Source organism: Eumetopias jubatus, unplaced genomic scaffold (genome assembly GCF_037043125.1).
Source record: "Eumetopias jubatus isolate StellerSeaLion01/CBP00866 unplaced genomic scaffold, mEumJub1_p1.0 scaffold_5, whole genome shotgun sequence".
Classification (NCBI taxonomy): Eukaryota; Metazoa; Chordata; class Mammalia; order Carnivora; family Otariidae; genus Eumetopias; species Eumetopias jubatus.
Window position 1 is genome coordinate 134,560,843 of NW_028274811.1, and position 250,870 is coordinate 134,811,712.

Genomic DNA, 250,870 nt, shown 5'->3' on the forward strand with positions numbered 1-250,870 from the left:
CCATCACATCTGAATACAGTTATCATCAGATAGTGAAAGTGAGACTATGAGTGGCCCTGCCAGTTGAAATTTATCCTGTTCAAGGAAGAGGAAAATGTAGTTGGAAAAAAAAAAAAAGTTCATTCTGAAAGAAAAAAAAAATGCTCACTGTAATTTGTCAAGCCACATCCTTCAGGTATCTCAATTAACTCTTTTCTCATACTTCAATAATTTAGCCATATTTCAAGGATTTGAACACGATTCAGGACCACTAGAAGGAGATTTATAAGGAGAGAGCAGTAACAAACTCAAGAGTAAATAGTGCCCATGTGTCCTGAAGGAATTAATATAACTCCCAAAGAAAATTAACTTCGCAGAAGAGAGTAAGGCTTTAAGAGCTTCTGACTTTCTTTTCTATCTTGATGAAGGCCAAAAGTCCCATTAATGTTACCATTTACCTCATATTATAGCTAGTTCAGATTCTTTTGCTCTGGGCAAAGGGAGAAATAAGAAAAAAACACAACAACAACAACAAAAATCACCAAGTGACTATCCTAAAGCAATTTGTCTCATATATGTAATGTGCACCTTATCTCTCTCTTTGCATGGATCTATTCCCTTTGAAGATATATGTTTTGTTGTGTTGTGTTGTGTTTTTTATTTTTTTTATTTTTAAAGATTTTATTTATTTATTTGACAGAGAGAGACACAGTGAGAGAGGGAACACAAGCAGGAGGAGTGGGAGAGGGAGAAGCGAAGCAGGCTTCCCGTGGAGCAGGGAGCCCGATGCTGGGCTCGATCCCAAGACCCTGGGATCATGACCTGAGCCGAAGGCAAACGCTTAACGACTGAGCCACCCAGGCGCCCCTGTGTTGTGTTTTTTAATTTAATTTAATTTTATTATGTTATGTTAGTCACCGTACAATACATCATTAGTTTTTGATGTAGTGTTCCATGATTCATTATTTTCGTGTAACACCCAGTGCTCCATGCAGTATGAAGATATATGTTTTGAATATTGAAATAGAAGAAAAATTTTAAAGTATAAACAACTGTAAGATCATATATTCAACTTGTAATATTCAAGTGTGGGATGGTCAATTCAGTGGGAAAAGGAAGGAGAATTTTTTTTTAAGATTTATTTATTTATTTGGGAGAGTGAGCATGAGAGAGAGAGAGTACATGAGAGGGGGTAGGGCCAGAGGGAGAAGAAGGCTCCCTGCTCAGCAAGGAGCCGGATGTGGGACTCGATCCCGGGACTCCGGGATCATGACCTGAGCCGAAGGCAGTCGCTTAACCAACTGAGCCACCCAGGCGCCTAAGGAAGGAGAATTTTTGAGAAATCACAGCTATGTCCTGTTACTTAAATTGCTGACAGGACCAAAAATATACCTGGGAACATCTCAGTACAGGTGGCAAGTCAAAGGAGCAGATATTTAAGTGTAAATAGTAGAAGGTCACACACTCGTGATTGCACACACATATGCTGAAAACCAACAGGGTATCGGGGGAAACATAAAGTTCAGTGGAAGTGAGACCACAAAGAATCTATATACAAGCATATCATTTAGCCTAGACTATCAACACAAAGTGTTTTCTGATCCTTGTCTTTAATTGATCTGTCCTCATAAGTAGTGAAATAAAATATTTTAAGAAGTGGCATTTCCAGGCCCGTACGGCATTTCCTGATATATTATTTACAGTGTATTATCACTTTTAAGTTACTCTCTGCCATCGAGGGGTATTTTTCATATATGTAAGTATTTACATAGTAATTGTGCTGTTTTATATCCATAAGCTTTCAGCCTTTTTATTTTTTTATTTTTTTTATAAGACAGTCTTTTTTTTTTTTAAGATTTTATTTATTTATTTGAGAGAGAGAATGAGAGACAGAGAGCATGAGAGGGAGGAGGGTCAGAGGGAGAAGCAGACTCTCTGCTGAGCAGGGAGTCCGATGTGGGACTCGATCCTGGGACTCCAGGATCATGACCTGAGCCGTAGGCAGTCGCTTAACCAACTGAGCCACCCAGGCGCCCAGCTTTCAGCCTTTTTAGTTAACCTGTGGAGAGCACTGATTCTATGTTCTTCCCTGTTAACTGGTCAAATCCACAAATGAAAAGAGAGCATGAGGAGCAGAAGGAGGCAGAGAGAGAGCTGAGAAAATGGTGAAAAGTTTACTGTGATGATTCCTGGTGCAGGGACAGTTATAAATTCTGAAGAAAAGGTGCTCATCATTCAATGTGGTGCCAGCAAGTGGGGTTTTGATAGACACATCAAGAGCATGAGTTATTTGTTCCTTACATAAAGATTCTCATGTATACCCAAATCTAGTTCTATATTTTGTATATAAAATTAAGCATCCGCAGAGTATATTATTAATACTGCTTTGCAAAGCCTTGCAACAAAATGGAATTATTTTAAACTAGAAGACAGCTTACCCTGCAGCAGGACTATTATCATCTTCTGGGATCTAAACTCTACATTTATACTCCATCATTGAGAAAAGTCCTACACCGGCTTATGTGAAGTAAATGGAAGGATCATTAAACAACTAGCAGTAGCTCCGGAGGGATGCCGGCCCCCTTTGAGCATAACGTATAGGCCTCCATGACAGAACTGATTCTCCCAACTCAGTTCATTCTTCGGGCACTTGTGCTCCTCATTGCTACTGGATCATTTACTGGATCAGCAGAAGAAGATCTAGGACAAGTCTCTACTGAGACTGTTGCTATTGTTACTGCTCTATGTGGAAACATAGGAGCTCCATTGGCAATTTAAGAGTATCCCAGTTGATGTACTCAAAGTATACTTTATTTGGGGGTTAAATGCATTATTAACTTAAGCACTTTTGAGTATCTGTTGAGTGGCAAATGATTAGTGAACACATTTGTATTCTTTTGGTTCACGAATAAGCTTCTTGGTGGACCTTTTACATTTTCTCACACTTCTTGAATTTGGATTATGTTTACATTTTTGTTGTTGTTCTATGTCCTTCCATATTTTTCTGCCCAAACTCACTCGTTGTAAGCTAGCAATGAGTTTTCATAATAAATAAATCTGTGGTGCTATGTCAGGGACCATTAGTTTATTAGTAGAAACCACTGGTCTTTGTTACTCTCCTTTCCTACAAATAATAGGCATGCATTTTAAGGGCACCTGGGAGACTCAATCCGTTAAATGGCTGACTTTGCCTCAGGTCATGATCTCCAGGTCCTGGGGCTGAACCCTGCATTGGGCTCCCCAGTTAGTGGGGAAACTGCTTCTTTTCCTCTCCCTCTGCCCCTCACCCCGCTCGTGTGCATGCGTTCTCTCTCTCTTCTCAAGTAAATAAATAAAATCTTAAAAAAAAAATAGGCAGGTATTTTAAGGAGAAGCTTATAAAGCCTCTACCTTAGCAGTTTAACACACTGATATTGTTGTAATGGCAGAGTTATTGATTCAGGAATCTATGGTGGGAGATGTTTCTGTATGTGAGTCTCTAACATTTCTTTTTTTTTTTTAAAGATTTTATTTATTTATTTGAAAGAGAGAGAGAATGAGAGAGAGCACATGAGAGGGGGGGATGGTCAGAGGGAGAAGCAGACTCCCTGCCGAGCAGGGAGTCCGATGTGGGACTCGATCCTGGGACTCCAGGATCATGACCTGAGCCGGAGGCAGTTGCCTAACCAACTGAGCCACCCAGGCGCCCGAGTCTCTAACATTTCTATCTCCTCTTCCTATCATAGGCCAGATCATACTGTATTCATGGATGCATGTTCTACTCACACAGATTATTGGTTTCAATTATTTGCCAACTAATATGTTACAATTATGCAGAAAATATGTCTAGAACAAAGGCTCCAGATACATAGTTGAACGAAATTAGAAACAAACTTGTTGGTTTCCTCAAATCTGATTCAATCAATGGTCTTGCTCATTCATTCATTCATTTAGTTTTAAAAAATGCATCTCTTACACACAAGGTGTTAAATGTGCCTCTAAATAGTAGGTATCATCTAGTGAACAAATCCTAGTCTCTTTTCCTAGGGGCTTCTAATCTACTGCGGATGGTTGTGGGGGTAGAGAATAAGGCAAGGTCAAACAAATCAAAAGGGAATTCTTTGGCACAGATTTCCACTTTCTATCATTTCTTCCCATTTACCTCAAAATGAGAAAATTAAGAACACTTCAGGAAACATGGATAAAATTACCACCACGATGGGTTTATAAAATCCACAATGCTTAAGGACTCTCTCAGCTGTCAGTAACAAAAATCCAACTCCAAAGATTTAATATGCAACTAAATTATTGTTTCACAAAGCTGACAAAAACCCAATGATATATTCTTCAGACATGGCTGAATAGATGCTTCTATTATGTCTTCAGGGATCTCTCTTTTTTTCTTTTTCCTATCTCTCTCTTAGTAATGTTTTTCTTTTCACTGACTTTATTCTCCAACAGACTTCTGCATATGGATTCAAGATGCTGGTGGCATATCCAGACTTACATGACATTATAGGTTGAGTTTCCAGAGAAAGAAAAAGTGTGTTTCCTGATACATTGCTCTGATAAATGTCCAAGGAGAAATAAGATGGTCTCAACAGAATTTACATGGACAGACCTGAACCAAGCACTGGACTGCTAAGCTTGGGATTCCTGCTGATTTCGGGCTGGAGGGAAAGTTCAGTAAAATTAACTCTACCCATGAACTAGGTAGACAGAAAAATATTGCCAACCACTCATAGCCCACAAGACACTGCAAAATTTCATTCTTGCTTTCTTCTTTGCCACACCTCACCTCACTTTCTTTCTTGTTCCTTGTTATCTTTGTTTCAAAAAGATTGGCCTTATTTTTTCTTTCCTAAATGCATCAAAATGCATTCAGTTTTGAAAGATTTTACACATGCTGTTCGGTCTATCTGGAATATTCTTCCTTTTTCCATTCTTTTCATCCTGACCACTTGATATTCGTCTGGCAACCCTCGATTTAGTGATTACTTTTTCATGGAAGCCATTGATGGTATTCTAGTTTAGGCAAAATCCCTTGATCCATGCTCCCTGTTAGAAAATGTATATGCTTCTTTTCAGAACTTGTCATAATTTTAATTACTTATTTTCTAAATATGTGTTGGCATTTGATCCCTTTACCTGCAGGAGGACAGCGTTCCAGACCATCATCTTCCTCAGTGTTGCTCCAGTTTATGACACACTGTCTGGCACATGGTAGACATTAAAAATCTTTATTAATGAGTCAAAGAAAATGAGTCAAAGAAATGATTGGATTAATTAAATGTTGAATAATTGGCTAGGCCAGTGGAAGAACATTTTTTTTTTTTATTAAGGGCTAGATAGAAATTTTTTTTGGCATTGTAAGACATACAGTTTCTGTCAAATATTCTTCTTTGTATTTTGCTTGTCTCTCTGTTTGCCTTTTTACAATAATTTTAAAATATAAAAAAAAAAAACATTCTTATTGCTAAGCCATAGTAAACAAGTCACAGACCAAAATTGGCCTGTGGGTAATGGTTTGCCCACCTCTGGATTAGTATAGTAGTAGTTATAATTCGTTTTGTAATTGCATAATTATAGTGAGATTCTAACTCCATTCCTTTATTTTTATTTATTTATTTATTGTTTTGCTTTGGCTTTGTTTCTGAGTTGGGCACTTAACTTTATACTCTAAATAAATACTACTTCTGTTCTCAGCAGTACCCAAGCTAGGATCATATTGTTGTGTTTTCTTTTCAAATCTATTTGTTACCAAATTTTTCTTTCTACAAAATGCATGGGCATTTCTTCTAATCTCCTGCTATCTGTGCCACACTGTGCCTTTTCCATTCTTCAGCCAAGTGTAACTGCTGCCCTGGCTTCTTATGGTTGTTTCCATATTTTGTGCTGGATCATCATTCCTTCTACTTTCTACAGTGTATAGTATAAAATTTCAGTAGAGAGAGAAATGTTTATTTAAAATAAACTGAGTAAAACAGACATTTCTAGATACTAACACCAGGGAAATAGGCATGCCATCTGCCCTCCATAAGGAGCTCTTTGCCTGAGGGACATAACCATATCACCCAGGTAAACTCTTACTAATGTGTGAGTTTGTACTGCAACCTACAAATCGTGGTTGTCATTCTAGACCTTCTGTTCTTTTGCTGCCCTCAGTTCTATAGTGCATTTTCAATCCTTTGTTCCCCCTACTGTATATACTTTGACATCTCTTCCCCTGGAAGACAACAACCACTAGTCTTGTGAATGGGAAACTTAGAACATCTTATCCATTATTTTCTTGTGCCTTCAGTTTCTCAGTATGAATTGCAAGATTTTTTTTAAGAAAAAGATGGCATTTAAAGTACTGCTGTTACATAATTAGAGGGTAATAAGGCAAAACCCAAAACATGCATGTATAAGTATTTTAAATGCCATCCCTTGTGAATGCATGATTTATAAAAATAAGTGAGCATGCTGTGTCTTGCAAACTTAAAAAAAAGAATCTGTCATCAACTTAAAAAAGAATCAAACTGTGGCAAAAATAAATTGCTTCCCAAAACTTACTATGGGCAGCTATAAAGTACACATAGTTTAATAGCTCTTCATCCAATATGACAAATGTTACATTGAGATAAATTTTACATGCAATAAACTGCAGAGAACTTAATGAGTTTCTGTAAATGCAGACACCTATGTAAACACCAACACAATTAAGATGAAAGATGTTTCCATCCCTCTAGAAAGTTCCTTTATGCCCACTTCAAACTAATCCTCCTCCACTCATAAGTAAACCATATTCTTATTTCTATCTACACAGAATTAGTTTTGCTTATTCTTGAACTTCATATAAATTGAATCATAGAATATGTATTATTTTGTTTCTGACTTTTTTATCATAATGTTTTGAGATTTGTCTGTGTGTTTGTTTTAAAGGTCCATTCCTTTCATTGCAGAGGATTATTCCATTGTATAAATAAGAGGTCAAGAATATATCCAATTAGTTCATCCAATACCCAGTTGGAGGACTTTTGAGCTATCAGTTTTTATCCGTTATTAATAAAGCTGCTACAAACACTAATGAGCAAGTTTTGTTTGGTGGACCTAGGTGTTTATTTCACTTAGCTAAATACCTAGAAGTACATTTGCTGCTTTATAGAGTAGTTATATCTCTTAAGTTTTAAGATATTGCCAAACCCATTTCCAAAGTGGTTGCATCGTTTTACACCCCCATCAACAATGTTTGTTGCTCCAATCCTTGTAAAAACTTAATGCATACAGTATTTTTAATTTTACCCGTTTTATTAGGTAAGAGTTTCATATGTATTTCTCTGATGACTCATGATGTTGAGTACTTAGTGGCATCTTGGCTTTTCATATAATTTCCTTTTGGTCTTTCATATAATTTCCTTTATAATTTTTAAGCTACTTCATTTATTATTATATACTGTTATTATCAGTCTATAGGAAGTCTATATATCCTGAATATAAATATCTGGCATACGTATTCTTGTCTAGTTTATTCATTTACTTAAGTAAGTTCCAAAAAGCAGTGAGAATCTTTTCTAAATAGACTTTTTATTTATTTTTTTAAAGATTTTTTAATTTATTTATTGAGAGAGAGAGAATGGTAGAGAGCATGAGAGGGAAGGTCAGAGAGAGAAGCAGACCCCCTGCCGAGCAGGGAGCCCGATGCGGAACTCGATCCCGGGACTCCAGGATCATGACCTGAGCCGAAGGCAGTCACTCAACCAACTGAGCCACCCAGGCGCCCTAGGCTTTTTATTTTAAAACAATTTTGTATATACACAAAAATTGCAAAGATAGTACAAGAATCCCCATATATTCCACATCCAGTTTCCTTTATTAATAATATCTTATATTAGTATGGTACATTTGTTACTGTTAAATGAAGCAATATCAATGCACTATTAGTAACTGAAGTTCATACTTTTTCAGATTTCTTTAAGTTTTCTTTTTCCCCTAGTATCTTTCTTCTGCTGCAGGATCCCATCCAGGATAAATATTATATGTAGTAGCTTTGTCTTCTTAGGCTCCTCTCGGTCGTGACCGTTTCTTAAGTGTCTTTGATGACCGTAACTGTTTTAAGAAGTGCTGGTCAAGGATTTTGTAGAATGTCTCTCAAGTGGGATTTGTCTAGCATTTTTCTCACGATTAGACTGAAGTTATATATATATATTTGAGAGGAACACCATGAAGATCAAGTGCCATTTTCATCACATCATTAGATACATACTATCAACCTAAGTTACTATTGTTGACATTGACCTCGATGAACTGGCTGAGGAAATATTTGTGAGGTTTCTCCACTGTAAAAGTTACACCCTTTTCCCCTTCTCATTCCTTACTCTATTATTTGGAAGAGATTCACTATGCACAACCCAAATTAAGGGGTGAAAAGTGAAGGGTGGCACCCTGAGGGGAATGTTTGCATTAATGGTTTGGAATTCTTTGGCACTGGAGATTTGGCTTTCCCCCCATTATTTATTGATTCAATAATTTATTTTTATCAGTATGAACTCGTGGATGTATATTTAATACTTCGGATTAAAATACAACATTTTGTGAAATTTTTTTGCTCAAAATGTTCTAGCTTTGGCTTTTGGGAAATTTTTCCGTTGACCTCTGTGTTCCTTTAACATACAACATACGCCCTCATTTTCTTCAAGTGTATGTGTGTGTGTTTATGATTTGTTTATTGATTTATCTATAATTAATCCAGTTTATTTTTAGAGCAATTTTAGAGCTAACAGGAAAATTGAGCAGAAAACAGAGATCTCACATTTCTCCTTTCCCACTTACCCAGTTTCCCTTATTATTAATATTTTGCATTAGTGAGGCGTATTGTTATAATTGATGAGCCAATCTTGATACATTATTACCTAAAGCCCATAGTTTACAACAGAGTTCCCTTTTTGTGTTGTACATTCTATGGGTTTTGACAATTGTATAATGTTAATATCTACCATTACAGTTTCCTACACAACAATTTTACTCTCCTAAATATCCCCTGTGCTCTATTTATCCCTCCCCATACCTTAACTGAACCCACAGCAGATTGTTCTCTCTCTACAGTTTTACTTTTTCTAGAACGTCATTTAGCTGGAATCATATAGTATGTAGCCCTTTCAGACTCTCTTCTTTGTTTTTTTTTTTAAAGATTTATGTATTTATTTGAGAGAGAGAGGGAGTGGGGGGAGGGGCACATGGCGAGAATCATTCAAGTAGACTCCACGCTGAGCGCACAGCCCAACACGGGGCTCGATCCCATGACCCATGAGACTTTAGCCAAAACCAAGAGTTGGATGTTTAACCAACTGAGCCACCCAGGCACCCCCAGACTCCTTTCCTTCAGTTAGCAATACGCATTTAAGATTCCTCTATGTCTTTAATGACTTGATAGCTCATTTCTTTTTGTTACTAAATAACATTCTGTTGTATGACTAAATAACATTCCACAGTTTATCCATTCACTTATTGAAGAACATCCTGGTTGCTTCTCATTTTGGGCATTTATAAATAAACCTGTTATAAGCTTTTTTATGCAGATTTTTGAGTGGACATACATTTTCAACTCTTTTGAGTAAACACCTAGAAGAATGATTCCTGTATCATATGTTAAGCCTATATTTAGCTTTGTAAGGAACTGCAAATTTCTTCTAAAGTGGCTGTTAACATTTTGCATTCTGACCGGGTAATGAATGTGAATTCCTATTGCTCCATATTCTTGCCAGCATTTGGTGTTAGAAAAGTTTAAGTAACCTGGCTCTCACAGGCTGTCAACAATATTTGTTCACGTACAGTGTACTGGATGGGGTATCAGAATTACTAACCAATAACTCCATGTGAAACAACTTTATTAGCTAGAGTACAGTGCTTATGTACAGTTGTTTTTGCTTTTAGTCTTACATAATCCACTCATTTCCAAAATTATTTGTTAGTACTTTTTTTCCTGACTCCCTCCAGGGAGGTTGTTTCATTTATTTGTAATGCAACTAAATTGTTTCATCACAGTCCAGATTCCATTCTCGATGCCCAGACCTTCTAAATGATGTTTTAAAATTTTCATACATAAACATTTTACTTTTTGTGCTGTAAAATTCTTTGGATTTTGACAAATGTATTATGTCGTGTACCCACCATTACATACAGAATAGTTTCATTTCTTTAAAATATTCCCTGTGCTTCACCTATTCAACCTCACTTCCTCTCCAAATTTCTAGAAACCACCACTCTTTTTACTATCCCTGTAATTTTCCTTTTTCAAAATGTCATATCATTGGAATCATACAGGCTATGATGTAGTCTTTGCTGACTGACTTCTTTCACTTATCAATAAGTGTTTAAGATTCGTCCAGGTCTTTTTGTAGCTTAACAGCTGATTTTTATTCAATAAATAATAGTCCATTGTATGGATGCACTACAGTTTGTTAGAAGAATGTGTATTCTGCTGTTGTTGGGTGGAATATTCTATAAATGTCAATTAAATTCAGTTGATTGATGGTGCTACTGAGGTCAATTGTATCTTTATTGATGTTCTGCCTATTTTATCTATCACTTACTGGCAGAAAGCTATTGAAGTCTGATTAGAATAGTGGATTTCTTTATTTTTCTCTCAGTTCTATCAGATTTGGCCTTGTGTATTTTGATGTTTTATTGTTAGTTGTATGGATGTTTGGGATTGTTATGTCATCTTGGAGAATCATCTCTTTATCAGAATATAATATCTCCTGTTTTTCTTGATAATTTTTTCTGAAGTCTGCTTCACTTGAAATCAAAATAACTATTCCAGGGGTTTTTTGTGTGTTTGTCTTTTGTTTTGTTTTGTTTTGTTTTTTTAGAATTAACATGTTACCTTTTTCTTTATCCCATTACTTTAAGTTATTTTTGTCTTTGTTTTTAAAATGAGTTACATACGGAAAACAACTGACTGTTTTTTATTATTGTTTTATGCCCTTTGACAACCTGCTTTTTAATTGGTCCATTTAGATAATTCACATTTTCAATAATTATTGACACCGTTGGACTAATATCTATTATGTTGTAACTGTTTCCTATTTATTAGTTTTGTTCTTTGCCTTCCGCCCCTTCATTTTCTGCTGTCTCTGGCTTTGAGACTTTGATGCAGTTTCATTGGTCTCCCCTCTTTGCATTAAGAAAAAGAATAGTATTTGCCCTAAAGTTTCGAATATAGATTTTTAACTAATTTAAGTCTACCTTCAACTAGCGCTATTCCACTTCATATATAACACAGGTAACTTATAACAGCAGATTCTTAATTCCTTCCTCTAATCCCTCATGACATTACTGCCATTCATTTTACATATATGTACTGTAATCACCCAATACTTTGTTACTATTATTCCCTTAAATGAACCTTTATCTTTTACATGAAATAAAAATAAGAAATATAAAAGATTTATATTATCTTCATTTATTTCTTCCCTGACATTATTCCTCTTATGAAAATTTGAGTTTCTGGCTTATATTCTTTTCTTCCCCGCTGAAGAACTTCTTTTAACATTTCTTGCATGACCAGGAGTTCTACTACTTTTTGTTTGTCTGAGAAAATCTATTTCTCTTCACTTTTGAAGGGAAATTCTCCTTGACATAGAATTCTAGGTTGGCATTTTTTTGCTTTTGCTTTGTTTGTTTGTTTGTTTTTCTAACAATTTAAATATATTAGTTTTTTTGGGTACCTGGGTGGCTCAGTTGCTTAAGCGACTGCCTTCGGCTCAGGTCATGATCCTGGAGTCCCAGCATCAAGTCCCGCATCGGGCTCCCTGCTCAGCGGGGAGTCTGCTTCTCCCTCTGAGCCTCCTCCCTCTCATGTGCTCTCTCTCTACCATTCTCTCTCTCTCTCAATAAATAAAAATCATTTTTAAAAAAAGAAAATATCCTCTTTAAAAAAATAAAAAATATATTAGTTTTTTTTTCTATTATTGCTCGCATAGTTTCTGAGGAGAGGCCCATTGTAATTCTTCGCCTTGTTCCTCTTTAAAAAGGCGAAAGATTTATATGATCTGAAGAGAAACCAGACTATTGTTCCTTTTTATATAAGGTTTTTTTTTCTCTCTGACTTTCAAGATTTTCCCTCTGTCATTGGTTTCCTGCATTTTGAAAACCTAGGTGTGTTTTTGTTTATGTTTTTGAATTTATTTTGCTTGACAGTCTCTGAGCTTCCTAAATCTGTACTTTAATGTCTATCTTTAATTTTAAAGAGTTCTTGACCATCGGTTCTACAAGTATTTCTTCTCTTCCACTCTCTTTTCTCCATTTTAGTGTATCAGTTATATGTTGCACTTTTCAAAATTGTCCCACATATCTTGGATGCTCTCTAATGTTCTTTTTCCCACCATTTTCTAATCTTTCATTTCAGTTTAGGAAGTTTCTGTTGACTTATCTTCAAGCTCACTGGTGCTGTCTTTGGCTATGCCTGGGCTACTGATTAGTCTATCCAAAACATTCTTCAATCTGTTACAGTGTTTGTAATTTCTAGAATGTTTTTCTGATTCTTTCTTAGTTTCTCTCTCTCTGCTAGTATTACCCTTTGATTGAATGTTTTCTGTTATTTCCATTAGAGCCCTTAATATATCAATCATAGTTACTTTAAATACCCTGTCTGATAATTCCAACATCTGTGTCACATTCAAGTCTAGTTCTGATACTTGTTCTGTGTCTTCAGATTTTTTTTCTTGCATTTTGGCATGCTTTCTAATATTTGTTGAAAACCAAACATGTTTAAAGGGTTCTAGAACCTTAGGTAAATAGGCTTTTAGTGCAAGGCTTTGTGGTATTCTGGCTAGGGTTAAACTGAGTTTAACGTTTGCTAACGGTGTAGGTGCCAGAAGCTTCAAATTCCTCTTGTGTTCTTGTTGCCATCTTAACATGGGGCTTCCCTCAGAGAGTCTGCTTCTTGCCTTATTTTCAGCAGCAATGCGTTACTTTTATGCTAAAGTCCTGTTGGTATGGGGAACGGAAGCCTTTTAAAATCTTAACACTACATCTCCTTCTTTTAGTGGGCCTTTGTCCCTAGGTTTTTACTTTCAAAGTGTCTTTTTAAGTGGCATTTTATCCTCCCCCTTATCTGGAAATAGGACCCTTATGGGAGATGAAATTGGAGGAAACTCTTCTCTCACTGGGATAAGGCTTTAGTAAAACATTGTTACCCTGGAGAGTAGGCCTTTGTAGTGGAGAATGCTTTAGGCATATCTCACAATGATTAATTTTTTTCCACTGCCAGAGCCTTGAGGGAATCTTTGTGAACCTGGTGAGTTTTCTGAAGATAAAGTGCACAAACTTGTGGAGCACCTCTACCCCCAAGGCCATACCCTCAGAAGTTTTTCACTCTCAAGCTAGTCTACATTCAACTCCAAAAATTCATCAAAATTACCTTTAAATGTCCTTCAAGTTTATGGCTTCAGTGTCTGTATTCCACATAAGCAAATCTCAGCTGTGAATCTCTGGGTTTACCTGTCTTTCCAGATTTCAGAATGGAGATTTGCTTTGCAACCTCAGGTCTTTGATGTGGCCAAAAAAAGTAATTTAATTTCAGTTTGTTAATTCAATTCTTGATGTAAATACAGATATGATAACTTACAAGTTTTTTACATATTTGGACTGAAACCCAAAATCTGAATATTTTAATTTTGATAAAATCAAATTTATAATTTTTTTCTTCTATGTTTCTTTTTTTTTCTATGCTCCATTTTTTTCCCCTTTTATTCTAAGAAATCTTTATCTACCCCAACATCACAAGATTCTTTCCTACATTTTCTTCTGGAAGTTTTATAGTTTTAACATTTATGTTTAGACTTTCCATCCATCTTAAATTAATTGTTGTCTGTGGAATTAAGCAAGGATTTAGGAGCTTTTTTTCCCTACATTTGTCTAGTTGATGCAGCACCATTTGTTGAAAAGATAGTCATTGTGTAATAAGTTATGGAAATAAAATGCACAGCATAGGGAATAGAGTCAATGGTATTATTAATAGCATTTTATGGTGACAGATGGTAGCTACATTTGTGGTAAGTATAGCATAATGTATAGAGAAATTGAATCACTATGTTGTACACCTGAAACTAATATAGCATTGTGTGTAAATTATACTCAAATTAATTGTTTTTGAAGAAAAGATATTCTGGACACCTGGGTGGCAGATTCTGTTGGGCATCTGATTCTTGGTTTTGATTCAGGTCTTGATCTCAGGGTTGTGAGGTTGAGCCCTGCATTGGGCTCCATGATGAGTGTGGAGTCTGCTTCAGATTTGAGATTCTCTCTCTCCCTCTCCCTTTGCCTCTCCCCCCTCAAATAAACAAATAAATCTTAAAAAAGAAAAAAAAAACATTTATTCTGAATTTCTTGCACTCTTGTTGAAAATTAATTGTCTATATAAATGTGGGCTACTTTTAGTTTCTGTCTTCTGCTTCATTGATCAAGCTTACAAAACTTAGGTCAATACCACAGTGTCTTATTACTGAATCTTTATAATATTTTCATATTTGTATTAAACAGACATTTATTTTTAAAAATAATTTAAAAGAAACACAAGTATCACCTTTTATATTCCTCCATATACTTATTTTTTGGATGCTCTTCACTTCATTCTATAGATTCAAGTTCCTATCTTGTGCTCTTGTGCAATTTTCCTTTTCTTATGAAGAATTTTCTTTAGCGTTGCTTGTAGTGCAGGAGTTTCCTCAATATTTGTGTTTTTCTAAATTGTTTTTATTTTGTGTTCTTTTTAAAAGGAGGTCTTCATTGGATATTGAATTCTGAAATGACAATTACCTTTTCATTTTGTTGTATTGGTTTATTAATGATAAAAGTCTACTGTCTTTCCTATCATTGTTTCCTGGATATAATGTACTTTTCTTTTTTAAACCAATTTCAGGAATTTTTCTACCTCTGATTTTCAATGATCTGCTCATGTGGGCCTTTCTTCACCCTATATAATTGTCTTTTGCTGAGCTTCTTATATATCTAATATAATCTTTTCACCAAATTTGCAAGACTTTTAGTAATTATTTTTTCAAATATGTTTTTTTCTTTCCCATTCTTTTTCTTTACTCATTCTGTTCTTTCAATTAGATATGTACTAGTCTGGTTGATAGTTCTCACAACTCACTGAAATTGTTTTCCTTTTCATTTTTCTTTTTTTTTTTTTTTTGGTTTGATTTTCTCTTTTTATTTCATATTGGATCTTCATTAAAATTTACAATTCTTATTGTGACATCTCCAATCTATTAAGTCCATGCATTCTTTCTTAAATTTCAGATATTATAGCTCTCAAATAGAATTTTTACTTGATTATTTGGTATATTTTCTACTTGTAATTTTTTGAAATAGTCTGTTTGCTTATTATGACCATATTTTTTGTATAAGTCCATGAACTTAAGAATTTAATACTTAGTCTAAGGAGTGCCTGGCTGGCTCAGTTGGTAGACCATGTGACTTTAAATCTCAGGCTTGTTTTTCTTTTTTTTTTTTAAGATTTTATTTATTTATTTATTTGAGAGAGAGAAACAGCATGAGAGGGGAGAGGGCCAGAGGGAGAAGCAGGCTCCCCGCTGACCTGAGCCAAAGGCAGTTGCTTAACCAACTGAGCTACCCAGGCACCCTAGATCTCAGGCTTGTAAATTCAAGCCTCACACTGGGTGTAGAGATTGCTTAAAAATAAAATTTAAAAAAAGAATGTATAATACCTGCTTTGTATTTTTTTTTATTACTCCATAGCAAATTACACAAACTTAGCTGTTTAAAATAATACCCATTCATCATCTCACATTTTTTAAGGTCATTATTCCTGATACACTCTATTAGTGTCTGCTAGATGCATAGGCTCCCACAAATCTGAAATCAAGGTGTCAGATGGCCTGGACTCTTGTTCCCTGGTTCTGGGAAAGAATCCATTTCCAAGTTCATTCCTGTCTTTGGCAGATAAATTTATCTGTGGTTGTAGGACCAAAGTAACCAGTCTTTCTAGTTCATGGCCTAGGGCTACTTTCAGCTTTTAAAGAACTCACATCCTAGAAGCCACTTCAGATTTTGCATTTGGCCCCTCCATCTTAAAACCAGGACTAATGTTTCAAAATTGTTTGTAATCCAAATCAAGAAGATAGAAGACTATCTGTTTACTGATTTAAATGTTATTCTCATCCAAACATATTCTCCAAGTTGTCAAGCAAGATTAATTACCACAAGTAGTAACCTTAATTTTATCTGCTTTATGTCTTTTCCCTGTTACATGATATGATCATGGTTATGATAGCTCATGATTTATAGTCCCAGGAATTAGGGCAGCAAATCTTGGGAGGCCACTTTAGGATTCTGCCTACCACATGTTTTAAAGTTCTTGTCTGTTCATTTTAACACCCATGTTAACTCAACTTTTATTTATATGGACTGCTTTTTCTCTTGATCCTTGTTCACATTTCCTGTTATTTCATGTCTAGTTACTTTTCACTATAAACTGGATAATGTATACGATGGTGTGGAGAGACTGAATTTTGTTATCATCCTTGAAAATATGTTTATCATTTTTTTTCTAGTAGAAAATCTAATTACTGGCTGTCAGCTTAAATTTATGGAAGCTTGGTGTCATGCTTTCTTTTTTTCAAGGACATCTTCTTTAGTCCTGCAATGTCGTCTTAATTTTAAGGTGCAGTGATTCTAAGTCTTAAATGATACATCTGAATTGTTTTCTATGTCTCTGCTAATGTTTTGAGGTTCACACTTCATACTTCGTTTCTTCTATGGCTCAGCAGTTTTAGCTTTCCAGTAGTTATTTTCTGGCAGGCCTCTCAAAGTCTCCCTTTAACATGAGCAAGTCAGGATCCATTCAAGAACTTAAAGGGACTTGTATGCAAATGGTAGAATTGCCCCTTTTGGGTGGCATCCTTCTTTACAGGGCTTCCTTCTTCAATTTCCAGTCAGTCTGGCAGCCAGAACTCTTCTGACACCTTAAATTAATAAGACTGCAATCTTTCTACTTAAGTTCTACTCAATTTACACCCCGGAGACTGAGGATGTCACTCAAATTAAAGTATTGTAAGAATTTAACTTGGTATCCTTTTTTTTTTTAACTTTAGAGTTGGCATTTACTCAAATTTCTATCTGATTTTCTTTCCTTGTGCTTTCCTTTTAGTGATTTTCTATTTCTTTTCCTGAAATAGTTAAGTTTTATTTGTTTATTCGTTTAGTTAATTTTATATTTTGTCCTCTCTGTGAGATTTGTCTGATACCAGCTAATACTGAGCTGTGTTGTTATTACTGAACTAGAACCTCCTATTGACATTTTATCTACAATGCTAGCAAATATTTAGATGATGATGATAATAATAGTAATGATAATAACTCCTTCATGTTGGTTTGTCCATAAAATTGGAAATTCATTTTAAATTTATTTAATTTTGTATGCAAACTATACATACACATAAACTTGTACATGTATTCATATACACATACATATACATACACATCTTAGTAGAAATGGGATTCTCTACAACGGCACTTGGAGGATGTATTCAAATCATTATATGCCATTTAATTTGCACTATTCAAAATAAGTAGTGTTGGGCCTTATCTAATCATGGGTCCTCTTCAAATTGTTTATTTCTTTAAGATCTAATTCAATTTCTATCTGCCAAATGAAGAATTCTTCCACAACCGTTAACACTCACTGATATTTAAAACATGATTTAGCACTACTTTTCATACTGACTTGGCTTTCTCACTTTTTGAGTCATATACATTACTCATGACTCTTCAACTTGAAAGCAAAATTTTTCCAGATAAGTACAAAGTTAAAGGTTATTTTTTTTAAATGGTTCATAGTCGAATTGAAAGAACTTAAGATCTATATTCAAATAGATGTAACTTGTAGCTCTGACCTAACACTTGGCTGTGTGACTTTAGCACATTTCTTAAATTTTCTGGCCTCATTTTCCCCCCTCTGAAAATTGTACTTGAGAGTGTTCTATGAATTGTAATGTGGTCTATGTTATTCTTTTTCTAGAATCATATATTATTGTTTCAGACATACTTTGTTTTCAATAATCTTTGCTGATTGAGTGATCATTATATTATCTTATATGACCCAGTGTACTGTCCAAAGCTAATTAGATCTGTGCATTTTTGCTATTGCAACACTTTCAACAAGGAAAATATAACACTTTTTGATAATAGTCCTAAATGATATATCCCTGATATCAACAATAAAGATTGCATAGCTATTTTAAAACATGCAGAAGATAGCAAATTGGATACACCACTGTGGCTGAAAATTTCCAATGTGAAATGAGTAGGATGGTGAGAAACAGAATTTCTAAAACTTTAAATTTGATTTGAAATGATACCAGGTTTATCAGTTTTGTGCTTTGCCTCAACTATCTGGATGAAATGCCTGTCTTAGTAAACAGATTTAGCATTAGAAAATTTAGAAATTTTTCCTTGGGGGGGCGCCTGGGTGGCTCAGTTGGTTAAGCAACTGCCTTCGGCTCAGGTCATGATCCTGGAGTCCCTGGATCGAGTCCCGCATCAGGCTCCCTGCTCGGCAGGGAGTCTGCTTCTCCCTCTGACCCTCCCCCCTCTCATGTGCGCTCTCTCTCTCTCTCTCTCTCATTCTCTCTGTCTCAAATAAATAAATAAAATCTTTAAATTAAAAAAAAAAGAAATTTTTCCTTGGGGGAAGGGTAAGAAAACCAGGCCTCTTTTTTTTCCCCAAAAATATTAATTATTATGCAAACCTCATGTTAAGCTGTGAAATCTCTAACAACTATAATAATTAGATTGAAATCAGAAAAAAAATGAAGTGGTACTTTATTTAGTTTACCATAATAAATAAGTTTATATATGACACATTTTATCCCTAGATGCTGACTCGCTCAGCATCTGAAAAGTGTGAAATAATTTGCACAAACACCGTATTACAGTTAGCCTATGATTTAGATGAGAAATCTAAGACACTCAATTAATTTAATTATGTTGTTATAATATTCTTCTATATTTTACCATAGCTCTCTGTTCACTGCAGCCATCTTATTGATCTATTTTTAGGTGAAAACAAGTCCGGAAAAATTTGTAAGCCATATCTTGACAATTATGGAGAGATAAAGCAGCTTTTTTATAGTCATGTCTGTGCTAATTATAATGGGATAATGAAATTATATTTTTTGGATTACTGCATCTTTAATTCTGTGTAATTCTAATCAAACAGATTTGCAAAGATCCAGAATAAAACCTTAGGTAGATGGTTTTGATCAATGCAGTTTTAATTGCTGATAAACAGTTAAGGGACAATTGAAAATGTTAGAACAAGTTATAACCTGAAGTTGTTAAATATAATAAGTTTATCTTCTTTTTAAAGGGAAAGGTGTACTGAATATGAAAAATTGACTGGACCTTTTAAGTCGTCTCCTTACTTTTTGTTCCCATATTTTCTTCTCTGTAAGCTCAGCAACAGTTTAGTGGGTTTTCCTAAGTTTGACGATGATGATGATGATAAATATGATTTTTATCAGGTAACATATTTGAAGAATGCCACATTAGGCTCTAACATAAGTAGGGAATTCTGTAAAGAAAGGGCCACTTTGCTGTTGCTATTATTCACTGGACAGTAAATTATTAAGGTTACATTTGGAAAAGAAAGAAAATCAAAAATGTTGATGACATCATTAATAGAAGAAAACAGATATTATAATTATTTAAATTTTATTATACCTATGCTGAGTTTTAATCTTTGGTTTTGTAATACTGGTAATTTTCATTTTGTATATGGTAAGAACGGATTTACATAGTTCCCTTCTACTTCCCTTAATTACCTTATTCTGAAGTGTAAATTACCTCTTTTAATTCTTAAAACAAAGCTATGAGGTAGGCCTATTGTGTTCCCCATTTTGCAGATGAGGAAAATGAGTCATAGAAAGGATAAATGATTTTCTTAGCATTTCACAGCTCGTTGACAGCAAAGCCAATATTTGGACTCTGGAATTTTGCATGCAAGATCTATGTTTTTAACCACTTCACCGTGCTTCACAAGAGTTAATGAGCCTTTCGTGGAAAAGAACTCCAAAAAGTACAGACAGGAAGCTGAGTGCTAAAATGGCCATGATATGTGGTATTGAAGAAACTCTTGTTTTCCTACTCCATTAGTCTCTCAGAGACTTCTAAGCTGCTGAGGTCATCAAAGGAAAACAAAGACTGTTATTTGAGTCTTTCTATGGGCACATGGGTGCCCCAAACTGCTAACCATGAAGACAGATACATGAGTAATTTTTTTTAACCTGGAATGGCCCCAGTTAATGTGAGAAGATATATGCAGTTTACATTTTTAAAAAGGGAAAATGCACTAGCAATACACTTAGTTAAAGGATAAGGAAGATATTTTTGGGTAGAGGTGGATTGAGAGAGTAATGAGGGCATAGAGGAGTAGCTACAGAGGATAATGGCAATTCATGGAAGAGAGGGAAAAAAAGTAATTTGAGAAATATTTCTGTGGACTATAGGCTTATTTTACTTTTGATACATATATGTAAAAGAATGGAGCTGTTGATAAATTATTACAGATTTTATAAATGCGCTCTGAATTTGAACTGCATAAGAAATACACACATACACGTATTGCACACACACATTGAGAGCCAGATATGGCTACCATCCTCACTTGAAAAACCTCTGTTTCTGCTTTAAGCTAACACTGGAGAGTACATCTTAGCATTTTTCTAGATGAAACCCATTCTACTTGGCATTACTGAAAAAACTGTTAATTTGAGTGAATGTGTTATTGGATATACTAGCAATGGAGTTCTCTTATGACACAAGAGAGCATTTCCCATGTAAACTCCCATTCAGCATCTACTTCAAACCAGCTCCGTCTTGGGAGGCTTCCCCTAAAGAGATTGAAATTGGGGTCCTTGCCTACTTTTTTTTTTTTTTTCCATATGGAGCAGCTTAGCTCATGCTTAACTTCCTCAGTCCTAGGCTTTAGTTGAAACACTAGTTTGGAAGGCTCTCTGAACTACTTTACGGTGATAATCATCCAACAAAATTAACTCCATTCCTGGAAAAAAAAGCTGCATTACTATTTAAAAGATATTACATTTGGCCATATTGATATGTAAACATTTCCTGAATACATAAGTAAATACATAAAAATTATTTTTCAAGAAAATATATAGTCATATACTATCTTTTAACCTAAATAATTTAAAAATGGCTATTTAAGGGCTTTTCCCCTGAGAACGCTAGGAAATGAAGTTTTATGGTTATATATTCTTTAAATATTTGATTTACTTAAATACAACACAATACTTGGAGTAATTCTACATATCCTTCATAAAATGAAGTGAATTTAAAATCTTTTTAAAATGTTAATGATAATCATTTTCTATGATTAAAGCTATGTTTGATTTACTGATAACTAATATTCATATAGTAATTTTAAAATAAAAATACAAATATGTATGTGTGTGTTTTCAAGGAAAATAATATACTAATTATCCAGGCTTTTTGAAATGAACACAAAGATATATATACATATATATATATATTTTTTTTTTTTTAAGATTTTTATTTGTCAGAGAGAGAACACAAGCAGGGAGAGCAGCAGAAGGAGAGGGAGAAGCAGGCTCCTCACTGAGCAAGGAGCCCAATGTGGGACTCTATCCCAGGGACCTGGGATCATGACCGGAGCTGAAGGCAGACGCTTAACAACTGAGCCACCCAGGTGTCCCAGAACACAAAGATATTTTAAAGTAAGCCAAAATACTAGAAAGTTTTTACTATATACCATTGAAGCAGTTGATTTTCAGGAAGACTAGACCAGATTTGGCAAAGCTCATTATGAAAGCAACACTGTTTTGCATTTATAAGGGAGATTACCTAGCTTATTCCCATAAAACTTCTAATGATTTCAAATATATTTTCAGGCTGTTGTAATTTTTTTAAGTTGTATTTTACTCTGGTAAGAACACAACATGAAATCGACCCTCTTCATAAATTTTTCAGGGCACAAAACAGTATTGTTAATTATAGGTATAATGTTGTACACCAGATCTCCAGAGCTTATTCATCTTGCATAAGTGAAACTTTATGCCTGTTGATTAGAAACGTCCCATTTCCCCCCTCCCTAGCCTTGGCAACCACCATTCCACATGCGATTCTATGAATTTGACTCCTTAAGGAAACTCACATAAGTAATCATCTTTCCATGACTGGATTATTTCACTTACCATAATGTCCTCCAGCTTCATCTATGTTGTCTCAGATTGCAGAATTTCCTCCTTTTTTAAAGTGGAATAATATCCCATTGTATGTACACACCACATTTTTTAATCCACTCATCTGTCAATGGACATTTAGAATGTTTCCACACCTTGGTTCTTGTGAATAGTGCTGTAGGGCTGCTAACACCACCTTGATATCCTGATTTCAATTCTTTTGGGTATATACCCTCCAGTGCAATTGTTGGGTCATATGGTAGTTCAACTTTTAGTTTTTTTTTTTTTTTTTTTTTTTTGAGGAAACTGCATGTTTACCTTAGCAGCAGCTGTATTTTTAAAGTATTAACAATACTGAGAGTAATACAGAAAGAGATAGAGACATTTTTTTCCCCTCCATTTTATAGATGAGGAAATGGAGGTAGAGAGAATTTAAGTCATTTGCACAATGCCACTCAGCTACTGAGTGACAGAACCATGATGCTATGGCAAGAACTACTGCACACATTCTCTAATGTAAAATAATACAATGAAATATTTTGTCTCTTCTCCCATTGACAACACAAATTCTAATCACCACGGTTATGTCACTGTCACTGACCCCAAGATGAAAGAAAAAAAAAAAAAAAAACAAGAGACAAGAAAAAATAACATTCAGGGCTCTGCCTAACACACTTAGCTCTACAAATATACTGAGACTGGTATCTTACCTCCCAAACAAATATATCTCAGTTTAGACATTATCAATGAAGCACTAAAGACACATACAAATGCTTCATTTAGACTAGAAGTTTCTAAATGAAACCATGCCTATTCCTCTGGATAGACCTGGTCAGTATCTACATTAAACTGAAATTTGCTTAACTCAGGACGAAAAATCAATGGAGTTTTTCCAAAACCTACCAAAAATGTTATTTAACATTTTAAAAACAAGTTGACCGCATTTTTAAGAATTTCGAGTAGTTGTATTATTTTGTCGCTCTAGCCACGAATACAAAAGCTCATATATTTTAAAGCAGCAAACCATAGCTTTATATTACACAATATTTTATACACATGGTGCTATTTTATATATTCTCTTCAGTCCCCTAAAAGTGTCATTGAGTCAGCGAATGATTGTTTGGCAGTTTTACATTTATAATTGACCAATAGTGAAAATGTAAATGGGAGAAAAAATGTAAGATGTTGTCAGATGGTGATCAATTTATAGTACAATTTTTCCATGTAATGTTCTATAATTGAAACAATATTTGGAAGACATTATCTTAGAAGAACTTTTTCCTGAGGGCATACATACAGAGCATTTTCCAAACTGCCTTTGTTAAAATTTTATTGAAAACAAATTATTTAAAAATTTTATTAATATTAACCCTTCAGAGCAATGAGTAATACTTTTATGATGATAATAATATTGAGCACACAAACAACTAGAAATAACTCTATGCTTGAATATGATTTCCTGTTAAGAACATAGTAGTGAACAATAGTTTTACATAAATCTCCTTCATTCTTCAGTCTGTGTGGGTTTTAAAAACTGAACGTGGGCAAAACAAACAAACAAACAAACAAAAACAAACATCCCCAAGCCTATAAAGCCTGAGCTAATCATCTCCCACAGGTCTTCATTATAGCTCCTACCTTCATTCAGTACCACAGATTAGAAACTTAGAGAACCTAGATTTAGATGAGGTTTCTCAGGGAAGCCATGAAAATGAAGGAACTGGAATCAAAAGTCCTCAGCTGTTTTCCAGTTTATACTTGAAAAATAAAGACCATTGGCCTTCTAACCTCTTCATTTGCTTTTGTTGTTTTTTTTTGTGTATTTGGTTTTTGAAAAAAATACCTTAAGCTAAAACTCGATATTATTTTGGCTTCTTTATGGACTTATTATTCTGTGCTCTACTGTACTTTTTGCAGATAAGGAGATAAAAATTTCTTTGGGGAATTGAAACATACCCTGGACCAAAAGTAATAATATTTTAAACTCTATTTCAGAAAAAAATTATCATGATGAAAGCTTCTTTCTAGTCTACATTGACCCATGTGCCTTAACCTTTGTCAAATAAGTTACAGCCTACAGAGCCACAGTAATTCTACATGGGACATAAAAACTGGGTTTTCAATTGGTGAGGTCACGGTAAATCAAAACAAAACAGCTGAGGTCATTGGTTTGTTTTCCACTGTCCCATTAATTCCATCAATCAGCCATAGGTTGGTACCCTAACCTTGGAGAGTGATCCTGAAAATGAGAATATTTATTTTCTTAAATTTGGGGAGTGGGGTAAGACAGTGTAAATGGAAACATGCAAATTGATCATCAGTCTTTCATTAAAAAAAAAAAAAAGGATAAAACTGCAAAGTCTACAGAAGGAGGTTGATGAGCAGTATCACCCAAAGGACTCTATATAAAGGTGCATTATTCGCACAAATGCCTGTTCTTGAAGATTTAATCCTCTTACTTCAAACATACAGCTCCACGTTAACAAGTGCCTTAATCCCCAAAGGACATGTGATTCACTGTGCTTCTAATTCTGTGACAGCATGCACAAGAATAAATAAATGCTTAAGTATTCATTTGTTTGACAGGTCCCAATTTTGCTAAAAATCAGCATGTTAATACTGAGCAAGGATTAATAATTTTCTGACTCATTTTGTTCAACTTTCAAATAATGATTTTGGAAGGCTTACTCCCAAGGTTCCAACCAGACCTAAGATTTTATGATTTAGTGAGTTAGTTAACAATCAACATGGCATAAAAGAGGTCACATAATGTAGTCACAGACCAAAGGTTAGATCATCTAGCAATCAGAGAACACTTAAATATCACAATTCGCTCTTTCTGAAATGTTTGCTATAGGACGTCAGAAAATTTTCATTAAAGTGATAGCTAAATACTAAGACATAAAAACTGGTAATTTAACTTATTTTTTTTAAGATTTACTTATTTATTTGAGAGGGAGAGAATGCACAAGCCAGGGGGAGGGGCAGTGGCAGAGGGAGAAGCAGACTCTCCAATGAGTAGGGAGCCCTGGGGCTCCATCCCAGGACCCTGAGATCATGAGCCAAGCCAAAAGCAGAGGCTTAATCAACTGAGCCACCCAGGTTATAAGTTATTTAACTTATAACTAAAATGTCTTGTAGCAAATGAATGGAATACATTAAAATCAGTAACTTTATGATTTAATTTGGTGAGAAAAAATAAGACCTATACAGAACAATCATTAATTAAATGTTTGTAAAGCAAAATTGAACACTTTTATTTTGACATTACTAAATTTTATGTGCAGGAAAGAAAATAACCCTGTTGATTAATGATGATTTTGACATGGATAAAATTGTGGTTTCCCTTGCATGACTATTGACCACATCTCACATTAATTTTTTAAAAACAATGAGGTTAACGAAGCTATTCTGCATCAGTAATTTTAGATGATTTCAATAAATTAACAGAATAATAATTTAATACTATTATTTTCAAAATTCTGAATTTTGTAGAATGTACACATTTTATTGTGAAACAGAAAGAAGCATTATTTTAGCTTTAAATGATATTTTTTATATTTAGACACAAATTAGTGAGCATATTTTATTATTATATTATTAATTCAACAACTAGGTCAGGGCTCAGTTGGTACTAATATTTATTACCAACTATTTACTATTTAATACATTTTTTTCTATCTATGTGGTGCTCTTCACACTATGTATTTATAAGCATTCACCCAGATGTGCATGCCTACACGACAGCATCAAAGGTCAGGATTAACACTGTAAATCTTGTAGGAACACAAATTAACCTGCAGAAAGCTCACATGCCCAGGCAAGAAAGAACATTATTTTTTTTTCTTCAAGAATTTCTAAACTTGTGATAATACTTCATATATTTGATGATAATTTATAAAGCACATGATCAAAATAATTTCATTACTTGCATTAAACTTATTTTCTCAATAAATGTTTTAATGGGGGTTTATGCTGATCAGTAAAGGTTTATTTTATTTTTTTTTAAAGCGGTGTTTGGTAGTCAAATCTTTTTTTTTTTAATGTTTTATTTATTTATTCATGAGAGTCAGAGAGAGAGAGAGAGGCAGAGGCAGAGGGAGAAGCAAGCTCCCCGCCTAGCAGGGAGCCCGATGCGGGACTCGATCCCAGGACCCTGGGATCATGACCTGAGCCGAAAGCAGACACTTAACCATCTGAGCCACCCAGGTGCTCCAACAGTAAAGGTTTAAAAATACTACTTTGCTGTAATATAATAAGAGATATACACATTTAAGTTACATTGAACTAAATATTATGTACAATTTTTTAATTTGTGATAAATTAAATTTAAATTTATATACTTCATATGAGTTTCGAGAGAGTTTATTATTGAGATCTACCTTTCAACAAGATGGCAGTTATTGTAAATGTTTTAATTAAATACAAATTATCTTTGACTTTATTCTGATTCATTCACTTTTTAATTTAATTTTAAGTATGCACATCTAGGCCTCCTCATTCCTAATACAGTGTTCTTCTAAAATAGAATGCTGTCATTTTTTAATTAATGAAAACAATAATAGTTATTTTTAATGTTAGAAACCTGTCACTTAATAGGCCAAATGTCCTCATTCCTATTAACATCACCTGAGAACCAATTACCATTGCTTAGAAAGTTAAAGAGCAGAATTTTAGAATACCGAAATCTCATCTCAATGAATGTGCATGTGCCTTCAAAATATTCTTATTTAGGTTATCAAATTAGTTTTATCTAAAAAGACATTAACTAGAAATGCAAGTGAAAAATGGAGTTTCTGGGCTGGTTAGGAAGGTAGGTAAGAAGATGCTGAAGATGGGAACTTCTGGGTGAGCAACACAGAAGTGGGGCATCGAGCCTGAAAATGGCCTTTTCTCAACTATTATTCTGAAGTTTTTCAGTCAATGAAAACAATACTAGTCATATACGATGCTGAAGACAGGGTAAAAGAGAGATAAATTTGACATGTGGGAGGTGTGGAAATGTAAGACATGTTTAAAAATCACAAGTAGAGGGTGGGGGAATGGGTTAGCCTGGTGATGGGTATTGATGAGGGCACGTTCTGCATGGAGCACTGGGTGTTATGAACAAACAGTGAATCATGGAACACTGCACCAAAAACTAATGATGTAATATATGGTGATTAACATAACAATAAAAAAATTAAAAAAAAATCACAAGTAGAATCCATTCCTTTGTATCTTCTACCTTTTAGAGTCTGACCTCATCCTCGGCTCATTCATCCTCAGGGTCGGTAACGGCCGGGCCCTTCTCAGGCCGCCATCCCACTCCTTCTCTTCTTCTGTTTCCATATCTCTTTTTGAGCTGGAAAATGTTCTCTGCTCTTAAAGGCTCATATGATTATATTGAGTCTGCCAGAATAGTGCCGGATGAACTCCTCATCTTAAGATCCTTAACTGAAATACATTGGCAAAGCCCCTCTTACTGTGTAAGACAACATATTCACAAGTTTCAAGGATTGGGGTGTGGATATCTTTGGGGGCCATTCTTCTACCTACAACATACACCTCCTTAGCCTGCTTTATTTTTACATACAGCACTTACCACCATCTGTGGTACTCTATGCTTGTTCATTTGCTTACTGCTTGTCTCCTCTTAGCTGAACACAAGCTTCTTGAGAACAAAGACTTCGTATATTTTCTTTATCATTGTATCCCCGAGGCCTAGAACAGTCCCTGGGATGTGGGAGGCATTAAAGAAATATTTGTTAAATGAATAAATAAGTCAGGTGTATTTAATAACTAAAATAAATATTTATGACCAGGAATAGTAGACTTAATATTGAAATTAAGGAAGATTGCTGAAGGGCTACCTGGGTGGCTCAGTTGGTTAAGAGGTGGACTCTTGATTTCAGCTCAGGTCATGATTTCAGGGTTGTGAGATTGAGCCCCGTTTCGGTCTTTGTGCTGGGCATGGAGCCTGCCTAAATTTCTCTCTCTCTGTCTCTCTGCCCCTCCCTCTCTCTCTCTAATGAAAAAGAAAGAAAAGAAATATTGCCCAAGAAATTTGTGACTTCATTTAAATATAAGAATATGTAATGAAATGGTGTAATGAAATAATATATGTCATATGTTTTTATTATAGCAATCTGTTTGCAAATTAACATATCCCCTAAACCCATCCAAAGAACTGTAAGTTAAGTAAATAAAAATGAACAAATCCTATATTGAAAGTTTATAACCAGATGACACTTTTATTCTTTAAGAAATACAAAGCACACAATAGCACATTGGCTGTTAAGCTAGATTACCTCCCAAAGATTCCAAAGTGTATGTGGCAGGGAGGGTTGCTGGAGAAAACAAATGAAATCCAAACATTTGATACTGAGTATTGCACATCAGCATCCTCTAATGAAAAGTCTTTTCATTTTCTCATTGAAATAATTATCATCTGAATTTGATTCCCTTCGGCTATGGTCATAAATATAATCTGATTGTTATCATTTAATTTTTCATTATACTTTCTTTTTGAGGGATCGCTTATAAACAATATTGTATTTTTGTTTGTATGCAAACAAAAATCTACATATTCATTTTTATTGACCTCAAAAATGGGCACATGCCATGTCACCTGCACAATGGACTATAAATTAACAAGGACAAAACAAAGGCTAAAAGATCATAATATCATGATAAGGATCTTCAAAGTTCTAATAATTAATATCTGCAATGTACTTCCCTTGATAACATCATATAAGCTCTTGTGTGTTACTGTATATTATGCTAAATTTAAATACATTCTCCTATTATATACAGTTCACACGGCTGTGTCAATACTGCCGTGTGTGTCACACGTGTGTGTCAATACTGCTAATACACTAAAGATTTCCATTTTCTGAACTGTATGTGCTTATCAATTTCATAAATATTTCAGTGGCTTCTATTTGTGTATAATTTCTTTTTAAGAAGAAAATATAAAAATTAATTAAATGACAGATTATACTGATCAAAGAGACAAAGACAGAGACACTTAAGAATGTATGTAGAACTTTACTAGGATAGTGAATCATAAAGTCATATTTTAGCACAGTCAACTTTACCCTTCATCCTGTTTTTTTGGTGGGGAAACAGCCCACTGTTGTGATGACACCACCTATCCCACGCCAGGTCCACAAGGCTCTAGTGATGAGGCTGAGCTTGGAGGCCTCTGTATCCTGGGGCTCTGATTCAAACTCAGTACTTTCCCACTTCCAAGTGCTTGCAAGTCTTCTCCATTTGAGGCCTTCTCTCCCTTGTTACTGCCCTTTCCCAACCCCAGTGCAAGATATAGGAAACTGAAAACATCTTGACTGATTAATATTGGAGCGAGCATGAACTTAATCAAAAAAAAGTCAAATAGGACTAGATGACTTACAGAGGGACATGTGAGTGAGAGAGGAAGGCAGCTCAGGATTAAGATTGAAAAAGGAATTCTTTTCGAGAGAGAGAGGGAAAGAAACCATGAGAGACTCTTAACTATAGAGAACAAATTGAGGGTTGCTGGAGGGAGGTGGGTGGGAGATGGGCTAGATGGGTGATGGGTATTAAGGAGGGCACTTGTTTTGATGAGCACTGGGTGATATATGTAGGTGATGAATCACTAAATTTAAAAAAAAGGAATTCTTTTTAATAAATAAAAAAAGTAATAATAAGGTTAAAACATACTTTGATGATGGCCATGTCTAGACAAACACATTTAAAAGTTTTAGGGTTATATTATTTGATATGAGGTAACATTCAAAGTATTGAGAGTATTGCATCTTAAATGTTTCCTACAGTTTGGGGGCCCCTGGGTGGCTCAGATGGTTAACCGTCTGCCTTCGGCTCAGGTCATGATCTCAGGGTCCTGGCATCAAGTCCCGCATCGGGCTCCCTGCTCCTTGGGAGCCTGCTTCTCCCTCTGCTTCTCTCTCTCTCTCTCCCCCTCTCTCTCTCTCCTCCTCTGTCTCTCATGAATAAATAAATAAATAAAATCTTTAAAAAAAAGTGTTTCCTACAGTTTGGAATTCTTTTTCTTTTTTTAGCTAGTGTGTGCATGAGCTAAGGTAGGGGTGTAGGCAGAAGGAGAGGGAAGGAATCTTAAGCAGACTCCTCGCCTGGTGAGGAACCCGATGCAGGGCTCCACGTGGGGCTCGATCTAATGATCCTGAGATCATGACCCAAGCTGAAATCAAGAGTCATTTGCTTAACAGACTGACCCACCTACATGCCCCTTACTGTTTGGAATTCTATGTTTAGCAATTTTTATATTTCTTAAATATTGATCATTTTCTTTTTACTTTGGAGGAAGACTATTTTACTGTACTAGAATGATGGCAAATAATAAAAATAAAGTTGATAAAGAATACACTTAAAAAATTTCCACTCCTGAGGGCGCCTTGGTGGCTCAATCATTGAGTGTCTGCCTTTGACTCAGGTCATGATCCCGGGGTCCTGGGATCGAGCCCGCATCAGGCTCCCTGCTCGGCAGGAAGTCTGCTTCCCCCTCTGCCACTCCCTCTGCTTGTGTTCCCTCTCTCTCGCTGTGTCTCTCTCTGGCAATTAAATAAATAAAATTTTTAAAAAAAATTTCCACACCTGGAACAGTATTCACAGAGATCAACTCAGGAATTTGACAAGTTATCATTCTTATTATTGATTTACGTTTTTTCTTAAACTTAAATTTACTATTTTATTTATTTATTTATTTACTTATTTATAATGAGCACAAGCAGGGAGTGGAGGGGTAGAGGGAGAGGGAGAGAGAGAATCTTAAGCAGGCTCCACACTCAGTGCAGAGCCCAAGCGGAGCTCAATCTCACAACCCTGGGATCATGACCTGAGCTGAAATCAGGAGTTAGAAGCTTAAGCTACTGAGCCACCTAGGTGACCCAAATTTAATATTTTAAACTATGCAGTAATCGAACTGGTAATAATTTAAACAAATCACCTAAAATTTGTGTTTGATTGTGTATTTTTTTACAAAGACTTTTAATCCATTTGCATTAAATGAGTTAGGATAAGAAATGCAAAATGTTAAGCATTATACTATACTTACCATATGATCTTGTATGTAATTGAATAGTTACTGTAGCAATCAAAATGATGAAATTTATGAAATGTAAATCTTTATCTAAAAATAAGACTCCTCTAAGCAAGGTGAATTTATTTTGGCTCTTGGTTTAACCAAAGGCTGAATGAGATTGTGTTTAAAAAAAAAAAATCTAAATATTAAAAAAATCTAAGTAATTGTTAAACCTTGGTGACTTCCCAGCCAAGGGGTACTTTGATGCAGGAACCATGGTATAAAAAAATAAAATAAATCTTTACATATGAATTAAATAATGTCAAAAATAAATAAATAAATAAATAAATAAATAAATAAATAAATAATGTCATAGTTTACTATATAAACGAACTCTTCCAAAACAGATATTTTTTCCCCATGATTTCCCTAAAATATGATCTAATAGCAAAGAATTAACAAATGGATCAATAGATAGTATTGTTTTGCTTTTTCTGGTGCTGAAATGTGGCTGACAAGTTGACAAAGATTAAGGTACTTTCTCAGGGGCTAGACAGATGTGACTTTTGGAACATTGTCGTAGCTGACGCAGGTTTTGCTCTATTCCAGTGACAGATAACATAAGCAAGATGATGTTCTTAGGGCAACAAAAGAGATACACATATGCATAATATGTCTGATCAATTAGGAATCTATTGTGGCAGGAGTTACAGGTATCTGCAGTAATAGAACTGCTTGGCCAATTAGGTGCTAGGAGGGCATGATTTAAGTACAAACAGACAAAACAGGAAATGATTTCATCTCAAAGTCACTGAAATAAAGGACATCCCATCATGTTTTTAATTTCATCTCAAGCTTCACTTCATCTAGGAAACTTCTGTGACCCACTTACCAGCCCCTCATCCTACTTGCCTCCCTCCCCCTCTGCCCCGTTAGGTCAAGACGTTTATAAGGGCGGCAGAATCAAGGGTCTTCCTTCGGAGCACTTACCACAGTGAATAATGATGTAATAATTTGTGAGATTAAATAATTATTCTTTTCTCCTGCTAGAGAGTGAGCTCTATATGGTTAAGAGCGATTTGGGTTATTGATTACCATCACATCCCCAGTGCTAACCAAAATTAGGCACTTTGTAGCAACTCAGGCGCTAGCTGGTGAATAAATAACTGAATACATGAATGAATGAAATTTTACCTACTGATTGCATTGAGGCCTTATGCCGATGCCTTGACACGAGAGATCAAATGTTACAGAGTCAAGCCCAGCTTAACACGAGTCAAATACACTTTATCGTCCTTGTTTACTAATGACCGATTTATCGACGTGTTTGTCTGTTAAATGTCAACATTGATTACTGTTCAAACATTCCTCTATGACAGGAACTTTTCAGTCCATGGGTGACATCATTCTGCATCAGCATTGTCGGCTGGTTACAAAGCAGATTCCCTACAAAATCATGTGCCCCAATGCAAAATGAAACATGAAGCCCCTTGTTCAAAAGTTATTAAAAAATTCAAGAATGTACCAGCAGTGCATTAATCCAAGAGTGTCCCCTTCTTGAGCACAGAATTGTGTGTAACTATGCAGATTGTATACTCATAAAGTGAACCCTGTCTATAAGTTAAAAAGATATTTTTGGGGTTTTCTCTAGTTTCAGAATCTGATTTTATAAAACTCTGCCCTTCCTGTTTCCTCTCATTGTTTATTCCCACTTCCTCATCGCTTCCAATAATGTCATCACATGTAGGATTACACAGGAGTGAGTGTAATCACAAAAGGGGTAAGGACAGATATTCGTATGCAAAGCAAGCTACCACCACCACTGGAGATTATAAGAAAGGAGTTCAGAACTCCTCCTCCTTCTGGTCTGTTCTCTTGGCAACTGTGATAAGACTTTGTTTAATCAACAGGCAGCTAGGATGAAGCATCATGGCTAGGAATTTTCACTGCCATTCTTCTCCTAGTGTGTTGACTGCCGAAATGAAAACCAAAACTAACATTCATCAGGTTGTAATATTATTGTATTTTGAAATCTTGAGAGTAACTACTTCTACATTCATGACACACTTGGCAAAATTCCCTTCTTTCTTCCCCTTCATTTACTTTCATGTATCACTTGTCTTCATTTCTGTCTCTCTCATTAGATGGTTAAATCCTTTTTCAGCCAGGACCATGGTTATAGCTCTCCCCCACAATTTCATAAATAGCATATGTTTTGCAGTGATTCTGCATATATATATATACATATATATATGTGTGTGTGTTAAAAATAAGTGATTGCATAAACAAATCTCTTATTTGTAAACCATGAGTTTTAAGTCAGGGTTTCTTTCCTTTCTCGATTGCTTTAAAGCAGTTGCAACCCAGGGATTCTCAAATTTTACCTCTCAGAATCACCTGAAGACATTTGAAAACACAGAATGCTGACCACTCCCATTGTTTAGAACTGACCCTCTGACTCAGTAGGTCTGAGAATCCGCATTTGTAACAAAGTCCCAGGTGATGCTATCATTGATCTGTAGACTGCATTTTGAGAACCACTGTTCCAGACGCTAAAGAAAAAAATATTCAGTGACACTGCTAAAGCACAGTAAGGAAGACTTAGTTCAAGGAGGCCATTGTGATTGGTGTATGGACCACTGCAATGGGGTCTCACAGTGGGAAAGAGAGATTCAATTCTGAACAACTTGGGGATTTATAGCCAAGGAGCATGTGGGCATCCGTGGATGGAAAATTACTAAGAGGAAGCATCAGGCTTAAGGCAGGGGCAGAAGGGGATTTCTGACTAATGTGACCTAAAAGGATTCTTGTTGAAGGCAGAAAACAGTGATTGGATATCATCTCAGGGGTGGTGGAACATGAAGAACCTGATGAAAAATTGAGGATTATCAGATATTGCTCATAGCTCATTATGTAAAAGGTAGGATTCCCTATGGTTGGTGTCCCTCAGTTATGATGCAGAGACACCTCATGTACAATATCTACCTGAGCCCATCGCAGGCATTGTTCAAATGAGATGTGGGAGACAAAGGAAACTGACACAAACATGACAGCTATGCTGCCTTCTATAACTTTTGTCTCTGACTTAGAAGTCACATATATTTTGCTAAGTATCCATGATGATGGTAAGCTATTTTGGTAGCTTATAGGTAGGTTGAAATACCACAAAATTAAGTATTGACAAATAATAAGGGAAAGAAAGGAAGAGGAATGAAATGATATTTTAAGAAAAATATAAATAAAACAATTGATATGACGTGTCTAATCTTTGTATAATAATTTATTTAAAAATACTGCCTTTTCTTAAAAAGATTCTAAGAAATCTTAGAATTTTTTTTCAGTGATCTTATTAATTAAAATGCTGCTTGTACCACTCAGACCTAGTCTTTGCATTAACAATACAACTTAAAATATAAAATTAAAGATTATATTTTTAGGGGCACCTGGGTGGCTCAGTCAGTTAAGCATCTGATGATTTCGGTTCAGGTCATGAGCTCAAGCACCCAGTCAGGCTCTGTGCAGGGCATGGAGCCTGCTTAGGGTTCTCTCTCTCCCTCTCCATCTGCCCCTTCCCTGCTCGCAATCTCTCTCCGTCTCTCTCTCTCTTTCTCAAAAAAAAAAAAGATTATATTTTTGTTCATTTGTTCATTAAATGCAATTGCAGACACATTACACTTATGATTTATTGTTTGCCACTATTTGTTTTATTTGAAAGATTTTTCTTTCATTCACTTTTTTAGGCATAAACTGAAATCACAACCTGACAATGGAAAATTCATTTCTGATTACTTTCACTTCACCAATATTTCAAAATTTAAAATAGGCCACTAACCTATTCTAGTATGGATGCAAGCAATCAGATTGAGTAAGAATTTCCTTTTCAATCAACATGAGAAGTATTCAATCTGTCTTTTTTTCCGTCTTGCTAAGATGCCATTCAATTTACTTGTAAACTTTTTCATATGCAACCCAAAATTTTTACATTAAAAATAGAAGGAAAAAAAATCAAGCAGTGTGATTCAGGTTTGATCTAAGAAAATTAGGAGAAAACCAGCCCTGACTTTTATACCCTAAAGTACACAAAACACATGGCTTAAGAGGGGAAGGGGCAGGAAGAACAAAGTAAATTTAAGATCAAATGTTCTTTCATTAACTTTTGATTGTTTTTCAAAATAATTACATTTTTGAAAACATAACTGGCTGTTTGATACTTTAACTTTTCCCTGGCTCAATCCTCTCTCTTCCCACTTCCAAGTAACATGATCTAAGAAATGCTGAAATATGATTAAATAGTAGCAGTAACAGTAACTTGCAGATAACAGAAACCACTCTAGATGCTTTAGGTGATCATAATAATAGTAATAACAATAATAATTGCATTTTTAATATAGATGGTAGTTTACAACATGAACAGCAAGAGACGGGCCAGGCGATAAGCAAGTGTACTTCCAGCCCCAGAGTCACACATCCCTGGCTGCCAATACCACCTCAGGTAAAGGTGACTGCAAAACCATGCTCCCTCCATGGTGTCCGAATCAATGTCTTCCACCTTCTCTTTCTCCTTATTTGACTCAATTTCTAATTTAAGGATCATGAGGACATCTGAGAAACAGCATATGAATCACTCCCCACCCCCACCCTGAACACTCACTGCCAGGGGAATGTAATTTTTAGTTTTCCAGACTTACAGTCCATAAGGCAGACTGGAAGGAAATTAGAAACAAAAAATGTGTCAAAAAACGACGCAAAATTATTTTTCCTCCAATGTATTTGTGGAGGAGGAAGCAGTGTGGACAATCTTTACATTCATCTCATAGTCATAGAGAGAGAACTAGGTTTGGTTAATTTCCTGTGATAGTGGAAATTGATATTATCTCTAATACCAGTAGAAGGAACCCAGGAAAGGGTGGCTGAAAAGCCATTGATTTTAACAAGTATGTAGCTCTTTAGTAAGTGACAACTTAAAGATTGACATTTATTGTTTAGCAACAGCATGACAACTTTTAGACATATAATTCCACACAAAATGGACGGTTGTTTTATTTAATTGGTTTTAACAAAATTAACAAAATTGAGTATTTTACGCTTGCTGAAGGGGGTCAGCCTTCAGAGATTCCCGTTATTATAATGACAGAGCGTTTTTCAATTTCTTGAGTGTTTTATGATTATAGTAAGGTGTCTTCTGTGCAATTTCTCAGTTTTAAAAGTATAGAAATACGGGCACGTGGGTGGCTCAGTTGTTGAAGTGTCTGACTTGATTTCAGCTTAGGTCATGATCTCAGTGTTGTGAGAAAAAGCCCTGCATGGAGCGCCACACTGGGCGTGGAGCCTGCTTAAGAATCTCCCTCTCCCTCTGCCCCTCCCCACCCCTGACAAAAATCTTAAAAAAAAAAAAAAAGTTTAGAAATACATATTTTTTCAAGTTTTCATCAGCTTTTGTTTCCTTACAACGGACATGTGACCTCTCTTTACAATGAAGGACACTTAGGAGCCATGAGTCATTCATCCCATTCATACAGACCTTACTGTCTGTTTTTCTGACTTTCTGAGGGCTACCATTTTTAACATTGGTGACTATAAGAGTTTTATCTAATTCACAGGACTAGTTTACATAATAGTTCTAGAAAAAATACAAAAGAAATAGAGAAATTAGCAAAATCCCAAGTTAACCCATTTACAGAGTGAAAAAAAGAAGTAATTGAAAAATGATATTATTTAATAAAACAGAACTCTTTATCAAAGGTTTTAATTTTTAGGTAATGCTCTGTTCTGTATTTTAATTTTTATTACTAAAGCTTATATTCAATAAGATAGCATATGAGCCTCTCTTTTAAAAGAAATGCAGTAAGGAAAATAGGATAAGGGTTTTTTTTTAAGATTTTATTTATTTATTTGACAGAGAGAGAGAGACAGCGAGAGAGGGAACGCAAGCAGGGGGAGTGGGAGAGGGAGAGGGAGGCTTCCCGCGGAGCAGGGAGCCCGATGAGGGGCTCGATCCCAGGGCCCTGGGACCATGACCTGAGCCGAAGGCAGACGCTTAACAACTGAGCCACCCAGGCGCCCCCCCAAAGCAGGATAAGTTTTAACACATTCATTGTTTGAATGCTCTCTCTTTCTCATATCTTTATCTCCTGAACTTTGGAATACATAGATGTTTTGTTTATCATTTACTAAATATATTACCTGATCCTAAAACAAAATGCAGTAACAGGTAAAACCACTGTTTCATATTTTTAAAGTTTTAAAATATTATTACAATCATTTTGCACAGATACCATCTCCAATATCATGACAAATTTTAATTTTAGATAAGAATAACATTTTGTTTTTTTTTCTCTAAAAAACCAGAAAATGTACTACTATATGATACATTGACATGACAGCACTGCCATTATTTGTATCCAATTCTATTATCTCCTTCTCTAATAGTATCAATGACCTTAGCTGGGCAAATGGCGTTCCAGAAAGAATACTATTTCCAAGTCTTTCTTACAACCAATTTGTGACCAAGTATCTCATTTCCAGCCAATGAAATCATAGAAGAATCCACTGGAAGGGAGCATCCTTTTCTTCTTCATTTTATTCCTCTTTCTAAAAAGCAAATGTGGTGGTGACCTCTCTTGAATCGTATGTATGAGTTCAAGTCCTTAGGAATATTTAAGCATGAAGACAGAAGAAACCTGAGCTTCTGATGACTACCCAGAGCACCGCAATGATATCAAGTCAGCAACTTATGTAAGAGAAGAACAAACTTCTATCTTGTTAAGAAGCTATTATTTGGGGCGCCTGGGTGGCTCAGTTGGTTGGGCGACTGCCTTCGGTTCAGGTCATGATCCTGGAGTCCCTGGATCGAGTCCCGCATCGGGCTCCCCGCTCAGCGGGGAGTCTGCTTCTCCCTCTGACCTTCCTCCCTCTCATGCTCTCTCCCTACCATTCTCTCTCTCAATAAATAAATGAAAATCTTAAAAAAAGAAGCTATTATTTTAGGAATATTTCATCACATCATGTATTTTCATGAATAAAATAGCATTTCATATCTGATCTCATGCCTTTGGTTATTTTTTAGACTAGATCTATTTAAATATAATCCAAACAACTCCTCACATCATGCAGCCATTTATTCTGAAACTAACAACAAATGTATAAAATAGCTAATCTAATAAGAGGCCATCATGCGTGCACGCCAGCACCCCTGCATTTAATCAAACACTGTATAATATATAGAGAATATGATATTCTATAATTTCTCTCGACAACCGACTTTAATATGTCCATGGCAGTAGTATATCAAATACACACATATATTAATGTATATTAACAAATACATTGCGGGAGAAAAATGGAATATTTATTTACATATTTATTTTATCTTTACCTGACTCTAAAGTTGAGGCACTCTGTTGAAGACAAAACAAAACAAAGACAAAACAAAACAAACAAAAAGCTATGGGTAAGCAATCCAGAGATGAGTTTAAGAATTTTAGCTCTATTGTCACATTACAATTTTCCAGATTTTCGTGCCCTCATCTGTGAAATCAGGAGTTTCAAAAAGTCTCTTTCTGCTCTATCATTTTGTTGAGCAGAAATATTTGGTATTTCAAAATAGAAAACTAGTTGGGAACATGGGTCATATAATAACATTTGGTATATTAAAACTTTTTTGAAATCTAATTTAATATCTCCCTCCCCAACTCTGTTCCCCCAAGATTTTCTTTCCTTCCTCACTATGCTGACTATATACAGGAGCTACTGATGTTGCAATAACCAAATATGTGCCTAGGAGGTGATATGGCATCTCAGAAAAAGTACTAACTGGAATTACAAATATATGTAAATATGTATGTTATACTTATATAAACATACTTACATAAATATAAAATATCAACTCATTACATTTTTAACTCTATCACTAGTTAGCTCTGTCACCTTAAGCAAGTCATTTAACATTTTTCAGCAGTATTATCTATTCTTATGAGAGTCATCGCTAGACAAGAGTATCTTCATAATCCTTCCTCCAGCTTTAAAATTATTTTATAATATATTATTATTTCATACTATGTGTAAAAAAATTTATTTACTTTAAAGAGAAATCTACATGTAGCCAGAAAAATATAAAGGTGTTCATTATTTTGTGGAGCTATGCTGACATCCTTTGGTAAGGTTTTGACTGAATACAACTTAATGTAGAGATAGATGAATAGGGAGATGGACAATTAGATGGTTAATAAATAGAATCGCCCAGATGTATTTACATCTACCTCCATACACATTTGGACATGAAACTCAAATTTCTGAGAAAAAAAAAAGGTAAAAGAAAAAAAAAAGAGATTGTGGCAAGTCCAAAGTCTAAATATTTTAGTAGCATTAATTGCATATTTAAATTATGAATAAAATATTTGATCCATAGAATATAAAAATGCAAAGCATACAAGATTAAGGAGACAAGGCTGCCTCACAGACATTCCAAAACGATCAGTAAGGTATGTTCTCGTATGGCAGTAAGTAATAAAAATAAGGTATTTGGAGAATCAAAAAAGAAAGTTCACTGCACGCAAAAATAAACTCAAGTCATAAACCTCCACCAAAAATCACTCTGGTAACGCATCAGATCTGTTGCAACGTGACTTGGCACTCCGTTAATACTTGTATTTCAGTAGTCTGGTGGAAGGATGGTGCAGGAATATATGTGTCAGAAGAAGTGTCTATTAAAGAATTGCAAGAAGCAGTCCTGTTCCTAAGATTGCGTTACCGACGCAGCCGGATTAGATTGGGTTGATTACCTTAGCCTCGAAACAGAGAGTCTTTCTGCCCTGCGGGGGAGGGGAAGCCTTTCATCCACAGCCCTCGCCTCAGATGCGCCCTCCCCTCGCATTCACTTGCAAATAGCTGTGTGCTAGCAAAAGCCAGCACTTCCCCAGTCTCTAACCTTCCCAGGGCGAGTATTGCCGCTCTATCAGCAGAACCTTTCTCTCCCTGTGAGGAAGGGCTTTTTTCCCCTCCTCTCCTTTTTTTTTTTTTTCTTCCTCCCCCCCCCCCCCCCCCGCTTAATCAGAAGCCCTGAATGAAAGCCAATCAGAGAGAGCTCGCCCCCGTGTTCTTCGGTTCCCTGCCGTCCAGAGTTGAAAGTGATGCTGAGAGAAAGCTTGAGTTAGATTGAAGTAGCATCAGTGATAGAAAATAACAGCCGAAAACAAACAAAAAGGGGACACAGTGACAATTTCTCCAGGGTGATTTTGGCTGGAACCAACTTCCGTTATCCAGAAGCTGATAAAAAAAAGGTAGGAAGACTTCATCCCTCTCCCTCACTCCTCTTTTTTTTTTTTTTTTTCCTAACCCCCTTAAGGTCTTTTATTTTCTTTCCCTGGAGGTGGGGAAATGTTTGTTTTTAAGTTGTATTTAGCAATTATTTCCAAATAATTATCTTTAACACATGATAAATCAATAAGCATAAAACTCTATTAGATTCTAGAAACGACTGCTTTGGATATCTATGAGGTAATGTAAAACTAGATAAATTATGTATTATGATCCACAGTGGGTCTTGATATTAGAGTTTGTGAATTCATTCACTCTGAACAGATGCTAAAAATATATCATGGAGTGTAATTTGTCATGCTTATACTTGTTTGTCTATTTTAAAAATCAGTTGAAGAGATAACCTTGTTGCTGTGAACTCTAACATCATCTAACATTACTTTGCATTCCATATGAATGGATTCACTCTGCACTTATTCATAGTTGTAGTTCATTGTACGTTCAATATAAAGAGAAATGACAGGCAGAAGACAGATCCCTTGAAACTGTCAATGGTCACTAAGCATCTACATAAGTAAAATAGAATGACATTCATCAGAAATAGAAGAGGCATAATTCCTACATTCACATTTTGTATCTGAGTCAGAAGTGAGAGGGGAAAGGGGAAGAAGGGAGACTAAATGCATGTAGTCAGCAGTTGCAGCATTTATTGTCTCTGCTGCAATAAAATCCATATTTTATGTGGTGTTAAATTAATGCAGCACATTGCAAGTCTAAATGCATGTCCCCAACAAGTAACTACTGATAGCACTGTTAAGTATGGGCAAAAGCAGTAGTCCGAAAGTGTTTTTATGTCACTACAATAGAAAGCTACCATCTCCTTCTCATTAAAAAGAGGAGGGGGGGTCTACAGGTGCAATCAAAGAAAAACATCGTTTTAAAACTGCCCTATCATCTTTTGCTTTATAACCCCCCCCCCAGAAATCTCTTTCCTATAATAGTGGTTCTTCATTCCAGTAAAAGCTTCTGTTATCCAAAACTGCACATCCATTACTCTCAGTTGTTTGGAGATGCATTATTTCTTCTTCTTTTTTCTTAAAGGATCTATATTAAAAATCATCTGTCCCTCCGATGCTGACAACTGTTATACTTCAATGCATATGTTAGTAGACTTTCTCCCTCCACACCATCCCCCTCTCTATCCTTCTTTAAAATGTAGCTACAAGAGCTTCTCTGTGGTGAATAACACTTGGCAAGAGTGTGCTCATTTTTTAGGTCTGGTATGGTGAGGATTTTTAATTAGTAGAACTTTCATGAAAACATTATGTCATTGACAAGAGCTCTAGGTTCATTTTTAGTTAAAGTGATGAAGAAAAAAGGACGAGGTTGTGTCATAGAAAAATAGGTAAATAAGTTGCATAGATCATTTACCTTGTCCCCATTCTCTGCGGTGTAGTAAATGAAGCACATATGTATTCAGTGTGTAATGCATAAGGAAATAGTAGTTTATGGGGTAGGGGGAGGACATAAATATAAGCAGAATGTGTCTGTGTATACAAATCCATTCGGATGATAAAAACATAAAGAACTGCTTCTTTCATTTGCTTTCACTGTTTTCACCTGTTATTAAAGTATGAGTCAATGTCTGTTTTCAGGAAATCAGATACTTTTTGGTTTCAAATACTTGATGCTAACAAACTGACTTTCCTGGTGAATGTATATACCTTCCCTGACTGCAATCAAAGAACAGAATTCCATACGCTTATATGTCTTGGGGGAAAAAAAAAGCCAGGAAAATAAGAAAGCAACATATAATGTGTATGGCATCCACATACATATGTATGTATCTGAGGTCAGTGGTTAAATTCCGTGGTACCTGATCAGTGGTTCAGGTGATATTCCTAGATGTTTATAAAAACTAGCTGTTTGGTGATACAAGTACTAGACAGGTATTGAATTTAGTATTACACTGTTAGATTTTTTACTACACTGAGATTTTCCTTAAAAAAGAAAAAAGTATAGAAAATTAATTTTCTGTCTAGGGAGATATACATTTCTGGCACATTATTAAGAAAGTAGTGTGACCTGAAAGAGGTATGATTTTTTTTCTTGTTGAAAAAGAGTATATTTGAAACTGAAAGGTTAATTCCCAAATATATGGACCCTGTTCAGACTCTAGGATTCATTTCCTGATCTTCACTTAATTTCCCATATGAACAAATAACTGAGGCAGAATATATATTATCTAGGGGATTTTTGGACATATGACTTATTTCCTATGTTTCTTAACCTACTTTGCAGCAAGTGATAACACTGTGTCCTCCTGGAATATGTCATTTTTATACCAAATCATTCCGCTAGGCTGCAGCACACGAACAGCATTAACTCCAATGATGCTGATTCAGCAGCAAAGTGAACCATGTTTTTGTTAAGTGTTATTATCAGTAAGAGTGTTGCATAGTAAGCAATTAATACAAATCATGGATATAAACCCAGCTATCTCTAGTCTAGCCCTTGGGTTTTAAAAGAATTGGCCATAATGCATTGTTATTTTGACTACGCAAATTGCATTCTGATACTGTTGCCACATTAGAAGTGCTTATAAAATACTGAAAAAAAGTAACAAAGTATGAGCAGAGAAATACAAATATTATTTATACCAACCATAAGTAATTTTATGCAGCTATTTGACCTCCAAACTTCAGATCTATGTTTGAAAACTCTACTTTTGATTAACCTAAAATATTATCTGGTTAGGGTTTCCGAAAAGTCACTTTACTAACCATATTATATTTAGCAGTCATGTCTGAAATAGGCTGAAGTTAAAAACCCAGTAGCAAGAATGGTGCCCTCATTCTTGTTAGGCTTATAGTGAGCAATGGCAATATTGATGAAGGAATGATGAAGTACTAAATATATATGGTCCCTCATATGAATATTTTGAAAAGAAAATCAGAGCCCAAGGAATATCATCATGAACATATATTTGAGAAGTGAAAGCAAACATAGCAAAATATATTTTCCCTTTCTTGACACTTTGTTCAGACCAATGAGTTCACTGAGAAAATTTTCTTTTGTCATAATTAGAATAATTTGAAATATGCAGGTAGAAAGAAATGTCCTATATTTGAACATTTTAAAATCTGCCTTCTTTTTTTTCTAGTTGAAGCATTTGGACTATGTCCACAGAGCACTAATATAACATCCCCTGCTTTTATCTCTGATAAGTTCAACACTCAAAATTACAGATTTTTTTCACGCATAAGAACGAGAAAATTTCAATCAACAAGGAGTGCCTGTTTCCTAAGATAACAATATCAGCTCAGGGTCACCTCTCTCCCTTTCTTGCTCTATAAGCAGCCTCACTTCACTTGACATTTTAGTATGAGACGTGGAGCCCTTTCAAATCCAGTTGTGTTGTCTTCCGTAAGGATATCTAAAGCATGAGGCCATTTTCGCCTTTGCCATACCTCCTTTGTCACTGCTCACTTCAACGAACTCAAGAGGCAAACATTGTAAGAAAGCATCTATCACATTAAAGTTGTAAATTGCTGGGAATGCATCATCCTTAATGTTATGTTAACGTTGATCAGTTAAATAATCTGACAGTTTCATGAAAGTTGTCTCAAAAATAACTTTCACTTAATTCTTTACTATCAGTGCAACTTTTTGCAAAAGAAAAAGTAACTTGATTTTTTAAAGAATAAAGATGCTTTGTTTTCACAAATGTCTTTATATTTTTATCCCATTTCTCTCTTGCAGTGCATATGATGGCCTATCCTATATATTACTAAGAGACATTTGTTAAACATTACCACATTGGTGGTGGATTTAAAGAAAGGGGATGCTAGAAATTGAGTAAGAGTGAATAAAATAAAAATACATTTTACCTCATTTTAAGAAATCAAATGTAGCATTCCTTGAAAATAATGACTGTCTTTGGGAGTTGAAATGCCTTCATACAACAATCCCTTGTAGTAGAGGGATGTAGTAGAGAGTTTGTCAGTGACATTATAAAGCACTTTACCAAGCCATGTGATCTCTGTATGCTCCCCCCTTCTTTTAGAAAGCAGCCTTTATTCTCCATACTCTACATGATGCACAGATATATAAAGTTAAGTAACATTTTGACTTCAAGACAGAATTAAGCAATAGGCTAGAAGGTGTAATACAACGTTGCTTCACAACAAGGAATTCAGCATTAAATGACATGTCTAAGCACTTCAGAGCCCTGCTGATGCTCAGAAATTTTGCAGTGCACACACTCTCTCTCTCTCTCATCCCCTCCCCCCCCCCGTCCCTCTCCCCTCCCTCGTCCCCTCCTTCTTTTATGGCAATTACCAAGGTCCTTGAATGAGTGTTCCATGTGCTTTTTAAAAATACTACCCTATATGAAATAATATTTCTGTTAAGCCTGTGATTTTTATAGCCAGTATTCTATCATTGGCACATTATATATTTGATTTATTACATTACTAGCACAAAGTGTTATATATAGCAGATAGTATAAAGTGTATGACAGTTCAGTTGGCTGGTTCATGTCCTTTAAAATGAAAGCGATTCTTTTAGATGTCCTAACACCTAGGCTTTTAAGGAATTGAAATTGGCACCAATGCAGTTTACTGCACTAGCAAGCCAAGTATGGGAAACTCAGCATTTATTAATGAACTTCTCCAAAGTATCAGAATGTAGAATGCATAGACATGAGTTATTATATTCAGTACATTGGTTTATTGATTGGGAATCTTTGTTGATTTACTGTAACAGAAGATATTGAAATAGTTTGACAGTCCTGGTTTTAAAAATAAATTAAACATAAATTGCACTTTCCAGGAAGCAGTCTTTCATTAGACATGTTGATTCTCCTTTGTTGCATGATACAAATATTGCCAGTTTGTAATGTAAGAATGTAAACTGATACATAATGAGCAAGTGTCTATTGTAGATACTGTAAAGAACTATCATTGCTCCTTCTCATTTTCAGTAGAAAATCTGAGAAACATAAACTGTAACCATAATCAAGTTAAGCAGAATGTATGGGAAATTAAAATAATCAATAAACTGAATAGAGTAAATGTTTTAACTTGGGTATTCTGGTAATTCTCTGCAATGTTGATGCAGGACTTATAAACACAAGAATCAAAGTTGAAATTTGACATAGTTATATGAATAGATCAAAGGCAATCAATATATTTGCCTAGGTTATTGAGTAAATTTTTCACATAATGCTAATACAAATTTTTTAAATGTGACTGATTTGCCTTTTGTATGTAACTCTACTCCCAATAAAACCAAGTTTATCAACTCCATTTGAAAACCATGGTAACTTCTGGGATCTCTAAAAGTAATGAATGTTTCCATAATTCTTGAATCAGACTTCAGATTTCGATAAAGCACATAATATTTCTGGATAATTTAACTTACAAGCATTGGTTTTAAATTAATAGTGTTTTATTTAGGTAGATTTGAAAATATTTGTACTATCTGAGAGACTTTAGTGATTTTGTGTTTACCATGTAAATCTAAATGTAGAATATATTTATTATTTTATTTAAAATATTTGCTTTAAATAAATTAAAATATTAAAATTTTACTACCTCTAACTCATTGGTTAAATCTATTGCTGATAAAATAAATAATATGAATTACATGTACTTTTAATACCAACAGCATAGTATTTATTTGCTTTAGCAATTACATAAAGAAAAGGAAAGAAACCATTGGAATAAAATATGTCGACTTACTTAATCAAATAAACAAAAATTGAGTACACAATGACTAACAATTAGCCTACTCAAGTATAGAATTTTCGTCTTTTCTTTCTTTATTTCTTTTTGGACTTCTTCCTAAATCATGATAAGTTGGGGGATATTCTTGCTCTGTAGTCTTGAACAGTATTTTGTCACCAGAGTGACTTTTTGAAGTTTAGTCTCTGGAGAGAGAAAACCACTAACATGCACATTTATTCTGTCTACATCTAGCTTCCTAAATTTGAGTACAATGCCCCCCCCCCAAAGTTTTGCTTTCCACAGCTTCAGTTACCCACAATCAACTGTCATCTAAAAGCAGATTATCCTCCGTCTGACATATCCTCACAAGGTCACTAGTAGACTAATGCTATGACACAGTGCCTACGTCATTCACCTCATGTCATCCCATCACATTGGCATCTTATCATCTAGAAGAAGGTTGAGTACAGATATTTTGAGAGGGAGGGAGGGAGAGACCACATTCATGTAACTTTTATTATAGTATATTGTTATAATTGTCCTGTTTTATTATTCAGTGTTAATTCTTACTGTGCCTATATAAATTCGAGTTTATCACAAATATGTATGTATCAGAAAAAACAGAGTATGTAGCGTTTGGTACTGTCTGCAGTTTCAGCCATCCACTGGGGGTCTTGGAAAGTATTCCCAGCAGATAAAAGGGGACTGCTGTAAAAGCCTTTGCCCATAATTAAAAACCTATGGAAAGTCTTTATTTCTTGATCAATTCCTTCCCCAAAGCTTCAGCTATTCTTTTGGATATTTGTTCAACATTGCATCCTAAATATAAGCATGTACCTCGACTTTTTCTTCATGTGTGTGTGTGCATAATATGTATACATATATTATGTATGTATATGTATACGTATGTGTAGGTATACATATATTACACACATATATGTACACATAAACACACACATATACGTGTGTACTATATATATATATTCCTACTGAAGTAAAGAGTGGAGATTTTCTATAGCATTTCTCTATGAAACAAAAGAGGGTTTTTTTTTGTTTTTTCTTTTCCTACTGACCTAAAACTTTTTGGATGGATGCAAGTAAAAAAATGAGAACTCTCCATATTGTCTAAGAATCTCTTCTGTTCTAGCTACTATGCCTTTTAAAATATATGACCAAATTTTCTGCATTTAATATCTAGGTAATTCTACATTTTGAAAATTAATTTGTAAAACTTCATTATCTTGGGAATAGACATAAATATTCTTTTCAATACTAAAAAAATACTGAATACTAATACTAAAAAAGTAAATGCTGGAAAATGAATTAGCCCTCAAAGTTACAATGAATCATTTCTTCAGTGAACTTTTTTTTTCTTAGAATTGGATTAGCGTCCATCAGAATATGAACTCTGAACAAAGTGGGGGGAAAACATGTTTTCTTTTTTAGGACAAAGCCATCTGATTGTTAGGTGTACAACCTCTACTGGGCATCCATCCCAGGGGGGATGTAAAATTAGAGAAATGACAACCATAATCTTGACTTCAGAGCAAAGACATCAATTCACTTCATTTTATAGATAGGGTCTGGATCAAACCCATTTCTGGGCAAGTCCAAGGTTTAAAAAAAAAAAGTGTGGGCGACAAGAGCCTTGTCCTTTATAGAAGCAAACTAAGATGTCCCATATAAACCATCATCCTCAAAAAATCCTTGTGGGAATTATCAATTTTTAATAGTGGCAGCGGGCTAAGTACTATGATAATGTAAAATTCACAATCATTAATTTAACTGTCTTTGGTCTTATGCTATCATATTCTTTTGCATGTTATATTTTTCATTTTCATTTTACTTTATAAATTTAAAAAATTTCCTGGACTCTAAACAATAATTTACTCAATTTTCCCTCAGCTTCTAATTGATTTTATTCATTTTGGAAGAAGTTTCTATGAGCCAGTCCCTTAGTGCCACATCCGGAGATATAAAGATTAACCCAATGCAAATTTTATATTTGAGGAGAGGTGGTTCTAATGTAAGATATTCACAATAAATATATTCACAGTAAATATTACATGAATTATAATAGAAATATTAGGCAGTTATGTTTTAAATGTTTCAGTTTTCATAGAATAACAGTGAATTAGGTACCAGATTGTCATTTAGGCAGTCACCCATTTCTCCACCTAACACAAAATCTTCAGTTTTAATTTTCTATTATTTAAACTACTAAAGAAACCTCTCAGTATCTTGTTTAATTCATTCATTCTTTCATTCCTCCATTTGGCACATATACTTTAAGTGCCTACCATAAGCCAGACAGACACCACAAGCATCCAGAGATACACACAAGGAGAGAGAGAGAAAAACAAAACCAAACCAAACAAGACCTCTGCTACAGTGAGGCATGAGATGAATAATCACATGATTTGTTATTATTGCCCACTTTTTATTAGAAGGATGAGTACTACATACTTTTAAAATGAATGATATGGGGCTCCTATTTTTTAAAAAAATTGTTTTTAAAACCGCATGATATCTTTCAAGAAAATGTCAGAATGCATTAGATTAGTTTCAAGATACATTTTTGTGTACCCTCAGATTCATTCAGCAGACTCCTGAAAGTGGATTCTGAATTGGTGCTTCAGTTAGGAGCCACCGTCTTGGTTGGTGATCTATGTTATACTTCACGTTTACAGTAGCCAATTGTCATCTTGCATCAAGGACTTAAATTTGAGACTAATATGCCCATCCCAGACAAGAAACCTAATGAAGAGGATATATCTGAAGACCAAGTAGACCCCCAAATTCTATTGCTAAAAATTGTTAACAGAAGCTCTCACATCCCCTCAAGTAATTAAAATATTCACTGCCAGAGATGCCATTGAGTTTGAAACTTGGTCACTCTGTGAAAAAGATTTTCTGATATGATACTCTGTTTTTTGTGAGGACACCTGATGAAGGTCATGTTTCATAGGACCACATAGTGATAAGACTACATGGCAGAAGCACTGAGATTGTCTTTCTTGGAATGGTAAGATTGGCAAGATTGCCTTTCCTAGAATTTCTTTGATGAATAAAAGCATGGACTGTGGCACCAAGCTGTCTGGCTTCAAATCCTGTCACTTACTATGTATTTAATATTTAATATTCCTGATAGGTTTTCATCTGTAAAATGAGGTGAATAATTGTACTTACATAACAGTGCAATTGTTATGATTTTTAAAAATTATACATGTAAAATACAATCCCTGAAAATAGGTGTTCTAGTGCTACATATTATTGTGACCTATTATTTTTACTGGTATTCTTATTACTATATATAAATTCATGTGATCTATGCTTTTTATGAAAAACTTTTTTAAAGATTTTATTTATTTGAGAGAGAGGAGCGGGGGAGAGAGAGCAGGAGTGGGAGTGGGAGGGGCAGAAGGAGAGGGAGAAGCAGACTCCCAGCTGAGCAGGGAGCCTGATGCGGGGCTCCATCCCAGGAGGACCCTGGGGTCATGACCTTAGCCGAAGGCAGACACTTAACGCACTGAGCCACCTAGGTGCTCCTAATCTATGCTTTTTAAAATTAATATTGAAAGTACTTTATTTTAAAGCATAGCATACAATATGACTTGGGTTACCACTTTTTCAGAATTTTTGAAGGTTTTAACTTATCTCATAAAATAATAATTTCGTGCTTGAGTTGAAATGAAAATCCTTGGTGTTTTAAGTCAGATTCTGCCACTAATTCTACTGATAACATCATAAACTCTTTATTCCAAATTTGTTTTTGTTTGTGAAATGGAAGCTGTTAGGTTCATTCCCTATGATTGTGAAAATGTTGGTTGCATAAAGAGATAAGGTAACCTGAAAACTTAAATTACATTCTCAGAATCACATATAGTAATTGCATGGACTGGGGAATTAATGGATATGAATTTTGAAAATGGTGTTAAGGACCCAAAAAGGGGACAGAGGAGGGAGAAAGCATTAGAAAGATAAAGACTTACAGTTGTGAGTTCCATAAGCCACATAAACTCACTCAGGTGAAACATGAACCATTTCTGAATACACTGCCGTAATGGTTCTTTTCACAGATTCTCCTTCTTGAGGTCAGAGTAATGAGAATTAGAACAAGAATGATGAACAGAGGCAGTGCATTACAGAAATAATCCCATTAAAGTTTGGATACCCATAGATCTCAAGAGTAATTCTGCAGTCTATATTACAAGCTGAAAGGTCAGTGGACTACCACTTTCTTAGACGAGGTTCCAGAAACTGTCTAATGAAGACATAGAGTCTGGAGCAAAATGTGAAAATTTTAACGGGTTTTATTTAGATAATTCTTTCTTTTCATCCTTCATATTTAAGGTGATATGAAAATCAATTTAAAATCACTTTTTTTTCTTTCTGTCTTGAGGCTCTATATGGTAATTTAAAAAGCATCTGAAATGAATTTTATGCATTACAAAAACAAACCAAAACATTAAGGTCATAAAATATATATTTCTGTGTGTCCATAAATATCTTTCATTTTAAAACTTCATTTTTAAAATCTAGCATTATATCACAGTTTTCATTCTTTTTAAGTTTTATTTATAACCCGGGACTAATTAATAAACTTATTTTAGAAGTTCACGTATTGAAAGAATATACTTAGTACTTTATTATCCAACCACATCTGAAGGTGAGGTGAGTCATCATAGAGACTATAAAACCTAGCCAACAGGTATAATTTTCTGAACATAATAAAGATAATCTTCATTTTTTGTCATAGCTATAGATTTATATTTATTATATATTTATTTATTTATTTAATCAAATTCATTGTCTTCTTATGTCATCTTCATTAAATGCTGTGACTATTTAAATAGCATTCATTTTTTTTCCCCCGACTTCATTATATTTGGCTAAGTGATTTAATTGTATGGCTGATTAAGATGTCTAACTTAAAACATGTTAATTTTATATATTTTAGTTTATTAGATTTTCTCAAAGTATGTACTTTTAGAATTAAGCCTTCCAAAGATTAAAAATTAGGCCAGCTTCCTCTTCAATTTTAAAATTCTTTATGTTAGAGAAAAAGTTCATTAACTTGCAGGTATTTTCATTTAGTTGGAAATCAAGTGAAAATCAAATTGTACAAAATTAGATGAGAAATTAATTATAAAACCCAAACAAAAGGGATGTTGTCGAATAATTAACTATGCAGGCTGAATAATCGTTTCCCTTCAAAATCCTTCAAATTCTTCAAGGTTTTCAACCATTTGATGTGTTGTTTTGAATAGCTGCATTTTAAAATATTATAAATTATACTTCAAAAATTAATTATAAAGTTGAAATGAGTTTATATTTCTGAAGTATTGTCCCATTTATAGGGTAAATTATTGCTGATATTTCTGGTAAAATTCTATTCACCGCTTGAGGTAAAATAAAATACTTTGGTCTTTGGAGCCACCTTGTGGCCATGTCATAGTATATTAGGGAATGCTCTGGTTTCAGATTCTTTAAACATTGCGCTTGGAAACATTGAAACTGATGTGAACTTAAGGGCTATGATAAAGCATTAAAAATGGATCTTTTTAGATGAATTCAACTTAATTTCTACATGTACATGTGAGCTTATAAAAATATTGTTTTGTAAAAATCTAAACAAGATATTTTAAACAACATTTTTGAAGCAAGATATAATTTTTAACCTAAAATATGTTCTGTTGTGTAGCTGCAAATTTACTCGAATGATTCCTTAAATGTTTAACTTTCTCAAGCAAAATTTCTTCCAACATCTTCTGGTGTGCAGCATAAAGAAATCAGGGACTGCATTATTGCAAAACTTAAATGTAAATATGCAGACTGCATGAAAAGCAAACAAATGATTGTTACTGAATGTGCTTTTCAATTGAGCTCATTGGAAGTTTAGGAAGACAAATTTGTTTGCTTTCATTTTCCTTAAATACTAAAATAATTTGTATTCTTTTTTACTTTTTTTTTTAATAACCTAATAACACACTTGCATGAGAGCAGGACCCATAGTTACTGTTTCTCTTATTTACAAGGTAATACCTACACTTGAAAACAAAACAATACAATTCTTTTCCAGAAACTAGAAATAAGCACTTCTAGATTTTAAAATCCGGAACGGTCATCACTTACACGGTCTTACTCCTCATTGTTTACTTTATTCTCTACAGGTAAAAATAAAGAAATTTAATTAGAATAAATTTTCTTCACACATTGCCTATAGCAAAATATGAGAAAAAATTTTTCCCTTGATTTATTTCTATGTTTAGAACTATATCTATAGTTACCTCTATTTCTCCATTTATCTGTCTCTCTGGACACATTTATGTTACCATCCTGAAGTAACAGTGTTCATCATCATCATCTTCATCATCATCATCATCAATACCACCTGACTAAGACTTCAATTACAAGACTGGATGTGGGATAGCATAGTCACATTTACAGCCCACAATGTGAACAGTTCCTGAATTGTCTGTCTTTGGGTCACTGGGATGATTAACTTTAATTAAAAGAATAGAGCTCAATGAGAACTGAAGACAAACTCATAAAATTACAAAAAAGATCTTATGAAGGTTATCTCTATGTTACATCTTAAAGCCATAAGGTGTCCATCTTTATAAAGCAAATCATTTTCTCTCTCTATTTTGAACACGCCAGGTTGTCTCTTAATGTAAAACAAGTGGTCAGGGCATGTCATTTCTCATGCACAGCCCAATAATCTGACTGAAAACAAAGATTACTTTGCTTCCCATTAAGCTATGTTCCCTCTGTCAACAAAAGTGCTTCTATTCAAAGAGATATTATTATTGATTTGCTTTTATTCTCAAAAGACTGCTAGGGTTTGTTTTTTTTTTTTTCTGTGCATGTCGCACACTGTATTATTTCAGATAAATATATGAAGTATTTGTTCCAACTCCAAAAGGGAGACAGAAATTGAAATGTTATGTTTAAGAGTTTAGAAATGTTTAAAATTTAAGTTAAAACTTTTGATGATGTCATATTCACATTTAGTGCTACTGATTTGGGCAAAGTTTTTTTGCAGAATGGATAGTAAATGGACAATCATAAATACGGAGAGAGACTCATAAAAACACCTGCCCTGGTGGTAAAAACCAAGAAGCAACCCAAACTACTTTGAGTTAAAAATTTCTAGTTCCTTTTTAATTTTAGTGTAAAACATAGCATACCTACTTACCCTAGATAATTTAGCCTCAAGTGATAAGAGAGACGTCCATCATTAACTATCATTCCTAAGACCATACTTAAACATTTTATCATTTTTACTTAGGGCTGAAAATAATTGTAAATCTTAACTCTCCCTCCAATATGATTATTTGATTAATCTTTTTAATTCTGACTCTATAAAAATTATAAAATTGATCCTTTTTCTGATTCCAACTCAATGCTACAGAAGAGATTCAGATTACATCTTTCCTTCTCAGTTCAACCATATATTTTTTAGAGTTTTTAATATGTTTTATGGAGTTTGCTAGGAACTTGGGAAACAGTTATAGATAATTTGGTCTTTTCCTCAGTGAGATGAAAATACAGTAGAAGAAAGCAACATTTAAAGTTAAATACGGGGGTGACTGGGTGATGCTTTTGTTTAAGCATCACACTGTTCATTTCAGCTCAGGTTGTGATCTCAGGGTCGTGAGATAGAGCCCCCATGTTGGGTTCTGCACTCAGGGTGGAGTCTGCTTAAGACTCTCTCTCCTGGGCACCTGGGTGGCTCAGTTAGGTAAGCAACTAGGATCGAGTTCCACATCAGGCAATTTAATCATAGAGGAGATGAAGGGGGAACTTGGAAGGTGTTATTTCATTATAATCATTCATTATTTAATTGGTTATTAAAGGTGAAACTAATGAAATAATAGACATGAGTATGTGTAGATCCAAACGTCCTATGTGATTTCTCTCTCCCTACTCTAATCATTCCTAAAATATATTTTTCTTAATTCATTTTTCTTATAATTATTCAGTTACTATTACTTACTGATTTTTCATTATGAAGAAGGCAATAAATTGGGTACCAAGCCGTGATGGAAAATAAGTAATATTCAAACTTTCTAACCTCAGATGCCTTCTGGAGGCAACTTTAACAAATATATATTTAAAGAAAGAAAAAAATATTATTGATTCTATAGAAAACCATTTCCCAACTGTAAGGACACTGAAGTCTAGCTCAAGACAAAAGCTGTTAAAGGCCCTGGCCGTCGGTCTGTCCATCCTTCCCTCCCTCTGCCCAGGACCCCTGGCCCAGTAGCACAAACAGGAGGCTGGCCTCCGGGAGGGTACATGCTCCACTAGGGCCTCTCCTCCCTCTCTCTCTCTCTCCTAACTTCTCTGCGGCTGAAGAACTCGAAGGATGTGCCTTGCTTGCTGCTGGGCTGTGTCCTCCACACCGTGGAGCTAGTGGGGAGGGCTCCCTGCTCTCCTGGGGTGCTGGTGGGAGGTGCACCTGGGCTTTGGGGGATCTGTGCATGCGACGTGGGCACACCAGCCAGCTGACAGCGGTGGGTGCAGGGCATGCATGCCAGGCTGCATGTGGCACGTGTAAAGGGGTGCCTGACCCTCCCTCCCCAGGGCCCTCCCCCATCCAAGTTCACTCGGACGCTTCTGCTCATGGTCCCAGGCTGTGTCGTGTGGTCGTTCTTGCCCTCTGTCTCTCCTCTCTCTCCCCTCGTTCCAGAAAGTACTGACTGGCCTTCTCTATTGTGTTTGCTGATCCATGTGTGTTGGGCAAAGCTTTGACATTTCTTAAAAAAAAAAAATTCCAGGAGACAATCAAAACAGAAATTACAATATAGTCTGATAATCACAAGAACAGTATAAGCACAGGGTACCATGAAGTTAAAGAGGATGGCATAAATGTTAGATTCTAAGAAAGACTTCCTTCAGAGATGAGATTAAAGCTAAACCCATAAAGCTGTGTCACTCATTAGCTTAAAAATTTTCCTGCACATTTCCATTTTGACAGACACTACTATGGAGTGATAAATTATTCTCACTTCAGAGTTGAGAGTTCTCACTCCGGAGTTCTCACTACATAGTTTTACCTCTGCCACCAAGGAGCATGGAAATCTTGGCCAACGTATTTAATCTAGCTAAGACTCAGTTTCCTTGTCTAGAAGATGGGAAAATGATGGCTGCTTCTTACACCTGCTAAAAGGATATGAAGCTGGACTTGTAAAACACTGAGAGATTTGTTTTGCAATTATAAATTCCTAGTAAATATTACCAACATTATTACTGCATGCAGGGTGAAATCCAAATTCTTTAACCTAATCTGATCTATTTCACTCTTCTTTTAAATCATTGTAGGTCCTTTTGCATGCCCCCACCCTGCCCCCACCTAATAATTTGTCTCATTAATACAGACAAATTGACCACCTCTCAGTTCTAGAATTCTCCTTGTCCTATATATTATTTAATTATTATTAGTTTCCATCACTGACTTTATTTATATTGATCACTCTGCCTCAAGGTTCTGCTTACTAAAACTTTTACCATTTAGGTAGGTAGGCTTCAAATGTTACTTTTTTCTTGAGAAGCTCTTTGAGTTCTCCTGCTAGAAAGTCTCTCTAGCTTTAGAAAAGTCTTAACTCTTCATTTACACTTCTTTTTTACCATGGGAATTATCTGTCTTGAGTTATTTTTTTTTTGTATATGCCTTCTTTCTTTTTTTATATATATATAATTACTTAAAACCAGGACCATTTTGATTTTTATCTACAACACCAACACTCAGCTCAATAACTCCCACATAGTAGCAAATGTGTGATAAGGAAATTCATGCATCAGATAAGTAGAACATATATTACAGATCATAATTTAAAGATTAGTGTACTACCATAGAGTAACAACTGAAAGACTAATTCATTGAAGATACAAAAGGTGTTTTCCTTTTCAGTAGATAATATTCACTATCTCTTCTTTAACCAAAGGCAATTTTCTCTTTTAGAAGCACAAACTCTAAAGCAGTTTTTTTCTCAAATTGATTGATTATCTTATTCACTTAATATGCACAACTGACCCCATCCCAGACCTACTGCATTGGAATTTTTGGACTTATGGTATGGCCTTTCATATTTTAAAATTCTTGCTGGATGATTTGAACGTGCACACCAGGTAAATAATTGTAACTAGAAAATACTGTGATAGTTTTATGTCTGGGCCTATAAACGGATGACAAAATTAAAAGGGAAAGTTTCATAAATACTTTGAAAATAACAAGTATTTTTTTTTCTTGAAACTAACCACATTGAAGAGGATATTACTCATTTTGAAATATACACATTTTTATTTGATTAGTTTTTAATTGAGTATTGGTTTATAGCCATTTATTGTTTTAAGCACCTATGATATACAGAGTCTTGTATTGTGCACTGAAATAAATATAATAGAAAAGTAAGAGACATAGTATGTTATTTAGAAACAAAGTAGCACAGGCAATACTTGGTGGTATATAATTAAGCACTAAAATGACTCTAAACCGCTAAGTATTAGGAATCATTAGTATAATTTTGAAAGTTGAAGTAATGGGGGAATGGATTTGTTATTTGACCTCTGCCTGGAGGATGTATAGAATGTATGCAAACGGCAGTTATTTCACAGTTTTTATCACTGTGAACTAAAAACAGGACTGAATATGGAAAATTGGTTGGTTGCTAAGGAACAAAGCTGGGTTTATGCTGAGAATATGTATGAAGAAACTTGCAAACAAGTTAAGGGGTTCAGACATGATTAAAAAGTTCACAAAAGATGTACTATTTTAAATCTCTTTTAAAAAAGGTGTTTTGTCCTGAATTCATTAGGACAAATAAGGTTAAAAAAATAATCAACCATTATTCTTGGTATTTTGAATGCCTCAAATGGTGGTGTTAATATCAACTGAGTGCTTCAAAGTCAACCAGAAAGTGTGCCAATGGAATTATGCTAATGTTTATTAGCATAATAATAATAATGTCTTAATCTATCTTCCCATTGTCCACCACTAGCAATTTTCTTGCATGTGCTTTCAAACACATGTATGCTGTGAGTCACGACATGATGTCTGAGATTTTCCTCCACCCCGGACATGGTTCCTTATGGCTTGATCGCTGTTTAGCACATTCTACCACTAATGGAAGTATAATTTTCTCTAGTCTATGTGTGCTGATGGGAGGTGGTGTTCCAAAGCTATTAAAACTACTGCTAGTGACAGTAATGAGTTAGCATCTTTGATGTGTCAGATAGCTTCTGACAATTAAGAAATAAATAAAAATGTGTATATTTCAACATGAGTAATATCCCTTTCAATGTAGTTAGTTTCAAGAAAAAAATACTTGTTATTTTCAAAGTATTTATGAAACTTTCCCTTTGAATTTTGTCATCCGTTTATAGGCTCAGACATAAAAATATCACAGTATTTTCTAGTTACAACTATTTATCTGGTGTGCACGTTCAAATCATCCAGCAAGAATTTTAAAATATGAAAGGCCATACCATAAGTCCAAAATTCTGCTTCAGTTGAGGCCCATTTGTGTGTATGTGTGTATGTGTTTCTCTTAAGAAAACAACTTGTTCTTAATCTCATAGCCGGTTATTGGCAAGATCCAAAGTAGAATTTGTCTTAAAATTCCCAACCTTGTGTTATTTCTACCATGCTATAAAAGTAGTAAAGGTTTTCCTCACTATAAAATGGAAACTCAGACAAAATCAATTTCATGTGCTTATTTATTTTTTATAGTTAACTGAGGTAATACATGTAATATGCTAGTGTTATATGGCACACACTACATATTCTTTATCTAATAATTAAAGCTATCATTGTGCTTTCACTAACACTGATTATTTGTAGGAGATGCTAGATCTGTTGTTAGAAAGTTTTAAAGCAAATGACTGAATATTGATAATCCCCATAATAATTATAACTGTCATTTATTGAGAATTTTCTATGTGCCAGACATTGTTCACAATGATTTACATCTAGGATGTTTCTTAATGATCATTAAAGAGATGAAAATATTATCTCCATTTTTCAAATGAGAGATGACTTTCACAAATCCCAGAGCTAATAGGTGAGAGAACCAGAATGCAAACTAATAATATGGTCTCTGCCCCTCTATTCTTACCATCTACCTCATGTTCACATGTATGACAGAGAAAATGTATGATCTATTTTTTTCTACTCCTGTTTTCTTTTTTGTAAAAGTTTTATTTAGCCATGACTGTTTTTATTTTCTTTTTCAATGAGAGAAAATTGGCCTAAAAATAAGTGGAGTTAAGCATATAAAAGTACAACAAATGTGCCATATTTTCAGTAGTGCTTTATTAGAATATACAATTGAGTTATCAAAATTTATGAGTGATGAAGAGAAGGAAATGTAGGTAGGAAAAGTTTTGCCAAAACATCCAACCTAAAAAGTAGCCATAAATTCCTCATGGATGTCATGCCATTTTCCTAACATACTATGGTAGTTTATTCTTTTTAGTGCCTCCAAATGGAGAAATAAGGCCCATACTGATGTTTTAGAACATATGTAGCGTATTTTTGAAGTAGAGAGAAAAATAGCCACAATGGTTGCCTCTAGGTATGGGGTAAGGGATTCATGTGTCTACATTTAGAGAACCATCTTCATTGTACATTGTACATTAATTAATACATTGTATATTGTTTTATTAGAAAGTATTATGAATATGAGTTAATTTTCAAAACAATATTTAATTTAAAAAAAAACTTGTCAATCATCATGAAGCTAATTGAGCATCAGGGAAATGAAAGATTCCAAACTCTTCAACTCATCTTCATAACATAAATTGACTCACTCATTGTCTCTTAACATAAAGAAAAAAAGCCCTAGTAAGTGAATGTACATACAAACACTACTTACTGAGCTTTAGTAAATTGAACAGTTATCACCAGGAAAACACTCAGTAACGTTGTTTTTTTCCCATGTGGTTCTAACCATAAGAGGAATTTTATATTTTTATAAAGATCAATCATTAGAAAACCATGTTGAGATTCTGACAAAAACCAATGTTTCTCAAACCTGATTCAGGTTACATGAATTTTGAAAACTGTGAGCTTTCATATGATAGTATGGATATATTTAATATAATCATATGTTGAATGTGAATAACTATCTTGTAACAAATTACTCTTATGTTATTCCAGGACCCACTTCTCCATTGTGCTCATCGTTACTTTTGTGGTTATTTTAAGTTTCTGTAAAAAGAACAGAGGTGGAAATATTAAATCTTACGGGTTTTGCCAAGTGAGCTGTAAATGCTATTGTGATGAATTATATGAATTATTTGAAAGTTTTGCCACAATAGAGAAAAGTGAACCAAGAATTTACTTTGTTCTATATGTTCTATCTCTGAACAATTTCTGTTTTAATAGTCAGTGCCATATTCATACTCAACCAATTAGGTTTTGTGAACCAAAATAATCTGTTCCATAAAATTGGTATTAATTTGAATGCTATTAATTCTGCCATTTTTGCTCACAATTACTACTTTTTGTGTTGTGTTATAAGTACAAATGTTTGTCATTTTACCAAAAAAGCTCTCTTGTTTAGTTTATACACGTTCCAGTAGTTCCAGTAACATTATCTACAAGTCATTTACATTGGTGTAGCAGCAGGAATTATGATAAGAGAACACAATTCAACATAAAAGACCCTGTTAAATCCAGAATTATCTCTTGATATTTAGTGGCTGCAAATCATGATTACTGAGTGAGAGTAATATATAATGGTGGTATTTTTTTTTCTGTAGCTAAGATTAACATTTTAAAATGTGATAGACCTCATGATATTAGAGAAGTTTATAAATTTCTGACACCAAGAGACTAAGATGTTTCAAAATAGAGCCTTCTGTGTACCAAAATCTGGTAGAAAGTGCGTGTTTCTAATAAAACAATGTACAGTGTGTTAATTAACGTACAATGGACAATGAAGATGGTTCTCTAACTGTAGACACATGAATCCCTTACCCCATACCTAGAGGCAACCACTGTGGCTATTTTTCTCTCCTACTTCAAAAATACTCTACATATGTTCTAAAACATCAGTATGGGCTTTATTTCTCCATTTGGAGGCACTATAAAGAATAAACTACCATAGTGCATATCTGGTAGAAAAGTAGCCTTTGATATGTTTTAGTGTTTGTGAATTTGGGAATATATGTATGTATATATTCCAGACCAGACAGATCTTGCTGCTACAGGTAAAGACTTAATCCGGACATTTGAAGAGAATGCACCCTCAGAGAGAGTTGAGTATATCTAATCACATTTTTATAATGGTCACTTGGAAATTTTATCTTGACTACAGGAAATTAATTCAGTCAACAATTAGCTACTGATGTGTAAGACTGATGAATCACAGACCTGTACTTCTGAAACAAATAATACATTATATGTTAAAAAAAAAAAAAAGAAGATAGTAGGAAGGGAAAAATGAAGGGGGAAGGAATCGGAGGGTGAGACGAACCAGGAGAGACTATGGGCTCTGAGAAACAAACTGAGGGTTCTAGAGAGGATGGGGGTGGGGGGATGGGTTAGCCTGGTGATGGGTGTTAAAGAAGGCACGTACTGAATGGAGCACTGAGTGCTGTATGCAAACAATGAATCATGGAACACTGTATCAAAAACTAATGATGTAATGTATGGTGACGAACATAACATAATAAAATTAAATTAAAAAAAAAACAATTAGCTATTGAGTAGTTGTTATGTGTAGACAACTGCACCACGTCGACTCTTGCTATTTAGCCCAAGTTACCAAGACACCTGGTTCCTTAATTTCAGTGTGAAAATGTTCAAGCTTGATCACTTCAAATATAACTAAAGAACAAGAAGAGCCCTGTGCTTTGACAAAGATAAAAGCAGTTTTAATGGTATATTGGGCCACTTCCCTTAAATAATCTACGATTGATTTATTGTATGTTTTTTATCTAAACCTTTTATGAACCTATTGTATTTTCAGCCTGTGTTACTTCCATAAGCACTCTATCTAATAAATAAAGTAGTATGGCACTTCCCATTATTTGTCCTAAATTTAGCTCTTTTAAACTTCAAAAGATGCCCTTAGACCTTGTATAATTGAAGTTTGTGGATAGCTTGGTTTTCACACTATCAACCTTCATGATTTAATAGATGTCAGAATATCCAGATTGAAGATTCTAATCTTTAAGGTCTTCCTACACAAAGTCGCTCCATTTCTTTACCAATAGTTTCATTGTCTTTCTGTAAGAATTTTCTAGCTTTACTATATTTCTTGGAAATATAGTCGGCATTGCGTGAGAACATTCAGGCAAGTGGGCCATAGAAGTTCATAATAAAAAGAGTGAGCATTTCAGAATATGAGTTCCTACCTTGCCCTTTCCACCAATCAAGGGATCTTTAACACATGCCTTTATACCTATTGGGTTTATTTTGCTTTCACCAAAAATTGGACGTTTAGAAGAGTTGACTTCTAATTTCCTTCCTAAATTTAGAATCTCAAAAATAAAATTACAAAATTATTTTTTAAAAAAGAAAAATATTTTGGATATGGTTAATGAGGTAGGGAATACAAATGAAATGACTTAGATTTCACCTTTGTGTGGTGATTAATATAGAATTAGCTACATAATTTTATATACTGACATAGAAACCTCATACCTACATGGCCACCATTCCTGGTCTCGTGTCACCTCATTATAACTTTCTTTAAATGTCTCAGAAAGAATGTTTTCCTCCTTCTTTGTTTATGTTATTTACCCACAATTTGATTAAATAATTTTCAGCAATTTTGGCAACTTTGTATTGATTCATTTATATATTGATTGAGCAGTGGGACAAGAATCCATATGTAAAAATCTATGACCTCTTGGAATTCACATTCGAGGGTGGGGATCACACTATAAAAATCTAACAAAAACATTTAATGTGCTGATGCTGATAAGTGCTCCGTAAGAAACAGTGCAGAGGAAGGGTGTTGTTGGTCTAAAAGTGGGTCCTTCCTCACCAGAGGATGCCGCTTCTTTGATGGCTGGATTTTTGTCCCAGCTATACCCTGGAGCACCTAGTGAGCTCTCTGAAAAAAAGTTGCTGTGTGGGTATCTGGCTACATCCTGTTTTTTTCTTCAACTTACTGTTATACCGTGATGGTGAAGAAATGTTATAGAAACGTATTTCATAGGGGAAAAAAAAGAGAACTTTCATTTCTCACTAGATAAGATACAGTTCCAAAAATGCAAAAAATAGTTTTGAGTGATACATTTTTCATTTTCATCACAGATGTAGTTTACAGTTATGTGAAGGGGAAAAAAAGGCACATGCTGTGAGGCAAATCCCTAGAAACATAGATGCGGTCACCCTGCAATTGCATTTGGAATTCAGCATTGCCTTCTGCTTGCTTTGTTTTGATAGCTTTCCTTTTCTGCAAGGTAAGAGATACTCTGACCAGAGGGTTGTTTGACTTCATAAATATGTTTGTTCACATGATGCTTAAATGCTATTGAAAAACTCCTGCCGGACCTGCAGATCTCTCTGGGGTTTTCTTATTCTCCCTCGCTGTCGTTGCATCATCTTTCCTTTCACGTGGCTTTGAGGTATTTGAAAAGAGAAGTTCTCTGATTGTTTAAATTATTTCTGATTTGAAAGAAATACTCTACCATAAGAATGCACATTACAGTGACATTCTCTTTTAAAATTTGTTATGCAATTTACATGTTTTGGGCTGTCACTGCACATTTGTTCTGTTATCTGTCCTCATTGTATGTCATATTTTATATGCAGTCACCAGACACTTGCATGCTCGAGTGGTCATTAGCTGTGTGCTCTCCAGCTGTACAAGATTGTGACGTTTTTAGGTGATGACCAGCCCTGGAGTTTGCAAGGAGTTTAGATCACTTCTCCCCACTGATGCTCTGATATCCCTCACCATCGGGAGTGAGCCTGACTAGCCGCCCTGCATCTGCAGGAACCCCTGGCATGGAATTGGCTATGAATGAGCACGAGGAGGCTGCCCTGATCCAGTAGCTTCACTTCCCGCAATCTTGTATCTTCTTCCTGTAGGACACAAAGGGCAGGTGAAGTACAACCTGTTTCTGGCAGAGCCATGCCATTTTTTTTCTTCTTTTCCACATACTTGGCATTATAAGTACAGCACTCTTTGAAGCTACCTCACATTTTTATATGTCCTGGAAAGTGCCAGAACTAAGGTCAGATATGCAAGTTGCAGAGCTTTATTTGGTCTCAGAATCCTCTTTTGGAAGTGAAAGAATGGAATTAGATGATTTCTATCTTTTTAAATTTTTTTTTAGTTTTACAAAATGGAATGATTCCAAGTAAACATTTATTTAAAAAATATGTGGTTATGGGTAAAATATAAATGTGACATTAGAAGGTTTCCCCCCAACCCTAGTGACCTGTATTTTTCTTTGTAATTAAAATACATGAAGTAATGTTTGATGTCTCATAAATACTGAGAGCTGCCGTACTACCACCACAAATAAATGCCTCCTCTATCCTAGAAATTTTAAGTACGGGAGACCTGAAGAAGAGTAAGACATACTGTGTATCTAAGAGTTTATGTTAGCAGATTTAAAATGAATCATGATCATCACTGTCAAAACTGACAGGAATTAAGAGTGGTGATCCATCTTCTCATTAGAACTAAGAGTGATTTGGCTAAAACACATCTGATTCTGCACATTCTCATCCATCCTAATGCATTCCAAATTTTGCAGCCTATCAGAACAGATCTTTTAATATCAACAGAGCTAATGAATCTGACATGGCTAGCTAGGAGAATGTCCCTTCTTCCCTCATGATCCTATCTTCCTCCTTGCAAATTCTCACAGCCCACATATGATGTATATATTCTTCATCCATCATTTGTACTCTTGCCTACCCCATTCAAAGGCTGAAAAAATTTCGCCACATTAAATGAATACGTTTTGTCAAGGGTCACCTGTTTCTTGTGAATTTGTTTATACTGACATTTTTCTGGAGTCTTCATTCTAACTGAATTGAGTAGCATTCAAAAGGATCTCCTTGTTTCCATTGCCCCACCTCAACCTTTTCTCAGCTTCAGTAGGTGAGCTTATGTCACTGCTCTGTGCAAATGTCTCATTTGGTGTAAAAGCCAAAGACTTTAAGGAGCTGGCAAGGCCCCACTATGGTCTGGTCCCCATTCTCTTTCCAAGCACTTCTCCTGCTTTCCCAGGGCTGACTACCACCTCAGCCATTTTGGTTTCTAGCTGAGCGTATAATGTTCTATTGTGCTCCTGCTTCGGGTGGAGCTTTTGTATTTTTATGTCCCTTCTGCATGGAAAGATTTTCATACACACACACACTTACACACACATAAAAATATATACACACATGTGTATATACCTATTTTACATATATATTTTTACACACCTTTATTTTACATACATATACATCATGTATATATGTATATGTATATGCTGAGCCAGGCTCACCCTCCTTTCCTTTGGGTCTTTACTCAAACATGACCCCTTCAGAAAGGTTTTCCCTGTTATCCCTATTTAAAACAGAAATCTTTCAACACTTCCTATGCCATTTATCCAGTTTCAGTGTTTCCTAAGCATTTCTCTTGTCCAACATACTATATATTTAACTTATTCTATTTGATTGTTACTGGTATCCTCCCAATGAAATCAAGCTTCCTGATGACAGTGAATTTGCTTGTTTTGTCTCTGCTGTATTACTTATTTATTGTTTTGTTTGTTTGTTTGTTTGAATCCTTCCAGTAAAAATGTAAGCTCAGGGCTGGCTGAGAATACTGTTTGAGTTGTTCAGCTCTGTGTCTTCACAATCTATATGCATGGTTGAATGTTTAAATAAATGAATGGATATGGGGATTCTGTAGGGTTTTTAGGTGATGACCAGCCCTGGAGTTTGCAAGGAGTTTAGATCACTTCTCCCCACTGATGCTCTGATATCCCTCAAAATGGTGGGCAAGGGGTGAGAGGCAAGGGCATGGCTCCCTGACCAGGGAGTTCTGACTCTCCTTGAGTAAACAGGTGATGGAAGAGGTGCCTTCTTGAATTAAACTGCCGCAGAACTACCAGTATCCGCTACATGTTGGCAGATATATCCCAGTTTCAACCTCAAAATATGAAGTCAGATGCTGATAGGTCGAAATGTCTTGTATATTATGCGGACAGCTAGGCCTTGATGATAAGATGAAACTAAAAAGAATTTTCCGTAAACCTTCAAAAGTTAAAACAAACTGTCCAGAGCTAGTCAGTCAGCTAAATTGATTGCTGCTTTCCGGAATTTGTATACTTTGTCTGCACCTCTTCTGTCAATGTTCTTTATGTCTCATATGAATACTGGCTGGTGCAGGCGCTGCTTACAAAACCGTGGCTGTGAGAGGGGGAATAAAACCCACTTTGCCTCATAACTGTGGTCATATATAACTGGCATATTCAGAGTTGACTGCCTAGAGTAATTCTAAACAATATATAAAGTTCAGAAAAGTAGAACTTTGACAGGTCTATGTCGTGTCCTCACCACCCGCCTAGAAAAATAGTCCGATTTATATGATTTTATATCAAATGCAGTGTTAATGTGCTGCTTCATTTTTAGAGACCTTCCTTTATTCAGAGGCCAGATTTTGAGAACAAAGGACACTCAATCACATTTTATATGTCGTATACAAGTTTTGTTCTTATCTTGATTCGTAATGAAGGCTTGTTAATTCTACACAAAATGAAAAACATTGCTTCTTAGTCCTCCTCTTTCTCAGTACATTTGGAGGCCTAATTATTGAAGAAGATTATGTACATCTCAATATGGAATATGGAATCTTCTTTTAATGTATATAATTTTGTCAAAATGTAGCAAGTATAAATAATTAACTGCTTTATTTTGAGCTGTCTGACAGAGGACAATAGGGAAATATCTAAGTTCAGGAATATTTAAAAAACTATTGTTATGTTTACTATGATCAAAAAGATGTTAATATCTGTGAGAGATTAGAGCTTTATGTCTGGGGTCAGTATGGTAAAACTGAAAAGGAAAGAACTTACAGGATTTTTCAGAGACATGTCTAGGCCGATACATGTGCGTATACCACATTCATTTTATTGCCAACAGTATTCCTTTTTATGAACAAATCTCAATGTAACCAAAAATTAAAAAAAAAAAGTCCAGTGCTGTACTATGTAAGTAGAAACAATACAAAATTAAATTATGTGTTGTTTTTGGATACATAAATTTTGGCAAAAATAGAAAAAATATGCATCAAAACACACTAATTTTTTGGCAGTGTTGTATTTATAGAGGGAGAAGAAAGAGAAGTGCCAGGATGATACTTATTTTTTCTTTTAAAGAGAGACATTTGAAGCATTTGTGGTGCTTAAAATCTGATTTTTGGTTATTTGAATTTCTCTTGCAATGTTTGCTGTATTTTAAAATACAGGCATTAATATAAACATAGTAAAATGTGTGGACTGATAATATCAAATTGCATTTGTAGAACTTATTAAAAATTTTTCAAAGATTTTCAAACATTTTGGCTTCTGTTTAATTTTCTCTTCATGCATGCTATTGAGAAGAAATCAAATGGTAGTTTCACTTTTCCCAAAGTACTTATGGTTCCATATTCAAATATATTATAAAATTTTATATCAACATGAAACATGACACAGTTTTCTTTCTAAATACCAAAGCACATCCCATATTTCAATATACAATTTTATAAGTATGCAACCTCTATATTCTGATACACTTTCTAAGAATAACACTTTTTTTCCTATTTAAAGACATAAAGGGAGGAATATTTATAATTTTTAAGGCCTTGGAAAATTTTTTGATTAGGAAGAATTCCTGATGCTTAAAAATATCAAATCCTTTCAGTGAATACTTTGTGGGGAGATTAAGGGTTAAAATGATTGATAATGGAAAATTATACCCTTTGTATTTAGTGAAATTTATTTGAATTTAGCATGCTCAGTCTTTTCTCTTTGGATGTGGGAGGAAGGAAAAATATCAGTCGCTGTGAGTATATGTGAAAACTCCAAGATGCTGTATGATACACTCTTTTTTGTTTGTTTTTGTTTTCCTTGTTAGATGTGGTGAGGAGTGGTATGGAGGTAGATAAAAAGATAAATAAGAAACTACAATTAATTTATAAATTAGAAATTTTAAAAGCCTATGCATATAAAATTATATATGAAGATGTATATAATTGGGTACCTAATGTATGACTCAGACCACAGGCAGATATAGGACTTTTTTTTTCCTGATTGATTGATTATTTTTAATTACTATATAATGTATTGTCTGTTTCAGGGGTACAGGTCTGTGATTCATCAGTCTTATACATCACCCAGCACTCACCACAACACATACCCTCCCCAATGTCCATCACTCAGCCGCCTCATCCCTCCCACCCCCTACCACTCCAGCAACCCTCAGTTTATTTACTAAGATCAAGACTTTCTTCTGGTTTGTCTCCCTCTCTGGTTTTATCTTTTTTCATTTTTTCTCTCTTCCCCTAAGATCCTCTGCCTTGTTTCTTAAATGCCACATATCAGTGAGATCATATGATAATTGTCTTTCTCTGATTGATCTTCTTTCACTTAGCTTAATACCCTCTAGTTCCATCCACATCATTGCAAATGGCAAGATTTCATTTTTAATGGCTGTGTAATATTCCACTGTGTGTGTGTGTGTGTGTGTGTGTGTGTGTGTGTGTGTGTGTGTGTATACACCTACCACATCTTCTTTATCCAGTCATCTGTCGATGGACATCTGGGCTCTTTCCATAGTTTGACTATTGTGGACATCATTGTTATAAACACTGGGGTGCAGGTGGCCCTTGGGATCACTACACTTGTATTTTTGGGGTAAGAAGTTTCGTTAGGACATTACTTTATTTCATCACTATCAATATACCTACAAACCTAGTTAGCCACCTTTAAATGGGTTCTTGGTCATAGAGTCATACAGTTTTAAAATTATAAGAGATCTGCTATAGACTGAGGTTTGTATCCTACCAGGATTTATGCTGAAACCTTATCCTCAGTGTGAGGGTATTTGCAGGTGGTGCCTTTGAGAGGTGATTAGATGAGGAAGGCATAGCCTTATGAATGGGATTTGTGCCCTTATAAGAGGGACCCCAGGGGCCTCCCTTGCCCCTTCCACCATGTGAGAACACAAAAAGAAAATGGCGGCCTATGAACCAGGAAGTGGATTATCAGCAGACATAGACTCTCCTGGCACTTTGATCTTGGACTTCCCAGCATCCACAACTATGAAAAATAAATGTTTGTTTCTTAAGCCACCAAGTCAATGGTATTTTTATACCATAGCAGTCCAAAGAGACTAAGAATTTTAGCAATCTCTCTCCATCCTCATTTTATATACCATTCTCAAAAATGTCTTGTGATTTTTCTGTATCTCCTGCAGCTGCTAAAAAGGTAGATTATACACCCCAATTCATCAGTGTCCAATCTCAATGTGCATTTGGTAGGAGTTCATTCCTCCCCTCATCCATTTTATATAGATCACAAGGTGATTTATCATTTGTTCGTTCAAGAGCCCATCTCTGAAAAAAATGAGCTATTATTATAAGCATAATTTTGGGTGGTATTGGGTTAAAATAATTTGACATGGTCATGATGGCAGTAATTTTTTGGTCCATGGAGTCCAACCGCACTCTTTGGAATGTTACTGAAGGCTAATTAGTTATGAAGCAGAAGTTCAAAGCAGTTAAGGGGACAACTGTGGTTGAACATGCAAATTCTGTAAAGCTGGTTGCTGAGTGCTTTATTGCCACTTATATTTTACATATTTTCAATTAACATAATATTTACTTAATTTAAATGCACTATCAGGATTCATTTGGCTATACTATTTTTATGCAGAAATATTTAGTGGACAAGCATGAAACCCTTTTTCTTTTTTGAATTTTATATTTTTATTAAGGTTCTAAATTTGTACTTACTATATCTTTTAAGCTCTGATCTTAATTATATTCTGACATAGTGATTTCAAGGAAGTACTGGTTCTATCTAACTGAGAACCATTTAACTGTTTAAACAAGTAGTTCATTAAATGATGCTGACCACTTCATAGAATTATAGATGGAAAAACAAGTTATATTGTATAATTATCTAAGTAATGCTTGAATATTGTAACAGTTTAATTGAATGTTTATTCATGATCTTTTTTTAAAAAGATTTATTTATTTGAGAGAGCGAGAATGAGAGAGAGAGAGTACATGAGAGGGGGGAGGGTCAGAGGGAGAAGCAGGCTCCTCGCCGAGCAGGGAGTCCAATGTGGGACTGGATCCCAGGACTCCAGGATCATGACCTGAGCTGAAGCCAGTCACTTAACCATCTGAGCCACCCAGGTGCCCAAATGTTTATTCATGATCTTGAAAGCAGTATCTAGAAGACATTTCATTTTCTTTAATTAGACTTCTCTTTCTTTTGTAGAGGTTATTTTATACTGAAATTAAATGATATATTAAGAAGTATCTAGAGGCATTGCATAGTGTCAGTAATAAATTTCCTATATTCTTAATCATCCTCAATATGTATTTAACATTTTTTCTTGATTTTTTAAATTTTCAGTTATTTGCAAATTTCAAGAGCCTCTGTCAAAATTTTAATTTTTATGTGTTATTCTTTATTGTTTTAGTGTGTTCTGTAGGATTGTTCAGTAATCTACGAAAACAGTCAAGCTTAAAAATTACTCAAAACATGAGTTTATTTTTGAATTAGTAAGAGTATATAATAGTGATGTGAATTTCTTAATCCTTAAATATTTATACAAGTGTTTGTTAACTTATATCTTTAAATTGAAAGGGCAAGAGCACGGAAAGGGTAACTCTGAGCATCGATTTACACATTTCAGCAAGATGTAAATGAGATTCTTTTCTACGAAATTGAATATAATTACATGTGAGCATCTCAATTTTAGGAAGAAAATTGGACATAAATTATTTAACTTAAAATACCTGACATTGTGTACTAGATTTATGAATTATATTAGTGAAGTTATAGGTTTTAAATTATTCACTGGGTAAATTTGTGGTTTAGACTTAAGACTCAGATGTTCAAAGTTTCAAATCTTTATGCCTTTTTTGAAACTATTTTTAAAAAGTTTAACAGGTAAAATCTATGACACAACATTAATAAGTAAGTCCTTTGATAAATCTTAAACCCTTTATGAAATGTCTTAGTGGTTCTAACGAATAAGATATTACCTTTAACAAAACACATCCTTAGGGATTCAAATGGCAAATTCTCAGGAAGTATAAATTGCACTGAAGTGATCATTAAATATCTTCTTAACTGGAAATTTATTTAGAAATATCTCACATTTACCAAGTGAGTAATAGTATCATGATTTTTTTCATATTTAATGTTAAGATGGCCAGAATTCTTGTTTAATAAAATATTGCTTTCTCATCAAGAAAAAAATAAACACCTGGGTTAGAAAAAAATTTCATAATTAATGTAATTATAATACATTGTTCTGTGTGTAGAGTTAAACCAACAAATACCATTTTATTTTCAGTTATGCATCCACAGCTGGTCACAGAAAGTTAGGATGATTTTGTTTGCAAATTTTAGTGAACTTCCAGTTGGTGAATCTAGTTCCATCTCTAAAATAATTTATTGGTTCGGTTAACTAAAAGACCAGAGAGGGGTCAACCTTACAGTTGTCTGATATAGGGATTCTATGCTGTTTAAGTACCTGGTTTCTTCTGCATCTATTCTTTCATTCACAGTTTTGAATTCTTCCAGTGATAAGGCCCTTTATGGTTGTAAAATAGTAGTAATCTAGGTTACATGCTTTCTTCTTAATGACTAGCAGGCAGAGAAGAGAGAAAGTGAAAGAGATCTGTCACAGGAATAACTAAAGAGATCCTCTTGGAATTCTATCCTTGAAGCCATCAAGAACAAGGGGCATGGGATTACTGGAATTTGTAAAATCGGATATGGTTAAGTCTTTCCTTTAGGTACATGAGCTGACAAGGTGGGAGTGGAGTATAAAAATCTGAATATGAAATTAAATATTTAAGAAAGAGGAAAAAGGAATGAATGCTAGCTATCTATTGGGGATTTTCTTCCAGTTTCTGAGCATGTTCATTTCAATAATATGCCCAGAAACTGTGTACATTGATATTGGATAGGTCTGAGGCTTCACTGAGCTGATCATGAGATGAAATTAGATCAAAAGTCCATTTTAACACTCATTTGTCCCCAATCTGAGTAGTGAATCAGAAAATCCTTTAGGTCCCTAAGTATTTTCATACGCTTGAAAATTTTATCAAAGTTCTCAAAATGTCTAGCTCTTTCTGTCCTCCTGGTTCACAGTTAACCCAGCAAATCTCATTTGGAAAAACTAGGGAGAAGATATTTCTGCTGTTATCACGGTTATTACCCAGGTGTGGTCAAATACTTAATCATTCACTGGTCTCTGAGTCTTTGAAGTGACGCAGTTCTGGAATTTGGCTAAGACACAAATCTCTGTTGTAGTTGGAGAGTCATTTTTCTGCCTGACCAACCTAAAGGATTTTCAGTTATATAATTCTTACAGACCTTGAAGAGCTGTACATCTGTTTCAGTCCTAGAGACTATATCAATTAGTCATTGAAAAATGCTCTTTTGAACCACTATTAATTACAGAAATTACATCTTGCATCTGATGGTCCACTGGTATTATTTGCTCTCAAATACTCTCAGATTTGCTCTCAAATACCAATACTCAAGGGTCTCATCATGCCCATGGAAATAGGGAAGCTTTTTTAACTGCATAATCTCTTAGCAGCATTCCTAGCTAACAGGGAAAAACCTCTACAATACTTTTTGAAGAGGCTGGTATGCCATCATGTATGTATTTCTTAATATGCAGTTTAGAAAGGATTTTTTATCCTCTTTTAAGATACATAAGGAGTAAATTGTCGGAATTACATATGATAAAACTACTCTACCATTCTCATTTCCTTAATTAAATGAATCTCTTATACACAAAATAGCAAAGAGTTTTGAGCATCTCAGAGTCTTCATTAAGTCCATATTTTAATTAGCTAATAAAGCAACAAAGCAAACCCCATTATCATGTGCTGAGGTTAGCACAATAATTCTAAAGTTTACGGGAAGGGCAACATATTAATAAATGTTGCCTTATAAAATGATGTTCTGTAATCCTGGGTTTATTACTTTCAAAATTTAATCCTATATGTATTTTTTAGATTTTTGCTGATACAGATCCAAATATTCTTGCAATGTTTTTATTCTTAATCCTGTCTTCTAGAATCTGAATTTGTAATTGTCTCCCTTGGGCACATAGGTTTCTGATTCTAATTTAGATCAGGAGGTAATTAGAAATGGTAGAAGATGGACATAATAAGCATAGTTTTCCCTTGTAAAGTAACTCTCTCAAATGAGGTCCTTATTGGATTTTAAGCAAAAGCAAAAAGGGGCCTTATTGCACTTGGAAGGAAGGGTTGCTTTTGCTAAAAGTGAAGAATCAGGGATATTTGGGATTTTGGGGGACACTGAGCCATCTGGATCCTACCACATTTCCCTTCTCCAATATTCAGAATCTTACTTGTTCTAAATTAATTCACTAGTTTTCATGCTGTGGTAGTAATGAGACTATGTGTGAACCTACTTAACATTTTATAATTGGCAGGATCAAATTTTTGAGATTAGTGCTCTGCCTTAGGTTTACAGTTGTAGATGATACAAGATTATTTTATTAGTCATAAAATTCCCATGGTTTCTCTCTGTACCCTGAACCAAGATTTAGGTCTTTGAGCTTGTTATTCTTCCTTCAGCTGTCAGTACAATTTGAAACAACCAACTCTTTCACAATTCACGCATTCCTCATGCCTTATATATTGACCTCTTGGAACAGCCACCTGATTCCTCAAAGCCTTGTGCTCAGGGAGCATTTTACTGTGGGTTACCATAGGTTATAATTTAATTAGCTATTTTGCTACTGCAGACCATGGGATGATAACATTTCATTTTTAATTTCAGCTGGATATTTTTTTTTTTGAGCCATCAGCTCTACCAGGCTTGATAATAAAGTCAACATTTCCTTTATTGCCCTGAGGTTCTTTTGCCTGCAAACACTTTTACCAATTTATGTATCATTTCAATTTGTGATGCATCAAATTTGTGCAGCCAAATTCATATGTGGATTTCCTAACTGCAAAGGAGGCTGAGAAATCTGTTCGTTAGAATTCTGTCTTGGGATTCAGGAATTAAAATGCAGGTCATTCAGTCAATATTGAAAAGGTATTTGAAATAGACTTGTCAGCAAAAATAGTGACAAATATATAATATACTGATTCTTATCTTTTTGGGTGGCATTGCCTATTCATTTTTTACTCATTTTTTTTATTGTGGTTCTCATTTTTTATTAATTTGTCAAAGTACTTTGTCCCTTAGAAGTATTAAATCTTTTATCATATATGTTGCATATAGTTTTTCCAAATATGCATGTTGTCCTTAAAAATGTGTAGGTTTGTTATTATTACAGCTTTTACATGGACTGCATTTTTATCTTATTTAATATATTCAGTTTTTTCTTTAAAGATATTTTAGAAGGTCTTGCCTATAATGGTGGTGTGATATTTTTCTAATTACCTTTCAGTTCATTTTGATTTAGATTCCAACAGGATCCTAAGTTGTGTTTTTTTTCCCTCCAATTTTTTCTCAAAAAGTATCCAAATTATCTTTTTCCTACTGATAGGAAATTAATGCATATTTGGAAATATAGTCAAAGCTATATTTGTCAGCTATTTCTTTGATGTCCTTGTGTAAACAAAACCCAGTCTTAGTAGGTCCTCTTGAGCCTGAGGCTGCTCAGCTGGCCTGACCCAGTTACATGACCCACATGAAAGGGAATGGAGTAGGGATGTGGGTGTCGTTAACTCAACAAGGAGGCTCTTCTCTTTAGAGGGGCATGGTGATTTTTTTTTAAATTTTATTTATTTATTTGACAGAGAGAGGGAACACAAGCAGGGGGCGTGGGAGAGGGAGAAGCAGGCTTTCCCCCCGAGCAGGGAGCCCGATGTGGGGCTCGATCCCAGGACCCCGGGACCATGACCTGAGCCGAAGGCAGACGCCTAACGACTGAGCCACCCAGGCGCCCCTAGAGGTGCATGGTAGAGAATATAGATATATAGCCCTAACAGAAAGAGCAAATGAAGACTTAGAAGTGGTTGTTTAAATATTCCTTGGTAACATCTTTCATTAAATTGTGGCTGGATATTTCTCTAGTCTTCTGTTTTCCTTCTAAGATCTGAAAAAATATTAAATGATAACTTTGCTTTTACATTTCCTCTTTAAGTCATTTAGAATTTATGTTGACCTACCTAGGCTATGAGAATCCAATTGTATTTCAAATAATCAATATATTCACCACGAAATTTGACTGAATATATGTTTTTTTCCCATATTTTATTAGTACCAACTGTTTCTTTTTAAATATGGGGCAGTACTGTACCTATCAGGTAAGCCAGGATCACTAAGTCATCAAAAATACCACAGATATTTCATTGTCATCATTGCCTCCAAACCAAAAATGAAGATTTTCTTTCAAAAAGGTATGTTGAGTTAATGCATTCTAATGAAAACCAAGGGAAGAATAAAGATAGATGGTTAGACAGACTCTTAGGATAAAAACTCTAACAAATATGTACTGTATGCTGGTCCTTACGAAAAGTGATTTTTTGAGATTCTCTGAACCTAAGCATTCTTGCCTCTACCTTCTCCCACATTCCTCAATTGCCAATTTTTCAGCTAATCTCTATGCCAATTAGTACAGAACTTACTAAACCATATCAATCACATACTTCAGTGTAAAGGAGCTTTTAGACATTTCCCTGAGTTTTGGTTCAGTGTGCTGCAGGGGAGAGCCTAAGTGTTCGCCTGAGAGCATACGGAATGTGTTAGGGAATTTGGTGTGACTGGAGTCTAGAGTTTTGGATTATTAGATTAGCCCTGCCAGTATGAACCCTTGAGGGAATAATTTACCCCTATGATGACGCATTTTTTGTATTTATACAGTTACTGATTTGGATTAGAAGAACTCTTAGGTCATTTTGAACTTCAAGCTTTTATAAAAATAGCTTAGAAATGGGAAAATAGAATGATATTCTCACAAAAATTGACTTACCTTCTAAGTTTGCATACAAATTAATTAGAAAACATGCCCAGTGCATGCCTCTTTTCAGGACTTTAGTCAGCTTCTGGTTTTAGCCCTCAATCTTCCTTTGCTTTTAAACTTACACAGTTTATTTAGGGTTTGCTTTCAGTCCTTAATTAAGTTATTCATCTAAATATAAATATTATACGTGATGTTACCATTGTGTGGTTCTTAATTGGGGACAATTTTGCTTCTACTTCCCCAGGGAACCTTTGGCATTATCTGGAGACATTTTTGTCTGTCACGATTGAGCAAGGTGTAATTGCTCCTGGCAGTGGGTGAATAAAGGCCAGGGTTGCTGCTAAACATCTTCCTTTGCACAAGATGCCCCCCTCCCACCACAGCAAAGAATTTTCCTGTCCAAAATATCAACAGTGCCACTGTCAAAAAAACTAATATATATTCACTATGAATACAACTTTATGCGTTTGCAAGAGGCTGGATTTGCCATTCCTTTGCAGTAACAACCATGCAAATATTTTTGACTAAAGGGATACGTGCTTTAAAAGGATGAGATATTAAATTCAATGGAATCATAATAATGAGAGATTTGTGTTTTTCTAGAATAACTATCTTGATTAGATGTTCTTGAAAAAAAAAAGATATATTTGTAAGATAGCTGCTAGAGGAAAATAATAAAACACACACACACACACACACCCACACGCACTCTGAGGACCAGTATAATCTATGGTCATGCCACAGAGTAAACTTAGCTGACATGCAAATTGATAAACACAAGACTTCAGCCTTAGTCTAGTGGTTTAATAGATAAGAATTTGAGTCCTCTGATTATATAGAATCAATGAAAGCATCTGAATACCTACTAAAACGTTGTGGAGAATAAATTTCATTTTGTTCCTCATTTAAATTTTCACAAAACAGGAACAATTGATGGTGCAATACTTATTTTTTTTAATATAGAGAGTGTTAGTTATGTCCAGGGTTTCCAAAATAATTGCAATCTAGTAATAGCCCCGACTTTGTATTAACTTCATTCACTTTTATCAAAGCTACCATTTGTTTTATACCTATTAATTTTATGCTTTCTTCTTTTTATTGTCTTTTAGCTTTAAGAAATCCCCAAGTATAAAACTCATATTCAATGTTCTTTCCTAAAAATGCAAGAAATCTTGAAAAACCATAGTGCTAATCATAATCCAAATTTATTGCTTAAAAATCCTAATTCCCATTACATACACACAAAAAATCATTCTTCTTTTAATGAGTTAAGTAGTGAATATTTAAATATTACTTGGCTTTTGCAGCAGAAAAATGAAATAACTGGTCTACTTTTCTTTTTTAAGCAAACCTAGATATGTCTTGAAGATTACTACACACAGACCCTCCTCTTCTTTTGAACCTGCTGAAAAGAACTAAACCCATGCAATGTCATGGAATATATATTTTCTTTCAAAAAAGCATAAGATAAAATAATTATAGGTAACATTGCATGAATAGAGTATGGTTCTTATTGAAATAATTTAAAGTAACAGAAGGGATGCTAGCTTGACAATGTAGAAAGATAAGTTACAAAATGCTATAGTCAAAATCATAACCTCTAATTGCCAACAGATTTGGGTAGTGAACATCTGCCATGGCTAATCACAGTAAGGACCACTTCATGCTTCAAGGCGTTATTTCCGAAAGACATGACTTGATCACTTTATGGAATCACATATATGAATTAATTTATGGCATCATCTGTATAAAAAATTTCAGTCTGATGGATAGGCTTGAAAATGAGAATCTAAATTGTACCTGGAAGTCAAGTGAAAGTTGGGAGGTATGTCTATATTATTTGGAGCTTTATACTCATGAGAAGAAGCACAATTCATGATAGATAGGGAAGACTTAAGGGAAACTCCCTAGATTTAGAAAAGAGTTAAGTTATTCATTCATTCTCCGTTTCATTTGATTTTTTGCTAACAGAATATTGTTCTGCAATGTGCTAGGCACTGCTCTGTGTTTGTGGATGCAACAAAGAACAATAAATATTAGTTCCCTGTAGTCATGTAGAATGTATTTTAGAAATAGATGACAAAGAGTTAAATAGATAAAAATAGCACTAATATCACTGTGTGATACAATCTGCAAAAGAAATGAATGAGGCTAAGTGAAATAAGTCAAGCAGAGAAAGTCAGTTATCATATGGTTTCATTTATTTGTGGAACGTAAGGAACAGCATGGAGGACATTAGGAGAAGGAAGGGAAACATGAAGGCGGGGGGGAATCACAGGGGGAGACGAACCATGAGAGACTATGGACTCCGAGAAACAAACTGAAGGTTTTGGGGGGGGAGGTGGGGGGTTGGGTTAGCCTGGTTATGGGTATTAGGGAGGGCACATACTGCACGGAGTGCTGGGTGTTGTACGAAAACAATGGATCGTGGATCACCACATCAAAAACTAATGATGTATTGTATGGTGACTAACATAACATAATAAAATAAAATTTAAAAAAAATGAATGAGGTGAAGTGAACAAGAATGCCTTTGAGGCCTAGTTTTAAGTAAGACAGAAATTTCTGAGGGAGGTGATATTTGAGTTGAGACTTGAGAAATGTAAAAAGTGTTATATGCAAAATGTGAGCAAAGAGCTTTCCACAACAGGAGGAGAAGCAGGTATAAAGATCCTGATGCAGAAATGGTCTTGATGTATTGGTGGAAATAAATGGAGGGAGAAGAAAACCAACCAAGAGAAATAGATGAGAGATGACATTAAAAAAATAGAGACAGTTTAGAATGCATTCTGAGTAACTTGGGCAACTTGAGATAATGTAGGGAAGAGAAAATGGGGAACTGGCATTCAATGGATATAGAGTTACATTTACAAGAGATGAATAAGTTCTAGAGATCTGTTATGCAACATAGAGCCTATAGTTAATAATACTGTGTTATGCATTCAAAAATTTAAAAGGGTAGATCTCATGCTAAGTGTTTTTACTAGACACACACACACACACACACACACATATACACACACACACACCTACAAAATAAAAAAACAAGGGATGCACAAAATCTTTTGGAGGTGATGGACATGTTTATTACCTTGATTGTGGTGATGTCACAGGTGTGTGTATAAATATCCAAACTCATCAAAACGCATACATTAAATATGTGCATTTTTTACATATAAAGTACACTTGAATTTAATTTAAAAAGAAAAAAAGCATATTTAAGAATGTATATAACTGGTAGTGGCCACACTCACTGGAGACACCAGAACGTGTGAATGACTCCAGGTGCTAATCTCCTGCAGTTGGAGATGGCGTGATGGTTGAAGCCAAAGCCTACACATTTCGTCAGCTGCTATTCTAGGCAACAGAAAAGCAGGGGGGGACTACATTAAAACTATAAGCCCTGTTCTCTTGGATGTGTCGGGTAAACAATGAGTGAGCAGGTGGCAAAATGAAGAATGAAAGCTGAGATAAATATGGATCTTGTGTTATGCCTCAGTTTAAATAGTGGCCAGGATTCATCCTCAAATATCAGTTTAGTTGGCAGACAGAATTATTGCAGACACCAGTAGCCTGATAGTTGTGCCTGGATCTCTGCTTATCTTGTCTGAAAAACACAACAAAACTAGCTTCATCAGATGGTGGCCGGGGCAGTGAGAAGGTTGTCAAAGGCCATGGCAGAGAAAACATAGTGGGACTAATTCCTCCCCCATTTCACCAGCTTCTGCAGTGTCATGCTGGATCCTTTACCAAATACTTATCAACCCTCTATTATTCCGAATTTTTAAAAATTCGGGTCCATCCTCGATTACAGTGAGTCCAACAAATAGAGTTTTTTGATTCTTGCTTTTTCTGTTCCAAATTTATGTTGTCTAAATTCTATACCATACAATCAGGAGGGAGTGTGGCTGTTGTTGAAAGGGTGCAAGCTAGAATGAATTTCATGAGAGTAATAGATACTTTTCTATTTCTTTATGGGTTTAGGAAGGGAATATACTGCATGTTGTGTTATGCTGGGTCCCATTATTTGAACATGCCTTTCATCTATACTTGTTTCCATTTTCCCACTTCATAAATTATCATGGCAATGATAGTGTCTGTCCTTAGATCTCACAGTGTTTGTGCTATCAAGATGAGTAATTATTTTTTTAATACTTTCAGATCCACTGTGTTTGTATTATAGCCATATACTAACATCAACCATACAACAGAACCAGAAAACACCCTATCAAAATTATGAGACTATGTGCCTTAGCTGTCTGATCTGACTTTAGTCAGACTCTTCTAGAACACATATTTTTACTCTGAAGATCATCAGTTAGTTTTGGTGTTTAGGTATGCCTACAAATGAATAATTCCTTAGATTTCAGTTGCATCTGTAAATTTTCTATTCTTAAACAAATGCTTCAATCAACAAACATCTACTTATTGAATAGTTAAGTCAAGGTGTTTTCAGTGGGGATGGGAGAACAAATAGAAGCCTATTCACAAAGGCCCTTCTGTTAGAAGTCTCTCTACTCAAAAGATAATGAAAACATTTCATCTGTACTATATGTTGTATCTTTGTAAGAGATGGGTTCTTTAATGACCAATAAATTATGTGCCCCCAAAATAGTTCGTGTAAAGCTTGAGACAATTGTTAGAATGTCCTATGTTGCAACACAGTCCAAATTCCTACTTACTGAGAATGTCTTTACAAGCTGCCTCAAATACTTCCAAGGACTTCCTTTCATTTTTATAATAAATGAAAGCTATACTTCATTTTTTTTCCAGTGAAGAGGATGCTTGCAAGCCAAAGAATAGGGCAAAGAATGCAATGAAAACAATGAACAAAATTTTGAAAACTATACGTGAAAGTAAAGGATACATAGAAAATAAAGTTGATTTAATCTCTTTTTTTTTTTTTACTAGCGAGGCTATAAAAGTGAATCAAACTGCTGTAAAAATGAGTCTTATCAACCACCTAGTTATTTATACGTGCTCATAGATATATTCACAGCAGGTCATTAGAAATTGGGTATATACAAAAAGCAAATGACTGTTTTTGAAAAATTTTCTTTTTGAAATACCTTATTGCAATTGGAACCACATAAAATATGGCATTTATTGTAGCTCAAGTAACTATTCTTACTTCCAATGGGACTTTAGGACACTTTGTCCCCTTACTACATATATTTTCATGGTTATAAGCAACTGATACCTTTTTCTAGAATATATGATTCTTTTTAAAAATTATTTTTTTTAATTTTATCATATTAGTTATATATTAACATGTAACAAATTATTGGAAAATTTAGCTACTTAAAACAATGTACTTTGATTATATTACAGTGGTGGTGGGTCATGAATCCAGGCATAACTTAGCTGGGCCCAGTGCTTTAGGATCTTTCTCACAGGCTTTTGGATCTTTCTCACAGTCAAAGGAGGCATGAGAGGGACTGAATAGATGGTTGTTGGCAGAACTCAGCTCCTCACAGGTTTTTGGACAAAGGGCCTCAGTTCTTTGACGGCTCTTGGCCATGGGCCAGGGTCAGCTGCTTGTCACATGATCCTCTCCAACATGGCAGCTTGTCATTCGAGCATGTAAGCAGAGAAGGGAATAGAGAGAGTCTGCTAACAAGATGTAAGTCACAATCTTTGGAATTATTATCTCTTCATGTTTCTTGTATTCTCTTGGTTAAAGTCACTAAGTCAGCCCAACGTTCAAGACTAAGGGATTACATACGCGATTGTGAATACCAGGAGGAAGGGATCACTGGGGACCATGGTAGACATATGCCTGCCAATTAATAAAACCTATGCTGAAAAATAGGAGATAGGAATTTTTAAACAACATTTCTAGTGATCCTGTTTTATACTCTCTTGCATAACTATGTTTATTGCTATTTTACAAGGTAAACAGTCTACTGTTAGATGATAATATAATTAGGAGGAAGGAAAGAGACTATTTTAAAATCTTAGTTTAGCCTTACTAGCGATGTCACGTGAGACATGTTACATAATTCCTCAGACTTGTGTGATTTATCAATTAAATGGGATTAATAGTTTATATGATCTAGTTGTGGGTATCCTGCCAAGGAAAGAAAAAATGTTACTTTCCAATAATTGTTTCCAATAGTTTACTGAGTGACTGTATATATAAGGATCCATGCTAGGTCCTAGGGATAAAAAAACAAAGTAATAAATAGTCCTTTTGCAAGGTGTCTGGGTGGCTCAGTTGGTTGAGCGACCGCCATGTGATTTCGGTTTAGGCCATAATCTTAAGGTTGTGACCTTGACCCCCTCAACCCGGGGTCAGGCTCCACACTCAGTGGGGAGTCTTCTGGAGGTTCCCTCTCCCACTGCGCCTCCCCTTGCTCTCTCACTCTCTCTCTCAAATAAGTAAATCTTTAAAAAATATAAAGTCCTTTCCCAGAACAGTAAATAACTGAAAATGGGAAACAGTATTTAAACTATATAGAAATATGTCTGGCCTATAATAGTCACTTAGCCAATGTTGACCCTTTGGACTTTTTCTGTTCCTTTTCTATTGTCTTTTAATAAGTACTGATTGTTGATCCTTCAGAGACAGTCAAGGGGGGAATTGTTATCCTATTAGGAGCTCAGTGAAAGGGGTGGCATCCCTATTTTGTTCGGTACTCTCACCTGTTTATATTTCTTTACCTCTTTATCATTTCCCATCTTTCTTCCATACCCCCAAATGCACATAAGTACAGGCACTTAAAATCTTCTTGAAGATTTGGACTGAGAGAAATAAAATTAAGAATGAGAATATTGCCAGGAAGTATTTATTGATGTTAGTATGAAGATTTCACCAAAAATAAATTAAATCGATATATAATCTCTATATTCAGGGATCATAATTCCATTTGTTAGAGCTATTTGGCATTGCCATTCAAAGAAAATGTAATGTTTAATTCATAAGTGTTTTTTTTAATGGAGACCAAACACTCATATTTATAATATGAAAAAATATTAATATTTAAATATCTATCTTTAAATTTAATCAACTACAATTAGCATAGTGGGAGTTAAAACACAGATGACCCTAGTCAATGCAATTTTTAAATGGCCTATAAAACTACTGTTTATTGAAATTAAGATTAAAGAATTCAATTTATATTTAAGAAGCTATTTAATATGATGTTATTTTCTATAACCCAACACATGCATCTTAAGTGTTTTTGCCTTATTTTTCTCAATTATATAATTAGAAATCTAATTCACAGTATTTTAAGAATTGACAGCATTTGTGAGAGAGAGTACTTTGCTCAGTGGTTGGAATGTAATAAGTGGTCATATATGAAAGTCGATTTTCCAGAACTGTCTCAAGATAAAATTAGGCCCTAAAAAAAAAAAAAAAAAGATCAACTAGCTAAAAATATCCAGTGTATGTATATCAATATGGAATATTTCTGAGTCCAGGAATCCCTTAAAAGACGTTGATTTTTACTTCCTAGCGCCTCTACTCTGCACCACTGTCTTGCATTATAGTGCTTACCAGGTGTTATCGCCTGAATTCTGGACTGGTAGGGGAGGAGGTGAATAGACATCTGACAGCTAGCAACATGATTAATAATTCTGATGGGTGTCTGATCATGAAAACAGAGCCAGATGACCAGGGGAATTAGGAGATGGTCAGCGGTAGTGAGGCTGACTCAAGCGAGGCTGAGGAATGTGTATGTAGGGAGGAGTCTAATAGGAAGAGCAGAAAGCAGAACATTTCAGGGAAGCTCTCATAGTCTTGTGGTGGCAGTGCCTGGTCTCTTGGATACCTGTTGGTCTCTGTTGCAAAGTAGCTAGTCCTTAAAAACTATCCTGTAATCATTTCAGGGATGATCATTTTGGTAGATAATCCCAGAGCTGTGCCAGTCTCTGATGTAGTATGGTTGGCTTCATATTTTATGGTAGTGTCCTGTTGTAATCTTGTGACTGAAGTCTGTTGTCCTACTTCCTTGTCTTTTCCTCTGCCCCGTCTAATGTTTGTTCTGGTTCACAAGTTGATTCTTCAGAACGTGCTTGTCTGGGACTCTGTCAGGCTGTCCTCTGACTCACCCACCTAGACACATTCATCAGCCATTTCTATCTGCATCTGGTCTGTGCTTCTGACTTTCTCCTTCCCCCTCCCGCCCCCCCCCCCCCCAGCCTTAAGGATGTTGACTAGAGGCATAGAAGAGGAAGAAATTGTCAGGAGCCAGGAGACTAACCCTCTTTGACCACTTGACATTCTGTTTGTTTTCCTGAGAACCCTTCTTCAGAATTCCTAGTGGTTTCTTCCTTTCCAGTAGAGTGAGAATTCTGCATTTTATTCTTACCTCTCTCCATACTGAAGTTCTTAGTTAAGCTTTACAAATTCAACAATTACTGACTTTCTACAGATACACCAAAGAAAATACAGTTTGAAACTCAGTGCTAAATAATCACCACTTTATTCTATCCAAACTCTTGGAGCCTAACACCCAAAATCTCCAGTCCAAAGAATGGTGTTAAATTAATGAGAAATTTTTTAAATGAACAAATCTTAATAACTTTAAAAATGCTGTTTATTCAGTTTATATTGTTAATACTGTTTTTCCCCGTTGAACATTAAGTTTGTTTAAAAGAATTTTGTTGTGCCTTTGAATACTGATTATATATCATAGTATCTGGTTTATACTAAGTACTAATAGTTGTTCATTGAATGGATTGATCAAGTGATGGGATAATAAAATTTTATTTTTTTTTCACAAATACTGAGACAATGCAATTTGTGCTAATATGTTATATTTTGAAATCTTTTGTTAAAATATTTGGAACATAAGTTAATCAAACCATTAAAGACCAACACATATTGTACTGACAGGTAAAGTAAGAAAAGCAAGAACATTGGTTAATTTTGCTAACAGAATCCATTACTCTTCCATATCTTTTTTCATTACTACTGATTTAAAATGTGAAAATTCTATTTGCAATCTCCTTATTTTGAAGACTATGTCTATGTTCTTATTAAAAATAGAAAATATTGTGTCACATACACTGTTTAGTGTACTTCTTCCTAATACTAACATTTCTTGTCAAGGATATTTCAGTAGCAAACTAAGAATTCAGTTTGTCAGGCATCTAAAATGTCCAGGTTGATGTTATCAAATAAAAAAAGGGGGGCTTCTTTAAGTATAAAATTACCTGTATAATAATACTGAGTTGGTAATTTTTTATCACAAGATAATCTTTAATATTTAGGTTAGACTAAAAGATAAAATATTTAAAGCATTAATAAAACACTTTTATGAAAATCATCACAGAATATTTGCTTTTGCTTCAATATTAACAAAACTTCCATCTGTATGATCTCAGATGAAAAATCCTTCATAGCTCTGTGAATGATACATAATTCAACTTCTCTTAAGAAATCATTAATTTGACTTTTTCAGATATGATTTTGAAAAGTATAGCTAATGGCCATCCCCAGTTAGTAAAGTGTAAAATACAATATATGGATTTCTAACTCACGGCTCTTGAATTTCTCTGGGATTTATAAGAGATTGTTAGAAAGTTTAGTATGTAAGTCATAAAAATATTATTCCTTATTTATAATTTAGGTTAGAAATTTGTGTGTGAATAAAGTGGGAACAGTGGGAGCCTGGTGGTATCTTTCATAACTTTTGTTCTCATTTATATTGCAACTCTGTCGAGTTTGTTTCTCTAGCTGGCTCTCCCCTAATGTGTGCCCTTCCCTATTTTTGCTCTGTTCCATCAGATACTTGAAAATCTAAATCCCTTTGAGAATAACTTTCCCACCTTTGTGTCTGGCTCCAAGAGAAAATGTAATCTCACTTCAGTCATCTAATTAGCAGTAGGAGTCTCTGTGCTGCAGCCTTGAGATCAACACACGTGTGATGAGCCAGGGCGCTGACATCAATGAACACTTTATTAAATTACACACTCCCGTAAACAGGCATGGACTTTCAGAGCCCTGATATTTTATGCACTATTGCATGCGCTCCCTGTTTTCTGAAACTATGAGTGTCAGGCCAAACTCAGGTTATAAAGTCTTGTTGAGATTATGTAGATTTTAAAGATACTTGGCACACTGTTAAGTGTTAGGTTTAGTCTGTTGTTTCGAAGACTGATAACTAACTAGAATTAAAGAATAAGAGGAAGCAAGATGGGGCATATAGTTTAGGGCATCTTTTTCTTTGGACCATCAATGTCTGAGTAGAATAAAAGATCCACTGATCTGAATAAAATTTCAAAATAATAAGCCTTTCCTGGATACGGCCTATTTAGATTTATAAATACTATGTAGTAGTTAGTTTTATGGATAATTTATAAAAGTACACATTCTTAATGCTTTTAAAATTATTAAAAATATTTAATATTTGATAAAGGTAAGTATAATGAAGCTAAATATCCTTTGTTGAAAAATGACATTTATCCTTCTGTATAATAACTGTCCTGACAAGTGCGATGTGAGATTTCATTGTGGTTTTGATTTACATTTCCCTGATGGTTAGTGATGTTGAGCATCTTTTCATTACCTATTAGCCATCTGTATGAAGGTATAATTTACATAGAATGATTCATCCTTTTTAGTGTAAAATTCTATGAATTTTGACAAATGTATACAATCTCATTGCCACCCTCACAGAAAAGATAGAGAACATTTCCATCTCCCCAAAAGTTCCCTTATGTCACTTTGTGACATTTAGGGCCCTACAACCACTAATCTTTTGTGGTTTGAGTCCCTATATTTCTACTTTTTCAAGAATGTCATATAAATGGAGTTATACACTACATATGATTTTAAGTCTGTTTTCTTTTTTTTTTAAGATTTTATTTATTCATTTGCAAGAGAGACAGAGAGAGAACAAGCAGGGGGAAAGGCAGACGGAGAGGGAGAAGCAGACTCCCTGCTGAGCAAGGAGCCCGATGCGGGACTTGATCTCAGGACCCTGGGATCATGCCCTGAGCCGAAGGCAGACGTTTAACCATCTGAGCCACCCAGGCGCCCCAAGTCTGTTTTCTTTTAATGCATTTGAGATTCATTTGTGTTGCTATATCAGTAGTTCACATATTTCTACTGACGAGGAGCATGCCAGTGAATGGTTACACCAAAGCTCCTTTGACCCAGCACCCATTTAAGGACATTCAGATAGTTTCCAGTTTTTGATGGTAATGAATTTTGAATAATGTGGGTATGATCATTTACATATATTATAGTTTCATGTGAACAAATGTTTTTATTTCTCTTGGACAAATACCTAGAATGAGAATGTTATATCAAATGTTAAGTGCATGTATAACATTTTAAGAAACCTCAGTTTGTTTTCTAAAGTGGCTATAATATTTTGCATTCCCACCTGCAAAGTACAGAAGTTTCGTTTGCTTTGCATCCTTCCCACACTTGTTAATTTTTTTTAAATTTCATTGTAGCTATTTAATGTAGTATAATGGTAAACATTGTGGTTTTACTTTACAAGTTTTTATTAACGGTGAATGATGTTGAACATCTCTTTATGTAATTATTTGGCATAAGTATTTTGTTGTTGTTGAGATGTCTATTCAGGCCTGTGCCCATTTTTAATTGTGCTGTTGAGATGTCTGTTCAGGCCCGTGCCCATTTTTAATTGGGTTGTTTACTTATTAACTGATTTTTTTTAATGTAATAAGGATAAATGCTTTATCACATATGTGTTAATAATTATTTTCCCCAAGTTTATGACTTGTCTTTTCATTTTACTATGTCTCTTATAAAAGACATAATATATATAAGATATTATACGATATCATTATATATATTAAATATACATTTTTATGTGTATATATATCTTTGTCTCCTTGATTTAGGATTTTATTTTATTTTTATTTTATTTTATTTTATTTTATTATTTTATTTTATTTTAATTTTAAAGATTTTATTTAGTTATTTGACAGACCAGAAGCAGGGGGAGCGACAGTCAGAGGGAGAGGGAGAAGCAGCCTTCCCGCGGAACAGGGAGCCCAATGTGGGGCTCAATCCCAGGACCTTGGGGTCATGACCCGAGCTGAAGGCAGACGCTTAACCGACTGAGCCACCCAGGTGCCCCTGATTTAAGATTTTAATAGTCTATTAAAAAAAACCTTAGAGGGCACCTGGGTGGCTCAGTTGGTTAAGCGACTGCCTTCGGCTCAGGTCATGATCCTGGAGTGACGGATCGAGTCCCGCATCGGGCTCCCTGTTTGGTGGGGAGTCTGCTTCTCCCTCTGACCCTACCCCCTCTTGGGCTCTCACTCTCTCTCTCTCTCTCTCAAATAAATAAATAAAATCTTTAAAAAAAAAAGCTTAGAAAATTGATTTGACATGACATGTTTCTCTTTACTGAAATTGATATTTAATGCTATAAATATCCTTCTAAGCACTTCTTTAGCTATACCCTACATATTTTAAAATATATCATTTTTAAAAATTTTATTCAATTTAAAATCAACAACACAAAAAATAACAGGTGTTGGCAAAGATGTGGAGAAAAGGGAACCCCTTGTACTCTTGGTGGGAATGCAATGTGGTGCAGCCACTCTGGAAAACAATATGGAGGTTTTTCAAAAAATTAAAAGTAGAACTACCCTATGATCCAGCAATTGCACTACTAGGCATTTACCCAAAGAATACAAAATTACTAATTCAAAGAGATACATGTACTCCAATGTTTATAGCACCATTATCTGCAATAGCCAAATCATGGAAACACCCCAAGTGTCCATCAACTGATGAATGGATAAAGAATAATAAAATATTATTCGGCCATAAAAAAGAATGGAATCCTGCCATTTGCAATGATGTGGATATATACACTAAAACTATATTGGATTAGCCTCCAAAATTAGTTAATTTTTTCCAGTTGCACAATTTCAATTGTGATTTTGTAATCACACTGCTATTGCAAACTTAGTATGTACATTCGCACTACACACCAGACACATACAATATTTGGGGGGATGGAATTGGAAAGGACCACTACAAGCTTTATGATCTTAAATGATATTTTGTTTCTGTGTGTCTTGTCATATAGTTTTATTTCCTTTTTTTTATTATGTTACGTTAATCGCCATACATTACATCATTAGTTTTTGATGTAGTGTTTCATGATTCATTGTGTATAACACCCAGTGCTCCGTTCAGTATGCGCCCTCTTTAATACCCATCACCAGGCTAACCCATCCCCCACCCCTCTCCCCTCTAGAACCCTCAGTTTGTTTCTCAGAGTCCATAGTCATATAGTTTTATCATCCTTTTCCCAGTGCTATGGATTCTTATTCTTTAGAGTTTAAAGTAAATTCAGCAGTAGATATATGTGTGTGTGCATGCTTGAGTGCGTGTATCCTGCTTGGTTTGCTTTAGAATCCATAGACCAAGAGTACAAGTTGAACTGAATGGTCTTTATAACTAAAGCTGAGGAGGTCAGAAACTGATACCTCGACTTACACACAGTGCTATGCTTCCTATCACATTGTGATCTCTGTTCCTATGGATATACCACAGATGTTTTATCTCTTCCCTGGTAGTTGTGCTACTCCTATTTTAAAAATTGAAATCAGGGGTGCCTTGGTTGTTGTAGGAGGCAGGAAAATAAGTTAAAAAGTCCCCAAATGGAAATGCATGCTACATAATATTTCCTTTGATTAACTCAGTCCATTAAAAGCCATTCACACAGAACACAAACACACAGACAAACACAAAAAAAAACCAATAAAAATATGCCTTTTTCCAAGATGTGGAATTCATGTTTGGAGGGATAATCAAGAAGTCAGGATGTAACACCATATAATAAGAATCCCCATGCAGAAATTCAGAATGTATCATGCACATATGGAAGGGGTTATATGCAGAAGATATACCAACCATCCAAGGGAGCTAGGAAATGCTGAGCAGTGTTCTTGAAGTAGTAGTTTGAGGTTAACTTGAGTCAAAGTCATTTTATAGACTGTCTTAATGGTCCAGAATTTAGATGTACTACTTTGTTTCTGGCACTGATCTTAGTTCACTAAATTCTTATTAAAATGATGCATCTTTCTAGTTCCCACAGTGATTGTGACTGAATATGGGTCAAGTATATAATTGTTTCAGGAACTAGTTTTTTCCTTTAATATCTGAAAACTTATAAATTTCATTGCCTTCAATAGTGTAGATTTTTGTAATAGTGACTTTTTTTGTATTACACTGGATTTAGGCACTAAATGATTCAGTAAAACAGACTTATAAACTGTAATACTTTCTAATGGTTGAAAATAATGACAGACAGGTGATGATTCCTCCATTGGCGTTTGCACTAAAAAAAGGAAAAAGGCAGATACACATACATGGAAATCAAAACTTTTTAAAATAGGTCTCATAAAACTCATTACATGAAATACTGAGAGCCCTATTTCAGTTGGGATTCCAAGAGGCACAGCTGAGAATTGACTGATTGATAGTGATGAGGCCAGGATCAGGGTGTGAAGTTAGCCAGAGTAAAGGACAGAAACTACTACATGTAGCCATAATTTTTAAAGAAAATTTTCACTATTTTTTAATTAACTCATTTTCAGTCTTAATTCTAACTTTCCTTCTAAAGATACAGTTCTTAAAAAAACAAAGACTGCTACTGTACCTTTGTTCTCAAAGGGACTTGAAGAGCAAATTTATACTTGAAATTCAGCATGTCAATGATAAGGTTTTTTTGTTTTTTTTTTAATAATTTTATTTAATTATTTGAGAGAAAGGGAGAGTGGTGGGGGGGCAGCGGGAGAGAGAGAGAGAATCTCCAGCAGACTCCTCCCTATTGAATGCAGAGCCCACCTCAGGGGCTCGATCCCAGGACCCTGAGATCCTGACCTGAGCCGAAACCAAGAGCTGGCCAGTTAACTGACTGAGCCACCCAGGCGCCCCTGTCAATAACATGTTTTAAGTCAAAAGCAATCTGTGGAATTTACATGTCCAAACACATTTTCATTAACATTTTTAATAGATATTCTTTATCCAGAATCTTACTATATATGTCCAAATAGTTTCATGGTCTGTAGTTCAAACAATTCCTGTGGTGTCAGATCTCCCACTTCGAGTGGGTTCATCTTTTCTGTGCTCAGCAAACTGGAAGCTAGCCAGGATGTCTTCTTGATAACAGTATTTAAGTGTAAGTTTTAATCATGATAACATCTATTCATTGTTAAATTATGCGAGACATTTCAGAACAGTGCAAGGGCAGGAAATCTGGTGACCTGAGTTATATTTCTGGTTATGACACTAACTATTTGAGACTGAGCACATCATGTAACATTATTCTTGAAACTGTTTCCATATCCATCAGATAAAATTATGGGAGAAAAAATTTATTTCTGAAGCTCAGTTCAAAAGTACTTGATCATATGTTTGCTGCTAAGGTCAGAGCCAATTCCTCCATTAGGCATGACAGTGGTTTTATTTCTTTTCAAATCTGAGGTAAAAATTGAACTTTTAGGTCAAAGACAATTTTTTAATATGTGATATTAATATATGTGTCTTTATATGAATGCAGTTGTAAAATGTATTTGCTATTATTATTTTATCAAGGAAAAAGCCCACAAAGGTAAACTACATAGGGCCCATGAAAGTCATAATGAAGTGGGAGAGGGAGATTCTTGCCTCACAGAGTTGAATGAATCTTACAGACAAAGGAGAGTGAGTAAAGAGATAGTTTTATGAAACAAGGATACAGAAAAAGCTCTCCGGAGTGAGAGGGGTTCCGACAGGGTTGCCAACGTGGGCCTCCACTGGAGGTCTTTTATTTCGAACTGACCAGGGAGCCTGTGGCCTTAACATTCTTGTGACATCTTGGTTTGAGTAAGGACTGATGATAACACCTTTAATGGTATACTTCCTTTTTAGGCTCTGGTAATTCTTTGTTGGTCACAAATGACTGTTATATCAAGACCCTACCTCTGACACCTGGGGCAGAGTGGTGTGGTTTGTTCCCTTATCTCTGGTTTCCTTACACCCCTGCATTTTTGGGATTTCTGTGAGCTGATCCCCTACCCCCTTACCTATGTCTCCCTATCTAGCCCTGCCAGTCCCTTACTCAGTGAGACCCTTTGGATATATATCGGTGGGTCATATACTTTGTGGATGATTGCCAACATGTATCTTGGGGTGGGGGGGTAAAGATAAAGGAAGTTTCCAAGAATTTTTATATGTTAGAGTAGACTTACAGGATCCTGGGGTTCAGGCTAAGATTGCTTTTGCCCTTAGCAAAGTGTCAACATCCAGGAAGTTAAGTCCCTAGGGCATGGTCCCTCTGCCTCTTTCAAGGACTTGTCAGTGGATTGTAAATTATAAGGAAATTTTATTTCCATTCCTTTCTACCTTTGTTTCCCACATCACAATGGATAGGTGGGTGATGTTAAGGCTCCAGGAAATTGAGTCTATGGGTCACTGGAAGTTAGGCTATTGATAAGAACGCTTTTTTTTTCTTATAAATCACTAAGACATTTGTAAACTGAGGGAGACTCCTGTCCTGCAGGACTGTCATCTCTGTAAATTAACCATTTGTTTTTCCTTCCCTTAGCTTCAGCTCAGCCTGAGGAATGTCACACATGTCCCACCTGGGGGGGTGGGAGGAGATTGCGGGGTGTCAGCTTGTGCTTTGTCCTCAGCTTGCCTCCTGCTTCCTCATTGATAAGACAGGCCTGATTGAAATAGAGAAAATTGTGCCTAGAGAATCAGATGACTTAGGCTCTGCATCATAACAGGCCTGGACCTAAATTTAGGTTTGAGTTTAGGCATCTTAAGAATTGTCTCATACAATTAAAGTGAAGTGATTCCATTTTGTCAATGCATATCCTCCTTTCTCCCCCTGAGCTTTGCACATTCTTTTCCCTGTTTGTGACCCATTACATATTCATGACCCATTATTACAATTCATGGAGCACAATTCCATCCCACTGTGTTGCCAGAACTCAGTTTAACTACCTGCTGGTTTGCATACATCATGCACACACATACACTCAGTGGCCCTGTTTCCTCTTCCCTGTGTGTCATGAAGGATATGACTTCCTGCAGAAAGATTTCTCAGACCATCCATGTTTGGATTTGGTGCTCTTGTCATTCATCACTGCGTAGTTCTTAGAGGGTGAGAGTTGTTTCGGCTTTGTTCACATTTGACAGCTTCCATATAGCAAAATGTATAGCACACAGAAAGTGCTCCGTAAACACTGCTGAGAGAACAGTTCTGAAACTCAGTGACCCCATCTACATAGTGAAAATTCTAAGCACACTCCACTGAGATTGTGGGGAAAAACACACACACACACACATCCATACACAACTATTGGTACAACTAGTATATTGGGGTGCTCATTATAATCTAGCTTAATACTTCAAGTATCTACAAAACTCATACAATGTTTTAGAGTCTAGAGTCTATACTTAAGCATTGATATCTTGAAGACTTAAAAACATGAATAAATAATAGAAAAATAAAGAAACCTTGTATTCTTTTTAGTTCAGTTGAAAACTATGATGAAAGTCCTATTTAAAACTGAGCCAAGCATTATGAAAAATAGAAAATAAATTACAATCTAGTCCTTTCTGCCCTCAAGAAGATGAAATTTAATGCAATGCTATTCCAATTTTATATTTCAGCTACAGATGCATAATTTAGGAGTTAATCCTTTTTTATGTAATGGGCCTCCACATAGATAAGATAGGCTATCTACAAATGGGCTTTTTAGTATTGTGCAAATATTGAAGCATAATTAGAATTAAAAGTTAGTGCTGATAAAATTGTCTGCTTCTTTTATTTAAGCCAGACCGTCTCATAAATGCATGCCAAAAAGATCTGTCTTCTGATTACTGTGCTTATCCACATGTAATAACTATATTTATAAATGAAGTAGATATTTTATGACCGATAATGTATCTCCACATTTGTACTTTTGACTAATTTTACAAGTTAATGTCATGTCTTTTTGCCCTTTTAGGTTTAACAGCAAGAACACAGCTTGTTGTAAGGTTGATCCCAAGTTAGTGCCTATGCTATAAAGTCACATAGTAGAACATGCTGAAGTGTGTAGTGATTGTTTGCATGCTATTTACTAGTACACACACAGGTCTTCACATAAGTCACTTTGAAAGGAAATTATCTTCAAGCATTTTTTTCTTCTAGCTATGGAAACTTTTTCTTGATGTTCTACTAAGAATGCATTAAATGAGGAATGATGCCCTATCTTGGGAAGGAATTCCTAATGAAACTCTCAAGCCCTCTCTCCCCATCTCTTCCTTCATTGCTTTTCAGAAGCAGTTCAAGTCCTGGATCAAAGAAAATTGGGTACCAGATGGCTTTTATACTAACATCTTTAAGTCACCCTGAGAGCATTCTTGCTACCAATTTCCACATGGTGAAATAAATCCTAGCTACAGTAGAACGAAACTTCCAGGAAGCTGCAGGTGTAATGTCACAGCTCTATTAGCACCGCTAACTTGATCGAAGATCATGTTAAATCTGGGACTCTTGTCACTTGCTACTGAAGTTAAAAAGGCTGCTGAGCGCAAAGCAAGAACTCTTGGGTGCGAGTCTTTAGCTTATTAGTGGGAACCTTAGAGAAAATGGCCACACCAACTTGTGTGTCTCACTCAGCAATGTTCTCTTTACTCTTGCCACATGCCCTATCCACCCACTGCCCCAAATTTATGTGCGTTGTATCTGGTTTTGCTAATTATCGTGTTAAAATGTTAGCACGTAGTATAGTGGAGAAGTGTATTGCTGGTTTGTGTGCAGGTCACATTCTTGGGGAATAAAATTAATTTCACATGGTTTTGCTTGAAGGGGAATTTTAATCTGAGAAGAATAGCAAGCGTCCCAGCTTCTTGAAATTCTGTCTGCATTGGTAACAATCCTAGCAATGTTTGATAACTTATCTGATACCAGCAAACCTTTGCGTTACATATTTCATTCAAAAAGGATACACTGATTTCCGATTTGACTGATGTTTCGTGTGAGTTCTGTGATGTTATATATAAATAGGATGTGAGCATAAAATGCTATAAATGGCCCTTGACACATTGTTGTGCTTTTTTAGAAAAAGAAACCAAATTTCCTTCTCATTGAAATGTTTTTGAAAGAATAATAATATTCAGTCCAGTTCCAAAAATATTTAATACTTTGTGCAATCCCTTTATTTTAACTTGTGATTCAAGACATAAAACCCTGATTTAAACTTACAGTCTAAACAGAGATGCATATGCAGACACATACTTAAGATAGAGTGATAAATATTCAACTTAGAAATATATATTTCCTGTGACATTAGAACACAGTAGATACTGTGTAATGAACTCTTGGAAAATATGATCAAGCATATGGACTCATATTATTTGAATCCTTAGTGTAGTGCTTTGATTCAATTATCTCACATAGTGCTTTATACTAGATGCATAAAATGGTATCAGCTGCATAAAAAGGAAGTATTTAGTATGCACTGGCTCATTTAAATTGTATAAACACACCTGAAAAATGTTCCTTTATTTCGATGTTGAAATGTCATTAGGCTTTATTGGTGCTGTGAAACTCTAAAAGGATTAACATTGTTCATCCATAGAGGCTTGGATTTGGTCTTAATAATCTTTAGGATTTTCTATTATGATTAAAAATGGCAAAATTGAAGAGAAATTTAAAAAGCTAGTACATTAAGATCTTAATCAACATAACCAACTGACTGAAGAATGACTAATTCCTTTTATTAGCCAAGGATGGATTATAGCTTTATTGATCATCTGTGATGTGTGGAGACCTAATTAATAATTGAGATGTGTCAAAATGTCTATTATATTATATTCTGTAATCTGCCATTCTTGGCTTACATATTTATAAATAAAATTAACATGTTTTAGAGAAAATAGTTTTGATAAATATTTCAGAAGAATAATGAAAACTCTGGTTGTAAAAAATGAAATAAAATTCAGAAAAGATTTGAAAATGTACATATAAAAGAAAACACAGTTTATAGTTTGAGCAGATTAAATACTGTAGTGTGCTGACTTGAATCAAACAGGTTCTTCTGATTAAAAAATCTGGATAAAAGCTGATTATTTGGAAATAATAATGATCTTCCTGCAGTAGTCACCTTATATTTTATTTTCCCATCAGTGTAACAGGCCACATACCTAGCTGTGAGTCATTAAACAGGAAAAAGTCATAAACACATTCTGAAGATGATTTAGGTTTAGAGAGGTCTTCGGGGGCTTTTCTATTCAAAGTGTGTGGTCCAACCTCATTGGCATTACAGGCGAGCTTGTTAGAAATACAGAATCTTGTGCTCCACCCTAACTTGCTAAATAAGAACACTGACATCTAACCAGAGCCCTAGGAAATGTGAATTTACATTAAATTTTGCCAAGCACTGATCTAAAGGAATTACAGAAATGCAGAATGCTAAGATGGTTCAATAATTTTTGAACTTCATGTGATAGTCATACTAAGTTATTTTTGAATTAAAATAAGGTACTGTGGTTTTGAAAGGATTTCTTGAAAATAAATTTATTAACTGGAAATGATATTATAGAATTTCATTAATTTTTAGCATTTTCATATCAGGAAATAGTTTAACTGTGGTCTCAACTCACCTGATTCCTTCTAATTATAATTCTGTTTACAATTTCAAATAAGCATAGTTCCCTTACATGATCATTTTCATATTCTAAAATTTAGCTTTTATTTTTCATCATAAATAATCCAATCTATTCAGAAAAACTCTTTTATAACATATTTATTACTTAATTCAAGAAATGTTCAGTTAGCACCTATATATTCAAAACAACAATTCACTAGTGAGGGAAATTCAATAAAGTATAAATACGTAGACATGATTTGGGATTATATATTAGTGAGGGAGCAGTGTATATATGTAAAAAGTTACATGTCAGACTTGAAATAAACAATTAGAAATAATGTAATATATATATTTTTAAAATATCACCTGGTTCCAGACACTGCAATGAACTGTAAAGATGTACTTAATTTAATGGAAGTGTCAAACATGTTCTGTAGGGGCGCCTGGGTGGCTCAGTCGTTAAGCGTCTGCCTTTGGCTCAGGTCATGATCCCAGGGCCCTGGGATCAAGCCTCTCATCAGGCTCCCTGCTCTGTGAGAAGCCTGCTTCTCCCTCTCCCACTCCCCCTGCTTGTGTTCCCTCTCTCGCTGCGTCTCTCTCTGTCAAATAAATTAAAAAAAAAAAAAAGATGTTCTGTATTTTGAATCAGGTTAGTGGAAGAGTAATTATTTGTGGTATTGATAATGAAGGAGCGATATTTAAAAATGCTAATAACTGGGACTACATAAAACATAACTAGGAAGAATTAACTGTTAATTAATTAATTAGTTAATTGGACAAATTAACTGTTTCATATAATTTCCTATTTTCATTTTGTGTGTGTTTATGAATTGTTCTTTTTTTTTACAGCATTTTTAGGTTTCTAAGAAATTTAAGAGGAAGGTACAGAGATTTCTCATATACCCACTGCCCCCACACATTTATAGTCTCTCCCATTATCAACATCACCTACCAGAATGGTATATATATATACATATTTTTTTTTCCACCAAGGATGGACCTACATTGACACATCATAATTGCTAATGTCCATAGTTTACCTTAGGGTTCAATCTTGGTCTTATATATTCTAAAGTTTTGGACAAATATATAAGGATGAATATATAAGATTGTTGGGGATTTACTGCTCTATCCTCTTGATCAGAGATTCTTTTCTCAGCCTTGTCCAATCTACTAATGAGCCTATCAGGCCTTTTTCATTTGCATTACAGTGTTTTTTACCTCTTGCATTTCATTTTAGTTCTTTCTTAGGATTTCTCTCTGCTTATGCTGCCCATCTGTTCTTGTATGCTATCTACTTTATTAATCAGAACACCTAACATATTAATCATATTTGCTTTAAATTCCAACTCTGATAATTCCAACAGTCCTGCCATGTCTGATTCTGATGTTTGCTGTATCTCTTCAGTTTGTGCTTCTTTGCCTTTTGGTATGCCTTGTATTTTTTTTTTTTTTGATAGCTGGACATATATGGGGAAATGGAATTGCTGTGAATAGTTCTATAGTAATGTGTTGGGTTAAGTGTAGGGTCGGGGAAGCATTTTATAGCCTGTGATTAATACTCTCATTTAGTGAGTCTATGCCCTTGGAGTGTGAACTTCACAAACATTCCTGTTTTTTCCTTCTGTAGGTGAAACATGATGGCTAGATAGGACTAAACCATATATTTCCCTTCCCCCAGGTCAATTAGGCTTTGGATAATACTCCAGTAAAGTAGGCTCTGGTTAACTAGTTTTCCCTGAGGGCAGACCTTGTTAGGAACAGAGTGATCTGGGCATTTCAAAATGTTTGTTGAGAGCATAGGGGATTTTTCTCAGATTTTACTAGAGGAATCTGGTCAAGCTCCTGCAGGTAAATCTCATAATATTGAGGAGGCCCAGCCCCAACACTGGATGCCCCTGGAGTTTTTAATTTTCAGAGTTGTGTGCACTAAGCCTCCAGTAATTTGTCAGTTACAGTTCAGGTTTCCTATACAATGGTTCCAAAATGGTTTCTGCTCTTGAGTCTCTGCTGGTAAGTCTTGTTTCCTTTATTCATCTCTGTCTCTCCAATCTCAGGAGTACTGGTTTGCCCAGAATCCTTCTATGGATCTTATGGATCCAGAAGAGTTGCTGATTTTTCAGTCTGTTCAGCATTTTGTTGTTAGGTTAGAGTGGTAACTTCAAGCTCCTTACTTGTGGAACAAAAATAATCATTCTTTTTTATTGCTTAGTAACATTCTGTTGTACAGATATACTATAATTTGTTTATCCATTCACCTATAACGTTTGGTTTATTTCCAGGTTTGTTGCTATTATCCATAAATTTCTATAAACATTCATATACAAATTTTTAAAGATTTATTTGTTTATTTGAGGAGGGGAGAGGCAGAGAGAGGGAATCTCCAAGGAGACTCCCCACTGAGCTTGGAGCCCAACTTAGGGTGCAGGGAGCTTGATCTCACAACCCATGAGATCATGACCTGAGCCAAAACCAAAAGTCGGACACTCAACTGACTTGAGCCACCCAGGCACCCCTCATATATAAGGTTTTAGATGAGCATATGCTTTCATTCCTCTTTTAAAAAATATCTGGGAGCAGAAGACTGGATTATACTGTAGATGTATTTTTACAATTTTAAGCATCTGCCAATCCTATTGCTGCTGTAACAACTTACCACAAACTGAGTGTCTTACCACAACATAGATTTATCTATTGCATATCTAGAGGCCAAAAGTCTAAAATTAGGTTGTCCAAGGGGCTGTGTTCCATCTGGAGGCTCTAGAACAGAATCCACTGCTTTCCTTTTTTTTTTTTTTTTTTTAAAAGCTTCTAGGCTTCCTGCATTCTGGCTCCTGCCCTCTTGCTCAAGACACTCTTGACCTCTTTAATCTTATCTCATGCTATTGACTCTGATCCTCCTGCCTTCCTCTTAAAAAGATCCTTTGATTACAGTGATCCCACCTGAATGATCCAGAGGACTCTCCTGAATCTCTACAGTCTTGCAATTAATACCATCTGCAAAGTCCCTTTTACCTTATAAAGTAATATATTCACAGGGTCCACAGGTTCCAGGGGTTAGAATGTGAACATCTTTGAAGGGCCATTATTCAACCTACCACATTTTCATCCAAGGAGATTGTACCATTTTATATTCCCATCAGTAGTGTAAACAGTACTACTTCCTCCACATCCTAACACTTAATAGTCATTTTAATTTATTTTTCTCAAATAATGTACAGTGTTAGATATGTTTTCATGTACTTTTTTGCTTTCTATATTTTTAGGTAAAGTGTCAGTTCAACTATTTTCCCCATTTATTTATTGGGCTTTGTGCCTTTTGATTTTTGGGATTTTGAGCATTCTTTGTATATTCTACATATAAGTCTATAATCAAATATGATTTGCAATCTGTTATTCAACATTTCTGGCTTGTCTTTTTTTTCTTAAAATATATTTTAGGCATATCTTAATGATCTTAAATCAGTATTAAATAATGCATTTTACAGTGTTCAAACTCATCAAGTTGTGTATGTTAAACATGTATAACTTTGTATCTCAATCATATCTCAAATAAAGTAGTTTAAGAATAAAAATAATATAGCAACAAAATATGAAAATATTAGGGTTATATTTCACAAAAAGTGAGCAATATTTGTGTACTGAAATCTATAAAACATTATTGAGATGAACTCATCAACATAGAGATATACAGGGTTTATAGGTCAGAAGAATCAATGTTGCTTTGATGTCTATTTTCCCCAAATTCATCTAAAGATTCAATGCAATCCCCATCAAAATCCTCACAGGCTTTTATATAGAAATTTCAAGGTAATTATAATTTTTCAAAGATTTTACTTATTTATTTGAGAGGGGAGAGTGAGAGAGTACAAGTGGGGGGGCAGGGCAGAGGATGAGGGAGAAGCAAGGAGCCCAATGTGGGGCTTGATGCCAGGACCCCAAGATCATGACCTTAGCCAAGGCAGACTTTTAACTGTTTAACTGACTGAGCCACCCAGGCTCCCTGAGGTAATTACAAAATTTAAATATAAAAGGCAAAACACCTAAAATAACAACACACACACACACACACACACACACACACACACACACACACAAGAGGAGCAAAGTTGAAGGACTAACATTATCTGATTTCAAGACTTATAAACTCCAGTAATCTGGGTGGCTCAGTCCGTTGAGCCTCTGCCTTGGGATCAGGTCATGATCCCAGGTCTCGCATTAGGCTCCCTGCTCAGTGCGGAGCCTGCTTCTCCCTCTCCCTCTGCTGCTCCCCCTGCTTGTGCAGGCACTCTCTCTCTCAGATAAATAAATAAAATCTTTAAAAAAATAATAAATTACAGTAACCAAGACAGTGTGCTATTGGTATAAAGATGGACAAATAGATGAATGTAGTAAACTAGAGAGCCTAAAAATAGACCCACACATACATATGTAGACAAACTGATTTTTGACTAAAGCACAAAGTGGAGAAAGAATGGACTTTTCAACAAATGGAGCTTGGACAACTGAATATTCATAAGCAAAACAAAGAACTTCAATTCATATCTCACATCATATACAAAACTTGATTTAAGTTGGATCATAGACCTAAATGTAACAACTAAGACTATAAAACTTTGAAAAGAAAACATATTTTTAAAATTTTATTGTTATGTTAATCACCATACATTACATCGTTAGTTTTTGATGTAGTGTTCCATGATTCATTGTTTGCGTATAACACCCAGTGCTCCATGCAGAACGTGCCCTCTTTAATACCCATCACCAGGCTAACGAAAACATAAGAGATAAAATTTCTTGATCATCAGATAGGCAAAGATTTTTAGATATGGGACCAAAAGCCCAAGGTACTAAAGAAAAAAAAAATCATAAATCAAAATAATCAAAATTAAAAACTTTTGCTTTTTAAAATTTTACTTAATCTTGTCATTGTTTGAAGTGGTTTTATCAAATAATATTTATGTAAACTATATTTTAAACATATTTTAATGATATTAAATCAGTATTAAATAATGCATTTTACAATAGACCCTTCAGGTAACTTATCATTAAATAATAGAAACTAGACCAATGATGAAAAAAAAAGATCCCGTGCACATGTGGAGCTCCAGTTCTTTACCAAGAACTCTTATAGGTAGCATCTCTCCTACTCTTTCCCAAAATATTGGTCCTTACACTTTTAAAATTATAGATAATGTTATAATTGCATTAAAAATGATCACCAATATATCATATAGGTGTTGAAATATATTTTTAAAATAAAAAAAGAGAGATGAAAATGACTGTTCCTTCAATAAATGTTAAAGCTTTTACAGAAAAGAGCAGATACTCATGAATGACACACTTTCTTCTAACTCTTAGGAACAGTGTGCGTGTCTGGAGAATACCATCCGTCATGCCCCGTTACATAAAAAGACAAGACACTGTTTTGGTAAATGTTCCTATTACTTAGAATCCAATCAATTTAAGTTTCTGTAAAGTCAGTGCTTTGTAATGTGAAATCATTTTATGTATCAGATAATTTCTATACTCAAAGTATAGCATTACATGACGTTGTTTTTTTAATACAGTTTACATGTGTCATGTTGAATGCTGTTGAGAGCTCCACTGTCATTTAATACACTCAAATACTGCTTTCCTATTAATCTTATTTGTAAAGCATGTTTGCATTAACCTTTAAATCTTCTTAATGAAACAAAACCAAAAACAGTAAGCAGACTGCTTACAGATCGTTGTGGATGAAAGCATAAATGTCAGTGTCAATGCTGGAGTACTTAGAATGCATTGCCATTATAGAGGAGAGGAATTCAATCCTTTTGGCTCCCAAACCACTTTTTTATAACAAGTATTTTATCAGATTCTGAAATAAAATCCATGCCTAACAGAAAACAAACAAACAGAGACAATCTACAGGGAAGATTTTAAAATAAAAATAATATTGTTAGGATTAGCAATAATATAAATGAAGAATAAAATAATTGTGATTTCAAAATATGTATTTCCATACATAAATGTTTGGGCATAACTATATAGAAAAGGGGATGGTGGGTGCCTGGGTGGCTCAGTTGGTTAAGCGACTGCCTTCGGCCCAGGTCATGATCCTGGAGTCCCAGGATTGAGTCCCGCATCGGGCTCCCTGCTGAGCAGGGAGTCTGCTTCTCCCTCTGACCGTCCCCCCTCTCATGCTCTATCTCATTCTCTCTCAAATAAATAAATAAATAAATAAATAAAATATTTAAAAAAAAGAAAAAGAAAAGGGAATGGTACTCAGATTTTTGAATCAACTTCCAGGGTATTCATTCGTTCAGTTAAATGTTTATTGATCATCTGTGTGCAAGAGCCTGTTGAAGACATTTATTACAGTAGCAAAACAGCAGGGAGACTGATATATCCCCATAAATAAATAAAGCACTTGTAGTATATTCGTACATATGGAATATGAGGGGAGGTTTCAAGAAAGACCTGAAGGAAGCAGGAAACAGAGAAACACGCTAGCAAAATAAAACCAAATAAAATCACATGTCCCTGCCCCCCACCCCTCCATTCTCTCCCTCTCCCCAGTCGAAAAAATAAATAATTACATAAAAAAACATTTAAACATCCTTGCAGCGCACAACAGATACATGTTTTCTATAGTTTAAGTCACTATTTTGTTTTCAGTGTTTTCATATATGTTGTTACTCTGAAAAAATTGACATGCAAAATTAACTACATCTCCACTTTATGTACATGTTATAATTCTTGAACACTGTTATGACAAAAGAAAAAATAAATGAAAGTATAATATGTCCCTTCCTTAGAATTTGTTTGAAAGAAGTTATTTACCATTATCTTTTCATAAACTTAGACATGTTACTAGACAAGCAATGTCTCCCAAAACTACTCATTATTTTATATAAAAGAGGGAAAGTAAATATTTTGGTTGCTATTACTTAATCTTTATCACTTTAAGTTTAAAGTGACAGATAAGATTCAAAATTTGTCCACTGACTTTTTTTTTTATTTGTTTGTTTGTTTGAAGCTTTTGGAAACATGTCCAACACGTTGATGAGATGTTGGAAACCAGTTGAAACGCAGTAAAATTCAACCCAGTAAAATAAGACTGCTTTCTTTTCATCCACGTTGGAAATTTTCAAGAAGTGAACTATGACAATATATCAACTTTTGGTACTGTTTCCACTCTGGGTCTGCCTGCCACATTTCTGTTCTCCAGAGATAATGTTCAGAAGGACTCCCACACCCCAGAAAAGAATTTTAGGTGCACGAGTACCTAGGAGTGATGGCAAAATTCTGCATCGTCAAAAACGTGGTTGGATGTGGAATCAGTTTTTCTTACTGGAAGAATATACAGGATCTGATTATCAATACGTGGGCAAGGTGAGTCTACATTGAAATGGCAAATACCTACCTTCTTTCCTTGTATGTTTTAGGAAAATTTGAAGGTTTTTAAGATCATCGTTCTAAGAAATTTGATTCTCTAAATATCCCTAAATCAATTATTGTTTATGGAATACAGATTATATTTTTGAAAAACTGTGGAATACATAAATCCAGCATGATAAAAGTAGAAATTGAATTTGCGAGAATTAATTCTGTCCATTTCCTTATGGACTAAAGAAATACTAGAAATTGCACTGTTAGAATTTGTAGTTAGAAATCAATGATAGAAAACTGTATGTCAAGATAGCCATTTAAAATGACTACATATATAGTGCACATTGCTCTTGATTTCAGTAAGGAAGGAAAGACAATTAAAAGTTGTTTAAGGTTCTACAGAATGAAAAAGCAAATGTCATTAAAAGTATGACCTAAGGCCCCCCAAAATAGCTTTTTTTTTTTTAAGAAAACTTATTCCAGATATGGGTGTTATTTGTTTTTCTTAAGTGTCACTATGGGCACATTTATATAAAGGAAAAATAAACAGAAGACAAGCAGGTAGAAGTAGTTTACTTATTTGCCATATATGCACAGAGACAAGTTTTCGTCCTATTTGATTATAAATTTAGTGAGAAAAATTAGTTGTGGTTGGGAGTAGAATGAAAAATAACAATGAATACTTCTATATACTACATGGTATTCATTTTCGGTTTTCTTTTTTAGCACTATCTGAATGTACTAGAAGTTAGATAAGTCTTAAGAAAGAATTCATGTTCATGGTCATGCTTACTTTTATGGACAATATGAAAACATATCAAAGAAAACAGAGAAATACACTAGCAAAAAAAATAAATATAATCACATGTTAATACATCATTTGTTAATAGTGTAAAATTATGATACATTACCATGATGGAGAATTTTGTGTTAACCTGAACTTTAATAGCTTTGTTCAAATGATTAAAATTGTGCTAAAACTTTTCATCCTCTAAGAAAAACTATTTTTAAAACAATTCTTTGGAAGTATTTTTTCATTGATTTTAAAACACTTGGATATGTTTTTTCATGTTGCAATTATTTCAGTCCTTTTTAAATGTCTGGCAGTATGACAAAGATGGCAATAAAGGTTAAATGTTATGTTGACTAGAAGGAGAAGGAAAAGCAACAGCAATCTGAGCAAGCTTATGAGAAAGCACATCATAGCCAGACTTATCACAGGTCTCATCTGACGGATGCCTCAGATCAGAGGGTTAACGTAAATTTTATGGTTGCTGTGACAGGCAACTTTTCGTTTATGAACGCAAGCATGTGAAAATGTAATAACAAATCTAGACCAAAGAAACTATAATAGTTTGCTTTGGTTCTTCCTGAACTAGCACTTATTTGACTTATTTGCATGTGTTTTCTATCATCTAGTGCATTTTAATGAGGATTTAGTAAGTGCTGAAAAATTACCATTACATTATATACTCTCATATGATAATCAAGTGACTTCTTATGTACTTTTATTTGTTCTCTCCCAGAAGAATGTCAACACTTTGAGGTCAAAGACCTTTACTTCATACTTCACTTTGTCTCTAGCTCTCTGAGTAGGGCTTAATATTTAGTTGGTTGAATTGACCTGCATTGCACTGAGTTGAATTCCCAGAATCATCTGGTCCTACTTGGCTCTCTGGTGGGGAAAACTAGTCTAGAATTTAAATCCCTATGGGCAATTAAAGCTGATAAATACTTGAGATATATGCATCTTGATACATAACCCAAATTTTATTCTTCCTTACTCTGCTTGATAAGAGCAAATTAAAAACCTTATTTAGATGTAAACATACAGATCTGTATATGTCAAAAAGGCAATGTGCAATATTTTAATAAACATACATTAAGATGAATATAAAAATTTCAAATCCCCTAAATATTCTTTCCAATAGTACTTACAATAAATTTATTATATATTCATCCTTTCCTTAGGAAATTTCACTTCTGGTTTTACTACCTTTAAAGTAGGAATGTAATACTGATGCTAAGTGATTCAATGTCTCTAGGTTAGTTTAGATGTAGTAGTAATACATGTTCTAATTACTTGACATATGGGAAGATGATAGACACCCCATTGTAGTGGGAAATACTTGGGGAACTCAGAATAAGAACAGAGAAGAGAGAATCATACTGATGGTGTGAGGACAAGACTGAAAGTACATGTGTGAAGAGGGAGAACATTTTTTTTTTTTAATACTAAACTATTTGGGGCCCCTGGGTGGCTCAGTCAGTTAAATGTCTGCCTTTGGCTCAGGCTCAGGTCATGATCTCAGGGTCCTGGGATCTAGCCTCACATCAGGCTTCCTGCAGGGAGCCTGCTTCTCCCTCTCCCACTCCCCCTGCTTGCAGGTGCGCACTCTCTCTCTCTGTCAAATAAATAAGTAATCTTTAAAAAAAATTAAATACTAAACAATTTGCCAACCAAATTCAATAAAGAATGGATGGCATATAATTTCTCAGATAAAAGCCCAGTACTACTTAAGAGGTTAAAACAGGGAGAAAAACCAATTGCTTCTCACTGGGTAAAAGCAAAGGGAAGCTTAGGAAAACATATAACCAACAATCAGAGGAGCTAGGATATAACCTTGTTTCTACCCCTGTTTGTCTCAGAGTTATTAAGAAACCAAGCCAACCAAAAATGAACTCAAAGCATTTCTTTGTTCAGCTCTCAATGATCAAAATTTTCTCTACATCATTCAATCGAATACATTCTAAACCGAAATATATTTGTTGTAAGTTCTTTTTTTTTTCCTTCTCGGTGAGATAATCACAAAATTGACTTTACCTTCCATAGCAAGGGGTTTAAAACTTGAACTTCAAGTAATCTAATTCTGTACTATGTTGCTTTCCTTTTGCAACCTTCTATAGTTGTATTACAGTTTTCCAATTTAAGATTTGAGAAACATTGTGATTATAAACTATTTTTATTAGTTTAAGCACAACTTTTAATCACAGTTTCTTACTGCCTAATTCAGTTGCCCTGGACAAATAATTTTGAATCTCTAGGTTTCAAATATTCAAATAAAATAAATAATGATATTAAACTAGATACTCTTGAATTTACTTTAAGCTGTAACAGAAAGACAGTTCTAAGAGAAATACAAATTTTATTTACTGCAAAAATTTTGTCTGCATTTTATATAATTATTCCCAAGTGGAGAAGAGCATGTTAAAATTAGATTTTTAATCAAAACCAGATACTGAGAAAAGTCCTTAAACACCAAAAATTTAATAATGTACTTGGGTAACAATAAACCTGATTCTGAGTCAGCATAGTAAGACAATTCACTCCAGGAAGTGAAAACTTAAAAATAGTTAGGGTAACTCTCTATATTTCTTGATATAATGAAAACAACCGGATGGTGGCAGGTAAGGGGGATGCTACTGGCATCTAGTTGGCAGAGTCCAAGGATACTGCTAAAAATCCTATAGTGCGCAGGTCAGACTTTTGTAGAATTTTCTGGTTCGTAAGTGTAAATAGTGCCAAGACAGAGAAATCCTGCCCCAATTTGCCAGTTCCGTTTACATTTTCCCAAACAGTTCAATTTTTACTTTAGTTATTTCTGGGTTCCTGCTTTTGAATCTGCTCTCAGTTATAATTTTATTTCTTCCTTGCAGAGTTGCCATGACTATTTGCTTTTTGAAACTTAGATTTCTTTCAAGGTCTCCTCTCCTTCATGTCCTCTCTAATCCTTAAGGCATACATTTGGCTCCAGCCTCTTGATCATCATTCTTTGTAGACTTGGGCTCCACAAAGCTACTAGGAATGAAGTATACATTCATTTTTTCAGTAACTATCTAGAAGGTGTACTACTCAGGTACTACTACTCTGTTATTAAGTATACAGTGGCAAAAATATAATTTCTCTGCTCACAAAGTATCTGCCTTTAATAGAAGGGAAAATAATAAAGCTAGCAGCAAGTTATGGGCTCTTTTAATCTCTGATAGAGTACAGAGCCCAAAAGCCAAGAATAGAAAAATAAGTGCCAAATATCCCCATGTTCTATCTCTACAGTACTTGTAACTAAAGTGGAAATAAAACAGTTTTGGGATTTACATGACATAAATCAATGTTATTAAAAGTTGAGATTGGAGAGTCGAGGTATGTACTTTTATTTTTTATTTATCTGTTTATTTCTTTGGAGGTCTTTTGATGTACAATGCCTCAATAAAGGTGCTCTAGAAGAGAAATCTTCCAAAAACTGAAAAAAAATGTGATCCATGAAAGAATAACTCAACTTTAAACAGAATACCAGAAATGCCAAGTATGCCCACCATATTAGACCATGTTCCTTATTGCCATATGGTTACAATCAAGTCAAACCTGGTTACAATGGAGATAGAGTAGTTGGAACTAGGCTAGAGACAAGAAGCTGCCCCAACCTCCCCACTGCAGTCTTCCTGGGGTGAACAGATCTGAATCGAGTATGTGGAGAAACTTACACTACATAAGAGTTCAGGGAATTGCAAACATTTTAATGGACATTGAATGTTCTCTTCAGATAGTTTGATATTTTAATAACGGTAATGATATTGTTCTTGAAACTAAAAATTCCAGGTGACTATATATTTTTTTTTAAACCCAAACAGGACCAAAAAGACCTACATTAAAAAACAAAAACAACAACAGAAAATTGTTTAGCTGTTCAATATATATAGACCTGATTTTAATGGTGGTATACAGTTCTTTTCTATTTGGACCTTATTAATTGAAGTCCTGGAAGAAAATAAATCAGGATGATTTGATAAACATTGGGAGAGACTCCTTTAGATTAGATGGTTATAGACCTTCCTGATGAAGGGACGCTTGGACTTTTGGATGAACAGAGGCATTATTTCCCTGATACATAAAGACTACAAAATAAAGCAAATATGCATTAGAGTTTCTAAGAACTTTTTACACTAATCCTCAAGAAAGGGGTAATAAAAACATTTTTTAATTTATTTTTTAAAGATTTTATGTATTTATTTGAGAGAGAGAGAAGGAGATAGAGAGAGCATGAGAGGGAAGAGGGTCAGAGGGAGAAGCAGACTCCCTGCCGAGCAGGGAGCCTGATGCGGGACTCGATCCCGGGACTCCAGGATCATGACCTGAGCCGAAGGCAGTCGCTTAACCAACTGAGCCACCCAGGCGCCCGATAAAAACATTTTTAAATAGGGGCATGCCCTGCAGAACCTTGATAATGTTTTCAAGGCAGACCACCTCTTGGTTTTTAATTCTCAAAATGCATACAATGTTTATATCTTTCAATACAATGATATTTCAGCCAGCACTTATATAGGGGAAAATATGCTTACATTCTCAAAGCTTGCTATAATATATTAACAAAGCAATTAAATATTCCTAAATGGAAGGTATTGAACTGCATTCCAGATACACTTGCATTGAAGACAAAACTTCAAAACCACACATAGGTGGTTTGAAGATAACAAAAGCTGTCAAAAAGAATATATATCCACGATTTATAAGCACACAGAGAAGCCATATTCATTCGTATTAAACTTTAGATGATCAGGTAATACAGGTTTAAGTATTTTACATATTAACATTATAGCATGTTATTCGTATTATACAGGTCTTACTGTATTTTTTAGGAAATTGGTTTTGCGTTTAGGTCAATGTGCGAGCATTCTGTTTTTTCCCATTTAAAATAAGAGGAAATAGGCTCCCTTTTAGCAGTTTCAAAATATAGCAAAAATAGCAAAATGTCAAATGTTGAATGTTAAAAAAATAAAATAAATAGAATTAAGTATGGGATGCTCATATGTAAATAACAACCACAATCATCCTTTTACTTATAAATTCTTACTGATAGTGATAACATATGTTTACTACACTCTTCCATGTTGTTATTTACATGATGTGTTACCAAATATCAAGATTATTCACATATACATGTCATGACTTCATTTTACAACCTTCTTGAAACACACACACACACACACACACACACACCACCTAAACACATTTACCACACTCCACTGCCCATAATGTCCTCGAGGGATTTGTGGGAAGTCTACCCTCCCATTCTCTGTCTTTTCACCCTTGAGTTTCACCCTCTGAGTTACTAACTCAGAAATGCTGTGAATGTTGTGATCTATTGTTTCCCACCAAAGCCTTCCTTTTGTATATTCCTGTCTCAAGTTCACAATTTTATTAATCCCTCCCCACAGAAGCTGCTGCTTCTCTTTTTCTTCAGGTTGTCACATAGCCTCTTTTAAAATCTACCTCCCTATGTTATATCACTTGAACTTATTTTTACTGGAATATATTTTAGATAAAAGATAATTATGGATTTATTTTCTAATTTTTTTCTGTGATGTTAGGCCAATGAATTCACAAAGACTAGTAATACTTGGAAGTAGATAGAGGTAGATATTATTAAAATAATAATAGACTGATACACAGAATGACTCAAAATTTTTCTGTGCCAAATAAATTTTGAAAAACTACCTATTACAGAAAAATAGTCAAATTCAAATAAAAATTTAAATTATATTTGACCCATCATTTTTCAAAAATAAACTTTTAAGAAACATAATTATTTTATAATGAAGATTATGTGAAAATTGAGTCGATTACTTTTAGCAAAAACTTGAGAGAAATCTCTGTAGATGAAAAAATGTATTAAATCTCACATAAATTTGCTCAGCAGAAAGTATCTCAATTTAATTTATCAGTAACAGGTGCATGTGTAATGGTCATGAAGCATGGGAAATTATTATTACGGTATTATGAATTTCTACCAAAGCCCTCTCATTTTCTTTCTTGGAGACAATACATAATTATGTATTCAATTAAAATTTTGTCCCCATTGTACTGAAGAATAAGGTTCTTTTCAGTAAAGAAAATGAAAAAGTAGTATGGTATGTTAGTGTTTGCTCATCAATGTCTCATATTTGGGTATATATTCATATATTCACATTCTCAGTTGCTTCTTATGAACACATGAAAAGGAAGGGACACTTTAATAAATTTTCTGAAGTGAATTCTTAAATTTTCACATAATGTAGTTACATTTTTACATTCTTTTTATTAAAGAATATTATTTAACCTTGATATTTTGTTTTATTATCATTATTATTACTATTGCCATTATTATTGTGATGTTAATTGGGTAACTGTTCCATGGCTTCTCATAATTGTAACTAAAAGCTAAAATAAAGAACAGTATGAACATGTAAGTTTCCATGTAGATGGACTAAATTTAGGAAAGGGAGCAGGGGCCCCTCGGTGGCTCAGTTGTTGAAGCATCTGACTCTGGATTTCAGCTCAGGTTATGAGCTTGGGGTCCTGGGATCAAGCCATGTGCGTGTGTGGGACTCTGGCTCAGTGGGGTCGACTTCTCTCCCTCTCCCTCTGCCCCCCTCCAACGCATTCATGTGCTCTCTCTCTAGCTTTGAAATAAATAAATAAATCTTTAAAAAAAAGAAAAAGAAAAGGGAGCAGTAATTTTGATGGACTATGATATACACACCTTTGGTTCTCTCTTTAGAACCCAAATCTACAATAGGCAAAGGGTATTTTATGTACATTTCAGATTCCCTCTTTAGGTAAAATTCTTTCACTAACTTCACATTTTAAACCATACTTTATGTGTTTATGGATTATATAAAACTATTAAATTTAGAATTTTAAATTAAGATGTTAACTCTCAGCCCAGTACTAAAATTATTTTACCAAGTAGGAAATTCTACCAAGTAAGAACATGTACTATTATAGACATTTTTCTAGAGGAACATTTCCTATTTTGGCTGCTGTTTAGCTTAAATTCCATCAGTGAACTTCTCAGTTCAGTGTTGTGTCTTCCAAGTACCCCCCAAAAAGCTCTGAGACCACTGAGTTTTTCAATTTTCCTTGACACCAATTTTGTCACAAACCTACATCAAATCGAGCACCAAATTTAGTTTGTATGTATGTGTTTGAGTACTCTGAGTCTAGCAGAGCAGAAGGATGGAGTTGTGAGTCATGAATGGACCGAGCTTCTGCATCCGTGATTGAGTTGAAGGGAAACAATAAAGAGGTAAAGTAAAGACAAGGACATGACTTTTGATTAAAAATCGAGTAACAGAGAGGTAGAGGCAGAGAAGAAGCTGGGTGGTGGGGAAGAGGAGCAAGACTAGGGTTATTATAGAGACCAAACGAGAGAAAAAGCTCCAAGGAATAGGTAACTAATCTTGTTGTGTAAAGCAAATGCAACTGAAAGACAAGTGTAACAACTTAAACAGTGTGGACCAAGGAGAGAGTTATTCTAATAATCTGAGACAAATGGCAGTCAGATAGATAGCTTTGGTTTAGACAGAAAAAGGCAACACACAGTTTCTCATAGGCATGTAATCAATTAGACAAATTAAGTGAAGAGTGAGAGATATTTTGAAATGATGAAGAGCTAGAGATAGGATATTATGATGTGGACAGAAAGAGAGGATGTGAATGTGCACAACAGATGCACTCACTTTCCTTATTAAAAATTAGAATTGAAGGGGTGCCTGGGTGGCTCAGTAGAGTAAGCGTCTGCCTTCGGCTTGGGTCATGATCCCATGGTCCTGGGATTGAGCTCCACGTCGGGCTCCCTGCTCAGCGGGGAGTCTGATTCTCCCTCTCACTCTCCCTCTGTGCTCTCTCTCTCTCTCTCAAATAAATAAATAAATCTTAAAAAAAATTTAAAAACATTAGAATTGAAAATATCTATTAAACTGACAGCATCACACATAATCATAATCACCAAACAAAAAGAGTATTCTCACTTAAATCACCAACAGAAATAAAACAATTAAAAACAACCAACACCTTTCTTCCACTAATATTTAACATACTTCTGGAACCAAAAAATGGTGTAAATATTATTACATATAGTTTTATGATATAATTTATAATAATCTGAAATACCCTGGTATATCCTGATAATGATGATTATAAAATTTGTTTTATTTATGATTACTTAATATTCTAGTAATCACATCAGGTAGTTTTTTATTATCTCTCATTTACAAGTAAGAAAAATATGTCCTTATTGTCTAAATAAGTTTTCTATGGGCACCAATCAAGGAACTTGTAGAGCTGGAGTTGTAACCCAGAAAGTATGACTCCAGAGTATATGCTAACCCCTATTACTCCTCATTAAACCATTCTTATTTTTTTTAAATTTTATTTATTTATTTGAGAGAGAGAGAGAGCACATGAGAGGGGCGAGGGTCAGAGGGAGAAGCGGGCTCCCTGCTGATGCGGGACTTGATCCTGGGACTTGAGGATCATGACCTGAGCCGAAGGCAGTCGCTTAACCAACTGAGCCACCCGGGTGTCCCTATACCATTCTTATTTTTATTAATTATTGTGTGTGTTACCTCACCAAAAAAAAATTATATTCTTATTTAAGCAGTAGAATGATGAGTATGTTAGCTGACTTTTCTTAATGATATCAACAGAAAACTAAAATTGTGTAGGTAACAAGAATATTCCTTTTTGTTTCTTTGTTTCTTTGTTTCTTTTCTTTCTTTCTTTCTTTCTTTCTTTCTTTCTTTCTTTCTTTCTTTCTTTCTTTCTTTCTTTCTTTCTTTTTTCTTTCTTTCAAGATTTTATTTATTTGAGAGAGAGAGAGAGAGAGAGCATGAGCAGGGGGAGGGGCAGAGGGAGAGGGAGAAGCAGACCCCCTGCTGAGCAGGGAGTCTGACATGGGGCTCAATCCCAGGACCCTGGGATTATGACCTGAGCCAAAGGCAGATGCCTAACCAACTGAGCCACCCAGGTACCTCAGGGATATTTCTACCATATTATAGAAATGTCAAATTTATATTGTCATGTATTTATTATTTAATTTATATATGGAATGGATAATGCGTTCACTTTGTATAAAATTTGAAGGGTAAAATCGAGTATTCATTTAAAACTAAGACTCCCACCACAGTCCTCATACATCCATAGTTCTCTTCCTAAGAGCCAGTTGCATTTCCCAGGTGCTTTTTGGCAGTGGGTATATGTTTCAAGAGACATTATAGAACTTTGTAAACACACATGTATGATGTATGTTTTTACATAAATGGTGATGTACTTTATGCAATCTTATATAATGTGTTTTTTCAACTTAAAATTATGACTGGAGAATCTCAGTTTCAGTACATAAAGATATGCTTCCTTAAAAAAAAAAAAAAAACTTTAGTAGCTGCATAGTATTCTTTCCTGTGGATGTATCATAATTTGTTTTATCATTGTCCTTTTGACAGGCATTTAGTTATTTTAAAAAATCATTTAATAATAATAGGAAGTTTATTTCACACATTGCTAATATATCTTTAGGAATATGACTAAAAGTGGAGATGCTGAAGCAAAGTCTTGAGAAATTTTAAGCTTTCATAGGTATTGCAAAATTGCTCTCCAATGATGTTTCAATTTATCATGCCAACAGCAATGGATGCAAGTAACTATTTCTCCATAATTGTATCCAATCTTTGAATTATCATTTTAAAATTTTTCCAGTCTTATGAATGAAAACATATTTCTTTTATTTTAAATAAGGATGAATATTTCTTCTTGTGTTTAAAGCATTTCCCATTTATTTGAGTGTTTATATTTTTTACCAATTTTTCTACTGACAAGATAGGTTTTTTATCTGTGAGTTCTTATTAACTGATCTTTATTTTTTTTCAATTTTCCAATGTAATCCATACAGAAGATTGAATAAAACACCTATCTACACTTTAAAGAATAAATATAAACCAATAGAAATTGAAAATTGCTAGCCTTATGAAACCCTCTCTATGGATGTATTAACAACACCATTTATCCCTTATAAAGGTGTCAAGAAGCTTTATTTTGTGTTAATAATGCCTTGTTTTTCTTTACAGTTTGAAATTCTATGTAGCCATTCTTAAACAAAATAATAGAGTTTTAAATATTTCTGAAATTGGGTATAATCATTGTTCATATATTCTTTTGTGTCTTCCTTCTTTTGCTCATGTAGGTTTATGAAATTAACCCATATTGTTATGCAGAGGATCTTTTTATATAAATATGTTTGGATTTAGTGATATACTATTAATTATGGACCTATGATGTTGTTCCTCCCCTCTAGCTTTACCTATCACTAACAATGCTTCTTTGAACATCTGAACATGCATCCCAATATGTATGTATATTGAATTAGTTTGGAGTATATAATTAGGAGTAAAACTGCTGTGTGTCTCGCTTCAGTTTTTCCAGATAGTGCCATATTAGTCTCCTAAATTTTAACCCACACATATTCCCACTGGCAGTATATGAGAGTTCCCATTACTCTAGACATACAAACTTGTTATTTACCCCCCCCAAATCTAGTGGTTTAATTTGCATTTTCCTAAATAATAGTGAGATTTCATTTCTGTGAAAACATTTTTCAAGTGTTTTATCAATTATTTCTCCAAGTCATCTGTTCTTTTCTTAGGGATTACTTCATCCTCAAATCCATAATGTGTGTGGATCAGGCACCTCTTATTTCACTAGATCGCATCACTGAATAAAAGACACACATCCTATGTCATGAAACTCACATTTTTAGTGGAAGATGAAGGAAATTTAAAATAAACAAAGCATCTATTACTCTTATGATATGTTAGAAGATGAAGAGTGCCATCAGAAAAGAAGAGATAAAACAAGGGATGAAGAATTTTGGGGGATGAGACATAGCAGGTGGTAGTCAGATACTTCCTCACTGAGAAGGTGATATCTGAGCAAAGGATTTGAAGGAAGTTAAAGAGGTAACTAAGCAGTTATCAGTGGAATATATATACACACACACATATACATGTACATATACATATACATATATATATGTATTTTTTTTTGCATGAAGAAGAAATAGTTACTGCAACACTCCAATCAGGAGGTTCCTTGTGAATATTCAAGGAATAGCAAGAACGTGAGTATGGAACAAAGGAACAAGAAACAGGTGGTGGAAAAGGAAGACTGAGAGGTAATGGGATGCCCAGATCTTGTAGAGGAGAGTAGACAGAACATTGGCCCCCAAAGATATCCACATGTTAATTGTCAGAATTTGTGAATATGTTATTTTAAATAGCAAAACAAGACTATGCAGCTATAATGAAATAAAGGACATTGAAATTGGGAGAGTAGCCTGCTTTATTCAGGTGATCCCAATGTCATCACATGGGAAGAGGCAAGGTCAGAGTCAGAAAAAAGATATAACAGTGGAACTCGAGGTTAGGGTGATGAGCTTTGAACATGGAGGGAGCAGTGCAAGCCAAGGGGTGCAAAAAGCCTCCAGAATCTGGAAACCTTGAGGAGTACCTGAAGCCTCCAGTAAGAATGGAGCCTTGCCAACACCTTGATTTGAAACTTCTGACTTCCAGATTTATAGGAGAGTTAATTTGTGTTGTTTTGAACTACTGAGCTTGTGGGGATTTGTTTCAGCAGCAAGAGGGAGCTGTGTGTGGACAGGACCTTGTAAGTATTCTGACTTTTACCCTGAGTGAAATGGGAAGATATTGTAGATTTTTAGCAGAAGACTAGAATTAAATGAATTACATTTTAAAAATGCCATTCTGGCTTCTGGCTTTAAAGTTGATACAAGAGACATTTCTGCAGTATTATACATGGAATGTAAGGGATTGTTGTGTATGACTCAAAAAATTTTGGCCCAAGCAACTGGAAAGATGGATTTGCTTTTACTTGAAGTAACTGAGCAATAGGACTAAGAACTAGAGTTTATCTTTTAGATCTATTAAAACAAATGGAGTTTTGAGAGTTTATATAAGTTCAGGAAAGACTTTCTTTTTTTCTTTCTTTCTTTCTTTTTTTTATTTATTCATGAGAGACAGAGAGAGAAAGAGAAAGAAGCAGAGGGAGAAGCAGGCTCCCAAGGAGCAGGGAGCCCAATGCGGGGCTCAATCCCAGGACCTTGGGATCATGACCTGAGCTGAAGGCAGACGCTTAACCATCTGAGCCACCCAGGCCCCCAAGACTTTCAAGCTGGAACCTCTTAGGAGTCATGAGCATATAGGTGATATTTAAAATCATGGGACTGTCTGATATCAAGAAAGTGAGTGTAATGAGAAAAGAGAATGTAGGGCTGTTTTCAGGGGCAAACCCACATTAAGATACATGTGAGGTAGAGGAGGATATGCAGGGAGAGAAGAAAAACCAACAAATGCAATGGAGGACAACTATTCCTTGAACTGCAAGGGACACTAAGAGCCTGGGGGTCTTAGAATACAGGTGAAGAAAATGTTTGGAGAAGAGAATGAATTAATTATGTAAAGAGCTGCTGGAATATCAAGCATTTGAGAGTTTTGAATTGAATGCTAACTTTGGAGATTATAGGTGAACTTGTCTTATGGTTTCAATGACATGGTCATTCAGAATTCTTATTGCAGTGGATTTAAAAAGGAGTGAAGAGAGAGAAATTGGAGTAAGTTCATGCCAGTAACTTCACAAAGTCTTTCAACAAGGAGCAATGTATGCAGCAGTATCTAGCAGGAGAGAATGTTAATGGGATCAAGAAAAAAAAAAGGAGCTTTTTTTTTTTTTTGTCTTTCTGCACTGAAGAAAACTCTAATGATATATTGAATAAAGGATATGAAAGGGAGCGTCTTTATTTTGTTCATGATTTTTTTAAAGAGTTCAACATTTCACTATTAATTGTGAAGTTTCTTAGGGTTGTTTTTAAAAAATATTTTTATTATGCTAAAGATTGCTTTTTTGTCCTAGTATGCTTTGTTTTTAAGTCATAAGTGAATATGAAATGCTATCAAACATATTTATGTATCTATTGAGTTGTTTATTTTCCCTTTAATATATTAATCTGAGGGATTAACTTAAATGATTTTTCTTATTTGAACTTAACTTGTAGATTTGAAAAAATGCACATTTGGCAATGATATAATAGCTTTCCATTATGGTATTCCATTTGCTCTTATTTTGTTTAAAATCTTACTGTTGTAAAATCATGTATTTTTATCCAAGATATCACCCTGTGAAATAGCTTTGGGTGTATTCCTACCATATTTAGATATCAAAGTTATGATAATCACATAAAATGAGATAGGAAATATTACCACTTTTTCCATTACCTTGAATAATTTGTGTGTGATTGAATTATTGCTTTCATGAATGTTAGCTAGAATTCATTAAAAATACCCTATGATAAGTAGTTTTATTGTAAAGAAACCTGGACTCTTATTTTCCTTAACCCTCATAGGGATACTCAAGTTCTCTTTCCTTCTTAGCCTCTGTGAATTGCATTTTTGCCATCTATTAAATAGTTTTTTGGAAGAAACAAAACAGTAATGCAGAAGGGAGTCCCCAAAAGACCAAAAAAATATTGCTTTATTTAAAAATTATTTTAGTTTTACAGAAGAGTTGCAAAAGTGTAGAGAGTTTCTATTAACTGCACACCCAGATTCCACTATTGTTAAGATTTTAAATGACTACAGTACGTTTGTCAGAAGTAATGAACAATATGTATACATTATTATTAACTATACTCCATACTTCACTAAGATTTCATTATATCTTTCCTAATGACCATTTTCTTTTCCAGGATCCTAATAGGAGACCCTATTGCATTTAGCTATCATGTATTCATAGGCTCCTCTGGACTGTGGAAGTTTCTCATGCTACTTTTGTTTTGGTGACTTTGACATTTTTGAGGTGTGCTAATCAGGTATTTGGTAGAATATCTATCCATTGAGTTATCCTGATATTTTTCACAAGAGCAGACTGTGGTTATGGGCTTTGGGGATTCTGAAGATCACAGAGGTCAAGTGGTGTCATTCTCAGCATCATATCATGGCCTGAGCAAATGTACAATTTAGAAGTTATTAATTCCAAAAAAATGTTTACAGAAATACTACTTATAAAATAACAGATGGAAACCTATCCAAACTCCCAACAGTATTAGTGTTAGAAACTAAGGATCTAGCATGACAAGTCAGATGTAGTTCTGACCTTCCTAAAACTTATGTTTTGACACAACACAAAACATTTTAAAGGAATACAAATAGAGTCAAATGTTTGTTAATTTTTAGACAAAATACCTTTAATTAATTCTTAGAAAGATGGAGCCATAGACTGCTGTAAAATTTCCGACTGAGGATGCACGGTGTACTGAGGGCCAAGTTTACATTTTTATCTCAGATCAGTTTGAATAACTATTACAAATTTACTTGAAAATAGTCTCCTTTTTTACAGTTATTCTTCATTCTGGTGGAGAGACTTTCTTGGTAAAAGTTCAAAATTATGCATTTCTAAGTTATATATTGAGGTTTTCAGATAATTTACTTTTAATATGATATTGACATGTTTAGGTTTGAGTCTATCATCCTGCTTTTTCTATTTGTACTCTCTGGTTTTGTTGCTAATTTTCTCTTTTTATACTTCCTCTTGAAGAAATTGATTTTTTTATAATCCTGCATTATTACTTTTTGTTTCAGCTTATTAGCTGTAACTCTTCATTTTGTTATCTTAGTGCAGAAGTCTGTAAGCTATGTTTGATGACCTAATTCCAGATGGCTGGCTTTTAGCTCATGACATAAATAAACATAATTTAAACAGGTTTTCAAGGCTGGGTTTTCAAAAAAAGGAGAAGAAGAATATGGTATAGGGACTGTATGTGGTTTTCAAATTTGAAATATTTATTATCTGCCCCTTAACATACACACAAAATGTGCATTGGCCCTGTGTTCATGGTTTGTTTGGGATAACAATACAGAAAGACCTTTTTTTGCATGGTGGTATGGGACTATAAAAATGTCTATGCAAGCTTAAACCATGTAGTGTGTTCTTAGTAATCACTGAGTAAAATTACAACTGTTCTGGAACTTTTGAATGGTTTTATTTTTTGTCAAAGCTTTAAAAAAACCCTTCTAATATTTGCTATAAATTTATAGGACATGAAAAAATATAAAAGTAATATTACTGAGTCTGCTATAATTTAAAGATTAGAAATATTGAGAATTAAAGTGTTCTATTTATTTTAAGAAAGAGTAATTTGAATAGTGCTTACATTCTTCTCATCATATACATGATACGGAGTGAGCATCTTTTATTTTTTTATGCTATGGCAGGTTCTCACACTCTTTTCTATTGTTGTAAAATAACTTTAAGAGTTTCTTTAATCTGTAAGGTGAACTAGAGGCTGGATTGTACAAGTATCACAGAATACGTTAGTGCTCTTCATCTCCAACATGAATTATACTATCATTGTCTTTTATGTTCCTTCTTTGCTTTAGATTTATGTATTTTGCCTTCTCTTCACTGTTTCTTCATAGATCTCAGACATTCGTTTAGGAATCAGTTGCCCTAATATTTATTAATACACACACTGGTAATGATATCTTCAGCTTTGTTTATCTGATGATAGTTCTGGCCTTGTGCTAACAAGTCAATTTTTGTGGGTATAGAATTTGAGAATGGCAACCACCTCAGGTAACATTTTTCTGTCTCCTGCATTTTTAATGAATTGTTGCTATTGAGAGATCAGCTGACAGTTGGCCTCCCCTTTGATGGTAACTAAACTATTTTTGTCTGACTGCTTTCAGTCAGACAAAGTTTTTATCTCGGAGTTCTCTGGTTTACTAGCACATTTTTAATCTGTCTCAAAATATTGGTGAGGGCCAGGCTTTAGGCAGAGCTTCTCCTGGTCAGTTGTTTTATCTTCACTTTTATTATGTATGCATTGACTTTCCTTTATTCCTAGAGCTTCACTTAAGGTAAATTTTTCTCCAGTTCCATAGCATGAGAAACTGTTCGTAGCTGTTTGATTTTTGTATGTTGAATCTATATCTTTGGCATTGAATAGTGTGCCTGTTATCCAAAGCAAGCCACAGAACTGAAAAATGAATTTTCCTGTATAAACATATTCTCATAAAAAAAGCAGCTTTGTGATCTGTTGTTGTACTAACTAGTCTAGGTTTTTACTTTCCACTAGATTTCGTTGCTGCATCTTGTCTTTATTACTTTTACCAATTTATTACTTTTACCATTGTTCATATTCTCTCCAGCATTTTAAGTTGTTTTCAACCCAAGTTTTTCCAAGCAATTTCTCTACCATATTTGAAAATGGCAAGTCTCTAAGAGTTTTATTATGAGTCTCAACTATATTTTTCCTAGTATATATTGCATGTAGCCATTTGAGTATGTATCTCTACACAATTTGATTATTTTTATGAAGTTAAAGTATTTATTTGTTTTGTTACCTGAATTTTCTTCCTGATTCTCTTCTTGGAAACAACCTCTTTTGTTCTTTTTTTTTCTCCCTCTCAAAATCTTTTTATTCCACATCTGAAAAATTTAGCCGTTATTTTCTTCAAACGAAGGCTTTCTCTTACACAGGTTCCTTATTTTAATGGTTGTATTGTGATTAACACTACTGCATTACAAACATCTACCTCAGGTCCCATTCAAATTTTGCCCCTTTTCCCAGTGACATCCTTTATAACGAAATGATGCACCTCACAGTTCTACATTGCATTTAGTTTTCATGCTTCTTTGGTTTCATTCTGTCTTCTGATACAGTTCTCAATCTTTCTTTGACCTCATAACCTTGACACCTTTGAAGAAGACAGGCCAGTTACTTTGTAAACTGTCCTTCAGCTTGGGTTTGTCTGATATTTTCTCCTAATTAGATTTAGGTTATGCATCTTTGGCAGGAGATCACAGAAGTGATGTTGCTCTCATTGTGTCCTATCAGGTGGCACAATATTTCAATGTATCCTGTTACTGGGGACAGCTATGATGGTTGGATAAAAATGGCATCTCCCTTGTAAAGTTTTTCTTGTTATTTATTCCCTTTCATATTTTAATTTTAGGTTCACAGCAAAATTGAGAAGTACAGATATTTCGCATAGACACATGCACAGTTGCCCCATTATCAGAATGGTATGTTTGTTACAATTGATGAACCTGTATCAACACATCCTAATAATCCCAAGTTCATAGTTTGCCTTATAGTTTACTCTTTATATTGTACATTTTATGGGTTTGGGCCAGTATAATGACATGTATCCACCGTTATGGAATCATAGAGACTATGTCACTGCCCTAAAAATCCCCAGTGCTCCATCTGTTTATCTGTCCCCATCCCCTAACACTGGCAACCAGTGATCTTTTTGCCATAGTTTTACCTTTTTCAAAAATGCTATCTAGTTGGAATAAAACAGTATGTAGTCTTTTCAGATTGGCTTCTTTTATTTTGTAATATGCATTTTTGTAAGGTTTCACCATGTCTTTTCATACCTTTATAGTTCATTTCTTTTTAGTACTGAATGATATTTCATTGTCTGAGTGTACCACAGTTTATTTATCCATTCATCTATTGAAGGACATCTTGGCTGATTCCAAGTTTTGGCAGTTATAAATAAAACTGCTGTAAACATCTGTGTATTGGTTGTACATAAGTTTTCAACTCCTTTGGGTAACTACCAAGGAACACGATTGCTGGATTATCATATGAAGATTTTGTTGTAAGAAACCACTAAATTGTCTTCCAAAGTGGCTATAACATTTTGCATTCCCACCAACATGCATGAGAGTTCATGTTGTTTCACATCCCCCCAAAACTGGGTGTTGTCAGTGTTCTGGGTTTTGGCCACTCTAATAGATGTGTGGTGGTATCTCTTTGCTATTTTAATTTGCATTTCCCTGATGACATATGATGTAGAGAATACTTTCATATGCTTATTTGCCATCTGTATATCTTCTTTGGTGAAGTATCTTTTAATGTCTTTGGCACATTTTTATCTAGGTTGTTTGTTTTCTTATTGTTGAGTTTTCAGAGCTCTTTGTATATTTTGGATATCAAACTTTTATTGGATGTGTCTATCTAATCTTTCTAATGCATTTTCCTTGTTTTTCTTTGTCTAGACTTCTCTTTTGTTTACTGTTTATAGAAAGTTCTACTGTCTCTTTTGTTGTTTCCACTCTTACCTTCCCTTTTTTTTTCCATTTTATTTTTTTCTTTTTTTCCTAAATTCTGTGTATATTTTAGCCCTCTTCTGTGTTATTGGAATATCTTCTATCAATTCTTGTGTCAATAATTTGGACTTTTTTTTTATAGAGAAACACATTTTCTTGTTACAGTTTTTTAACCATTCATGCCTGTTATCATGCATGTTGTGTTTATCATTTTTATGTAGCTTAAAAAAAAAAAACTTGCTGCATTAATTAGTACCTGTATGATATTTTGTAATTCTACATCAATTGTGTTACACTGTAAAAAAAATTCATACTTGTTTCGTCATAATTTTCTGATGACCTTTTTTGTTTGTTTGTTTGTTTGTTTATATCTTTTGGTCCTTTTTTTTTCTTAGTCTAGTATAATTATATAGATTCTGAGCTGGTCCCTTTTAACTCATTACTAAATAAAATGTTTTTTTCTGGCCCACTTATTGATATGAAATAAATGAAGCAGAGGCAAGAGTGCAAGGAATTCTCTGATTATGTGGATATGATGTGAGCTAGACATGAAAGTGATGTGAATAAGAGGTAAGATTTTTGTTTATTTGTTAGATTTTACTTTGGAGCCGTACAAGTTTGTGGCTCTAGGACTTTTCAAAATGTAGATTTCTCTTATCTTTCAGTCTCATATTAACATAACTTCCCGCAAATATGACTCTTCTGTTTGATTAATTTTACCCTGCCAGGCATGTGTCAAAACAGATCTTCTTTACTCTTGCCATCAACCCACATAACCATTCCTTTTTTTTTCCTAAATAAGAGGGTGTTGATTTTTTTTTCTTGTCATGTAATGTCAAGTACCTTGTCGAATTGAACTCTACCAGTGTTTCCTTAGCTCCTCAGCTCCAGTCATTCTCTCTTGATGTTTTTTTCTCCTGCCATTTACAATTCACTCTATTTGGCTAGCCTTGGCATATCACTTGGTTTCTTCAAAGATGGGGCGGGTGTTTTTCCATCTAGATTTCCTAAATTCCTTTAGGTGTTTTGAAAATGAGGAAGAGGAAGATTTCTCTATGTGTTGTTATTTTTTAACTGGAGTTGTAAGGCAAGTTTCAAAAACCCCATTCTGGATGTGCAGAGAAAGATTGACTTCATTCCTCTAGCTCTGCCCCTTGGGTCATTTTAAGCTCCGAATTAATTTTAGCCTCTGGCCCAGCCAGAGCTCTGGAATTGTATTGACTCCTCCATAGCCATGCAGACACCAAGGTTTTTTGTTTTTCCTTAAGTCTGGTTTAGTAAAAATATCATGAATTTTTGAGCCAGACAAGTTTATATAAATTTGAGTCTACCCTTTCCTGGATTTATTATTTGTATTAGTGTCTTTGTTTTTAGACTAGCCATAGAAGCAGTGTTGTGGTAGAACTAGTTCCTGACTGCTTGCAAGAGCCCATTGTTAATTTTTCAGGATGTTTACATGTCAGTTGATGCCACGGTGGTAGTTTTTTTCTTTTTTAAAATATTTTATTTATCTTATTTGAAAGAGAGAATGAGAGAGAGAGAGAGCATGAGTGGGGAAAGAGGCAGAGGGAGAGGGAGAAGCAGACTCCTGGCTGAGCAGGGAGCCCGATATGGGGCTCGATCCCAAGACCCTGAGATCATGACCTGAGCTGAAGGCAGACACCCAACCATCTCAGCCACCCAGGTGCCCCGGTAGTTTTAAATTAAGTATAATGTGGTATTTACACAACAGAAATTGGCAGACACTACACATCAGGCCTCCTGCCACTGGAGAGCTGGTTGTTAAAGATTTGCCAATTCACCACTATATAGCAGCATTTTTTTTCTCCCAGGAAGATATCACTGGAACTGAATGTAATAACTTATGGAATAAGTTAAGTATGTTTTCTAGCATATTGTAAATACTCAGTAGATGTTAGTAAACTCTTCCCCTTCATGCCTTCCTGCTACTTTAACCAGTGTCTTTAGTTCTCACTGACTTTCTTATTGTTTTATTGTTCTTATACTGATCTTGACTCAAAACTGAATGATAATACTTTCCTGGTCTCTGACTTAATTTATTTTGCTGTCACATAATTCCTCACTTATTCCTTTTTCTGAGGCATTTTCTTTCTGCTGACCCCTACAGCTTTTAGCATTAATAAATCTCTTCTTAATTTGTCTGTTTACTATTTTATTTTAATTGAAGCTGTTCCTATTATTTCTTACATCTTGGTTTTTTCCTAACTGCTTAAAATTTTTCCTTTTGTCTCCATAACTTCAAGGCTCCTCATGAATCTCACTATGAAGATGCACTAAAGCATATAAATTATTAATATATTTACCCTATATATAACATCCACAACTGACTACCAAAGATGCTGATTATGATGGATGCCACATAAAGTGAGAGAGAATTGGTTCTCCGTAAAAACTCTTAAATGGGATTTTAACTGATAACAAAAATTCCATTCTGAGTAACACTCAGTGTCTAAAAGAAGGATTGAGTTAATGGACACTGTTTCTTTTCTTTCTTCACATCATGTTTTGGAAAAAGCCATTAGGAAAAAAATATTTATTAAAATAGGTAATAAGCCAGCAGGACTTCAAACCAGCAGCTGCTAACACACTCTTCATCTCATATGACTGTAAGCTTGGCCAGGTCATAACTTTTTTGGAAAAACCAAAGTGATTTCAAAGCATTCACAAAAGTAAGCTTGTAAAATTGGTAAAAAATTAAATAGTTCCAAAGCAAATTAAGTCAAAAATGTGAAGCACAAATGTATTATGAGCAGAATTTTCTAGATTTCTCTAGAAGAGACAGTTTTAAATCTTGAAGTCTGATGAGATAGAAATGCAGAGAGCATTTTACTAACCATAAATTATTTGCTGGAGTGGACAACAAGCAAGTAGTATGTTTTGTTTTGTTTTGTTTTCAGGTAAGGATAACTCTACAGCTTTGTTTGTTTCAAGTTTTTATATAAATTCTAGTTAATTAAGATATAGTGTAATATTGGTTTCAGGAGTAGAATTTAGTGATTCTTCATTTGCATAGAACACTCAGTGCTCATCACAACAAGTGCCAAGTAGTATGTATTTTGAATGTTGCATGATGTAGCCTTTCAGAATATGTATTAGGGAATTCCTTGGCATAAACACCTATGAAAGGAAGTGTAAGAATTAGAATTGATCAAAGAGAGTTTGTCAGTGACACAGGCCTTACAGCCTCAGCTCACCCCTTTGGTGGAGCTTAAATATTCTATCAGAATCTTCTTTCACTGGATGAAAATGGCCATATCCTTATACTTTTAGCCATTTTCAGTTAAAACAAAATTGAATAGAAATATTTTATCACTGTCAAAATCATATGTGGATATTTCTACAAATTAATATTTCTAAGAAAATAACAGATCCCTAATGTAACAGAAAAATGGAACATTTTCAGAAAAATATCTCAAGGAAAGCACACACTTGCTCATACAAACACACACGGGTGACAGTATTTTTCCAATTTAGAATAAAGATTTGAAAAAAAATTGTATATATTTGAAATAAGTTTACTAGGCCTACCAAAATTTTATAAAAACACCAAATAATTTCAACCAGGAAAAAGTATAGAGTCATTTTAAATATATATTTGCGCAAATTACTTTAGAATGACCTTAATGGTTTTAAGGAAAACCTATGTTTTTGACAATAGAAATTATTTTGAAAATTTTTAGTGAGTTTTCAGGGGCATGGATTTATTGCCTTTCTTTTAGCATATATATGAAAAGCATTACACATCGTATATATTAAAATTAGTATGATAATAAAATTCCTAAAACTATTTATTTTATACTTTCCCACCAGTGATGCGAAAGCATTACAATTTCTCCACATCCTTGCCAAAACTGTATTTTACTTTCTGTTTTTTAACAGGAATCTCAGTGGGATCTCATTGTGGTTTTGTTTTGTATGTCTCTCAAGACAAGTGATAGTGGACCTCTTTTCATGGGCTTGTTGCCCATCCACATATCTTTTTTGGAGAACTATTAAGTGCTTTGCTCATTTTTTAATTGGGATGTTTATTTAAAATTCTTTCATTTTAAATGATTTTTAAAATGTGAATTAAGAATACATTCTCTATACCCAATATTCCTTGATAGAGGTAATATGTTCAGTACATTAATGTTTTCCCTTTGATTCCTATTCTATATTTATTTATTTTTATAACAAACCCCCATAAAATAATGTTTGAAGTTCCTTATACTTAAATCTAAAACTAAAAATACATAGTTAAGGCAAACAGTCTTGCAGATTATTTTTCTGGAAAGTAGATCACAGCACTTGTGTTGAATACTGTGCTCTGCTTCTAATTCTGTTTATGATTATGGGCAAACACTTAATACCTTGGGTTTCTGGTTTGACTATCACTAAAAAATGGAGTATTTGGGTGAGACCAAATTTGAGACACCATTACATTCTATAATTCTATATTAACATAGCTGATAAAAAGCAAAGAAAAAATATACAGGGCGCCTGGGTGGCTCAGTTGGTTAAGCGACTGCCTTCGGCTCAGGTCATGATCCTGGAGTCCCGGGATCGAGTCCCGCATCGGGCTCCCTGCTCGGCAGGGAGTCTGCCTCTCCCTCTGACCCTCTTCCTTCTCGTGCTCTCTATCGCTCTCATTCTCTCTCTCTCAAATAAATAAATAAATCTTTAAAAAAAAAAGAAAAAGAAAAAATATACACACAGTTACAGAGTTAGAGAAAGGGGATATACTATTTGTTGGCATATTTAAACTTTCCCAATAAATTTCTTCAAGAAAAGCATTTTTGAATTTTTGTACTATAATTTACCTATAACAAAACACACTGATCTTAGGTGTAGTCTAATGTGTTTTGAAAAATACATATGCCTCTTCAATCACATGAACATAAAACACTTGCATCACCCTAGAAAGTTCCTGTGTTCCTTCTCAGTCAACCCCTCGTTGCCTCCAAACAGACAACCACTGTTCTCATTTCTTCCAACAGAGATTAGTATCTCCTCACTTAGAATTTCACATAAATGAATTTAGATTAGATACTCTTTTATGTGTGGTTTCTTTTTCTCAGAATATTTTTTGAGGATTTTGTGTGCTGTTGTATATATCAGTGGATCATTGCTAGTTATTGGTGAGTGGTGTTTTGTTGGATTAGTATCCCACAATTTGTTTATCCAGTTTCTTGTTGATGGATATTTGGGAACTTTTGTGTACATATATTTTCTCTTTTTTCTTTCTTTCTCTTTCTTCCTTACTTTTTTCTCTCTGTAAATGCATAAATGCATAGAAGTGAAATTTTTGGGTCATGAGCTAGGTACATAGTAAACTTAATGAGAAAATTCTACTTTTCTGAAGTAGTTTATGTACCGTTTGATACTCTTGTTACTAATATATGAGAGCTCCTGGTTGGTTGTTCATCATCTTGAATAACACTGGTGGCTAGTGTCTTAAAAATTGAACCATTCCTTAGAGTTCATAGTGGTAACACAATGTGGTTTTATTTGCATTTCCATGATGACTAATGGCACTGAGTATCTTTAATATAACTTAATAAAATGGCTAATGGCCATATACCTTTATGCAGTGTCTTTTTGAGCTTTGCCTAATATTTTATTGGGTTTGGGGGCTTCTATAATTGAGTCATAGGAGTTTTGTATATGTTTTGGATATAAATTCTTTATCAGATATATAGTTACTTGTGAATGATTTTTTTCCCCAGTCTCTGGTTGGCTCTTCATTTTCTTCATGTTGAAGAAAATGTTTTAATTTTAATAAAGTCCATTTTATATATATATATATATATTTATACACACACACACACACACACACACACACACATATTCTTGTTTTCCTTTTATAGAATGCTTACTGAGTCTTGTCTAACAAATTTTTGATTACCGTAAGGTCATGAGGCTTTTCTTCTCCTATATTTGCTTCTGGAAAATTTATATTTTTATATTTTCTATTTAGATTTGCAAACATTTTTGTGTATAGTGTAGTATATGAATAGAGGTTTCATTGTTGTTGCGGCTATTGTTCTTCCATATAGAGAATCAGTTGTTCTAGCACAATTTGTGAAAACATTTTCCTGTTCTCATTGAAATCCTGTCATGCCTTAGTCAAAAATCAGTTGACCCTGTCATTATAGTGTAAACATGAATGATTATTTCGTTCCATTGATTTACTTGTCTATTATTATGCCATTATGATGTTATCTTGCTTACTGTAGATTCAAAGTAGATTTTGAAATCAAGTAAGTGCACTAACTTTGATTTTATTTAAAGTATTTTTTTCTGAGTGGGAGGCAGAGGGGGAAGGAGAGAGAGATTCTCAGGCATGCTCCACACCCAGCGCAGAGCCCTACCCGGGGCTTGATCTTACAACCCGGAGATCAGAACTGAGCCAAAACCAAGAGTCAGACACTTAACGTACTGAGCCACCCACATGCCCCTATTTCAAGTATTTTTGACAATTCCATGGCACTTGTATTTTAAATATACTTTCATTTCACCAAAAATATATTTAATATATAGTAAGTATTATTTGGATTTTATTGGATTTATAAATCAAATTGTATAGAATTGACACTTAACATTAATCTGCTTGGGCTGCCATAACAAAATAGCATAGACTATTGGCTTAGACAAGAGAAATTTATTTTCTCACCATTCTGGGCTAAAGGTCCCAAATCAAGGTCTGGCAGATTTGGTTTCTGTTGAAAGCTCTCTCTTCCCAGCTTGTAGGTAATTGCTTTCTTACTATGTTTTCACATGGCCTTTCTTCAGGGTGTGTGTTCATGGAGGCAAAAAGAGAGTGAGTTCTCTATGGCTCTTCTTATAAAGACACTAATCTTTTAGGATCAGAGCCCCAGGGCACCTGGGTGGCTCAGATGGTTAAGCGTCTGCCTTCGGCTCAGGTCATGATCCTGGGGTCCTGGGATCGAGTCCCGCATCAGGCTCCCTGCTCCTTGGGAGCCTGCTTCTCCCTCTGCCTCTCTCTCTCTCTATCTCTCTGTCTCTCATGAATAAATAAATAAAATCTTAAAAAAAAAAAAGGATCAGAGCCCCACACTTAGGACCTTATTTAAGCTTAATTACTCCTGAGAGGCCCCATTGCCAAGTACAGCCAAACTGCGGATTAGGGCATCAACATATGAATTTGAGGTGGACATAAACATTCAGTCCATAACACATCTTAACATCGAGTCTTCCAATCTATTAACATGTTATATTTTTCCATCTATTTAGGACTTTTTAAATTATATCAATAACGTTTTATATATTTAAGTGTAGAGATCTTACATATATCCTGTTACAGTTTTCCTTCAGTGTTTTATGTTCTTTAATGCTATTATAAAAGGTATGATATTTTATAATCAATTTTCCAGGTGTATTTTGCTGATATGCAGAAATACAAATTATTTTGTATTTGACCTTGCGTACTGTGGCCTTGATAAATCTATCTAGCAGATCTATTATTTTAAAAAATAGATTGCTTAGGATTTTCCACACAATTAGTTTGTGTGGGTAAAGATCATTTTATACCCCATTTCTTTTTTCTCTTTTCCTTCCCTTCTACTCTCTCCTGAACAATTCATTTAATTTACTGGGGACAGAGCAAACTAGACATTCACTTCCAGGATGGAAAAGGCCTTAGCTGCACAGATGAGGTTTCAGAACCAAATCAGGGTAAGCAAGCATCCTTAGAGATGGCAGCCAGAAATAGAATGTCAGAGACTGCGTAAGGTAAGTAAACTTATATAGAGAGTTGAACTGACAGAGTCAGAGAAGGATGAAGTGGGCATATACAGAGTGGAGTGGCCCAGCATAGGAGTCAGAGTATAAGCAGAATGAGGCATTCTGTGTATAGGATGGACCAGTATGAGGTATGGGAGCTTGGGCAAGGAGATGCATTCTCCTTTGAGAGAAGTGATGACGGCAGATATGGGAGATTTATTACAAACAGGGGTCTTATTAAATAAGGATAGATATTAAGGATTGCAGTGAATCTATAGATCAAGTTGGGAGGAACTAACACATTAACAATATTAAGTTTTCCTGTCCATGAACATGGATAGATCTTATATATAATATGGTAGAATTATGCCTAGGTATGTTATTTTGGGAAGTGCCACTGTAAATGGTATTAGGTTTTTAATTACAAATTCCATTAATTTATTGTTGTTCTATAGGATAGTGATTGACTTTTATATTTTAACCTTATATCCTACAACTTTACTATATTTGCTTATTGGTTCCAATTTTTTTTTGATTCAGATTTTCTATGTAGATAATCATGTTATCTGTGAATAAAGACAATTTTTTTCCTTCCTAATCTCTATACCCTTTATTTCCTTTTCCATTTCTTGTGTATTGAATTAGCTAGAGATTCCAGTTCAATGTTGTTTTTTTTTTTAAGATTTTATTTATTTATTCATGAAAGACAGAGGGAGAGAGAGAGGGAGAGAGAGAGAGAAGCAGAGGGAGAAGCAGGCTCTCAAGGAGCAGGAAGCCCGATGCGGGACTCGATTGAGGACCCTGGGATCATGACCTGAGCCAAAGGCAGACGCTTAACCATCTGAGCCACCAGGCGCCCTCCAGTACAATGTTGAAAAGGATGGTGAAGGGGGATATCCTTTCTAGTTGGAAAGCTTTGACTTTCTTATTATAAATAAGGTATGTGATTAGCTGTAGTTTTTTGTAGATATTCTTTAACACGGGAAAAAATTTCCTCTATTTCTTATTTACTGAGAGGTTTTTTTTTTAAATTTTTATTGTTATATTAATCACCATACATTACATCATTAGTTTTTGGTATAGTGTTCCATAATTCATTGTTTGTGCATAACACCCAGTGCTCCATGCAGAACGTGCCCTCTTTAATACCCATCACCAGGCTAACCCATCCCCACAACCACCTCCCCTCTAGAACCCTCAGTTTGTTTTTCAGAGTCCATTGTCTCTCATGGTTCGTCTCCCCCTCCGATTTATCCCCCTTTATTCTTCCCCTCCTGCTATCATCATCTTCTTCTTCTTCTTCTTCTTCTTCTTCTTCTTCTTCTTCTTCTTCTTGTGTTTCTTAACATATATTGCATTATTTGTTTCAGAGGTACAGATCTGTGATTCAACAGTCTTGCACAATTCACAGTGCTCACCATAGCACATAACTTCCCCAAAGTCTATCACCCAGCCACCCCATCCCTCCCACCCCCTACCACTCCAGCAACCCTCAGTTTGTTTCCTGAGATTAAGAATTCCTCATATCAGTGAGGTCATATGATACATGTCTTTCTCTGATTGACTGACTTCACTCAGCATAACACCCTCCAGTTTCATCCATGTCGTTGCAAATGGCAAGAGCTCATTCTTTTTGATGGCTGCATAATATTCCATAGTGTGTATATACCAAATCTTCTTGATCCATTCATCTGTCAATGGACATCGTGGATCTTTCCACAGTTTGGCTATTGTGGGCATTGCTGCTATAAACATTGGGGTGCACGTACCCCTTCGGGTCCCTACATTTGTATCTTTGGGGTAAATAGCCAGTAGTGCAATTGCTGGATCGTATGGTAGCTCTATTTTCAACTTTCTGAGGAACCTCCACACTGTTTTCCAGAATGGTTGCACCAGCATGCATTCCCACCAACAGTGTAGGAGGGTTCGCCTTTCTCCTCATCCCCGCCACAATCTGTCGTTTCCTGACTTGTTAATTTTAGCCATTCTGATTGGTGTGAAGTGGTATCTCATTGAGGTTTTGATTTGGATTTCCCTGATCCCAAGCAATGTTGAGCACTTTTTCATGTGTCTGTTGGCCATTTGGATGTCTTCTTTGGAAAAATGTCTGTTGATGTCTTCTGCCCATTTCTTGATTGGATTATTTGTTCTTTGGGTGTTGAGTTTGATAAGTTCTTTATAGATTTTGGATACTAGCCCTTTATCGGATGTCATTTGCAAATATTTTCTCCCATTCTGTCGGTTGTCTTTTCGTTTTGTTGACTGTTTCTTTTGCTCTGCAAAAGCTTTTTATCTTGATGAAGTCCCAAGAGTTCATTTTTGCCCTTGCTTCCCTTGCCTTTGGCGATGTTTCTAGGAAGAAGTTGCTGCGGCTGAGGTTGAAGAGGTTGCTGCCTGTGTTCTGCTTTAGGATGTTGATGGACTCCTGTCTCACGTTTAGGTCTTTCAACCATTTGGAGTCTATTTTTGTGTGTGGTGTAAGGAAATGGTCCAGTTTCATTCTTCTGTATGTGGCTGTCCAATTTTCCCAACACCATTTGTTGAAGAGACTGACTTTTTTCCATTGGACATTTTTTCCGGCTTTGTCAAAGATTAGTTGACCATAGAGTTGAGGGTCCATTTCTGGGCTCTCTATTCTGTTCCGTTGATCTATGTGTCTGTTTTTTTGCCAGTACCATACTGTCTTGATGATGACAGCTTTGTAATAGAGCTGGAAGTCCGGAATTGTGATGCCGCCAGCTTTGCTTTTCTTTATCAACATTCCTCTGGCTATTCGGGGTCTTTTCTTGTTCCATACAAATTTTAGGATTATTTTTTCCATTTCTTTGAAAAAAGTGGATGGTATTTTGATGGGGATTGCATTGAATGTGTAGATTGCTATAGGTAGCATTGACATCTTCACAATGTTTGTTCTTCCAATCCATGAGCATGGAACGTTTTTCCATTTCTTTGTGTCTTCCTCAATTACTTTCATGAGTATTTTATAGTTTTCTGAGTACAGATTCTTTGCCTCTTTGGATAGATTTATTCCTAGGTATCTTATGGTTTTGGGTGCAATTGTAAATGGGATCGACTCCTTAATTTCTCTTTCTTCTGTCTTGTTGTTGGTGTATAAGAATGCCACTGATTTCTGTGCATTGATTTTATATCCTGCCACTTTACTGAATTCCTGTATGAGTTCTAGCAGTTTTGGGGTGGAATCTTTTGGGTTTTCCACATACAGTATCATATCATCTGCAAAGAGTGAGAGTTTGACTTCCTCTTTGCTGATTTGGATGTCTTTGATTTCTTTTTGTTGTCTGATTGCTGTGGCTAGGACTTCTAATACTGTGTTGAATAACAGTGGTGATAGTGGACATCCCTGCCGCGTTCCTGACCTTAGGGGAAAGCTCTTAGCTTTTCCCCATTGAGAATGATATTCACTGTATGTTTTACATAGATGGCTTTTATGATATTGAGGTATGTCCCCTCTATCCCTATACTCTGAAGAGTTTTGATCAGGAAAGGATGCTGTACTTTGTCAAATGCTTTTTATGCATCTATTGAGAGGTCATATGTTTCTTGTTCTTTCTTTTGTTAATGTATTGTATCACGTTGATTGATTTGCGGATGTTGAACCAACCTTGTAGCCCAGGGATAAATCCCACTTGGTCATGGTGAATAATCCTTTTAATGTACTGTTGGATCCTATTGGCTAGTATTTTGGTGAGAATTTTTGCATCCATATTCATCAAGGATATTGGTCTGCAATCCTCCTTTTAATGAGGTCTTTGGTTTTGGGATCAAGGTAATGGTGGCCTCATAAAATGAGTTTGGAATTTTTCCTTCCATTTCTATTTTTTGGAACAGTTTCAGGAGAATAGGTATTAATTCTTCTTTAAATGTTTGGTAGAATTCCCCTAGGAAGCCATCTGGCCCTGGGCTTTTGTTTGTTGGTAGATTTTTGATGACTGCTTCAATTTCCTTAGTGGTTTTAGGTCTGTTCAGGTTTTCTATTTCTCCCTGGTTCAATTTTGGTAGTGGATACATCTCTAGGAATGCATCCATTTCTTCCAGGTTATCTAATTTGCTGGCATAGAGTTGCTCATAATATGTTCTTATAATTGTTTGTATTTCTTTGGTGTTGGTTGTGATCTCTCCTCTTTCATTCATGATTTTGTTGATTTGGGTCATTTCTCTTTTATTTTTAATAAGTCTGGCCAGGGGTTTATCAATCTTGTTAATTCTTTTAAAGAACAAGCTCCTAGTTTCATTGGTCTGTTCTACTGTTCTTTTGGTTTCTATTTCATTGATTTCTGCTCTGATCTTTATTATTTCTCTTCTGCTGCTGGGTTTAGGCTTTATTTGCTGTATTTCTCTAGCTCCTCTAGGTGTAGGGTTAGGTTGTGTATTTGCGACCTTTCTTGTTTCTTGAGAAAGGCTTGTATTGCTATATACTTTCCTCTTAGGACTGCCTTTGCTGTATCCCAAAGATTTTGAACAGTTGTGTTTTCATTTTCATTGGTTTCCATGAATTTTTTTAATTCTTCTTTAATTTCCTGGTTGACCCATTCTTTCTTTAGTAGGATGCTCTTTAGCCTCCATGTATTTGAGTTCTTTCCGACTTTCCTCTTGTGATTGAGTTCTAGTTTCAAAGCATTGTGGTCTGATAATATGCAGGGAATAATCCCAAACTTTTGGTACTGGATGAGACCTGATTTGTGACCTAGGATGTGATCTATTCTGGAGAATGTTCCATGGGCACTAGAGAAGAATGTGTATTCCGTTGCTTTGGGATGGAATGTTCTGAATATGTCTGTGAAGTCCATTTGGTCCAGTGTGTCATTTAAAATCTTTATTTCCTTGTTGATCTTTTGCTTAGATGATCTGTCCATTTCAGTGAGGGGGGTGTTAAAATCCCCCAGTATTATTGTATTGTTGTCAATGTGTTTCTTTGCTTTTGTTATTAATTGCCTTACATAATTGGCTGCTCCCATGTTAGGGGCATAGATATTTACAACTGTTAGATCTTCTTGCTGGATAGACCCTTTAAGTAGGATACAGTGTCCTTCTTCATCTCTTATTACAGTCTTTGTTTTAAAATGTAATTTGTCTGATATAAGGATTGCCACCCCAGCTTTCTTTTGGTGTCCATTAGCATGGTAAATGGTTTTCCACCCCTTCACTTTCAATGTGGCAGTCTCTTTGGGTCTGAAGTGAGTCTCTTGCAGACAGCATATCGGTGGGTCTTGTTTTTTAATCCAATCTGATAGCCTGTGTCTTTTGATTGGGGCATTTACCCCACTTACATTCAGGGTAACTACCATTGTATTGCCTGTAAGGTGATTTAGTGCCATTGTATTGCCTGTAAGGTGACCATTACTGTATATTGTCTGTGTTCCTTTCTGGTCTATGCTGTTTTTAGGCTCTCTCTTTGCTTAGAGGACTCCTTTCAATATTTCTTGTAGGGCTGGTTTCATGTTTTCAAATTCCTTTAGTTTTTGTTTGTCCTGGAAGATTTTTATCTCTCCTCCTATTTTCAATGACAGCATAGCTGGATATAGTATTTTTGGCTGCATATTTTTCTCATTTAGTGCTCTGAGGATATCATGCCAGTCCTTTCTGGCCTGCCAGGTCTCTGTGGATAGGTCTGTTGCCAATCTAATGTTTCTACCATTATAGGTTACATATCTCTTCCCCCGAGCTGCTTTCAAGATTTTCTCTTTGTCTCTGAGACTCGTATGTTTTACTATTAGATGTTGGGGTGTTGACCTATTTTTATTGATTTTGAGAGGAGTTCTCTGTGCCTCCTTGATTTTGATGCCTGTCTCCTTCCCCACATTAGGGAAGTTCTCTGCTATAATTTGCTCCAATATACCTTCTGCACCTCTCTCTCTTTCTTCTTCTTTTGGGATCCCAATTATTCTAATGTTGTTTCGTCTTATGGTATCACTTATCTCTCGAATTCTGCCCTTGTGATCCAGTAGTTGTTTGTCTCTCTTTTTCTCAGCTTGTTTATTTTCCATCATTTGGTCTTCTATATCACTGATTCTCTCTTCTGCCTCATTTATCCTAGTAGTTAGTGCCCCCATTTTTTATTGCGCCTCATTAATAGCCTTTTTGATTTTTACTTGGTTAGATTTTAGTTCTTTTATTTCTCCAGAAAGGGTTTCTCTAATAATTTCCATGCTTTTTTCAAGCCCAGCTAGTATTTTTAAAGTCATGATTTGAACTGTCGGTCTGACATCGCACTAATGTCCATATTGAGTAGGTCCCTGGCTGACGGTACTACCTCTTGTTCTTTTTGTTGAGGTGATTTCTTTCGTCTTGTCATTTTGTCCAGAGGGGAATAGATGAATGAGAGAACAAAATGCTAACAGGTTAAGAATGTCCCCAGCAAATATACTCTAAACAAATCAGAAAAGACCTGAATCCAGGGGAAAAGAAAGGGAAAGAAAGAAAAAAGAAAGAGAGAGAGAGGGAAAAAAAGAAAAGATAAAAACAAACACAGAACAAAACAAAAAAAAACAACAGAATCTGATCAAATATGATCAGACTTGTGCATAGATCAGTGCCACACACCAGAATTGGGGTATATTTTGGTCTGTTAGAAGAAAGTGCCTCCTAAAATTTTAAAGAAAAAAAGACATATATGTACAAAATAAGCGTTGCTACGATGAAGGGATGGAATATGACTGTAAAAATGAAAATTATAGAAAATTTTTAAAAAAGGAATTGATCAGGAGGTGTTTGAAAAAAATAAAGAAGAGGATTAAAAAAAGGAAAGAAAGAAAGAAAAAAAAGGGGGAGAGAATGTGATCAGGCAGGAGACTGGAAAAAAGCCATACAGTAGAGATTTAGGGTATATTTTGATATGTTAGAAGAAACTGTATCTCAAAATTTTAAAAAGAGAACAACTTATATATATATGCCAAAAATAAAGGTAACTACTACGAAGGGATAGAATATGACCCTAAAAATGAAAAATAATTTTTTTTTAAAGTGATTGATAATATGTTGGTTGGAAAAGGGAAAAAGAAAAATTAAAAAAAAAACAGTTAAAAAAATTAACTTTGAAGGACTAATGAATCATGGTAAAAAAATCCATGAATTCTATGTGCAGTATTCCCCTAGTGCTGGAGTTCTGCCGTTCTCATTGATCGGTAAACTTGGTCTTGGCCAGCTGTTCGTGCTGATCTTCTGGGGGAGGGGCCTGTTGTCATGGTTCCCAAATTTCTTTGCCGGAGGCAGAATTGCCCCGCCCTTGCGGGGTCCGGGCTAAGCAATCTGCTCGGGTTTGCTCTTGGGAGCTTTTGTTCCCTGCAAGCTCTCGGTACAGCTTTGGAGGACGAGAGTGAAAATGGTGGCCTCCCAATCTCCGCCTAGAGGAGCCAAGAACTTGCGGCCCCGCTCCTAAATGAGCCCCCAGAGAAAGGCAGTCAGTCACTCCCCTCTTCCCGGTCTCTGGCCGCATTCCGTGCTCACCCGGCCTGTGACCGAGCATTTCTTTCTCTGGCACCTGACCCTGTGTGGAGTCTCCAAACCCAGCAGATCCCTGTGGTGCGCTCCCGCGCCGCTCCTCCCAGTGGAGGGAGGGGAGTCTCCCCGGATCTGCCGCTTGTTGGGTCCCTGCTGGAGGAGCAGTGGCCTAACTGTCACCGATCACAGTTTATGGCAACCCCAAGCTGAGAGCCCGCGTTTGGGCTCTGTCTCTGCAGCCGGCTTCCCTGCTCTGATACCTGGGAGCTCTGCCGCACTCAGGTACCCTCAGTCTTTCTGTGACCCCGAGGGTCCTGAGACCACACTGTCCCGCGAGGGTCCCACCCCCCCGCTTAGCCACTGAAGTGACGTCCCTCCATGGAGCCGACTTCTCAACGTTCTGATTTTGTGCTCCACGGTTCTATCACTTGCCAGAAGCGGCCGATGGAGGCCCCCTCCCCCGCCATCTATCATCCCGAATATCACCTCGGATTCACTTCTCTGCACGTCCTACCTTCCAGAAAGTGGTCGCTTTTCTGTCAGAGAGTTGTTGCTATTCTTTTCTTCAATCTCCTGTTGAGTTCGTAGGTTTTCAGAATGGTTTGATCCCTCTCCAGCTGAATTCCTGAAACCAGACGAAATCCAGGTCTCCTACTCCTCCACCATCTTGCTACGCCCCCCCCTTACTGAGAGTTTTTAACATAAATGGGCAATGGATTTGCCGAATGCATTTGTCTATCTATTCATATAATTATGTGACATTTTTTAGCCTGTTGATGAGATTGATTATTTAATTAAATTTTTGAGTGTTGGGCCAGTCTTGCATACCTTGGATATATAAATCCCACTTGGTTGTGGTATATAATTATTTTTATTCATTGACAGGATTCATAATATTTTGTTGAGGAATCTTACATTTATGTTTTTGAGATATTGGCCCTCAGTTCTCTTACAATGCCTTTGTCTAGTTTTGGTATTAAGGTAATTCTGGCTTCAAAGAGGAGTTACAAAGTGTTCCCTCTGCTTCTATCTTCTGACAGAGATTGTAGAGAATTGGTGTAATCTCTACCTTGAATGTTTGGTAGAATTTACCAGTAAAGCCAACTGGGCCTGATGCTTTCTGCTTTGTAAGGTCATTAATTATACCATTTCTTTAATATATATATATATATATATATATATATATACACACACACACATATGTGTATATATATATATATATATATATGCCTATAATATATTTATATATGCAAAATATATATTTTGCTTGTGTGAGGTTTGGCAGATTGTGTCTCTCAAGGAATTGATCCATCACATCTAGGTTATCAAATTTGTGCCCATAGAATTACTCATAGTATCCTTTATTACACTTTGGTGTCCATGGGATCTGTATGATATCCCCTCTTTCATTTATGATACTACTAATTTGAGTCATCTATTTTCTTTTCTTTAGTTAGCCTAACTAGGAGCTTATCAATTTTATTGAATTTTTTTCATAAAACCAGCTTTTTTTGAGTTGATTTTCTCTATTGACTTCCTGTTTTCAGTATCATTGACTTCTGCTCTTTTTTTTCTTCTACTGCTTATTTTAAAATTAATTTGCTTGCTCTTCTTTTTTTAAGTTCCTAATGTAGAAAGTTAGATAATTGATCTTAGATATTTTTTTCTTTTTTACTATATGCTTTCAATGCTGTAAATTTCCAAGGATTGCTTTCACTGCATCCCACTCATTTTGATATTTATTAAAAATACTTTTTAAAATTTATCATTATATTCTTATACATGTGTTATTTAGAAGTAGGTTGTTTAAAGCTCTGCTTATTTGGGAATATTCCAGTTATATTTCTGTTATTGATTTCTAGTTTAAAATCAATATATTCTGAGAGCAGACATTGTATGATTCTATTCCATTAAAAATGTTAAATGTTTTTTTTTAAGGCTCAGATTGTGGTTTATTTTGATGAATATTCCATGTGAGCCTAAGGAGAATATGTATTCTGCTTTTGTTGGATCAAGTAGTCTGTAGATATCAGTTATATCCAGTGGATTGGTTGTGTTGTTGAGTTCACTATGTCTTTATTGATTTTCTGCCTGCTGATCCTGTCTATTTCCGATAGAGGAGTATTGAAGTCTCTCTGAGAGTGGGTTCAGCCATTTCTCCTTGTAATTCTCTCAGTTTTTGCCTCATGTAGGCTGATGCTCTCTTGTTAAGCATGTACACATTATGAATTGTTCTGTCCTCTTGGAGAACTGACCCTTTTATCATTATGTAATGCCCTATTTTATCCCTGATAACTTCCCTTGCTTTGAAGTCTGCTCTGTCTGAAATTAATATAGCTACTCCTTTCTAATACAAACTGAAACTGCTTTCATTTGATTAGTGTTAGCATGGTATATTTTTCTCATTTTTACTTTTAATCTATGTGTCTTTATATTGAAAATGAGTCTCTTGCAGACGACATATACCTAGGTTTTGTTTTTTCATTTACTCTGACAGTCTCTGTCTTTTAATTCGTGGATTTAGACCATTTATGTTCAGAGTGATTATTGATATAGACGCTATAGATACCATAATAGTTACTGTTTCCTATTTGCTGTCATTGTTCTTTGTTCCTATTTTAATCTTCCACTCTTTTTCTGCCTTTTCTGGTTTTATTTTATTTATTTATTTTATTATTTTATTTTTTTTGCCTTTTCTGGTTTTAATTGAGCATTTTATATGATTCCATTTTCTCTCTTTTCTTAGCATACTGGTTGTACTTTTTTTTTATTTCTATATTTTTTCTTATTGGTTGACTAAAGCTTGCAATATACATTTACAGCTAATCCAAGTTCACTTTCAAATAACACTCTACCAATTTTCAAATAGTATGAGAAACTTATAATAACAGAATTCTCATTTCTCCCATGCTTCCTTCGTATAATTGCTCTTATTCATTTTACTTCAATATAAGCACGCATAAGCATTTATATGGTACATGCATAATCATACACAATCAAATACATTGTTGGTATTATTATTTTGAAAAACGTTATCTATCAGATCAATTAAGAATAATAAAAATAAAAAGGTTTTCTTTTACCTCCATTTATTCCTTCTCCAGTGCTGTTGTTTACTTTATATAGATCTGAACCTACAGTATTTTCCTTCTTTCTAAAGATATTCTCTTAACATTTTTTTGCAAGGCAGGTCTACTGGCAACAAATTTCCTCAATTTTCGTTTGAGAATGTCTTTATTTCTCCATTTTTGAGGGATGATTTTACAGAGTACAGAATTCCAGTTTAGTGGGTTTGTTCTGTGTTTTTTTTTTTTTTCTGTCAGCACTTTAAATGTTTCCTTCCACTACCTTCTTCTTTGCATGATTTCATTTCTTTGTCTTTTCTTTCTTTCTTTTTCTCTTCTCTTCTCTTCTCTCTTCTCTTCTCTTTTCCTTTCTTTTCTTTTCAAGTAGTCTCCACACACAGCATGGAGCCCAATGTAGAGTCAAAACATGACCTTGAGATCAAGACCTGAGCTGAGATCAAGGGTCAGAAGCTTAACTGACTGAGCCACCTGCTTGGGTCGGGCGCTTGCCCCTTTCTTTCATAATTTCTGAGGAGATGCCAACATAAAACTTATCTTTATTCCTCTATAGGTCAGATTCCTTCTCTTTTCAGTATTATAATTAAACATATGTTATACATTTTGTAGTGGCCTCCAGGCCTTGGATATTTTGTTCTACTCATTCCAATCTTTTGTCTTTGCTTTCCAGTTTTTGAAGATTCTGTTCATATATAATCTGGCTCAGAGATTTTCTCCTCAGCCAAGTGCAGTCTCCTAATTACCCCATCAAAGGCATTCTTCAGTTTTGTGACAATTTTTTGTTGTTGTTATATCTTGCATTTCTTTTTCGTTCTTCCTTGGGATTTCCATCTATCTGTTTACATTGCCCATCTGTTCTTGCATGCTGTCTACTTTCTCCATTAGAGCATTTAGCATATTAATAATAGCTGTTCTAAATCCCCATTTTGATAATTCTTACATCTCTAATGTCTGGTTCTGATGCTTGCTCTCTCTCTTCAAAATGTGGTTTTGTTCATTTTGTTTGTTTATATTTTGCCTTTTAGTGTGCCTTGTATCTTTTTTTTTTTCTTGATTGCTGGATCTGATTTACTGGATAAATAGTCCTCTGTTAATGTGATGATGAGGTGTGAAGGGAAGGAAAGCATTCTATAAGTGATCCTGTACCTCTGGACTGTGACCCTTACAAATGTTTCTCAGTTTTTTCTCTACCAATTAGATGGGTCAGAATGGCTAGAGGATCCTGGAGTTGAGTGATTAAACTCTCCCAAGTGGAAGGTTAGAGCTGCCTGAAGTTGGGTATTTACCTCTCCTAGGAAAGGTAGGTTCTGTTAATACCCCAGCAGGTTAGGCTTTAGTTAACTAGTCTTTCCTGAGGGCAGGACTTGTAAAGAATGCAGTCTCTGGCAGATTTCGAAATAGTTCCTTCTCTCCCTCTCCTGGGAGCCAGAGAGGATTTTTTTCAGATATTTACTATGGAATCCTGTTCAAGCTCCTGGAGGTAAATCTCACAATATTGTATAGGACTCCTTGTAACTGAGTCCTCTTGGTGTTTTTAACTCAGAGTGGGTCTTCACTGTGTTTCCATCAATTCATAATTATAGCTTAGGTGTCCATACCCGGCACAGGTTCCTGTGTTGATTTCAGCTCATGAATCTCTGATTTGTTAAGCTGAGTCCCTGTGATACCCTTTCTGCCTCTCATCTTGAGGGCAGTAATTTGCCCTGTGTCTTTCCCTCTTTTAGGGCCCCAAGAAGAGCTGTTGATTGATTCTTTAATCTGTTCAGCTTTTTACATCTAGTTAAGAGGGAGGAAACTTGTAAGATCTTCATCGGCTGAACTGGAAACCAGAAGTCTATTTATTTATTTAGATTTAGATTTTTGATTATGAAGTAAATGCAAATTTATACCAAACACATATTTATGAAGTAAATAGTAAATAGTATGAAATTTATGATAAAACCCCTGATATTTCTGGTTTAAATTCCATACATATTTTGTTGCATTCATATATTTTACTATCTATAAATTTAAACATTAAGTGATAAAAATAATACTAGTTACTATTTATTGGGGGCGTAGTGTATGCCAGTTATTGCTGGGCACTTTAAATGCTAAATTTATACAGTGCTTTGCAACACAAGGATTGCTATTTCTACTTTACCAAGCAGAAACTGAGGCTTAGAGAAGCTAAATAATAAATCTACTTATTTAGCTAGTAAATTATATAGCTAGAATTCAAATGTGGTACTACTATAGTATATTAGTAAATTATGTAAAACATCACCGAGAAAACACAACTTTATTTTATTTTTGTGGGTATTATTTTTACTGAATATGTTTATAAGCATTAAATATTCAACCTGAAATTGCTTTACTCTTAAAATACTACTATTTATAGACTAAAGAACTGTTTCAACTTCAGTGTACATTAACAGCCAAAACTCCTTGAAAACATGATTTAAGCTTCTACAGTGTAGTTTTCATATTTTTAAAGGAAATAATAACATCTGTTTATGCAAGTTGTAATTTTTAAAATCAAAATTAGATAATAAATATGCAAACTTTTTAAAGTCTATCAAGCCCTCTCCAAATGTCCAGCTTTATTACAATTTAGGGCACACACCAGTGAAAAAACACAATAGCTTATTTAATTCAATGCAAGTTTAATTAAATAAATGAAAAGAAGAATCTAAAGGAAATATTCAGAAATGGAAGTGGCAGTATAAGTAAAGATTAACTGTTGGCCATGTGTTATGTTGGTGGTAGGGCTTCTTTCCCAACATATTTTCCTACTGGCTTGTTTAATATGCCAGAAACATGTAAGCCAAAGGAACTGTAGAGAATATTGCACACAGATACACACACACACACACACACACACACACACACTGAGAACTGGAAATATTTCCAAAGGAAATATCATTATATTATTTTAATTTAATCAATAAAAGTAAAGAAAATCTTGCTTTTATTTTTTTCAAAGCTTTTATTTTTAAGTAATCTCTACACCCAACATGGGGTTCAACCTCACACCCCCAAGATCAAGAGTGGCATGCTCCACAAATTGAGCCAGTCAGGCACCCTTAAGAAAATCTTGCTTTTAGCTGAGCAGCTGGAATCACGGCTTGCTAAGGTAAAATCATCAAAAAATGTTAAGTTAAAGAAACAAATAGGTGTACACGATTTGGAGATATATTAATGAAAACTGGTAAGTCATTTAAGAGCAATGATATGAAAGCAAAATATTTTTAAAAATCACACTTTAAAACATGGAAAGTATAATCACACATTTAATTTATTCTCTGGCCTAAAACAATGTTACAATTGAAATCTGGCCTATTAAATAAATTGAACTTTTTTTTTTTCATTTTGATCAGTTAAATAGTTCCAAAAAATTTTTCAATCTTTGTTTTTTGAATAGTGATATTAAACTAGATTGCAACACTTCTCTCTTAGGAAATTGGATCTATGTTCTCACAGTGTCATTTTGCAACTAGTTTTTTTTTCTTCTTCTTTAAAACATATCAATTACTATTTTAACTTGTTTCATTGTCAAATGTATCCATTTTTGGTAATATTTTCACCACAGATTTTCTTGTATTAGAACAGACTGTTTTTCTCTTCCCTGCCCATGATATGTTTCAGTCGACCAGAAATTTTGAATTTTCTCTTCCAATAAACATATTTCTCAAGATGGAGTGCTGTAGTGTGAATCAGTCCAATAGTGAAATGTTTAAAGGAAGTGTTGTTGATTGGATATTGACCTAGGATCAATTTATGCATATTGTAACAATGCATTCATTGGTTAAAAAAAAGGTAATTCATTAAGAATGTTTATTTTATGTGCCTAGGTATACATTTGTATATACAGATTCATAGCTAAAAAAATCTCAGAACCAAATAATAAATTTCAACAGATGTCTATTCATTACTAAAGTTGGCTGTGATATGCAACTTGGCTAAAGCAAGTTTGTAGGATGATTTGTTTGAAGAGTAAAATAACCATAGCCTATTTTCTTTATCTGTTTATTTCTATTAAACAAAAATAAATCCTTTGCTATCTATTTCCTAACAGGATGTTTATTTGTGTGCACTAATAAAACAAAATAGGGAATCAAGTGAATGTTTTTATGGGAATAACTGTCTAAAGGGAATAGTTAAAACAAATAATTCAGACTATGCAGAACTCCTTCCTCCCCTTTCCCCTCCCCATTAAGCCGCCCTAAGCAAAATGTTTGTTTTAAAGGATAGGACACACTACATCAAAAACTAATGATGTAATGTATGGTGATTAACATAACATAATAAAATTTAAAAAAATAAAATAAAGGATAGGATACAAAAAATCACTAAAAAAATAAAAAATTAGATCAGGATGCTGAATGAGATAGGATTAGGCACATGCAAAAAGACACCAAAGCTTAAAACACTTTAATGTAAAATATTTCAATAACTAATATGATACATTATATTTCACACTGGCAGGTCACAGCAGGGTAAAAATGAAGACTTCTCCATTATTTAATCCTGGATTCTAACATAGTATATATGCTTGTAAGTGTATGTTGACTCAAACTGATCTAAATTATAATAATCTGGATACCCCTTCTTATAATTTTTCTTTGACTTTTTCTTCTCTGTTCCTTTTTCTCTTTGTATTTCTATGCTGACATATTCATTTCTTGACTTTGACTATTTTCTTTGTTCAATCTCAAAAGCGTAGAGAGAAGAGTCATGAATTTTAATATCTCTTAAAATATATACTTACTCCTTTTGAGGACTGAATAGTTTTCAATATAAAGTGTAGCCATCTAAAATAAAAAATGTAGTATTCTAAATTAGTTCTCCAGACAAATTAGGATTTTTAAAATTTTCATCCCAATAGATTTTATTACTTATTTTCTTATATTATTTTGTCATAGTGACCTTGCTTGCTAAACATTAATATAGTTTGGAAGAATATTTGAAACTATGAATGTTCCAGAAAAAGTCAGAATTCCGATCATAGCTTATAATGAACTGCTAAATAATTACAGTTATCTAAATTCTATATGTAATTTCTGTATAACCAAATGTTCTAAAGTGATAAAATATACTAGCATTGTATTAAGCAAGTTCAGTTACAGAAAATTTGCCCAAAAACATAGTAATTCTCAGCATTACTTACTGAAAGTCATAGATTTTCAACACTTAAATGGTCTTTGTTTTAAAATATCCTTATTTTATTATTATCAATTTAAAGCATACCCTTTGTCTTTTTTCCTATGCTTATTTTGTTTAATATTTCATAAAATTATAATAGGCACAAAAGTATTTTTATACTTTGCATCTTGCTTCAAAAAACTTGAATTCTGGGGGTGTTAAACATTTTAAGCAAAATATAAAATTTCTTTTTTTAAAAAAGATTTTATTTATTTGTCAGAGAGAGAGACAGAGCACAAGCAGGGGGAGCAGCGGGCAGAAACAGGCAGAGGGAGAAGCAGGCTCCACACTGAGCAAGGAGTCCGACGCAGGACTCGATCCCAGGACCCTGGGGTCATGACCTGAGCTGACGTCAGCCGCTTAACTGACGAGCCACCCAGGCGTCCCCAAAACATAAAATTTCTATCATGATTTCTCAAAGGAGTTAAAAACAATTAAATTCAATTCTTGTTTGAGAAAACTAATATGCATCATTAGTTACATTTTCAACCCATTCCGTTCATCTTATTTTGTTTCATGACTATGCCAATTTTAAAGGAATTGTTAAATTCAGCAGACAGAGTTTTGTTGGAACATCATTAGTTGCTAAAAAAGCTGAAGTGTGTATTTATTCTTGTGGACAGAGTTCCCTGCTGGCAGCCCCAGGCCTCTTGCTGCTCCCCCTCTTGCTGCTGTTGTTTGTTGTTGTTCTTCCTCTCCTCCTCCTCCTCCTTCTTCTTCTTCAACTGACTGGAAATTCATTTCATTTTCTTTTTCCTTGACTAATGGCTAAAGGATGCAAGCAAACAACTTAGTTTAAAAATGAAATTAAGCTACAAAATTTTAATGGTGTGTTATCTTTATTTTTATGTGGAGAGGATCCCAATTGAAATTAAGCATGAAATGATATGGAATATCACGGACATATTGAACCCTTTTTTCCAGCCTGCAAAAGGTTCTATTTTACTAAAAACAGAGAGATACTAAAGGAATTGCAAAAGTAAAAAGAGACAGATTTTAATAACCCCACTTTTAGCTGTATTCAAAGTTGTAGAATACAATACTAACCAACAGAAATCCATCAAACCCCCCTCACCACATCACCATCACACACACACACACATTAACATTTTTCATAGAATTTAGGCAAAGGAAATGAGGTGGTCTACCAATTTGAAAAGAAGAATACTTTAAGTTATAGTTTATAGTTATGATGTATATAGAAGAAACATGAAAAAATTGTGATTAAAGTTTATCAGTTTGGTTTTAAATCATTTCAAAGGCGTGAAAATATATATAAAAATATTTTTGTGAACAACTCTAGAACACAAGTGAATGTAATAGTCATCAGTGTGCAATAAGAAGAATAAATTATGCTCAATTAATATCCACTCTTATAGGCTGTCATGTATACTGTCATGTACATTGATCTCTATTATAGACCAGTGGACTGCTTTTTAATAGAGATGTATTAAATATTTTATTAAATTTTATTAATATTTTAAATCTATTCTTTATAGTTTTCTAGTCATTAAATTTAAAATATCATCCAAGAAATTACTGTTTAATGGTTAAGTTCAATCAAAAATTTTGTTTAATCATTAGAGGTAAAAGAACCTTTAATAGATTTTTCAGTAAGAATGGAGCTTTGACTTAATGATTTTAATTAAACCTTATAAAGAAGGCCTACTGAGCTCTTAATCCTAAAAAATAACTACATTTTATAGACTTTATTTATTTTTTAAAGTTTTTATTTTAATTCCAGTTAGTTAACTTACAGTGTTATATTAATTTCAGGCATGCAATATAGTAATTCAGTGCTTCCATGCATCACTCCGTTCTCATCACAACAAATGCATCCTTAATCCCCATCACCTATGTAACCCATCCCTGACCCACCTCCTCTCTGGTAACCATCAGTTTGTTCTCTATTGTTAAGAGTCTGTTTCTTGGTTTGTCTCTGTCTTGCACTAGTTTTTTACCAAAAGAATACAAAAATATTAACTCAGAGGGATCCATGTACCCCAATGTTTATAGCAGCACTATCTACAATAGCCAAACTATAGAAAAAGCCCAACTGCCCATCGACTGATGAATAGAAAAAGAAGTGGTATATATACAATGGGATATTACTCAGCCATAAAAAGGAAAGGAATCTTGTGATTTGCAACAACATGAATAGAACTAGAGAGTATAATGCTAAGTGAAATAAGTCAGAGAAAGACAAATACCATATGATTTCATTCATAAGTGGAATTTAAGAAACAAAACAAATGAGGAAAGGGAAACTTTTTATAGATTTTAAATATGCTAGAAATCTGGCTATTCTACAGCAAAAAAATTAAAATTAACACAACTTTCACAACCTGTTATATTTTATTATATTATATAGTATATTAATTATTATTTTCATGAATGTATTATCTTTAATAATGTAATTCAAACCACACGTATTTATAGAGCACTGATAGCCTACACTTTCAATTTGACGCAATACAACTGCACTGTTTTTTGTTTTTTTTTTGAAGGTAGATTTTGGTCAACATGGCAACCTAGTCAGTCTTGGTTATTTCCTTTCCAACCTAAAAAAGAAGAAAATAAAAAGACATGTACAGATTAGAAACAGAATGGATGAGACTTCAGCTGAACAAAGATTATGAAGACGTTATAGGCAACTAAAAGTGGAGTGAGTCACAGCGATAGCTGCACCAATCACCAGAACAGAAGTAAACATGTAATGGGAGTGGTAGAAAAGAAAACTGAGATGGGGGTATTCTTTTCAACTTTAATTTGGACTCATCGGTTATTTAGTTTAATTCCTCCTCAACAGTCAGCTGTATTAATTGGCTTTTCCTTCCGACTGCCCCTCCTCCTACCTCTACTAACAACACAAGCGAAACATCAATCAGATATCTTACTAGAAGTGATTATATCTCTAAAGTGTGTATTACTAGATACCCAATAGTTGTGCCTGGTAGTGGCAGTGGAAGCTTCACTTCATGTTTCCCATTTGCACAGTTTATTTTGAAGTTCTCAGTCTCAATAGACATATTCTATCCTTGGAAGACAATTTTTCGGAAATCTCTTACACTTCTTTACTTCTTGGTATTAACAGCCAATTTGCTTAAATTGATTTCCATTACAGAATAGTACAAATAGAAAATAACTCACTCCCAGTGGTATTTCAGAATAGTAGGTAAAAAAACTCCCTGTCTCTCTTCCTGGTAAAGATTTGCTTATTCCAGGCAATAAAGGTAATGCTAGAAATTCTCGTGGGGATTTCCTGGGCTCAGTGTCTTTCAGCTGTGATACAGACCCACTGTGTGGTTCTGCATCACCCCCTTAGGAATTGGGGAGCAAGGGAAACCAGTACAAACATCATGTTCAGGCAGTTTGCTCTGCTTAGAGTAATAAATTGTCTAAATCTGTTGGGCTCAGTTTGTCATTAGCGGCCAAATCTATGGAAGCATGTCAAGGTAACTTAGTAGCTGCTACCAAACATTGCTTAGGAACTGCTTGGCTGCTTGATGATCTTATTCGGACAGCATGTTGTCTGCATGCTCATTTAATGGTCAGGCTTTTAAGGAAGGAGAAAACCCATTTAAGCCTCTAATGAACCTTTTACACAAATGTAGAATAACAAAATGTCACTAACAGTTTAGGTAATCCTGTAGCACAAAAAAAGAAGTACCTCATTTAATAAATAGAGCAACACTCTCTGGGGGAACAGGAAGTAAGTTGGAGAATAGTTAAGAACTTTAGAATAATTACATAATAAAATTAAATTAAATTAAAGAATAACTAGAATAATTAAATTGTATCTTCTAAGAGAATGGAAAAAATGTAGGACATTTTTATAAAAGAATCATTTGAAACAAATTTTATTTCAAATAATAAAGCGAATTTTAAAAGGGGGTGAAATGGATAAAACAGGGAAAGATACACCCAGAAGATCTAAAAAGCTATTACAAACCGAGAAAAAGAGGAAGAGGTAAAGGCTAGAGAGAGAGAGAGAACAGAGAGAGAGAACGGGAATAGAGATCAGAAAATGCAGAGATATACAAATATTAAACAGCATATTTTTCCCCAAAGCTGAGGTCAGACATCAGTGATTAAACTGAAAAGACTACATACATAATTAAAATGAAGGCATGTAATTTCTAGAACTATTGTTATGAGATTTTAAAACTATGAGGACAAGAATTTTGGATTAAATATACCCAGAATATCTTTTTTTTACTATAATCAAATAAAAATCAGACTCTGACTAGACTTTTCAACAGCAAAAATGGGTGTTAGATTAATATGGCACATTTCTAAAATTTTCTGAGGAAAAAATTATTTAGGCATAACATTATATATCTAGTTAAACTATCAATCAAGACATTTGAAGAAAGCTGTTATTATAAATCATAGTGAAAAAATACAAAGCAATTTGAAGGAACAACTTTTACATGTATATAAGATTAACATACATTCATATGTAATGTATATATAATACAATGTTAATGCATATAAGTGCATATATGTTACACTCAAAAAATAAAAGATTAAGGTTAGCCATTGCTGCCCAGCACCACAAAATGTAATGACTTGTCACAACAATAATCTTATTATTTGCCATGTTTCCTCCTCTATAGGTCTCTCTGTCTCTGTCTCTGAGCTTCTCCCTGTGGTTTCTCCATGTGTAGCTGGGATTCCGTAGCACCTGATAGCTTCACAACTGGATTGCTTACGCGGTGGCTCAGGGCCATAGTCTAAGTGTTACATTTCAGAAGGCAGTAACTTTTTCACTTTTTCTTCCCCACCTTTTCTGACACAGCCTAGAAAATTATGCAGCATTACCTCAGCTACATTCTGTTCATTACAAGAGATGCAAGGGGAAAGGAATTAGACTCTGCCGCTTGATGGGGATTCTAAAGAGGAGTGTGGAGCTATTTTTCTTGATTAGGCAGTGGCAAGTTATCAGAAGGGGGTACAGGCTAGAAATATTGTTGCAACCACCAGTGGAAAATGTTATGTGCTACATGTATATAATTTTTAAAAGTGAATTCACATAGAAAAAAGTTGTCCTTGGAATATAAAGGTATCATATCAACTACAAAATCTCAAGAGATGGCATGGAGAAAAATATTAGGAACATAACCTAGAAAGTAAAGCAACAAGACCTCAAGTTGGAAAATCAGAGCTGAGTCACGATAAAATTAAAAGGAAAAACAATGCAGACTGCTATCTGAATAATAGGAGCTCCAGAACAGGGAAAATGGAGTGAGAGAAGATATCAATGAAAAACTTATTAGAGTGTCCCAGAACAGAGATAGCAGAATGAAAGCACTTGGTGAGAATCCTGCAATTTTGATAGAAATATACAATCACTAAAGAATAATAGCATGCATTTTCAGAAATCTAGACAAACGACAGATTTTTTAAGTTTCCAGAGAAAATAAACCTCTGAGTCTTATACAAAGATCAGACATCAGAAAGACCTCAGATTTCTTTTTTTTTTTAAGATTTTTTTTTTTACGTGTGTGTGAGAGAGAGAACAAGTGTGGGGGGCAGGGGCAGAGGGGGAAGCAGACTCCCCGCTGAACTGGGAGCCCCATGTAGGCTTGATCCCAGGACCCCAAGATCATGACCTGAGCTGAAAGCAGATGCTCAACCAACTTAAGCCACTCAGGTGTCCCTAGACTTCAGATTTCTTAACAGCAATACTACTAATAAGAAGATGATGGAGTAGTGTATTTCATATTCTCATGAAAAATAATATCTAGCTTTGCCTTCTCTGCCCAACAAGAAAATACATGTACATCCAAAATTTAGATGTTACCCCAAAATCTTATAGTAATAACAACAAAAAAGAGGGAAACATACTGGAGATTGGAGAGGCAAAGTATTCTGGTGAAGAAAGATCTGAAGATAACAGCTGTAAAAAAGTGAATCTCAAACAACCCCTTCGGGAACATGGCAGGGGCTCTGGGAGATTGTCTTCAGAAGGATGGAAACTGTTTAGCCTCAGCAGCTTGAGAGGAAATACACACAGTTATGGAAGAGTTTGTGGTCAAATAAAGGAAAACACACACACACCCAGAAAACTAAGGATTTCAACAAATACTATTAGTGAGGAAAAGAGAAAGTATGAATGGTAACAAAGATAATGTATGGGAAAGTAAAATTAATCATCATGGGGCTGGAGGAATAGACCCCAAATCAACTCCATGTTTTAAGAGGTGACCTTAATTATATTAACAAAGAAAGGTTGAAAGTAATGCATGGAAAAATACTAACATTTAAAATAAAGAATGATTAGCAATAAGATAAGAGAAAAAAGAATTGCTAAACTTACAGTGAGATGGTGCAGTCAGAGAATAGGAAAAAGAAGAAAATTATGAAATAGGGTTTAGTAGAAAACATATTGATTATAATTGATCGATGTTGAGCTGCATATATAATGAATTTTCTTCAAATTACTGTAATTCAGAATAACACTTTTGCACACTATAAGCAGCTACACTAATTTAAAAAGTACATAAAATGATCCCACTTGATAGAACAGTCTCTGGAAACCTCAAAAGTAGTCTCATGAATTCAGATGGTAAAAATGAGCTAAATGTCACAACAAAATGTAAAATTATAATGAAGGGCATCAGTATGTCTTTAATGTATGGAGATAAAAACAATATTTGAGACTAGGAAGTGTTCTTATGTTTAAGATTATACTCTCTCCAATTTAACCTATAAATTGCAATCCCAATCAAATACTTAGCAAATTTTGTGTTTTTTGTTTTGTTTTATATTTTTAGTAGAAAGGAACATGCTAATATAAAAATACATGTGATCAAGACCAAGAATCCCAAGACAATTTTTTAAACAGTGGATAATAAAGGGTACTTATTTAAACAGATATCGATCATCATAAAGCTTCGGAAATTGAGTGTGTTTTTAAGTACTTACGCTATAGTAGTGCCAACAGACAAATAGAACAAAATACCTGTGGTTATCTAGAAAAAATATTTTTTTTTTTGGAGAAGCATCAACTTTATTGGTCATTTGTGCTTAGGAAAGTGGAGGCTTGCACACCTGAGGATGATGCTGGGCCTTTTCCCAGTCACTGCTGGTGAAGGGCCCAAAACCAAGTCAGCCAGCTCCCTCATGATGTTCAAGAGCAGGGGTGAGGCCCTAACTATGTCCAGCGAGGCCTGACAGCGTCCAGCTGCGCATGCTCAGCGGGGTTGTTGGGGTTGTACTTCTCCGGGAAGGTGAACAGCAGCCCGATGCAGAACTGCGGCGAAGAAGGTGAAGCTAATGCTTTCGGCTAGAAGGCCTCAGCTGTCCGCAGCTTGATGTCCAGCAAGCCCTCGGTGGTGCTCTTCTTGTTAGAGCAATGGTAGAAATAAATAAATAAAAAACAAAACATATGTGTAGTTACATAGAATAACTTTAGGTGATAAAGGGAATTAAAATCAATGATTTAATGATATCTACTCTAAGTCCTTATTAGAGAAAAATCGATCTGTTGCCACACACACACACACACACACACACACACACTCAGATGGTAAAAGTGAGCTAAATGTCCAAAGAAAAGCTTTAAAGAAATTAAAAGTGAAGAGACTGTATGAGGTCATATATATGACTTTGGGTTAGGAAAATATTTTTTGAGTAAGATACAAGAAGAAATTACCACAGAAGAAATGACTGATAAATTTGACTACATTAAAATTAAACATTTTCTGGGACAAAAGAAACTATAATCAATGTTGAAAGAAACATACTGGAAGATGACATTTGTGATGGCATAAGAACACATTACTAATATTCACATATACAAAGAATTTCTTACAAGTTGAGAAGAATATGACGCACTGTGCAAGAGATACAAAGGAAAAAAGATACAAGAGATAAACGGAATGGTTTATAAAACTTAAGTGAGGAAGTGTGTCTCATTCAAAGCAATGGCAAGTGCAAAAGCCTTGCAACTTAGCAGTTTCAAGTAACAGGAAGGTCAGTATGAGTTCAAGTGGTTAAAGGGAGAATGGAAAGAGATGAAATCAGCATGACAGGCAAGGGCTCCATCATTAGGAATGTTGTAAATTAGGGTGAGGTGTTTAGTGTTCTAAATGGGATGGGAAGCCACTGCTGAATTTGGGGCAGAGTAGTGGTATGCATCAATTTGCATTTTTCAATAATCACTGGCTGGTGGGTGGAGAGTGGCAACTGCAAAGCATCGTGACAGGTTAAGGTGATTTTTATTGGGGTAGCAGCTGTGAAGGCAGGAAAAGGGATTGGAGATGGATTTTGAAGTCACAGAGGATTTGCTTATGGAATAAATGAGTAGTTGGGAGGAAAATCAATGACCCCTGGATTTTTAGTTTGAACAACTGGCTTGATGATTATGCAGTTTGCTAAAATGAGAAGAGTTGGTTTGTGTGGAGGGTGGAAATGAAGCATTCTGTTGAGGACACGCACTAATTCTCAAATTGTAAACATATAAAATATGGAAGTAAAAGGTTGTTCAGGGTGGTGGCATGTGTGAGGACATAAGGAAAAGCAGTGAAAGGACAGAGAAGGCTTCAATTGTATGAACTGCAGTTTATTTTAATTATTTTTCTCTGCTTAAAGCAAAAAGGATCTAACATAAATTTGGCAAAATATTGACATTTATAGAATCCTGGCACTCACATTTTTGGTGTATGATTCTCTATGCGTTTCTTTATATCCCATTACAGTGGCATCCATTTTCGTTGGGAATTAAAGCCAGATTTGTAAGCCTGGAGTTGATGGTGCATGAAGGGGTCAGATGGAAGGTGGGGAGACAGCAAAATAAATTATGCTAACTTTGTATTGAAGTATAATACTCATGCAGAAAAGTGTGCATATCAAAACGTCACAATTCAATGTATTGTCACGAACTGGTTTAAATTTAGAATACTCTAATCTTTTATCCCCTCTTATTTCTGTTATGTTATTGTCATGTGCTTTATTTCTACATCCAAAGAGATTACTATTATTACCTTGTAAATTCTGTAATCATTATATTTAACATAATGTTAAATATACCATTACAAATACAAATACAAAATTGATGTTTTCATTCCCTTCAGAAATTTTGAGATCATTTTCTTCCATCTTGAAAACTTTGGTTTCATATTTCTTTTACTGAATGCCCATTGGGATAAATACCCTTAGTTTTTTATCTGAAAACATACTTATTTCACTTTTCTTTGTGAAACCTATTTTTGCACAGTGTAGAAATTTAGGTTGCTAGGTATTGTCTGTCACTGCTTTAAGATGTCATGCCATTGTGTTTTGGCTTCCAACATTTCTATTGAGAAACCAGCAATCGGGATTAAAACTTGCTGCTTTGAAGTTAATGCATCTTTTTTTTTCCTGAATACTTTTACAGTTTTCTCTATATTTTATGTTTTAATTTAAAAATGTGACTATAATGGGATTAGCTTGCTTTTACTTTTATTTGTCCCTTTGGAGTTTCTCAGATCTTACTGTACCTGTTGGTTATATCTTATACCAGTTTTAAAAAATTCTTCCCCATTTTCCCTTTAAATATAATTTGTGCTCCATTCTCTCTTTCTGGGAATCCAATTTCATGTGTGTTGAAACTTTTGATTTGATTTCACAAGCATCCGATGATCTTATCTGTTTTTTCTCATATATTTTCTCTCTGCATTTCAGTTTCTATATACCTAACTCTAAGTTGGCAACCTCTTTTTACCTTCTAAAAAACTAATCTTGTGTTTTACTATACCCAATCTGTTGTAAAAACTCTCTATTGATTTATGAAAGGCAGACATTGTATTTTTCATTGTACAATGCTTTTGATTCTTTTTTTTTTTTTTTAGATTTTATTTACTTATTTGACAGAGAGAGAGACACAGCGAGAGAGGGAACACAAGCAGGGCGAGTGGGAGAGGGAGAAGCAGGCTTCCCGCCGAGCAGGGAGCCTGATGCAGGGCTTAATCCCAGGATCCTGGGACCATGACCTGAGCCGAAGGCAGATGCTTAATGACTGAGCAACCCAGGCACCCCTCGATTCTTTTTCATTTACATTTTCACCTGTTTTTCCATATTTTCCTTTCATTTTCAAATGTACATAATTACCTTTCAATTTTGTTTGCTAAATATGTTAATTATTTGTAGCCTTTTTCTATTCTGTTTTTACTCTTGCATAAGTCATATGATCTTGCCTTTTTGCATGTAAAATAACTTTTTATTCTTATTACATATTATGTATAAAGAATTTAAAGCCTCCAGGATGCGTTATTTTTCACTGGAAAGTCTTCTACGTTTATTGGATTATTTGGTTATCATCTGTGATCATTAATTTTATGTATCAACTTGACTAAAACAGGATGCTCAGTTGTTTGGTCAAACACTAGACATTTCTGGGGAAGTAACTTTTTAATGTAATTAACCTTTATAATCAACAAATTATAATTAAATCAAATTATTCTCCATGATATGGGCAGGCCTCATCCAATCAGCTGGAGGCCTTAAGAGCAAACACTGAAGCTTTTGAAAGAAACTTAAAACTGTAACATAGAAACCTTGCCCGAGTTTCTTGCCTGCTGGCTTGACTGAAGATTCCATCAACTCTTAACTAAATTCTAAGACTTCTGTCCTTCCCTACCGATGTTAGATTTTCTAGCTTTCATTCCTGTGAGCCAGTTCCTTATCATTCTCTCCCTGGGTAGAAAAGATAAGATAGAAAGAAGGATTTATAGATATAGATCTCCTATTGGTTCTGTTTTTTTGGAGAACCCTAATACATTAACACATTTTTTTAAAGATTATTTATTTATTTATTTGAGAGAGAGACACAGCGAGAGAGGGAACACAAGCAGGGGGAGTGGCAGAGGGAGAAGCAGGCTTCCCCCCAAGGTGGGAGTCTGATGCGGGGCTCGATCCCAGGACCTTGGGACCATGACCTGAGCTGAAGGCAGACGCTTTAGGACTGAGCCACCCAGGGGCCCCGCATTACCACATTTCCAGCAGGGATTGAGGAAGATCAGGCTTAGAATAGCCATCTGGTAAGACTGTGTCTACTACAGTTTATTCCTTTCCTGAGAGGGTGAACCCTTCAAGTAAGAGTGGTTCCTAACTCCTCTGCCACAAAATTCCACAGTTCTACCCTTCAAAAAATTAATCAAGAAGCTATTTCAACAATTGACAGAAATCTCTAGGAGAATAAGTTGTGTTTTGCCACTTAAGCTTTGCATGAAAAACAATGCATCTCCTGCTTTCTTTTCTCCCTGTTTGTCAGGGAATCAAGCCTGTACTTTTAGCCTGTAGAGGCACTGAGAATTACTGTGTGCCCCTAAATGAAAAATTCCTGCATTTCCTCAGGTTCAATTTGACATTCCCTGGGAGACTTTCACAGTTCACCTATTTGCTATTGTTTTTCCTTTCAAGTCTACGAACCTCCAGTCTCTAGGAATGTGAACAATTATATTCTGGCTTTCAGCCTGGACCTTGAGCCATCTACAGGACCATAATTCAACAAATGTCTTACGGGAAGGCATTTGAGGACCTTCATTTCTCCAATATTTTTACTCCATTACCACAGGAACTCTAAAATCTTTTCTGTTTTCGGGGCGCCTGGGTGGCTCGGTCGGTTATGTGTCTGCCTTCGGCTCAGGTCATAATCCCAGGGTCCTGGGATCGAGCCCCGCATTTGTGCTCCCTGTTCGGCGGGAAGCCTGCTTCTCTCTCTCCCTCTGCCTGCGTCTCTGCCTCCTTGTTCTCTCTATCTCTCTGCCAAATAAATAAATCAACTCTTTAAAAAATAAATTAATTTAAGAAAATCTTTTCTGTTTTCTTTTACCCCAGAGATACCCTCTTTGGACAATCACAGATTTTTACCTCCAAATCCAGCTCAGAATGGGCAAATTCCCAGAGGGAAGAAGCAGCTGCCAGTCCCCAGTTCATTTTTCTACCATTCTCTCCTCCCAAGTTTTCGTCCATTCAGTTCTTGTTTACATGGTGACTTGGCCTTGGCAATCGTTTTCTTTGTAATTTATCTGGTTGTTCTATATGTTGGCAGTGGGAATATTGTCCTGCTATTATTACCTAACTACCTTATTCTACTTTTAAGATAAATTACAGATGTTTACAATGACTTACCATACAGTTTCAGAGAAAAATTTGGTTTTGCATTTCTATCCCTGGCTCTTCACTGAAAAACTTAAATTTGACCTCTGGTAACCTATGTATATATCTTATTATCACTGATCCAATTTCATAGTTAACTGGAATTTCTACTTGCTTACAGCTCTAATCTTTTTCAATATAAAGAATAAAATTTTCTTTACATGCACTGATAATGTGGAATTTTCATTATGGACTTCTACTTCCATTTCACTCCATTCAGAATATTTAGCCTTTCCAAGAAAGTAGTACAAAATGAACTCTTTAGTCCGCATGCCTGTGGCATTTGGTGCTGATGTTCATTTCGTTCCACAAATAAATAATTATGTATTATGTTCTGTGAAATGTTAAGAGTCCAAAGGAATAAAAACTTGGTTATTATCCTCAAAGTAAATATATTTGTAGTATATTTAGTTCCATAAAGACTTATATAAGAATAATAGTTGAAAATTTTTATAAATGTTATGAAATTTTACACACACACACATATAATACATATATCCACACATATCCATACATATATACATATTGCATATATATGTATGTGTATATATATATATATATATACACATTCATACAAATACACACAAATTATAATTATAATTGGAGCACAAAGGAAAAAGACGTTAATTCAGCCTTACAAAGGAATTTGAAATGACTATGAATCAAAGAAGTGGGGAAGGAAACAAGTTATAGAGGCATGATATTATCTGGGAACTAGGTTTCCTCATTTGCTGAAGATGTAACAGTCTTTCAGTCAAGTGAGCAATCCCCTTTCCTGAAGAGAACATCCATCCTAATTTCTCAATTTCCTTTTTCTTTGTGTGGAAAAACATAGAAAGTTGACCTAGAATAGGAGTTTTTAACTTAGTGGTCTGTGGCCATATTTCAGAGGATATTTGTACTCTTTGATACTACGTATAACATTGTTTTTGTATTTTACACACACACATTTATGTAATTTCTTTTATAAGCTAGCATTCATAGTCCTTTTTAGATTCTCATTTAAGCAGTGCTTCAAAAAAAATCCAATGCATGTAAAGATCCAAACCCTTTTTCACTTTTCTTGACCATAGCACCTAGAGACAGCAGGTAGCTGCCTGGTCCTTCTCCTTTGGGCATCCAATCACATACTTGCTATGTTATAACTCTCAAGATGAAAGCGCCTTTCCAAGTCTTAGAAACCCAACAGCTTCAATACTGCCTCTGTAACAAAATCTCCAAAACTTCTAAGCCCTAAAATATCGCATGTAGAATTCTCATAATTTCCTTCAATTTACATTAGTTCAATCCAGTTCAAGAAATACTGATTTAAATAAATTTCTTCAATGCATAGCTATCCCTAGCCCTTTCTTTCCTTTTACACTCCTATTTTCAGCCTTTATGGGTGAAAAGGAGGGAGGAAGTGTTCTTAGCTGCCCATGTAGCCCATAGAAAAGAAGTGATTTTCCTTTATTAAGTCTTGTCTAATTTCTTTTCATCTTATTGATTGAAAATGAAAATCTCTTAGTTTTAATTAGTTTGCATTTCCTTAACAACTATTTAGACATGTATTTACATATATTCATATATTATAAATACAAGGTGCTTAAGAAAAGTTCTCCAAGTTTCGGGGAAAAATGAGGTATAAAATGTTCCATGTCATTCTCACACCATGAGGGGATACTTTGCACAATTTAGTGATTTTCAAAACTATAAGAAGGAAGATGCCAGACTTCTAAAAGAATACAAACCTCCCCTAAAATATTTCCCCAATTATTCTCTTTAGAAAGGATAAACTAATACATAAGAAAGAGTATGACTACTGTGTATTATACATACCATTTAAAGTCTTGAAGTAGATAATGTCCTGTAAAATTATGTCTATGGAAAACGTAAATAAATCCCTTCAGTGTAATCTTGGTATCTTCACAGTACTAGCAAAGCAATGCACCCAAGTTGAGACACTTCAAGATGTGTGGTAGCAGCAGTTCTAAAACTGATGTCTTCTTGAATTTTACAACACTCTCTGTAAAGATATCTGACCTGTTGCAGGGTCTTGCAGGGTCTCGAGTAATTTCTAATGGCTTTAAAGAGTGCCCCCAAACTACAGGATGATTCCAGATTAGACTCACCAGTTAAGTGGTCCATAAGCAAAAATAACAAAACAAAGCCACAACAACAACAACAACCCCACACAACTTTCAACAGGCTGTACGCTTAGAAGACCAAATAGGAAAAGGAAGCCCTAGTTATTGAATCTAGACCCCATTTTCTTCTTGGAGAACATTCTCTAGGGAACCCTCTCAAATGTGGAAAATAAACCACTTATATTCTTTCTTTCTTTCCTTTTTCTTTCTTTCTTTCTTTCTTCTTTCTTTCTTCTTTCTTTCTTCTTTCTTTCTTTCTTTCTTTCTTTCTTTCTTTCTTTCTTTCTTTCTTTCTTTCTTTCTATCTTTCTTTCTTTCTTTCTTTCTTTCTCTTTTCTTTCTCTTTCTTCTTTCTTTTTTCACCAGACCCAAAGCTAAGCAGACATTATCCATCCATCATGTAATCCTCTATGCTTGCCTCTGGTCCCAGAATAAGATTGCTCAGTAAAGTATTTACCAATCTAAATCATATATTTGGGGTATTTTAAAAGGATCATAATTGTTTTACAATCAATTTCATTGATAAGCTTCAATTTCTTCTCTCCATTTCTGTTTTTGAAGGAAAAATCGTTTCATTGGGATTCATAAAAAATGGCTATATTTTTCTACACCATTAATATTAAAATAAGGCCCAGTCTCGATCTGTAAGCTTTGCATCCTCAAGTTCAAGATCTGCCACCCCTCTTCCCTCTTCTTACCCATTCTCAACAAAATGAGTAACTATGTATTTATGTCTGACCAGACTCTGTTTACTTGCTTTAATATGCCTTCAGCTGCTTCCTGATGCCAGCCCATCTTTAGTATAATTTTTTTATTGGTTACAAATATGAAGTATTTGATTCAATGTCTTATTTTGCATTTGATATTATATTACTCACAAGAGCAATGAGAGCAAAATGCTAATGATGATGCTGCCAGGATAGCACAGCATATTTGCCACTTTCAGGATTTTTTTAAACAAATATAGAATATATTGGCTGTTTGAAAGAATGACAGGCATAAAATTATCACTGTATATTAGAAAATCTATTCGACAGTTTCTAATATTTTTAAGTTAATGCACACACACACAAAAAAAATTGTTAAACTCAGATAGTGAATGTTATAGACCTTGTGACTTGTTTGTCAAAATTTATCCTTCAAAGAACAAGTCTAGAGGTGCCTGGGTGGCTCAGTCATTAAGCGTCTGCCTTTGGCTCAGGTCATGATCCCAGGGTCCTGGGATCGAGCCCCATGTAGGGCTCCCTGCTCAGCGGGGAGCCTGCTTCTCCCTCTGCCTCTGCTTCTGCCCCTGCTCATGCTCTCTCTCTCTCTCTCAAATGAATAAATACAAACAAACAAAAGACCTACTCTAACTTATGAATATAATTCTAATATAATTTTATAAACATAATTCAAATTTTCTCTGCTGCCTTTTTCCAATTTTTGGAATGGAACCAAATATCAACAATTACTAATACCCAAAAAAGTATCTATATTCTGAATGAGAAAGAATCTCACACAGCAACATAGATTCCTCTGAACTAGTAGTAATCAGAGTTTTCTTGGCAGTACTGACGGATAATGGTTTTTCACTTTTTTAAAACTTATTCATTTTCTTCCAGCCAAAGCTGAGAACATAAGGTAAAATCTTTTATCAGTTATTATTTTGGTAATAAATTATTTAATTCCCAGTGATGTATAGGTAGATACTTTGTTTTTTTAATAATATTTCCTTACCTAATGTGAGGAACTGAAAAATAAAAATGAACTGATATTGAGATATAAAGATTCCACCAACATAGCAGCTGTCCTGAGGTATAATTTTAACCTCTGTGTCATAAAACAAAACAAAACAAAACAAAAAAAACAAACTGATCATATCTCAGCTTCTTCCTCTTAAAAAAAAAAAAAAAAAAAAAAGGTGGCCTGAAACTAGATAAGCTGCGAGACCTCTTTTAGGTTACAAACTTTGTTTTAGACAAATTTCTTAAGATGACACTTTACATGAAATGTTGTAAAAGTATCAGAAACCTGCTACATTTAAAATTAACAGTCTTTCATTAAATAACTTGTGGTTAAAGTATTTCTTTAAAATCAATGGAACTTTAATTTTAATTATTAAGCATGCTACTCAATGCAAGCAAATCGGTTATATAATTAACTACATCTAAAATAGAAAAGTTAAATAATAGGAAAATGAGTTTTAAATGTGCAGCACAGGACCAGTTGTTCTATTTTCATTAATTGTCATGTATCTTGCCATGTCCTTTATCTGCTTGTGAATTTACAAGGAACAAAGCAGGTTGTGAATTTTTAATAGGCTTTCCTCAAGGAAAGAAAAGGTCAGTATTAACATAAAATTCTTCTTAAAGATTTGTGGCACAAATGTTTCACACAGGAGAACAGGTGTTACTGAGGAACTAAAGCCACAATAATCTGACATTTTTTCTATGTTTAAAGAAAACTTAATGTCTCACATAATAAAATAGCACAAGGTCAAATCAATACAAAAGTTATTTCAAAGTGGATGCGGTAAGTTACTTGGCACATGATCCATAATCGTATTTCTTGGTAACATAAACAACTGATTTTGTTCAATTAAGTATTTAATAAATCCAAGTATTGATACCTAACATCCAAATAAAAAAAGAGAAGAGAAAGCTATTGTTGCCAGGACTAACCAAACCTGGTCTGATCTTTACTTATTTAGTAAATGAATTGGAATGTGAAATAAAATTCTATCACACATACAAGGAATAAGGAACAGAGACATTACACCAGGGTAAGGGTGGAAAAATATACAAAAGAAGGATAATTAAAATAATAAAGAGCAACTTAAAGAGAAGAGAGGACACTTAAACAGGAGAATATAATTCAAGAATTTTGTCCACTGGTCTCCTTCTGTAACTGTTCAGAAATCAGTAATACCAGCATACCTTCTATGAGTTAGCTCTTGTCTTGTGAGGGTTTCAAACATGGTTTCAACTCCCCAGGTCTCAGGGAGTCTAGAAATATATCTCTCTGCCTTATAGTAAATATCTGTTGCAGTTTCTTTCTTGTCCAGTTCCCAGACATGTTTATTTAAATCATATTTTGATTAACACAGGCCAATGGTAATTTGGGCCCCTTATTCTAGTGTTAGTGTTCTTCAAGAAAATAAGATACTTTTTTTTTTCCCACAAACTCTAATGGTTTAAGAAAAATGCATTATAAGTCTGGCTTTTTAAGACCAAAACTTATAAAAGCATAGGTCTAATTTGTTTCCCTTAATTATAAGGAAGTAGAAATACTTTCATTTCTTAGTTGCATATAACACCCAGTGCTCATCACCACACGTGCCCTCCTTTTTTTTTTAAGATTTTATTTATTTATTTGACAGAGAGAAAACACAAGAAAGGGAGTGGGCGGGGGGAGAAGCAGGCTTCCCACTGAGCAGGGAGGCCGATATGGGGCTCCATCCCAGGATCCTGAGGATTATGACCTGAGCCGAAGGCAGATGCCTAATGACTGAGCCACCCAGGTGCCCCCAACACGTGCCCTCCTTAATACTCATTTCTGATTCCTCAAACCACAGTCCAGCTTTTAACCTTCATCTCTCTGATTTTGTTCTACCATGTGCAACTTCCTAATCCCACGGAAAGTTCCATAGTATGGGGCCCAATTACTAGACGTAATGTTCTCTTTCTATAGTATAAGTGAAGGTAAAAATCCTGCTGTGATTCATATTTCAAAGTTGAACTTTATAATAATTAAGATCTCATCATTCTAGCAATTTTTTTGCATGTCTAACTGATTAGAATAGCAGACCTGGTCTTAATGATTTCCATCTTGCTATATATCCTTCCCCACTCCAAATCTACATTCTGTATTCACCTAGTGTTCTGTACAGTTTGTAAAAAGCAAAAAGATCCCAAGTTTAAACCTCTACTCATTCTTTATCCAGTAGTTTAAGTGATAATGCTGTAGGAAAGCCTCACATACTGCTGTGGGCTAGTTTTGGAGATGTCTTGTGAATTTCATTTGAATTTTCCATAGCACTAGAATGGAATTGCTGATTAACTTTTAGAAGTACTTGATTCTTATGAGAGTAAACATGTATTTCTCAATTACAATTGTTGAATGAATAGACAATAAATGTCATAACTGCTACAAACCACAGTTATCCAATCAAATGATTAACAATATCAATAATCTTTTCTTGAATTATTTTGATTCCCAGGCAGAATGAGAAATATGCAATGCTTATATCTGCCATTTGGAAAATTGCCATGGTTGCATATTCATGTAATTGGAAAGTTTCCTGGCAACTACGTGTATTTTCAATTACTAAAAAGCATCAATCTTGTGACTTTTTGAGAGTGGTTCCCTGGACAACACAGTCATATGTTACTTCTGAGAGCTTTTTAGCTAAAAGCAGATAGTTCTTGAGTTTCTCAACCTTACCTTGTTATTTATGAATAGCTAAAAATGCAGTAAAAAGCTATTTGTTCCCTGACTTCTCTTTTTCTTTAAAGAGCATATCCATTTGGGTTTTTTTTCCCCATTATATTTGTAATAATGAGTTATTTGTCCAGAAATCAGAAAAACTGAGTTTGATCCAAATTTGATGGCTTAATGTTAATTACTAAAAACCATTAACTAAAGAGTAGACTGCTTTTATAGACCCAACAATAGCCAGTAATACAACATATTAGTCATAGGTGTGTGTTTCTAACATATATTTATTTTAAACAGTTTCAGGTTCATGTAAAAATGATTCTGCAGCCACGTCCATTGACATAAGCTCCAAAAAAGAAAGAAACTTTAAAATAAAGAAGTAAAATTCTACTTTAAATAGAAAGTAATCAGTTTAATATTCATATATGCAATTAGATGAAAATGTCTGTTGATGTAATTAAGCTAAAGCAAAATACCAAACCTTATTTAGATAAATATCTAATTCTCTAATTTTTTGCATAATTGAAGGATATTGTCTCCAATTTTAATTTTCTAGGTTATACATCATTGTGCCTATTCTGATTTACGACGACATTTTACATGAATTCTTAAAAAAAAGTTTGCAATGATGTCTAACTTATAATAAATACCCTATAGAACTTTAGAAAATCTACATTTTTTTCATATTTCTTATCTGATAGAAAAGCAAAATCAAAATTTTAAAAACATAATCTCTTACTACAAATAATCAAACTATGATCCCAGCATAGAAAATATTTATTGGTTGGATGGTACATTTAAGAAAAAGTTACAACCCTTGTATTTTACAATGCCATGCTCTGTCCCTCCTACACCTAAGCCCCACCATTCAGGGTAAGAATTCCATGGAGAGCAGGGGATATTCACATTTGGAACCTACACGTCAATTTCCAGATCATATTCAAGGTACCTGGGACCCATTATTCCCTGCCTAGACATCCCCAGCTTGCTTTTAGGTCCAAGGGGGCTCTCTCCTTCAGGTCAGTCACCCAAAAGCCAGACTTACCCACTGTTATATGCATCCTGAAACCTGGGGACAGTCCTAGTGGGCATCTATTAAAATACAACATAGCAGGGCGCCTGGGTGGCTCAGTTGGTTAAGCGACTGCCTTCGGCTCAGGTCATGATCCTGGAGTCCCAGGATCGGGTCCCACATAGAGCTCCCTGCTCAGCAGGGAGTCTGCTTCTCCCTCCTGACCCTCCCCCCTCTCATGCTCTCTATCTCATTCTCTCTCTCAAATAAATAAATTAAATCTTAAAATAAAATAAAATACAACATAGCTGGAATTTGCCCATGAAAACATGGAATCCTGGATCTCATTTACACTGGGCTGAAATGTCCACATGAATGCCTGCAACGTTCTTTGACATGATGGTGAATTCTGGAAGATTAGTGTTGTGGGCATAGATGAAGGGCAGGAAACAGACATGCTTTGTATTGCCTTTTTCCTGCACAAAACTTGTTTGAGGTTATTAAGAAGATAGATTTGACAAGGTAGGAGCCTATATAGAGCATATTTTATTGTAGAATTTATTAACTTGATTTATAATTTTAAAATAGAGACATCTATTTTTACTCTTTGTCTGAGTCCCAAAAATATCTGTGGGGCAATCTTTTGTGTGTGTGTGTGTGTGTGTGTGTGCATATGTGAACCAAAAATTAACACATAGTGTTTCTAAAATAGGATATTACTTTGCCTGTCTTATAGTTAAGACATCTCTAATTCTCCCGTGGAAATGCAATAACAAATAATAAATTTATAAGAATTTCCTCAATAATATGAGAGTAAAATAATTTTCCACTCACAGAAAATGAGAGAAGTAATGTTTACACAAGCATGTCAAGACTGATGACATATGTCTTTGTCAAGAGTTAATTGCCTATGAAAATGGTTATTTACCAAGCAAAGCAAAGAGGGGAACTGTGTTTGGTTTATTTTTACTACTTTTTTCCATTTAGAGTAAAAATCATACTGATATGTGAGAGGCTAGTCTTATTGTTTAAGATATACAGATGAGTGTGTTCATACTTATTCAACTCTCATTTCAAGAACTAAGATAACTGACCTCATTATTCAGTGATGGGACATGAGAGACTTTGAATTCTTCAGCATTATGTATTTTCAGACATTATCATGGATGTGCTCTTTTTTTATTTCCCCTAGCTTCATTCAGACCAAGATAAAGGAGATGGATCACTCAAATATATTTTATCTGGAGATGGAGCAGGTACTCTTTTTATTATTGATGAAAAAACAGGTGACATTCATGCCACAAGAAGAATTGATAGGGAAGAAAAGGCGTTTTATACTCTGCGTGCACAAGCTATTAACAGAAGAACTCTGAGACCAGTAGAACCAGAGTCTGAGTTTGTGATCAAAATCCATGATATCAATGACAATGAGCCAACGTTCCCAGAAGAAATTTATACAGCTAGTGTTCCAGAAATGTCTGTTGTAGGTAAGTTAATTTATAAGAGTTATCATGGTATACAAAAAGTATAAAAAATAATTATCAAGAGGGGCGCCTGGGTGGCTCAGTCATTAAGCATCTGCCTTCGGCTCAGGTCATGATCCCAGGGTCCTGGGATCGAGCCCCGCATCAGGCTCCCTGCTGAGCGGGAAGCCTGCTTCTCCCTCTCCCACTCCCCCTGCTTGTGTTCCCTCTCTCGCTGTGTCTCTCTATATCAAATAAATAAGTAAAATCTTTAAAAAAATAATTATCAAGAAATTCTTAAAATACTATGATCAGTTAATTGACATCTTCTTTGATTCCTTCCAAAGAGTACTTATTTAATTTCCTCATGTTGAAAATCAGTCAGAAAAAAAAAGATTAATCGTTTCTTACATGTTACGGATTTGTAAATCTTTACAAATAAGTAGATACTTCCCTCAAAAACCCAAGAAAATACCACTGAACTTTATTAGAAAACTATGAAATACCATCTTTGTCACACAGATTTGTATAATAGCTGTGTAAAATTCTGATGCCAAATATATTATAAGCACAGTCAGAACACTGTAGATGTAGTCTTTATAATTTGTCTAACGAGTTTGTCTGGATTATCTAGATAATACAAAAGGTGGAATTGATTAGATTATCTGATTCTTTCATATTAAGTATTTTAAAACATCTTTTCATTATAATCATTATATGTAAAACTCTGCTGATATAAGTCTGTTATTTAAATAAACCAGTTGAAATTCCACAACCACATACTGATACAGAATTGAAAATTTAGGTTGTAGAATCTGTAAGACAGAAGGCATGAAAAAGCTGTAAGTATAATATTCAAGATAATGGAATTTTCTTTTTCATTGGAAATAAATGAAAGTTGTATTTGTAATCAAAGAAAGTTCAGACTACTTTTTTTATTAAATAGAGAATGACAAAAATAAATAAATATCAGGAAGCAATGATAACATTTTTTAGAGACATATATTTAGACTTAGTAGAATAGTTTTATTTCTCAAATGTGGGAAAAGTCCTATAAACCCATGAAATAATTCTGATACTTTTAACAGTTGTAACAGCATACTTTCAACTCTGCATTTCTCAAAAGCATTGTTCTGGGATTATATTTAATATTTACTTCACTAAATCCCAAGGACTTTGGCAATTGCTTTATTATAAAGCCCTTTTATATTTCTTGAACTTTATTAAATAGCTTTTAATCGTTCATGGAACTTGGGATCATCTTGGATTTTTCTAAATTTAGAATTTAATCTATTCATAAAATTGTGTTCTAGAGCAGATGTTAATTATTTTTACAGTTAATTAGTGGAGAGGAGGAAAGAAGAGCACACCTACTCCTTTGTGATCAGATATGCCCTTTACACTAAACAAATCTATTATGTGAAAATGAATTTAAATATCAAACCTGAGATTTGCAGAGTAACTGCATTTATTATAATCTGATACATTGTAGCATTACTTATGCATGCATGAAAATATACCTGTTGGCTAAATATGTAGCTGAATTCACAGTTTTCCTGTAATAACACTATAAATATGATTTTCTTGTCAATTATATATAAATATTTCTTTAAGAGGTCATTATTAAAGCCAAAAATCATTCAAGTCTTCCATGAAAACCAGTGCTTTTGCTCCTCCTTCTGGTACTGTGCAGAACTAAGCTGAATTTGGATACTTCAGGTACTTCTGTGGTGCAAGTCACAGCTACAGATGCCGATGACCCTTCCTATGGGAACAGCGCCAGAGTTATTTACAGCATACTTCAAGGGCAGCCATATTTCTCTGTGGAGCCTGAAACAGGTCAGGAATCATGAATTACTGTTTGTTCATTTAAGTCTTTATGATCTTTATAAGTAGAAAAAAGGTGGGAAAATAAAAACATTAACAGTAATACTTACAGAAGAGTGATGATGCCACACTTAAAGATTTAAGAATTCAAAGTTGAATGATTGAGTGAGCTGATCGAAATATACCTGATTTTTATGTTTTTTTTAACCTATGAGTTTAGGCAACTATATAGCACATATGACCATGCAAATGGTAAAATATTTATATTGAATCACTTTTGCAATTTCTAGACAATAAAAATTAATAGCAAAAACATACTTTGTCTTTCAAAAATCACTAGATAGATAATTTGTGGTCTTAGTCAACTACTAGTTGAGATTTTAATGAGGATAACAGAAGTTTTTTATATTTTCTTCAAGGTATCATCAGGACTGCTTTGCCCAACATGAACAGAGAAAACAGGGAGCAATATCAAGTGGTAATCCAGGCCAAAGATATGGGAGGCCAGATGGGAGGCTTATCGGGGACCACCACGGTGAACATCACACTGACAGATGTAAATGACAATCCACCTCGCTTCGCCCAGAGTAAGCTGCCTTTCATGGTCTTTCCACAGGGCAAAAGCTTTGGACTGAAAAGAGAAAAGTAAAAAGCAATTGTCAATCATTTAATTTTCGAAACATTGAAAATTGCTACAAACGTGAAGAAAAGGTGCATATGCTGATGAATTCACTGTTACTAAAATATAAAAATTAAATATTTCAGACATATTTCATTTAGAAGCAGGGGATCTGTGATCACAAAACCTGCATCTATGACTGTAATCCAAGAACTGTTTCTTTTAGTTAGCAAAAGGAAATAATGTTTTATTGGAATACAAAGCCCTACTTCTACAATGAATGTGTTTATTTACACTTAGAATTTAATAAGAAGGATCTAACTCGAGGGTAAAATTTTTCAATAAAGTATCTAATTTGTCATAATATGAAGACTTAGCCAGAAAGGGCGATATAGGCCAGAACCTAACAAACTAATCAGACTTGCATTTAATATCATGGGGCCAGACTTGCAGTTACTATTTCTGTGTTTGGAATGGTAGTCATACTAAAAGATTTTTTTATACTAAAACATGTTTTTAATAATTTTTATTGTTATGTTAATCACCATACATTACACTAAAACATTTTGTATTCCTGACCCATTTAGTTATAAAACACTAAATCTATTTAGTGTTACTGTTTTCTACTTCGATCTATTTTTGTTATAAAATGAACACTTCAAATTCTCAAAATAGATCAAGAATAGGTTAGGAATCATTAGATTCTGACCGTATGATACATGTATTTATTCTCTCTTTTTATACAAATTTGGTAGAAATGAACGGACACTCCTAAGAATCAGAAAATTTCCTGCTAACCTGAAAGATCCTCTTCTTCAAGATGGAATTTTATGTTGTTAGAAATGTGGCATAATATGCAGGCTGTAGTAGGATCTATGTCCTTAAGTTTTAGAATTTGCTGTGTATTAACTTCTAAATTGATCCCCCAATTTTAGTTTGGTTTTAGCTTAAATACTTTTGTGATATCATATTAAAATGTAGCTTTTTGTGATATTTATATTTTTATACTAAAGACTACAATGCAGAAGGTATTAGGGTCTAAGAATTCATTCTATTATTTTGACTGCTTAAAAGCATTTTACCTTTTTTCTATGCTATTTTTATCTAACTTTGATTATTAATAATAGTGATGATTTGAATTGAATTATTTAAAATCATGTGTGTAGAAAAATTATAAAATTCACATAGAATTTTTTTGAGCAGACTAATCTTTTGCTTATTATTTGTGATGATCATTTTGTTGGATATTAAGTTATAGGCCCATTAGGTATGCTGTTGTGGTGTTTGGCCCAAAACACAGAGAAAAGAGTATTCGTTTATGCTCTTTTCAAATAATCAGATTGCAGCTCCAGATTACCTGTAGCATGGGCAGGGAGAAGAAAACCAATAATAATCCCTAATGGTTCTTTTAGAATAAATCTGAAGACATGCCTAGTTGCATTAAAATTCAAATTTCAGATTTTGTATATATTTCTGATCACCTCTTAGCATGAATTTATTATCAGGAGAATGAACATGCAAATCTGGGAGAATAAACCATAACTAATTAATCACATTATACACAATAAGCAAAAGTAGTCCTCAAAAAAGTATTCTGTCAATAATAAATGACCATTAAGAGGAGTATTATATTTTAAATGCTCAGGAACATATATACACATATGTCAAAAATGCAGCTCATCTAAAAATGGTGCATCCAATTAAGCAAATTAGTGGATTCTAATTAAAGGCAAAAATTAGATATCTGAAAAATAATAATGCCCAATGAAAATTCATTTTATATTCTTTCATCTCCTACAACACCTTTATTAATTCATTCGATAATTATTTCCTTTCCTTTTGTGAAGTCAGAATTTATGATTGGTATCTGATAGTCACATTACACAAGCCCTAACATAATTTTAATAGTCATAGCTCTGGTAATAATAATAATATAATAACAATAATAATATAATGATGATAAAAAGAAGCAGAATAACATTTTTTGGGGGACACTGTACTGATTTATTTATTGACCTACTTTATTTAATCCCAATAACTCATTCAGCTCAGTATTATGATCTCCATTTTACAAATGGGGAAACCAATGTTATAGATGTTAAGGCCAAACTATAAGTAATGAAAGAAGTGGGTTGAAATCCATGTCCAGCCACCTATGTACAATATGATACATTTAGAGGAATTTTAGAGTGCCTTGTATCTTGTCTCATTATTTTTTAATTATAGATAGAAACATAATTTGTGGATTTTTATTTTCTCAATTATCTTGTCTGCTATGAATATTTGCAACCATATCTTACTATTGGGAACATTCAGTCATGGCAATTAGAATGTTACTTGATAGTCTAAGTCATCTAACATCCAGAAAACTAGTTTTTAATTTCTAATCATTTCATTAAATAGCCAATGTTTGGAGAGAGTTCCACACGTTAGGAAGACCATATACAGCATAACATTGAGAACTGAGAACTAACCTATTTAGACCCCTTGTTGTTGTTATTATTATCATTATTAATTATTATATCCACTGTATGGAAAAATGAAGGCGATTCAGAGTGGAAATGATAAAGACAAAAAATAAATGCTGCTTACTAGAAATATAATGCAAACCAAAAAAGTATGTGGCACATATATAATTCCAATTTTTATCAGCCATATAAAAAGGTTAAAAGAAGCAGAAGACATGTATTTTTACCATATATTTTCTTTAGCCCAATATTGTCCTTTATACATATCAATATGAAACTTATTCAGATATTTTATATTCTTTTTTCCCCATAATTCTTTAAAATACCCACTTACATCAAGTATTTTCTAGTTGTATCAAGTCTCAATTCAGACTAACCACATTTCCTGTCAATAGCTACATGCGGGTTAGTAGCTTGGCTAGTGGCTGCCATATGGGACAGCTCTGGAGCAGACCATGGAGTCATTCTGCATGAGTCCCAATGTTGTCTTCTTCACTTAGTAGCTTTCTCATGTTGGTCAGTTAAACTGAACCCTCTATTTTTCAGTGCCATTCAGTAAACCTGGATAGCAGTGCATACTCCATGGAATAGTGTAAGACTAAACAATTTGACATCTGTGAAGCACTTGGCTCAGTGGCCGGCACTAGTGTATTTATGCATTCAGTAATGTTGATTTGTGCAAGTACTGCCCTATTACTATTATTAGTCAATATTATAAAAGTAGCCTCAGAACTTAAACATCCATGTAGATTGGCTGATCCAAATTCAACATTTCCCAGAATGCTATATCTGTGGAAGATAAACATCTCAGTCATTTAGAACGACAGGGAGAGGTGGAAACTCAGATGTCCTGCTTCATTGTTAACCTTATTTTATTGTGTGGACCTACAGCAGTCATTCTCAGTCAGGGACAATTTTGCCACCCAGAGAACATTTGGTAATGTCTTGAGACATTTTTGCTTGTCTCAACTGGTGGCTACTCCTAGCATCTACTGGGTAGAAGATGAAAATGCTGCTGAACATCCTCACAATTCACATGAGAAAGAGTAAATTGGCCCAAAATGTCAACAGTGCTGTGGTTAGGAAACTTTGATATGTTATATGAGGATCTGTTCAAGTGAAATCATAAATTCATTTACCTAAAAATATTTATTGAAAACACACTTGTACCAAACATTATTATAGAAATGAGATATATGAACTTTGTCAAAAAAAAAAAAAAAAGTCCTGGTTTTTGTCACTATGACCTTTCATTACAGTAGGGGAGGCAGATCAGACGTAAGTAAAAACATTATATACATATGAGGTCTTGGCTCAGTCATGGATAAAAAGGCAAACACGTGTGTGCCACGGGGAAGAATAAGGGAAGGTCTTGTTCAAGAGGTGATATTTTATCCAAACATGGCAAGATGAAATAGACCCAAGCAGAGGTAATGGCATGTGAGAAACGGTAAGATTGGAAATTGAGGGATGGATGTCAAGAACTAAAAATGGTGTGGCTGGATCATACCAAACAACAGGAGGTTGGTGGGAGATTAGATCAAAGAGCTCTATAATCACAGGGACTTTGACGATAGTAAATTTTTATTGGTATTAACAAACAACAAAATTAGGTCAGGTATGCCTGACATAAGCTACCATCATGGTCTTGTGCTTTTAGAGGTGTATGGATAGGTGAACATTAATATAACATGGGCACCCAACTTTGGTATGATTCCAAAAGAGGCAATGGATTAGAAGATTAGGGGGCACCTGAAAACTGAGTTCCAAAAGTATTTTCTGCTATTTTGCTCTAGATACTAACTTGCATTTTTCACTCTCAAAAAGATACCTCTGTTGAAATTGTCTCATAGTCCTGGGTTAGTTCAAGTGACATAATTTAATTTTTAGAACAATAAGTGAAGAACAAAAATTGATCACTTACCTTCCACTGACAAGCACTGTGTTTGCACCTAAGCACATGAAGATTAATGTCTTGATTCCTGATCACATGTGGCTTATTGTCTAGCAGGGGAGAGAATATTTCATTAGGAAATCATGTGTAATAAAGGAATTATGCACAGAATGCAATGGGCAAACAGAAGAGCAGCACTTATCCAAATAGGGGAGCGAGGGTCTGAGTACCTCATTTACAGTGGAAGCTTTTTTGGAGAACTTACCTCTCTCTCTCTTTTTTTAAAGGTTTATTTATCTTAGAGAGGGAGAGACACACAGAGAGAGAGAGGGAGAGAGCATGGGCAGGGAGAGGGGCAGAGGGAGAGAAAGAACCTCAAGCAGACTCTGCACTGAGTGTGGACCCCAACGTGGGGCTTGATCCCAGGACCCTGAGATTATGACTGAGCCTAAGAATCAGATGCTTAACTGAGCCATCCAGCAGCTCTTGGAGAAGTTACCTCTTGATTTAAGTCTTTTCTTAAAATTACTACTTAAAACTACTATATGCCATAAGGAGAGGAAAAGAAGAGTTCACCAACTTGGAAATTAACAAAGTTTCTAATTTATGAAAGGGCATATTCTGTGCAGGGAAAAAAATGACAAATGCTTCAAAGTGGTTGTGAAGATTTTTTAGTGGTGAAATAGTAGATGCTTTTAATGTTTGTTTTTCTGTATTTTTTATTTTTATATATTTTTCTAACTCAATAATGCTAAAAAAAAACCACAAAATTAACAGAATAGAAAGGACAAAAGTGGCAGTTGTTTCCAAGAAGTCCAATTAAATGAGCACAGGATAGCAGTTATTGGAATTTACATAATGGGAGTAATCGTGGATGATCTTTCCCAGTTGGTTTTAGTTGCAATCATTTTGGAAGAAGCTGGCGGATATTAAGCTGAGGAATAAAAGAAAAGCAGAAGAGGATTGAAGGAATGATGCCTGTACTTTAAGAAACTAAGATGAACAAGAAAATAAAATAGAAAAAGAATATATTATAGTAGTTAGAAAGAAATCTTGAATTAAGGGTGGTTTAATAGATAATTTCTGAAAGCCTCCTATATAGCCCAGGCAGTAAGTGGGAATTAGGCTTCAGTGGCCAACAAAGGACTGAACTCCTGGTTCAAGGTGCAGACAATAAAGTGATAACTACATGAATATAATGTGATGTCTGGTGGTATGGTAGGGGCTGTGAGGAACAGAAAGCAGGCCAGGGGCTAACGAATGGCAGGGTGCTCTTTTAGGGAGGATGATTGCAGTTGTCTTGTCTAAGGCTTGTCTAAGGAGGCCTGTATAATTTCAGAAACTGAAAATGCATAAAACTAGGCAATTTAGCTTCTCTAGACCTGGGTTCCTACATATACAATACTGAGAGTGTTACAGCTAAGAAATAAGGTCACACATGTAAAACGTCTTCAGTAGTAATTGCAATATATAATAGGTTCTAGATAAAAATGGATTTCCTCCCCTTCCCTTTTCCTTCTCCAGGAGTATAGCTAATGTTTCTGATCTTACTGTTTTCCTGTCTCTGATGCCCTGCTGCTGTTCTTTTGTGGCCAAAGATTAAATAAAAGCACCGTAAGCCTGGAAAGACCTATAACCTCAGAAGCCACAACAAAATGAATGTGCTTACCTCACAAGAACAAATGAATACTTGCATGAATGAGGCCTCCAGAGCACCTTTCCCGCTCTTCAACCAGTCAAATGATCAGTGGTCCTTGAATGTTGCGGTTTCATTGTGTTAACACGGAAGATGTTACACTTCCTCCTCTGAAATCTAAGCTCCTGGTATCCTGCCTGAATAGTTTAGTCTCTTTCATCCCATTTCCTTTCTTCTTTCCCTAAAACCAGAAAAGCAAAATACGCTTCATGCAAGAGGTCTAAGGAAAGATTAAATTACTGAAACCTGATCAATCTAGGGCTTGGCAAAACCGAATGGGACAAGATTTGTGTCCAATGGCTTTTTTTTTTAAGATTTATTTAGGGGTGCCTAGGTGGCCCACTCAGTTAAGCATCTCCCTTCCGCTCGGGTCATTATCCCAGGGTCCTGGATCCAGCCATGCATCCGGCTCCCTGCTGGGCAGAGGGGAGGGGCAGAGGTAGAGGGAGAAATAATCTCAATAGACTCCCTGCTGAGGGTGGAGCCTGACTTGGGGGTGGGGAGGCAGGATCTCATGACCCTGAGATCAGGACCCCATCAGGACCTGAGCTGAAACCAAGAGTCAGACGCTTAACCAACTGAGCCACCCAGGCACCCTCGCTTTTTTTTTTTTAAGCATCTCTTGGGAAATGTTATGATAACTGATTTTTCACCCACACCAGTGTAAGTGATTAAGGAATATCTGATCTGCAGAGACCAGGCTAGTCCCACTATCTTTGCCTTAATATAGCAGAGAATGCTGTTGGATAAGACTCTCAAATCCATTAAACATAATAAAAGAGACATCAAAAATGAAGGTCCAGGCTTAGAGAAAAAGCATTTACAAAAGCACTTATGCAGATGGTCAGGGTCCCAGCCGGCCAGCTGGTGCCTAGGTCTTGGCTCTAGGTTTTCGATGGGACAATATTTCACTAGGACTCAAGAAGAAGAAAGGAAACTAAACATATGATACCCAGGCAAAAAGCTCTAAACCACAAATGAGCCTACTGGAGAGCATAGTTCTGGACCATAGCTCTTTATTCACATTTAGATGCTTTCCCACACATCCTATCACAGAAACAAAAGACAGAGAGAGCAGATTACTTTAACGTCATCTTAACTGTGGGTAGAGCTCCTGAGAAAACCAACTGTTATAGAAGTATTCCCCCCGTCTACTTAGTATTGAGTCACAGACATGTTTGCACCAAGCTTATGTGGATAGGTGGGTGTCAGGGAGCAGTAACTAGTACATTTCTGTAATGTCAGTTAAGATGAGACTTTTTGAGGGGGGGGATTTATAAAATGCAAACAAATTGAGTGATAGTTTTATTTGTATTTATTGTTGACTCTCTTAAGATAAGTTTTAGGACATTATATATGTAGATAATCATCAAATATATGAGAATTTGACATGATATGTCAAATGTATGATGATGTAAGTTTGATATGTATGATGTAAGTTTCTAGATCTATCTCAGGTATACTCAAAAGAGTGAATTTATTGCTGTCTATTATATTTTTTTGCCATGAAATATTAAGAATAGTAACAAAAATCAATTCTTCATTTTGTTATTCGTTCTGAAAATTAACACAGAATTTCCCCCTTATAGGAAAGTTTCTATTAATAAATTATAAGTAATGGGATACTTTGGGTGTACAAATAAACTTAATGAGACTCTAATTTTCTGACTATTTTAATACCATCTCTTTATATTCCCATCAAAGTATATCTAAAGATTATACACAACTATAACCAATTCAGAAGCAATAGTAAACAATTCCAGAATCACTCAGTCTACAGAAAGATTTCATATGTATATTTATGTGTTTTATCTGAATGACCCAGATTGGCCACTGACTTTTTTTTTTTAAGATTTTATTTATTTGACAGAGAGAGACACAGCGAGAGAGGGAACACAAGCAGGGGGAGTGGGAGAGGGAGAAGCAGGCTTCCCTCCGAGCAGGGAGCCCGATGCGGGGCTGATCCCAGGACCCTGGGATCATGACCTGAGCCAAAGGCAGACAGACGCTTAACGACTAAGCCACCCAGGCGCCCCAGCCACTGACTTTATTTAGCCTATTAAACTACATAAATATGGGTTATCTGGTTTGCCTAAACTTAAATAAAATAAAGCAGCATTAAAAATAAAAGTAATAGGCAGAGTGTTACAGCATTTACTAAACACTATAAAATATCATACAAATATCAGTTCATTAAAACTTCACATTTATATAATTATAATAATATAACAATATAATTGACTATGCCTTTTTATTAGTTAAAAAAACAGAAACTTGTCAACTTAAGTTAGTTGTTCAAAGTTCTATAACTGGGAAATAAATAAAAGTCAATTGGGGATCAAGTTTCTTTGGCTGAAAAACCACTACACCAAGAAAGAAGCTGGTACATCAGAGATTCTCTTTATCTTCCCTGGAGCATTTTGCTTTTCATTAATTCCATGATTCACTACTTGTATATAGATTATACAGACAACTTTAGATAGGGTATACTAAATTCTTAAAATGTCTATGCATTTTATACAAGCAGGGAAATGAAACCTTTATTGGTTGGTGCTTTTGCAATGCTCAGGGACCAAACATGACTGACTTTTTTGCTGGGATCCTTATACTCCTTGGACAGATAAACAAACAAGTTTGCATGAAACAAGGTCTTTCAAGGAAATGTCTATATGATATACGTAGGGATTTAAGACACGTGCATTCAGTGAGCTGTGAGACTACCATAATCCCTGCCTGGTACAAGAGAGATTTGATTTAATAAGTGCTGATTTTCACTTTGTAAATAGAGTCAACCTCTCCTCTACTGGGGATTCCAAGGTAATGTAGGCCTCAGGCTGATCTGCATATTTTAAAATTATCAAGCACATTTCAACTAGAGCAACAGTTAGGTATGTCCCAAGGAAGATGCTTTAGCATGAGAAAGAAGGAACAAAATTGAAATTGTCTCCTTTTCCCTTTTTTATTGTCTAGAAAAAAAATGAATATCTTTATATTCAAAAGTACTGTTCTATAATTTATATTGATTAGATATAACTGTGGTTTTTACTGTGACCACCAAAATATTTGTAGGCTTCTTCCCCATGGTTCTAAAAACTATAGTTTATAAGAATTACAAAGGAATGGTGTTATAAAAGCATTCCTTGTTTATAAAACACTGACTGAAGCCCTAGAGTGTGGGCAGGAATTATGCTAGGAAATATGAATAAATTAATAAAGAGGGTATGAGATACAGGATACATCCACAAATGGTTTGTATTTTGAAAGATTGTATAAACACAAGTTCTCTCTTTCCCTCTCTCTCTCTCTCACACATACACATGCACACATATACACATATATAGCCTTGTTTGTTACATTGTAATTTCTCTCATATCCATTGTCTTCCTCACTTCTTTTCTTTCTTTTGTATGTAGATATAGATTAAGTGTATATACATATGCATAAGTATATTACACATATATGCACGTATGCACATATAGGTGTCCATGTGTATATGTTATGTGCACACATAGAATTCGAGAATGATGCAATACGATCCATGCTATAATTGCCCATTAAAGTCTAAATCATAAAATGATAAACTCTTCAGATGTAAATGGATCAGGAAAGAGAAAATTATTTGGGAGTTGTCTAGGTAGGAAAACAAGGGGCACTGAGGGGAGGGACTGTTCGCTAGGAAGGACAGAAGAAAAAAGGTCGTATCAGGGAAATGAGTACGATTTGGTGTGGCTGGACCCGAGGGTTGGCAGCAGGGGTGGTGAGATGAGAAGGCAGTGTTAGCATCAGGAAAAGGGATAGATATAAAAATAAAATGCCATATATATTATCTAAAAGAACATTTTTTTGAGAGTACCAGGCACCGTTCTTCCTTTTGGCTAATTATCCTGGCAACAATGTAGCATACTGCTTGGCTCACAGGAGCAAAAGTTGATGAGAGTCTGAACAAATGCTGAGGAGAGGAGGGGTGGGTTTGAGGTATATTTAAGTGGGGATCCACAGGACTTAGTAATTAGGTCGGTAAAAGGTTTGAGGGAGAGAGGAGGGTGAAAGAAAAAGCTAATTTCTAGCTTTCTAACAGAAGAACTTATTTGAAGAGAGAGACAGGGATTTCAGTTTGATTTGAACATTTTGAATTGAGATGCCTGTGGAAAGACAGTAGGTTTTAAGTATCTAGTAGTGAGATATGTTGATCTCAGGTAGACACATGACATACAAGTGAAAACAGACATGTATGATCTCAGCTAAGCTAAAGGCTTTGACAGGACTGGGGAAATGCACAATATTCCAAGTGTGCTGAAATATATAAATCCCTCAGAGAAATAATGTGCATGGAAATTATACAAAAATCCACTTGAATCTCTCCTGTTATCCTATGGAGAGTTGCCTTAGACTAAACTATTTGGCATTTTGCAAAATGGGATTCAAAGTTCCTCTGGATTCTCCAGAGCAAAGTTGAAAAATACCCCTGGAGAGGTATACATATAAATCCTTGGATACAAACTAGCTGTGCAAATATGTTTAGCTGTTACAGAATTTTTAGTGTGCCTACTGGGAAACACTTTGCAAACAGAAGTAGTATCTGATACAATGTAATCTGTTTATGAATGACTAATTTAAGGTTATCTTAACTTCCCCAAGTCCTATATACATTCTTGCTTCTATACATTGCAATTATGTGCATCTATGGATGTCAATTCCCTTGGAGACAATTTCCAAGATATGTATCAAGATGGATTTCCTACCCTCTGGAGATCAATGGCAGCTTCTCTACAAGCTTTGTCCTGTTGCTTTCCTCAGTGAACAGAAAACTAAGACATCATGCAGCATCTCCTTTTGCTCTAATTTAACTTCAATGCCCAAAGCGAAGTTGGTGATCCACGTCTCCAGTGCTCACAAATTTAGGTTCTGCCTTTCCTCTGGTAAGAATGTTCAGTTGCAAAGCCTCATTCCTTTGTCAGTCTCTGGTGTGACTTTCAGCTCTCCTCTCCTTTCTCCTAAATGCCCATTTAGCATTGCATAATTTCCTTAACTACTGTGCAGTTTCCTCCAAGGAGCTTTCTCTTGTTTTTAATTTCTTCCTGTTAAGCTCATTACAAAACATCTTTTAAACATTATACAATGGAATGGTTTATAACTGTGTCATTTTTCTTAAAGCAAGTATTGTTTGAGATTATTATGCAGCATAGAGATGTTACAATAAGATTACACACAAAGCAAATAAAAAATTAAACTAATGTTAAATTATTTTGTTGATTCATATATGTGGTGCTCTTTTTTATCACAGTGCTGGAAATGTAGACATTTCTTATGTAAATGTGACCTGAAACAAAGGCAAGGGACAAAGGAAAAAGACAAATTATATCTCTTTGAACCTTATTGTTTTTTAGAGAAAAAACAAAACAGCAGCTATTTGTTGCTGAGCTCAAAACGTGAGTGTGCCCTTGTTGCCCTCCCCATTGTTTCCTGGCACTTCTTTTATGGTTTCTGAGGATGTCACCTTGTCACAGCAATTATTTTGCCTATCTTTTGTCTTTCCTCCAAAGTTTCTTACCTCAAGCCGTCAATTATTTCTAATTCTAGTACACAAATCTGTAGTGTTTTTAATATTCAAGTGCAAAGGTCCTATTGATCAAAATTTTGGTAAAATGAGTGACCCGAAATGTTTAGTCTTGAATCCTAGAAAACCAGAAATACATCAAAATTGTTTGAAATCTTCAATAATGAAAATTCAGATGTTGTGAGAGGTTGTCAATAATGGCTAAAGGTGCACTTACCACATATTTTTGCCTCGTCCTTGGGAAGTCTTTGCAGTATTACCTTTTAGATTTGTACTTCTAAATGCAACTTCCCATAAGTGATACAGAAAAGGCAGTGCCTCCTTGCCTGCCTGCCTTTGTGCTTAAGTCGATAACCAAACTAAGAACATACTCACCAGGAAAAAACATTTATCTGCTCTAAACATTAAAAAAGAAGCAAATGATTCAATCTGACACCTGGGAATGAATTTAAAACAACTATAAATTGGAATTGATAGGAAAGCATACCACATAATTAAAGCTCCATCAACTGTAAGATAAAAAATAAGGAGCATGCAAATAGATGTCTTTAAGGAAAAATGGAACATAAGACGGGTGACAGGAGCTACTTTGCTTTTGTCACCGTATGCATAACAATCTGTCTCCTTTCTGATGCCCCTCCTGCTGCTCCCCCTATATGGTAAACACCCTTGGAGGCGCTTAGTGAAAGTAATTTCAGTTTGTTTGACAAACTAAGATATTTGTGTTCAATAGACTACCCTTAGAAATGAATTAAGAAATGTGAATGAATAGCTCTTTCATACATTTAAAATATAGAAATGCAGTCTATTAACTTTGAAATAGACCAAATGAATCTCCCTAAATAGATTTATGAACATAAACATAATTCCAGAGAAAGCATTATCAAATTATATATGTTGGGTACTGAATAAATACTTCTTGAACAAATTAATTACTGAAGTTGCCATATAGTTAAAATAATTATGAATGTGTGTATTTTATGTGTGTATACAACATATGTATCTTTATAATATAGCTGTTTGAATTACTTAACAGAGAATTGAATCTATACCATTTTGATGAATGGGCTCAATCTTCATCATGACTTTTCTGGAAAGTATGAGACACCTTGACAATATTTTTATTAATGTTTCAGGGATAAATATATATATGTATGTTCATGTATGTACACAAACATTCACAACTCACCTACTATATGTGTGTGTGAGTGTGTGTGTGTCCCTTCCAACAAATTACTGTGGAATAAAATGTATATATACATATACATATATAAAATTTAGGCTTATTATAATATGAACCAATGGAACATGATTGCTTTCCTGTTTAAGTCTCAGAAGGTACTAAAAATTAACACAGATAATGGCTACTCTCCTCAAAAAGAAATACACTGCAATGGAGATAAACCCTGCACCAACCACAAAATAAAATGAAGTGATAAATAATTTTGGATCCTTGACCAGAACTATAATGACAAGTTTAAAGCAGACAGATTTTCAGAATCTAAGCATGTGCCTAAAAATACATGCAATCTCAAAAATGTCCAAGCTAAAAATAAAAAGTGGGAGAACAAATTCCCGGAGACAAGACTCAGTGAAATCTATGTGACAGTAAAATTAATGAAACAATAAAATGTTTTGTTCTTTTGTTCTTGCTTGTTCTGTTAAAAGAAGATCCATGATATGGAATCCTTTCACCAGAAACTGATAATCCCTAATACCAGGAACATTTTCTATTTAAGTTTTTAAAAATATTTTGCATCAAAGTATTAAGTTTATAGATTTTTTTTAAAAAAAGGAAAACAAGCTACCTCTTCCATTCCTCACCTGTAGCTCTAATCCTTACAGAAAACAACTTTAAACTTGTTTTTTTATTTTTTTATTTATTTATTTTTTAAAAGATTTTATTTATTTATTTGAGAGAGAGAGAATCAGAGAGAGAGCACACATGAGAGGGAAGAGGGTCAGAGGGAGAAGCAGACCCCCCGCTGAGCAGGGAGCCCGATGCGGGACTCGATCCCGGGACTCCAGGATCATGACCTGAGCCGAAGGCAGTCGCTTAACCAACTGAGCCACCCAGGCGCCCTAAACTTGTTTTTTTAGTTCATCTAGGTTAAGCTACAATTCCTTAAGCAATATCTTATTATTTGATGATATATTTTTATATATTACCTTTGACTTCCTTTTACCATTGATAAAAATGATGCTCAATAACATTTCAACTTATTCTCCCCAGATGTAATTATATCAGTGTTTTTTTTTTCTTCCCCATTTCTCTATCAGTTATCTTAGCAAATTTAAATAGGTGATTAAATTTCTTTTATATCCACCACTCTCAGTCTCTCTTTTTCTGTCCCAGCAGCATTTTCATAGAAGGACTAGATATATAGAGATTTTTTAATTGTCTAAAAAACCTAGCAATTTTCAAAATGAGCTTATCAAAAAAAGTATGCAAAAAATACCATATTATTAACTATGTAAAATTTTGATCTTTTGTGCCAAAATGTTTGCTGGAGCATGCCCTGGCTTTCAAGTGTCTCAGAGACAAACCCGGACATTTGATTTCCCCATGCAATAATTTTAACTATTGAATATTAGAGATCCTCTTTAGCCAAGTTGTGTTTTTCCAAGATATTATAGCTTTGTACTTTTTTTTTAAAGATTTTTTTTTAAGATTTTATTTATTTGAGAGAGAGAATGAGAGAGAGAGAGAGCACATGAGAGGGGGGAGGGGCAGAGGGAGAAGCAGACTCCCCGCTGAGCAGGGAGCCCGATACGGGACTCGACCCCGGGACTCCAGGATCATGACCTGAGCCGAAGGCAGTCGCTTAACCAACTGAGCCACCCAGGTGTCCCAGCTTTGTACTTTTAATGTATTGTGTGCACAGCTGCTCAGCATTTGTCAGTGAGCAGCCCTATAGCATTCAGCTTCTTTTTGCCAGCCTTCAAGGTTGCACACCTAGAGCCCTCAGTAGTCCCATTCCCATATGGGTGGCTAATCTCTATAGCTCAGGAAATCCTGCTATCCCAGACTTTCCCTCTTCACTTCTGTAATTTGGATACAAAGCTGTCTAGGTCTCATATATTCCCATATCTCTATTTAGCCCCTTATTTTCCTGGAATACATTCTTCATTAGGTTCTTTAAAAAGGCCCAAAGGGAGAGAAATTTGCTGAGTCTAAAACTGCCTTTATTTGGTTATCACACTTGATTAACATGCTGGCGAGGTCCAAAATAATTCTATCATTGAATTTTGATGACATTGCTCAATATTTTTCTAGCATTAGGGGTTACCTTGAAAGGTCCATTGACATTTTAATCCATGTCTTTTTTTTTTTTCAACCCCACAGTTAAATATTAGTTTTCAGTTGTGTGTACTACCTTCTATTTATCCTCTAGCTCACAAATTCCCTCCTTGGATGATTATATATCTTCAGTTTAGCCTATCCATTATTTTTTAACTTTAACTATTATATTGTAAATATCTATTTATTGTATTTGGCTCTATATCAAAAAAGCCCAGCCACTTTTTATATTCTCTGGTGAGATTTTTATTACCACTTTTACTTCTTAAGGCACACTGAATATATTTTAAAATTTTTTTTATGTGATGACTCCACATTAAATGTTTTGCTGATCTGATTTAGCTACAGGATTTTATTTGTTTCGTTTTTTTGCTTTTGGAATTTTTTATTATCGTTGCTTTTTCATGCTTTGCTTTTGTGTTCCTGTGATACTTATGTTTCTTTGTGTTGTTATATATAATTGTTACTGGATGTGCTAGGAACACTACCAACACTTTTAAGTGATGCTTGACTTGACAATTATTTGTGGTGTAAATGGGTTTGCTTGTTTGCTTTAACTTTTCACATAGTGTATAATAATTACAAGAGAATATATGTAGTACCACTTTAAATCATCATGAAGACTTTAAAAATAGATTGCATTAAATGTATGCTCCTCAAATTTAATGTTATTTGATATATATATTTATGTATATATGGAGAGATTATAAATGTACATATAGCACTTATGTATCACTAAAAACACATTCTTGCTTTCTTATTGTTTATGGCTTGTGAAAATAATATCATACTGTATATAATTATCTGATATATGCCTACTTCCACTTATTATTATGTATCTAACATTCATCCATATTTTTCCCACATAACTATAGCTCACAGTTTTCACTTTTGAATTATGTAGGAATGTGTGTTATGTAAAAAGTTATTTACCTATTTTCATGCTGTCTGCCATTTGGGTTCTCTCTCTCTCTTTTTTTTTTCATTTTATAAATAGTAATTCATATGGCATTTCTGCAACTATTCTCATACACATTTCTGGATTTTGTTTATGCTACTAGTTAACTTCACATTATATAATCCCATATTGTTTCTTGTTATGGGTTGAATTGCATCCCCTAAAAAATATTTTTTCTCTTTTTTTAAGATTTGTTTATTTATTTTAGAATGAGAAAGAGAGAGAGACCTCGAGTGAGGGAGGGACCGAGGAAGAGGGAGAGAGAGAGACTCTCAAGCAGACCCTCTGCAGAGTCTGGAGCCTAACACAGGACACAGGGCAGGATCTCAGGACCCTGCAATCATGACCTGAGTTGAAACCAGGAGTCAGACGCTCCACCAACTATGCCACCCAGCTGCCCCTAAAAAGCATATTTTTAACTATTAAACCTCAGTACATCAAAATGTGCCCTTATATAAAAATAGGGTCTTTATAGAGGTAATCAATTTAAAAGGAGGTCTTTAGGGTTAGGGCTTTAATCCAATATGACTGGTGTCCTTATAAAAAGGGGCAATTTGGACATAGAGACATTTACACAGGGGAGACACAGGAAGAAGACAGCCATGTAACGGACCTGATGTGCTTACAAGCCAACCAACACCAAGGATTGTTGGCAAACACCAGACGCTAGAAGAGGGAAAGAAGGATTCTTCCCTATAGCCATGACGAAAAGTGTGGCCCTGCCAGATACCTAGAGCTCAGACTTCTAGGCTTTAGAACTGTAAGACAAATTCCTATTGCTTTAAGCCACCCAGTTTTTTGTACTTTGTTAAAGCAACCCTAGCTAATTAATACATTTCCCAAAGTCATTGTGCCAAATTTAACACCCATCAGCTCCGCATAATAGTTCCCATTATACCACATACTTTTAATACTTAGTTTTGTCAGCTTTAATTTTTGTCAGTTTAGTAGGTATAAAATGGTATCACATCATGGCCTTAATTTGCATTTGCTTGATTAAAATCCAGTATATTTTTGGTTGACTTTCTTGTTTCCTCTACTATAAACTGTTCATTGTTCATATCCTTGACTAGTTTTTCCAGTGGCTTATCTGCCTTTTCTTATGGATCTTTAGAGATACTATGTTTGTCGATATGAAATTATTCTCTTTATTTGTAACATGTTTCACTTTCTCTATATTGTCTTTTATTTATAGAAGTTGTTAATTGGAGCATAGATTGATTTATCAACCTTTTTTTTTATGCTTTGTTAATCATTTGTCTTATTTTAGATTTCTTTCCCTTACTAAAGATTGCTAAATTATTGGCTTGCATTTACTTGTAAATTAAAGTTCTAGAAACAGTTTGTGTGTGTGTGTGTGTGTGTGTGTGTGTGTGTGTGTGTGTGTGAGCTGAGAATTGTTGTAGATAAACAAAAAGATATTGGCTCAAAATTTTTAACTAAAGTTTTGCATATAAGAAGGAAATTAAAGAGCAACCTTTGCAGGATAAAGTTGGAAATTAACACATCTCTGTGTCATCACACTCCCATGTAGGTTAAAGCTGTCTTTAGCAATAAAATAATTTGATTAATATACAGATATGACTTAATATTTTGTAGTTCAAGAATTATTCTGAAACATAAAGGAAAAGGAGGAAACTTACAATATTAATTCAAAGAAGTAATCTTATCATAATCAAGGCATAGAAACCTGCAAACTTCTGGAAGGGCTGAATTAATTTTTATTAGTAAATTTCAAAAGCTTATTTGTAAAGATTGTTGATAAAATATTCCATTAAAATATTAAAGGACTATTTGCTAAGAACATGTATATTCATATAAGTACATATGAATATATATATCTATATGTATGTGTGTGTATCCGTGTGTGTGTGTGTGTGTGTGTGTGTGTGCACGTGTCTGTATCTCAACAGGCATTTGAGGCATTTTTTTTTAAAGATTTTATGTATTTATCTGAGAGAGAGGAATGAGAGATAGAGAGCACGAGAGGGAAGAGGGTCAGAGGGAGAAGCAGACTCCCTGCTGAGCAGGGAGCCCGATGCGGGACTCGATCCTGGGACTCCAGGATCATGACCTGAGCTGAAGGCAGTCGCTTAACCTACTGAGCCACCCAGGCGCCCAGAGGCATTTGATATGTTGTCCTATATCTTATGGCACCTAACTCCATCATTTTCCTTCCTTTGTGTCTTTATGAGCCAAGTATTTACAACTGTATTTTCATGGAGCTGTAATGTCTTTTGTCTTAACGTCTCCCTTTTGTAAAAAGCACTTTAAAAACAAAGGTGTGGCAAGTGGTAGTGAAGAAGGGTCCTCCCAGGTGGCATAATTTCAGTGGTTTTCTCATCCATACACAGACTCTCCCTGAAGTCACTGTAGACTGCCTGATGATCCTCTACCATTGTGTTGATGGAAGCCATAGTGTCAGCTCTCTCCCCTAATGGTGAAAGCTCTTAGGTCTGTAAAAACATTCTTTAGGTTCATTTGAACCCATAGTGTGAGTGTAAAATGTTGTGAGGGGTGGTTTGTGTCTAGACCATGTTTCCATGAAAAACACAAGTCCTACTTTATTGTGGAGACTAGTTGCTGTTGTATAATTAGTCTGTGGATGATTTGGAGGTTGATATATGTCCTCCTTTCTTCAAGAGGCCATAAAAATAATGATCAATGTTATGGAAATAGCAAATATCCTCAGGCCAAAAGCTGACTTCAGTTTTCTATTTACTTTTGTAGTTTCTCATTTTCCATCAATTTGGGGCTTGTACTTTTTTAAATACCTTTGAATGTATATTTCTAGCTCAATTTATGATCCACAGTTATTGTTTTTCAGTTGAACTGAGTTAGCTAGCTTGCATTGCCAGAAGCCTGATTTAATATTTTTTAATCAATGAATTACTATATTATTGTTGATTAAATTTTCAAAACAATGGACAGTAGTAACAAGTTGACTTTTGTGTTTTTCTATGATCCCATTAATCTGATATCTCAAGTTCTGTCTGAGGAAATACTGATCTTACTTTCCTTTCCATTCCTCCAATTTAGAATATCAAATCTCCAAGAAAATTTAGTTTATACTAAAGAAAACACTTGTGACCAGTGTTTGGGCATTAGGGTGGTGTTTCATGCTAGTGGAATAAAATTCTAGACCTTTTCAGAGACAGCGATTAAAATAAAAATGTACAGCTCGGGTGCCTGGGTGGCTCAGTTGGTTAAGCGACTGCTTTCGGCTCAGGTCATGATCCTGGAGTCCCGGGATCGAGTCCCACATCGGGCTCCCTGCTCAGCAGTGAGTCTGCTTCTCCCTCGGACCCTTCCCCCTCTCATGCTCTCTCTATCTCATTCTCTCTCTCAAATAAATAAATAAAATCTTTAAAAAAAATAAAAAAAATAAAAATGTACAGCTATTTTCTAAGTGTGAATTTATAAAATCAGTTTTAATATTATAGTAATATTATAATAACATTATGAAATAATTTTTTCTATTACAGTACAGGATTTTCCCTTATGCTGTGAAAACTTAAACATTAATATTATAAATCATAGCATCTAAATTCCTTTTGAAGGATTTGGGCGCCTGGGTGGCTCAGTTGGTGAAGCGACTGCCTTTGGCTCAGTTCATGGTCCCGGAGTCCTGGGATCGAGTCCCACATCGGGCTCCCGGCTCCGCGGGGAGCCTGCTTCTCCCTCTGACCCTCTCCCCTCTCATGCTGTTTCTCTCTCTCTCTCTCTCAAATAAATAAATAAAATCTTAAAAGAAATAAAAAAATAAATTCCTTTTGAAGGATACAGATATTTTATTTTCAAAACAAAAATCAATCAACAAGTTAAAAGACAATAAATTACTGTTATTTTTATGTTTATGTCAAAGATATCTTTAGATTTCTTATTTCAAATACAAATAGTTACCTTCCTTCTAGCTTTTTAACACATTTGCATATTATGACGCTAGACTTATTCCATTTATTATAAGTTTTGAATACTACATTATATTTACATTATATTCAAAATTACGGTTCTATCTCTATTAAAAGGAATTAGGACTTTGAGATATAACCGACTTTAGGGCTTGGTCACAGAAAATATAAGATGAACCTGTAACATTTTGTGATGCCAGATATTAAGGAAGTGCTAAAAAAAAAAAAAAGTAATGGGGCACCTGGCTGGCTGAGTTGGTAGAGCATTTGACTCTTGATCTTGGGGTTGTGAGTTCAAGCCCCATGTTGGGTGTAGAAATTAATTTAAAAAAAAGTGATGGAGGCATGTTGAAAAGGCATCGTAAACAACCTAAAAGATCACCCACTGACGAAACCTGTAAGAAATTGCATAGAACGATATATAGGACATAGTATAAAAGAAAATGTCCTTGAGTCCATACTGATAAAAATATATACTAATATAAATAAACAAATGGGGAGAAAGAGCAGCTTTTCCTTTCAGGAGAATTCCAAGAAGTAAATGTGAAAAGAAACAACAAAATAGAAAATCATCATTAGAAAACCACAGTATTAATTATTAAGATAACTGATCAGTACTAAAATTCATGGGCAGATTTTTGAAGAGAAACAGAATATTTGCATAATCTTAAAGTATATCTCCCAAGATATGCATTAATTATTTTAAAAAATTACTTATTAATAAGGGAGGAAACTGACAGAAATACCTTCTTAACCAAGTGATCAAGACATCATATGCTCTCTGGTATATGATACACTGAGACCAGATCACTTCTGTATACTGTTGACAAAAATACAAAACCTCCATCTAATCATGAGAAAATATAAAACAGACCCACACTGAAAGACATTTTACAGAGTAACTGACTAGTATTCCTTAAAAGAAGACAAGGAAAGACTGAAAAATTCTCACAGATTGGAGGGAGTAAAGAACATGACAACCAATTGCAAAGCAGGATCTCTGAAAAGGCTTCCTTCCTTCTTTCCTTCCTTCCTTCCTTCCTTCCTTCCTTCCTTCCTTCCTTCCTTCCTTCCTTCCTTCCTTCCTTCCTCCTTTATTTTTTGAGGGGGTTGGGAGGGGTAGAGAGAGAGAGGGAGAGAAAGAATCTCAAGCAGACTCCACACTGAGCACAGAGCCAAATGGGATCGACCTCCTGACCCTGAGATCACGACCTGAGCCTAAATCAAGAGTCAGACGCTCAACAACTGAGCCACCGAGGTGCCCCTCTCTGAAAAAGCTTTGGAAAAGCTGGTGAAATCCAAATTGGAATTAGTTAATAGTAAAGTGATTAAAATACCATTTCCCAAAACTAAACTTAATGTAAATGATGGTGAATCAAAAATTAAAAATGAACTTACTAAATGTTATACAGTTAGGTGTGGTGGATCTTGAATTTTAGTCCACTCTATATAATCACTGGACTCTTGTCTGGTTTTGGTATCAGGGTTTTACCGATCTCATAATGAGCTGGGAAAGAGTCCTCATTTTTCTTTTCTCCAGAAGACTTTACATAAGAAGAGAAAATAAGGAATTTTCTGCTTCATGAATGTTCCTTAAAAATATTTGAGCTGCTAAGGGCACCTGGGTGACTCAGTCAGTTAATCGTCTGGCTTTGCCTCAGGTCATGATCCCAGGGTCCTGGGATCTAGTCCTGCATCGGGCTCCATGCTCAGTGGGGAGTCCGCTTCTCCCTCTGCCCCTGCCACTCTCTTTCTCTCTCTCAAAAATAAATAAAATCTTTAAAAAATATTTGAGCTGCTAGTATTTAAGAGGGTAGATCATTTTAAATCATCTATCATATATTAAATGATATTTAATCATGTATTAAATCATATTTTAAATCATACTTTATTTCCTTTTTAGTAGCTTTGGTATATTTTTAATTATCTTTAGACACTTACCAGTCTAGCTAACTAGTTAATTTTATTGACATATAAGTGTTCATAATACTCTCTAATCTTTTAAATCACTACATTTTCTGTAGTTGCATTTCTTTAAAATAATTCCTAATACTTTTTGCCCCTTCTCCCCTTTTCATGAACCATTTTGTCATGTATATTTATTTTGTGAGTGCTTTAAAAAAACTTACTTTTGGCATTTTTATTCTCTTGTTTGTATATTTGTTTTCCACTTGATTACTTTCTGTTTTTATCTTAATTATTTCCTTCTTTTTCTTTGATGGATATTATGTCTTTCTTTCCTAAGTTCTTATGTTTAATGCTTAACTTATTATTTTCAGCTTGTCTTTTCTTTGTATAAAAACACATAAAGTTGTAAATTGCCTTCTCTAAGTAGAATTATTTTCTCTGCCCCATGTTTTAATTTCTTTTCACGTATTTTTCAATTATTTAGGTCTCTATATTTGTATCTTATTTGAACCATCAGTTACATAGGAATTACTTCTAATTTTCTTTTAACTTTTCAAGAATATGAGTATTTTGGTGTGATCTTTTTCATACTAACCTCTGCCTTAATTGTAGCATGGTCAGAGAATTTAGTTGATATTGATTTGTTAAAATTTATTCAAACATGTCTAATAATTTAATTCTTGATCAAATGGTTCATGGGGTTCAATGGTTCATGCCCGCTTCAAAAAAAATTTGTATTCTCTAGATGGTTTGTGCAGGTCTCATATATATATCAATCAAATCTTTCATATTATTATTATTTATTTTGCTAAATATTCCATATTCTTGGTCTAGTTAAATAATCATTAATTTTAAAAAAAGCATTATTAGGGCTATATTTCACATATACTCTAGATCTGAGAATAGATAATCGTGGTATTGAAGATTTTAACAGAAAGCAACTTTTATAGATGTTATAATGTAAATAATGAAATTTAAAAAAAAACTATCCTAATATCACTAATAAGTGCTTTCAGTAGAGCAGTGATATTATTTTTGTATTTTAGAAAAGCTATTTCTGATACAGTATAATAAATCAATTTATCAAGGTACTGCTTCTGTAAAATTTAATTTTTTAAAGAATCTTCTTGCAGTAAATAGGTTGAGTTGGTGATGTTCTGTGATAGAAGTATAATGAAACAGATATTTTCAAAAGGAAGAGTCAGAGGTTGCCAGGCAAAGAGTTGTGTGGAAAATCAAACTAATAAAAGCATACTGGAAAAACCTAAACCAAAAAAAAAAACAAAAAACAACAGGGTTGTAGAGAGTATTAATTAAGAGAAAGGATGACAAGACAGAGAAGCCAATTTATGGAGAAGCAGCTTATGTATGTTTTATCTTAAGTATAATGGGACTTTAAGTTTGAAGTTTGAAGCTCTGGATAATTATCCATAAGAGCATTGTTTTCAAAAGGATACATGGCTGCCGTGTATAATGAGAGTATCTGAGATTTGATTGGATTTAGTTAAGTATAGTTGCTGGTAGACAAGTTAGAAAATTTCTCATTTATCCAATACACAAATCAGTATATGGTGGCTACTACATTCAAAGAAACAGAATGAGAAAACAATGGCAGAAAAATACAAAGTCCCTGTTTCGCATTACATCTTCATGGTACATATGAATAAATAAGTAAATAATATAATGAGTAGCTATTGCAAGTAATATGAAGAATGGCTGGGAGTGTTATTTTCAATAAGGTTATTTTCAGTAAGGTTATTGATGAAAGCTTCTGAGGAGGTCACAACTGAGCAGTCATCTGGAGAAAGTGAGAGCCATCTGAATATTCAGGGAGAGGGATTTCTAGAAGAAACAGCAAAGGTAGAGAGCCAACAGGACAGTAGCCAAGGAATGAGTCCAGAGTTGCTTTTAATAGTGTGTTACCAAAAATAGATGGAGAGGAAAATGTAAAAACAAACAAAAAAAAGAACAGGCTCGTGATTAACTGGGGTGTAGTGGAAGCCGAGTCTTACTGATGTCTCCTAGGCAATGACTTTCCAAACTGAGCAGATAGAGGTGCCTGTGTTAGGTTGTTAGGGCTGCCATAATTGGGTGGCTTAAACAACAGAAATTTGTTTTCTCACAGTTTTGGAAGCTAAAAGTCTAAGATTGAGGTTCAAGATCAGCAGGGTTGGTGTCTTCTGAGGCCTCTGCTTGGCTTCTAGATGGCTGTCTTCTCCCTGTGTCTTCACATGGTCTCCGCTCTCTGCCTGTGTCCAGATCTCCTTTTCCTGTAAGGACACCAGCCATATTGGATTAGAGCCCACCCTAATGATCCCGTTTTACCTTAATTACTTCAATTACCTCTTTAAAGACCCTGTCTCCTAATGCAGTCACATTCTGTGGTACTGAATGGGGGTCGGGCATCAATATATGAAATTTGAGGAGCACAGTCCCCAAACGCTTACTGTAACACTGTAGCTGTGCCATTTTCTCAGATTTGGTAAATTGCATTGTGATTACAAGAGAATAATGCGGGGAGAATCTTATGTGAGGGGAAATGACGTGTGAGAAACAGAGAGAGAGATTTAGGAAATTGAATTTTGACAAGAACACTTTGAAAAGTCCAGTTTGGTGCAAATCTTTCATAGAAGTGACTAAAGGAAAATACACTGGGAAAGATATACTCAGGCAAGAGCATGACTAGCTAAGAGGTCTGGGCTTTACTGTGTATATTAAGGAGAATTACTTAGGGTTTATGAGCATGAATCAGAAGTGTGCTTCAGGTCGATTAATCTGTCAGTAATACGTAGTTTATGATCAGGGGCTAGAACATAAATCTCATTAGCAGTAGAGATTGTTCCCCCTGAAAGCTCATCTAGGTGCATTAGGAGCTTAGCTAAATTCTTGTTTTGCTGTGGAATAGAGAGGAATTTGTCAGAATTGAGTGTTTTCACAGTGATTTCACTATAAAGGGCCTCTTTGTATTTCTCCTACAGACTATACTTTGTTTCTCCTGTCACAAATAGAAAGAGGATTCCTCCCCAGTACAGCTGATTTCAGGGAATTTCGTAATGTTCTGTCCTTTAGCTCAAATAACATAAGAGTAATTAATAACTAAATACAACAAAGGGAAAATGATTAAATATAAATATTCACTGTATATTCTGGGGTTTGTTGTGATTGTATAAGCAAACACAGGTACCTCTCTGCACTCAAAGCTGATCTCTAGTTATTTGTGCAAATGCAATAAAAGACAATGTGCTCATTTTCAAACCAGAATTCTTAACACTCTTAGAGATTGGTACTCAGTATTTGTAATATGCACAGACCCAAGCCTCCCAAATGCCACTTTTTCCATTCTTAGACCTTAATTTCGTGTTATCCATACCATGTGTATTCAACTCTTTAATCAGTCAACATCGATGTAGAGCTTAAGATTGATAATGTTTTCTCATACACAATTTACCTTTGAATATTCCATTGAGAAACCTCTCTCTCTCTCTCTCTCTCTTCTCTCCCCCTCTTCTATATATTTTGCAGACACCATCCACCTTCGAGTTCTTGAGTCTTCCCCAATTGGCACAGCCATTGGGAGCGTAAAAGCAACTGACGCTGACACTGGGAAAAATGCAGAAGTAGAATACCGAATTATTGACGGTGATGGGACTGATATGTTTGACATCATAACTGAGAAGGACACACAGGAAGGCATCATAACTGTGAAAAAGGTTTACAGCATCAGTTTAAATAAGCACCTGCCCATTTAGCAAATAGAGATTTCATTATGTGCTATCCCCTCAGGCATTATCCATTAGGAGATGTCACTATCAGTCCAAATGTGATTTATATTGTGCACAAGTATGAGAAACGCAAAGCCAAAGTTCTCCTTGGACATTTTGACCAAGTGCTTTTGTTGATTGAAACATGAAACCTGAGTTCTTACAAAATTTAAAAGGCAAATTAATAGATGTGTGACTCCATTTCTGAGTCTTGTGAATAAAAGCCCCTCCATAATAACATTGTTTTTTTTAAGAAAAAGCAGTTAATAGCTAATAATGGCAATATATCATCCCAGTTGGAGGCATAAAAAGTAGCATGCCATCTATCCAGATGTATGAAGAAATAATTAGAGCTGCTAATATAAAGAAACAACATATTTTGAAAGATAATTTAATTGTTCACATTTTCCTTTCTGCTACATAAATTAAACTTTTCTGCTAATATATGCTCAGTGTTACAGTTTAAAGGTAACTAGTTTTTTTTTTTTTTTATTGTAGAGTCAGTACCACCAGTATAAGAAAAAATTAAGGTCCCGTAAAAGTTAAGGTCCCATAAAAGTTAGAGCATATTGAAATGTGCTAAAAACTCTATTGCATGAAGTAACCACTGAAACACTGAGTAATCACAAAACTTTCCAGAGATTCAGTTGCCAAGGCCAAGGTATGCAACCAAATGTTTTTATTTTTTTATTTTTATTTTTTTAAAGATTTTATTTATTTATTTGAGAGAGAGAATGAGATAGAGAGAGAGCATGAGAGAGGAGAGGGTCAGAGGGAGAAGCAGACTCCCCGCTGAGCAGGGAGCCTGATGTGGGACTCGATCCCAGGACTCCAGGATCATGACCTGAGCCGAAGGCAGTCGCCTAACCAACTGAGCCACCCAGGCGCCCCTACCAAATGTTTTTAAATGGACAGTGACCAGCAAAGGAGGAAGCAGCTTCTTTGTTGTTTTTCATGCCTGGAAAGTAATAGTAATGCAAGTAGAATCTACTGCTTATTAGATAAAAAAAAAAAAAAAAGGAAGGTTGAAGGAATCTGAATCAACAATGTCTTTTTTCTGTTAACAAAGCATACCTTTTAGAAGAGTGAGGGGAGGAGCTTGATTTCGTACTTGTGACAGTTACACTACATCAATATTTAAGTTCCATTTTTTTGTTTCATAATGTAACTTAATTACCAAGTTGCTATCAAAGTTTTTGTCTGTTCTCTTTACTCAAGGCTTTCCTTATCTTCAATGTTTCCTACAACTGTTGAAAGTTTTATATTACTCTTCAAAATTTTATAGTTTATGTAGTACCTTGCCATTAAACTGAACGGAAATAATCACAACATAAATGTAAAAAGATAACTGAATTTTTTGCTTACAAACATTAAGCAGCAGCCAATACCTCAGCCCACACACATGCACACGTAAACACACACAGTCTCCCAGCTCATTTTTTATAATGAGTCACACATTATGAGATAGGTTTTAATATCCTTTCCAATTTGTCCAAGATTCAAAATCTAATTTTCCTATGTTCTGAAGTATTATGCATTGAATACATAAAATGAAAATTGAACCCTATCCGAAATGTAAAGGTCGTATTACAATTTTTTATTACTTTTAATTATTTACACTGAACAACCTGACAGAACTCAACCAGGCTTTAAAAATCACACTGTGACTTGAAAAGAACATAATCCAATTTCCCTCACTCTAATTTGATGATTTATTTATTTATACAGCCACTTGACTATGAGAGCCGAAGACTTTACACTCTGAAGGTTGAAGCAGAAAATACCCATGTGGATCCACGTTTTTATTACCTGGGACCATTTAAAGATACAACAATTGTAAAAATCTCTGTAGAAGATGTGGATGAACCTCCTATTTTTAGCAGATCCTCCTACCTGTTTGAAGTTCATGAAGATATTGAAGTGGGGACGATCATTGGTACTGTGATGGCAAGGGACCCAGATTCTACTTCTAGCCCCATCAGGTAAGTATGCCTATGTTTCAGATGAAAGAATGGGAATTAAAATAAATATAGAGATCATGAAAATCTAATTATAGCATTTAATACATTAAAATATATGAGTCTTTACATGAGTTGTACATAAATTTGAAGAGCACAGGTGTTTAAAGTAAATTGTCTCTGAATGTTTTGGGGCAAGGCATGCACAGCTTCATCATTTGGTCCAGTTTAAATCATGCCTTTTAGCCTAAAACCTAGCTTGTATCATCTGTCTCTTTCTTTAAGGTATTTGTTGTTCTGACCTGGGTACAGATAAAGGACACTGTGTCAGCTGTGCATTTACAGTGTAACCAAATCATGTTATTTGTGCTTTCAGTTATTAAAGGATATGTTAAGTTGAAAGTTGTAACAGTTAAAAGAATATAATTACAACAATATTACAATGCAGTTATATTACATTTTAGAAACTCCCCTATACTCCTACCATCAAAGAAGGGAAGGTTTTGTTTGTTGTTTTTGTTTTGGTTGTATCAAAAAATATTTTAAAAAATATTAAAGCATTCCAGAAAGATCATAGTAATTTCATTTTTTTTTTTTTTTTGCTTTGCTTTCTTATGGCAGCCTAAAAATATATGGGATGTAATAAACATACAAATGAGAAAGACTCAAAAGTTTTTATTGACATTTGGTCTATTATTTTAAAGAAATACAGATATCTATATATAATATTGACCATCAAAATGACTGTTCATTTTAAACTGTTAGTGCATGATGTGTTTTGGATTTCATTCATTTCCCTATTCTCAACAGGTTAATTTTGTCTCCCCCTTGTTCCACATGGACCAGTCAAGTAAGGGTTTAAATGATGGTTAACAATTTCCAAGCACACTCTTCTCTGATTCCTAAGAATAGAGCAGCAGAATGTAGAGAATCTCTAATTTTGTATGCCATGTGACTCTAACTCACATTAAGGTTAAAAGTGCTATAGGTTCTGCCACATCTTCAAGTGAAGTCATATTTCATATATATTAAAATTAGCATTTGATTTATGTAATTTTATCTAAATATTTTCTTTTTTATTTTGTTTTTATGTTTCTTTTAGTTCCAGTGTAGTTAACATACAGTGTTTTATGTTTCTGATGTACAATATAGTGTATTCAACAGTTCCATATATTACTCAGTGCTCATCAAGATAAGTGTACTCTCAATCTCAATCACCTGTTTCACTCATTCCCCACGCACCTCCCCTCTGGTAACCATCTGTTATTCTCTATAGTTTAGAGTCTGTTTTTGGTTTGTCTCTCTCTCTTTCTTTTTGTCCATTTGTTTTGTCTCTTAAATTCCACATATGAGTGAAATCATATGGTATTTATCTTTCTCTGATTGACTTACTTCGCTTAGCTTTATACTCCCTAGGTTCATCCATGTTTCAAATTGCCTAAATATTTTCTTATATTCACATAGAGCATCACAGGTTACATATATGGTAATCATGTACAGCTCCCAGCTGCCAGCACGACTTCCCCATAATTGCCTTTTCCCAAGTCCGTTTGTCTTCATTGAAATTGCTGTATTGCTCAGATATTTTTTTTCCTTTGAAGCTTTTATATAACCAATATACATGTTTAATTTTACCCATTAGATACTTTCCAAGCATTTTCCTGGTATAGCTCCTAAGTAACTGTAACAGGCTGTGTGCTGTGTTCCTTGTTTTAAAGTGGCCTTTTTAAAATTAAATATAATATTTTTAAAAAAAGAGTTCAACTTAAATCCAGTGGTGTTATAAAGTGGCTATATAAAGAAATTCTCCTCGCAAAGAAATAGATTTTGCATCCTCTTATAGACTGATGGTTATTATATGGCAAAATATATCTGGATTTTGAAACAAAAAGGAAATATTTAATCAGAATGCAAGTCTAAGGAAAGAATCCATTTATCTTTACTATATGGTAACAGAATTAATGCTTATTAATGACAAAGTCTATGCCATAAAGTTTGTCATATAATTGAATTTATGCTAACTGATGTATAAAATGCAATTGAATATTTTTGGATGTTAATAATGATAGAACTATAGGTTATATATATATATATATATAAAATCAGGGATAAAATAGCTTTACTAATGCAATGCATTTATGGGATAGATAATATAATACTGGGCATATTATAAATTGTTTAAGTCATATTATGTATGTTAATGCAATAATCAAAGGGATTTACTTTGTTCTGGAAATGATCTTAAAAAGGAAAATGAAAATTAGCAGACATAATTTGCCAATAGAGAATTGGAAAATATAATTATATCATGTTTGAAAAAGAACCAGGATCTCTCTGTATCTTTAAGATAATTTTGCATAACCCTCTAAATTTTGACATTAGTTTTTAAACTAAATTATAAGAAATAAGACAAAACACACATAAAATGATTTAACAAGGACAATAATGTTTATATTGATTTACATGTTGCAACTTCACATCATATTTCTATAGAAATAAGAAACCTTATTTGCCAAAATACCAAAGAATTCGGTTGTGCTTTGTTTCATTTAATAAATATTTGTGGATCACCATATCAGATATAAACATATTTCTCAAGAAGTTCTCAGTCTGTTAGGGAAGAAGATTCAGTATGAGAAATAATATTCATTGAGTGCTTACTATACTTCAAGAATGATGCTTGGTTTTTTTCATGTTTGATTTTCTGTTTGAAATGTAACTCATATTTTGATGTTGAATTCCTAACACAATGTGGTAAATGATACATTTAGATACTACATTTAGAGATGAGCAGTAAAAGATACTTTGGGATGGGAGGAGACAAATAAACTTCTACTTTAGGTAATCATGAAACACTCAAAGGAGGAGGTAAATTTATGTTGAGTCTTTCAGTAGTAAAATAATTTTGTCAACTTGAGAATTTGTGAATTATTCCAGATACAGAGATTCAGTGTTTTGCAAACTTATGTGTGAATGATAAGACATGCTGTTTGAATGCAAAACTGAATTCATATTGTATTAATAGAGAGGGCTAGAGCTTATTAAGGAGATTTGTTAAATACCGGTCTGTTCCAGTTAGAACTGATTTAAAATAAAAACCTAAAATAAGCAGTCCTCCAAAGTAAAATCACATTAGCTGTATTGATGGCTTAAGTTGTTCTTCTAATGCAATTTATTCAAAACCCAGAATAGGGACTGTAAGTTTCAATTGATTTTTGGAAATATCGTACAGGTTTGGAATATTAAAAGAGAAGAGTTTTATGGCACTTTAAAAATTATTTTGTATTATTACTCACAAACCACAATTTAAAAATAGTATTTCATAAAGTTTTCCTAAAAATAAGTGACAGTTGTGGCTTAGGAAAAGATATGCCATTACTGAATGTTACTCCTGGACTTGTCATCTTTGTTTTGCTTTGTTTATTTTTTTAATATGGAGCATTAAATATAACTTGAGGATTATGCTTGCTAACTCAAGGACTATAAAGCACTTGTAAGCCACTAGGATTGTGAAGTGGCAGGGACTGATGAGGGATATAACTATCTTAAACCTTGCCTGACAATCTCCCAAATAATGGGATTTATCCCAACTATAACAACCTGATTGATAAACGTGGTGTTAGGCTTTAGAATGACACTCAACACAATGTCTTTAATCAATTTGCAGCATAGTTGGTTTCTTATACATAAGCTAAGACTTCATTTTTTAATTTTTTATTTGTTTTCTGAGACTTGGTAAAAATGTGTGAAAACTCCTACCCCAAATTTTCTGTTTTTAAAACATCTTTAGTTAAAATGTATACATTTTTTTAATGATACATATGGTTAAAAACTGAAGCTACATGGGTATCATACCATGAAGTTACTAAACATCATCATAAATTGATAACCTACTAATCTGTTGAAACTAATGTTGGCTCCAATTTCATCACTATGAAAAAGACTTTGCTTCTGGGAATGCTTTTTTGCATTTGATCCTTACAGTGATTCCTTAACAGAATTTTCAACTCCTAGGTAAGGTCAGTTGGTAATCTAACCATCTGTACTGCCAACTACTTTGTGGAACAAAAAAATACTTCCCAGTCAGTTGAATATGGCAATAGATAGTGATTTAATAAAACAAATATTCAGAAGGCCATCATTTTGAATGCTGAACAAAGTACCAGCTCATGCCTTGGGAAGAGGAGGAAGGTAGAGATGGCGGGTGTGTGTGTGTGGGGGGGAGGAGTTCCTGATGTGTGCGTGCATGTGTTCATGGTAAATCAATGAAACAGTTTTCATTCTACATCAGTAATATGTACTCTTATGAAATTATTACATGTTACTGTGTGTGTGTGTTTCCATTACACCATTTTCTCCTACAAACCAATAATACTTCCGTGTATTTTTCTTTGCTTTCTATGTTCAGATTTTCCTTGGATCGCCACACTGACCTTGACAGGATTTTTAACATACATTCTGGAAACGGATCCCTTTATACATCAAAGCCACTTGACCGTGAACTATCTCAATGGCACAATCTTACTGTTATAGCTGCTGAAATCAGTAAGATGAATTTTATGTATATAATATTTAACATATATTAGGTTTTATTTCATATTAAAAATAATTTCTTCTCATTATACGCATGAATTATAATTTTAATCTGCTTTTAAAAGTCTTCAAACTAATACTACAATATATATTAACTAACTTGAATTTAAATAAAATCTTGAAAACAAAGAATAAAGCATTGATTTCAAGCAAAAAAAAAAAGGCTTCTCAACACCTATGATTCTTTTCAATAGTTTCTATATATACTGAGGGATAGTTATAGGTATCCCAAATCAACATTTAATATTGACTAATAAAAATTATTTAGAATTGGGCACTAAAGATATCCTCTTTTGGGGAAAAATAAATGCATTAGATTTATTACATGGGCACTATAAATTAAAATCTATGCTAAATGGTGGGTGCGTACCATTTAACAACAAACATGTATGTAGGTATTATTTCTTCCTTTTTACAGATGAGGAAACCAAGGTATTGTAATAATAGCTAACATTAAGCACACTATGCCAGGTATTATCCTAAGAATTTTATATTAATTTTCTCCTAGTAATATTTTTATTGACCTTATTTAACAGAGAAGGAACTAAGGCTCCAGAGGTTTTGGTAACTTGCCCGAAGTCATGATGCCAGAAGTAGTAAAACTGAGATTTAAAACTAGTCATTCGGTTTCTAGATCCAATACTTAATTCTACACCTAATTTACAAAATTTCATATAAGTAATAACAGGCAAAGCCAGTATTCAAAATCATATCTGTATCTAATTGCAAAGGTTCTTGCCCATTCACAGGACTTGTGACGTAATTTGTGGAGCCCGTTATAAAATAAAACGTCAGACCTCTTGTTAAAAAATGATTAAGACATTTAACATGGCAACGGTAGAGCCTTAAAATAAGCATGGGGCCCTTCTTAGAGTGAGGCCCGGTACAATTGCACATGCCAATGAAGCCCCTTTGTCCACTCATGCAAACGTGTTCATGGTCTGCAATTCCTGTACTGTGATTTACTGGAGTAAAGCAACTCTATTTTAAAAAGAAGCATTAATTAGGGACTGAATCTTGGTGAAAACTAAGCCTATAAATTCCAGACCTGAAATACGAAGCTGAATCCGCAAACACATATCAAGGTCAAGTTATCTGAAGCCACCATTTCAGGATTTGGAAGGCAGAGCAATGGGGCCAAATTGCCAAAAGTCTCAGAAGGATGGAATGAGGCTGGACAGATCATTAACAATGAATTCAAAGCTTCAGGATAAAATAGTAGACTTAGCTTTCTCCTTAAATCTGGCTCTGAAATACAGATTAACTCCACCATCCAAATGACCCAGTTTTTCCATAGTAAGTTATAAATGGCTGTGCCTTTTAAGGCCAACTGAAGATTTTTTTGAGTTTTTCTTTTAAGGAAAGCTTTTATTTCTATTATCTATCTCCACATCACCACAGTTAGATGTGCCTGACACGGTCCAATCTGATCATTCCAGAATCATGGTTGTTTGTGCTCTCTGCTTGATTCAAGATTCTAATTCAAGCCTAACGAGTTAGGAATTGCCTTTTCCATTTCAGATACTTTGAGAAATTTAAGTTCTAAAGCTAGCTGAAGTAATTACAATTCTGTAAAAAGCTAAGCCAATTATGTTCTTCTTTTTAAGAACTAAACCTATTTTTTGCCCTTAAGTGATATCAATTTATGGAGTAAACTGCTGGAAATTCCTACCTGCCAAGCCACAAGCAGTCAGAGGCCCATTATGCTGGTCTGGGTATTAAAGGGCTAAGGGAGAGAGGGAAACAGCATATAGGAAATTGTTTTTACTAGATTTTAAGCACTGGGTTTGTGGTAAGTGTGCATTACACCAAGCCCTAAGAGGGCAGAATGACGTTTAAATGCACTTCTTACCAATGCGTTTTCAAGCCCTACCTCTAACAAGTTTAATTCCACATTCCACAGCAGTATATCACATCATACGGCAAGTACTACCTCAGGTAATTATTTAGTGCATTATACCATGAAATAACTTCTCCTTTTCTTCTTCAAAAATATTTTTTAAATGCCATTTGGAGAATAAAGAATCTAAAATGAAGGTCATAATTGGATCTTAGAAATCCGTTGTAGAAACTAATGAGTTCCTCTCACCCCATCTGAAAACTTTACTGTAATCATTGCAATACAGTCTGAGAACAGTAGAATAAAGCTTATGATCAAAGAACTCCATTATCTACACCTAGCCCTTGAGAGTGGAAATTCTTGCCCTAAGCAGGTAGAAAAGATACATCTTTCTAAGGTTGGGATTTCTAGAAAACCATTTAAGCTTTCCTTTTCTTGGATATGGAAAAGACTGTGGATACATCGGAATGCTTTCACATTATAAGATCCTTTACTGCTGATACATTCTTGCTATAGTAGAGTGTGCCTAGATGACTCTGAGAATCAGGTGGTAAACATGCCAACTGCCATTCCATATGATGCTTCTTGGAATGCTTTGTTTTTACTTGTACATGAGCTGCAACATCTACCAGTAAAAAGATGAGTGTAAGCACTGTTGTTTGAGTAGGTGACTCTAGGCCTGATGTTATATAAACACATTTATCCTTGTGAATTTAGCTTTTCATTTGAAGAGACTTTTTGAGCTATCTGTAAAGAAGCTGGAGAGTCTTCATTTTGTGTCAGGGAATGGACTGACAGTGCAGTATTTTAGATCTGATATTGTTCTTATATTGTTCTGCCTCTCTTGACTTCCAACAAGAGTTATATTTGTCAAGACTATTGAAAGAAAATATTCTGCTATGTCCACTAACTATATTAGCTGAAAAGCTCTTGCTAGAAAATATGGAAGAATCATACCTTCTCATTCATACCCATAGCAATGCATAGCTCTAGGTAGGCTGTGGATTCATTTGTAGGTGAACCCTTTGTAGGTGAATTCTGGCTATTTGCAAATGGTTTAGGACAAGGGGAGGTAAGAAAAGAGTGGGATAGGATTTTTTTTTCTTTTTTTTCTCCTTTCTCCACTGCTCCCCAAACGTAGTCTGCTTCAGGCCTGTATGAACTGTAGGGAAACTAGTTAATACATGTATTTTTTATTGCGTGAGAGCTTTGTGTGGAGTAACATAGAATAAGCTGTCAAGTAATGTAAGAAAATGAAAAACGTATCACGGTGATAATAAAGATGATCTTAATAGTTGACATGTATTGAGTGCTTACCAACGAACTAATACTTTGATAATAGCTTTTGATAGTTTTTGTGCATTAACTGACCTAATTTTTCAAATAGCACCATAGATTAGAAGTTCTATTTTGATTTCTATTGGGTAAATTGAGGCATTAGAGAGTTGGAGTAAATTGGCCGAAGGCACACAATGAGTGAATGGTGAATCTGGGAATTCAAGCAGCTCTGTTCTACTCCAGGGTCTGGACTCTACAACCACCTGACATAGGAAGAAGTGAACAATAGGCAGCAATACATTAGCAAATGGGAAATCAGAACCTGAGAATGGAGTGCACATGGGTGGAAAAGACTAAGACTGGAAAGGAGTGTTAAAGAGAGGATGCCTTTCAAAGTTTCTCTTGAAAAAAAATAAAAGGCAGATAAATACACTTCACATGGATTTAGAATTCTATCTGCCTTCCTTCATACGACTCAACCTTGTAAAGGTCCTTGCTGAGTAATCAGTTCTCCCATATTATTTTTAAAAGTGCTGACTTCATTATTTTAGTAACATTATAATTACATGGAGAGAAAGGAGAAATAAATTATTTTGCATAGTAATATCCTTCCTATCTGTACATGATAATATTTTTTATCCTTGTATTTGAAAATTATATAGATAAAATTAGAAAGTCAGATACATTTCACAAAGGTAAATAGTATGATCCATAACCCATGTTAGTAGAGGCCACTTAATAAGATTGCTATTGTCCCTCACTTAATCTGTTATTTGTTTTTGTTTTATTTTGCTTTGTTTTTAGCTAATTACCTCTTTTCTCCTTTTCTATTGATCTTCAGTTTGACTTTGCTGAAGTCCACACAGAAGTTGAACTACCAAAGACTAAGATTTTGATATCACAAAGGCTGATAAATATAAATTGAATTTAAGATGTCAAAACACTCAGATACCAATACCAGTGTCTAGAAAAGCCCATTTGTGAGATAATGCAATTTTGACTAATACAAGGGTGTTACCCAAGGCTAAGCTAAATAGACATTCATATTTTTAAAATTCCATTTACAAATCAACACAATTTTTAATGCATATTTTTATGTGAAAAATTTGATGCTCTTGATTTTAGTATTTGTAGCAAAAAAATCATCATTATTATACTATATGTTACTATTGAGCTAATTTTGTTATACAAAATTGAGCCTGGATTGTTGAAATGGTACCAGTACAAATTAATGAAACATTCAAGTGCTTATATTTTCCTGTAAATTTCCACCCAACTTGTAAAATTAGTAGCTATATATTAAAATTTCCAAAAGGGGAGTTCGGAGTAGCTATTGGAATACATTTTCGCTATTAAAGTAGTCAGGAGGATGAGTTGTAACATAACAACTACCACTTAGGAGTTAATGACCATGGGCAAGTTAATAGTTTATTTAAAATTATTACTTCGTCCAAAAACTCAGTAAAGCTTAATATAATACTGCATGACAAAGATTTAATAAATATTTGTTCTTATTTTACGTATTTGGACCAAGGACACAAATACAATATGAACTCAATTACACTGGATTGTGCTTTTAAAAAGATTTTCCAAAATAATAGTAGTTCTCTGGAGACCAATAATAACCGAATTTATGACTACTTAATTAGACTCTGTAGTAATTTTCTTTATTGTATTTGCTCATTATGTTGCAGAATGAACGTGATGCTTATTTTTATGTGAGCACTTAATATCCACAAGATGCTTATATAAATGAAATCTGGTGCACAAATGTGTCTTCCTAAACAAATTTTTCCTTTGCCTTTTCTAGACAATCCCAAAGAGATGACTCGCGTGGCTGTTTTTGTGAGGATTTTGGATGTTAACGACAATGCCCCACAATTTGCTGTGTTCTATGATACTTTTGTATGTGAAAACGCGAGACCAGGGCAGGTGAGCACCCATAGGACTTAAAAGCTTTGGAAGATTTTAACAGCTTGTTAAATGTTTTCTTTTCCCAATCTTAAGAAGAATAAGTAAACAGAGATAAAAACGGTCATGTAAGTCCCAGTAATATAAAAAAAAAAAGACTGATATTTTTAGGATTCTAAATGACACTATAGCATGTTTCACATTTCTTTTGTGACATTCTAATGAAAATATAAGATTTTATTGTTGCCACAAAAATTAAGGTGTAAGAAGAAATAACTTTCACTTTTTAACTTTTCACAAACAAAACCAGGAAAAAAAAAACAACCTCTGCTGTTTCTCTAGGTAAATATTGATACATGCTAGAAGAGATGGGAGGTGGAAGTTAGGAGAAACACAGCGACAGATTCATGGGATCAGTGAAAGAGTGCATCAATATTCCAATGTATGCAAATGATTTCAAAGCAGGGCCGCAGGATTCACTCCTTAAATTTATACTTTTATTTCATCATTATAGCAACACTTAAGAGTGCTTCATGACTTAGTTTTTGTCCTTTAAAACATTCTTCCTACATCAGCTTTGTTTATAACTCTTTAAGTCTTTTCCTCAGTGGACTCATTTTGTTGTTTGAAAAGCTACAGTGTATATGGCTGAAAGAAATGCTCCTAATTGGTTTGAGTGCTATCTTCACAGAAGGAAGCGGCATGTTATAAATAATAATTGGGAATCAAATGTGTTTTATTAAAGAAAGAGTAGCCATCACAAAACTGCATTGTGTTTTCACATCATTTGATGCTCTTTATAAACATCAATGTCATCGTTACATTTTTATGCAAATTACGTTGTGGGATAACACAAATTCTTCCTTCTGAAGATTCTAACAGGAATTCAATAGCCTGTCTATTGTTTGAAATGGCGAAATTGCTGCCATTGGATTCATTTTTTTTATTTGAAAATGTTATGGAAATGTTTAATTTGGAATATTTAAATGACAAACCTACTTCCGACCTACTTCGTAATGAAACAGTGTTTGCCCTGAAAATACCATTCCAAATAGTCCTCTGCTTGGCAGGCTCAGCATGGTATAAGTTGAAGCCTTTTCTCTAAGAGATAAATTACCCACTTTACAACAGCTGCATGCATAGCTTCCTCTATGGTTATTCTATTTGATTTTTAAGAGATATCTTTTCAGAGCATTTGAGTCATTTTAAATACTGATTTCCAAATGTATTCACAATATACCAAATAAGGGATGGTGTTTTTTTTTTCTTATGCCTCTTTAAAAAAAAAAAAAAAAACTAAACTAAATCTGGTTCAGTAACTTTATATTTTTTGGATTTTAAAAACCAGTTGGCATATTGCAGGAAAATAATAAAAGCAAAGACAATTTTAATTTAAAAAGTAGCCTTTTGACAAACTTGATAGGAATAACATGATTAGTAATTTTGTCTCATTGGCTGAATGTGCAATAGCCTCCCATAGTAGCTATTTTTAATAAGATCAGTTTGTTAAATGCCATTTTGGTCTCTTGGCTGATAAATGGTCACTTAAACTAAACTGTTAGGTACTCAGTGATGGAATTCTAGATTACAACAGCCCAGCAGGCAAAACCAAGGTGGTTATTTGGAAAAGTCCTTCACTGAACCTTCTTTGAAATTTATTTGTTAACTTTCTCCCCTCCTTCTAGGGAAGTAGGAGCTTGTTCGGACGTCTGGGTGTAATTTAGTTATTTATAGAGTATTTCAACCCACTCAATTCTCCTCTGAATTAAGTACTGTTTTAAAATAGCACCGAACACAATAAAATAAATAAATAAATAAATAAATAAAAAGTAGCACTTCGAACAAGGACATAGGAAATGATTCCATCTATTTTTGTGGACAAAATGAGAGGACAGATAAAGTTAACTGCCATCCCCTCTTTCTTTTCTGCCTCTTCCGTTCTCTAAAGGTAGAAGACTTTCCTCCTTGGAAAAGAGGCAACTTAAAATTGACGTAAATTAACAGTCACCTCTGCGCCTGCACTAGGCTACCTGACTCCCCATCTTTTCCACCTCAGGAAGTCCCTTGGGAAAGGAGAGGAGAGAAGACTGGCTGTTTCAGTTTTCTTTCATTTTCCCTCATGCATGCCTCACTCCTTCAGTCAATAAAGCATATTTTAATAATTTTTCATCTTTATGGGAAAGAAATACTATTTCAAAGCAGGGCCGCAGGATTCCCAGAGAGTTCCCCAGGGAGGACTTCTGCTTGTATTTACCCACAGGTAGTATCTAAGCTCTAGGCCTTTGTCAGACCCCACATATCCCTTTACATATTTCCATGGAACAATGTTGAGTTACTTACCTAACTGCTACTCTTCCCACTGCAAAACCTAAAACATTAAAACTTAGTGACCAGTTTTCTTACTTAAATATCTTAAAATTCATTTGTCATCCCACACTCCATTATGGTATGATCACTGAAAAAGCCCTCAAGTTGATTTGAGATTATTTTAGAACAGCCTAGTGAAAATATGAACCAATTTTATAACAGCTAAGAAGGTAAAATATAAATGACTTATCTGGGTCTATTCTTCATATGCTCAAAATGAATACCGGACATCACCAGTATTTGTTTGTTTGTTTTTTTTCTCCATAATTGTGCAACTTATTTTATTGGAAATGAGTCAAAATGAACTTGTGTCCAGTAGGAATAAAATAACGAGTGCTTATACAGAGAGACCAGGGAGGTGGTTTTATCTCCTTCATGTTACCAACTTCTGTTTTCTATTTTAACACATACTTACATGCATATGGTATATGTACATACCCATATGTATGTGGTATATATACCAAAACAAATAAACAAACATATACCAAAACAAAATACACTTGATCCTTGAACAACGCATGGTTTATTTCTTTTATAACATTTAAAGAAAATATATCAGTGAATCACTAATTTTGAAACCAACAATGCTAACATCTTTTATTCAAATAACATTTTAATTAAGAATTTTTGTGTAAACCATTATAACTTCTTGTAGATATTTGCAAAGATGTGGCCATTTTGTTCTTGGAAATGTATTATTTTGGTTTATAAAAATAAACTGAAATTGTAATTTGTAATCAGAGTTGAAAATGCATATTTATTTTGAGACGTTATATTTCTTAAAAGACCATTAGCTCTACTTTTAAATTTCTTTCATTTATATATATATATATATATATATACTAACATATTAATCTTAATGATATATATAGAGAGAAACATAGAAGTTTTATTAAGTCTTCTACCTTTCTTGATGTTGTTTCATTTGTCATTTTTCCCTTCAACTTATTCTTATAAATCACGTTTTAAAAATAAAATCTTTTAGGGCGCCTGGGTGGCTCAGTTGGTTAAGCGACTGCCTTCGGCTCAGGTCATGATCCTGGAGTCCCTGGCTCGAGTCCCACATTGGGCTCCCTGCTCGGCAGAGAGTCTGCTTCTCCCTCTGACCCTCACCCCTCTCATGTGCTCTCTCTCTTTCTCTCATTCTCTCTGTCTCAAATCAGTAAATAAAATCTTAAAAAAAAATAAAATAAAATCTTTTAGACTGCTCGACAAACAAGTCAGTCAAGGATGATTTTGTAACTGAATTGACACCTCTTAAAGGGCATCAGCGAACACTTTTTATACATTTTTCTCTTAAATTCCTTCACATATGCACCATTTTTGGTTTTGTATTGGATGGGTAAGCCATTAGCAATAAATCCTTGCTTTCTATTTAATCTTAAATCACCTCTAAAATTTCATTAAATAGTTATGTTACATTTTAAAATATATTTTAAGATTATTCAAAGTTTAAATGATTTTTGGGGCTGCTTATTTGTAGAGGATAAACATTTATCTTTGTTTGATACAATTATATTTCTTGTATTATTTTGAAATAAGTGGTTAATGTTGTAATTAAATAGGGAGTAGCTAAAATTTATCACATTTTTATTTTTATAAGATAATTTAAAAGAAAATTAATTGAATACAGAAGAGTTAAAATAACTCCTTAATTTTTTTATAATTATGTGATATTTTAAACTTGAAATCTCTTTTTATATCAACAAAACAACAGTAACAAATATTTTCATCAAATATCGACACCCTGTTAAATAAGTCAAAGCAGTAAAGCATATTCCTTTTAGTTAAGCATAAATTTGGCCATTTATATAGGTATACAAATTGAACAACTTCTGAACCTCTCTTGCAATATTAAGATATGCAAAAAATTATATAAAATGTTGTTATACATATAAGTTAAGGACAAATTGGATATATATGCAAAAAAGTACATAGCCATATGTTACATATATATTTGTATAATATTAATCATGTATGTTCAAAGAAGTGATCTGATTATAGTAAAAGGTGTTACATTTTATGCTTTGTTCCCAGATAGCTTCTTATATTGTCTCTTACCCTAAAATAAATCAGAGATGATCTTTATAAAATAACCATTTCCCACGGTATACATATACTGAATTAAAAAATATAATTTTATTGACAATGCAAGTGAACCATTACTCTTAAAGTAGATCATAATCTTTAAGTCTTTCCTTTAAAAAGTTTTACATAGTATTATCTATAAAATCTGTACATTCTTCGAATAATTTTCACTTTTGATAAAGAGAAAAGCCATAATCACAATAGTTTTCTAAATTTTTCCTCCATTAGATAAACTTTTCCAGATCAATGTTTAAATATATATGAAATAACCTACTCATGTCAAATGCTATATCTAAATTAATAAGACTGCAAAGAATATGATATTGTCATTTGTTATTTTGAAGCCATGGATAATATGTAGGAGAAATTGAGAAGGAGGGACAGAAAGAAACAGAGACAGAGAGAAGCAGAGAGGGGAGGGAGGGAAAGAGAGAGAGACTTTGTTAAAGTCAAAGTAATAATAAAAAAGATGGAATAAAATAAAGATACATGCGCAAGAAAGAAAATCAACTGCCTTTAAATTTAGACAAAATTGAATGTTAAAAAATTACATATTGTAAAGCAGATTATACCCACAGAAGTTTGATAAATATGCATTTTTCTCTTTTTTGCAGCTAATACAGACTATAAGCGCAGTAGACAAAGATGACCCCTTAGGTGGACAGAAATTTTTCTTCAGTTTAGCTGCTGTCAATCCAAACTTCACAGTACAGGATAATGAAGGTAAATTTTAGAATGCTGTCATTATGATTTCAGGTGACATTAATAAGAGCTTTTCTCCAAAGGAACAATTGCTATATGTATTAATTTATTGATCTGTGTTACAAAATGTTGTTTTCATCAGATATTTAATGAGATATTAATTTCTTGCTTCTTTATATATTAATAAGATATACACTGTTCATTCTCTTAAATTGCAAAATAATAAAGATTTGAAATAAGTTTCAATATGAGTACTAATGAAAAGACTGAATCTTGAAAACATTAGAAAGGCTGGAAATAATCAGACACACTGGGTAGAGAAATGAATGATTCAGTGAGACCCTTGTGCAAATTTCAATGAGATTTAGTAGCAACAGATTCACCAAAGCCAAAAAGGCATGGAATATGGGTAAGAAGAAGTATCCATATTAGTCTGTGAGGGGTTTAAGTGCAAAAGCAGTTGCCAGGGCAAGATACACTATTCTTCTGGGCAATATGTAAATTTTATAATGTCTCTGTGATAAAAGATACTGAAATTGTATTTCTTGCATTCCCAAAGAGTGCAAAAACATTTTTTAGAGGAAAAAATATGAAAATGCTTACTATTTTTAAAAAGCTGAACAACTTTATTCTTGGAAAAATATATATGGTAATTATTCTCATCTAAATAAAAGTGTATAGTTAGAGCTGTTTCCCCTTAATAAATTTATGTTAAACTAATTATATCAGCTGATCTTTTGTAAAAAAGGCATACTTGTCTTAGGGTGAGTGTAGATATAGTTATTCTTAAAATAAATTTAATAACTACATTGACATATTTATAATACCTTCATAACAATGTATATCCCCTGGCAGAGCTAGATTGCTATATATCACCTCTAGGTGGCTTTCAGAATATCAGAAAGAAGTTTAAGATAACAGATAGTTTTACATTAACCCAATTATTCTTTGAGGTATTTGATATGGCAGAAAACTGCACAAATCAGTTGAAAAGAGGGCATCCACTGGTAACATCTGTATACTAAATCGTAGTTTCTGAAATGTCTCTTTTCCATCCCTCTGAACATCTAAATAACTGCAATGCGAAAAATTCTCATAGAATTGGCAGATAAGATACAAGATGTCTAGTTTCTTCTGATTATCAGCAAAACAACACCCATCATTTTATTTGCTGAATCTGGCATCCTAAATATAGAACTTAGATGAGACATCCCTAGCACTGATTTGACAATATTATACCTCTTTCTAAGTGCATTTTAATGTATGTTTTTGTTAAACTGGACCCCAACAAACCACCTCTCAATTTTAAAAAGCAGTAGAGACTTGAAAAAGTGTTATCACAGAATTTCACAGTTACTAGGTAAGCACCTCAAGGCTAATCTTAATTAATTTTTGATAAGCAGTGCCATCTTCCTATATTCAGAAGAGTTCCTGATCTTATATGAGTTACTCAAAGCAAGAGTTGAAGCCCTATGAATATAAATTTGAACATGTCACTATATAGAATACCACTAAAGTCAGACGGAATAAACTCACTATTCCAAAACTCACTATTCCAGAGTGCATAAACTCACTATTTTGCTATTGAGTGCATTTTGAAAAGAAAATCCAATGACATAGACATCACCTTATTGCTCTTCTTGAGAAAATGCCCTTGTGTTTATCTACATGTTCATCTTAGAAAACTTTAATTTTATGGTATCATTTTTTAAAATTAATTTCCTGCTTCTGTGATACCACACTTGGAGCTTTTGATTCTTAAAATTCCCATGCTTTTCACTAACTTATAGGTCAAAAGCCTAACTGTATGATGACTTTCTGAATATTTAATAAAGCGATTTGAATAGATGGGTTAGTTTAGGGTATAGCTTCATTTTATTCTTCAATATATTAAAAGTACTGTAGACAAAATTAAGATTTAGAACCTTTTGAAAAGTTAAAAAAGAATAAGGCAAGAAGTTTCTAAATATACCCGTATACCAACATCTGTTGTTTCTTGTGTTGTGGATTTTAGTCATTCTGACAGGTTTGAGGTGATATCTCATTATAGTTTTGATTTGTATTTTCCTGCTGATCAGTGATATTGAGCACCTTTTCATGTATCTGTTGGCCATCTGTATGTTTCCTTTGGAAAAATGCCTATTCATATCTTCTGCCAACTTTTTAATTGGATTATTTGTTCTTTGTTTTTGTTTTGGAGGGTTATTTGTTTCTTGGGTGTTGAGTTTTATAACTTCTTTAAATATTTTAGATATAAAATGTGTGTTTTTCGTATATGGCCTTTATGATGTTGAGGTATGTTCCCTCTAAACATACTTTGTTGAGGGTTTTTATCATGAATGAGTGTTGACTGAGGATGTGGAGAAAGGGGAATCCTCTTGCACTATTGGTGGGAATGCTAGTTGGTGTAGCCACTCTGGAAAACAGTATGGAGGTTCCTGAAAAATTTAAAAATAGAAGTATCCTATGATATAGCAATTGCACTACTAGGAATTTACCCAAAGAATACAAAAATACTAATTCAAAGGGATGCACCCTAATGTTTATAGCAGCACTATCTACCATAGCCAAATTATGGAAACAGCCCTAGTATCCATCAACTGATGAATGGATAAAGAAGAGGTGGTATATATATATAAAATGGAATATTACTCAGCCACAAAAAAAGAATGAAATCTTGGCCATTTGCAAAGACATGGGTGGAGCTCCAGAGTATTATGCTAAATAATCCAGTCAGAGAAAGACAAATACCATATGATTTCATTCATATGTGGAATTCAAGAAACAAAGCAAAGGAGTAAGGGGAAAAAGAGAGAAAGAGAAGCAAACCAAGAAATAACCAAGAAATAAACTCTTAACTATAGAGAACAAACTGATGATTATCAGAGGGGAGGTGGGTGAACAGGTAAAATAGATGATGGGGATTAAGGAGTGCACATATGATGGGCACCAGATGTTGTATGGAAGTGGATGAATTACTAAATTCTATGCCTGAAGTTAATATTACACTGTATGTTAACTGACTAAAATATAGCGCACCTGGGTGGCTCAGTTGGTTAAGCGACTGCTTTCGGCTCAGGTCATGATCCTGGAGTCCTGGGATCGAGTCCCATATTGGGCTCCCTGCTCAGCGGGGAGTCTGCTTCTCCCTCTGACCCTCTTCCCTCTCATGCTTTCTATCTCTCATTCTCTCTCTCTCTGAAATAAATAAATAAAATATTTAAAAAAAACTGACTAAAATATAAATAAAAACTTAAGAAAAAGAAAATAGGAAAAAGATATATACCCATGTACATATAAATATTTATTTTAGTGTAAGTTAGAGAATGGAAGAATTATATCCTAATACTTTTTGGAAGATAAGTCAAATTTGAAAAATTATCAGGATTAAATTTATTTTTTAAATTTGCTTATGTATATCTTCTATTTTGCTAATCTTCTTTCCTAGCTTTTATAGTTAACTGATGTAGTAGAAATAACTTCTTACTAATAATTTAGGAAATTACTGCTTTATGTTCAACCACTATACCTGCAAGAAATTTTCACCTTTCTTTTTTCTTTTTGTATTTGATTTAGCAATTGGCTGACTCACTCCCTTCCCTACATTAGCATTTTGAACAGGCTTATTGGATTGGCTAAAGAAGACTAAGTGCATTGGACAAACAGAATAGGAAATTATCATCCAAGTACATATTAATTTTTTTAAAATATTGATTACAGGGGCACCTGGATGGCTCAGTTAAGCAACTGAGCCCCAGAGCCCTGGGATCGAGCACTGCATCGGGCTCCCTGCTCAGCAGGAAGCCTACTTCTCCCTTTTCTGCTCCCCCTGCTTGCTCGTTCTCTCGCTCTCTTTTTCTGTCAAATAAATAAAAGAAAAATCTAAATATTGATTATAGAGGGTTAGGTGAAATCTTTTTTATTAAAACCACAGCCTCCATTTAAGAATACTGGGTGTTATCAGATAAAAAAAATAACTGTAGCAATATACTAGTTAGTAGGATGCTTGGGTTTATTAAATCCTTACATCTGTCTATGCATTTATTAAGTAATCCATATCAGTGGTCATCCACCAATACCTTGAGTTATAGATTATATTCATTTTAATGGGTAGAAATCAAACTTCAGAAACATTAAATAACTTGCTGGGGCACCAGGGTGGCTCAGTTGGTTGAGCATCCTACACTTGACTTAGGCTCAGGTCATGATCTGAGAGTTGTGGGATTGAGCCCTGCATCAGGCTCTGTGCTCAGTGTGGAGTCGGCTTGGGATTCTCTCTCTTTCCTCTCCCTTTGCCCCTCCCCCTGCTCACACTCTCTTTCAATATGAAATAAATAAATAAATAAATAAATAAATAAATAAATAAATAAAAAAAATCTTTAAAAGAAAGAAAAAAAGGAAGGAAAAAAGAAAGAAAAAAGGAAGAAGGAAAGAAAGAAAGAAAACAAAGAACTAATGAACGAACTTGTTCACCATTGTTCATATATTGTGACTCTTGAATGGTTTTGAGTGCATGATTGATTTTAAAAACGCAACTACACGTAAAATTTACTCATTCATATTTTTCTTCATGAGTATTGGATTAATGTGTGTTTTCTCTCTGTATGTGTGTGCACATGTATAAACATATATGCATATACAAATAAAAACAATTTACTATGATTTTTTCCTTGGTATGCTTATTTATATTTTCTGAAAACTCTGAAAAACAATATGCCATTATCCTCGCAGTCCCGGTAAAATGTTCACTTATAAAAATTCACCATCGTAAAAGCATTATGTGCGAAAAAGTTAGAAACCTGTCAAATAAGCAATCATAGTCGGAGACTCCTCAAATGAATTTATCTTACCTGTGTTTTCAAATGTTGCATTGTAGGCATGTTACAGGAAAATTGATCTTCATTTAATATTTTACATAAACATCTCTTTACTTGTATTGTCAAGCCTGGGTGAGCAGCATGAGAGAAACTTACGGTCCCAAGCCATCTGTAATATGTTAAAATTTATTTTAGATAATACTGCCCGAATTTTAACCAGAAAAAATGGATTCAATAGACACGAAATAAGTACCTATCTCTTGCCTGTGGTGATATCAGACAATGATTACCCGATTCAGAGCAGCACGGGTACTTTGAGCATCCGAGTGTGCACCTGTGACAGCCAAGGCAACATGCAATCCTGCAGCGCCGAAGCCTTGCTCCTCCCCGCGGGCCTCAGCACGGGAGCGCTCATCGCCATCCTCCTCTGCATCATTATTCTACTGGGTAAGAAACCTCAAAGAGAACATGATTAGAAGGACGCCTGGGTGGCTCAGTCAGTTAAGTGTCCATCTTTGGCTCAGGTCATGATGCCGGCGTCCTGGAATCGAGTCCCGCGTCTGGCTCCTTGCTCAGCAGGGAGGCTGCTTCTCCCTCTGCTTGTGCTCTCTCTCTGACAAATAAATAAAATCTTAAAAAAAAAAAGGAAAGAAAATGTGATTATTTCCTGGACTGTTTACATTAGTGTATTTGTCAATAAGAAATTCTCTTATTAAAATAACTCCTCCCCCATTAACTCCAACATCTAAGATAGACCTAAGTTAATGACGGGATGTTCTTTATATTAAAATATTTTATCTGATCAGATAGTTATTACCTTTCTTTCTTAAATTATAAGACCGAAAGTTAGAGATATTCAAAACATTTTGCAAGGTTACACAATTTCTGAGTGGCTTAAACAAGGCAAGATACTTTGCTGTCTGTTATAGCTAGTTTTTCAGGAAATCTAAAGTTTATTTCCAGTTTTTTTTTTTTTCATATGAGGGCTGGTTGGAGTCTTTCCATTGAAATCATGTTAAAATAGCCCTTTACCTTTTTCACTTTCCCCTGCAACAATAATACTTGATTTTATAACCTAGAGCAAATTGCTTTTTAACTGCTTTTGAATGAAAAATCAGATTAAGTTTACTCTCCAGTTGCCTTATCTTAAAACTGTTGTGCATATTCCTATGATCCTAATCAAAAGCATTGTATCTGACATTCTAAGAAGCAGTAAAATGAACTTGGATTTTGGAGCCAATCTTAGTTTCATTAGCCTCATTATTAGAACATTTTTTACCGGGTAAGATCATTTGGCTGACAATAAACAATCTAAGGTTTAAAATCTTCACATCATAAGTTTATGTGTGTGCATGAAAATATGAATTTAAGCAAAGTAAAATGTCATATTTTTCTCAAAGACTTGAAGAATAAACAATTTTTTTTCTCTCTTAGTGGTGGCCTATTTATTTTTTAACCACTTTGAAGGTCAAGAATACTTATCAATGGATTAAAACCTTATTTTTTCTAGGCATTAAAAAAGTCCCTTCAGAGAAGCTTCAAGGCAGGTAGACTGACTGTCCTATGTTAATAAAAGAGAAAACAAAATTTAAGAGCCCTTCCCATACTAATGTAATTCTCTTAGTTCAGTCTGCTATAAGCATACCATAGACTGCATGGTTTCAACCCCAGAAATGTATTTCTCATAGTTTTAGAGGCTGGAAAGTCCAAAATCAAGGCACTGGCAGATTCCAAATTTGGTGAGGGCATACTTCCTAGTTTCAAGATGGCTGTCTAGGCTGTATCCCTACATGGCAGATGGCAATAATCTCTCTTGTTTCTTTTCATAAAAGCACTAATTCAATTCATGAGGGCTCTACCCTTTGACTTAACTACCCCCTAAAGACACCCCTTCCAAATACCATCACTTTGGGGATTTAGGCTTTAAACATGAATTTTGAGAGGACAGATTCAGTTCATAATGATAATAAATCCCATATTTTTTAAATGTTTCTTCTAAAGAAGCTATTAATAAACATAGATATTTCATCATACATATACCCGGTAAAATATTTTCCCTCTCTTTTCTTATTTAATTGAATTCAGATCTGTTACCCCAAATCATCATTTTCAAGGCTCATGTCCCAAGTATTTGGGGATAGTAAATGAGGGTGGAAAACTAATAACAGCCAGAGAGAATTTAACATTCTCCTATCTTTTATGCTATTATCATCATGATTAGTAAAATCATTATATTATTATTATTGATACCTTCTCAGGTATCAGTAGTAGGGAAATGTCCTTTCTGAATGATATACATTTCTATTTGTAAATCTCCAGTTGTTTGAGATATATCTAGCTAAGGTTCCTACATGCTTTCTGTAGGTAATTCAAGGTAGAAATTGAAATTTATTCTTTGCTATCATGTGATCTGATAACTTTCTTTTTGGTCTCATGTGTGATATATATTTCCATGTAATACCTCAAAGATTGATAAACCAATAGTGCCTAATCAGGAGGTCATTTGCCCTTCCCTTCTTTTAACAATGTAAGAAAAAATATCTATGTAAATCCATCAGCAAAACTATTTAACCAAAACCAACACTGTATCTTGTGAAGAATGCTGCCTTTTCAATAATGTATAAGGATGTGCAAAATATGGGCATACTTTTGTCCTCAGTTGTTTTATTTGAAGCTGAATTCAATTTGTGTCTATTTTTTATGTAACATCTTATGTCACTATTCAATGCAAAGTATAAATAATGTCTGTACAATCAGGAACTAACTTTAAACAGTTCTTAGAAAAATAGACAAAATATCTCACTGTATTTGAGAAATATCCCAGATGGTTTTAAAAATACATTAGAAACACTGCTTGCATACCCCACCCATCCTGGCTAAATCCTCAACTGCCTCTCTCCTTTCCACCCCTGCCCTCCCCAAATGATGGAAGTTCAAAATTAATCTAAAAATCCTAGCCTGTCCCTGAAAACCTAAATAACTCAAATTCCTCCACAGTACTTCCGCTCGTTATTTATATAGTGTTTTAGACGGACAGCTAATTAATCTTTTCTTTCTTTCTTTTTTTTCAAGTTATAGTAGTACTGTTTGCAGCCCTGAAAAGGCAGCGAAAGAAAGAGCCTCTGATCTTGTCTAAAGAAGACATCAGAGACAACATTGTGAGCTATAACGATGAAGGTGGTGGCGAGGAAGACACTCAGGCGTTTGACATCGGCACCCTGAGGAACCCCGCAGCGATCGAGGAGAAGAAGCTCCGACGAGATATTATTCCGGAAACTTTATTTATACCTCGGAGGACTCCCACGGCTCCAGATAACACGGATGTCCGAGATTTCATTAATGAAAGGCTCAAAGAGCATGATCTCGACCCCACCGCGCCTCCCTACGACTCACTTGCAACTTACGCCTACGAAGGAAATGATTCCATTGCCGAATCTCTGAGCTCCTTAGAATCAGGTACTACTGATGGAGACCAAAACTACGATTACCTCCGAGAATGGGGCCCTCGGTTTAATAAGTTGGCGGAAATGTACGGTGGCGGGGAAAGTGACAAAGACTCTTAACCTAGGAGATAGATATATATGGATCTATATATATTCTATTCCAACAAGAGGAAGTAACTTGACGGACCCCGTCCCCACCACTTCACAATATTTGATATTCAGGAGAATTTTCCTGCCACTCAGCACAATTTTTTCCCATTTCCTTTTTAATTTGTTCATTAATTACATTAATTCTTTTTCCTGTAGGATGTTTCATGGAATATATACGAAATTTTATTTAATCACTTCCAAGAGCCAAAGCTATGGAAATTCAGTGTTGTCCATCTTAGAAATAAAAGATAATTTCAGAAACACGAACAGGATAGTTCTCCCTTAAGCAACCTCACAAACAAGCCGCTTCTGTTAGATATACGTCCTGCCCTTGCAAATGAAGCTTTTAAAAAGGTGAAGTAAAACTTTAAGGTATATCCTGTTCTGTACATTAAATTAAAAAGAAAAAAACGTACATGTGGTGTTAGTAGGTGTGATTTGCAACCTGGTATACAAACGTTTGTGCAATTTAATTTCATCAAAATCTATCTGCTAATGTTTTATATTTATATTTTTGTATTTATTTTTAAAAAAAATAAACAAGTTTTTACAACTACCTTGTCTCCAGCTTCATTTCTTTCCCTAGGAAGAAAAGTTTCTCCATGGACTCACGATCTTGGTACAACATGACATTGAATGCAGGTAAGGGCCCAAAGTCATTATGGTTACTATTGAGACCTCTAGCCAAATTAACATGATTTAGGTAAGAATTCTTTTGCCAGTGAGTTTTGTTATGCTCTGATTTGTGAAAAAGTTGTCATATTAAAAGTAATAGTCATGTATAGACCACTTAAAAATTTATCACAAGCCAGTTTAAAACATGGCCATCTTTATGCTATCTCAAAATATCAACAATATAGTAATTTTGTTTTGTTCTATTCACTTAAATAATAACTGAAAGAATATTACATTTTCTTATTTTTGTATGACATTTGTGCTACTGAGGGTTATAGGTAATAATAGTTTAGACCGATTTCAGACTGAAATAATCCTTTAATGGAAAATACACTTACCTCCCATGGTGACTTTGAAAATGCATAGTAATGACAGTAATAATGCTGAATATTCCATTAAGATACAGCATTATGAATGTGTCAAGTTTTCAGAAATGTATTACATATTTATTTGTAATTAAGTCTGTTTTTCTGTCAATGAATGATTCAATAGAAAGGGAAAAAATATACTGGCAGTTAATTATCTGGAGTTCCTGAGATTCACAGAGGCCAACTGCCACCAACTGATTTCTTGTTTCTCAAGCTCCAAATATGATTTATTTATAAATGGAGCACTCTGTTGGGCCTACGCTAGGAAGTCACATTCCCTGCTGAGTATATCATAAACAATACCAAAGATTTATGTGCTTTCCAATTAGTGAAAATGCTATGCTTTTGGAGTGAGAGTACAATACTGACATATCCTTAATGCAGAATTATTTATTTCAGTCTTCTTGAATGATATTTTTTCCCCCAACTTCCAGGGTGAAAAGGCACAAACTTCTCTGACTATAGACATTTTAGTTTGCATGGTAATATAATTATAAAAGAAAAACAACCCACGTGGTCTAGTTAAAATTAGTCACATTACAAGGCTGACATATCAAATCATAGTAAAACTTAACTTGTTTGACTCACTATATTCCAAGAACCCATTCATACAACCAGAAGCCTGACTGTTAAAAGGACAGAGCTTAAGGGGAATAAAAACTGAAATGAAGGGAGAGAAACGCCCTAGGATTATTCATTCAAATAAAATCAACAAAAAATGGAAAAGTTAGAAGAAGTTATATCTTATGAACATTTCACATTAATTATGATTCAAATATAATATTCATTTGATTGAAAATTAGTTTAAAAATTTCCAGTGTTAGCTATTTTTATTAATATTTCATATCAGTAATTGGAATTCTTTTTTGAATATTTTTAATTATCTTCATTCAGATAATTTCAAACTGATATTAACTTGCCTTGTCACTTATTTTATCACCCACTTTTAATAAATTTAAAAATTGTAGCAGTCATCTCTAGTATCGTCAAATCAAGTTTCCAAAAATTATCCTGAAGGAGATTGATTAGCAGGTTTCTTTGGCAATAGAGGACCTATGTTGTACAGAAACCATTTTTTCAGAGTTCTGAAACAGTCCTTAATGACAGATATCCTATTATTTTTTGATAATGAAGGTGATATGTTAAATTTCTTGGAGAGCCTGAAATTAAAAAGGGTCCCTACAATGACTCTCATTGCTCAGACTCTCTCAGTAGTCTCCCTTGTATGATGCTTTCCCAAAGAATGCCCAATATGGAGATTACTCTATGTCCAATTTTTTTTTTTTTATATTGGAAATGGGGAAAATGCCTCTCAGTATCGTGTAATTGATTATATCAGACAACTGTGGGTCTTTCATTTTTATTCATCCATTTAATCATTCATTAAATATTTTGAGCACCTTTTATAAAAATCAAAGGGTGTTCCTGACCCTAGAGATGTAATAATAAATTGTAGATAAGTTTTATATATGTTAATAACTCCTCTGTTAGTGAAAATGAAAAAAAATAAGATTGTTATTAAAACACTCCTAATTTTTAACAAAATACTTAACTTTCACTGTTATTAATTTTTTTAAACACAGAGAAAAATTATTCTATCATCCTTTTTCATGTTTTAAATATTCAAGATAAGTGAATAAAATGATTTATAATCTTTGGTCATCAGAAATGGTGATTAAGTCAATTCTCATTGGTTTTATTTTAAAAAAAAATCAAAGAAAGTTTATGGAAAGATAAATTAATGCTCTTAGGCTGAAATTTTTCTCAATATGTCAAGTAGATACTGTCACACAAGTGCAAAAGTTCTAGAGATTTATTAGTAGACTTAAACATATAAATTATGAATAATTAACTGTTTAAAATAGTCTAAAATAAAAAATTTAAAAGCCCCTAAGATTTAGGATTGAGAATTAGGAATATCTGAGTTCAGTGATAAATACATCTACCGAAGTATCTATATATAATGCCTTCATAATGCCTTCACCAGCTACAACCCCCTCTCTACTGGCCATCTGTTGCCTGAAACCCGCTGACCCTAGCCTGCAGTTCCCTTGTTCCAGGACCTTGCGCCTGGGCAGCACCCCTAGGCGGCGCTGCAGGAATACCTCGGCAAGCTCCCTGGTGGCCGCAAAGGAATCTCCCTGACTCAGATCTGCCGGAGTGAAGCTTGCTACCGAGTTCGAAATAAAGTGGACCGTTGGTCTCCTTGTATCATCTCTCCAGATGCTGGGACTCTCCCATTGCTTTGAAAGAGTGGAGTATTGGTTCAGGGAGAGGGGTTCAGCCCTTACACTTGATCCACCAAGTTATACTGCAGGTTGTAAATAGTGTAAGACAACAGCATCTATTTGCAAGGGCTGTCTTTCCCCTTTTACTCCAACGTTATGCCCAAGTTCAAGACTTTGCAATCATTCATACTGTTTCTTGTAAATCCCACATTCAAGACGTTGAATTCATTTCATTTTTAAAACATGCACAGGATCCCATCGCTTCTCATCATTTCCATTACTCTGCCCAACACCCCTTTTCTCAATTACTAGGAGCAATTAACTTCCTACATGGTCTCTCTGTTGTCACCTTCCCCACTTACACTCTACTGTCAGCATTGAGGTCTCTGAAATATTTTCAAAATAAATTTCCCTTTGGTTGTTCCCTGGTTCTAAACTCTACTCTTCCCTCATTTTACTCAGTCAAAGGCAAAATCCTTATAATATCCTTTTTTTTAAAAGATTTTATTTATTTATTCGAGAGAGAGAGAATGAGAGATAGAGAGCATGAGGGGGGGGAGGGTCAGAGGGAGAAGCAGACTCCCTGCTGAGCAGGGACCCCCCGATGTGGGACTCGATGTGGGACTCGATCCCGGGACTCCAGGATCATGACCTGAGCCGAAGGCAGACGCTTAACCAACTGAGCCACCCAGGCGCCCCTCCTTATAATATCCTTAAAGCTTCTGCAAAGCCCTTTGATCTCTTCTCCCATTTATTCACCGTGCCACTGACTCTGCTGTTTCTCCTTGCCTTCACGAGTTTACACTGACCATTTCTCTTCACCAGCTGTGTCCCTACCTTCTTCAAATTCTTTATCAAATAAGAAAAATATCTTGGGGTGCCTGGGTGGCTCAGTCGTTAAGCGTCTGCCTTCGGCTCAGGTCATGGTCCCGGGGTCCTGGGATGGAGCCCCGCATCAGGCTCCGTGCTCCACGGGAAGCCTACTTCTCCCTCTCCCACTGCCCCTGCTTGTGTTTCCTCTCGCTGTCTCTCTCTCTCCGTCAAATAAATAAATAAAATCTTAAAAAAAAGAAAAATATCTTTATTAAATGTTATTTTTAACTTGAGGTCTTACCCTGTCCAAACTACTTGAAAGTTAGACTGTCCTATTGCTCTTATACTGCATATGTTTTCTCCCTAACACTACTGTCTTTTAACATGTTCTATTACTTACTTGTTTACTATGATTACTTTCTGTCTCTCTCAAATAGAATCTAAAATGCATGAGAGCATGGATTTTGTGTTTTGTTCATTGTGATGCACAATAGACAGAATTAGATCTGTTTAGGTGCTCAATAAACATTTGTTGGAAGGATTAATAAATATTGAACTATTGGATTTATCGCAGATTATACTTAATTTTACAGGTATGCGTATAGATAAACATATTCTTTGCATCTGAAAATTCTGCTTCCTTAGATAGTGAACTACTTAAAGTTATAGGAGGAATCTCGGTGACTTTTTTGGTTATTTACTAGAAAACTTTTTTCTTCCAGACTGGTTCTGTACTGGGCCATCATTTTAAAGATAAATGTTAATTGGCCAATGGTTATTTTGGCTAATTACTTTAAGAAAGCAGAGATAAATCTTAAAGGACACACAAATCTGAGAAAGTCAACATTGTTTCAAATGAAGTTACATTGCAAATGTGTTTGGAACATTTGTGAAGTACCAAAAATTATGATAGTGGGAATTGACATGAAATAAAAAAGTGCTAGAAACAGATGACTACTTTTTCAGGTTTTGTTTTGGTGTCATTAGGGTCTGTATCATAATTTGGGGGACTTATATAGTGCTGTGAGAAGGCCAAATAAAGGGACTGTTGATCAGGGAAGGTTTTGAGGAAGACTATGATGAAAAAGAATGTTGAAGTGGAACAGAAGACTATATTTTCTTGATTATTTTTAGAAAATTTCACTTGTTGCAATTGCCAAAAACATACCAAGTTACTGATATACAATGAGGACAACCTTCAAACTTAAACTGAGTAGGGACTCTAGGGACAACCATGAATCAGGAACCCACAACAAAACCAAGGAAATGAGCCAAGAGAACTGATATGAATGAGCGAAGATGCTTGGAGCCAAAGTGCACTGATGGTTAAAAAAAAATTAAGTAGATGTACATATATACCTTTTTATATAATATCCCAAACCAAAGCCAGCAAAACAATATATGTTATATATAATTTATTATATAATTATATAATTATATATAACATATATATAATTTATTTTAGTCTACTCAAACATTTATTATATATATTATAGTTTGCATCCAATTCCCCTTATAATCTCACTATTTTATTGAGGCTACAAATATAGTATTTCCCTCTATGCTGAACGAGCTATTTCATTTTCAGACATGGAAATTAATTCAGCAAAAGAAGAGGGGAAAAAGGCATTTTCCACAATTCTAATTAGTAGGAGTAAAACCAAAAAAGGCAAATAAAGATAATTTGTTCAACCCTACTTTCTACTGTTATTATAAATAGGATTATTTTAAAGTATGCATAAAGTATCACAATTAGCAGCCTTTATTAAATTAAGGGATTTGTATAAGAAAGGATTAACAATTAATAAGAGCATAATAGAAAACTGGTAGACAGTTTGCGAAAACTCCTTTCCAGCTATGGAATTATCCTGAATTTGGAACATGACATTTACAACTCCACAGGAAGCATTGTGCAGCAACTTCATTCCCAAATTTATCTCAATAAACCTCCTACACAATGTGAAATATTTAGAAGCATTCCTAAGACTCTTGCCATGATCTTTGCCTCTCTCCTTTCACAATCAAGAGGATTTTAAATGAGTTTGTTAAATCAATGTGTAAAATCCATGCCATTGTGTTACAGTTTATATTTATTTCCATTATCCACATTACTAATATAGCCTAAGATAAGTCTTTCCTAAATAGTTTTGTTAATGTCAATACATCTTTATAAAGAACAGCCAAGCTGAGTGATTGATTCTACTTCTGGAATACTTTTCTTTTAGAAGAGCATGTCTTTAGTATTGCAAGTTATTTGTTTGAAATTATTATTTATTTTTTCCAGCTTTCTTGAAATATAATTGACATATAACATTGTATAAGTTTAAGGTATACAATGTAATGATTTTATATATATGTGTGTGTGTGTATATATATATATATATATACACACATCTTAACTGCATAAATTTCATATTTCTATTTCTTGAAAGAGTGAAATTTTATTAGAGGCAGAATTTGATTTTGCATTTGTAATAATTCTGAGCATAGAAAATATTCATTCAAAAGTGTGTAGGTACTTCAGTAGTTCCAACATATGGAACATTCTCTTAGGGCAGATTTATATAATTTAGGTTAAAGCAACAGCTTGATTTTTAGGTTTCATTTGACTAACACTTATACCTGATAAAATGCTAGTCCTGAACAGTGCATGGGACACCTAAGCAGGTACTACACAAATACTTGTTGAGTGATGGATTAATCTTGGCATTTTAATACTTTGTTTTCTAATTTTGGCACTGTGGAAAATGTCAGGTTCCATGCCTTCCTTATCCTCAACCAAAAAGGCAGCATGTTTCATTCATATTTGAAAAAGCATATTCTAGAAATGTCACAGTAACCTTTTCAGATGACAGTCTCTGCCTAGGAATTCTTGACAGCAGCTATGCACAATTATGCCAACTATATATTGAAACGTTCTTATATCATCTTCCCAAAAGTGATAGCTTGAGCAGACAGCATTTAGATAACTAGATGGAAGGAAACCCAAACTCGATGCACTCTTTATAAACTTTATTTTTGAGACAAGAATGGAAAAAAGTGAAATTCAATTTTTAGTTTACTTGTTGGCAAAGTGAATAACAAGTTATTTAAAGATAATCACATTGTGTCTCAGTGTCCCTCTCTATGAAGCTAAAATCTCAGTGCATTATTAATATAGAATATTGAACACAAATGATTTTGTATCTTGATACATTCATTAGTATACACTTTATTTTTTAAGGTTTTATTCTTTATTTATTTGACAGAGTGAGAGAGAGAGAGAGAGAGAGAGAGCACAAGCACAAGCAGGGAGAGGGGCAGAGGGAGAAGCAGGCTCCCCACTGAACGAGGAGCCTGATGCAGGGCTCGATCCCAGGACCCTGGGATCAAGACCTTAGCTGAAGGCAGACACTTAACTGACTGAGCCACCGAGATGCCCCTAGTATACACTTTAAAATTTTGTTGAAAAGTAGGAAATATAAGAACAAACCGAAAGGTTATTCTCCCAATCACTTAAAATGCAATGGTGCATTTTTAAAATGGTAAATTAAATACTAATTGTAAATTAAGTACATGTCAATGATTAACAGTATCTTTAATGTGTGTGCTTGGAAAACTTGTACATATAATTGTAAGGCTGTGTCCTATTTACTATAATAGTAATGATTAAGATGATAGAGGTGATGATGATGATGATAACTAACATTTATGTGCCTATTAATATGTCAAGAACTGTTCAAAGTGTCTAACATATACTAACACATTTAATTGTCACAATGACTCTGTGAGGTAATTACTGTTAGTATCTCCATTTGACATATTAGAAAAATATCAGTGAGAATTACATAAAATCGCCCAAGGTTCTACTCTTTTTACATAGAGGAGCAGGGGGACTCAAGTCTAAGGTAGTCCTCTTAAACCCAAACCCACTATTGGTGAAGACAAAATAATCAATCTTGATATTTTGGGGTAGTGATGATAGTGAGATTTCTTTCAGCAGTGTTATGGGGAACAAACCTTCTAATAACAGAAAAAACTAGTAGTTTTTAACCACACACATTTGGCCTGAACTTCACTGCTGATAGTGGGCCATTGTCTGGGCCAGTAAAATCTGTATAGTAATGCTTCCTAAGCAATTTGGTAGGACTTTGTCCCCTTTGGCTCTCTGATATGAGAGTCATATTACACAATACACCTTTGTGCATCAGTATGTAGAAAAAATCAAGATGGTGAGTGGAACATTTATTTGGTGAGTGGATGTGAACTATGTCCTCTCTAATGTCAAAAGTGTTAAGGTAAGGTTCCCTGTAAGTACCAACAAGGCAGTCCTTAGAGGAGACTGGTAGTTGGTATTGGGAGGTTGGAAAATCTGAGGACCAGAAATTAAGCTGTATTAGAGCTTGGGATAAAATACCTGTCCATTTGGAGGGCCATTTATTGTTTAAAAGCTTATGGAGCATATCTTTGAGTAGACTCTTATGCCTCTCTGTAAATCCAACATCTTGGGGGCTAGTAAGCTAGATGGAAATTCCATGAGATTCCATGTTCTATAGCCCACGTTGGAACAGTTTGGAGGTGAAATAAGAACCTTAACCTGGATCTATAATATTTGGTGGGCCTAAGGAGATAAGCACATATCTGATTAAGAAGGAGTTTACATGATGTGAAGCAGCATTTCTGGAGGAAGCAATCCCAGGAACCCCATGAAAGTATCAATAATGGTAGCTGCATACCTACTAACCTACTAACACAGTGGTCCAATAAAATCAATTTTTTAACCTTCTCGAATAGAATAGGCTCTGTTGCCCAGGGGTACATGTCCCCATCTGGGGCCTGCTAGAGTTTTATATGGGACCAAAAAGGGCGATTATTTACCACTACTTTGGCTAGAGCCAGGGTGGGGAGGGTGGATATGCATCTGTATGTTCAATCAGTGAGTGCTGTTACTCCCACATTACCTGACACAACGTGGATCCACTCTGCTAATAGATGATGGCATCTCCGGGCGGAATAGTTGTATCTGGAGTTGTGACTGATACTCTAGGAGGTGGCTCATGTGGGACAATTTGGATAAGGAGTCTGCAATGTTATTATAATGTGCTTCTGGTGTTGGTTGGCATGTATGCACAAACACGAGGGATGATAATCAGCATATGTGAATTGGCTATCTCTTTGCAAATGGAGGCACCACAGAGAGACTTTCCTTGAATCATTACATTATTATTTTGCCCTTGTCCAGACCAAACTGTGAGCTTATTGGCTACCACCCAGGAATCAGTACAAAAGCCTGCCTTTTGCAGCTTTATTTTTATGGCCTCTTATAGAGCCAAGCACATTGCCACTAATTCTATCAGAGGCACCAAGCCAGGAGAGGCCTCCTCGACTGGGGATATGCCCATCTAGCAGGATGAAATGATGCAGCCTCCCAGCAGGCTGCACTGTGTACAATGGTAGTGCTGCCATTGTTGAAGTATGCTGACTCCCTTCCCATGTCAGTCAGTTGGTCCCCAAGAGTTCTCCTGACTGCTAGTGGGGCCATTCCTGGGGGTACCAGTAGCTTCACCTCAATGTCAGTGGGCAAGAGGCTGAGCATGGGGGATGCTACATTCTAATATTATCTAGAAAGGCCCTTGATATCAAATTTAGCCCTTTCCTGAAGGTACCCCATCCTCTTTTAACAGTGAGACCTCAGTCGCCATGCTAAGACTGCCAAGGCAGGATGGGGACTTGTGTGAAGTAGAATGAACTGTGAGCCTGATAGTGCCTCTGTCTCTAAAAGGGTCCAGTGGGCTGTCAAACTTTAGTGCTTGAGTGGTATGTACCTGGCTGCTGTCCGGGCAGGCATTTGATCCTGAACCTCATGGGCAGCCAGATGGAATCACACTTACCTCCATGTGATGTCACCTGTGACTCAACTCAGAAATCTTAGTCCCTAGGGCCTAAAGGCAGGGCTTGCTGGGCCATCTTCAAAGCAGTTTGTTGAAACCCTCTTTAATGGGAAGACACTGATTTGCATGTAAGAGCAGAAGTAGTCTTAAGTGGAATGGGCAAGTGTGGAATGTGCTGCCTCTGAAAAATGAAGAGACCTAATATGTGCTGTCCTACTGCACAGCTTGATTGTGAGCTGATGTTTTACAGGGAGAGGAATTTTGAGGACCTCTGCTGAATGAGTCCCTTGAAGTCAGCTGACCTCAGTGGCCGGTCCTTTGATCTTATGCAGGGCAATGGCCCATCCTCTCTGCTGTAAATTTTATGTTACTGGTGTAAATTTTGGAGATGTCTCAAGACATTGGCTTGACTCATCCTCGGCTGATTGCCTCTCCAGGGTGTCCCAATCGAGCTCACTGGGATTGAGATCCTAGTGCAATGGTGGCAGGATCTTGAGGACTGGTCTCTAGGTCTTAAAGAATGTAGAATCAGAGCTTTGGCACATTGTTCTGCTGTGGCCCTGAGGGGTGCCCAGTCCTTTCATGGGCATTTTAGATTTAGTAAGAAGCTCTTTAATTCCTTGAGAGCTTTAGCGGGAGCTAGCACTAGGTGTTTCAGCCATTTGTATTCAGCCATTAGAACTTGAGACACCATGTGCCAGGGATGGGGCCTATGATATCCATGGGGTCAGAAGATGAGGTGTGACAGTAGCAAGGTATGCAGTGACAGATGGACCACATGACCGAACCAGTCCCACCTTTGCCAGGGGCCATGACTTCCTGAGCGAGGGTGCCCCACATGTAGTGGTTAGAACTCAGAGTCCTGGTGCCGTGGTCAGGGAAGGGGACTCTCCCTCTCCTCCTTCTAAGGGCACTGCCTGGCCCCTCTATACAGTAGCCCAGTAATGCCCCGGCCATTAACTAATGCAACAGGATTATGAGAATTGACTAAGAGTTTTGCAATCCTGTTGCATTAGTTAATGGCCGGGACATGAGAGTGGCAACCCCAGCCCAAGTGTGGGCTACTGTATAGAGGGTCCAGGCAGTACCCGTAGAAGGAAGAGAAGGACAGCTGGGTTTGTGCTTAGGATCAGGAAATATACCTAAAGCCTAACACCCACTTGGGGATTTTACCCCATGAGGTGTTAATGGTGGAAAGCACATCCGTGGCATCTCTAGCCAGCTCCAATGAACAATACTCTGAGGTTCAGGAGGTTTCTGGTTCCTTTTTTCAGAGCTTATATTTTGGGATGAGAGGCCAAGTTAAAACTGTGCACAGTCAATACAATGCAGCAAACAAGAGTACAACTGAAGGCCAGCAAGCCGCAGACCCCCTCTCAGATGGAATTACCCTTCTAGGAGAGTCAGTCAGAAAGCCATTCACTGCTAAAAGGCAAACCCCGTGGTGTTTTGCAAGTGGGACTCAATCTATCCAGTTCTGTTGGTGAAGCCAATGGTTGTAATTTTGTTATTAATTAACATTTGTTAAGTAAAGCCTTGAAGTGTCCAATGGTGAATCAGGGTACAACAAGGCAGAGTGAAATAAAGAAGTTTAATTCACGGGTTCTGGAGGAGGCACACAGCAAACCTTGAGGGGCCATAAAATGTCACGATGAGGTATAGGCAGAAGGAGTGGGACTGGATCTGGGACACATGCTTTTAGTAGGGTCCACAGGGGAAGTGCTTTGTGGTTCCTGGGCTAAGGCCAGGTTGGTCAATTCAGATCAAAGGAATCAGGTCTTGGTGAGCTTCTTGGGGGTCCTATTGAGGAGGCACATGAGGGGAAGATCCTGGGAGGCAGGAAAAATTGCTTCTCACAAGGTAATTAGGAGAGTCCCATCAGCAAGTTGCACACACTTGTGGCTCATGGGCAGGGCTAGTGTCAGTTCAAGGCTGCCACAGACAAACTGGATGCCAAGGCAGCAATATTATGGAGTGTCCCATTAAACTCTCAACCATGGACAGTCCCTGAGTGTTTGTCTTTTCAAAATGTTGCTTCTGAATCCATTTTTGATGGAATATAAAATCCTTAGCATTTGTTTCCTGAGTTTCTTGAAAGTCTACTGTCCCATTGCCCAGGTTTATATACAGCATTTAAGAAATCTAACACCAGTGGAAGTTCACTGACTTCTAAGTAGCTGGGTATTTTTGCTTAGAGTTTCCAAGATCATTTTTGTCTTTTAAGGTCTAAAACTTTAACTAAAATATATCTCAGGATTGATTTTTTTGCAGCCCCATTTTTTCTTAGGTATATGGTGGACAATTTCAATAGATTTATTTAAGGTTTTAAAAATCATTTCCACAATTTTTTTTTTTTTTTTGCACTATAGTTTTATGTATTCCTTGTTTGCTTCGCTTTCTTCGTCGACTTCTACTACATGGACAGTGGAGTTTCTTTGCCCGTCCTCTGTTTCAACCAGAAGCTTCTGACATTTTACTTCTGACATTTTCACTTCTTTATTTCATTTTCATTCTTCTTTGTTTCCTTTCATGAATTTGTTTTATTACATATCATCTTAATCTATGTTAATTTGACAACTTTTATACTATTTTTTTATTGCTGACATATATTTTTCCTTTTTCTTGACATCTGAATCCTATCAAATCTCTTTGCATTTATCCCTCTTTTTGTGTATTATTCTTAATTTGGATATCTGATTTGGGGGATTTTTGTTACTTTTTAAAAACTCAGAAAGCTTATTTTGGATATTTATTTGGATGCTTTATTTGGATATTAGTATTAATAAAATTTACTTCTGCTGTGTGTGTGTGTGTGTGTGTGTTGGGCGTGTACAGATTTTCCTATAACCTCAAATAATTTCTCAATCACCACTGTTTTAGTCACTGCAATATCTTTAGCCTGCAATTGTCTGTTGTATATGACAAGCATTTTGATTATGATATTTGCTGGGAAGTAGATTTGGAAAAATAAGAAGGAACACACTGATATACTTTGCTTTACACATTGCTGGTACCTAATTATCCATACGAACTTCAGGACTCTTCCATTCTTATTTTGCTATATGGCATCTGCCGTACTTGCTTGTCTTAGTGAGTCAACAGTAAGATAAGATACCTCTTGGTCAATTTGCAAAGGAACAACCACACAGGTAATATAATTACTCCAGCCTGTTCTATCATAATGTGTGTCCTCTTGTCTTCTCTCACACAAAGGTAGTACTTTCTCCAATGTTGGGTTCCATTTCTCCCATTCCTCCCACATAGGCTCCTCATATATTTCCCACAAAGTTCTCAGCATTTGGTGGTACTACTAAAGCCAGTTCCATCAATTTCAATCCCTCTCATGGGTTCAAGGTGGAGTCTGGGAGCCGAGGTGTGTTTTTCCCTTGGTCAAAAACTTGATTGTTGACTCAAGTCTTTCTTAACATTCTACCATCTTATGTCTTGGTTTATATCTTCTCAGTTATTTGAGAAAAGAGGATTTGAAATTATAGGAAAAGAATAAGATTAAAGAATATTAGTTAATACTTTTTTTTATTTGCCAAAGAAGAGAAAAAAGCAGACTTATATTTACTTACTAAGGCTTTAAGTATGTTTATGATTAAGACTGTAATTATTAAGAATATTTTAGGATTGTTTTACAAGGAAGAAAGAAAACCCTACATTATTCTGTTATAATAAAAAGCAAAAAAAAAAAACCCTGCTTTTAAAAAATAATATGTTAAGTATAGAAACAAAATTTATCTCTTTAAAATAATCTGCATGAATCACCAACATATTAAAAATAAGCTTTACCTAGGTGTGGAGGAATAATAACTATGTAAACATGCTTTTTAAGATGTAGTTGAATATATTCAAATGAACTTTTCAATATGTGGTTGAATAACTGAAGATCAGGCTTTAAAATATATTTAAATATATATTGAATTTTCTTTTTTTTTAAATTTATTTATTTATTTGAGAGAGCGAGAATGAGAGAGAGAGAGTACATGAGAGGGGGGAGGGTTAGAGGGAGAAGCAGGCTCCTCGCCGAGCAGGGAGCCCGATGCGGGACTCGATCCCGGGACTCCAGGATCATGACCTGAGCCGAAGGCAGTCGCTTAACCAACTGAGCCACCCAGGCGCCCCTATATTGAATTTTCTTGTTTATTCTTAACCATCTTTTTTTTAAAGATTTTATTTATTTATTTATTTGAGAGAGAGAGAGAGAGAGAGACAGCATGAGAGGGGGAGAGGGTCAGAGGGAGAAGCAGGGTCCCTGCTGAGCCGGGAGCCCGAATGTGGGACTCGATCCCAGGACTCCGGGATCATGACCTGAGCCGAAGGTAGTCGCTTAACCAACTGAGCCACCCAGGCGCCCTCTTAACCATCTTTTTAACATTTACTGGCATATCCTGGGAGACATATCACATTTATTACATACATACACACACCTGTATATATGTATATAAATTCATACAAATATATGCATATCTCCTATATAATGCTGTTATATGTATACATATAAAACTGTCATAGAACTACCTGTAATTATATATTTACATAATTATATAGATATTATTATGTGGTTTTATATATATTACTTCCTTGTAGCTGTTTTTTGTTATAGATCAGTAGTCATAGATTAAATTATTTTGCTTTCATGTGGACTGTTTTTTGTTTTGTTTTAGTTTTTTTTTAAGATTTTACTTATTTATTTGAAAGAGAGAATGAGATAGAGAGAGAGAGAGAGTGAGAGGGGGGAGAGTCAGAGGGAGAAGCAGACTCCCTGCTGAGCAGGGAGCCGGATGTGGGACTCGATCCCGGGACTCCAGGATCATGACCTGAGCCGAAGGTAGTCGGTTAACCAACTGAGCCACTCAGGCGCCCTGTTTTAGTTTTTTATAAGGTACGTTTTAAGTATAGAATTTGGGGGGTTTTGCCAAATACGTGCAATATGCAATCCCCATCCCAATTCACCTTGGAACATTTTCATCACCACTTTATGTTTCTCAGGTCCTATGTCAGTAAATCCACACTCCCAAGTCCTCCAGTGCAAAAAAATTTCTGACTTCTCACCATTACTTAGATCTGCCTGTTTAGAACTTGATATAAATGGAATCATGCAATACATACTATGTTGTAACTGGCTTCTTTCACTTACCACAGAGTTTTGAAATTCCTCGATGTCACTGAATGCATCGGTTGTTTGTCCATTTTATTCCTGGATATGAATTGTTTGAATGCCTCAATTTCTTTATCCATTAGTGGATAGAGTCATTAACAGATATTAGTGTCATTTCCCCTTTTTGGTTACTATGAGAGAAGCTTTTGTGAATATTCTCTTGGGAGTAATTGCTGAGTCATGTGTTTAGTGGATTGGAATTGATGCATCATATTATAGGTCTTGTTTACAAGAAACTGCCAAACTATGTTCTGAAGTGACTGTAATATCTAATACTCCCAGCGGAAATGTGAATGGGATTCAATAGCACTCATTCTCACTAACATGATAGTTTCAGACTTTAATTTTTGTTATAAAGTGAATGTGAAGTGCTTTTTCATGGTGGTTTCAATTTGCATCCCTGATGATTAATATTTTGAGCATCTTTCCATGGGATTCAGAAGTCTTTTGCACATTTTATAAAGTTATTCATATTATTAAATTATAGATATGCACACACATGCAAACAGAGACATAGATAATTCTGGATACAAGTGTTTTGACAGCTTCACATCCATTAAGTGTTTTTTGCTAATTTGTGGATTGCCCTTTTGTTTTATCAATATGTATTTTGAGGAGTAGAGATGTATAATTTTTATAAAGTCAATTTATCCATTTTTTCTTCCATATTTAATGACTTTGGTATTTTTATAAGAAATCTTTACCTACTTAGAAGTTGCAAAGATATCATCCTTAGTTTGCTTCTGAAGCTTTATAGCGTGAACTTTTATATTCAGTTCAATTACCCATTTCAATTTAATTTTTATGAATCATTTGAAGGAGGGATATTGATTTATTTTCCCACATACGTATTTTCAGTTGTTTCAGAACATTTGTTGAGGAGAAAAACCTTTCCCCAGTTAATTACCTTAGTACTTGGATCAAAATTTAATTGATTATATCTGTTTATTTCTATTTCTGGAATCTCTACTCTGTCGTATTGACCTATTTGCCTACCACTACATTCTCCTGATTATTTACACTAACTATGGTATTAAAATTAAGCAGTATAAGTCTTCTCTTTTGGTCCTTTGCTTTTGTGTGTCCATTTTAGAATCAATTTGTTGGGCGCCTGGGTGGCTCAGTCGTTAAGCGTCTGCCTTCTGCCCAGGTCGTGGTCCCAGGGTCCCGGGATCGAGCCCCGCATCGGGCTCCCTGCTCAGCGGGAAGCCTGCTTCTCCCTCTCCCACTCCCCCTGCTTGTGTTCCCTCCCTCGCTGTGTCTCTCTCTGTCAAATAAATAAATAAAATCTTTAAAAAAAACATAGAATCAAGTTGTCAATTTCTACAAGAAAGCCTCTTGAGTTATTTACGGGGATGGACCTTGAATTTGTATATTATTTTTGAGAAGACTTACGTATTAATAGTATTTAAATCCTTTAAATTTATGACATAAACTATATCTCAATTTATTTAAATTTTCTTTAATTTCTCTCTGCTCTATTTTATAGTTTTCATTATAGTGGGCTTATCATATTTATTGCAAATATATATATATTAGTTTAAGCATTAAATTAAATTAAAAATAAACTGTCATGAATGTTTTTAAAATGATAATTTCCAATAGCTTACTAGTATACTAAAATATAATTAACTCTTTCATATTGATTTGAACCCTATGATCTTGATAAATTCGTTTATTAGCAATCTTAGTTCCCCCCAGATTAATTAGTATTTTGTATAAATGCAATCATGTTTTCTGCCAATTTTTTTTTTATTCTTCTGTTCTTATCTGAACTGTATTTTTTGCATTGAAATTCCGTTTTGCAACTGAACTTTCTTTTTGCATTGGCTAGGAACTCCAGCACAATATTGAATAAAAGTGAAGGCAGACATCCTTGCTTTGTTCTCAATCAGCTTAAGGAATTTTGTAGTCTGTTTACTAAGTATTATTCTAGCTATAGATTTTTCATGGAATATTTTATCATGTTAAAGATGTTTCCTTCATAACTATGTCATTGAAGGTGTTTATTACGACTGGGTTTTGAATTTTGTTAAATGCCTTTTCTACATCTATTAAGATGATCATATTGATTTTATTCTTTATTCTGTTAATGTGGTAAATTACACTGATTGATTTTAAATGTTGAACACATTATTCTAAATCATTTACAGATGTCAACTCATTCAAACCCCATACCATCTCAGTGTAAAAGTTACTGTTAATTTACCCAAGGTCACTGAGATAATAATAATTCGTCAAAATAAGATTTGACACTGTAAGTTTAACACCTGAATCTGTGTTCTTAACCACTATTATATTTAGCAATCTTTTCTAATCAGTCAAATGCATACCGTCATTTATTAATTTCACAGAAATTGCATACACCTCAAATCTACATTACATATAAATTTGTATAAGCATTTTGAAATTTTAAAATGATACAACTTTTTTCTAAAATCTCTAAGTTTGAGTATTTGATGAATTAAAGTGTCTAATTTCTATTACCTTACTGAATAAGAAATAAAAATGTTTCTTCTTGGCATATGTCCTTGTTTCTGTCAATGTCACTTGGTTTAACGATGAGAAAAACAATAATATTTAAAGACTCACTGTCGGATTGGCAAGCATTTAAACATGTGAATACATTTTTAAAACCTAATGATGAACATTTTTTCAATGTGGAAAGTTAAAAATTGTAACAGGTTAGCCCTCCTGAGGATTTGCATTGAATTTTTTAGTTCCTCGGGCCATTTATCTACTGCATTATGTGAACTCAGTTTTTTTTTTTTTCTTTGATAGTGGTAATGTCAAAAATGTCAGAAGATTATAAAAAATATAAACCTGAAACATATAATTATATTTGTATTTTCATACGAAATAAAATAATTTTTGAGACTTTTTCTTATATTAATCTTACCCATTAAGGGATATTAACTGCAGTAAAATGCAGTTATTTTTAATGTTTTTAAAGTACAGTTAAATATATTTATTTCTATAATAAATAATACTTTATCTTGTATAGAATGTTATTTCAAAGTACAATAATATACATTATTTTATTTGATCTCTAATCATTCCTATAACTGATAGATCGTTTCATGCTTATTTTATTAGCCATATTTCAAGGGCATCTGCCTTCTGCTGATTTTGAGGTTTTATTCCCATCCTGATTCCTTCTCCTGAGTAATTTTTCTCAGTCCTTAACCCTTAAGGATGAGCTACAAATCAACTGATGCCTGGACATCACTAAGTGTTGGTCTCAATTTCCTTAAGAATTTTGTTCAAGGGTCATGGTTTCAAAGCCAGATTAAAACTATGACCAAGCAGTCCTTTCCTCCAGTCAAATTCTCCTGCTGAATTCTGCCATCCTGCAGCTGTTCCCAATAGGAAGCACCCTGGATGAGGGCACTGTGCTGTTCCCAATCTGCCAAGTACTACTTCAATATTGAGGGTAGGAAGTCTCTCTTCCCATGTGGTGCTCAGATAGGACCTTCATGCCAAATAAATCATGAGAAGCTGTAAGCAACCTGTAATTTAACTCATTAGTATGCAGCCATAGACTAGTGTGGTGGAGTCCAGAAAGATACCGACAATACCTTTATATATGATACACAATATCTAATATATCTAATTATATATATATATATATATATGAGTTAACTGTTGGTCTCGTATATTCTATGGGTTATGATCAATGCATAATGACATGTATTCGCCATTATAGTGTCATACAGAATAGTTTCTCATATATATATTCTCATATATATATATTCATATATATATATATATATTCCCCCCCAAAACATGTCTTCTTCAATAACTTAGTTCTGATATTTGACAGGAGTTACCATCCTATAGAATAACCATCCTATAGAATAGTTTCATATATATATGCATATATATATATAATACATATATATTCCCCCCAGAAACTTGTTTTCTTCAATAACTCAGTTCTGATATTTGACCAGAGTTACCCAACTTATACCATAAGCTTTCTCAAGTGAGTTGACCCTTGCAAGGACACTTGTCCTCTTTTCCTAGACTTGGCTTCATTCGGAGTCTACTTAACATATGCTTTAAAAAAATAAGATTTCTGGTGGAATAGAGATTAAAATGCTCAGGTTTATCTGGAGATTGTGAGTTTCATAAAAAAATGAGAACTGGGCTCCACCTGAATAGTGTATGAGAGTCCTCCTAGCTATCAAAAGTGGTGAAGCCTGATGAGAATTCATAATGGTATCACTATTCTAGAAGTCTTTTCTAATAAAATTAAATATACTCTTAACATCCTGCAATAATGCCCTTGGTATTAATCCAAGCAAGCTGAAACACATGTCCATACAAAAACCTGCACATGGATGTTTATAGAAGCTTTATTCAAAATTGCCAAAGTTTGTAAACACCTGCGATGTCTTTCAGTAGATGAATGTATAAATAAGTATGGTTCAGCACTAAAAAGAAATGAGTCATGAAAAAACATAGACAAGTTTTGAATGGATTCTACTAAGTGAAAGAAGCCAATCTGAAATGGCTGCACACTGTATGATTCCAACCATGTGACAATCTGGAAAAGGCAAACCATAGAGATGTAAAAAGGTCAGTGGATGCCAGGAATTGGGATAAGGGAGGAAAGGATGAATAGGTGGAGCATAGAGGACTTTTTACGTGGTGAAATTATTCTGCATGACACTCTAATGGCGAATATACGTCATTACGCATTAATCATAACCCATAGAATGTACGAGACCTACAGTTAACTCAATGTAAGCTAAAGATTTGGGGCAATTATGATGTCCCAGTGTAGCATTATTGATTGCAACAAATGTCCCACTCTAGTCAGGGGATACTGATAGTGGGAGATGCTGTCCTATGTGGGACAGAGGGGTAAAAGGAAACTCTGTACTTCCCACTCAATTTTGTTGTGAACTTAAAACTGCTCTAAGAAATAAAGTCTATTTTCTAAGAATGACTAGAGCCATTTCAGCCAGAAAAAATATCTTATCTGAATTAAATACCCAGGAAGAGGTAGATCAGCATGCCAGGTGTCTGATAGACCAAACTCTGAGCAGTACCACATCATCACTGGAGAGGTAACAACATAGAGACAATAACTTTTGCTAGTATTTTGTCGAATGTAATACTGTACATACTAGGTTAAATCACATAACATTGGCAAAATCTGACATTTTTGACTAAGAGAAAAACTCTTAATTTTATATGGTTCAATCTGATATTAGAAAGTTAACTCTGATTTGTGTTTTCTATAGGAGGAGGCAGCAGTGCAATTTCTTAGGTTGGTGGTGAATAAAGTGAGTCCAAAAAAGGGTAAGCCTAGTGGACTATTTGTGCTTTTCTGAGAGAGTTTGTTGTTGTTGTTGTCTTTTCTTTTCTTTGATTACTGAGAAGTGTACAGAAAACTGAAGCCAGAAGCAAAATACTTAGAAAGCAAGAGAGAGGGAGAGTTTTAATAATGGTACCAAGAGTCCACCTGATCAAAATTTAGGGCCTGTAATCAAAAGGTATTCAAGAAATGAAGAAACTATTTTTCTGAAGAGGCATCCATTTGTACACTAGTGTGACTAGATGTCCAGTTGTGTTCTATGCACAACCAAGATTGTTAGAAAGAGTCTGGGAATCAGAGAGAACTCCAAATTTAATGGATGCCAAGAATCAGTCGGAGAGATATGAACTGAAAATCATGAAGGATTTTGTACTTCATTTAGGATGATAGGTCATTCTCTAGAGGCATTGGAGATTCATGGGAAAATGAGATCTGATTGACACTTTAGGAATAATTTTATCTGCTGTAAAATAAATTAATTAGTTGGGCACATTAAAGAAGTCAATGACCGCTGAGGTGAATGCAGTAGACCAGTCAAGAAACAATAGATGTGGAACTAAACAGTGGTAGTGAAAAATGGACAGTGAAGGAAATTTTGAAAACATTTAATACAGAGTATTAGAGAAAAAAAAAAAAAACAGTTACAATTAACAGATTAAGAAAACCTCACTGGATAGTTTAAATGGAGGGGATAGGATTAAAGAGGCAAGACTTTGAAGTTTTGTGTAGGGATAGTGAGGGAACGTTGTTGTCATTCCTGGAGGAAAAGAAACAAAGAATCAAAGAAGCCCATTTTCAAATAACAACCTCTTTATTAAAGCAACAAATTGTGTTAGGAAGGGTACAATGTTCAGGGTATTGAAAGATAAATATGAGTTTGCAACAAGGAACAAAATAATAAAGTAAGAAATATATACACTCTATCTCTCACTTAACATTCCATGAAATGAACCAAAAAAGTATTTCACAAGTATGAATAAACCTACGATGTCTAACAAAACAATGAAAAGCGATGTCACTTTACAGAAATACTGAGGGGAACCCCAACATTTAGAAAGTATACACGTTCGCTTCTCAAACCTGAAGAAACCACTTCCCAGAACAAGTACAGCAGATAATTACTGCAAAAGTGGGGGCAGCATCAGAGAATGCCAAACTGACTCAATGCATGCAAGATGCAGCAATGAACTTAGAAACATCGGTTGTCAAGGCGACTAATGGGGAAAATAGATTTGGAATGGAGAGACCATTTGAGTTTTTCCCATTTTGCTCAGAACTCACAGTAGTGGCACTTGATCATGGAGCTGGAGCAGTGTCATTCCTGAGAATGAGGAGATAGAGAAAGGTTCTTAGAAGCTAATTATACCCTGAAGGGAGGGAACAGCTCATATCCAAAGGAAATGACCCTGGTACATACCTCTCAGTAGGAGCAGTACATGCTGTCCATCTTATGCAACATCTAGGAACAGACCCCAGCAAAGTAGAACTGGAATAGGATTTCCAAATAATCATGTTATTATTAATAATATAATATATTAATAATTATATTATTATTATTAAATTAAGTTAGAGTCACCCAATATTGGAAAAAAATCTTTTACAATGACACTAAAGCAATGAATTAAAACAGTAGAATTAACCAATAAACATAGGAAATAGAAGATTTTAGGATAGATATCATAAAAAGTCTTCAGAAATATGTCTTTGGATATTGCATATATAGAAAAGAATCAACTGGGGCCCCTGGGTAACTCAGATGGTTCAGTGTCCAGCTCTTGATTTCGGCTCAGGTCATGATCTCAGGGTGGTGAAATGGAGCCCCACCCTCCCGGCTCCCCAGAGGGCTCTGAGCTTAGTGGGGAGTCTGCTTGGGAGTCTCCCTCTCTCTCTCTCTCTCTCCCTTTGCCCCTCCCCCTTCATGCATGCGCACTCTCTCTCTAAAACAAACGAATAAATCTTTAAAAAAATAAACAGGAATCAACCAATGAATTGTAGATTACATTTTTACTTCAACATAATGTAAATTATCAATATGTATAGCATACTGTATTTAAAATACAGTTGAAAATAATTATCTTCTTTTAATGTAGAAATTTGTAAATTCCTTTATAATGTGGATGTCTTTACTTTATAGTTTCCTAAAGCCTCTTTTTAGTTAGGAGCATGCCTAAGTATTTTCAAAATAATGTTCATTGCATAAGAACAAGAAATGGACCTCTTTTGCAATACAATCAAGGCATGCAACACGTTTTTTTTTTGAATTTGAACTTTTATTTTCCTTTAAGTCTGCATATCTTTAGTTAAAATGAATAGTCTTATAGTTCATGCCATAGATTTTTTAATGTGAAAATTGTCCAAAGGTATAAGAATGGAATTAAGTTTTATATTGGCACCTAAAATCTATCTTTGTCAGTTGAGCATGTAAAGTTCACATTCCAACTTGCATTTCTGAATATGATTATATTAATTTCTCTCTTGCTAGGTATAAGTTCCTTTGAGAATAAGCACCATTTTTTATTTATGTTTTCTTCCCAGAAACTGTGAATAGGACCTCCATATATATAGTAGACATTCCAACAATGTTTTGTGAATAAATGAAAAAATATATTATTTACAAACTTCTTTAAAATATTTTCCGCATAAACAACGCAGCATCTTCTACAAATGAGTCTTTAAGAGAGTAATTACGTTATTGTGCTAATTTATTGTGCAAAACCATTTTTTAAAGAGATAGTGTTATAATCCAGTCAATTGTAAAGCCAGCTCCAGTTGAAAAATGTTCAGGAAGCAGGTTACTTCATCATTTTCTAAGAGAAATAGCAGAAAATTACTTCTTTCTCACACTGTGCTGTTTCTTGTCTCATTCTTTCTACATATGTGAAGATATCAAGAAAAGTTTTCCTTCTTTCTTTTTTTTTTTTTAAATTACTAGGAGATTGTCTGACACCTAGTGGGCACTCACTAAATGTTTGTTGATTTATTACAAGAAAGAGAGTTGAAAATACAAGAGAAAAAAAAATGAGGGCAAAGTCATTATGTAAAGTGTCTTAAAATGCCTTAAACTATAGGTGAAATAAGAAGAAGGGGTTGGCATCTGAGAAGCTCCCTGGAGGCATGAGAATGTTCTAGAGGCTAATGCGAATCCAAATACGCACATTCATTTTAAGAATAGGATACATTTATAAAAGAAACATATATTTCGTATTGAGTAAAATAGCCTAATTACAACTTGTTATTTATCCACATAATTTAATAATTTAGTAATAAAGGAAATGTAAAGTTTTGATCTGAATAGGTTATATTTTGTATTTCACAGACCATTATTGAGTTAGCAATTCTGTATCTATTCAGAGGCTTAAAATTAAGAATGCTTAACACTGCACAAGCAATCATTTAAAGAATAGGAGAACAAAGAAATAAACATTTCACCTAGAACAGACTAGGCCAAGTGTAACTAGGTCAATAAAGATTCTAACATTAGAATATGCTGCGTACTAAAAACATTCTTTTATCTAAAAATGTATATTTTCTATGCTTCTTTAATGTGGATGGTTGTAAAACTTATTCGTGCATCTCTATTATTCACAATGGAATTATTTTTTAATGAAAGTTAGTGAGCATTCTGTTTCTCTTTCTGGAATCTTATATGCCAATATTATTCAAATTTAAGGCCTTTATAAAAGAAAGTCCTAAGTATTTATCCAATGTGCTGCTCAGAGCTGCTGCTAATCCATTCATTTTTGGCCTAAAACCATATACAGATGCAAAAGGGAATCAGAAAGTGGCTCCACCTGAGACAGGAGAACCTGTGCTCAGTCATTGATGTGTTCACTGGCTATGCAAGCTGCCAAACACAATTTCACTGGACACCTATATGTGCCTCTGAAAGTCTGACCCACTTCTGATGTGGTCCAATGCTGCAAAGACAGATGGAATTTCAGGACCTTGAAAGTGAATATATAGATAGGAATATAAAGCAGAATATAAGTCACAATATATAAATACAAATATATAAATCCACACTCGCTCTTCCTTCCAAATAAATTCATATGCATTATCATTTGAGCAGAGTATGTACTTCTAAAGTTGCTATTATTAACTAAATGTTAGTCATTAGAATTGGAATCAATTATTTGATTATAAAATTTTAAGTTGTAGTACAATGTTATATAACTATACCAAAATATTAGAGAGCCACCTTATTTTCCTGAATTAAAAAAATAAAAAAAGAAATACCTGGGTGAGATGCCCCCCCACAAAAAAATGAAAACACAAAAGACTAATTTGTTTGCCCATTTCAATATGAAAGGAAGTAAAGCCTTTTATAAAGCTGAATGTATTCAGTAATGCAATATATACTAATTCCTTCCTCCTTCTATTTATTTTTAGACTTAGTTCGAGTTACACCATAATAAGCAGTGATATGTATCAATTGTCTTTTTTCTAGCACATCTAATCATATGAACCTATAGGCATAAGAATGATATATAACTTGGGGTCAACACAGAGACAACCAAATACAGAGAGATAGGAACGGGTTCAGGCACAACATTTTACTTTGCGGTTATAGTTCACTTTATAGGACGGTCAACCTATTATTTCATACTTAAGCCAGATATTTAAAAGGATCCATAAATCTGTCATAATATTTTAGAATCCTGACCAACCATATGCATACTTATATTAATAAAATGAGGAGATTAATCTTTATTTGTTCAGGAGTGGCTTGTTGCCCAGTGCTGGGGACCAAGCACTCTGTGAGATGCTGAGTATACAAAGCTGGGTCAGACATGGGTCCCCATCTGCCGGGGGTTGCTGGGGAGTGTGACAGCATTGACAAAGCTGTGCCTATAGAGGCAAGGGAAAGATGACTAAGTGTGCCTGGAAACTCACAGAAGACTTCACAAGGAAGACACTAGTCTATCTAAAACTTGAAGGAGGAGTTGGGTGCCGTGTGTGGATAAATGTGGAAAGACATTTCACGCAGCAGGGATGATATTTGGAAAGGAAGAAGGCAAAGAACAATGATTTTTTTTTTTCCATCCAAGTTTTTTACTCAGGGAGGTAACAGGTTGATCTTTGCAGGGCTCAAACTTCTGTGATTCAAAACACACCATTTCTTCATCCTCCACGATCGCTCCTTTTCAGATTCTTCTACCAGTCACCTAATCATTAAAAATGAACTATAAGAAACAATTTAATGCTCCCTCTGCTTTCTCATTCCCCTCATGTAGACATAGCTGTCACATGGGTTCCCCCTTCTCTATATCTACTCCTATTAGTAGATGCGATGACAGATGGGACACATTCTGAGTATGAAGTCAGATAGCCAGGGGCTCAGCCACTACCTCTCAGACATCTAACATGTTATCAGCTAAGGGTACTAAACCTTGGTTTCATCAGCCTTATAGTGATGGTTAATCTAATGTGTCAACTTGGCTAGGCTCTGGTGTCCAGTTGTTTGGTCAAACACCAATCTGGCTATTGCTGTGAAGTTATATATACTTTTTAGATGTGATTAACATTTACAACCAGTAGAATTGAGTAAAGTAGATTATCCTCCCTAATGGGAAGTCCAAACAGTTAAGGCTTTAAGAGCAAAAACTGAGGTTTCTGGAAGGAGAAGGAATTCTGCCAGAAGACTGTAACATAGAAATTCTGTCTGCATTTCTAGCCTGCCACCTACCTTGCAGATTTCAGAGTTTCTAGCCCCCACAATCATGGGAGCCAATTCCTTAATATAAATCTCTCTCTACCTCTTTGCTTCCCTGTCTCTGTCTCTTTCTTCTGTTTGTCTCTTTTTATCTGTCTCTCTGTATCTCTGAGTGTGTCAAATATTGGTTCTGTTTCCCTGTACAATGCACTAAATGATTTTATATTATGTTTTTGTTGTTATTATCAATATTATTATTCTGCTTTGTTCAGTAGACTGGGTGGTTGTAATACTCTATAAATTCCCTAGCCAGCAGTGTTTTTCTCTACTGATGAGTCCTCTACAAAGCTGCTGGAATGATCTTTCTATGGAATAAAGCCCTAATAATAGTTATAACAATAAGAATAGGAACCACATTGATAGTTGAAATCTGAGTAGAATTCAGCACTATGTTCACCACATAAATTTTATTATTTTATTTAAACCTGAAAAACCTATAAATGGTGTGTGTGTGTGTATATATATATATATATATATATATACTCACCCACATATTTCCAATATGAAAACTAAGACATAGCTGTCAAGTAATTTGTCCAAGGTGAAACAGTTGTTATGGTGTAGAAGGAGGATTCAAACCAGGTTCTGCTTTTTCCATTGCCCACAATTCAACCATACTTCAATGTCCCTTTCAAATTTAACATTTAAAGTTGTTTTCTTGCTAAGCCACCTGCCCGATACCCTTCACTTTCCTTTCCCCCCAAATAATATTTTGGTCACTCTGCTTGAAAAATCCATGCACTCTAAGATACCTGTTTTTTTGTGTGTGTGCCTTTTCCCTATATCCTACCTGGTATGCTTGACAAACTGCTCCAGATACTGTAGGATTCTGATTAAAAGCAGCCTTCTCTGGGAAAGCTCCCCTGACAACCAATCTACCTGCAGACCGAGTGTGTCTTCCTCTTCTTCTGCGTTACCAAAGTAACACATACACACCTCTGTTAGAGTATTTATGACATTCTACTTCAACTATTTTTGCCTACTCCTTTAAATATGTAATATATAAAGTCAAAACAAGGACATGCCCTATTTATATTTCTATTCAATTACCTACCTCATTATCTGATACATAAAATGCATAGTTGATAAATGAACTCATCACTGAAGTGAGTTTGGGAACAAATGGTGTAACATTAAAAAAAATAAAAGTCTTGCTTTTTTAAATGCCAACAATGTAGTGATTAAAATAACATTTTAATTAATTTTTTTTAGTATATAGGCTAGGAATGTTGATAATAAGAAGTAGCCTAGGCAAAGTGAAATAAAATGTGATTTCTTAAAATAATTACATATGAAAGGCTTTATATGTTCCTGAATTCACAGATTTTGGAAAAAAAAGGATAAAAAAGCCCTATTTAATCACTTAAATAGGTTAGACACCCTAGAACTTTTGAAATCCACAGGATAATTATACAAATTTCTACTTAGCTTTATATCTCTGACCCAACAGTCAAAGGGAAGAAAAAGGAAAATTTCTAACTTCAGGCAAAAATAAGCATCCTATTAATTACTATGAGTCAATTATATTATATAAGCATGAAGTTCTTATAGTAATGAACTACATTATATATGCCTAATGATTCCAAAAACGGAAACAGATTTGTGCAAATACAAGGACTCCATAGCAGTTATATAAGAAAGTACAAACACAGGTTGTTATCAAACAGAACATCAGCATGTGAAGTCTGACAGCTTCAGTTACTTCTTCATGTGATACAAATTAAAGAACTCTTACATGCAAAAAAGCACAAGAATTTTTTAGTGTGAATGTGCATAATGATTTGAGATTATTCAGGCAAATAAACTTCTAATTTCCTTTTAACTCCAAATGATTAGTCAAAACATAAATGCATGGAACAACTAATAATAAAGGAAAGCTCTGTGAAGTGTTGTCAAGAGTATTTCTTTTTAAGTTTTAATTAAAAAAAAATCCCAGGTTCAGTCTCTGACCTTTTCCTTTAGTATTGTTAGGCTTAAGGACATACCATGTCCTTAATATGCCTCAGTTTTCTCATCTGTAATATGAAGATGAGAATTATTTTCAGATCTTACAGAGCTGACATAAATGTCAAGTACATTAATTCCTATGAAAGTACTTTGACAGTATTAAAATATAATATTTATATTGCTATTATTAACATTGCTCTTTCTGTTTCTATGATTTTTGACCAAAAGAAATGTGATATGATCCCAGAGTATAAAGCAAAGTATAAGGGAGAGGAAAATAAGAGAAAAAAGAACATTTCATGCATATTTCTGGAAAAAAGTATTTTTGAAATTGGACTTAGAAGTATTATCCATGCTAAAATTTTAGAATGGTATTGTGAAAAGTACACTTGTAGGGAAAAAAAAGTTTATTTATTTATTTATTTGAGAGAGAGAATGAGAGAGAGAGAGCGCACATGAGAGGAGAGAGGGTTAGAGGGAGAAGCAGACTCCCTGCTGAGCAGGGAGCCCGATGCGGGACTCGATCCTGGAACTCCAGGATCATGACCTGAGCCGAAGGCAGTCGCTTAACCAACTGAGCCACCCAGGCACCCGGAAAAAAGTTTTGAAGGGAGAATAAGTCATAAATTTCTCAGATGCCTGATGTAGTCCAACCATCACTAAATGACTCTGAAGAAAGTTGAAGCTGAAGCAATACATTTTAAAGGCATCTGATAAGGGAGTAAGACTTAGAAACGGAGTGCAAACCATTTGTGCTGGAGAAACTTCAAGATCTGAATTCAAGCCTTCTTACCAACTACAGGGACAAGAGATGGGATTGAGTTTGTTGTCCAAGATGATTCTCAAATAAAACTGAAGAATGAAGGTACTGAGAAACAGCTTTCGCTGACATTTTCCTTCAGACTCTTAAAGCACAGAACTGTTTTTTGAAGGTGAATCATTGTGGTCTGAAAATACGCAGTGAATAATCTCAATCTTTTGGTGTCAGTTGAGACCTGATTTGTGACCCAGTATGTGATCTATTCTGGAGACAGTTCCATGTGCACTTGAGAAGAATGAGTATTCTGTTGTTTTAGGGTGGAATGTTCTGTATATATCTATGAAGTCCATCTGGTCCAGTGTATCATTCAAAGCTCTTGTTTCTTTGTTGATATTCTGCTTAGGTGATCTGTCCATTGCTGTGAATGGAGCGTTGAAGTCTCCTACTATTACTATATTATTATCAGTATGTTTCTTTATTTTGGTTATTAGTTGTTTTATGTAATTGGCTGCTTCTAGGTTGGGGGCATAGATATTTACAATTATTAGATTTTCTTGTTGGATAGACCCTTTAAGTATGATATAGTGTCCTTCCTCATCTCTTATTATAGTCTTTGTTTTAAAATCTAATTTGTCTAATATGAGGGTTGCTACCTCAGCTTTTTTCTTTTTGAGGTCCATTGGCATGGTAAATGTTCTCTATCCCCTCACTTTCAATCCAGAGGTGTCTTTAGATTCAAAATGAGTCTCTTGTAGACAGCATATAGATGGGTCTTGCTTTTTTATCCAATCTGAAACCCTGTGTCTTTTGATGGGAGGATTCAACCTGTTCATATTGAGAGTAACTACTGAAAGATATGAATTTAGTGCCATTGTATTGCCTGTAAAGTCTCTGTTTCTATAGATTGTCTTTGTTAATTTCTGATCTATATTAGTCTTGGGGTCTTTCTTCTTTTATAGAATCCCTCTTAATATTTCTTGAAGGGCTGGCTCAGTGGTCACATATTCTTTCAGTTTCTGCCTGTTCTGGAAGCTCTTTATCTCTCCATCCATCCTGAATGACAACCTTGCTGGATTAAGTATTCTTGGCTGCATGTACTTCTCATTTAGTACCCTGAATATATCTTGCTTGCCCTTTCTGGCTTGCCAGGTCTCTGTGGATAAGGTCTGATGTTATTCTGATGTTCCTCCTCCATATGTAAGAAATCTCTTCCCCCTAACTGCTCTCAGGATAGCTTCCTTGGCTTTAAGATTTGTAAGCTTCATTATTATATGTTGGGGTGTTGATCTATTTTTACTGATTTTGGGAGGTGTCCTCTCTGCCTTGGGCATGAATGTTTATTTCCTTCCCCAGAGTAGGGAAGTTCTCAGCTTTTATTTACTCAAATATACCTTATAGTCCTCTCTCCCCCCGCCTCAGGGATCCCAATAATTCTGACATTGGAACGTTTCATGGCACAATTGATCTCTCTAAGTCTATTTTTATGGGCTACTGGCTGCCTATCCCTATTTTCCTCAGTTTCCTTCCTCTCTATCAGCTTATCTTCTAGATCTTCTAGAGCACTGATTCACTCTTCTGCCTCATTTACCCTGGATGTTAGAGTATTCAGTTTAGACTGCATCTCATTCATAGCATTTTTAAGTTCAGCCTGATTAGATCTCATTTCTACTCTTAGAGATTCTATATTGTCACTAATGCTTTTTTCAAGCCTATTGACTTCATGATTGCTATCCTGAATTCTATCTCTAACATCTTGCTTACATCTATATCCATTAGTTCTGTGGCAGAGGACACTGTCTCTGGTTTTTTCTTTGTTGAGAGTTCCTCCTCCTAGTCATTCTGTCGAGGGATGGTTGAGCAAATGAACAGAGTCCAAAATATCAACCACAACCCAAGCAAAATGCACCCTAGAGAATATCCAAAGTGGTCAGAGGCTACCACAGATATGCAACCAAAGCCAAGATGATCCAAAACAATAAAAAAAAGGGGGGGTATTATAATCTCTTAAGGTGGACAAAGCAGGGTCATCTGCCTGTTCTTGATTAATTTTTGGTCTCTTTGTTAGAAGACACTATATTCCAAAATTGC

General features: G+C 34.8%; 1 protein-coding gene across 3 annotated transcripts; it reads left to right on the forward strand.

Moving 5' to 3' along the window:
- Positions 1 to 103,068: 103,068 nt before the first annotated feature.
- LOC114204823 (cadherin-10) lies at positions 103,069 to 219,888 on the forward strand. Of its 3 annotated transcripts, none has more exons than XM_028098026.2 (11): positions 103,069 to 103,299; positions 166,601 to 166,895; positions 168,591 to 168,710; positions 169,118 to 169,285; positions 194,533 to 194,720; positions 196,500 to 196,753; positions 201,138 to 201,274; positions 206,251 to 206,372; positions 211,421 to 211,529; positions 216,521 to 216,772; positions 219,398 to 219,888. In XM_028098026.2, the coding sequence occupies exons 1-11, from the start codon at positions 103,069 to 103,071 to the stop codon at positions 219,886 to 219,888; spliced, it is 2,367 nt and encodes a 788-aa protein (XP_027953827.1). The 3 variants fall into 3 exon arrangements, with proteins under 3 accessions (XP_027953827.1, XP_027953828.1, XP_087879844.1); XM_028098027.2 differs by having other exon boundaries at positions 219,404 to 219,888; XM_088023718.1 differs by lacking the exon at positions 168,591 to 168,710 and having other exon boundaries at positions 103,231 to 103,299.
- The last annotated feature ends 30,982 nt before the right edge of the window (positions 219,889 to 250,870 follow it).

Coding starts and splice junctions, on each gene's coding strand:
- LOC114204823 (XM_028098026.2), top strand. CDS start 103,069: ATGACAATATATCAACTTTTGGTACTGTTTCCACTCTGGGTCTGCCTG. Junction 103,300..166,600: donor ATTATCAATACGTGGGCAAG/GTGAGTCTACAT, acceptor TATTTCCCCTAG/CTTCATTCAGACCAAGATAA. Junction 196,754..201,137: donor TCTACTTCTAGCCCCATCAG/GTAAGTATGCCT, acceptor TTCTATGTTCAG/ATTTTCCTTGGATCGCCACA.